Source organism: Nycticebus coucang, chromosome 4 (assembly GCF_027406575.1).
Source record: "Nycticebus coucang isolate mNycCou1 chromosome 4, mNycCou1.pri, whole genome shotgun sequence".
Lineage (NCBI taxonomy): Eukaryota > Metazoa > Chordata > Mammalia > Primates > Lorisidae > Nycticebus > Nycticebus coucang.
The window spans coordinates 121,031,820-121,246,743 of NC_069783.1; the positions used below are offsets into that span (position 1 = coordinate 121,031,820).

General features: G+C 45.9%; 1 protein-coding gene across 4 annotated transcripts; it reads right to left on the bottom strand.

Moving 5' to 3' along the window:
* Positions 1-21,109: 21,109 nt before the first annotated feature.
* Positions 21,110-199,340, bottom strand: NOS1 (nitric oxide synthase 1). Of its 4 annotated transcripts, none has more exons than XM_053589651.1 (30): positions 199,317-199,340; positions 103,476-104,610; positions 87,435-87,561; positions 73,378-73,506; positions 72,094-72,239; positions 70,640-70,802; positions 69,790-69,881; positions 66,209-66,350; positions 63,962-64,101; positions 62,347-62,521; positions 59,422-59,523; positions 57,768-57,962; positions 57,318-57,403; positions 53,178-53,322; positions 52,191-52,295; positions 51,329-51,387; positions 48,194-48,295; positions 46,458-46,574; positions 43,811-43,985; positions 41,528-41,666; positions 41,013-41,091; positions 35,064-35,257; positions 33,088-33,257; positions 28,670-28,880; positions 28,046-28,133; positions 26,754-26,875; positions 25,716-25,864; positions 24,146-24,340; positions 22,876-22,994; positions 21,110-21,633 (listed from the first exon to the last, which is right to left on the bottom strand). In XM_053589651.1, exons 2-30 carry the CDS (start codon positions 104,198-104,200, stop codon positions 21,618-21,620), a joined length of 4,407 nt encoding a protein of 1,468 aa, XP_053445626.1. In that variant the 5' UTR covers positions 104,201-104,610; positions 199,317-199,340; the 3' UTR covers positions 21,110-21,617. The 4 variants fall into 4 exon arrangements, with proteins under 4 accessions (XP_053445626.1, XP_053445625.1, XP_053445627.1 ...); XM_053589650.1 differs by lacking the exon at positions 199,317-199,340 and adding an exon at positions 198,980-199,264; XM_053589652.1 differs by lacking the exon at positions 199,317-199,340 and adding an exon at positions 186,159-186,253.
* Between the last annotated feature and the right edge of the window lie 15,584 nt (positions 199,341-214,924).

Consider the following 214,924-nt stretch of genomic DNA (forward strand, 5'->3'; position numbering starts at 1 on the left):
TTCAAAGTCAGAGACAAAAGTACTGGAGCCTGGATTTGAACATTCAAAGCAGGAGTTACCACTCAGCTTTGAGTTGATACTCCCAGGGACTGTACCTTTTCTTTCTTTCTTTTTTTTTTTAAATTCAGTTCATTTCAGCCACAGGCTGTACAGAGGTGAGAAAAACAATTTGTTCCTGGAAAACTCAAAGTCAGAATGATCTTGTGTCAGTTCATGGAGGCTGCAAGGAAGTACTTCTGGCAGCATTTTATAATTTTAGACTAATATGAGGATACAATTCGGTTACAATGTTTGCATTTGTGGGCGGCGCCTGTGGCTCAGTCAGTAAAGGCGCCAGCCCCACATACCGAGGGTGGCGGGTTCAAGCCCGGCCCCGGCCAAACTGCAACCAAAAAATAGTCGGGCGTTGTGGTGGGCACCTGTGGTCCCAGCTACTTGGGAGGCTGAGGCAGGAGAATCGCTTAAGCCCAGGAGTTGGAGGTTGCTGTGAGCTGTGTGATGCCACGGCACTCTACCAAGGGCCATAAAGTGAGACTCTGTCTCTACAAAAAAAAAAAAAAAAAAAAAGATTTCAACATACAAATTTGGGGGACTCAATTCAGCCCATGACACCACTGCTGCTGCTGCTATCATTATGGTTATCAAAACAAAGGTTTAGATCAGTGGTTCTCAATCTTCCTAATGCTGCAATGCATTTTCATTGTTACAAAGGGGTTGTAACCCACAGGTTGAGAAGCACTGATTTAGATTCACCACTGAAGTCAGCAAGTCTGGGATTGAGTTTGACCTTAATGTCTCAATTCTGTGGAAGTTTCCTGGCCTTGTTCTTGCTGACCCTCTCCTGGCAGTGGCTGATGTTTACCGCTTTTCTCAAAGTACTGGCTCCATTCTCCCCTGGTTCTCCTCCTATCTCTGCAGCTGTGCCTGCTTGGTCTCCATGGCAGCCGCTGAGACATGACCTGTTGGGGTACTTTGTAGCTCAGCTAGCCCTGTCTTTCACTTTCTCACCCTGTCTACAACTCGAATGATGATCCAAGTCCAATTTGTCTATTCATTTTACTTTTTTGAGACAGAGTCTCACTTTGTCACCCTGGGTAGAGTGCCATGGTGTCATTATAGCTCACAGAAACCTCAAACTCTAGGGCTCCAGTGATCCCCTTGCCTCAGCCTCCTGAGTAGCGGGGACTACAGGTACCCACCATCACACCTGGCTGGTTTTTCTATTTTTAGTAGAGACGGGGTCTCACTAAGGCTGGTCTTCAACTCCTGAGCTCAAGAGATCCTCCCGTCACAGCCTCTCAGGGTGTTAGGATTACAGGTGTGAGCCTCTAGTGTCTGGCCTCTAAACCCAATTTTAAATTTAATTTTAAATTTAATGTCCACATTTCTCTCTTCAGCCCTGCCTGCTCCTCTGAGATCTTGTCTCTCCTAGACTGCACATCTGACAGTCCCTTGGGGGCCCCATACTCAGCTTACCCGGAGGGAACTCATGATCTTTATGTCTTGCTTTAACTGGTCCTCGCCTGCTGATTTTCGCCTTAGGAAAGGGCTATTCATCCATCCATTTATGCAAAACAGGAACTTGTCACCCTCCTTGACACTTCTCTCTCTGACCATCCATAACCAAATGCCTAGTCGAGGTTAACTTCTCTGTGCCTTGCTTTCCCTATCTACAAAATGAGGATAATAATACATCTTGCAACTAAATGAGACAATATGTAGATATCCGCTATTATTGCTATATAACAAATAAACCAGGCTCCTCCCCAATCAGACCTGAGCCAGAAGGCGGAGTGTGAGGTGGCTGTGGGTGCCTGCCTCCGAACGTACGATGGGGAGGCTTGCTCAAGACCAGGATGGCAGTGGTCGAAGAGAAGTCCACTGTTCAGGCTTTTTTGTTGTTGTTGTTATTGTTTGTTTTTTTATTGTTGGGGATTCTTTGAGGGTGCAAGAAACCAGGTTATACTGATTGCATTTGTTAGGTAAAGTCCCTCTTACAATTGTGTTTTGCCACCAAAAGGTGTGTCACCCACCAAGACTCCACTCCCTCCCTCCTTCCCTCTCTCAGCTTTTCCTTTCCCCCAACCCCTCCCTCCTTCTTTCTCTCTCTGCTCTCCCCTTCCCCCACAGTGTCATTAATTGTCCTCATATCAAAATTGAGTACATAGGATTCATGCTTCTCCATTCTTGTGATGCTTTACTAAGAATAATGTCTTCCACTTCCATCCAGGTTAATATGAAGGATGTAAAGTCTCCATTTTTTTAATGGCTGAATAGTATTCCATGGTATACATATACCACAGCTTGTTAATCCATTCCTGGGTTGGTGGGCATTTAGGCTGTATCCATATTTTGGCGATTGTAAATTGAGCTACAATAAACAGTCCAGTGCAAGTGTGCTTATGATAAAAGGATTTTTTTCCTTCTGGGATTGTAGGATCAAATGGGAGGTCTAGCTTGAGTTCTTTGAGAGTTCTCCATACCTCCTTCCCAAAAGCTTGTATTACAGTCCCACCAGTGGTGTAAGTGTTCCCTTCTCTCCACATCCATGCCAGCACCTGCAGTTTTGAGATTTTGCGATGTGAGTCATTCTCACTGGGGTTAGATGGTATCTCAGGGTGGTTTTGATTTGCATTTCTGTAATAAATAGGGATGATGAGTATTTTTTCATTTGTCTGTCTTCTTTAGAGAAGGTTCTATTCATGTCTCTTGCCCGTTGATATATGAGATTGTTGGCTTTTTTCATGGATTAATTTGAGTTCTCTATAGATTCTAGTTATCAAGCTTTTGTCTGATTCAAAATATGCAAATATCCTTTCCCATTGTGTAGGTTGTCTATTTGCTTTGGTTGTTGTCTCCTTAGCTGTACAGAAGCTTTTCAGTTTAATTAAGTCTCATTTGTTTATTTTTGTTGTTGTTGCAATTACCATGGCAGTCTTCTTCATGAAGTCTTTCCCCAGGCCAATATCTTCCAGTGTTTTTCCTATGCTTTCTTTGAAGATTTTTATTGTTTCATGCCTTAAATTTAAGTCCTTTATCCATCTTGAATCAATTTTTGCAAGTGTAGAAAGGTGTGGGTCCAGTTTCAGTCTTTTATATGTGGATATCCAGTTCTCCCAGCAACGTTTTTTGAATAGGGAGTCTTTCCCCCAAGGTATGTTCTTGTTTGGTTTATTGAAGATTAGGTGGTTGTAATATGTTAGTTTCCTTCCTGGTTTTCTATTCGATTCCAAATGTGTATGTCTCTATTTTTGTGCCAGTACCATGCTGTCTTGACCACTATGGCTTTGTAGTAAGAACTGCCTTAGCTCTATGGGGTTTTTTCTCATTCCATACAAAATGCAGAATCATTTTTTCTAAGTCTTGAAAGTATGATGTTGGTATTTTAATAGGGATGGCATTGAATTGGTAGATTGCTTTGGAAAGTATAGACATTTTAACAATGTTGATTCTTCCCAGCCATCAGCATGGTACGTTCCTCCATTTTTTTTTATTTTTTTTGTATTAGGATCTTTTTATTCATCATCATTTTTCTAGCAAATAGACAATGAACTATGAGACACGCAATGCTTTTCAGTCTGTTACACTCAGCAGTATTTTAAATAGCAAATCTAGCTATGCTACGGTCCTCCATTTGTTAATATCCTCTGCTATTTCCTTTCTGAGGATTTCATAATCTTCTTTATAGAGGTCCTTCACCTCTTTTGTTAGGTATATTCCTAGGTATTTTGTTTCCTTCGAAGTTATGGTGAAGGGAGTTGTGTCCTTAATTAGCCTCTCACCTTGACTGTTATTGGTGTATACAAAGGCTACCGACTTGTGGACACTGATTTTATATCCTGAAACATTACTGTATTTTTTGATGACTTCCAGGAGTCTTGTTGTTGAGTCTTTGGGGTTCTCTAAGTATAAGATCATGTCGTCAGCAAAGAGGGAGAGTTTGACCTCCTCTGCTCCCATTTGGATTCCCTTTATTTCCTTGTTTTGCCTAATTGTATTGGCTAGAACTTCCAGCACTATGTTGAATAGTAAAGGTGACAGAGAACAACCTTGTCTGGTTCCAGTTCTAAGAGGAAAAGCTTTCAGTTTTACTCCATTCAGTAAAATATTGGCTGTGGGTTTGTCATAGATAGCTTCAATCAGTTTTAGAAATGTGCCACCTATGCCTATACTCTGCAGTGTGCTAATTAGAAAAGGATGCTGGATTTTATTGAATGCTTTTTCTGCATCTATTGAGAGGATAATATGGTCTTTGTTTTTGCTTCTGTTGATAAGGTGAATAACGTTTATGGACTTGCATATGTTAAACCAGCCTTGCATCCCTGGGATGAAAATTACTTGATGATGTATGACTTTTTGATGATAAGCTGTATCTATTGGCTAGGATTTTGTTGAGAATTTTTGCATCTATATTCATGAGTGAGATTGGTCTGAAATTCTCCTTTTTAGTTGGGTCTTTTCCTGGTTTTGGTATCAGGGTGATGTTTGCTTCATGGAATGTGTTGGGGAAGATTCCTTCCTCCTCAATTTTTTGGAATAATTTCTGCAGTATGGGAATAAGCTCGTCTAGAAAAGTTTGACAGAATTCTGGTGTGAAGCCATCCAGACCAGGGCATTTTTTTGTGTTTTTTAATCCAATCAGCCAATCTATGCCTCTTATGTGGGGAATTCAAGCAATTAACATTCATTGAGATAATAGATAAGCGTAGCAATGTTCTATTCAGCTTATTTTGTGAGAGTCCATTGCTTAGTTTTACCTGTTGCATAATTGTGGGCGTTAGGTTCTGTCCTTTAATTTCTGAGTTCTTACTTTGCTGTTGATCCATTTTGATGGTCAGTGTGTAGAACAGATTGAAGTATTTCCTGTAGAGCTAGTCTTGTTGTGGCAAATTTCCTCATTGTTTGCATATCAGTAAATGATTTGATTTCTCTGTCTATTTTATTTTATTTATTTATTTATTTATTTATTTTTTGAGACAGAGCCTCAAGCTGTCACCCTGGGTACAGTGCTGTGGCATCACAGCTCACAGCAACCTCCAACTCCTGGGCTCAAGCAATTCTCCTGCCTCCGCCCCCAAGTAGCTGGGACTACAGGTGTCCACCACAATGCCCGGCTATTTTTTGGTTGCAGCCATCATTGTTGTTTGGCGGGCCCAGGCTGGATTCGAACCCGCCAGCTCAGATGTATATGGCTGGCACCTTAGCAGCTTAAGCCACAGGTGCCAAGCCTTCTCTGTCAATTTTAAAGCTTAGCTTAGCAGTATATAGAATTCTGGGCTGGAAATTGTTCTGTTTAAGTAGATTAAAGGTAGATGACCATTGTCTTCTTGCTTGAAAAGTTTCATTAGAGAAGGCTGCAGTCACCCTGATGGATTTGCTCCTGTAGGTCAACTGGCGCTTACGCCTGGCAGCTTGAAGAATCTTTTCTTTTTTTTTCTTGACTTTGGATAGGTTCATCATAATTTGTCTTGGAGAAGTTCTGTTAGAGTTGAGGTGACCTGGGGTCTGATATCCCTCTGAAAGGAGTGCGTTAGAATTTTTGGTAATATTTGGGAAATTTTTATTTATAATATTTTTTATTTTAGTATGACTTCCATTCCCCTGGGGTATTCTTCCCCTTCTGGGATACCTATAACTTGTATGTTTGAACGCTTCATAAAGTCCCATAATTCTGTCAGTGAATGTTCTGCTTTCTTTCTCTTCTTTTCTGCCTCTTTAACTATCTGAGTTATCTCAAGAGCTTTGTCCTCTACCTCTGAGATTCTTTCTTCCGCATGGTCTAATCTGTTGCTGATACTTTCCATTGCATCTTTAAATTCCCTAATTGACTGTTTCAGTTCCTTCAGCTCTGCTATATCCTATTTATATTCTTCATATCGTTCATCTCTTATTTGATTCTGTTTTTGGATTTCTTTTGGTTATTTTCCACTTTGTCAGCAGTTTCCTTCATTGTTTCCATCATTTCCTTCATTATTTTCATCATTTGTATTCTAAATTCCCTTTCTGTAATTTCTAACATTTCTTCACAGGTGGAATCCTCTGCCGTAGCTACCTCACAGTCCCTTGGGAGGGTTGCTCTGGACTGGGTTTTTGTGTTGCTAGGATTTTTCTGCGGATTCTTCCTCATGAGTGTTTTGTTTTACCTGTTTCCTTGCCCTAATTTTACTTTCACTTTCTCTTGCTCTTCAAGTTACTATATGCCTCTGGCCTAGGATTGTGATACAGGACATTTTGGTACAGGACCAGAAGGATGAGAAGACTGAAGCACAGGAAGAGAAAAAAGAAAAAAAAAAAAGAGAGAGAAAGGAGTGGGGGGAGTAAAAGGGAATATTGACAAAAAGATGAGAGGCACAGAAAGAGGGAGACAGGAGCAATATAGGTGTACAGTAGGGTACTCTGACCCAACCTTAAAACCCCACCCTCTGGGGGTGCTGGGTTGCGTGGTTCCCTTGAGGTCAGCAGCTCTTTGCCAACCTGTTCAGACACAGTATCCCACCCCCACCAAGTAGAAAGGAAAGATAAAAATGCTATAAATTAAACCAAAACAAGCAAACAGAAAACTTTATGGGATAAATTTAGGGGAAAAACCAAATAATGGGGTAGAAACACTAGCAAAAATGAAGTTCTTATTGTTAAAGAAGGCAACCATGGAAAATTATATTTAAACTAGAAAAATGAAGAAAGAAAAGAAAGAAAAAAATGAAAAATCTAGAAAACATTAAAATTAAAAAAACAAAACAAAACAAAGCAGTATATATATCTTGCTGAATATTGTGTGGACAACAGGTGATCTTCTGGGGTATGAGATATTAATCACAATGCTGATACTGCTATACGAGATGGAGACTGGAGGCCTCTGCTAATTTTTCAAACCCTTCAGGGTGTAGAGCCTAAATCTCTCCTCAGCCCACTTAAAAGGCACTTTAACTGTTAACCTTGGCTAAGCAGAAGCTTTCCCAGGAAAGCACTTGTCACTGGGATCACTCCTGAAGTGGTTGTCCGCTTACCCACTGTGCCAAAACCAGTCTCACTCTCTGCCCCTGAGGGCCAAGGCTATAAGGCATCTCAGTCCCCGCCTTTAGGCTGCTCAGTCACTAGATTACTCACTCAAGGTCTCCTGCCTGATCCTTGCTCTGCGACCCTGAGGGCGGAGCTTGCTGGGGCAGTTCTTCCACAATGGCTCCGTGTGGCCCACAGTCAAACTATTAGCTCCATCCGGCTCAGCGACTCAATCTGGGTCCCTAAACAATGCTTAAAGTCCTCTGCACTCTCGCCCAAGTTCTCCCAAGGTAGTTCAACTGAGTGCCACATCCAAAAAAAAAAACTGAGTGCCAAGTCCAAAACAGCTCACAGGTAAAGCCTTTCTTAGAGGGAGACAGGAGCAGTCTCACTGCTGCTGTACTTATAGCTGCCAGTGGGATTAGATTGAATGAACACACATAACCACTTGCCAGTTCTCCACTGCATTTGTCCTCCTCATGGAGGAGAAAGGAGTCTCCAGAAGTCTCTCGCTGACTCCCTGTGTCCCCAAAGGGATGTTTCTGGGAAGATGCCTGGAGTCTTCTCTCTCCAGTCTCACAGTGCCCAGTTGCAAGGAAACTGTTACTCAGATTATATTTTCTTTACAGGTCCCCCCCTCTTTTTAAATAGTTACTAAATTTTTACATAGTTGCCAAATAGTTACTGAAATGTAACTTAAAACAATCTTGTTTTTATGCCCTTGATTTTGTGGGCCAGGAAATGAAAAGGATTCAGTTCGGCAGCTCTGGCTTGGGGTCTCGCATGCAGTTGCAGTTGGATATTGGCTGGGAGTGTTGTCATCTGAAGGCTCAACTGGGCTGGACATCCAAGAAGGCTCAACCATGCAGCTGGCAGGTGTTGCTGGCTGGAACCTCAGCTGGGCAGTCAGCTGGAGTACTTGGACTTCTGACATTGCTTCCCCCAGTGAGCGCCCCAAGAGTGGCAGGCAGAATCTGTGTGGCCTTATTTGACTCAGCCTCACAAACTATACAGTGCACTTCTGCTATTTTCATGTGGTTGTAAGAGAGTCACTTTAATCAGCCCAGATTTAAGAAAAGGGGATATAGACCTCAACTCTTGATGGGAGAGTGTCATACATGCTTTAAAACCTCCACAACATACACAGCCCTCAGAAGCAGGCCCAGTGCAGAGCAAGTGCTGTTTTTTGAATGACAGCTCTCTTTCTAGCTGTGGGGGATATAGAGGTGAGCGGGGAAGCACAGCAAGCATACTATTCACAGAGCTGAGATATTCGTGTAGAGGGCGGCTGATACCAGCAATAATAACTGTGTTCATTGATACTATCCTCAGATAGTGACAGGAGCTAGAAGAAAAAAGACAACACAGAGGAGAAAAATGGAGAATGTGGACAGTGGCGGTTTTTTTTCTTTCTAATCTTGAATGGTTTCCCTTGATTTGTATTTGCAATATGTATGTATATACACACACATACACATTCCTGCCAACTTGGGGACAAAGGGCTGGGGACAAGATCATTTGGCAGCGTGGGTGGAACCTCAGACCCTTAGGATGGTAGGAAAGGGAATCCACAGCCAACTGTGGGGTCCACGAAAGTTGCAGAAGTGGAGAGAGAAGTATGGGGGGTTTGTGAGTGTGGGCAGGGCCAGGTGGGGAAGTTACGGAACAGAGATCCCTATGAACAGGGTTCCTGGCCAAAGATCCTTTAGATCCCAACCTTGCCAGTGCATGATCTTAGGGCTGTGGGAGGTGAGAGCTCAGGCAAACATGTAGACCCCACTCCAGCTCCTCTGACTCTTCCCGTCTGCTCTCACAGGCGCCTCCCCTAATCAGACCTGAGCTAGAAGGCCGAGTGCGAGGTGGCATGGGCGGCCTTGCTGAACACCATGACAGTGGCAGAAGTGGAGTCCACTGTTCTTTTTTTTCTTTTTAAATAGTTACCAAATGTATTAGATAAGAAAGTTAAATGTAATACAGATATCATTGTAAGTTCTGCGTGGTGAGGTACACTCTGCTCACCAACCCCTCCTTATTAGTAAGGTAGTAAAAGTTTAATGAACTTAAAGTACACTTTTTTTTTGCAGTTTTTGGCCGGGGCTGGGTTTGAACCCACCACCTCCAGCATATGGGGCCGGCGCCCTCCTCCTTTGAGCCAGAGGCACCGCCCTTAAGGTACACTTTTAAGTTGGTTTCTTCATTCCCCTTTTCAAATCTCATGCCTTTGTGGCTGCCATGAGCTGAATTATCTGCAATCTCTTTCAGCGTCTTTGGGATTGTTTTCAGCTGTGGCTTATAGACTTCAAGAGGCATCCACTGCTGGGTCACCACACTCAGAGCAGGCAGGCTCTGCCTCGACCCTGAGCCCCAAAGCTGGTGTGCCCACTGTGTGGCCATCACCCCCCACCCTGCCCCGCTCTCCCCCAATCCTGAGAGAAGATGCAAATCAACCCTAATGGTGCTTCAATTTTGCTAAATAGTTTCCAACCACTCAGACCTAAAGACAGACCCCACAGCTTCAGAGATTGTTGGTAAGCCCTTCTTAGGAGCAACTATTGCTTTCTTATCTATAACATCCCAGCCCTGTGGCTCTTTTCCTGTCTCTTGATCAAGGATGACCAAGATACTGTTGGGAAAAAAAGAAAACCTCCTGCCAACCCAGCAAATCCTCTCCAGGCTGCAGAAAAGAACAATTTTATTATTAAATAAGCATTAAACCAGATCGCCATGCATACTGCAAGCAATCTGCTAATGAGATTATAAAGAGGGAGAGAAATCCCACTCTTGATGTTACTCTCAAGATTCATGGGTACTTGTTCTCAATTAAGAGGACTTGACCACCCCTGAGGGATCTATTCTTTCATGGTGCATCTTAAGCTCACGTGCTAATGGGGCACCCATCGTACTAGCCAATTGCCTAAGTCTCAAGGAATAATAAAACTTTTGGATGATGACGCAGGTGGTTACAGCTTGGAACAACTTCCCTGATGACAGAAAGATAGGGACACTATCTGCCTCAATATTTACATTTCAAAGAGATGGAACCCAGGCTCTTTTTTATTGTTTGTTCTTTTTTTTTGAAGTTTTTCAGAACAAATGCTTATTTAAGAATTAAGGGCAAACAAAAACATTAAAGTATAGGAAGACATCAGCGGAATACAAGTTGTCTTGTTTGGTCTGAAATCTTGAAAAAGTAATTTTTTTTTTTGTAGAGAGAGTCTCACTGTACCGCCTTCAGGTAGAGTGCCATGACGTCACAGGGCTCACAGCAACCTTTTGGGCTTCAGCGATTCTCTTGCCTCAGCCTCCCGAGCAGCCAGGACTACAGGCGCCCGCCACAATGCCCGGCTATCTTTTTGCTGCAGTTTGGCTGGGGCTGGGTTTGAACCTGCCACCCTCGGCATATGGGGCCAGCGCCCTACTCACTGAGCCACAGGCGCCGCCCTTGAAAAAGTAACTTTAACTATTTACCTGAGGTAGATTTAGGTTGGCACTGCTTTAAAGGGAACCTCCATCCATCCCAGAAGTTACCTTCTACTTTTGGCTGCAGGCTCCCAGGTGGTTCTTTCCAACCTCAGGTCATGCTATTAATATATGAATAATACCAATAATACCTTTTTCTACAGTGTTTCAGACACTATGCACATCTCACCAGACTTCAGAAAAACCCACCCTGGGGGGAAATCCCAGCAAGTGTGAAAAAAGCTTCTAAAAGAACTCTTTCTTATCCATCAGAGAAGCCGTATTAGTGAGAAACTGCATATTAGTCTCCAGTGCAGTAAAAGCATTAGTTGGAGAGCCTTGCTGGATTTGCATCCTCCCCCAAAGGAAAACAATCTGAGGAAAGACTTCTTTTTTTTTTTTAATTTTTATTTCTTCGCAGTTTTTGGCCAGGGCCGGGTTTGAACTCACCACCTCTAGTAAATGGGGCCGGCACCCCACTCCTTGAGCCACAGGCCCTGCCCTGAGGAAAGACTTCTAACCAGTGTCTGAATGAGAAAAACTTGTCAGTGATGAGCTCTTGTGCTACATCAGGGGACTCACATAAGTGCCAAACCCTGTAATACCTTGAGCCTGAAAAAAATCTTTGCTAGAAGCTCCTATCTTCTTGGGCCCCAAAGAACCCATTCTGCTGAGCAGTTTGCTCCAGTGATAGAGTCAATTGTGGGTGAGAATCTGTGTACATAAAACATGTGTGAGAACTGTTCTCGTAGTTGGCCCCTAGGGTAGACATGACTTTAAATGGACTCAGTCTGGAAATAGTTTTCTTAAATACCCGGAAGCTTGTTCTGGGAGGAGGTAGGAGGATGGACCTTGCAGACATTTTGCTCAGTGAAAGAAACCAGACACAGAAGGATTAAGATGGTATGATCCCACCTACATGAGACATCTAGAATAAGCAAGTTCATTGTGATGAATGTAGGTAAGAGGTTACCAGGGGTTGGGAGAAACGGAGAGTTATTGTTTCTGTTTTAGATGATGAGAAAGTTCTGGAAACAGAGGGTGGTGGTGTTTACACAACATTGTGAATGTACTTAATGCCACGGAGTTCTATGCTTAAAAATGGTCAAAATAGCAAATTTTCTATTCTAGCTTACCACAATATTAAAAAAAAAAAAAGAGCACCCCCCCCAAAGATTTATGTACATATAAAAGAGATGGAGGATATATTTACAAACGTGGAATTTCCCAAGGAGATAGTCCAAGAAAAGAAGAAAGGAATGGGTTTCTTTTCTTTTTGGGAACAGGGAAAATGCCACATTTTTAAATTTCCCCTGCAACATCCTCTTGTTGAACTTCCCTCACTCCCTGACTGTACCCAGCGGGTCTACACTATCCTAGTACCTGCTTAAAATCACCCAGCCCTGGAGTAAGCCCCTAGGCTCCCTGCTGCCTGGTTCCCTAGCTCCCCCTAGGTAGTGTTCCCCCTTGCTGCAGTGAGCTAACAAAGCTGTCTGTTGGACAACAGGTCTGTACTTCCGGTTATTTTTCTGGCTAGTGGGCTTCTAACCCCCTCTCCAATGAAATTTCCACAATCTAGCTAGAGAGACCATTTCAACCTCCTGCAATACCATCAATGGCGTTCCTTGTCCTGCAATAAACATACATACGCAACTTTTTCCCCCCTGGTGCATCTCCCTGCCCACCTGAGGGCCTTTGCAGGTCTCTTTCCCTGGAAGGCCTGCATTCTTCCACAGAAACACACATATGTGAACCCCAGACAAAGGCGAGCTTCTTCTGTCTTGTGCCCTCATGGGACCCTTTGCCCAAATTGTAAGAATACACACATGGCTGTCATCATTGTATTGACCCACCAGTAGGGCCACGTTGGAGTTTGGTGGGGCCTGGAGCTTATATTCTTTGGTGGCCCTGTTTTCGAATAGGAATACACAAGGATGAACTCATAAGAACACAGGAGGCTATTTCTGTAGGAGGAGAAAAGAAGGGTCTTTCCAAGCAAGGGGCCCCAAAGTTAAGCTCATCAGCTTCATGGTAAACACATCTCTTCCTGTAAGATGGAAACCTTACAGGGCTTCCCTCCAATTTAGCTGAAGTATTTACTGAATGTACTACCAGGGTATCTCCTGCGGTCCTGAAGAGATACTTCCAACAAACCAGCCCACCCTCCCTTCACGTGAACGGCTTGTTCCCATACCTGCCTCTCTGAGAGGCACGCTATTTAAACTCTCTCACTTTCCCCTGTTTTTGTTTTTCTTCAATCTTACCTATTTGTCCCTAACAATATACTCCTTTTACATTGAAATTTTTAATAGACAAGGTCTTGCTCTGTTACCCAGCTGGAGTGCAGTGGTTTGATCATAGCTCTCTGCAGCCTTGAACTCTTGGGCTCAAAGGAGTCTCCTGACCCAGCCTCCCAAGCTGCTGGGACTACAGGTGTGTGCCACCATGCCCGGCTAGTTTTATTTATTTATTTATTTATTTTGTAGAGATGGGTTCTACATCTGTTGCCCATGCTGGTCTTGAACTCAGCATTATTGTGGCAACAGATAACTAACCCAGAGAGGCAGAGCAAAGACACAAATACACGTGTGAACACAGGGACAACCACGTCCAGCACACCTGTGTGTCCAGTGACTTATACAGACAGAAGGACGGTTTAGGCAGTGGTTCTCAACTTCCCTAATACCTCAACCCTTTAATACAGTTCCTGTGGGTCACGACCCCCAGGATGAGAACTGCTGGTTTAGGGCCAGAGGCAGGCACCTGTGAAGGGGGCGTTTGAATTGAACTCTCTGCAATAGGAACGAAGTCTGCGGAGATAAGAGAGGAAGAAATGTTTCTAGGTGGGGGTGTGTGGCAGAAGCAAAGGGCCTTCAAGAAGGAAAATTTTTTTTTTTTTTTTTGAGACAGAAGACAGAATTTTACTCTGTCACTCTGGGTAGAGTGCCGTGGCCTTGGACTTTCAGAGTGCTAGGAAGAGGGAAATATTTTTATTTTTTTAAATTATTTTTTTTTTGACAGAGCCTTGCTCTGTGGCCCTGGGTAGAGTGCCGTGGTGTCAACCCAGCTCACAGCAACCTCAAACTCCTGGGCTCAAGCGATCCTCTTGCCTCAACCTTTTGAGTAGCTGGGAGCACAGGAGCCTGCCACAATGCCCAGCTAGTTTTTCTATTTTTAGTAGCAATGGAGTCTCGCTCTTGCTCAGGCTGGTCTCAAACTTGTGAGCTCAAGCAATCCACCTGCCTTGGCCTTCCAGAGTGCTAGGATTACAGGTGTAAGCCACCATGCCTGGCTGAAAAGGAAAATATGAATAAAAGCTGTGCTTAGAAGCGTTGGGATGAATCACTCAACCCAGAAAAGAAGGTTTAGGTGTAGCTGTGGAAGAGAAGGGCCATTGTGGTTGGAGCACGCACTGCCTGTTATCCAAAAGGTTTGGCCCTCCTGCCTCTGATCCCTGGTGGCACCCCGCAAAGGCATGACAGAACGTTTCCAGCTGAGCGCGGTGGCTCAGGCCTGTAATCCCAGGATTTGGGAGGCCGATTGCCTGAGCTCACGAGTTCAGGAGCAGCCTGAGCCAGAATCAGACTCTGTCTCTAAAAACAGCCAGGCATTTGGCGAGCACCCATAGTCCCAGCTACTCTGGAGGCTGAGGCAGGAGAGTTGCTGGAGTCCAAGAGTTGGAGGTTGCTGTGAGTTATGACACTACGGCACTCTACCAAGGGCAGCAAAGTGAGACTGTTTCAAAAAAAAAAAGAAAGAAAGAAAAGAATGTTTGAGGAAGGGCGATCTGGGGGCAGTGTGTGCTTTCCGAGAAAGGCCACGCCACCAGCTCTGGAGGAAAAAGAAACAGCTGTCTCTCCTTGTAGATCCTCCCAGCAGCTTCCTACTAATAAGTGTGTTTCCATGACTGATTCTTTTCAAAACGTTCAAGACGAAGCTGACTTGCTTATGCACACAATTGCGAGCCACACATTCTACACCCGAGTCTGTCCCTGTCCCCAGGCTTTCTCAGTAGCTGCTTTACTTGTTCCCATCCCAACAACCAAGACGACGAAAGGAAAGAAAGAGAAGGAGAGTGGAGCCGAATATCTCAACATTCTTGGACCCGGTGAAGGTGGAAGGAGCTGAGAGCGCGAGGCTTCTCAAAGCAACTCCATGGCCCAGTGGAGAAAACCCAGATACGAGGAGGCCAGGAGACCACCCACGTCGGGATCCCCTCACCTCAAATCTAGCAATCTAATGTGAATTGTGTTTGTTTTAGTTTTTTTTTTTTTAATCACTTTACTAACTGCTTGGGTCTAAAATCTTCTGCAATTTGATTACCTTAATCTCTCATTTCCCTCTAGAGGCGGTCACTGAAACGATTTCCTTTTAGTGATGTGGGTTAAACTCCATCAGGTTGTAAATACTTCCCCTGTTTTTGTTCTCTTGGGGATTTTGTGACAGGTACAATAAAAAATAATAAATACATTTTTGCTGTGTGACTGACTGTGAAGCCCATATTCTATATTGATCTGTAGTGACTTAAAAAATATTTTTAATCCTCCCCTCCACCCTACTTCATTTCCCACCTGCTTCTCCTTTCTATTTGTGCTTGGGAAGGCTCAGATTCCTCGTAAACTTGGATTTTTCACCTGGTTGCCAGGCAACAGAAGCCATTTGGTTGGGATGCATATAATGTTAAATTGTCCCCAGCCACCTCTGAGGCTGGGCCCATCTAAACTCCAGTGTGTATATGAATCACATGGGAAGATGGTTAAACATGAACGTGTCCGGGCCTTCCTGGTGGGGGAGATGTCCAGGAATTGGCTTTACAAAGAAGCAAACCCCATGATTGCAGGTGCTGAACTCAGTGCTTAAGTCTCAAAAAGCTTCAAGATAGGCTGTTTGAACTCCTAGAATAGAAAAAAAAAAAAAATCTGAGGAAGTTGGAAAGAATCAGAGCTGAGGCTTTAGTTTATTTACCTATAATATTATTCTATTTCATTCCACTCCATCCTATCCTATCCTATCCAAGTGCATTGCATATATATTAACCCATTTAATCCTATCACAAACCAATAAAGTAGAAACAATCATAGCCTATTTTATAGTGAAGAAATGGAGGTACAGAGAACTTGGGTAATAAATCCAAAGTTGCACGTTAGCAAGCAGAAGAGCTAGGATTTGTTTTTGCTTTCACTTATTTTTAAGAGACAGGGTCTTCTCTGCAAGTGGCAAGATCTCCTGGGCTCAAGTGATCCTCTTGCCTCAGCCACATGAGTAGCTGGGGCTATGGATGGGCACCACTGTTTTCAGAAGAAGCCAGGATTTGAACCAAGATGGTCTGGGTGTCTTAGTGGTAGCATGGGGTGGTGGATGGGAAGGCAGGTTCTTGAGCCTGGGTTCAAATCCCATCTCTAACATTTATTAACTGTAGGCCTTGCAAAAGCTGTTTTATTTCCTTGTGCCTCAGTTTCCCAAGCATCAAAACATTCTTGTGACGTGGAGGAGGAAGGCAGGACAGTTTCTCCAGGGCCCTTGGTGTTGGGGAGGAGGGCAGAAGGGATGTTCAGCTGTGCCACCCAGATCCGTACCAAGAACCAAGAACTATTCCCCCAACTTCTGGGAATGCCTGCAGAGGTCCCCCTTGAAGGGTGGCTTCCACTGGAGAGAGCTGCCTGGCCCAAGATGGAGGGGTAAAAAAACCCAGCCTCTAGTCCCAAATCGGAACAGCTCTGAAAGATCACCCTTTGCCTCTGAGCAGACAGACCTTCCCCACCCCATCCTCTCCCTTTCCTTCCCAAGAGCACCCCCTTATCAGCTAGTTTCCTTCTAACTCTGCCCCAGAGCAGCCCTCCTGGGGCACCTGACCTGTGACAGTGGGCAAAGGTGTGAGAGATTCCAAGTAAATCTAACAAAAGACCGCAGCCACTAAGTTGAATCCACTTTTTAATGTTTTAATCATAATGCAAACAGGCATAAGTAGATTTTTTGTTGAATCCCATAAAATTAGAAGATGAGGGCTATACAGAAGAGCATGCGACGAACATAGCCTGGACAACCTCGCAAAGAGCGTGGGGCGGGCGTCAGTCCTTTGAGGACAGTGCTGGAGCACAGGGACACTTGGCAGAGATTAGCAGCATCGAGAGCTCAGAGGTAGGGGGATGGCCAAGTTTCTGATAGCATGTGTGTGTGTGGTGAGACGTGACACCGGCTCTGCCCACCGTCCCAGCTTCCCCAACCCCGAAACAGACACCTACAGGTGCAGGGATGTGGGTGCACAGCAGTGCAGCTCTCTGGGCCTTTGGAAAACCACTGTCTAGAATGGGGCTTACAGTCACAAGGACAACATGATGTGAACCGCAGAGGCAGAGTGGGAGGTGACCTCGGACCCAGCGCAAGAGCTCCGGACCTCAGCTGGTCTCAATCAGAACCAACACCAAGGCTGCAGCATTGGATGGAAACGAAGCGGTCATCCTCAGACTTGGGAGGGAGTCTGTGAAAACATACTTCTCCCCTCTCCCTTCAAAAACCTTCAAGTCTCAGCAGCAGGTAAAGGAAACCATGATCGGGCTAAGGAAGGCTCTGCTAGTTTGCTTTAGATCCTGGGGGCAGCTGTCAGAGATGGTGTTGACCCTGAAGTCCAAGAGGGGGGACATGGACCAATGCTTGATGACACGTTTGGCTGTCACATTGGCAAGAGTCTGCTACCAGCTCTTGTGGGTAGAGGCCAGGGTTGGTGCTCAACATTCTCCAATGCCCAGAACAGTCCCCATGACAAAGGAGTATCCACCCAAAATACCAACAGACCCGGGCCTGGAGTCTGTTAGAGCTTAGGAGTCCAATCTGGAATCTTTCATGTCCTAGAGTCATTTTCTAAAAGACTCCAAGGGGCAGTACGTTAAGGCAGATTGGCTCCTGCCTGCCAGGGCCAGCTCGTTCACTGGGGACTCTGTTTTGGACTAGACAGATATTCCCTTCTTGTCCACAACTGTTCAGATATTCCAGGACAAAACAAACGCATAAACAAACTAAGGCATATTGACTCCTGTCCACCCTCTTGCCTTTTGACAAGTATTAATAGAAAACAGACCCTAAACTGGCACAGTTTCCATGGCTGAAATTGTCCCTGAGTCCTTACATGAGAGACACAGCAGTGTTTGGGAAGAAGCAGCTTTTCATCTGGGGTCCTTTTGCCACCAGGCAGGGAGTGGCTATGGATCGAGGGGTGAGAGAAAGAGGCCAGGCCGGTGTCCACCCACAAAGGTCAAATCCATAATATCTGTGTTCAGTTTCTCTGGGAGGCAGACCCCTTCCCTCAGCCTCTCAGAACTGTGTTTTCTCCATCCCAGCTCCTGGACTTTAATTTTTGAGCCAACCAGACATTTGAATGCCAGGAACTTAGTGCAGGTTGGGGACAGACACTGAGTACAGACGATTTATACAGGACACTCAGCTAGGGTTTCTCTCTCCTTGTCACCTGCTGGCAGTCTCAGACTACCTGGTTGATTCAGAGGCTTTGAGGGTAAGGTGGGCAACAGTGACACACTGGCGGTGGAAATACACCAGGAAAAGGCTGCATGGGGGCTGATACCATGGAGGGAAAAGGGCTCTAGCATCTGGTGTGCCCACCCAGCAGGACCGTCTGCCCTGTGGGCGAAGTGAGAACACCTCTTGTTTGTTTTGGGCTTAGGGTAAAAATCTGACTTCTTTGGAAGCCCAAAGCAGGTGGCTGCTGAGAGCATGTTTGGCAGGAAGATCCTGTGGTCTCAGACCAGAGCATCTAGACATGGCTGAATCTTGAAAGGATTCACCCTGTCCACTCTGGAGAAGCTGACTCTCATGTCAGCATTGAGAAATTTTTCTCTCGAGCCTGTTCTTCCTCCTGAGACCCCTTTCTCAGCTAGAGCAGGACTCCAATTTCTCCTTTGTCTTCACCTTCCACAGCAGATGGGGCACCGAGCCCTGTTGATTCATCCCCCGGAATCTCTTTACCACAACCCCTGCTCCTTCCCTCACTTAGGTCTTGGTGACAGCAACAACCCAGCAGTGTCTCAACAAGCCACACTTTATGCTGTGGGCAGAACGTTATTCCCCAAGCACGACTCAATCACCTTAATTTCACCTTTTGAAAAACACTCTTAGGAACTAGGAACTCCCTGCCCAATAAAGTCTAAATTCCTCACCTCTCCCCACTGTCTGGCCCGGGTGTTCTTTCATCACCACTCTCTCCAGTCTTGCAAAGCCAGCCTTGACTTACCCAGATGCTCCCTGTCCATGCCTTTCCTCTCTCTCCCCCTCTTCCTGTAAACTCTGATCTTTCAAAACCCATCAGTAAAGCCCCACCCATTTCTGAAACACCAGGCACTTAGGGGGTTAGAAGGGTGTCTCTCCTCACCAGATTCTAACCTTCTACAAGAGAGGAACTTGGTTTTGCTTATCGCTGCTGCTTTCCGCACACCAGGGAAGCAAGACACGTATTCAGCGAAACATTAAAGTTTGACAGCTTTAGAGCTAGTTACTATAACTGGGCGTTTTATGGGCATTGTCTCATTCCATCCATCTTGTTATACAGACTCCGAGAGGTCAGGTAATCAGTTCACAGTCATCTGCACAGATGTGCATAAACATCTGGACCAACAGCCAGGATCTGTACCTATCTCAGCTTCCAAACTCCACTTTGGTGGGCCTGAAGCATTTCCCGCAAAAGATACCTGGCTGTCTCACTCCAAAGAACCACAAGAAGCCCTCCCTCCTCCCAGGAAGCTTAATTACTTCTGTTCCTTTGCAACACAAGGTGTGAGAACCGGATTCACAGTGAGGGTAGGAGAGCATGATATTGTGGCTTCCCTGTTTCAGTAGACATCTCATTCTTCCCAAACTCAGTTTTGTGAAATGGCATCGGTGCTTCCAATTCATTGGCAAAAGGGAAATAAACGGGCCACCTCTGGGTAACCCTCAAATTCCCAGTCGCCTCTATTTTTGCTCACTTGTTGCTTATCAACCATCTTTGCACCTTTTGTTGGCTACGAGGGCCTGATCTAAAAACCACCACAAGAGGGCAGTATTTGTCCACCCTGGATCTGAGCTGAATTCTAAATCTGGGCTCCGCTAGGCCTCTTCTTTTGATGAGTTACAACAGTGAGGCCTTCTGATATCAAGAATTCTGGCAAATGAGAGAAACATATCAGACCAGTCTCCCATCTTCTAGCCAGGAATCATGAAGCAGCTTGTGTTGGGTTGAAAGGTGTTTACTTACACATATGAAAAAATCTTTCTTGAGAAGAAAGATGAATCTTGGTTATATAATTATTTATTTGGATTCCCTGACAAAATTGGGTAATGTTTTCATTTTTCTGTCCGCTACTGAAAGGGCAGGGATATGTAGGAAGGAGTGCCCGGCACATAGTAAGTTCTCCTAAGTATTTATTTGGCGATGAGAAAATCATTCATGCCTAAAGCTGGACTTGGAGGAAAGCATTGATTAGTTTCTTTTTGATGGAGACTGGACACAGCAGAGCTCAACATACTGGCTGAAACTTTTTTTTTGGCTGAATACTTCTTTTCCACCCTACAGGTGATCCCTGTAGGCTGGGGGCCACCAGAATTTCTTGGCGCTTTCTGGGTGCTGCCTGACCTTGACCTTTACCACTTAGGCTTAGACAGATTCCTCCTGCAGTATATTTTAAGAAGGGTAAACTCAACATGTTACCTCCTAGGGAAAAACTGCACTAGCCCTAATTCCTAATGAAGACTCTGCTGCTCATTTTTTATCTGAGCTGAGGGTCATTTATTTACCAAAATGATTCTAACAGATTATAGAAATCTGGGGATCAATTGTAGAGGCCCCAATCCTAGGGGTCAGGTTCATGGCACCCTGAGTTGTGGTTCCTACCGAGGACGCCATGGGGTAGTACCTCAGTAGGGAATTTCTCTCCAACCCGATCCACTTTAAACTGGTTTTCATTATTTTATCCCCAAGGGTGAAGCAACGCACCTTATTTAGGGAATAAAAAAATCACATTTTTCCTTGGTATTGTTTCTGGTCCTCAAAACTTTAAAGTTCAGCCCATTCTTATTTTTTAGGCTGATAGCACATGACCTAGGGAAACTGAGAAAACTGAGTTGTCCAAAGTTACCCAGTGGCAAAGTGAGAAGATCCTTATTTCCAGCATACTCCCGTGGACGTTACTTCTGGGCCTTATAGATGGGACCTGGGGTGGTGGAGGGCAGGGGATAATATGGATGTAGACAAATCAGGTGGTCTTGACTGGGATGGAGGTTTGGGGAGGGATTTTGCCCAGTTGTTCCAACAGGTTCATTTTCCAGTGAGGGCTCCCCTCATTGGTGCTGGAATCTAAGGGCCTCTAATTCTGGGATTGCCACTTTTGTTGGGAGATTTCCCTCTTAATCATCACATTCAGCCCCCAAAAGTCGAATCCATGTTCAGGGGCCCTGATCCTTTGTAACCAGGACAGTTAGGGGGCTCTCAAGTGTTTCAGGGACACCAGCGTGGACCCTTAATTATGTATGTGAGAGGAATTAATACGGGCCAGGGGCATATTTCTTGGCACTGAAGGTTCTTCAACAAAGGCAGTGGACTCATGTCTAAGATCAACACATTTGCACAGGCAAGAAGACAGACGAGGGACGTGGGACATCACATGCACACGTGCGCGTGCGCACACACATACACCCACACGTGTGACCAAAGCATCATCATAAAAAAGGAGAAGAGGGGACTCCAGTGGCCAAGGGACTGGCTCAGAGAACTTGCGTCCAGTGCCTGCAGCCTTCCAGGGGAACCCTAAAGAACAACGCCCAACAGGAGCAGCTGCCACGTTCCAGTGGTTTCATGCACCCGTGGTGTGCCCTTGTCAGCAGGAGAGGCGGAGGGAAGAGAATTTTGTAAGAGCCACCACAGAGTATAAAGGCATTGCATTGCAGCAGGAAAACTCAAGGAGGAAACCAGGAGGGCCGAGGAAACCACTGAGGGGCAAGATCCCAGAGGAGAAAAACCAGGACACAGCAACAAGGATGAGAGAGGCAGAGCGAGGGCTACATGGGGTCCTGGAGGACGGGGTCAGCAGCGTCTGTCCGTGCTTACAAAACCTGCAGCCACCCTGCCGGAGCACTTGGGCTGGCCACTCTGCATCCATCTTGGCAAGAAGGTCCAGTTAGGAGCTGAAAACCCTGTGGGGGAAGAAGTGGGGAGGGTAAGTCAGGAGGATGAAGGCCGCCCTGTTTCCTCCAAGAGACTCAGAGAAAGCCGCCTACCCTCTGGGCTCTGGCCCCATTGCTCTCATTTTTTCTGTGGCCCTAATGTCCTGGACACTGGCATATAGCGGGGGCTTGTCTCAAATGAATAAATAAATGAATGCTTGCTCACCAATACAAATGGCTGGGAGGAGGGACATTTAAAGGGTCTCCCCTTTGACAACCAAGGTAGTTATGATCTTAAAGGGAATGATGTGAGCCCACTGGACACAAAAGTTACATTTTTGTGATTGCCTTAAGGAGAAAACAATGAAGAGGCTGAGTTTAAGAAGTGAGTAGCAGGCTTATGCCTGTAATCCCAGCAATCTGGGAGGCTGAAGGGGGTGGACTGTCTGAGCTCAGGAGTTCGAGACCAGCCTGAGCAAAGTGAGACTCGTCTCTACTAAAAATGGAAAAATTAGCTGGGTGTTGTGGTGAGCACCTGTAGCCTCAGCTACTCGGTAAGCTGAGATAAGAAGATTGCTTGAGCCCAAGAGTTTGAGGTTGCTGTTAACTAGCTCAGGGTGACTGAATGAGACTCTGTCTCAGAAAAAGAAGTGAGTAGCATGTGTCTTGAGCAGCTGAGCTCCCAGCTAATTTAAGGCAATGGGCGTTCAGGTGTCCTGCAGCAGGGAATAGGTAGGGGGACAGGACTGGGCAGGGGATTACAAGGTGGCCGTGTCATGTATTTTCAGTAAGGTTTAAATAGTGAGATTCAATCCCAGTTTCATGGTGCCTCAGACTCTTTCCAGCAATTTCTGGAGTTGAGTGAAAGTATCAAAATCATTATGAGTTGTAATCTGCATCCCTGAGAAAGCCCTCAGCAATGTGGGGCTGAGGGAGCTGCTTGGTATAAAGGTCACAGAACAATTTCCCAGAGGCAGGAGCCATCGTTCCACTAGGGGGCGCTCACAAGGAGCCAGCACGCAAGCGCCCAAAGCAGGTGTTCCCGCCTATGCTCTCCAGGGGCCCTCAGAGAAATGCAGTTCCCCAGCTAAATGCAAACTACTGCACGCAAACTCCTGGGGTGGCCCGGGCATTTGCGTTTCTAATGTGTCCTCAGACAGTGTTGGTGCTGCTGGTCTGGGGACCCTACTGTGGGAAGCAGGACAGCCCTGCCCATCAGGACCCAAAGGCAAGGCTCTGCCCGCCCCCTGCCAAGGGATGCAGCCAGCTTACTCGTCAGTGTCTTTTTTGCTTTCTTCAATGAAGGCAATGGACTCAGATCTAAGGCGGTTGGTCACTTCATATGTTCGCAGGGTGACTCCGAAAATATCCTCATGATACCGGTTATCATCCTAGGGGACAGAGACAGTCGGGAAACAGCCCTCAAGTGCCAGACAAGGGCTCATAGAGGGGACAGACTTTGCTGACCCTGTTGGATGGAATATTCATAAAGAAGATGGTTCCTAAAGAAATGAGGCTGAAACCAGTGTCCCCACAACACCTTTGGCAGAGAACATGACATGGCCCTTAGGTTGCCATTCAGAAGCAACACTGCTGCTTTGTGGATTTGGAGGTCCCAAGAATCAATGAGGTGAAATGGAAACCTCACCATTCTCCTTTTTCCGTCCTCCACCATGCTCCTGCAAGTTCAGATCTGGGCAAAGGTGAGGTCAGCGTGAAATGTCATAGCCCACGGAGACCCACAGAGAGGAGAGGAAAGCGCTGTCAGTGCTCAGGGAACACCCACATGGCTGCCCAAAGTGGAGACATGAGTTGATCTGAAGATGCGATCTCCGCGCAGAAACAAATAAGCAAAGAGAAGAACCTCCTCTGAAGCCTTGAAAGGCAGCCCAGATGACAAATGACTTGTGGCCTCTGAGCATTTGTGAAGCTTTGGCAGAACTGAGGGGTGGGCAGTTAAGAATGTTTGATCTCTGATCATTGCTCATTTTAGGAAGGCAGGGAGGATGGAATCACTCCTAAAGGTCTGGGATTCAGTGTTTTCTATTTAGGACAGTTAGTCACACAGTTATGACATTGTTTGCTGGGCTGCCATTGGCTTCTACTCAACCTGTGGGCAAGTTAGGAAAAGGTTCTTCCTTTAGGGTAGAGAGTCAAGTGTAGGATGGTTTTCAGATCCTACTTGCTTCCCTTGGACAGATCTTTTGTGCAGTGCCCAACCTGTACAACTGTACAGAGCAGTACTGCAGCTTCTGGGAGTGGGACAAATTGGGTTGGGATAGTTTCTGTCTAGATATCCAGAGGTTCACCTACTTATTTTCATATATCACAGGCTCCGATCATATTTATGCATGCATGCACCTTCCTACTTTCTTAACCATTGTTTGGGACCACTTATATCCTCTACCCCCAGTGGTAAGTGCAAAAATCATGCAGGGACACCACCATGCTTCTCCTAAGTGTTAAGACAGGTGGGGTGAGAAAGAGGAGACAGGAGACTGGATGCCAGAAGGGGGATCCGAGAAGCCAGCCTGTTACTCACCCTCAGCCTGCTGATAAACACGCCGGCGTCCTCTGCCGAGAGCTTCCCCTGCTGGGTCATGATGCGCTGGACAGCTTTGAGGACGTCAGCGGCCATGGTGACATCCCCACAGACATAAATGTGGCCCCCTTGCTCCTTCAGAGCTCGGTACACGGCCTCAGCCAGCTGCTCTTGAAGGATGTCCTGCACGTACTTCTGCGGGGAGCAGAGGGCCGGTGAGAAGGGGCGGGGACATGTGATGTACCAGTTGTGGCTTGTGTTCTCCCTCCCCAGAAAGCAGAGAATGACTCGGGGGCTTACAGGCAAGGAGGATGTTTTGTGAGGTGTGATCCCAGGGACCCGGGGTAGGGGGCTGGGAAGTGTGACACAGGGAGGGTGGGCAAGTCAGTCTGGGGGTATATGAATACACCGCTTCCCACTCTGGGCACCTGCAGCTCCACTCTGCTGAAGACCCCCTCGGGAGCTGAGGAAAATGTCTCCCAGAGCCATCCCCTGGAGGAGCATAAGAGGGGGCCATTAACTACCTCTCCTCCCTGCTGGTGGCCGGTGGTCACCCATGGGGCATTGACACCTGTACACATCTAGCTGCAGGGCTGGTTACTGCAGATGTCCTATCATAGAGAGCCAGAGAATCCCTGGGACAGACAGCAAGTGACAGGGGTGAGGAGAGGGGCTGCCACAGTGGCAGCTGGAGAAAGATGGGCTAAGAGGCATGAGGGGGGCACCAGAGTGTCTAATACAATCTCCAGGGAACGTGTTCTGCTTATTCAGGATGTCTTTAACTTGTCCAGTGAGGCTGACACTCAGCTGGGACATCTCTGCATGGCTGCTCCAGCTATTAGTGTTACTAATATCGACACACTCCCACTTTGCTGTCAAATAGCCACTACCTGGACATGGTGAGTACTTCCCCCCCCCCCCCCAGGTGTCCTGGCTGTTTCCCTGGGATCCCCTGGACTCCCCTGTCCCCCCAGATCCAGTGGGACCATCCATGCTCCAGTCCTGTGGCCCATGTCCTCTCTGGTTGGTCCAGCCTCTCATGGACTGGTAAATATGTATTTTTTTAAATTCCTATTTTTAAACATTTGTAACATTTGTTATTATGGTAACACATACATCACTTAACATTTATCATCATAAACACTTCAAAGTGTACGATTCAGTGGCATGAAGTACCATTCACCATGTTATGTAACAATCACCTACCTAGTTCCAGAACTTTGTTACCCCAAATGGAAACCTCGCACCCATTAGCAGCCGCTTCCCGCTCTCCCCTCCCCCCAGCCCCTGGCAACCACGCATCTATTTTCTGTCTCCACGGATTTGCCCTTTCTGGGTATTGCATATAAGTGGCATCATAAAATGTGGGCTGTTAAATATTTTAAATAGATATTTTCCCTCTGCCTGCTTTCTGAATCACAGAGGAACTTTGCAGAGGGGTGTTCAGAATGCCTAAGTGCAAGGGGCTTTCTCAGAGTGGGATGCACAGTGTGGACTCACACGAATGTGTGTACCAGAGTGGGTGTGTGTCGGGCTGGGCCGGGGGTGCTGTGCGTAGGCTGGGGGTTACCTTTGGTTTGTCTGGCTCTCGGGAGTAGGCCGTGTACAGCTCTCTGAAGACCCCCTTGTTCTTGGCCTGTAGGGTCTCTTCCCTGTAGATGTGATCTATCTTGGATTGCCGGCACCCGAAGACCAGGATCATGGGGCAGGGACTCATGCCTGGGGACCAGGAAGACCTCCTGTCATCAATGGCTCTGCCATTGGGGGACTGGGGGGGATGGTTGAAGGGCCAGGAGTGAGGATTTAGGAGCTAAGGAGGCAACATGCAGACAGAGGCTCATGAACACTGGGGCAGGTGGGGATGTGCACACACAGAGACGCACACGTGCATACACGCAGGCACAGGAGAAGGAAGTAAAATGTGTTCAGACTTTGGAAGACCTCCCCTCTCTGGATCTCAATCCTTCCTTCTCCCTCCAACCCCCTCAGGCTACTCAGCAGCCCCCACCCTTGGGTAATGCTAAGAGCCCAGACTTAGGAGCTTGATGGCCTGAGTTCAAATCCCAGCTCTGTGTGAAGGTGAACAGCTTATTTAACTTTCTTTTTTTCTTCTTCTTTGTTTATTATTATTGTTTTTTGGAGACACAACAGTGTTTGGCATTTTTTGGTGCTCAGTAATTCCGTATTTGGTTTGTACCACAATTTGTAGGTTTCTCTCTCCCTCTCCTTCTCTCGGAGCTGATGTGTTGGGTCTCTCGCATAGCAGGGCCTGCTCTTGAATATCAGGTTGGTGACAGCCACATAAACACATCCGTCTGGGTAAGGACTAAAGCCTATCACCTCTGGGCTTTTGGATTTTTTTGAGCGGGCCACATTTTAACAGTCCAAGAAACACCCTGTGGGGATGCAGTTTCATGCCCTGGGACAAGCTGGGTGGAAGATTTGGTTGGACAGGTATTTGAATTACCCCATGAACTTCGTCTGTGGGCAGACTGCATTTCCCTGGCCCTCCCCAGGCAGTGATGCAATGGAGAGACAGTGCCACCGTTCTTTGGGCTGCTGTGACACAGCTGAGCCTCCCCAGATCTAGGGGGTAGGTATAACTCACCTTTATGTTGGATATCAAACTGGCGCTGCTGCCAGAAGCTTCGGAAAGGGGCAATGCCGGTGCCTGGGCCAACCAGGATGCAGGGGACTTGGGGATTTCGCGGCAGGTGGAAGCTGGGTGCACTGGACAAGGAAGAGAGAGACTCAGAATTCTTGCAGAGCTCAAGTCTGATCAAGCACAGTTGAGTCTTGGGTAGACCAGGTGGCCATCTTGGGTAGAAACACAGTGAGACTCACAGCTCGTCAACTGGGGCAGGCAGGTAAGAATGTTTTCAGGGTGGGAGGCCTACAGATTTGGGGAATTCCAAAATTTCAAAAATGGGAGTTCCTCGCGATCCTGGCTACTGCTCCATTCCCCAGTTGTCCTTGTTGCTGAGCTAAATCACAGAGGGCAGTGGGATTGATTCGACCCAGCACTTCTCTACTTCGCCACCACTGTTGTGTGGGGCTGTCCTGCACACTGTAGGATGCCAAGTGACACCCCTGGTCCCTGAGTTGTGACAACCCCAAAGTCTTCAAACGTTGTCAAATGTCCCGTGTAAGGAGCGGACCACTTGGCTTGAGAACCACTGTCTTACCTGTCCATGAAATCTTTAAATCAGGGAGTCACAGACTTCTGTGCATAAAAGAATCACACAGAGGTGCTACAAGTGTAGATTCTTGTACAATCCAGTAAGTTTGGGGACTCAGGACTCTATTTCAGAAACACCCCACGGTGTTGCCAAGGGTATGTGGACCCTGATGTGACTATTCTAACCTGTCTGAGAAAAATGATTGAGAAAAATGATTGTCTGCAGCCACTGCTGGGGTACAGAAGTTTCTGACTGGTGATGCAGATTCCTGTAATGGGCTCTGGTGTGTCCTTTACACCTTATTGTTGGGGGAAACCTCTAATTAACGGGGACCATTGGCTCTTCCGCCATCTTTAAGATATTGGGGCTGGATTCAGGGTGACCGGTAGGACTCAGATAGACATTTCCACAGCCCATAATTCCACAAAGGTGGAGACTATATGTGCCTGAATTTCCACGGTCGCCCCAGCATCTAGTACGGTACACATCCTTGTTAAATAGCTGTTGTATCAACTTGACTTTGACTTCCAGCTTGCTGTGTCACTCTGTCCTGTGATCCTGTATCCTTGATAACTTGGAGTAGTAATGCAGGACACTGGTCTCCATCCTGTGTGAACTGTCATCTCTCTAACCCCTTCAGGCTGGTCCACCTACCCCAAATCATGACATCGACACGCAGATTCGACATGCACCTGCTCGCTTCTCTCCATTGGCTACTCACCCTCTCACAAAACAGGGCACCACCTCATCAGCCTGTATCCGGTTGAGCCAGGAGGAGCACACGCCATGGTGAATTGGTCCTTCTCCATCTAGCAGAATAACCCAGGTCGCCTGGCTCACCCACTGTCCCCATGGTTTCCCCATCATAGCCTCCTCCCTGCTCCCACCGATGCAGAACACAGTATATTGTGCCTGTGCAGCTGCCTGGGGGTTCTGCTGGGTAGGGGTGGTTGGAATCAAATCCTGCCCTCTGATAGGCACTCTGGGTGCCTTGCTGGGATCCTGGTCTCAGAGCTCTCTTGGGCACTGTGCATTTTAATGGGGAAAATACAGAGCAGAGCTGGAGTGATTTGACCTACAACTAGCTGAGCATGATGCTGTGGAGAGTTCTCCCAGAGAAGGTGCAGGGGTGGCTTGTTCTAGTTATTGCCTTGGGCGCAGGAGAGGATGCAGAGACTAAAAGGGAGCTCAGGGTCTGTGCCGCTGGGGACAGTTCACCTGCTGCCTCTTCCCCCACTTGAGCAGGGGATTTGGGACGTAGAGGGTGGGTGGTGGTGTGGGGAGGCTTCTAGAGGGCTCCTGGGGAAAGATGCAGACCAGGAGGCCTCCCAGCAACTGCACTCACCTCGTGTGCGGTAGGAGACGATGGCCACGGTGAGGTGCACTTCGTCCGGGTACATGTCTGGGGAGGAGCTGATGGAATAGTAGCGAGGCTGCAGCAGGGACAGCTGTGTCAGGAGCAGGGTGGCAGGCATCTGGATGGACGGGAACTCCTCCAGTGCCTCCACGATGGTGGGGTTCTTGCCCCATTTCCATTCCTCGTACTCCTGCAAACCCTGTGCCGAGGAGAGGGTCAGAGGTGAACTTGAGTCCAGTGACAATGAGGACCTGAGGCGGTCCAGGAAGAAGGCAATACAAAAAGTAGTACAAGTGAACGGTTAAATAATGATCATTCGGTGCCAGGTTTTAATTCTCATGAGGACCTTCCGAAATAGGTCTTATTATCTCCATTTTATAGACAAGGATGCTGAGGGTTAGAGAGGACCTATGGCTGGTAGGTGGTGATGCTGGGTTTTGAATCTAAGCCAGGAGGTAAGCCTGTGAGATAAAGATGGTTTTCACATTAGTAAATGGTTGGAAAAAAAAAAAATCAAAGAAAGAATAATAGCTCGTGACACGAGAATAGGGTATGAAATTAAAACTTCAGCGTCCATAAATACCATTTGATTGGAATGTGGCCGCACCCTTTTGTTTACATACAAAGGCAGAGGAGAATACTTACCACTGAGCCTAAAACACAGGGTCCGGCAGAGGGATTGCCCTTTTGTGCTTGAGCGTGATATTGTTATGTTACAGAATGAAATGTTTACAATTTTGTAATAAAAGATTGGTATAGATTACATGCTTATGTAATGAAAGGTTGGCATAGAGCTTCATCTTTCTCTGCTCTTTTTTTGTTTTGTTTTGTTTTTTGAGACAGAGTCACACTTTGTCTCTCTCGGTAGAGTGCCGTGGCGTCGCAGCTTATGGCAACCTAAAACTCTTGGGCTCAAGGGATTTTCTTGCCTCAGCCTCCCAAGTAGCTGGGACTATAGGTACCCCCACAATGCCTGGCTATTTTTAGAGATGGGGTCTTGCTCTTGCTAAGGCTGGTCTCAAACTCTTGAGCTCCAGCAATCCACCTGCCTCAGCCTTCCAGAGGGCTAGGATTACAGGCATGAGCCACCATGTCCAGCCTCTTTTTTTTTTTAAGAGACAGGGGTCTTGCTCTGTTGTGTAGGCCGGTCTCGAATTCCTGGCCTCAGGTGATCCTACAGGACACCTGAGTTTCTTGGATTATAGCCATAAGCCACCATTCCTGGCTCTTGGGTAGGAATCTTGCTGAGCAAAGCCTCTTGGCAGTGTGGGACAGGCAAGCATTACTTTTGCCATTATTTGTAATTTGCATTATTTGCATCACACTCAAGCACCAAATGATGCTACATCTGTCAGACCCTGTATTTACTACCCAGCGGCCCTCTACAGAAAAAGTGTGCCGAACCGTCCTTTGGGTAGTCTGTGCCCAGAATCTGTGCTCGCAGGCAACACACACTCCTTATAGACAAGAGAGATACGTTGTAGGGGGGAAACGTGACACCCTAGGAGACACTGTGTCAGGTGGTAGCAGGCGCAGAATGCAGACCTATGATTTGTTGGTTGTGGGGACGGGAGATGCATTCTCAGAGAGTGTGTATGCGTCCATGACAGGAGGTGACAGCCCCGGAAAAACAGTTTGGGGTGTGTGGAGGAACATATTTGGGGGCGTGTTGACAGCAAGGCCCAGCTGTTATCTGGGAACAGAGAAACTCTCTGGGGCTCCGGAGGTATTTTTCCTCCGTTTTAGAAGACGCCTTCCAAGAGTGGAGAACCTGTGGTGTTCTGATTTCAAGATTGTTCTTTTTTAAGCACCAAAGGAGGCAAGAAAAGCTTCTTATGTCTCTGCTGCACCCTTTTAAATAAATGGATTTGTTATATAAAATTTGGATTCAGTCATAAGGCTGCACTTAAGGACCAGGAAGGCCACAGGTTTCCTTAAGGCCACTGCCCCACTCCCGAGAGGGCAACTCCTCATTGCTGGTATGTGGACAGAGACTCAGTTTCTGAGGCCAGGGGTAAAGTCTGTAACAAGTACACCCATGCTCCTAAAAGTCATCCTTGCTTTATTAACTGGGTATGGCATCCTTGGGAATGTGTCTCTCAGAGCCAGCATTACTGGCCTCCAGACGTAGAAGCATAATTGACCAAGAGCCCTGGTGTGAAAAAGTCACGGAGGGTGGTGGGTTCAAACCTGGCCCAGGCCAGCTAAACAATAATGACAACTGCAACAAAAAATAGCTGGGCGTTGTGGCAGGCGCCTGTAGTCCCAGCTACTTGGGTGGCTGAGGCAAGAGAATCGCTTGAGCCCAAGAGTTTGAGGTTGCTGTGAGTTGTGACTCTACAGCACTCTACCAAGGGTGACATAGTAAGACTCTGTCTCAAAAAAAAAAAAAAAAAGGAACCTGACATCCACCTGAAACTAATATCCATCCTGGTGTTGGCACCAGGTCTGAATTCCCCCAGTCTGCTCCCAGCCAATGACTGAGCATGGGAAGGACCTGGGCCTCCCCAGGGACCTTGCTGGTCCTTCCTTAAACTGCAATATAGTCTCAGATGCTTTTGCCCAACCTTCTTCCTTTTCCTTCACTTGGGATCAGACTTGTTTGAGTCTGATTGTTCTCCCAGCCTTTCTGGACTCCTTTCGCCTTTTCTCTCACACAAGTGTTTCTCCTAATAAAAATTCTTGCTCACTAATCCTACCTTGCATTCTGTGCACTCTGGGGAAGAAAGGGACTAATACACACAGTTATATCAAGTTGTACTTTAAATAATCCTGTGCAACTAGTGCAATCTCTGGTATTTCTTCATATCTACCTCCCCCAACCCCCCAGCCACATTCATTAAAAGTTTTAAATCAAAGTTAGATTTGTATATAGTATAAAAGTTACATAATTTTGTAAAGCTCAAGATTAAAAATAATGGTCTCCTGTTCCACCTCTGCCATCTGTTTCCAGCTCCCTGGAGGTAACCACTTATAACTCTTTAAGTGTTTCCTCTGGTGTTGATTTTTGTATTTCTAAATAATATGCACTCACTAATTAGCCCCTTCCTTGCTGCTCACCATTCAATCCCCTTTCTTGACAGCAGAAGAAAGCTCAACTATCCTTTGCTGGAGGCTTGCTTATTAGGAAGGAGCCCCCAACTGGGAGGACCTCCGGGTGGTAGTCCTGGGTAAAATTCTTTTCTTTTCTTTTCTTTTTAGAGACAGGGGTTTTGCTGTTACCCAGGCTGGTCTCAAACTTTTGGCCTCAAGCGATTCTCCAGCCTAGTTCCCTGACTCACTGGGATTACAGGGGTGTGCCACATTCCTATGTGGGAATCTTTTTTTTTTTTTTTTCATGCTCTGGATTTGTATTTCCTTTTTAAATACAAACATAACCAATAGCATAAAATGTATTTAGAAGTTGGGACTGGTTAAAAAATAAAAATAAATAACAAATGACTCGATGAAAGAGGACTAAGAAAAGATGTTTTCATGTTGCTTTCCGTTGATCACTAAGAATCCAAACATAAATCAAGAGATAGCATCATGCATGGATTTAAAAACATATGGTCCTCATATGTATGGTCGTGTGCTGCATAATGCCATTTCAGTCAAAAATGATCCCTGTATAGGACTGTGGACTCCTAGGAGTATGATGAGTTAAAATAGTCCTGTCACCTAGCGATAGGAATATCATCTTAAGGTTGTAGCACAATGCGTTGCTCATGTGTTGGTGGTGCTGCTGCTGTAAACAGAAATATCTATACAGGCTTATGGGCTAGGAGCAATAAGCTATGACATGCAGCTTAGATACGTGGTAGGCTATACATCTAGGCCTGCGCAAGTACACCTGTGATGTCAACACAACAGTAAAATCACCCAACCACACGTTTCTCAGAGTCTTACTCACCAAGGCCTTGGAGAAGCTTGGCATGGGCAAGTCTCTAGTTCCTAAGGGTGATAGAGGCTGTTTGGTTCACCTTATCATCAGAGGCCTCTTATATCCAGTAGTCCTACCTAAAGCTCATCTACATCAGAACAAGCTTATATTTACACCAAGGCACTATTCTCTCAGTTTCCTTTTCTTCTAAGCTTGGGCTAAGATGGAACTCACGAAAGCGTAAGGTTCCAAAGGAAGGTAGAAAGAGTTAGAACAGCAATTTCTCTTGCAGCCTGAGAACGTTGAGATTCAAGGGAAGAGAAGGTCACTCTGGCTTTCCCAGGCATTAGTTAGAACAGGGAGCAGTGGTTATGCCTAGCAAAAACAGACTAGCCAGTAGGGCAACCTTGTGCAAATTAGAAAATGGAGCCCTTTGCTGAATACCGCCACCTGCTGGAATACTGCTGTAATAACAGTCTCACAACTCTGGCTACCAGGAGGTGAAAGGTATCCCTCCGGGTTGTGAGGAAGCCTAGGGACCCACCTTGCTGAGGACCAGAAGACGCTGCTTCTCCTTCTCGCTGGTGGCCAGGGAGGCAAACTGTTGCAGCTGCAGGGGTGTCGGAGGCGTGGTGATGTCCAGGTAGTATTTGAAGGCCTGGAAGATGGTGCAAGGTGGGAGGCGGAGCTCGTCCGTCCAGTTACTGATGACGCCTGCAGAGGCACAACTCGGGATGAGGGGTGGGGGCAGGAGGGCTTGGGTTCAAGTTCAGGGCTTAGGCCTGCCCCTGGAGCAGAGGATGGGGCCAGGTGAGCAGGATGGTCCTAGAGCCAAGCAACCCCTCAGCTCCCACCTTCCATATCTGGGATCCAGGGGACTGTCTGGTCACTCCATGACTATAAGAATCACAGCCAAAATCAGTTAGGCAAACTAGTCTAAAAATCAAAAAATAAATATGAAAAGAAGAGAAAAATTTTAAACTATTAAAATAGCACTGGATGAGAACAACCCAGTTCACTGGCATTTTACAGAATGAGCCTTCAGCTGAGTGTGAGATAGAGTCTGTTTTGATTCTCATGATGTCAGCCTTTCACCTGGAGTGGGATTCTAAAGTGAAAAATTACAAAAGTACTATTCTCAGTCCTTTATATTATTGACTCAGTTAATCTTCAACAATCCAAAGTGGTAAGTGTAGTTCTTATCCCCATTGAGGACAATAGAAGCACAGAGAGGTTAAGGAATTTGTCTAAAGTCACACAGCACATAAGTGTAAAGCCAGGCAGTCTGGCTTCAGACCTTGTTCTAATTCTTACATTGTACTGCCTCTGTGTACTTTCCATTTGATACGGTCCCTAAACACAGGCTCCCCTTCCTCAGGTGTTTAACCCCAGACAAAAAGCTGTTTCAGGTGGGCTTTGTTGCTTATGTCTATAATCCCAGCACTTTGGGAGGCTGAGACAGAAGGATTGATTGAGGCCAGGAGTTTGAGACCTGCCTGATCAATATAGTGAGACCCCCCCATTTTTAAACCCCCCCCAAAAAAAAGAAAAAAAAAAGAAGAAAAAAGCTCTGTTTCAACATAGAGGAAGAACTGGCTGGGTTGGATTTATTAAGAGAGTGTCTCGAAAGTGGTTCCTTCCTACAAGATTTTCTTTTTTTAGAGACACTCACTTTGTCACCCTCGGTAGAGTGCGTGGTGTCACAGCTCACAGCAATCTCCAACTCCTGGGCTTAGGCGATTCTGTTGCCTCAGCCTCCCGGGTAGCTGGGACCACAGGCACCCGCCACAACGCCTGGCTATTTTTTTGTTGCCGTTTGGCTGGGGCCAGGTTTGAACAGGCCACCCTTGGTATATGGGGCCGCACCCTACTCACTAAGCCACAGGTGCTGCCCTCAACGGGATTTTCAACAGGGCTTTGACTATATAGTGTTTTCACATTCTGCCCTGACTTTACACTCTGAGTGACAGTCATGGCATCAGAGGCTGCCAGGCAAGGTCACTGCAGTTTCTTCTACCTGGGCCCTGTGCCCACCTGTGCTTACTGAGATGAAGCCATGGAGACCTATTTTCCTCTGAAAGTTCTTCAATATGAATGGCAAGGATGGTCACTTAAATACATTGGAATTTGATCTAATGAGGTCAAGAACATGGGTTCAAGCCCTAGTTGGCCATCATGCTTTCAATTCGAAGAGGAGGAAGGATCAGACTCCGGTTGCTGCCTGTTTTTTTCTGAGGAGTAGTGGTGGTAAAGAAAGTAAGAATGGCTGCTGCTAAAATCAGTATCTAGCTGATACAGAAAGGTAGAAACTCTCTTTTCTCAGTGAGGAGCCATTGATGTCTCAGCATCAGGGAGATTGGCTCAGCTGGTTGGGCCAAGGATGCTAGATCAGCCAGCAGAAACGGGGAGTCTTCAGCCTCATAAGCTGGACTGGAGCCTGGGAAGAATGGTTCTCTTTGTCCCCAGACACCCACTACCTCTGGACTCCCTGGAGAAGGGGAGGGTGCCTGGGAGTATTACCTAGAGCCGTGTTCCGCTCCTCCAGCAGCTCCACTTTCACCATCTGGTTGACAGGAGGTGCATCTTCCAGGCGCTCAATCAGAGCATTCACCAGGTCCTCGTGGTTGCCAGGGAAGATGCCCAGGTGGTCTCCAGGCTGGTACTGTAGCTCCTGATTCCCATTGGTGTGGAGTCGCACAAAGATGGTTGATCGGCTGTAGGGAATTGCAGGAGATCAATAGGACAAGGGCTTCCAGCTACCACCCCCTTCCCTTTGCTTGTCTTTGGTGGCTGCAATTCCCTTCCTTCTGTTCTCATTCTTCTTGGGGTCTGAGCCAACCAAGCTTGTGCCCCCATCATTCCTCATGGAGGTTTTTTTTAATTATTTTATCAAGGTCACTTATGAAGTCCTCATTGCAAATCCAACCACTGTTTCCCAGGGCTCATCTGGATCACTGAAATAGCTACTCATGCCTTCTTCCCTACTTTCTTATTTTGGATTCTGGCACCCTTTCTTAGTACCAAGAGAGGTTCTCTCAAGGGCCAGTGTGCCATCAGAACCATAGGTAGTGGTCTCCAAACTGTGCAATTCCATCTCTCCTAGGGATTCCAAACTCCATTTCCCTTGGCAGCCAGGCATCCTCATATTATCGTGGTAGGGGAAAGAAGACCTGGCTTTAAGCTTGGGTTTCTCTTGGGCATAAATTCACCAATATCACAAAATCGAGAGCTCTAGAAAGAAAATCCAGAGGGAAATTCATTTTGCCTGCAGGGTCATGCCCTTTCACACTGAGTTTTGTGTTTCAAGTTCAGGAGTCCTCCTAACCAAAAGGCTTCATGGAAGAATGTGATTATCCTCGTCTCTTTTAAAGTTTTGGAACAGGTACACTGCATTTTACATGATACCTGCAAACAGTTTGGTAAATCAAAGCCTCTGCACCCTTTGTGCTCACACTGCTTCTCAGAACTGCCCCTTCTTGATGCTTGATATTCAACATGAAGTTTCTATATTCTCTATCGTATGTAAATCAACACTTGAATAGACCAATGGGACTCGCTATTTAAAGGAGTCTCTGGCACAACCGAGAGCCCTTTTGTGCTACAAATAGCCACCATTATTAAGAATAGTTTAGCTGGCACATTATTTTGGGGTGTCAAGTATTTTCTCCAAGCAAGGCACCCCCCGCCCTTAGTGTGGTGGGGAACTTGGCCGCCATAATTGGGAATGGCAGTGGTAGGAGTCTGGGATCCTGTCCTGTTTCTCTGGGCAGATCTCGCCCTGTGGACTTGTGTGATTGATTTCTCCTTTAAGCATACACGAGTCTTTGATTTCCAAGGCACCGTCACCTCCCGCAGGCGGACAGGAAGGGAATCGGCGGAGGCTGCCTGCCGGCAGGGGGCGCTGCGGGGTTTCTAATTTGGGAGCCTCCCCAGAGGGAGCCTTTGAAAGAGCCGCAAATCAATTCCCGCTTTCTTCTCAGAGCATCGTGATCTGTGCAAAATAGGAACGCGGAGGACCCAAACTTGCTGAGCTGGTTCACAAACACGGCCACTTCCCTTCAAGTCCTCTTAAATGAGGCTAAGGGGCAGGATGGGAAGGCAGCTAGCAGGTTGGCCTGAAGGTAGCCCCAGGCTCATCCCCTGCTGGGGTTTAACCAAGGCGAGGCTCTGCAAGCCATTTGCTGAGAGCCATTGAATGGCCGCCACTGATCCCACCTTGATGGGCTGCTCCTTGAGGCTTTGCTGAAAAGCTGATGCTCTGGGGGTAGAGCTGGCTTGGAAATCAATTATCTTCAATCTCAGTTCTGCTGGGGGTTTCTAAGTGTAGGATTCTTAAATTATTAATTTTTTTCTTAAAGCTTGGGACATATATGGACCACGGAGAAGCACACAGGGACAGGGGCAATAAGGCAGTATTGCGACAGCAGCAGCCATTTGGGTCTATCCCATCCTCTACCAGAGTGTTCCCTGTGTGACATGTTTATATACACACACACACACACACACACACACACACACACACACACGGCAGTGGTTCAATGACAGGTTCACAGATGAAAAAATAATCTGTTAACACCCAGCATTAGACAATGGGGGAGAAATAACTGATCTTCATTCTTCCATGAAAAGAGTCAGTATTATCAGTTGTGAGCTATTGGAGTTAATAAGGCTTGGTCATTTAACACATTTTTATTGAATGTTACACACTATTCTAGACACTGGTGAGAGAGTGTGGGGTAAGGATGACAAAGTGCCCTGTTCTCATTGAGACGTCACTTAAAAGATCTCCGGTGGGGTTGGTGATATGGATGGGTGGGTGGTGACAGGTTGGGGGCTGGGGACATCATCAGATAGGACAGTAAGGGAGGACTCTCTGGTGAGCTGACACTTGCATAGAGAACTAAGCAATGAGAAGGAGTGGATGTACAAACATCTACAGGCGCAGTGTTCCAGGAAGGGGGCAGAGCATGTGCAAAGGCCCTGAGGCAGGAAAAAGAGTGACATGTTCAAGGAAGGGAAAGAAGCCTGCAGCATCTGGAGAGTGGCAGGAGCCAGATCATAAGAGCCTTGTCAATACCTTTCATGATGAGGGTTTTGGGAGTTTACCCTAAGTCCAGTGGGAAGCCATCAGAGGCTGTGAAACTGCTTCAATTTACGGTTTTAAAATATTCCTCTGGCTGCTATTTGGAAAATGGATCTTTGAGAGAAAAATCAAGAAACAAGGACACACATTGGGTGGCTGTTCCAGTCACTCAGACTGGACATGGATATGGCTTTGCTCAAGGTGGTGGATCTATGATGTAGTTGAGAGACAAGGCCAAAGCCATCCACTGAGGGACCTGTGAGGCCTGTGCGGGGAGAGAGGAGGTGAGGATGACACTGGAGACTTTGGCTGAAGCCAAATGTTGATGTCCTCTATTGAGATGGGGAAGGCTGCAGTGAAGCAATGTTATTTTCAGGGCGGTGAGAATGAAGAGTTCTCTCCATCAAGAACTCTCCCTTTTAATACCCTCCCCACTCCATTGCTTGGCCCCTTTTCTAACCTTGGCTACTGCTCTTCTTTCTTCCTGGAGCCCCTCCTTGCTTCTGCCTATCCAAGGCCCACCCTCCCCAAGAGGTTCATCTCAAGCCCTGCTCCCCTCCTCCTCCTGACAATCTAGGATAAATTATCTACACCCCACCCATTAGCACTCCATTATATGCCCTTCTCTGTAACATTTGCTAATTGTTGTGTGTACATTAGAAAATTTATTTCCAGGCGGTGATAGTGGTCACTTCTCTCTTAAGATTTGCAAGGATCACCCTCAAAAGGCTGCTTTCTTCCTCTTAAGCACTTTGCTTGCCATTAAGGGTCTCTCGTGGGGTGATTAGTGATATCTTGGTGATGGTCTCTTGAGCCAAACAGCCTAACTTTGGCCTTGGGCAGGAAAGAATGGGAGAGTCAAGGTTTTCCACTCAGTTATCTCTTTTTTTCTTTTTTATAAAGAAAAACCTTATGAAGCTGGAAATGGTATTCAGCCTGCAAACAGATAATGCTATAGCGCACGCTTTTAAAGAGATAAATACCAAAAAAAAAAAAAAAAAAGAGATAAATACCTAGGTATGATGTGGTCATTTTTGTGCTAATTCATAACTGATTTTAATACAATGTTCCAGTTCCTGATCTTATTTGAATTATTCTCCCCCTGGTCACTTTTAAGCTCTCGCCTAAAAGTCAGTTACCCCTTTTGGAGGTGGGTGGGGACTGATTTGGGGGCTTTGGTTCAACTTAGCATCAAAATATTTGCATGTTTCCTACTTATGTGCTATGGTTTAGGGAGTAGTTTTAGTAAACTGGTCTTTCACAGTTTGTTACCAAAAGACATTTCCAGTTGATTCTTAGGCCTTCTCTTCCAATGTGACATAAGCCGTACCTTTCCACAGGACAGAAATGAGGTCCCTCTTTATATCAGAGGTTATTATGCTTTGAATATTGCATTTGCCTAATTACTCAAAGAGATTAATTTTCCCAAGCCATTCCTGTAATGTTTGAGGATCCATGGTAGAGCATGAATGCCCTGGGGTTCTATTCTGTTGATCACTTTTTTTTTTTTTTTTTGTAGAGACAGAGTCTCACTGTACCGCCCTCGGGTAGAGTGCCGTGGAGTCACACGGCTCACAGCAACCTCTAACTCTTGGGCTTACGCGATTCTCTTGCCTCAGCCTCCCGAGCAGCTGGGACTACAGGCACCCGCCACAACGCCCGGCTATTTTTTTGTTGCCGTTTGGCCGGGGCTGGGTTTGAACCCGCCACCCTCGGCATATGGGGCCGGCGCCCTACTCACTGAGCTACTGGCGCCGCCCTGTTGATCACTTTTAATCAAAGGTTTGGAAGACTACGTGGAAACATGCATACTAAATTTGCAGGTGACATGAAGCTGGGTGAATAAGGAACAGGAATGGGACTCTGTGATCTGCTGTTGCTTTATGTACCTTGTCCTCAATTCTCACAGCAGCCTTGCAATGCTGTTGAGGCCATCTGTGTAGCCATTTGGCACACGATTTTGGATTCAGATAACCAGGTCAGTGTGACCTTGAAAAAGTCACTTGCATTTTCAAACTGTCATTTCTCATATTTAAAAAATAGATGATTATATTACTGACTTCTCAGGTTGCTCAAATCATGAGAAATCAAAACACAGGGCTTAGAACACAGAAAGCTCTAGATACACATCAGCAATCTTTATAGTCATCATTCCCGTTTCACAGAGACAGTGACAGGGATTCAGAGCACCTGAGTGAATGGCCCAAGGCCACACAGCTACTGTGGGGGCAGAGCTGAGGTCAGAACCCACAGAGCCCACTCTTTGTAATATGCTGTGCTGAGAATCAACCTCTCAAAGGATCTTCCTGGGCTGTCACTGCAAAGTGGAAAAGATTCCATCCAACAGGGATCAATGCAAGGCCCCTCATTAGCGCTAAAAACATTACTTCTACAAGTAGAGGGATGGACAGACCTGGTTTGATCATTTCAAAAAGATGTGATGTCTGAGAGCAGCAGCAAAGTGAGCTTAATGGAAGAATGGAATGGCTGTCAGAACCACGCCTGCAATCTCGGTTGGCATTAGAGTGCCCTGTTCAGATGGGTGGTGATAATAATAGCCTCGGCGCACTCTGCAGTGATCACACGACCTCCAGTGCCCTGTGACCAGGTCTGAGGATGTCATTTGCAGCAGGATGGAGTGTGTGTCCTTCTACTAAAGCCAAGAGCTTGGGAAATCAGTTCTTAGCAAGCATGACTCGCAGGGACGGGGATCCACGTGGGACACTGGTCAATGTCATTGGCTATTTGTAGGTCTCTCATTTGGGAGAAGTTAATTTGCTTTGCTTGTTACTGGACAGTAGGACTGGGTTTAAAATAAAGTGTTAGGAAGACATGCTTTGGTTACATTAGATATGAAAGATTTGCTTCTGTTGGATATTAAGGTAATTTCTAACAATTAGGACTTCTGAACACAGAGTGGGCTGTTTTGTGAGGGAATGAACCTACCATAGTCCCACAGAAATTTCAGCAGAGTTTGGGTAACCAGTTTTCATCCCTCTGTGACAAAATGACCCAGGATAAGGAAATGCTTGGACTAAGCGACTGTTGCCCAAGATGCTGTGGCACTGCGAGCTGACCGCAGTTCTGGGGGGTGTGGTCCACTGTTAAATGTTGCTCATAAAACCCTTTTCTCTCCCCTTTTCACAACGATCAGCACCATCTCCTTTTCCATCCCTTCAGGTGGGAGCGTGGCCAACACGGAGCGGGAGCCCCAGATGCTACACACAAAGCAGCAAGCAGGGTCTCTCCGGCACTTTGCAATGGTTGGGAGACAGGAAGCCAGTCTTTGGAGGGAACAGGACTAAATAGCTGGGCATTGTAGCCTCTCTCACGTCAGTGGCATCTGGGAGCAAGGCGGGTAACTGCCTGAACCAAAGCACTCTTACCTGGATTTAGGGCTCTGGAGGTTTTGGCGGCTAAGGAGCCGGGCGGCTGCGACTCGCTTTTTGTGGACATTGGATAGACCTGTGGGTAGAAAGACAACATGGTCTTCCTGAGATGGGGTCACACAGTCGTCCATAAAAACTCTTACTGGCCCTCTGCTCACACCCCAACTGCCCTCCTCAGTAAAGAGATGGGAGAGAAGAGGCCAAACAGTATTGGTTGGCATGAGTGGGGGGCTGTGAACAATGTGGGACAAAAAGTAAATATGGCTGAACTAAGTTGAGAGGAGGATACATCAGAGGATACTTCAAGCCTGCTGAGACTCTTTCCCGCACACACATTACTGAGCACGGGCAGCAGCCCTGTGTTCACCATGGGAGGGCTGCACCTAAGGGGTCAAAACCACCAAGCCCATCTTCTCCCTTGAGCACCTTCCAGGGGTGAGATCTCCACCTGTCCCTCCCCTCCCCTCCACTGTCATGAATCCCCACACCCCCCACAGGGTGACGGGCCGTACCTTGTGTAAGTTCTGGAGCTTCGGCCACGTAGGTGAGGCGGAACTTGTTCCTCTTCCAGCTGCGGTCGTTGCTGATGAGGGAATTGTTTGCCTTCTCAATGTTGACGTCATCCCCCACGCAGAACACATCACAGGCTGCCTGTGGCGGGCACAGGGCTTTCGGTGACTTCATTTAGCCAAGAAGGTTTCTTCTCTAATAGCTCCAAGTCATGGCACGGTCCCTCCACCCACCAATTCATCCATCTCTCCTCCTCTCTCCCTCCCTCCCTTCCTTCCTTATGTTTACCCACCCACCCATCCACTCACCTACACATTCATCCCTCCACCCACCCATCCACTCACCTACACACTCATCCCTCCACCCACCCATCCACTCACCTACACACTCATCCCTCCACCCACCCATCCACTCACCTACACACTCATCCCTCCACCCACCCATCCACTCACCTACACACTCATCCCTCCACCCACCCATCCACTCACCTACACACTCATCCCTCCACCCACCCATCCACTCACCTACACACTCATCCCTCCACCCACCCATCCACTCACCTACACACTCATCCCTCCACCCACCCTTCCTTTATTTCTTCCAACCATTCACCTAACCGATCCACCCCTCTCTGCATCCCTCACTCTTTTTCCCTTCCTTCTTTCAATCTCTCTATCCACCCTTCTTTCCTCCCTTTCTTTTATCCATTTACCTACTTACTCATCCGCCCCTTCCACCCCTCCACCCCCCATCTCTCCTCCCTTCTCTCCCTCCTTTCTCTCCCCTCCCTCCCTCCCTCCCTTCCTTCCTCCCACCAATCCATCCATTCACTCATCTGCCCATCCACCCTTCCATAGATACCTCCCTCCATCCTCCCTTCTTTCTCCCTTCCATCTGTCCATCTATCCAACAATCTTACATTTGTTTGAGTGCCTTTGATGTGCTGGACAGATCATATTTACCATTGATCCTTTAGGTCCTAACTTTTACTTCAGATACAATTCTATGATGTCACTTATTCCTCAAAACAACATGTGTAGAGATTTGACATTGAAAAAGAAAGTAAACACCTTAGAATTTCCTATAAAAAGGCAGAATATATTGAATTTCTGGATGCCTGCATATACAATTTTTTTCTTCTTTATCATTATTATTATTATTTTTGGGGGGGGTCAAGCTCATTAGTCCTTCAACTTCGAGGATCCTAGGAATTACTCTTCAGAACATTCACAAGCTTGGGCCACCACTACCACCAGTTAGTTCCAGAACATTGTTATCATTCCCCAAAGAAAACTTTGTATCTATCAGCAGTCACTCCCATTTCCTACTTGTTCCCCAGCCTTTGGCAACTACTAATCTGCTTTCTGTCACTATGGATTTTCTGATTCTAGACATTTCATATAAATGGAACCCAATGTATGGTCGGCATCTTCCACTTAGTTCCTGTGTATTGTGGCATGTATCAGAACTCCACTTCTTTTTATCGCTGAATACTATTCCATTGAATGGACATACCCCATTTTATTTATCTATTTGCCATAGTTAATTTTAATCAGTTGAAGTTTAAATTTAAACGGCCATGTGTGGCTAGTGGCCACCATATTGGTCAGTACAGATCTACCACAGGAATTTCATACTTGTCAAAGTGTCTATGAGGCGTGGCAACCTGGTTTAGTTAACCAATCCTGTGTTTTTTGTGTGCTTGTCTACCAAATGTGAGTGAGGGATAGACTCTTCTTGGCCCCGAAATTCCAAGACTCTATAATCTTTTTGTGACCCAACTCCTTGCCCATAATGAAGAACATTGGAAAATGTGTGTTTTAAGGCCATCCAAATTCCTCTGAGCTTTGAAAACTGAATCCTGACTGGATATATGGGAAAAGTACCAGGGCTTTTCTCAAGTTCCTTCTCTCTCTCATTCTTTTTGTTTTTTAGACAGAGTCTCACTTTGTTGCCCTCAGTAGAGTGCCATGGCATCTTAGCTCACAGCAACCTCAGACTCTTGGGTTTGAGTGATTCTCTTGCCTCAGCCTCCTAGGTCGCTGTAATTACAGATGCCCTCCACAGCACCTGGCTATTTTTTAGTGATGGGGATCTCACTCTTGCTCAGGTTGGTCTTGAACTCATGAGCTCAGGCAATCCACCCGCCTCAGCCTCCCAAGTGCTGGGATTATAGGCGTGAGCCACTGTGCCTGGCCTCTTCTCTTTCTTGATGGTTTAGGTCCTATCTGTGGCAGGTGTGGGGAGTATTCCTTCCACACCTGGGTCTTTGAGATCCAGATTACCTTGAAGACTTTTTTGGCCCAGGTCCTAAAAGCCTCTTCCTGCCCACAGAGTTCATCTCCTTCCCTCATCTTCAGGATCCTTTCTCCTCCTAGCTCTTCTAGTAGGGTATCCACAGCATGTCCAAAGGCGCAGAAGTGAGGGTATGCCCGTGAGCCAAGGCCAAACACAGAGAACCTGTGAAGGAGACAACAGAAGGTCTGTCTATACTGGGGGACTGTGGAGAGCATGGGGAGTGTCTGGTGTTAGGGATTGAATTGTGTCCCTGAAAACTCATATTGAAGCCCTAGCATCCCATGGGATTGCACTTGGAGGTAAGGCCTTTAAGGAGGTAATTAAGGTTAAATGAGTTATAGGGCTGGGCCCTAATTTTATGGAATTAGTATCTTTATAAGAAAAGGAAGAGACACCAAAGCTCCTGCTCTCTCTCCCAGATGTCCAGCAAGAAGGTGGCAGTCTGCAAGCCAGGAAGAGAGGCCTCACCAGAAACCAACTCTGCTAACACTATGATCTTGGACTTCAAGCTTCCAGAACTATAAGAAAATAAATTTTTGTTCTGATGGTTCAGGTATGCCATAGGCACTATTGGACTCACATTCCTACCACATTCTTCACCTTCTAATTTCAAGATTCTTATTTTAAGCCTCCAAGCCAGGAGTTGGCAAAATTTTTATATGTGGGGTCAGATAGCAACGAATTGTATGCTTGTAGGCCAAGAAATAAAATCAAAGCTATTATGTAAATATTATATAACAAGAAAGAAAATTCCCATACATTTTTTAAATCGATAAAGTTAAAAACATAATAATAATTGAATGCAATATTTTGTTATAAAAGTCTTTTCCTGAGAAGAATAAAATTCTTTTTTGGTGGGGGATAACATTTCATTTCACTGGGGTTCAAAGGTAATGTTTTCTTACCACAAAATTAATTGACAAATGTTCATTGATAAAAATCTATTCTTAGCTCGTACATTATAAACGATGTGCAGAGACCAGGCTGAATTTGGCCTGCAGGCATTTTGCTGTGATAAATTTAATAAGGGAAAGATGGTAGTAACTGCCAAATTCCAGAATCGATGGTTCAGTGTTGACTTCAAATAAGTTCTGATGTCAAAACCCACAGAGAATGTCCAACACCAAGAGTGAGCTCTAGAGTAAACTATGGACATTGGCTGATAATGATATGTCAATAGAGGTTCACAGTTCTAGCAAATGCAGTGCCCTGGTGGGGAAGGCTATGGCTAAGGCTAGCCTTACAGTGGGGAAGGCTATGGCTAAGGCTAGCCTTACAGTGGGGAAGGCTATGGCTTTGCGGACAGGAACTTCCTGTACTTTGTGCTCAAATTTTCTATCAACCAAAAATTCCTTTAGAAATAAAGTCTGTTAAAAAATGTACTGGACATGACAGTTATTTCTTTTTTTTTTTTTTCTGGCCAAAAAATACTTTATTTTTTCAAGAGTAGTTTTTATTTATTTATTTTTTCCCTTTTTTCCTTTTTTTATTGTTGGGGATTCATTGAGGGTACAATAAGCCAGGTTACACTGATTGCAATTGTTAGGTAAAGTCCCTCTTGCAATCACATGACAGTTATTTCAATAGTAGGAGCCCAGTGGTCTGAATGATTTGCTAAGCATTGTTCTGAGTAGTTATGGAGAAGGTTCTAGTTAGTGAAGGGCTGATAGGCTTGTGCCCAGATCTGAGCATTCTTCCTCCAGTGGGGCTCACATTAGTCTTATCTTGACATGAATTTATGAGACCAAGGATATGATAATCCATTTTCTTTCTTTCCAAATACTCATTGAACTGAACACACCACTGTCGAAATGTAAAATATAGGGTCTGGCAGAAGTAACACCCTTTTGTGCTTGAGTATGAAATTATTATGTTACATAACTATATACTTATGATTTTGTTAATAAAAGTTGGTATAGATTACTAGCTCATAAAAAGGGTGTTATTTGCACTGTTATTTGTGCATGTAATTCTACAACGTAACTATATCACACTCAAGCACAAAAGGGTGTTATTTCTGCTGGCCCTGTATTTGTCCATGTACTTCCTAAAATTATCTCATGGTATGCAACTATGCTTTGGAAAACTCAGAGATAGGCGGATATTTTTCAAATCTGATGGTTAATGGGGGGAGATAAAGAAAAAGAAAACAGCAATGCTTGGGCCCAATTCTAGACCAATTACATCAGAACCTCTGCAGGTGGGGCTTGGCTGTTGTGTTGGTATATTGCAAACATCCCTCAGTGATTTTGATATGCATTGGGGGCTGAGAGTCAGAGTCATAGCAGAACTGTGACTACAGTTTCTCCAGAAGCTTCTATGTCATGAACAATGTACCTACTGGGAAGGGTAGCTCGTTGAGCAATATCTAGAGATTAATATCCTTCAGGACACATGATGAGGTGAGTCTTGGTGATGATGTGTATAGGAAGAGAAGTTATAGAAAGAATAAAAAATGATACATGGGAGGCTGGGAGCACGATTTCATGGGTGTGTGGGGGGTCCCGGACAACCAGATGGAGCCGGTTTTCTGGGGGATGAATGGGCATGGAAACCTCTCTGCACAACCAAGAGCCCCCTTTGCAACTTGGTCCAGCTTCCTGGGATCCCCCACTCCCCTGACCTTCTGCTCACCTCACATTAGCCAGGGGTCCGGCACTCTCAAAGTTGTCTCTGAGGTCAGGCCCATCACCTGATGATTTTCGGGAGTCAGAGTAGGAGGAAACGCTATTGAATCGGACCTTGTAGCTCCTGCCAAAATCAAAGAACGTATGTGAGCTCTGGGTTGGAGCTCCCTCCTAAGGTCAGCCCACGATGGATCTTCAAGTTGCCAGTCCTGCTTCTAGGGTCTTCTCTTCCGTGCTGAATCAAACCACAACATTCTCATGGCTTCTTCTATAATGTATCAATTTACCCATACCCGCCACAGTGATAACTGTCCACTGCATTTGACCCTGTCTGTACTTAAAAGGTTTGAGGCCATGCCTGACTCAGAAACTTGAGACCTACAAAGTTAAAATGATTCAATCAGTAAGGCATGAAGAATAGAACCAACCACATTCTAAAACATTAGACCCTGCTTCTTTGCTTCCCAAATTTTAATGGGCGCAAGTGCCATCTTGGCATCTCATTAAAATACAGATTCTGACTCAGTAGGTCTGAGACAGGGCCTGAGTCTGTATTTCTAACAAATTCCCAGGAGATGCCAGTGTTGCTAGTGCCCATACTCCACTTTAATTAGCTAGGAACTAGACTCATGCTGTTCAGTATGGTAGCCATTGGCTAAGTGTGGCTGTTTAAATAATTAGTTATTATTTAATTAACTAACTCAAAATATAATGAAAAGTTCTGTTCCTCCCTTGTACCAGCCACATTTTAGGGGCTCAATGACCATGTGTGGCTACTGGCTGCGTAGTGGACAGATACAGAAAATTGACATGATTGTAGAAAGTTCTACTGGACAGTGTCAGACTATTCCTTTCATAAACCTAGGTCCTTAGACTTTTCAGGGTTTTTTCACATTTCACATTTTAAGTAAACATGAAAAATGTTCAGCACTAACACTGGCATGAAAAGAGATTGCATTTTTTTTTTTTTTATTAAATTGTTTTGAAGGTGAAGACTGATGTCTTGGGACCCAAATCTCAGCAAGAAAGAGGAGCTCAGGAGCCTGAAGCCTTAAAAAAAAAAAAAATCCAGTTTCTCAGTTTTCCTCTAAAATTGGTAAGTTTTGTTTATAGACAAAGCAGAACAAAACAAATAAACAAAAAATCCCCAAGACCAAACAATCAAAACCTCAAAACAAAACCCAACATGCAAGACCCAAAACCCAATGCACAGATCTGAGTACAAAAGATAAAAAAAAAAAATGCATTCTGGCAGCAGAGTTTCTGAGCTGGATGTTCTTCAAAGTTTTTGCTCCAGTATCAGGGAAGTTCTAAATATATGTAAGTGTATTTTCTACCCTAAAATAGTCTCACATTGAGTCACTTCTCCAAGTAAGTCATGCAACATATCAGGGGCGGCTGTGTTAGTATGGGAGGGATGGCGAGAGTTGTGGGTAAAAATAACAGCATGTGTATTTGTGTGAGGTGGGAGGTTTTTCCAAATGCTTTCCTCTTTGTTATTATCCTTTGATCCTGAGTAGGCCCCAGAGGTGGACCGGGCAGAGATCATTTCTCCCCATTTGGCAGATGAGAAACACTGAGGCCCATAGAGGTCAAGTGGCTTGCTCAGGGTCATTTAGTGAGTTAGTGACACAGCTGGGGTTAAAACTCAGGTCTCCATGAGACCCTGGATGTGGCGTTGGATGCCCAGGCATGCACACATGCACTTGCACACACTCCCATGCGTGTACACGCACACTCTACCTGTGCTGGCTGTCACGGGCGGCAGCCAGACCAGGGACTTCCGTGTCACCACGGGGGAGGGGAGGCCCTTTACGGGGAAAGAAACGCAAGGGTTCCGGGTACCTAGAGGGGAGAATCGATGGTGCCCTATCCCTCCCTGAAGGAGGGGTGAGGGGAAGCCTGTTGGGAGCCCATCAGGCATGGGGTGACAAGGAGAGGGGCAGGGAGAGTGAGGACGAAGATGCTGGAGCTGGGCACAGACGAGGGCTGACCCCAAGGGACTCAGCGACTGTCCATCCCCTGCGTATGGAATGTCTGAGCGTCTGGGAATGTGTGCCGGGTACAAACAAATTGGTAGGGATTTTCTGCATATCACAGCCTTGAAGCCCCAGCCGGCGATAGCATGTGCTGCTGCTCACCTTAGGGCACGGGGGTCTGCTCCATGCTGGAGGAATCACTGAGTTGCCCCATGAAGGGAGCTCAGCGTGCTTAGGACATGTGTCCTTTACTTACAGGGGATGTAATAGCTTTTCAGGGTAATTTTTTTTCAATTTGTATATATATTTTATTTTTATGGAGAGAAAGGACATTTTAATAATTGTTATTATTTATATAAGTACGTTTTTTTAAAGAAAGGATTTTAGAAAATAAGGCAGAGAGTAACACAATTACTAATACACAAATAATTCAAATGTCATTGAACTTTGATTATAAATTTGGCTAAATCAGTGCTAAACAGCCTCTTTAAGAACATCATTATTCAGCTGATCTTTCTAATGTGCTTGTCACTAGTCAAATCAGTTGTTTTAAATCTTAATTATTTTTAATTATAAAAGTAATACACACTTCAGGGTAACAAATTCAAATAATGTCCAGGTGGATAAACAAAAATGGAACAATCCACCACATTGTACCTCCCGTATTCCCATTCCCCAAACATAATTGCGGTTACAAGTTTAGAGTATCTTTTTTGACTATTTTTTGAGACAGTGTCTTATTATGTTGCCCCTTGGTAGAACAACCTGAAAGTCTTGGGCTTAAGCGATTCTCTTGTCTCAGCCTCCCAAGTAACTGGGACTGCAGGCGCTCGCAACAACGCCTGGCTATTTTTTTGGTGCAGTTGTCATTGTTGTTTTAGCTCGCCCGGGCGGGGTTTGAACTCGCCAGCCTTGGTCAGTGTACATGGCTGGCGCCGTAACCACTGTGCTACGGGCGCCAAGCCTTTCTTGACTTTTTTCTTTGTCTAAGGACATTTAAAAACCAAAGACTTGGGGTTTTAAATGATGGCTTTGGATCCCTTTTACACATAATCAAGTGGGAAATCACATTTCTATAGCAAATTCAGGTTCTGCAACCAATTGTGAATTCACTAGAAATTATCTGAAGTAATAATTAGGGATCATAGCCAAAAAATTTTGCAAAATGAATTTTTTTTTTAGCTGGGCATGGTGGTTCACGTCTATAATGCCATCACTTTGGGAAACCACAGCATGAGGACTGCTTGAGAGATTGAAATCAGCCTGGCAACACAGTGAGACTCCATCACTACAAAAAAAAATTTAAAACTAGCTGGGCAAGTTGGGGCCCCCTATAGTCCCAGTTACTTGGGAGCGTAGGAGTCTGACTCTGCAGTGAGCTATGATTGTCCACTGCACTCTGGCCTGGGTGACAAAGTGAGACCTTGTCTCTTACCAAAAAAAAAAAAAAAATGGGCTTTTTCAAGGAAGTATCATCAGAAGAAAACTCATGGAATGTGACTTGAAAAAGATCTAAAGGACCACAGAAGTTAAAAATGTGTACTTTACGGAACAAAGTGTGAAGTATGGAAAGGTTATTTAAAAAAAAAAACAACTTAAATTTTGTAACAAAATCTAAATTGTTCCCATCATGTTCATTTTCATTTTATTAGGCTTTTCACAGACTTTATAGAGCATCCTCTGAAAGTCCCTGGCTTTGTAAATGGTTATGGCCAAGGTCACAAACCAAGGGCTTGAATTTTGTTTGTCTTGCGGTGTTTATAAATTTTTTGATTTCCATTGTTGTTGCCAACTAACATATCCATATGTATGCAGATTGGATATAATTCACGTACATATGGATTGTATATACATACATAATACCCAAGTTAAAAAAAAACACTGTATGAAGATTTTTTTTCCCATGAAAAATCAGAAAATTGGCAATATCTCACCCCATTTCCACAGGGCAAAGCATGAGTTTTCCATAGAGCCCTGATCCTGTCTCTCTTGTCTTACACAAATCTAGTCTGTTGTGCTCATATTGTGTGTGTGTGCATATGTGTGTATGTTGTATGTATATTTGTGTATGTGTGTATATACATGTTTGGGTATATACGTGTGTGGGGTGTGTGTACATTTTGATTACAGATGTTTTCCACCTTAACAAATACCTTTAGAACACAACCCCATCTGAGATTCAATTCTACCACAAATGTCTCCTGACTACAGGTTTTTTTTTATCTTATCTTTTTTTTTTTTTTAAATCTTATCTTTCTTTTAAACTCAACTTCCACAGTAGCTGAACATCACACAGGAACTTTAGAAGGAAAGAATCTCTGTTCACTGATGTCAAATGCAGCTTTCCAAAGTGGGGGAAATGATTAAGAATGCTATTTACCAATGTTCTTATGTCTAGCTTATAACTTGGTTCATTGTTTTTTTTTTTGAAACAGAGTCTTACTTTGTTGCCCCTGCTAGCATGCTGTGGTGTTAGCCTAGCTCACAGCAACCTCAAATTCATGGGGTCGAGTGATCCTTTAGCCTCAGCCTTTTGGAGTGCTGGAACTACAGATGTGAGCTCTTACAAGAGTTCTGATTGAACTCTTACCAATGAGAAGGTTAAGGCAGTTATTATCATTGCTATCTGATTGAAAAGAAAACTGAGGCACAGGGCTGTGAAGTGACTTAGTCAAGGAAACCAAAATATCAGCCCCAGTGGACTGCAGACCCGCCTTACCCCCCCCCCCCGCCCGCTGCCCAAGCTAAAAATCAATCACAAAGGGACTTTAGGCCCTACCACCATCCAAAACTCAAATGTGGAACTTCAGGCACCAAAAGTCAATTTCCAGTTCCCTGTGGGAGAGGGAGGGGATGGGGAGTGGTGGTGTTGGTGGCACTGGAGGGCCCATTCACTTACTTCCTTTCTTCCTGTACAGAGTTGGGATGCCTCATTTCCATCAAAGCACAGCCGAATTTCTGGAGGCCGAAACAGATAGATGAGTGAAAGGTAAAACATGTGTTAGTAAATCTGGAACTGGGTTGGGCACTCAGAGTTTGAGGGTCTGGCAGGCCCAGGCTGATGCCTGGGAGTAAGGAAGTCAGAGGTGGCTGGGGATTCAGGCTGGGCAGCAACCCCCAAGCTGCAAATACACTGGAAGGGGCCAGCTGTTTGAGCGACTTGCAGGTGTGCACTTCCTCCCCAGAACACAACTCCGTTTTGTAGCCTACTCTCCAGTGGTTCTCAACCTTCCTAATGCTGCGACCCTTTAATACAGCTCCTCATGTTGTGGTGACCCCCAACCATAAAATTATTTTCATTGCTAATTCATAACTGTAATTTTGCTACTGTTATGAATTGTAATGTAAATATTGGATATGCAGGATGTATTTAGGCAACCCCTGTGAAAGGGCCGTTCGGCCCCCAAAGGGGTCACAACCCACAGGTTGAGAACCGCGGCTCTACATCCCTCATCTGGAGCAGGGGACACGAGACTCATGTATGACTGGAGCCTCCATTCCAAGCAAAGCAAGTAGCTCACTTAGGTGACAACATTTTCGCTAGAGACCATGAGCTAACTAGTGGACACCAACAGACTGAGAATTCGGCACTGTTCAATTTTTGCATAACTTGGACCCAAATCGAAGTCACTGGCTTCCAGGCTCCCAGAAGGGTTTGCTACTCAATATCGGGCATGGGGGTGGGGCGGGGGTCCCACGGTGGCCCTTCTTTCTTCTGGAGGATGGAGCCACATGCTAGAACAGGTGAGAGCTCCTCTCACCTCCCCGTTCTCAGGAGGATCGCCATTGCCAAAGGTGCTGGTAACCACCAGGACCAGAGTCTCATGTTCCAGGTGGACAATGTCATATTCTTCCATGGACATCACCTAGGTAGGTGGGGGCAAGGGCATGGGGTGGGGGAAGGAGGAGAAAGGAAAAAGGTGAGTCATTTTAGAGTCCCATCCTTTGGAAGGAGAACCAAAAGTTCTGGGTGTCAGTATTTTGATGGGCTCAAGTGGGGAAGAAATAACAGCTTTTTGGTAGTGCGGCACCTTACTGTGGTCACTGTTGCCTAAAGGATTGTGCAGAGTCTGGGGCAATGGTCCAAGGGACTGGCTGCCAGTAGAGAGTTTTTGAGAAAGGCCCTTGGGCTTCTTATAGCCAATTCATTCTGGATTCTTCTTGACCCCGTTCAGGCTGGGAATGATCTGCCTGGGTCTAAGCAACTCAGCTCAGCTTCCTCTCTAATCCTCCCTCTTGCAGTGTGCAGCCCTTGAGCTGAACAAGTCTGAGAAACCTGCCTTAGGAAGAGATTGCTGCCCTGTGCCTGTCTGAGCAACATTTCTCAAAATAGGCATCAGATGCTCCATGAAAGTAAGCGATCCATGCTCAACTATGTTTGGGAGACATTTACGTTCTGTATCTGCTCCTCTTTAGGAGATAATAAAACACAGTTGTAGTTTAAAGGCTCTGAATGAAATCCACTGAGCTGTGTTTAATGCAGAGCTTCTCAAACTGACCTCAGAACAGTTTCTAACATTTTTCTCTAGAGATAGGGATTTCATTCTGTGACTCCTGGGCCCCCACAGGGTTCATGAGGAAAGGGACATTACCATCGCCCCAGTTTTTGCAGATGTGTGTATGTGAGCTCATGGGCACCTTTGGGTATGCTTCCATCCACTGCTACAGGGGTCTGCTCTGCTGACTTCCTGTCTCTCCTTCTCATCTTTATTTATAGCAAGAGGCCGGGGAGCTGATCCCCTACCTACCTTGGCGTCAAAGGCGTGTTTGAAGATCTCACACAAGGTCTTGGCATAGGCTTGTGATTTGCCTGTCTCTGTGGCGTAGAGGATGGTTGCTTTGACCCTCTTGGCCATAGCCTGCCCCATTAGCTTGGCTGAGAACTTGACGGCTCTGGGTGAGAGGGAGGGGAAGAGGATGGAGAGAAAAAATGGGAAACAGAGAAGGGAGAGAAGCTGCTGAATTGATGGGTATTTTGGGGCACAAACCGTGATCCATAAAATTTATCAGGAGAGAACATACTTTCTTGACCTTTGACGACGTCAGGGGTTCCCTTCAGATGTATTTGAACTCCTGAGTTTAGGCACCATATTGACTCCTTCATTAAATCTCACCAGAGCAATTAGTTATAAAAACCGATGGTTAGTTTTGTTAGTTTGTAATTTGACTAATGGATCCCAGTCTTAAGAGCCTTGGTTTGCCAAGCATTGCCTCTGAAGATTCACATCTTTCTTTATTTGTCAGACACAGTAGACCCTCCATAGCTGACCCCCTCCTGACACTGATCACCTCCTTAAGTTGACCTAATTTTCATAGACGGGAACACGCACCACATGTGCGTATCAGTACTGCAGGCCTAGTTCCTTATGTTGACCACTTCCATGTACTGACCAGTTCGTTGCAATCTCTTGGGTGATCAACTTACAGGGGTTCTACTATATTTGTTGAGTGTCGAGTAATGTTACAGGAGCTGAAGGACAGAGGGAACATAGATTTGAACACACAACTGTCATGGAGCTCATATTCATGTGTGTGTGTGTGTGTGTGTGTGTGTGAGAGAGAGACAAAAAGAAATAGAGAGAGCTAGGAATCACTAATATCATTAATATGTCACTAGGCATTGAGTTAGAAGGAATTTTAGAGGTTTCTAGTTTCACAAAGGAAGAGCCAGGTCTGGTTTATTCAGCAGTGTACATCTAGGACCTTGCACAGAGCCTGGTATCTAATAGGCACTGAATAAATATCCAGAAGTTACAGATTTTAAAAGATTCTGTTAGTGGGCAGTGGGTGGTGGGCAGACAGGTCAGAGGCTCTGGAATATCCTGGGCGTTTGAGCAAACCTCCCTATTCTAACTAGAAATCTCAGTGTAGACAAATCGTTAATTATCCTCCACCTGGTGATGAGGGGTGGTAAATTCATTATTTTTTAGAAATAGGGAAACCACCTACGCTGCGGGAAGACTCAGAGCAAAGGGGGAGAAACAGAAGGAATAAAAGGTACCTGGAGGGTTCCCTTTCAATGATTTGAGAATAAAAATGCATCTATAATTAATTCCCATTGTTATACCCCACACTTAATAGTGCAATTAATGTTTTAGATTTCGCCCTCCCTTCCTCCTCCAGAGATAGTAGAACTGAACAGAAGCCAACGGTTGCCCTCCCTGAGAATATGTGAGCTGCTCAGGATGCCTGCTGATGTGTTCTGGGTTGGCGGGAGGATGGAACTGGGGTGGAAATAGAGAGAGAGGGACAGAGATCCCATGAGCCATACATAGTAACATTAAGTGCCGTGTGAATTGTATTTAACTTAGGCTAGTTCTGAGCCTGGGGCCTCATGAAGCATATATAACTCACATATCTCTTGACCTATCTTGACTTGATAAAACACTGTGGCCTCAAGAAAAGAGTTTTTCCCCTAATCTGGCAGTCAATGTGTTAATGGAGGAAGGAGATTGGCTGGACTCCCTGCAAGGCCTCTAAAGTGTTTCGCCTCTGCCCGTGGCTTGGACGGCACCTGTCGTCCAACTAGATGTGATACACAGAGAATCCTGGATTCAAGGGGGCCGAGGAAAGATAGTAGGTAGTTTAGTACATACCAATGGCTCTTGCCCCAGAGTTATATTTTTTCCTGTGTGTAATGCTTATCTTTTGCCAACATTTTTGAGGAAAAAAATAAGGATGAGCGTTATACATGGGGAGTACTAATTCTGTATCTAGCGCAGTTTTTTTCAACCTTTTTTATCTCGCGGCACCCTTGATCCTATAGTTAAACTTTTGCGGCAGACTTAACTTACGTTGATCTGAAAAAGTAAAAAAAAAGAACATACTTACTGTGCTTTGAAAGTCTTTTCAAAATAATTTAATTAATGATCTTTAAAAATTTTCACAGCACTTCTAAGATCCTCTCACGGCACATCGGTGTGTCATGGCACACCTCTTGAAAATCACTAATCTATAGAAATATGTTTAATTCTTTGATTTATGCTTGTGCACTAAAAGTGTAACTCTAGAAAGCAATAGTGATATCTGTATGCAAAATAATACCCTGGAACGCAGTAATTGCTTTTGTGGAACTTATAAGGAATTTGCAATGAAAGCATTTTTGGTCCACGAAGAGGGAGGTATTTCTCTTCATACACTTTAAGAGGGAACTAGCAAGCTCGCTGACATTTTTACAAAATTATTGGACAATCCTTTTGTACCTCGTATCTGTTCTTGTGTTTTGTAATTATTTAAAATTATAAATAATTATATAATAATTATATAATTATAAATAATTATGTAATTATAAAATTTCTTGAACCACAACATGTTAAAAAATGCTATTTTTTATAATACAAAAACCGAGTACCTAAATATAAACAAATAAGAATTTGAATTAAAAAATTAAATGGGGCTGGCGCAGAGGCTGATGGCTATGATCCTAGTACTTGGGGAGGCAGAGGTGGGAGGATTGCCTGACTCAGGAGTTTGAGACCAGCCCGAGCAAGAACCCCCCAAAACTAGCTGGGCGTTGTGGCAGGCACGTGTAGTCCCAGCTTCTCGAGAGGCTGAAACAAGAGGATTGCTTTAGCCCAAGAGTTTGAGGTTGCTGAGAGCTATGACACCATGGCATTCAACCCCAGGGTGACTTGGTGAGAAACTCTGTCTCAAAAAAAAAAAAAAATTAAAACAGAAGATTTTTTTTCCTGAAAAGTTTGGGCCCAAAACATGGATGCACATTATATATGGGAGTGCATTATACATGGCAAAATACAGTAGCTACAAGTAATGGTCTCTGCTGAGTGGATCAGTGGGGCTCCCCTTCTCTGAGCAGGAGGCTGGCATCCCCATTATATTGTCCCAGTCGGTCTCTTCCTTATTAGCTGGTTCCCTGTCTGGCTAAGTGTTCTTTGGGAAAATCACTCCTCAGTAGTCTCAGGCCCTAATCTCCTTCCTTCCCCTCTTTGCTCAGTTAAACATTTTTCATCTCGTTCTTCAGCTCAATTGTCATCTCCTCAAGGAAGCCCTCCCAGACCTCCCAACTCCACGAACCGTTATTATGTCCATGAACCATTCTTGATGGCACCCGCCACAGCTGCTCTCTACACTGCATTTGTGTGATTCTTTGACAAATGAAGGTCTGTGAGCCTCATGAGAGCAGCCTCATATTTGTCTAGCTTGCCATGACATCTTTGGGGCTTGGCACAGAGAGGCACTTGGTACTCCTTTGTTGGCTAAAGGAATGAATGACGGTGTGAGTGAAATTAGGGTCCAGCCCTGGATCAGGGTGCTCTTTAGGTCAGAGATTTTTCAACCAGTGTGCCACAAAAATTTAAAAAATCATTTATTAAATTATTTTCAAAAGAAGTTCAAAGCACAGTAAGTATCTTCTTTCTTTCTACTCTTTTTTTGGATCCACACAAATTAAGTGTGCCATGAAAGTTTAACTATAGGTTCAAGTGTGCCGTGAGATAAAAAAGGTTGAAAAACACTGTTTTACACAATGGTGTTCTGGAACAGACTCATCTCACCTCTTCCCAACTCTGGGTTTAGTGACTTCTTGTTGGTCATTGAAAGTTGGCCACAGTGCAAATATTTACAACATGGAAACTGGCAAACATTACAAATCAAGGTATTACCATCACTATTGTTAGAAGAGCTGGTTCACCAACGTATCATTGCCTGTAGGACAAGGATTTAGGAAACTGGGCCAAGGAAAGTGAGATTGAGAAGAGGAGTTGAGGGCAACATTCAAATCTTAGACTTCTAAGAGGGGGCAGAGAGGGCGTGTAGGGGCTGGAGGAAATGGAGAGGTCACAGGGTGCAAACATCTGCCCAGCATCTCTTCCTGGTACCGAGTTTGTTGGCACATCCACCCACCCACCCACCTACTGCAGGAGACTCACTCTGCTAGTTTCTTGAAGCCAATAGCTCGACGCTTTGTGGGAGTCCCGTTGGTGCCTTTCCAGACGTGGGTATTCCAAGGATCAGGCTGTGTGGAGAAGAGGGGACTATGGTCACTGCAGTGAGGACGTCTGCCTATTCTTGGGGATGCCCAAGACTTTCTGGGGCTTGGGGTTCCACAACCCTCAGCCCTTGAAGGCAGGGATTCCATAGCTGGTCCAGCCTCTGAAATGCCTTGCTAGCCCTTCTTACTCAGCCCCTAAACTCTCTTCTTGTGACCTGACAACTCATTTCATCTCTATTGGTCTTTCAGCTAGACCTGTGCTGTCCATAAGGTCGCCACTAGCCACATGCAGCTATTGAGTGTCCAAAGTGCTATCCTGGATCCAACTAAATGCAACACACTTGCTGGATACAGAAGACTTAGTAACAAAGAGAAGAGGGGGCAGGACCTGGTACTCAAAGGAGGGGGTGAGCCGGTAGTTGAGCATCTCTTGGTGGAACACCGGGGTGATGCTGCCAGACATGGGCGGTACGATCCACACCCAGTCGGCGGGACAGCCCCCCCGGCAGCGGTACTCATTCTCCATGTGCTTGATGAAGGACTCGGTGGCTGAGTGGTGGTCAACGATGGTCACTTTGTCACTCTGCGGGAGGAGAGGAGACAAGGAGTCGGGAGGTAAGAGAAGTTGAGGTTTTATGGGGACCCCCTCTTCTGACAGCAGCATTTCCCAAAGGGTGATGTTCCCAGAGATGATTTTAAGCAGTGCAAAGTGCTTCCTAATCAGACCCAGAAGAAAGTCTGTCACCCTTTTCTTGTCAATCTTACTAATCTTCCTCCCTCCCATTCACACTCCCCCCTCCTTTTTTTTTAAGAAGAGAGAAGAACCTCAGGCAGTCTCTAGCTAGCATTAAACAACTTTGTTTTGTTTACTTTATGTTTGCTTGTTTGCTTATTAACTGTTACAATCACCTTCTATTTATGGCAGCCAATGCTGGCTCTCCATTTATGGTGGTGATATAAAATCCTCTTCAATTACAAATCTTTAAGTAATAAAGACAGATTAAGCATTCCACTTCGTATGTCATATCAGTACACTGTACCCCATAAATGCATTAATGTTCACAGTTATGATTTAATAAAGAAAACAATAAATATTACCAAAAAACAAAACAAAACAAGTAAAAGCAGAGGCGTGGGTAGACTGCATGTCTGGGAGAGCGCCCTGGGCCCTGCCCCAGTTCGCGGGTTGGAATTCACATCTTGTCTACACAGTGTTCGTGGCAAAACCTTGCCCCCTTCCTGCACTTTCCTTTCTTTTATACTCACCGCACTTACACCCCTGCTGTCTCTGTCCAGTATATTAGGACACGAGCCACACTCCTGAAACCTCACTTCCACCATGGATAAGAGAGAAGGAAGGTAGGAGCCTCCATCCCTCCAGTCCGGTCTGAACTTGTCCTTTGCCTTTGAGATCCTTTATTGTACCCATTCTCTCCACACCTGACATGGTGACCAGTGGCTTCTAATCATATCTAGCCATGTTTGCTTTGCTGTGTGTGCCTCTCACGCGGGTCTATGGGGCTCTCGCTGCCTCGACTGGAAGCCCCCAGAGGACGGAGATGGTCTCTCCTGCAGCAACATCTATTCTCTAGGTGGCCTGGTTTGTCCCCTGTCCTGGCATAATTATTCATAGTGTCTTCCAACAAATTTTACAGCCCTCCTACTATCGTATCATTTGCCATAGAGCCACATGTATTTAGAGGCCAAGAGGTTTCTGACAATGATGATGAGTCACGTGATGATCTGTCACATGATGATCCGAGTCCCTAAGAGATGACAAGACACACAGCATGCCCGTCATCTCAAAACTAAGGATCCCTAAACAACCATTCCTAATACCCCACCCTCATCTATTCATCTCTTCATCAAATGGTCCCCAGCCCAGATCCACACTGGATGGGAGGGCACAGAGGGCAGGAAGCAGACCCTGCTCACGGACAGACTGTCTCCAAAGGCTGTTTCTGGATGTAAGGCCTCTCGCCCCTCTGCACCAAGGCTCTGAAAGGTTTTAGCTCCCCTGCGAGGCTTGGCCCTGGTGCTACCTGGAAGCTGTAGAGAACTGCAATATTGATTTCCACCAGCGCCTGGTCCTTCCACAGGGAGGATGTCTTCCTCATGTCTAAATCCATCTTCTTGGCCACTTCCTGAAAGACGAAGGAAACAAAGACTCATGGGCTGCTGGGGCACCTCTGGGTTTCAGACTAAAGATGGACAGCCGGGTGCGGTTGCTCTCGCCTGAGATCCCAGCACTCTGGGAGGCCAAGGTGGGAGGACCCCTTGAGCTCAGGAGTTCGAGATCAGCCTGAGCAAGAGTGAAACCCATCTCTACTAAAAATAGAAAAAAGAAAAATTAGCTGGATATGGTGGCAGGCACCTGTAGTCCCAGCTACTTGGCAGTCTGAGGCAGGAGGATCCCCAGAGCTGAAGAGTTTGAGGTTGCTGTGAGCTAGGCTGACACCACCACACTCTACCCAGGGTGACAGAGTGAGACTGTTTAAAAAAAAAAAAAAAAGGCTGGGTACAGTGGCTCATGCCCATAATCCTAGCACTCTGGGAGGCCGAGGCGGGTGGATTGCCTGAGTCCATGGATACGAGACCAATCTGAGCAAGAGCGAGACCCCATCTCTAGAAATAGGTGGGCATTGTGGTGGGTGCCTGTAGTTCCAGCTCTCAGGAGGCTGAGGCAAGAGAATGACTTGAACCCAAGAGTTTAAGGTTGTTGTGAGCTATGACACCACAGCACTCTACCAGGGGTGACAAAGTGAGACTTTGTCTCAAAAAAAAAAAAAAAGATTAAAGAGGGACAAGAACTAGTGTCATTAATTAATTTCTTAATTAATTAATCAGCTCATTCACAGGCTAATTAACTCACTCACTTAAAAGATGTTTTTATTGAGAGCCTACTGGCAGCAGGAAACTCGAGACTTGGCTGGTCCTCTAATTATTAAACTTATGCGCTAATGGAGGAGAGAGACCCTTAACACTGTGATACTTCGTAGGAAGAGAACAAGACAAGGAAACGGGATGAAGAGGAATGTGGGGGTGGGTCTAACTCAGGCAGGGAAGTCAGGGAAGACCCACTCTGGAGAGAGGAAGACATGTGTGGATCTGGGGAGGGAACGTTCTAGGCAGAGAGAGCAGCCAGGGTAAAGGCCCTGTGGTGGGGTCATGCTGGAGCCACATGAGATACAGAAAAGCCAAAGTGCTTGGAGGGGCACGAGGCTGGTCATATGATGTGGGACCTTGAGGATCCTTTTGAGCTCAAGGGGACACCTGCAGGACCTCTTCTGACAGATGAGGAAACTGAGTCACAGAGCGGTGGCTGGACTTGTCCACAGAGCCAGTTGGCCTTGGAGTTGGAGTCCCAGGGAGATGCCAAATGTCTAAGACATATGAGCTATTCCCAAAGCAATGGATGCCTTTGGCAGACTCACGTGCTAAAAACAACTCCTGACATGTATGTTACAGCTAAGGCAGAAGCAGGAACTGGTGTCAGAAGCAGGGAAGACTCAATAGAAATGCATTAATTAAAGCCCTGCTTTTCACTTCTGCTGTCACTACGAGTCACCAGTGGCATCCCAGGTCTCATTACAGAGCTCAAATGCAGTGATTTCTTAGGTTTGGGGAAATTTCTTCCCAGCCCCAGCTGTCAACATTTGTACATAACGGCAATCGGAACTGGAGGGCTGGGGTGGGAGAGAGAGTCTCATTTAAGTTCCCCAATAACTCTTTGCAAGTGAAATGTAAGCAAAGATCAGAAAACAGACTTATTAATTCGCTCTTTGAGGCAGGGGTATTAGGATCTCTTTGGAAGTCTTTCTCAGTGACACATTTGCAGAAAGTAAAATATCTGATGCCGTTTTACACAAATATATATAAAACTTGAGTTAGTTTATGACATAGGAAAGTATGTACAGCCAGTCATGCTGTTATTGTTAGTCTACACATCATTATTTTGCTTAAAAGAATAGACATTAATTGCAGTAGCAAAAAAAAAAAAAAAAAAAAAAGCACCATTATGACTTGACCCCAACGCAGACTGATGACATCAGAACCCTGGGGAGTGCAAGCTGGGCATCGTAAAGCCCCGCTAAGGTTGAGAATCCCTTGAGTCTATTTTCTAGGGTGACATGAGTGGATTTTAATGATATAAACCTAACGCTTGGTTCTGAGTTCTAATCTTGACTCCGGGCTTATTGACTTAAGGCCCAGCACTTAACGCCTGTGTTTCTTGGTGCCTTCTTATGAAACAAAGCCAACAGCAGCAGACGGTTGTTAGAGACATTTGCTGACAAAAACACAGCAATCATGATGCTTTCACCGAAGTTGAGCGTTAGGAAGCAACGCTCCAGCGCTTTTGAGTAGATAAGGATGACTCAGCCCAGGAGGGAATCAGACCCTCCGTGGAGAAATGCTTAGAGTGGGGAACTACTGCCAGCTCTCCTCCCTCATGTTTCAGAAAAGAGACTAAATATGTCCCGAGTTTGTGGGTCACCCCCAAACTCTTCTAACGAGCTTTTAACACTGACAGGCAGTGTAGGAGAATGGATATGAACTTGGGCCATAAAGTCAAACTGGGCTCACATCCCAGCCCTGCTGCCTGCTAGCTGTGTGACCTTGATTTTGGGGTCACGTCATCCCTCCAAAAGGCCTCAGTTTCTTCATCTGTGAAGGGAGATGATCATACCTCAGGGCTATGGGGTTAAAGAGCATGTAATACACGCAAAGTGCAATGTTACCACACGCTATGTGCCATGCATGTCTTTGCTATTATTTTCATCACTATTAATGACACAGAATCCTCTGGAATCTCCAGGGGCTTCACCAGGATTGCAATTATGTTCTTTTTTCTAATTCTGTTCTAACCAAAGTTTCCAAGCTCCACAGCTCGGCTGGGAATAAGAACTGCTGAGCCAGCACCCTCTGCCTTATGCTTTTATCTTGTGGTGACCAGGGAAGGGCCTTACCTCCAGGATATTGTAGCGGGAATTGTCACAGTAATCACGGACGCCAATCTCTGTGCCCATGTACCAGCCGCTGAAGGGACAGGCGCTGAATTCCAGGCCACCGATCTCCAGAAGCATGTTGGACACAGCGGGCAGGCCGTACCACTTCAGCCCCAGGTCCTTGAACCACTCAAACCTGTGGAGAGTAAAACAGCCCACCTGGGGCAGGTGTCTCATGGGCAGACACATGAGGGGATGATCTCAGTCTGGGGATGCTGGAATGGCAGGGCTGATTGTGTCAGAATCTGATTCCTGGGGCCCACTTTGGATCCGTAGGATCATAGGCTACACAGCTGGAGCCTGAGAACATGCATTTTAACATGCTTTCCAGGTGCTTCAGACGATGTCTGGGCCTGAAAACCACTGGCTTGGGCTGCTATTTCTCTCCCAATCCACCTGGAAAAATGAGTCCAGTAGAAAGTGTGGGGACCTCGCTCTCCCCCCACCTGCTGAGCTCTTTCCACCTCAGGGCCTTTGCATGGTCAATTCCCACTTACTGGGATCTTCTCCCTCCTTGCTGTGCTTTAATTCTTACCTAAAAGGATATTTACTCTGAGAAACCTTTCCTGATGCCTGGTTAATTCAGATGATTTTATGGCTCTGGGCACCAAAAATTGTATTTGTAGCACTCCGTTAGAGTTAAGTAGTTATTTGAGTAATTGTGTGTATAAGATCTTTTCCTTCTTGAGATCACGAGCACTTTGGAGGCAGGGGCCAAGTCAGTCCCTACAGCTAGACAATGCCCAGCCTGGCCTGGGAGTCATAAACTGTGCTGAGCCAGACAATGACTGAAGGCATGAACGTAGGCTAAGCGAGGAGACTGAGTGAGTTCCCAGGTACCAAGCAGTGCCAGAGCCTTAGGACACTGGCTCCCTCTCCAGGACTGGGACTGGGCTTGAGGCACATGAGACCAGGCCTGGGTGCAAAATTTAAGGAGGGGAGAGTGTACCAAAAACTCAGTAATCATGATCGATGCTGTTATTTATTTCTGTAATTATTTTAAATTAATGCAACATTAAAAATAATCAAACTTATGCTCTATGCTAGAACTTCTGTTAAGTTGACCACCCAAGGGACTCCAAAAACTGGTCAACACATGGAGGTGGTCAACATTAGGAACCAGGCCTACTGTACTGATACACATGTGTGGTGCATGTCTGGTCTATGAAAATTAGGTCAACTTAAGGAGGTGGTCAGTGTAGGGAGGTGGCCAACCGTGGAGGTTCTACTGTAGTTCCCTCTATTGAAAGCTTGTGCCCACAGTAAGACAGTAGGTACTTGCACTCTTCCAACACGTAGGGATGGAAAACGGGCAGGCCCCTGTCAGTCATTTAGAAATGAGCTGAGGAGGGAAGAGTATGATTTGGAAGAGACGGTGGTCTCCAGACTCGTCAAGAAGGACACACTTACTGAGGGAGCCCACTCTACCCAAGAGCTGCAGTGAGGACAGGAACCAAGCTTTCCCACCTCCAGCCTCTGTCTGGGCTGGGGAGAGAGCCAGTGGTGGGAGACAGGGATGGACAGAGAGGGGCGCTGGGAACCTCCCACCTCCCCCGTCCTATGTGGTCCCTCTTACTTGGGGTGCCTGATGGGAACCTCCAACACCAGCTCTGGAGGAATCTGGAAGAGCTCAGGGTCATTGCCGTTGGCTTGGAGCAGGAGCGGCAGGACGTCAAAGCGGCCTCTTGGAGGTTTCCAGCCTTGCTGTATGCAAATCTGCAACCAAACCCGGCCAGGGAATGCCACCATGTCCCAGACCCTACAAACAGGGCCTATGTGTGGGAAGAGGGGCTGTGCAGAGGTTCAAACACAAGCCCCTAGCAGCTACCTCTTCTAGAGGCTCTTGGGCTGTGTCACCTCCCTTATAAAGTTCGCCCTGATACCACCATGTAACTAGTATGACTTCTTGTGGTCCCAGGGGTCAAAGGGCAAACCTTTCCTCCAGCACCAAGCTTTGTTGTTTTTTAAGTCTAACTATTGTACCTGCAGCGTCCTTATCCCATAAATATGGCACTAGGTGCCATAAGATACAAAGAAAATTTACTAAATTTGATGAAGGCAGATGTATCAGAATTACCGTATAATAAAAGGCATTCATCAGAGGGGATGTCCAATAGAAATATAATTTGAGATACATGACTAACTAAAATTTTCTAGTAGCCACATTAAAAAACAGGTGAAAATGATCTTATTACTACACTCATCTTAAATAGTATATTTTAAATTCAATATTTAAAATATATCCTTTGTATTAATATTAACTTATTAATAATGCATTAAAGTATTACGAACAATATATTCTAATTATATATTTGACATTAAAATTAACTATGTAACATACTAATCTAATAAATATATCAAATGTATTTAATATGTGACATAATTAAATTCATTAAATATCAACATAATTTATTAATGATAAATTATTAATATGAATATATTTAAACAATATATTTAATGTTAAAATTAACTATGCACTATATTGATTAATCCAGTAAATCTATTAATTTATTAATAAAATATTAGCCTACTATGTCCACATTATTATGTCAACATGAAAATTTATCAAGGAGCTCCTTCTGACTCCGTTGTGTCCTCAGTTTTTGAGACCTGGTGTATATTTTCACTTAGGGCACGTTGCCATTGGGAACTGGCTACACTACAAGTGCTCAATAGCCACACGTGCCAGTGTCCTTATGAGACACAGCAGGGTTTGAGGTTTTGGAAAGGTGTAATCATTGTGGTTAGGTTGGGCTGATTCTTTGCATAGAAAGGGGAAGCACTAAATCACGGACTTAGCAGAACACATCCTGGTCAGTGAGGATTCTAGACATAGAACCCAGAATGAGAGGAAGAGGCTGGGGCATTTATGTTCTGGTGACCACAAGGACAAGGTCAGCCAAGTACACAGTTAGCGCTCAGCCAAGTGGAGCAGCAAGTCTGGCTGAGTCTACAGTGGCACAGGTGCAACTCCTGGTTGCCCTGGTTACAGCTCCCACCTCATAACAATAACATTTTCATAAGAAAAGCCACATGCAAATGAAGTCAGCAGCCATGGGCTCTGTAGCGGAGTGGGGTAGGATGACCCTCAACCTTGGGGAAAGCTGGGGGGTCCTTTCAGGGGGACTTGGGCAACAGACAACAGTGAAGTTCAACAGAACATGAGTAGGGTGATAAGTAAAAAGGGGTAGCAGGCCTGTGTGGCTGAGACCATTCTAGACATGGGTCTACCTACAGTGTCTCCACTGAGCATGGTCTCACTTGTACTGCCTGTCCTCATGACCACCTGGAAGGAACCCTGGGTGGAGAAAGGGTGGTGTTTGCTTTCCTGGTGGCATTTATAAATTGACTTGGGCCACCAGCAATTATGTTGGTGCTGGTGCCATGGAGAGTCCAGCCCACTCAAAGGGCTGTGTGGTGGGAATTGTTCTATCAACAAATGAATGAATGGTATGAATCTGACATATTACCCAACTCAGAAAAGGTGGATATAGCTTCCTTTCATAGCCCCTCTCCTCTAGGTGAGAGGACTTTTGAATTGTATTTCTAGCTTTCCATGTCTACTCGTTTAGTTGCCTTGGATAACTCACTTGGCCTCCATGAGACTCAGTCTACCCATCTGTGAAATGGGACAACAGTGCCTGTCAGGAGGGTTGGGCGAGGTAATGGCATGAAATCTACCGAATGACCAGAGGACCGAGAACAGAGTGATCTGTTTAGAAGGCCGTAAACTGTACCCCACTGGTGGCTTTCTCTACGATGGTAACTTTAAAGGAAGAAAAGCCCAGGTAGGGGCAGGGCTGAGTGTTGTACCCGTTCGCACCTCTGTGAACTGCACGTTGGCTGGGTCCCCCAGGGTAGAGCCATCGGGCTGTTTGTAGCCGGCGTAGCGGATGAGCTGGGAGTTCCAGACTCGGAAGTCGTGCTTGCCATCTGTCCTCTGGGGAAATATGGTGATGGCAGACCTGTGGCAGAGACAGGGGGACCCCTGGCATCAGCGTAGGACTGAGACTCTGGGGGAGAGCTGATAAGGGGGCCACTCAGACCAATAGCTGCTTGAGGCTCAGGGGGGATTACATCTGTGCTGAGGTCCCTAGGACCAACCACAGGATGGCTCCTCCACTGGAACGACTGGTCTGAGGAAGGGTGGGAAGAGGGACAGTCCCTGCCAGCTTGCTGAAGGAAGAAGGCTTTTATGTCTGGAGACTTTTTTTTTTTTACGACAGGATCTTGCCTCTTGTCCTGGCTGGAGTGCAGTGGGACAATCACAGCTCATAGCACCTCCTGCCTCAGCCTCTGAGTAGCTGGGCCTACAGGTGTGTGGCACTACACATGACTAATTTTTAGTAAGTTTTTCATAAAGATGGGGTCTTTCTTGCTATGTGGCCCAGGCTGGTCTTGAATTTTGGGGCTCGGCCTCCAAAGTGCTGGGATTACAGGCACGAGCCACTGAGTATCTAGTTGAGGACTTTTAAACAATATTCACTTGGGTTAGTCTTCCAGGGAGTTCTTTTGCAGCCCGTAATCTCCAGGGAAACATCAGAACCTGTTTCCCTTTAAGAATGTACTTCTGATTCTCAGTTCCAGCCTTTTTTCTAATACCACCATTAATTTGCATCCAATTTTCCCACCTCCTATATCAAACCAAAGTGTACAGACTTACAATTAAAAAGAAATCAGTTTGCATTTGCATTCACATTTATTTATTCTAAAGAAAACTGTAGGTTGCCAACCAACCACTGGCCTTCCCTTCCTAAACAGGAATCCTGAGGGCTGTATTTTGTTATTAAATTACAGGAAGAGGCAGTGGCTCATGCTTGTCATCCCAGAGCTTTGGGAGGTCAAGGTGGGGGACTTTTTGAGGCCAGAAGTTTGAGACCAGCTTGGGCAACATAGCAAGATCTGTCTTTACAAAAAATAACAAAAATTAGCCATGTGTGGTGGCAGACACTCTTAGTCCTAGGTACTCAGGAGGCTGAGGCAGGAGGATGTCTTGAACCTAGGAGTTCAAGGTTACAGTGAACTATGATGATGCCACTGTACTCCAGCCTGGGTGACAGAGGGAGATTCTATCTCCTAAAAAAAAAAAATCGTGAAAAGATGTTGTCTGCTGAAGTACTTAGCTGAAGCCCTGGTGTCTTTGCTAAAGGGAGATCAGCAAGCCTTAGAGAGGTGTTAATAATGTCTTAGCAACAAACTGAGGCTTTCTCCTTGGCATCATCAAAATGACTGGGGAAAAATTCACGATGTGGTTCAATGTTATCTCATGCCAGGAGTTCTCGCCAGCTGGACTCACCAATCCCATCCATGGACTGAATCCCAGGCTCTGCAAAGGCTGTCCTGGCTTCTTGGGTCAACACAGGGATCACACTCAGGTCCAACCCATTGTTCACAGATCTTCTCTCCTACACATTCCTGCCTGGCACTTCCCCCACGGGTCCCCTTGACTGGACTCCCTCTGTCCAAATTCAAAGCCTAACCCAAATCCACTCTGTCCACACGACAATGCCTGTCTCATCTAGTTCATAGGGCCTTCTTTTTTCTGAGCACATTTTTTTAGGTCTTATTCTCTACACAATACAATGTAGCATTTAATACTGCAGAGGTGCGTGTCCTTGCTGGTGACGAGTCTAGAATCGGGCTCAAGGTGAAGGTGAAAAGCACATAGGCTCAAAGGTGCTCTTACAGGTCTTTGAACAGAGGTGCCGTATTGGAGATGAACACAGAATGAGTCACTGTTTCCTCTGGCATTTACACACAATGCTGTTTTTCTGGTTGAGCACCGGACAAAGGGTGTTTGTGCCATGTATGTATCTAAAAAGCATGTTTAGGAACACCCGAATTGCACACTGCCAGCAGGGTGTGGTGCTGACTTTGTATGTAGGAACTGAGACCAAAGGAGGAAACAGAACGCATGTGGACGCCTCCCGCCTCCTGCCTCCGGGGCACAGCGTCACGGAAGGGCAGATGGAAGGTTTAAATCACACGGTTTGTCGTATCTTTCCCTCTGTTCTTTCTGGTCCTTCTTCTCTTACGCATGGATTATGTCTATAACATGGTAAATATTCTCCAATGGATCTCATTGTCTTTAGACATGGGGTTTAAAACTGAAGTAGAAAAGAATCAACTGAGTATTTTCTTTAACAGAAGATATCATGAAGGACCCTCCCTCACCCCTCCATAGGTAATTGAAAAAAGTGGGCTGGAGTAGTGGCTCATGCCTATAATCCTAGTATTCTGGGAGGCAGAGGCAGGTGCATTGCCTGAGCTCAGGAGTTCGAGTCCAGCCGGAGTTAAGAGTGAGACCCTGTCTCTACTAAAAACAGAAAGACTAGCTGGGCATTGTGGTGGGCACCTGTAGTCCCAGCTACTTAGGAGGCTGAAGCAAGAGGATCATTTTAGCCCAGGAGTTTGAGGTTGCTATGAGGCTGCTGGGCATTCTACCCAGGGTGAGAGAGTGAGACTCTGTCTCAAAAAAAAAAAAAAAAGAAAGAAAGAAAGAAAAAGGAAAAAGTGGAGGTTCCCTACCCCACCTGGGAGACCTGCTCCTCATAGCTGCTCATAGCATTATTTGAAAACCAGCAGAACAGCCAAAGCTCCTTTGGAGGCCTAACCTTGACTAGGTCCCTCATGGTCAATGCAAATAAGCCACTTTTGGATGAGCTCAGGGTAGACTGAGGGCTTGTGTGAACAGCCCCACAGTCGCCCCATGCAGCACAAAGGTGGGGCTGGCCCTTGGTAGCTGGGAACAGATACTTGAGGCAGCAGTCAGGGAGCAGGATTAGCAACTGTAGCCAGCTGCTGTGAGGCCCCAGCTGTTTCCTTCCAGCTGTCTGCTTCCAGCTCTGACTTGCCAGAATGGCAAATACCAGCCACATGGACGTCTCCCTGTCTTGGCCTGCAACCTGCCCTTCTATCCTTTGTATCAGTGCAAGATGATTCCAAGGTGCGGCTTGGCTCCATGCAGGTAGCAGTCAGGCTGAAAGAGCCGTCCCCACAGCAGCGGGAAGAGAAATTGCCTTTTCAACCAAGGGAGATTTGGAGGCAGTTCCAAGCAACAGGGCAAGACACAGGAAAAGCAGGTCACTATTGGCAATGGGCTTTTTCCTTTTCCTGGGAATCTAAGCTACTTCTTCCTGCCCTCTCCATGGGGAATATTCAAGTGTGGGTTGAACAGACGGGCGTTGCCATAGTTTTGCAAACCTCACAGGAGTCTGATTGTCCCAGAAGAGAAGGAACATGGGATAGGATGTGGAAGGAGGATGCCAGGACACCTCTCCTGGTTTGGCACATCTCCCCGGAAGGCAGAGCCTTTCCCTGGCAGATGAACTAACTGCAGAGCCAAGGCTAAATGCTGTGAGAACACGTGACTCTGTGCTCCCCACACCCAGCTGCTCAACTCACCTGAGGTTCCCTTTGTTGGTGGCATACTTGATGTGGTTGCAGATGTAGTTGAACATCCCATGAGCTGTGGTGCAGTCACGGGCATCAAACACCTGGAAGAGGTACGGGGGGGGAATCAATTGCCTCTCCTTCCCACCCAAGTCCCCCTCCTCCAGCACAGCCTTCCTATTTTAGGAGAATGTGGAGCTCAGTTCACTTGCTGCTCCACTGGAGTAATAAGCACCTCACTACTGAGTTGCAGGCTGGGTCTATATTGTCTTTTTTCTATCCTAATAACCAAGGTCAACCAGACTAGGAAAAATCCTTTAAAAGGAGGCACGGAGTGGAAGTAATACAATGTGGGAAAGAAATGCTGGATAAAAAAGGGGGTTTTACATTTTCTGTTAGGTTACTAGAGGATAGGGATAAAAACTAAAACAAAAATCAAATGCTGCCTTCCTTATCTTGACAATGAATCTACTTTCAATTTTAAATTATTTTCTATAATAAAATCATGCTAAGGGACACAGAAACTAATGCCTTTAGGGAGCAAGCAGATAAATAAACAGAGAGAGGAGGTATAAGACAAAAGGGAGTGGTGAGGTCTGTGGTAAACAGGAGAATATTAATCTTACCAAGAGATACACAAATTCAGTTTTAAGGAAATACTATGCTGGTTGAATAAGATACAACTATTATCTGGACTTGGCCCTAAGAATCTGGGACCCCATGATCACCCTCTGATAGGTCACCATGGCCTCCAGGTGTTCTTGGTAAGGAGCTAACTCTTTTTAAAGCTCCATTCACTCCCCTTTCCTTCTACCTCTTCTCACCGAAGGGGTCTTCAAGGTTTCGAAGCCTCACCACCTACCTGCAGCTTGGACCACTGGATCCTCCCGACGCAGCGGGAGGCATTCCGCCAGGCATGCTTGGCCCCATAGATGAGCTCTGTGTCCTTGAGCTGGTAGGTGCTGGTGGTTTCAATCTCTTTGTTCACCTCTTGCAGCCTATCCATGTGGGCTTTGGAGCCAAATCTGAGTGAGGAGGAAAGGGATATGGGAGCGTCACCCTTTCTTCTAAATTAGAGGTGAGTGGAAGGGGTGAGTTGTTAGACGAGATTGAAAGTAGACTTGGTCTGATTTCTGCACACAACAGTTTGAGCATGAAATAGAGACTGCAAATTTAAATGCTCACAAAGGTCAGAGTTGTACATACGACCCAACCAGCCAGGCGGGAAATGTGGGCAAACAGGCCAGCCCAGGCCTTGTCCCAAAGAGCGGCCACAGCTCAGTTCTAACCAAATGTCACCTGAGAGGAATGGGGGCCCAGTGTGGCCAGATATCTTATTGAGAGAAACTGGGAATCTGATTTTTAAAGGGAACTCTTCTAATGTTTAAATGTTGGCAATAAATTCAATTTAGGAAAGTTAAAAAATGATTATGGAAAGGTTTAGGCTTACCAAAGGCATATAGAAGAATATAATGTACACCTGTGTCCTGAGCCTAAGAAATAATTCTTTAGGGATGACTTCTCCATCATAGCCCATTCTCTCCCTAGAAGTGATGATCTTGAATCTGGTATTTACGATTCTCATTTATTTATTTATACTTTTGCCCTATGAGTATCCATTTCTAAACCATGTATCAATACCATGTTATGCTGTATGTTTAAAAAGTTTATATAAATTGTGCTGTAGATGTCTCCTTGTACAAATTATCTTTTCTTTTTTTTTGTTGTTCAAAATTATTTACAAACTTTAATGCCATGAACATGCATAGGTCCAACCCCTTCTTTTTTTTTTTGGCCGGGGCTGGGTCTGAACCCACCACCTCCAGCATATGGGGCCGGCGCCCTACTCCTTTTGAGCCACAGGCACTGCCCTCCAACCCCTTCATTTTTTAGGGTTGTATAATATTCCATTGCTGAGATATACCACAACTTACTTAACCCATTCTCCTGTTGAGTGTTTTACAATGGTTTCCTGTTGGTTCTTTAATTGTCATTTTTTCCTACCATAAACGATGTTTCAGTGAACATTCCTATGCATGCCTTCTTGTGAACAGGTGTGAGAGTTTCTCAAGGGGATTTTTACATATAGGCATGAGATTACTTGAAATATTTCGGATTTTAATTAAGTCTTTGCAGGCCAAACAAAAGCACTGTGGGGGTCATATTTGGGCTGCCTATTTTGACCTCTGTGCATGGTGGCAGGCAGAGGCCTTACAGTCAGGCTTTGGTTTATCTCTCTGCAAGGATGGAGCTGATATCTTTGTCCCCAGGACTCAGTAACTTACCCCAGGCTTCCCAGAGTTGACAAACACTTGCCTTTTAATCGATGAATAGTACTGGTCAATAAACTCTTTGGCAAGAGGGAAGAGCTGTTCTTTTGTGCGGACGTCTTCAGGCCTTCTTGTAGGCTGGGCAGGGAGCATGATGGAGCCCATGCAGATGTGCTCTGTGCAGCCTGTTTCCTGGAGGACAAGGAGAGACTGGGCTATCGCTTGGTGTTACCCACGTGTGGCAGATGTTAGGCTGCACATGTGGGATCTGAAGTTAAGCTGCCCTTAATTCCCAAAGGGGATTTCTCAAGTACCATCTGTATTTATTTATTTATTTTTCTTCTTGCTTTAATCAAGTACCATCTTTAAATCATTGCTGGGCACCATCATCAGCCAAGGTAAGGGATAGTAAGCAGCATTTTAAGATTCCTCAAGTGTTTGCTCTCAACTTGGGGAACAGGAGCTTTCCGACTAGGAATCAGAACCATTGGTACTAAATTCTGAAATAATTTTCGGTTCCACATTGATCAAGAAGGAACCAATGGAGCGGCTGCCAAAACTCATTCGAATGTGTCTATGATAGATCAATTACAAAAAATGATCCCAATTCTTCTCCCATATTCACACCCGTTGCAATGTGACTTTATACTAACTCCCTGTCAAGAGGAAGAACCCTGGTCTCCTCAATCTTTAAATCTGGGCTGCTTTTGACCCATAAAATGTGCCAGAAGTGATGCAGTGCCACTTCCAAACCCGAGCCTCAAGAGCCTATTCACGTGTGAAGACATGAACAGAAACTTTTCAAAAGAAGAAAAGACTTTTGGAAAACAATAACTAGTGTTTCAAGCTTTGTGGAAGTTTGTTAGTGCTCTCAGAGACAATATTCCTCCACGAGGCTCATTTTCAGCAAAAATGTAAAGTAATATGTTGGATGGCTGACTATGAAAAATGTGAGATAAAAATTTCAAGAACACACTGCGAAATCAAGGAGGGACTGTCAGAGCATAAGAGATAAAGAGAATGTGTTCAGAGCCGGCAACTTCCCTTAGGTCCTTTGATGTACTAGGTACACAAATAAAAGGTATTAATATGGGAGTGACTATCTACCCCTGGTTATCAAATGGGGGAATTTCCTGCCCATAGGACGTTAGCAAATGTCCTGAGATATTTTTGGTGTTTATAACTTGTTGGTGGGGAGCGGTGAGTTCTGACATCTAGTGGGTACAGTTCAGGGCCGTGCAAGACGGTCCTCAACAACAAAGACTTGGTTCTAAATGTGGACAGTGCTGAGGCTGCAACACTCTGATCTATGTCCCACTGGGGTACTCACCAGTGTGCTCTTAAGGTGGAGGGTGTCCGTAAGAACCACATCCGTTTCCCAGTTCTTGACCTTGAGGAAGCGAGGACACTTGGAAGGGCTGCCATTCTTGGTGGGGGACTGTTTCCCCGAGGCAGGGGGCTGGAGGAGAGAATAAAGGTGGAACATTCAGCGGGGCATGGTGGCTTATGCCTATAATCCTGGGGTTCTGGGGGGTCAGGCAGGTGGATTGCTTGAGGTCAGGAGTTTGAGAGTAGCCTGAGCAAGAGTGAGACTCTCATCTCTACTAAAAATAGAAAAACTAGCTAGGCGTTGTGATGGGTACCTGGAGTCCCAGCTACTTGGGAGGCTGAGTTAAGAGGATTGCTTGAGCCTAGGAGTTTGAGGTTGTCAAGGCGGGTGGATTGCTCTGAGCTCACAGGTTCAAGACCAGCCTGAGCAACAGTAAGACCCTATCGCTAAAAAATAGCTAGATGTTGTGGTGGGTGCCTGTCATCTCAGCTACTTGGGAGGCTGAGGCAAGAGAATTGCTTAAGCAAGAGTTGGAGGTTGCTGTGAGCTATGATGCCACGGCCCTCTACTGAGGGTGACAAAGTGAGACTCTGTCTCAGTTAAAAAAAAAAAAAAGTGGAACATGAGGCAGAATCTTGAGTGAACCATAAAGTTGTCTCCCAGGGGACTGGGAGAGGCATCATTCTTCCTGGAATCTGTCTCGAGTCACCAACTGCCTGCACTGAGGAAAGGATCCAGCCCTCCCTGGCTGACACGTACAGGTTCCCTGGAACCGGGTTATTCCACCTCGGTAGGAAGAATCACCACAGAAGAGCCTTTTGGGTTCTGTTGTAGAAAGAGAGGTCAGGAACCCCAAGGTGGTCTCTCTGACATCTAGCCCAAGGTCTGGCACATTGAGTAGAAACTCCATGAATGTTTGTTGAATGAAGACATGACTGAATGGGCGCCATCAGCCTCTCTGAATGATAACAGTCTTCAGTTATCTGAGGAATCAAATCTGAAGTTGGGTCAATTTACTTGGATTTCTGGGCCTTCCCGCTGTAGCCCAAACTCATCATTCATGATAAGTACTAGGAAAACAGAAGGGTTTATTTTATTCTATTTTTAAATTTCAGAGTAATATGAGCGTACAAACTATTAGGCTGCAATGTTTGCGTTAGGTAAGGTCCCTGTTGTAGTTGTGCTCCTCACCAAGGAGGTGTGCCCATGAGGTGAGAGCACACTGATCCTCCTCCCTCCTTCTCTCTCCTCCCCCAACCTGAATTAAATGGAGCTTTTCTCTTGTGTGGGTGTGTATTAGTTCATCTACTGGCTTCATATTAGTATCAAGTACATTAGATACTCGCTTTTCCATTCTGGCCATACTTTACTAAAGAGAAATTAAGTTTTGAAGCACAGAATATTGTCCCCAAATTTTAGGCATCTGCCTGCCAGAAATGCCAAGCTTGTTCCTGCTTACACTTACTGTCCCCTCTGTCTTGAACACCTTCCACCCTTCATGGGTCTTCATCTCCGTAAACAGATTGACCAGAAGCAGGTGAGGGGAATGAGTCCCAGACTGGGCGATGTGAACCTGCTCATTTTAGCCCGCACTGAGAAGGAGCTCATCTGTTTTGGATGTTCCTGGGCAGAGGTACATGTGTGCATCAGACGAGTATGCGTCCCTTAGCAACTCCAAGGGCGAGGCATCAGGCACACCTTGATGCGAGAGCCAAGCAAGGGAGGGAAGGAGATGAGATAACGTAGAGGGACAGTCATGCAAAGAGTAGGTCAGTGGGCAGGGACCTCAAGGCAGGGCCTTTGCACATTCAACTAGGACTCAGTCAGTGCCTGCTATGTGCTCAACAAATGGGCACTGGGGATCCAGCAGTGAACAACACAGACGGGGTCATTGCCCTTCTGGAGTGTTACTGTGGGAGAAGTGGAGATAAACAATAAGTAACCTAATCCAGGAACGATATAATTTCAGGTGGTGGTAAGAATAGAAAACTGGGGGAGGTGATGGCAGAAGGAGAAAGGCACCTGCAAAGGCCTTGAGGTGGGAATGAGCTTGTTAAACTGGAGGCCAGTGTGGCTGCAGTGTATGGGCGACGGTGGGTGCAAGGAGATGAAATAAAAAAGGAGGCTGGGCCCATTTCTCACTGGCTTGGAGGAACTCAGGCTGGTGAGGACGGCTGTGAAGGACAATGAAATTGGTTAAGTCCATGACAGAAGTCACAGAGAACTCTGAAGGACTAATAGTGAAAGCTCTCATTAAATGAGCGCTTAATGATGTGCCACACAGCAACCTTAATATTCCCATTTTACAGACTAGGAAACTGAGGCACAGAGAAGTTAATTATATAAATTAGCCAAACCTAGTAAACTGGATATAGGAGTCAAATTCAAGCAGCCTGGCTCCCAAGCTATACTGCTCGACTAGCATGCCTCCTGGATAGTCCATTAGGAATCCTTCATTCATTCACACATGTGCATTGAGTACCTCTTACGTGCCAGGAAAGGAAGCAAGGACCAGGGCTACAGTGTCCCCACGGAGGCACAGTCCAGTAGGGGGTACCAACAATAGAATGAGCCATTGCAGTCAAGTGCAAGTCAAGGGACACTGGCAGCATGGTGGGTACAAACAGAGGCACAGCTACCCTATAGGGCCTTATTTCCAAGTCAAGACCAGAGGGACGAATAGGTATAGGTCAGACCAAAAAGAGGAAGCTGGGTCTTGTAGGCAGTGAGAATAGCTCATGCAAAGGTCCTGAGGTGACCTATGATGACCACCTTCATGGCCAGTGGAATAGGAGGTCTGTGCTAAAGGTTTCATGCTGCCATGTTGGACCCTGGGGCACAGCACACCACCACTGAAGATCATTCCAGAAGACGGCAGAAGGTGACAGCAGGGAACAGATGGAAGGCGCTAGACTCGTGACCTTCCACGTCTTCCCACCCTGGTCTGACCTGCTCCTCCCGGTGGTCAGTACTGGGCTTCTCATCTACCTGTGATGGACAACCAAGGCGGGAGCTGTCCTGATGCAGCCTCCTCCTTCATCCCCCACATCCAAACTTCACTGACTCCCTCCATGGCAGCTTTCTGAACAGCTCTACTACTCTACTTCCTTGCTGCAGCCAGCCATCTGACCACCTCTCACTTGGATGACCGTAGTCACCTCCTAAGCGTTAGCACTGATTACTATTATGCTACCACTGGCCCCACTGGTAGCATTAATACTACCGTCACCGTACGGGTATCATTCCTCTAGTACTACCACACTGGGCAGCGCGAGAACGCCTTACACCACTTCCTTCCTTTGGTCCTCATTACACTTCCTATCCTGCTGAACTCCAGTTATTTTACTATGTCTCTGTAGGAAGCCACACACTAACAATGCCATTTCCTTTGAAGGCCTGGCCAGAGGCCCTGAACACTTCTTTAGGATTCTGTCTCCGATCGTGTCTCTTCCAGGACACAGTCGATGGAAGTCACATCTGGGCAGGGTGTTGTGGTGACACATTCCTCTGACGGTGCCCACAACCTGTACCTTTGAGAACAAAGTCTTACCTTGCCCATGTGGAAGGGACCCTAGCCCTTCTCCCTACATATTAGGTTTCATTCAGCCAGTTTAGAAACTCTCTTGTTCCACCCACATTAACACCCTGAGGCTGAGGAGAAGCCAGAATCGGGGGTGGGGGAGGGCTGACAGATGTGGTATTGGCACTGCGGTGGAGCCCAGGACCCAGAGGGTGGGGAGGGGGGCCAGGCAGGAGGAGGGGGTGTGGGGTGTGGCTGGTGGGTGGCTGCAGACAGCCTTCATTGCGAGGGAGTGGGAGCAGAGCGAGAACAGGCCTAATAAAAGCGGCCATCTGTTGAGGTTCCAGATGTGTGCGGGGTGGTCCTCAAGAGCCAAGTAATTGGCTGCCCAAGCGCGGGCCCTGCCACCTTCCACCCTGGGTTTCACTGGATTGCACCCTTGAAACCAGGCATTAGGAGGCTTCTGGCAGGGCTGTTGTACTTGGGGCTTTGATGTTTTAATTAGCCAGCAGTAATATTAGATGACTCAGGAGGGGACAAACAGGGAGATTAATATAGCAGTCAGGGGCGCTGCATGCAGGATACAAATGACTTTTCTGAGTGGGACTGAAGTTCTCCTGCTCAAAATGCAGATTAGTAGCACTCGTGAGGCATTACATGGGCGACAGGACACAAACGGGCTTTGGGCTGTGGCTACGTGTGTCCTTTCCTGGTTTTGTGTATGCAGTGGGACAAGGGAAGATTTCAGGTGGTGGGAGACGCTGGCTTGCTCTGGGTAGGTCCCTGGAACACCTGGAATTTTCAAAGGAGGCTATGAGCTTTGTCAGCACCTCTTTTGGCTTAGGGAGTCTGCAGAGCAAATGAGGAAATGCAAGGGCTGGTTTGCAGCTCAGGCCCAAAAGGAAACAGGGAGGTGAAATTTGGACTTCATGTAACTTTCATGTGTCACAAAATTCTATTCTTCTTTTGATTTTTGTATTTAATAATCTAAAAATTGAGGAAAAAGTCCTTAGCTCGTGGGCTGTACAAAAACAGACAGTAGATCACAGTTTGCTGACCGCTGCTTTAGAGAAGGCTGCTGTAAGATGCTTTTCTCAGTTGTGGGATGACAGTCATCACATGTCTAAGGCTTGGAATACTAGTCCCTGGCACACAGTAGGTCCTCAAGTACACCTGGGTAAGTTAGGTAAGGTCAAGTACACCTGGGCCTGGAGCTAAAAACTCTACTTTGTAGGATCCTAAAGCTCTGATTTCCTTTCTTTCTCTCTCCTTTTCTCCCTTCTTTCTCTTCTTCAAAAAATAAATATTGAGAACCTACTGTGTGCCGGGGACTAGGATCCTAGGCCTCAGACATGTACTGATTCTCATCCCACCCACAACTGAGAAAAGCATCTCATGGCTGGGTTTTCTAAAGCAGAGGTCTGCAAACTATGGTCTGCTGCCTGCTTTTGTGTAGCCTAGGAACTAAGAAGGACTTTTCCATTTTTAATTATAGAATACAAAAATCGAGAAGAAAAATACCTTGTGAAACATGAAAGTTACATGAAGTTCAAATTTCAGTGTCCATAAAGTTTTTTTGGGGACATAGCTCACTTGTTTCTACTTTATGTCTGTGGCTGTTCTTGCTTGGAAAGGCAGAGCTGGTTAAAAATTAAATGTCATGGAGTCTGATATCATTGGCATACAAAGCTGAAAATATTTCCCTTGCCTTTTATAGAAAAAGTTTGCAGACTTTTGGTCTAATGGCTTGAATTGTAGAGGCGGACCACTGAGTGCTGAAACATGGTGGTGTTAGAGATATTTATTGATCATTCTTTAAAACAGCATCACCTCCCTGCTGTTTTCTGTTCCCTAACCACTTTTACCTTTGTTTTTCCTCATGGTACTTATCTGTGGCTGCAATTATTGTGAGCAGATGTATATACCCAAGTGTATGTATATATCTATGTCTCTATATCTTATACTGATTTATATATATCTAAATAGCTATTTAGACGGTATTTGTTTTCTGCCTACCCACTGTCCAATTTTCTCTCTTCCCAGACTCTTGTACCATACTCTGCATGTTCAACATAAACATTTAAGGTCTGTGTTAGCCTGAATGTCCCTCCTCTGCAGTCAAATGTTGAAGCCTTAACTCCTAATATGATTGTGTTGGGAGACAGGATTCTTAGGATGTATTATAATTAAGGTTAAATGAGGTCATAAGGCTGGGGCCCTAATCTGATAGGATTGGTGGCTTTATAAGAAAATGAAAATCTCTCTCTTTCTTTCTACAACATGTAAGGACACAGTGAGAAGGCTGCTGTCTGTAAGCCATCAAAAGAGCCTTACCAGAACCTTATCCTACTGGTATTCTGTTCTTGGACTTCCAGCCTCCAGAGCTAAGAGAAATAAATTTCTGTTGCATAAGCCACCCATTCTATGGTCCTTGTGATCACATCCTGAGGAGACTAATACAGGGTCTAAAAGAATTTCAACATTGTAGAGTCTCAAAAACTAGGCCAAAGACTTTGGCCTTGATTTAGTAGAGAAAGAAGGGCCCCAATAGCTGCTTGACTGAGCAAGTGTCCTTATCTGAGCTGAGTTTTAGGAAATATCTGATTATAAGGATTATGGGAGGGAAAGGGTGAAGGCAGAGAGACTCATGAGGGAGGATGCTGTCACAACCACACTGGCAAGAAGCCATGGAACTGGGGTATGCAGCCACAGAGGCAGCTGGACAGAAAGGGAGGAGGTGGCAGCTGGAGGTGCCAGAAGTAGAACCGAGAGCCTCAAGGTGTGAAAGGATGGGAAGAAAAGAATGAAGTCAACGTGGACTTGGGGGCTTCTGGAACGCATCAGTGGAGGATAGTGAGCCTTTTAGCAGATGTGAGAAAGTAAAGACCAGGAGGTGTTGGGAAGTGGATGGAGGAGGGTGGTGTTTTAAGCAGGAAGACAGAAACTCAGCCTAAGGATCGGGAAGACTGAAAAACAGAGGCCAGTAGTGGGCTGCCCTTCCCCAGTAGTGGGCCATCACCATCACCAGTCTCACGGTGAAACCAGGACTGAGAGCTACTGCCAGGCAGGGATGCACCTGTGAGACACAGAACATCTCAGCACCTATGACAGGCTGAACTGTGCCCCCCACCCCAAATTCACATGTTGATGTCCTAAACCCCACTACCTCTGACTGTGACCTTCTTTGAGGACAGAATCTTCACAGAGTTCATCGATTTAAAAATAAGGTCATTAAGGTCCTTCTCCAATAGGACTGATGTCTTCATAACAAAGGGAGATTTGGAGACACCACACACCCAGGGGTGAATGTGAAGCAGCCTTGTCCAAGCCGAGGAGAGAGCCCCGCATTGGATTCTCCTCCCCAGTCCTCGGAAGAACCCAGCTCTGCCAACATCTTGATTTTGGACTTTTCGCTTCTAGAACTGTGAGAATACATTTTTCTGCTTAAGCCACCCAGTTGGCGATGCTTTGTTAATCAGCCCTAGCAAACTCATTAGGCAGGGGCTAAGGCCGGAACTTGTACAAAGCAAGTCGCTTCTTTTTCTTGCACTGCTGGCACCAGCGACAGTTCCCCTGTTACAGGCCTACAGCAACCTGCCCTGTTTGGCTTGTCCCGAAATGAAGGCAGCATGCTGGGACTAAGCTGGGCAGAGGGCCATGCACACCAGGGGCCAGACGCCGCACACTGTGCCCTTCGCTGCAGCCCTGGGAGGTGTGGCATCAACCTGTGGGTACTGCCTTTCCCGGCAGCAAGCATAACCCGTTTATGAGGTGGGACAGCTCAGGGTCCAGGGCCGTAAACCAGCCCACAAACCAGCAGGTACCCACCCATCCGTGCAATTAAAAAATTGCTACTTACAGAACTTCACCAACTGTGCTTTAGTATCTTGGAGTATAATTTCCTTGTACTATGTTCAAAGCATTATGTCTAAAGTGATTTGTTCTTTATAATAACTCCATGGAAGCTTGACATCGCTTATTCCGCCTGGCTCTCTCTCCCTCCCTCTCTCTTGCATGTTCCTTCCCTCTTTCTCTCTACTCCCTCATTCAATAGTCTGTGGAGGACAATTAAGGAAGGATGGGTGCAGGAATCAGACCTACCACAGTTTGGGATTGGGGGTTGCTAACGATGGCTGGAGGACAAGGGGGCCTTTAAGATTTGATTCTTTCTCCAAATCACAGTGACGTTACAGGTCAGTCAATGTTACTAGACAATTTTAAACTTGGTCCTATTATCAGACCAGAATGTACATATGCACCAGGAATTAATTTTAAGATGAGTCTCGGCATTATTTTGTGGCCTCCCCGAGGCTGTTGCTTTGTACTGTGTGTGTTAGTTAAAAGCACGAACTTCCTAAATGTAAATAATGAAAAAGCACATGTTTTGTGGTTTTGTTTTGGCTCCTTTATCTTTTAAAACATCCTGAGATCCTCAGAAACAAGGACGTGGGTTGAGTCTCTTGACCTCTGACAGTCTCTGTTTGGAGGGGATTTTGACAACTGATTATTGATTTGCAAAGAGAGGGAAAAAGATGACTTTGACCCAACTTGGCCTTCATGGTAAAAGAAATTTGGATCTGGGGTGACACAGAATGAATGAACATGCAGAGTGGTGGAATGTCATTGTCCCATCTGGACAACGGTGGGGACAGCCCTGCATTGAATACACTCACTATTTTTTTATTTTTTCCAGAAAAAGCAGGAAAGAAAATGCGCACTATTAAAACAAACAGCTAGCAAAATATGTGGAAATTCCAGCAGGGCTGAACCCAAACACTCAACAATTCAGGGCCCACTTCCTGGCTCCACCCTGCCTCCCACCACGCAGGGCAGCAGGACTTGGTGCTGGTCTCTCGGCTTAGTCACTTATAAAAGTACTGGGAGTCCCTGAGCAGGTGATGGCTCGGGTGCAAGGAAGGGAGATGGCCTGGGGATGGAGGGAGACTCTGTCCAGTAGGAATTTCTGGGAAGCATCTTTGTGGGGTGTTCACTCTTTGAGGGCTCCCTGGGAACATTGGTGACCCGAGAAAGGGGACTCCAAAGATGCTTTTGGGAAAATCCACCCTGGGTGGTGTCTAACTGTGGTCATGAGCTGCACCAAGGCAAGGGCTGCCTCACCCCATGTGGGTAGGGACAAAATGAATTGAAGAACAGCTTAGAACTAGGGATTTGGGACAACCTCCTAAAGATAAAAATTAATCTCAAAACACAGGAGGTTTCGCAAATGCTTAGAGAGACACTTAGAGACAGGAGTAACCAGCAGGCATCCTGAGCTGTCGGCCTGAATAGAACCGATGGAGGCTGCCAACACCAGCTACATTGGCTCTGTGGGTGACATCTGTGCACGAGTCTTTGAAACCCCCAATGTCACAGTATGATGACTGCTGTTTGTGTCCCTGTCTGGAGCGTGACTTGGGAGTGGAAGTTTCTAGAAGTTTTCAGCAGCTGAGGCAAATATTTAATAAAAAGAGGGGTGGAGCAGCCATGAACTCCTCCAGGGCAGTGATCATGTTCAGCTTCATTTAATTTTGAGTAACATTTAGTAAATGACTACTTGTTACTATTTGGTACCTGCTCTGGGCTAGGCCATGGTATGTTCACTGGCTCCTTGAGCCCTCATGGTAGCCCATTTTTCAGATGAGAAAATAGACGCTTTGAGAGTGAACAAATGAACAAACAATAAGTAACAGAACTGGGCTTAGAATGCAGGCCCTCCAAATTCCTACCTTTTCACTCAAGGCCTTTCTGTTCTTCTCTCTGTGTATTCCTAGAGCCTGGACCCCAGGAGGTGTAAATCACATACATTACACTGAATTGACTGATTGACAAGAATGATTGGGGGTGGTGGGGGATCTCACGGTCGTCTATCTGACTGTCTGGTTTCTAGAGAGAGCAGTAAAGGCAGCAGGAAGAGTGCATGATGAGAAAGAGAAACCAAATGGAAATACTATCTCCTGGGGCCCACAGCTGTCCCCACCTGTACCCACTAAAGGTTTTGTTGATGCTTAATTAGAGTCTGAAAACAGATGTTCTGTCCCTAAGCAGGGCATGGTTCTACCCCTTCTCCCTTAGGAAAGCAAACCAGGCAGGCAAGGGAACATGCTGAGAAGGGCTGAATTCAAATGCCAAGGTTTTTCAGGGAGAATGGACAAACAGCAGCTTCTCATGTTATTTATCTAAGGCAGCATTTCAACGTAAGATGATATTATGAGAAGGTGTCAAATACTAGAATGTGTTAAAACTCAACATGTGTCTGACAACCTCAGAGGACCAATCATGATCCTTAGCAAGAAAAAAATATGCAATGTATCAGCCACAACCATCACGTATACTATAATACCTTCTTTCTTTTTTTCTAGGCAAAGTCATACTTGATCTTCAAAACCCAGGGCAAATGTCCCTCATTGGGGTAAATTTTTCCTAGGACCTACCGCTGTGGTAATTATGTTCCCACAGTGTTTTATAGCCCTCTCTATTTTTTAGCACTAATTGCCCTTTATATGAGTCTCTCCCCAGATGTACCCATCAGAGTCTCAAGGGCAGGGAGGGCTGTGCTGGCTCCTCCTTACTTCCACCAGAGCCATGCACACGTCATGTATTAGAGGAAAGACAGTTGGAGTGAAATTCATTCTACCTACACTCCCAGGCTAGACACAATTTCACAATTTGCAAGGGAGTGTTCAAGATGGGGTCATCAAGTTATCCACACACTCTATGCTCTGTGACTGGAGACTCAAGTCTCCCTGGCCGCACCCACAAATGACCCTCCCGCCCAGACTATTGGCAAGAAAAATGACCGCTAGGTAAAGGTTCATGTCTCAGCTATTTGAAACTGATTTGAAAGAAGCTGCTTCTGTGGCTGATTTTCTTTAAATTTACACAAATAAGAGCATTGAAGAAGGTAGGAGTCCCGTCTGAGATTCCAAAAGGGACATACCTCACTATTCCTTCTGGGAGCAAATAGTCTGAGTTAGAAAGTTCTTTTTCGGGGTGGCGCCTGTGGCTCAAGGAGTAGGGCGCCGGTCCCATATGCCAGAGGTGGCGGGTTCAAACCCAGCCCCGGCCAAAAACCAAAAAAAAAAAAAAAAAAAGAAAGTTCTTTTTCACGTCTAACCTGCATCTGCCCTGCTTCCCTTGTGCTCTGTTGCCTTTTCCCCAGTCCTTACAGCTGCCTTGTAGTCTTGCCCAGCTGAGACCCCAACCTGCCTGCTCTAGACTCAGGAGAGCAGGTAGTGGCTGAGTCCCTCTATGTGTTATTACCAATGCTAAGCCCCCTGAGGATAATTAAACACTCAGTAAATGTGGGTTACAACTGGGAGGATGCGAGGTGATGCCAGGAGCTCCAGGTAAAGTTACATTGAGCGGTAGAGCCAAGGCAACAATAGGAGGTGGTTGTTCAGGGCGGAAAGAAGAACACTGTGTTTTTTATTAATTTGCTCAGTCCAGGAAATATTTCTGAAGGCTGTGCCTACGAAGACATCTAGCAGGCAGTATCAGGGCAGCTTCCTTAGCTCTGGAGCTAGGACTCAAATATAACTTGAGTGCTCAGTCTCTGCCTCCTGACACCTCTATTTCTGAGAGGCATTTGGAAAATTGGATCTCAGACAGCAGAGCTAGGATGATCCTGCAGGCTGTGATTTTGAATCTTTTGGGGTCAAATTCTATATTGAGCAAAGGTGAACAAAAATCTCAACCATGCTGGTCTATCCATCCTGCTCCCAAGTGCTGTCTAGCCTAAAAATCCTCAGTAGGCTCACTTAACATTGGAAGGCTCAGTCATTCTCCCTTTCTCCAGCATCCTTAAAGTTTTTTTCATCTTCTCCAAGGAAATGGAATTTCCATTTTAGTAGAGGCCCTAAGGCAAGTCTTTTCATCATGATGCCCTGAAAAAAAGGCCAGAGAGCCTCCTATCAATTCTGCCCTGTTGTCGATATTGAACCTCACTCCTTAGGCCTGCTCAAGGTCAAGTCTTGCCATGGTCTAACAGAGGTGCATGGCATGAAAGAAAATGGCCACCGTCCTGCCATTGCTCAGAATTCTGCAGAGGCAGGAATGCAGTGCAGTTCTGCAGACATCCAGTGTCTTTCTTGTGGGTTCAAGGCCTCCTCTGCTTCTTCCCTATAACCCAGATCTCAAAGGTCACTGCAGACCAGGGATGAGAAATTCTGAGACCTACAGGTGGCAGGTAGGTATGACCAATTAGTAAAGCAGGCTGGGCAATTTAAAAACACGACACTTGGTTTCATATTAAATATGTAAAAGTATTCTTCATTTTCACAAAAAAATCTTTCGTGAAACACATGAACCTTTTGGTCTGTCTTTACCTGCCACTTATAATAAAGACATAGGTACAAAAAAATTTAACTTTCATCCTAATTATTAAAAAACCAGCAGTACTAATGCTATTATACGTGACAATGGACAGTTGGCCTTAAGGAAAGGAAGACAATTGGGAGTGGTGGGGATTGTGGCAAACTGGAGAACCATGCCCTATCTAAAGAGGACAGCTGCTATTTAGCCTATGCAGATCATTGCCCCATCAGAATATAGGCTCAATGTCATCAGATTGCGTACATTTTTAAAGAGAAGCTTTGGAGATATTTATGTAAAAATTTGAGACATTGGCAATAAATTCGAAATATAATTATAAATTATCTCTTAGGAGAATACATTATAGACCTAACAGTTCATGTCTACAGCCTGGATCTGGCCTGAGGCTGCCTCTTTCCATCCACCCCTTTCTTTTTAAGAAAGAAAGAAAATGAAAAGCCTTCTTAAAACTATATTGGTTCATTTAATCCTTGATGGACAGTTGTTCCCTCATGCTCACAGTGTGGCCTTGATTTTTGAGGGCAGCATAATAAGAGTCTACAGTTCTGCTCTCCCACCAAACATTTCTAGGTGTCATTGCGGGGCCAGAGAAAGAGCCAGCTTGTGGAACAAGGGTCTGACCTACAAGAGAATCACTGATGTCCTTATCTTCCTGGCCAGCTGTCAGCAGCTAAGAAAAGTAGTTTCTACCAAGAATCTGGAGTGCTCCATCTTTTCCTTTGAGGGTATGCAAAGAAGGCTTAGTCTCTGTTTAGATGAGCATCAGTGAGGCCGGCTGTGGTGGCTCGTGCCTATAATCCCAGCACTTCGGGAAGTCGAGGCTGGTGAATCACCTGAGCTCAGGAGTTCCAGACAAGCCTGAGCAAAAGCGAGACCCATCTCTACCAAAAATAGAAAAACCAGTTGGGTGTGGTGGCACCCACCCACAAACAAAACAAAAGGCTGAGCAAGTGGATTGCCTGAGCCCAAGTGTTTGAGGTTGCTGTGAGCTATGACACCAGGGCCCTCTACCAGAGTGATGGAGTGAGATTCTGTCTCAAAAAAAGAAAATAAAAAGAAAAATAGATGAGCCCATAATGAAAGGTGTTACCCATAGATCAAACACAGGGAAATGGAGGCCGGTCGTCTCCTGCTGAGTGACTTGGGCCACCCTCCTGTCCTGATCTCCTGTTGGTCATCCCACCCAGACAATGTAGAGAATGGATGAAAATCTACACGCTTCCTGAGGGTTGGTCTGGCCTGGTCTGTCAGCTGCCCCTGTAGGTAAGAAAAAGGCACTGCTGACCTCTGGCCAAATCTGGCTACTCTTGGGAAATAATATGGACTCAGCTGTCAAAACACATCTGAGCAGATCGGCAAAGACTAAAAAGTTGGATAACAGATGAAGCTGGCAAGGCTGCAAGGAACCAGTCACTCTCCTACTTAGCTGGTAGGGTTGGACCAACGGCTGTGGTGAGCGATTTAGCAATGTCCACCCATATCGCAAATGTATATGATCTTTGAATAGAATAATTCCACTTCCAGGAATTTATTCTATTGCTAAGCCTACCCATGTGCCAACTGAAGTATTCATAGCACAATGTCACTCACTATGGCACTGTCACAGCAATACATTAGCAATGGCCCAAATGTCCATTATGAAAGATTGATTCAATAAATGATGGCATGGTCATACAACAGAATGTGACGCAGCTGTCAAAGAAAGAACAGGACCCTCTTTACCCACGAACTAGAACTCACCTCCAAGCTATGCTGGTAAGTGAAAAGTCACGTGCTCTCATGTGTGTAAAATACACGAAAAATAATGTGTGTGTGTATATTTGTTTGTCTATGCATAAAATACAGTAAAAACACACAAACCCCACTAATATTGCCCACCTCTAGGGAGACAAACCATCTGGCTGGGATTTGGGAAGAGAGGAAAGCTTTCACCTTGTATCTTTTATATCTTATTAATTTGGAACCATGTGAATGCCTTTCTGGGTAGAAACAGAATTAAAATTTGAAAAGTGGCAAGCTCACAAACAAAACAAAAGCCAAGATCCATATTCCGCGATAAGTGCTCCCAGCTTCAGCCTCCCAAGCTAGCTCCCACTCATGGTGGCTGGCGTCCATCCCAACATAGTTCAGGATTTGGCTTCCTTCCCCTCAGCTGCCCACCTGGGAGGGTTGGGGGAGGTGTGGGAGCCTGGGCGTGCCCACTTACCTGCTCTTTCTCTGAATATGGGTTGTTGAGGACGACAGGTACGTTGCCCTTCCCCCACAGGTCATTGAAGACGCGGTCGTTTTCCATGCCCAAGGGTAGAGGTTTGTGTGACTTGCTGTCCAAATCTCTGAAAGGCAAGGTGGGGCCAGTGAGGAATGGTGAGGCATCAGGAGTGACCACTAGCTGCTTTGATCTGGAAGTTGTGAGTCCGTAGAGAACCTCAGAGGCCCACACATACGATCCTACTTGGAGCTAGCCAGCTTTGGGGCCCCGGCCTGCCGCTGCCTATGATTGCCGATGACATGCAAGAAGGCAGCCCCAGCTGCCAAGCACAAAACTGATCTCTCCCAAGTTGACATCGACACCTGCACACCTTCATCTGTGTGGACACTGTTTAAGGATGGGCGCGGTATGGATTTTTCTCATCCCTCCCCTTCCCCATTCTGTAGATCTGAGAACACAGAAGGCCCATCTCCTCATAGAATCCCACATACTGTGAACCCCTGAACAATGTGATGCCCATGACACTTAAGGTGGAAAATGTAGGAGGTGGGAGGGATAGAGAAGTTCTGTGAGCCAGGGTGATCAGTCATCATCTCAACCCTGACTAAGGCTTTGCGTTTGAATAAACAGGTCAGGATAAACAGAATGACTCTGAAAGTATAAAGGAACGTGGCAACAAAAATAATAAGACTATTAATGATGGTAACTAGTGTTTATTAAGCACTTGCTATGTGCCAAATACTTCATATATATTTTAATCCACTTAATCCTTGTGACAACCCTAAGAGGAAGGAGTGCTTGTTAAGCACTATTTTCTGGATGGGGTAGGGAGGCAAAGGGAAGCTAACGGGCATTTAGTCACATAGTTAGTTGGCGGCAAAGACCAATATTCCAGCCCACTCTTCACATCCATTCCAAAGTAGGTGCTCTCCCGGTCATCATGGTCATTACCACTAACACCAGCACTATCATCACCACCATTATTATTATTATTATTATTTTTTAAGAGACAGAGTTTCACTTTGTCGCCCTCAGTAGAGTGCCGTGGCGTCACACCTCACAACAACCTCCAGCTTGGGCTTAGCCGATTCTCTTGTCTCCCAAACAAGCTGGGACTACAGGCACCTGCCACAATGCCCGGCTATTTTTTTGTTGCAGTTTGGCTGGGGCTGGGTTCGAACTCACCACCCTCGGTATATGGGGCTGGCGCCCTACCCACTGAGCCACAGGCACTGCCCATCATTTTTATTATCACATATAACCACCATCACTATTACCACTGTTATAACTGTAATCATTATCACTCAACTTTTTCTCATCAGCAGAGGCATCATCACCACGATACCACCAATCATCATCACCCTCCTCCTCATCACCATCAACTTCATTACACCATCATCTTCATTATCCTCACCATCATATCATCTTCCTCCTCCTCTCATCATGACCATCCTCAGCACCTTCACTGCCACTATTATCATCAGAGTGGTTATTACTTCACAAGGCTAAGTCACACAGCTTGTGACAGTGTGACACAGCCAGACAAACCTAGGCTTGTTCCTGATGCTAGAGCCTGACTTCTTCACCATGAAGCTTTCCTGGCTCTCTGCTCTTAAACTCTAGCAGGCTAAGTGTTAGACCCTCTCAGCTAGGTTCTCCAGGCTCAGGGATCAAAATCTAGATGGCTCTGTCAACCCTGCCTCACCCTGGTCAGCCGCCCTCTGGGTGCTGCCCTCCTGCTTTGGGGACTTCTCCATCCCCTGCTCTGGTGCAATGGCAGACATTTGGGCTGAACCAGAAGCCAGGGCCCAAGCTCCCAGTGCACGGCCCTCACATGCCCCTCTGGTGGCTCTCTTGGGGCCAGTCCTTTCTGTGTTCCGCAGAGCCCCTGTAGCCCACGTCACAGCCGCTTCCCTCTTTTGCTTGGAGAGGTTTGCATTTGTCAGAAGGAACATTCTGTTTTGCCCTCTCTAAAATGTCACCAAAACATACCCAGAGTGGTTCTTGATTACAGACATTTCCCAAGTCAATGGCTTACCTACGTGGTGATAAACAGAGGAATTGTCTGTTGGAGGGCCACTCTAAATGTCACTCAGCTCCTTCTCAGCCCTGAAACGCCACGTCCTATGATATTACATAGCCATAAATGAGGACTCAGTGGGGTGGGGAGGAAGGGAATGTATTATAAGTGTCTGTAACATACCAGATACTTGCACCAAAGTTGTTTCACTTAATTTCAGCAGACATCAAAAGCCCTATTTTACAGATGAAAAAACTGAACCCAGAGAGGTTATGTAAGTTTCCCAAGGTCCCACAGCAAGTGAACAGTGGAGCTGGGGTTTGAAACTAGGCCTGATCGATGGTCTGCCCAGATCCTTCCATTTTTAAAACAGGTAAGGTAAAATTGGTTAGGATGCTCTAAGCCAGCCAGAGCCTGCAGAGCAAGTAACCCAACATCTCTTGCTAAATGAGGGCAACCCAAAATGCCTCCAGATGTTGTGAAATGTCCCCTGGGAAGCAAAGTGACCCTCCTCTCTGCTGAGATGCACTGGTCTGGATGCAGCTGACCATTCTAACATCTCATTTCTGAGTTCCTACCTATCCCTGTTCCAGTCCCACCACCCAAGCATCTCTGCAGACTTCTCTGCTCGCTGTCCCTTGTCCCCAGATGGGCCTGAGGAACTGGCCTTTACTAAGTGGTTCCTACTCACTCACTTTCAGCTGTCTTTACCTCTCTGGAAAAGACCCCCCTCCCCCACCAGCACCCTCAGCATTCTGGTAGATCAGTGTCCCCAGAACTGTTATGTTGTCATATTTGGTGGCTCCCAAACTACAGGGAGCACCCAGATCAAATGAGGGGCACATTAAGATCCAGATTCCTGAGCCCATCCCTGGGACAGTCTTGAGTAGTGGGTTTAGGGGGAGCCTTGGAATCTGCATTGTCAGAAGCACAACCCGGCTGGGGGTGCCCAAACATACTGGGAGGCCCTTTCCCTGGGAGCTGTCAGTCTGAGCTGCAGCAGCAGGCAGCAAGCTTCCTCTGGGTTAGAAACATATCACCCCCCTTCCCCACCTCCTTTCCTTCCTTCAGCCCCTGTAAGGCCAGGTGTGGCTCCACCTCCCTCCTGCTGAGCATTTCCTATGCTTTCTGGCAAGAATTAAACTAAATCCTTTTTCTTCCACTTCACTAGCTGGATGATCCTACCCAAGCCAAGAGTCGGTCTTGCATCTCTAAACCTGAGCTTTGCCAGTTCCTTCTAGCAGAGGCTTCTGAGAGCCAGGTCCCCAACCTCTTGCACAGGAGTGATGGGGATGCCTGGCCTGACCCCACAGAAAGCCTGACCCCACATGTGAGGCACTGCTTGAGCCCAGGGACTCCGAGAGGGGAGCAGGTGGGCCAGGCCTGCGTGCTAGGCCCAGGAAGGCGGGGCTGCCGCCTGCTCTGGCTCAACCAGGCAAGGAGGCCACCCAGGAGCAGCTGGTCCTGGCAGGAGGCCCTGCCCGAACCTTTCAGCAGACACCACCACCCTCTCCCTCCAACTGCCACTTCTCCTTGCCCTGCACACCTCATCGGTCTTGGGTTTCTGCCTCTGCCTGCACTGGGATGTGGGGAGTTGGGTTAATGCAGGAAAGCTTGGGGGCTGTGGAGACCAGATCTGGGGACTCTGCAAAGTTTTTCTCCTAGATTCTATGATGCTTAGGGTGGGTTGGTGAGTGGGGGGAGTTCTTGTTAAATATAAAAGTATGCTTTCTTTTTTTCTTTTAAATTTTGAGACAGTCTTTCCTTGTCACCCAGGGTAGAGTGCAGCATCATCAGCCTAGCTAACGGCAGCCTCAAATTCCTGGGTTCAAGGGATCCTCCTGCCTCAGCCTCCTGAGTAGCTGGGACTACAGACGCCTGTCACTACGCCTGCTAGTTTTTCTATTAGTAGAGAAGACTCGTTCTTACTCAGGTTGGAACTCCTGAGCTCAGGAGATGCCCCCGCATGGGCTACCCAGAGTGCTAGGATTATAGGCGTGAGCTACTGCACCCCACCAAAATTATGCTTCCGAGAGCAGGGATTCTCTTGTACACACTGCAGCTGAAGAGTGAGGTAAGGGTCTTTGAGCTCTAAGGCTCTTCATCGTTATTATCACGAAAGCTGGCCAGGGTTCTCAGACTCACATGCCTGCAGGGTCCAGCAACATGTGGCCTGCAGTGTGGAATGCCCAGGGCAGCTCTTTCCTAGATCCTGCTGCTGGTGGCCAAGCTAGGATGCGGATTTTGCTTTTAATAGCACTTTTGATATATACACATATATATGTTTATATTTTTTCTGTTTTTGAGAGGCTGGAAACCAGTTTTTATGTGAAATCTCTTGATTTCTCTGTGTTATCACAAATTCACTTTTTCAGAAAACTCTGCAGGGCAAGTAAAACCCAAAGGACAACTGCATGTGACCCTCAACCTCCAGGTTGACCTAAGAGGGTGTTCAAAGTCCTCCCCTTGAATCATGCTCGAGAGCTGTCGGATGGGGTAGCACACACATGCCAGGCACAGCTTGGCCTACGATGAACATGCCGGTTGCAGCCTTTGCCAGGAAATGGAATGGTTTTCCTGGAAGGGATTTTAGAGTTCTTGTTTTTACAGATGGGGAAACTCAGGCTCAAATAGGTGGCTGGTGAGTAGTAAGGTGGGGGAGTGGAGGGACCAGAGGCAAGGTCACTGCACTCAGTCCAGTAGAACCACATGGGGATGGTGACGAGACAGCCAGTGGTCAGCCAGGGCCTGGACGCACACCACTTAGTGCTGTTGGCTGGACAAGTGCAGTAGACTGAATCATGGCCGCAAAGCCTTGAGCCCTTATGTATGTTTCCTTATATCAGCGTTCTCAACCTGTGGGTTGCAAACCCTCTGTAACAATGAAAACACATCCTGCATATGGGATATTTACATTACAATTCATAACAGTAGCAAAATTACAGTTACGAAGTAGCAACAAAAATAATTTTATGGTTGGAGGTCACCACAACATGAGAACTGTATTAAAGGGTCATGGCATTAGGAAGGTTGGGAACCACTGCCTTATATGGAAAAGGTCCCTGTGCAGATGGGATGCAATGTCTACCTTGAGATGGGTAGACTAACTCAGGTTATCTTTGTGGGCCTTAAATGTAATCATGGAGAGAGATTTGACGCCAGAAGGCGACATGATCAGGGAAGCAAGATGCTATGCTTCTGGTGTTGAAGGAGGAGGAAGGGGCCTGCAAGCCAAGAAATGCAAGGGACGTAGCTCCAGAACCCGGAATGGGCAAGGAGATGGATGCTCCTCTAGGGCCTCCAGAAAGGAACACAACCCTTCAGAAACCTTGATTTTTTTTTTTTTATGTGAACAGAAACACATTACCAAAAAACCCCAAAAAACAAAAAACAAAAATTCACATTGTGTTGAGCTATAATGTGGCAGCAGATAAAAAAATATCAGAAACCTCGATTTTATTTCAGCCCAGTGAGACCCCTTCAGACTTAAGATCGCCAGGACTATCGGAATAAAGCCGTACTGCTTTCAACCATCAAATTTGGGGTGATTTATTGCAGCAGCCTTAAGGAGCTAGTACGAATGGGCACGGGGAGAAGGATGGCAGTAGGATGGTTGGTGGCCCCACGCGCGTGTCCAACTTCATGCCTTCCACTCTCCCCCAACTCACTGCACTCAGGGCCTTGCTCTGCTGGGGACACTTCCCTAGAATCCACGTGGTTGGCGGCTTCTGGCCCAGCATACACACTGCCTCTTCAGAAAGCCCTTCCCTGATTTCCCTGATATAATGCTCTACCCCAAACTATCAGATCACTGTTTTATTTCCTTCATAGCATGAATCATACTCTCAGATGATTGCGTCTGTCTATTATTCATTTCTTATCTCTGACTCTGTGTGGGGTTCACCATTGGATCCCCAGTGCTGGGGATGGTGTCAGAGGCAGAATGGATCTCAGGAAATATTTATGGTGTGAAAGATGGTGAGAAGCCCTCTGTTGTGTGCAATTTTTAGTGGGTGGGCAGCTGGGCTTATTCATAGTTCTTCCCCAGTATGACGGACCGGTGCCTCCACCTGACAAGAGACATATGAGGTCTGACAAATAAGTTCATGAACTCATCCTAGAAAAGGTGCTACATACCTCATTGCTGATCTATGGTCACCAGATGGCCAAAGGGAACACTTTGAAGGTGACCGTAGTGATATTCAGCAATGAGGTATGTAGCACCTTTTCCAGGATGAGTTCATGAACTTAATTGTCCCACCTTGTAAATGGAAAGAGGGCACAACACAAGAGTAATACCCCAGAAGGGCTGGGCTGGGCCGGCCAGCTGCCCATGGTCGAGTGGTCAAGAATGGAAAATTGTGCTGAGTTCAATGGGAAGGCTGAGTTATTCCATTCAGCTCCCTAGCTGAAAAGTGCCCCAGCAGGGGAATTCTAAGCTACAAGATACGTCAAGTGCAGGCTGGGAGGAGATCCTCTGACTCAGACAGTCCTGGAATCAGCTCTGTTATTTATCCTTCCAAGGTCGGCTCTAACAGGGAGGATTCTAACAGCCTTCATCTGGCTAAGCAAAAACTAAGTCGGCCGCCCTCTCCACCATAGGGAGAGTAGTCATGGGGGGGCATTCATCCCTCCCTCTCTTCCTTCTCCTGGAGATGAGGATCAAAGGTGCAGGGAAGATTACAAGCAGTGGCTTGGGAGCAGGGGCGCAAAGTGGGATCCTTGCTTCCTCTCTGGTGGAGCCTCTGTCTTCCTACTTGGGGGAGCTCTGGGGTCTTGCTGGAATATCTCGGTCTTGCTCAAGTGTGGGGGGAGTTAGAAAACACCTAGGTTATTAAAGGTGGGCTGAGGTCAGCTGCCACAGACTGTGGGCTCAGCAGAGATAGGGTACTTTCCTTCCATCCTTTCTTACTTCCTTCCTCTTTTCCCTTTTTCCCCCTTCCTCTTTCCCTCCCTCCTTCTTCCTCCATTCCAGTAGGGCCTACCCTGGGACAACCTCTGAACTAAATACTGGCAATTCAGAGATCAGCAACTCTCACAAGAGAGTTGCAGGTGGAAAGCAGTCTTTTCCCTTCAATTCCTCCCCTCAAATAAATTCCATTGATAGCAAAACTGGAGGAGCTAGAGATGACCCAAGATAATTGGTTTGTTTTCAAGGTGATGGAAGAAAAAGGGTGAGAACCACAAAGCACACGAGGTGGCCCTCTGTAACCGGGAGAGGCCTCCTTCTGGCTCGAATGATGCTGGGACGTGGGCATCTCAGTGCCTGCCATCCTTCAAGGTCATTGCATTAGCTGCACCAGACCAGGGGTCCCATCTTTAGGAAATGACACCTCAGGCTTCAGTTTCCCTTTCAGTCTCTGAGAAAATATTCCAGTATCCTCAGGCCAGAGGCCAAGGACACTGTGGCCAACAGTGTAATCTACAAAGTCAGTAGAGGTGAATGACATGGGCTTGGGGTCCTGTCTGAGCTTTGTTGCTTGCTCACTATATGACCTGGGGTAAGTGACCATGCCTCTCTGAGCTTTGGTTTCCTTATCAAGAAATCAGGAGCTGTTGAGGAGCAAATGAATTAATTAACACAAAGATTTAGTGTGGGACCTGAGCACCCGGAGCACTCAGTAGACATTGACTAGCATAGTGACTGTAAAACTTAGGCTTGCCTAAAGAAAGAAGGAGACTTTACCTCTTTCATGTTTACGTGGATGGAGCTGGAACATATTCTTCTTAGTAAAGTATCTCAAGAATGGAAGAAAAAGTGTCCAATGTACTCAGCCCTACTATGAAACTAATTTATGGCTTTCACATGAAAGCTATAACCCAGTTACAACCTAAGAATAGGGGGAAGGGGGAGAGGGAGGAGAAGGAGGGAGAGGATGGGCAGAGGGAGGGTGATTGGTGGGATTACACCTGCGGTGCATCTTACAAGGGTACATGTGAAACTTAGTAAATGTAGAATATAAATGTCTTAACACAATAACTAAGAAAATGCCAGGAAGGCTATGTTAACCAGTGTGATGAAAATGTGTCAAATGGTCTATGAAACCAGTATATGATACCCCATGATCGCTTTAATGTACACAGCTATGATTTAATAAATAAATAAATAAACAAAACAAAAAAAACTTAGGCTTGCCACAGAAGGACTCTTTTCTCTGTCCCCTGCAATTAAGCTGATTCTCTAGGGTTGAAGTTGACTTCTATTCCTCTGGCCACATTTTTTTGGTTTACCTTTAATTGTTGACACTCACTGGGGGACTTCTAGGTAGGACCAGGACAGCATCCTGTGGTCAGTGCTGTGTGGTCCTGAGGAAGTTGCTTCACCACTCTGAGCCTCAGTTATCTCATCTTGAAAAACTCACGTCTGTCCTACTTTTCAGAATTCACATAATCTCTTATGGGTGACTGCTGTGATGGCACCTAGTAACTAACCGTGTGCCCTGCAAGTGGGAGGGGCTCTTAGGGCACAGGGCGAGGCTGACTGGCAAGGATGCTGGACTGGGGACCTTGGCCTCTTTAGAACACTCCTTCAGGGCAGCAAGCTGAGCAGCCTGGATTCTCCAATATGCAGCATTTAAAAGTGACTGCTCCTAATGGCTAGCAAACATATGAAAAATGCTCATCTCCTATTAGAGAAATACAAATTAAAACCACCCTGAGATATCACATAACCCCAGTGAGAATGGCCCATATGACAAAATCTCAAAACTGCAGATGCTAGCACGGATGTGGAGAGAAGGGAACATTTTTACACTGCTGGTGGGACTGCAAACTAATACAACCATTTTGGAAGGAAGTATGGAGAAATGTCAAAGAACTCAACCTAGACCTCCTGTTTGATCCTGCAATCCCATTACTGGGCATCTATCCAGAAGGAAAAAAACCCTTTTATTATAAAGACACTTGTACTAGACTGTTTATCGCAGCTCAGTTTACAATCGCCAAAATGTGGAAACAGCCTAAATGCCCCTCAACCCAGGAATGGATTGGCAAGCTGTGGTATATGTATACCATGGAATACTATTCAGCCATTAAAAAAATGGAGATCTTGCAGCATTTGTATTAACCTGGATGAAGGTGGAACACATTATTCTTAGTGAAGCATCACAGGCATGGAGAAGCATGAATCCTATGTATTCAACTTTGATATGAGGACAATTAATGACAATTAATGACATGGTGGGGGGGAAAGGAAAAGCAGAGGGAGGGAAGGAGGGAGAGGGGTGAGGGAAAGGAAAAGAAAAAAAAGAAAAGAGAATAGTGACTAATTTTCACATAAGTTGGATTTAATTTTGACCAAAGTACATTGTTCGAGCAATAATTTTTAATTCAACTTGTTAATATGTTGTTTAGGATATTGCGTCCTCATGTAATTTCCCTTCCTAATAATGTATTTTTTCCAATTTTAATATTAGGTATATCCAGATAAAGTAGAATGAATTTGAAGTATTTCTTCTTTTTCTATTGTCTGTAAGATTTAGCATGATCTGTTGTTTGAAATTATCTTCTACTTGTATTTATAAATATTAGTTGTCTATTTTTTGAGACTTTGGGAAAAAAACTCCAAAATAAAATGAGAATTCCTGGAAATAATTCTCCTCACTATCTAGAGGCCTTTTTGCGGGGTTTGTTTCTTCTCTCTTACTATCAAAGTTTCCATAATCCCAGTAGCTGGCATTTCAGGTGGTTTCTTTGTTTTCTTGCTAGAATTTTACTTTTTCATAATTTTAAATTCAATTGTATCTGGGATTGAGGCAGAACTTTGCTGCAAATTATGAAATATGTATTATTCTTTTCGATCATCTATATTCGATGCTATGATGTGCTTCCCAGATTCTCACAAATCCCCCAACCCTTCTGAGACTGAAGCTCCCCTTCCCTCAGCTACTGGGACTATTGGCAGGTGGCTGCTCTCTGCTGAGTTCTTCTCTGGAAATTGCCCCTGGCTAAAGAAAGTCATCTCATTCAAGGTTCATGTTTGTGGGGCGGCAGATATCCAAAGACTGGCCATTGCCTCAATTCAGACATCTTTGAGGGGCTTTCCCAACTTCAGAGGTTCCTCCAGGGATCAGCTGAGATATTTGTCGGGACTTCGATAGAGTTCAGCTTCTTGCTCTGTCTATCCTGCTTCATTCTTTCACTCTCCCTGCTCCTCATCTAGACAGCACTGCCCAATAAATACACTTCCTGCTTGTATATTTCTATCACAGAGTCTGCTTCCCAGGAAACCTACACTGCATTGTTACCACTGTATGTTATTTAATGTATATAATATTTTGCATGGAAAATATATTTCATTGTCCTTGTGCTTGGACATAAGAATTTACTCATGTAATAAAATGTGTTATTTGTTTCAATAAAAAAATAAAAAATAAACCCAAAGAAAACAAACAAATAACAACAACAACAAAAAAAGCAAGCAAAATTCTAGTGGTGAATACAAAAACAGGTCAGGCTCCAAGCAGTATGAACCATTCTAAATTCATAAGGGGGCATAATAAGAGCCTCCAAGGGGAAAAAAGAAAGTGACTGCTCCTAAGAGTAGAAGGTGCTGGAAGCTTCTGGATTTGCCAACTCCCTTCCTCACACTCTCTTGGCTGTCACTGCTTGCTGGGGCCACTTTCCTTCTGGGATGAAGGGGGGAGACTGTCTCTAGAGTAAACATCGCTTCGCCCCCTCACCCCTGCCTCCAGGTAAGAGACCCGACCCCTAAACAACAGGAAATGGAGGAGACGGAGCAGGACATTAAATCTGTTTCCAAGAGGGGAGAGGAAAGGAAGAAAGAAAGTGAGGGTGACAGGAGAGACAGGGCCCTGAGATGAGCCAGGGACAGCTGAGTGGAAGGGTCAGCCTGGTGCTGGGCTTTGTGCCACACTGTTGCCCACACCGGTGGGTGCCTTTGGCTGGTGACCCTTCTCCCTGGATCCAGAAGGCCAGCACCAATGCCCCCCTCCACACAGAGCTGGATGGAGGGGCTGTTGGGAGGATAGAAATTTTCTAGGAAGTCACATGCTCCAAGGAGCTTGAATCATCCCAGGCCTTCCAGCCCCCAGAGTGACCTCAAAGCACATGCTGTCTTCGGGCTTCCGAGTGTTGACTTGGGATGCTGATTCTTAATGAGGTCCTTATTTCAGACCCTAGCAGCTACTTTGGCCATTGGTGGTGCTACTTTTGGTTGTTACAGTGATGGAAGTAAGGGTGCTCCTGGCTTCGGAAGGGGAGGGAGGTGGCATGAGGGGTAGCAGCTGTCCGGCAACACTAGGGACAAACACATAAGGAAAAAGGGTTCTGCCTGCTACACAGCCTTGAGACCTTCATGTACATAAAAGGCAGGCTTAAATTCCTGGGTTGAGATCCCAACTCTCTCCCATACATGGCTTTAAACTGGACTGAATTTTCCACGCATGTAGCTATTGGGTAAATTGATGAAAGACTGATTCATCCATTGTTTTTATCAGGAGTCATTCACCATCTCAGAAAGTTGCATCACCAAGGCGACACTGCTGGTGGCATTTTAGTTGCCAAAACAACACACCTGTGTCAGTCTGCTTTTGACACTGCTGTGTTTGCAGCAATTCTATGTTTAGGCGCAAACATCTGACCATTCCAGGGAAGTCATGCCCAAGCACTGCTACGCTAATACGTTAAATTACAGGTTTTTAAAATTACAAGGTACTTTTATGCTGTCTTCTTTATTTTATTGTTAGGGTAGTATATTGATTGGAAAAATATAAACTGTGGATAAGTTATATTATCCGTGAATTAGCTTCTGGTTAGTAAATGAGGGCATTTAAAACTATTTGTTGGCTGGGCTCAGTGGCTCACACCTATAATCCTAGCACTCTGGGAGGCTGAGGAGGGAAGTTGAGCTCAGGAGTTTGAGACCAGCTTGAGCAAGAGCAAGACCCTGTCTCTACTAATAACAGAGGCAACACAGGAGGCTGGCAAGAGGATTGCTTGAGCAAAGAGTTAGAGGTTGCAGCAAGCTATGATGATGCCATGGTACTCTAACCTGGGGCAATAGAGTGAGACTCTATCTCAAAAAAAGAAAAAAAAACTCAAAAAATATGAGTAGGCTGGCTCGGCACAGTGGTTATGGGTTGGCAGGGTCGAACCCAGCCTGGGCCAGCTAAACAACAATGACAACTGCAACAAAAGAAAAATAAATAGGCGTTGTGGTGGGCACCTGTAGTCCCAGCTGCTCAGAAGGCTGAGGCAAGAGAATTGCTTAAGTCTTAGAGTTTGAAGTTGCTGTGAGCTGTGACGCCACAGCACTCTACCGAGGGCAACGTGGTGAAACTCTGTCTCAAAAAAAAAAAAAATAATAAAAAATAGGGGTAGGCATGGAGTCCAATACAGGTGCAAACATTGAACTAGGGAACACGTACTCTTGTTAAATCACTCATCCTCTGAACTACTCACCTAAGTGGGTTTCCCAGAGCTCTGCCTTTGCTCTGGGCCGCTATCTCCCTAACTTGACCTCCTCTGAAGCAGTTTTTTCGCTGCTCTGGGTCAAACAACCTCTTCACATGCACAGCTGAGATGGGGTCGCTGGGGATAACTCTCAGGGGTGAGGATTGTTGGGGGCTTGGATGGGATGCAGCCTCCAAGGTGGGAAAATAGATCTTCAGGGACAGGACCCAATGTCATGCTGGCTTGTCCCTCCCTCATCCTTGGGGAAACAAAGACAGGAGGTTGCTTCCCTAAGATGGTGTTTGGAGAGGTCCCAAGGGGCTCTCTGGCTACCAAGAGAGCTCCTGTGAAGTCCTCTGAACCACTTCCAAGCCTTGTGTTCTGCACCAAGCCTTTGTACCCCAGACTGTTGGCTGGGGGAGAGGGTCAAATTAGCTTCTAGGAGGGAAAGAGCTGGCTCCCAATTAACTTCTAGGAGAGCATGTTGGGATTGTCAGGGGGGTTCAGGCTCCTGGGGTGGTAGGGCTCTGAATGTAACAGAGCCTCAGGAATTCTGATGCTCCCTCCAGGTGCCCGGACTATGCACAGTTCAGATCCAAAGTTAAGTGTATGAAACATTGGATACAGCAGGGGTTCAGCTGCCTACAGGGAGGGGACTTAGCTCACACAGGTAAGACAGAGCTCTCCCTCCCTATTCTAACTTCCTGCTGCTTTTCTCAGAAGAGAGGGTGCTAAGGAAGAGGGAAGGTCATGTAGGACTAGAGGGCAGAGGTGGTGGCCAGGGCAGCCTCTGGGGAGGAAAACTCTCTAATACTTCCTGGTGGATGAGGTTTTTGATTCTAGATCAGGGGTCCTCAAACTTTTTAAACAGGGGGCCAGTTCACTGTCCCTCAGACTGTTGGAGGGCCGGACTATAGTTTAAAAATAAAACAACTATGAACAAATTCCTATGCACATTGCACATATCTTATTTTGAAGTAAAAAAACAAAACGGGAACAAATGCAATATTTAAAATGAAGAACAAGTAAAGTTAAATCAACAAACTTACCAGTATTTCAATGAAACTATGGGCCTGCTTTTGGCTAATGAGATGGTCAATGTCCGGTTCCATATTTGTCACTGCTAGTCGTAACAAGTGATGCAAGTGTGCATCAGTTAGTCCCGAGACTGAGAGGAGGAGTTGAGAGACAGAGAGAAGGAGGGAGTCGGAGAGTGCGGAGCACATTCCACACATGCGCACTGCGGGCCGGACCAGTCTGCTGCTAAGCAGGACAGGCAGCGGTGGCAAAAACACGGCGGGCCGGATAAATGTCCTCGGTGGGCCGCATATGGCCCGCGGGCCGTAGTTTGAGGACCCTGTTCTAGATCCTTCAGCTGCTTTGGAGTTTAAATCCCTTGAATGAGACAGGCTGCTCAATGTCCAGAAGACATGTCAAGGCCTCAGGATGCCACCTCCACTGGATATGATACTGTAGGAACCCCCGGGAGGCAGCAGCTACCCTGGGGACCAGGTTCTAGCCTGGGAGACCTCCTGTGCTAGTTGTGGGTGAACCAGGCATCAAATCTCCACCAGCCAGGAGAACCCTGAGAACAGATGCTGGCCACCAGCTCTGTAAATGGACGTCTAGGGCAACAGAGGTCCCAAAGCATCTGCCCCGCCAAGAAGGTCACACCATGCCCTGTATCCTGGGGCCAACATTCTCTGTGATTGCTTTCCTGAAGTGAGGACCAAAGATGCTGGGAAGACTGCATGCTGTCCCCAGGGAAAGGCGGGTGGCTCAAAGGGAGGCGAGTGATCCTTCTTTCCCCTCTGCTTGGGGGCTTGTGATGGAGGCTCTGTCTTCCTACCAGGGGGAAGCTGGGGTCTCCCTGGAATTGCTCGGTTTTGCATGGGTGTGTGAAGTTAGGAAACCTTCAGGATGCAAAGGTGGGCTAAGGCCAGCTGCCACAGATTGGGGGTGGGGGGAGTAGGGAGGAGGATTGGTTCCCAGGCAGTTCCTTATAAACACCAGGCACATTCCCATCCCAGGACCTTTGCACGGCTGTTCCCCCTGCCTGCAATGCTCTTCCCCAGACAGCTGCCAGATGCTCTCCCTCACTCCCTCCACATCTTCCAATGTTGTTTTCCTAGTGAGACCTGCCCTAGCCTCCCTATTTAGACCCCCCCAACACTTCTGATCCCCTCCCTGACATTATTTATCTCCTTAGCACATATCACTGACATACAGTCACAGGTAGCTTATCGACTGTGCAAACATCAGAATGCCCTTGCACAAACCCAGATATACAACCTCCTACATATCTAGAATCTCTGGTCTAGCCTATTGCTCCTGTGCAGCATGTGACTGTCCTGAATACTGCAGGCAACTGTCACACAACGGGGAACGTTTGCATATCTAAACATAGAAAAGCTACGGTAAAAATATAGTATTATAGTCTTATGAAAGCCTCCTCGTATATGTAGCTTGTTGTTACACAGCACATGGTTATATGACAAGCTCCACATGTTTATCTCTTGTCTGTCTTCCCACTACACTGTAAGCTCCCTAAGATCGGGGCTTTGCCTATTTCATTCATTGTCCTTCTCCTAGAGCCCAGAATAGTGCCTGGCACACAGTAGGGCCTCCATGAACATTTGTTAAATGAATGAATGCAGGGGCCCGGAAAGCTACCTTCATCCAGGTCCCTGAGGGGCTTCCTGGAGAGCTCTAAGTGCTCATGGGACACTTGGGGGTTCTTGCGGAGGGGGTTAGGAAATCTTGGCCTAGATTTCTAGGAGTGAGAACAGACTGGAACGTCCCTCTGGGTGTGCCCAGACCCACCCTGGCAGCACTAAGATGAAAGTGGAAGGGGGTGCAGAGAGAAACTTCTCTCTCTGTTCAATCTCTTGACGCACTATTCTCCAATCACCTGGCCTAGGGGATTTCTCCCCAGAGGAGGAGTTAGCATCACCCACTGTGTTGTCAGCTCTCCTCCCCAGGAGCATCAGAAAATGCCAATCTGGCAAACTCAGAGGTGCTGCTACCCAGTTCTTTGAGTTCTAGCCTCAGTTCCCACATAACCCAAGCAAGACTGCTGTTCAGGGGAATTGGGGCCAATTCTATACTTTGGGTCCCTTTTCCTCCTTTAGAACCTTCCTCATCCTTGACTGGCTGTGGCAAGGAGGAAGCTGACTTAGGCTGAAGGTCACCTGGGGCTCAGCTCTTCCCTTTTCTCTTCCCAGGACCCTGCCATGAGCCACACGCCCAAGGGTGCCGTGCTCACAAGCACCTCTCACTCACTGGGAAAGCTCAGGAAAGCCCCTCCTCTGAGCCTCTGTCTTCTCACTTTTGAAACACAGGTTACAGAAGCACCCATCTGTGGGGTCCCTGGAAGATGGGAAGATATGCTGTCTGCTACCATGACTATCAGCTGCTTTGGGTGTCATGGCAAGAGACGCTGCTAGAAGTTATGCTCGCTTGTGTTTTACAACTGTAATTTTAAGTGAAGACCAAAGCAGGCGGAGTGGGTGTGGGTGTGCAGGGAGGGGTTCTGGGCTGAGGCTGTCTCAGGGCTCACACATGCATGCTCGTGTAGACACACGCACACTCCCTGGGGAGCTTACCTGTCCACCTGGATGCCTGTGTCTTTCATCTCTGCCGTGGCAGGTGCCCCTGCCTTGGCCCCTTTGCTCCCGCTCGTGAGAAGGTTCAGCACAGGTTCAATCTCTTTGAGCAGTTCGTTGTTCTCCCCTCTGCTTTGGAGGCCAACCCTGGTTCCTTTCTTGGCAGGGTCCTGGCTTGGGGGCCTGGGGGCTGGGCCATTGGCATGGGACAGAGAGCCGGCCTCCTGCCCACAGTCTTGGGGGTGCTGGGGTCCGTTCCCCGGACCCAAGGTCCCATCCACTGTCAGTGATTGCTCTTTGCTGGCTGATGGCTGGTGGGACAGATCGACGGCTTTGGTGGCAGGACCCAGGGGCTGTGTCACCCGGATGGTCTTGGGAGTCCCGTCGCCAGTGAAGGTGGTCTCCAGGTGCGTGGTGAAGCCCTCGGGGCCCCTCAGAATGAGGACCACGTGGGTCTCAGAGGCAATGCCTCTGAGCACCTCCAGGGCGCTGTCGTAGCTCAGGTCCACCAAGGGCCGGCCATTGACTGCAAGAATAATGTCTCCGGCTTGGATGAGGCCGCTCTGCTCTGCGGCGCCCCCTCGAATCAGGTCGGAGATGATCACGGGGGGCTTGCTCACTCGCTCTTTCACCAGGAAACCCAGGCCCCCTACTTTGCGCTTGAAGAGACGCACGGAAATGACATTGGGTTGGATCTGCTGAACACCGAACATGTGATCCTCCATGGTGTCTGCCTTCCAAGGGTCCCGGCTGAAGACCTCCAAATAATATCAGGCCAAGACAATTCACCCAGAGAACCAGGCTTCAAGCTACGCTGAGACCGGAGCCGGGGAGACGGGTGCTGCAGAGGCTTCAGCCTTCCCTGTCTTTGACGTCAACCCGGCGTCACCCACTCATTGCCACTGGGCCGTCGGTGGCATGATTTCACGCATCTGCCTCCCTCCCTGTTCTCTAAGGAAGTGACGGTTGACCAGGCAGACGTCAGGAGAAGCGGTGGGACGTGTCCCTGAGCAACAGGTCAGGGAGAAGTGTCTGGCGAATGTGTCTAGAAGTGACGCATGATAGATGTGAACTATTCTCTGGGCATCTTGATCACTAGGCTGTTAGATGCAGATCAGATCCGGGGCTTCCCAAGCTGAAAAGAAGGAATAGGAGAGGGGATGAAAACAAGGAAAAAAAAATGAGGGAGAGAGAGATTGAAGAGGCTTGTACACCACCACCTCGGAAACTAAGATGGAAAACGCAGTGACTGACAAAATCTAGTCACAAGACACTCTGGAGTTTCGAAACTAACCTGGAAACTGAATCCTTCTTCCTGGATGGGACATCTTTCCCAGAAAGCTGCAAACTGCCTACTTTCATTTCCATGATCAAAGCTCTCGGAGACCAAAGGATCTCCCCAGGGAAGGCATGGACAGTCAGCCACAGACATCAAATGACAAAGAATCACAGGACCTGTCTTATCTCTTTCCTATCGTAAGAAGTCACCACTCCAACTCGTCCTGCAGCCTTACTCTCTGTGTCCCGTACACATTTTTCAGTCACAGCTCAGCTGACACAAATCTTTGGTGTCTGCATTCCAGCCACTCCCACAACAAAGAGGGGACCCCTCCTCATGGACACCTGCCAATGAGGGATGCAAATTGACCTTCATGACCATTTTTGTACCTATTAGCTTGCTCCAAGTTCAAAAGGATAGATGTGGTCAGACATTATAAATACCATAGAGATAGGTCTATGTAAAATTGTGGGCAGCACCAGTGCTCCACGTATCATCTGCAACCCTGACAGAGAAACATTAGGAAGAGTGGGTGTCGTACCCTGGGGGTTAGTCTATGTGCAGAATAGGTGATCAATGAATATTTGTTGATTGAAGAAGAAAAAGCCCGAAAGACTAATCACACCAGACGCTTTTGGGCACTGTCACAATTGACACATATTTTTGTTTTTCTCCTTTAACCCTTATAGTGATCTCTCAATAGACGGAGAAACTGAAGCTTGGGAAGGTTTAGTAACCTGTCCAAGGTCACATATAGAATACTGGCAGTGGGAGGGTGTGACCTTGAGTCAGCTCCACTCTTGAGCCTGAGCTTTCAGACTCACACTCTAGCTGTTTGAAATTTATATTCTGGTGATTTTCTCAAGTCCTAGCTTTTTCCCTGAAATGCAGGCAACTTTCAAGTCACTGACTGCCATCAGGCTCAGGGAAATGGGGTGTGACTGCGGTACCCAAGGCTGATGGGGGAGGGGGCTGCTGGAGATGTGGTGTGGCCCAGGTGAGTGGTGTGCAGCAGTGGCATGTGTACCATGTACAATAGGAGCCATCTGGGTCCGGGCAGGTGATCCTTGCGTGTGGGTGGGGTGGGAGCATCAGAGAGCCCCCCATCTCTTTCCCTATCTCCCACTCAAGTCCAGGTTCTGTCTTTATCCCGGGACCCCTCTCTGCAGCGTCCTCACCACACTAATACAAGAAGGGAGCCCCCCTCTGCTGGGACTAACAAACTGATACTCACTTACTTGTTTCCTTTTAAGCGACTTCCCAGGGTCACCCCAGGGCAGAGGCAGCTGACAAGCTCCTGCTACCTCTGAGAACAGGATGTGGGTGCAGAGACCCTTCCCAGAAGGAGGTTCTACCTTTGGGATTCCCTCGAGAGCTGGGTGATTAGCAAGTTTGGCCTCCCATCTGCAGTGCACATTACATAACTCCGCCAGCCCCTTTGTGTGGGTGAAGGAATGATGAGTACCCGGGCCCAGCCCGGGCTGCCTCCTCCATCTGGTGTTGCCCTGTGTGTGTATTTCTCTCTGTGTATTCACATCGGCCTCATGCTGTGTCATTTCTCTGCTGTATGTGGCCCATGTGCCGACCGGCTGTGTGTCTTTCAGCCTCTTGCTGCCCGGGTTCTGGTTTGCAGGGAAAACCATCCTGGGCCGCCGTGGCCTTCCTCCCTGGGGAGACTCGGTCCATTCTCTCTCTCTCTGCCTGCTTCTTTAACTTCCCCAGTCCCCATCTTTTCCAGGTGCCAAACCCTGGATGCTCATAGTTTAGTTGGAGGCAGAGACAGCCGGGACCTCCAGTGCTCTCCAGTGTCCAGTTTGGCATCAGGCTCTGTTCTTTGATGAAAGAAGGCATTTGAATGTGCACTCTTGGGAAGATAAGCTCCCCCTCCATACTACACTGGCTCACATCTCCTGGCTTGGGCCAGACTTTCCTGAAGGACAGAGACTGGAATTGGTCTTTGGTGTATTTTGCTTAAGAAAAAAAGAAGACAGAAATAAAGCAATCCACAGCAGCCCCAGCCACTCTCAGCATTTTCTGAGCCACTCTTAGCCTGGCTCCTGTCTTTCCTGGCTGCTGTCTAGAATTAGGGAGGGCTCTCGGCTGGTGCTGTTTCCCTGTCTCCCAGAACTTGGCCCTGGAAATGAAACTTGATCTTTGGAAGGAATTGGAAAGAAGCTGGGCTGGAGAGAGGCAGGAATAGTCACTATTTGCTGAGGGACAGAGAGAGAGAGAGCAATCTCTGTGTCCAAGCTGAGGATTCTGAGCACCCTCCCTTGTCAATCATAATCTTAATACCAATTCCCTAACACCTACTTTCCTGTCTTTTTCCTCCCCAAGGAACATCCTCACCTACTGTCATATTTTTCATCCTTGTCTGGACCAAGGTCATGTTAGGTTGTCTCCATTTTATAGGTGAATAAATTAAGCTGCTACAGGGACAACTACTTGTCCTTGGTTTTCAAATGTCCAGTTTCCATGTGGCTCTTCAGGGATGGCTTGATACCCTAGTGCCACAGGGAAGATTTTCAAGGTCCTCGCTGGTTCTATCTGGGTGAGTTCTTTATTTGCTCTGAACCTCAGTTTCCTAATCTGTAAAATGGGATCATTGGTAATAACCATGTCTCTGGGTAAGTGGCAGGATTAAATGAAATAGAATGTAGCAATGAGAGGGCATGCTCAGAAAAGCAGGTTCCTGTTATATAACGCATAATGATTCGGGCTTCTTAGCTCCTAATATAGTGCATTTTCTTGTCCATCTTGGTCCTGCTCTCTTCAGGACGGCCTACTTCACGCACCATTTAGAAGGGGGTCCTTCCCTTGAAATCACACCGAGGAATCTCGCATGGGTAGCGGTGAGTGGTGCCTTCTACAGAGAGGGGTGTGCTGGGTGGGATAGTTGACAACCCAGCCTCCTCCCTCGGGAGCTGGGATTTTAAACAAATCACATATGCATGTTTGCCAGAGTACATACCATGGAAACAATACTTGGGTCCAAGCCTCATTTGAGTATTCAGAAGCTTTGGGTGTGTTTATTTCATTTACCTTGCTGTGAGGAAATCAGTGGCTGACTGTCAGGGATGACTGCCAGTGAGAAGGAAGGAGCCCACATAGGCCAATGTCTGCCACTACATCCTTGCTGTGTGACCTTGAGCACTCGTCTCCCACCTTCCACCTCATTTCTGCAACCTGAGTAATGATTGAGAGTTTACTATGGGCTAAGCATGGTGTCCAAACCCTCTGCAATGGGTGTCTTATTTAATCCTTACAGCCACTGTATGAAGTAAGTGCCTTTTTATCCCCACACTACAGATGGATGAGAGAAATAAACCAAAGGTCTAAGCAAGTAGATTCTGAGCTTTGTCTCCCGTCAATCACAGCCCTCATAATGATCTCACGACACTGTGCCTTCCTCCTTTTCCCTCGTCTGCTGATCTGATTCCCCTTTGATTGTTCCCATTTTGCAGGTAAGGAAATGAAGTTCTTATAGGGAGACCACTTGTTTTGGTTTGGTGGTTTGCCATTTTTAGCACTGAAAGTCAGAGAGTGTTAGGATGAAGAGGAGCTGTTGCGATCAGCTAGTCTAGCTCCCTCATTCAAAAGTGAGAAAACAAAGCCCTGGAGATTCAAAGGACCCGTTCAACACGGACCAGCCCCAGCTGGAGCATCCCAAGCTGTGGCCGGTCTCATATGAGACTCATCAGTTTCAAAGACCAGAACATCTCAAAATAATGTTTAAATATTGATGATTACATGCTGAAATGATACTGTCGCAGATATTTTGTGTGAAACAATATCATTGTGAAAATTAATTTCCCCCTGTTGCTTTTTTTTGCAGTTTTTGGCTGGGGCTGGGTTTGAACCCACCACCTCTGGTATATGGGGCCTACACCCTACTCCTTGAACCACAGGTGCTGGGTCCCTACCCCCACTGCTTTTTGCGCTTCTTAATGTGACTATTGTAAAGTGAAACTTGATGCACGTAGCTCACATTATATTGCTACTGGGCTGCAGGGGTCTATGCAGCCCCACCATGGGATTGTGGGTTCTTCTCTGTATCCTACTCTCTGTCCCCTGGGGAAGCTATTGATGAGTCAGGCAGAATAACTTCTTCAAGTTTTACTTCTAAAGAAACAAACAAACAAACAAAAGAAACCAGAAAAATGACAAAGAGGGTTTAAATATCTTGTCACCTTTTGAGGTTGCCCATTGGGAACAGGCATGGTGGGGTTGGGATGTGGAGAGAGAAAACCCACCTAGAACCATGTGAAGAAGGGGGTTACGGGGAGGATGTCGCCTGGACTAACAGCTGAGAATTCAAAACTTCTGCCTTCTGAGCATCAGTTGAAATCTAACCCATTTGTACAATGAATGCGTCCTTAAAAGAAGGAGGCAGATCTCTACTTACAGGTAACAGAAATGAGCTCAGAGAAATGCCATTCGGTGACTAAAGAAAGGTGCAAATGGGTAAATTCTGTACCTGTAAATGCGGAGATTGTTCTGGAAGAAACGGATAATAAGGATTGCATCTTGCGAGGAATATTCTAAGTCAGTAGTAGGAGGGAGACGCACTTTGCTTTGAATATCTTTTTTCATTTGGGTATCATGTAGATTTCTTTACTCACATGTGTATTACCTTTTAAAGGAATGATATTAAAAGAAAACAAAACCCAGCCTGTGAACTCCTGGCTGGTTTTCAGCTTGCACACCCACAAAAGTCTCTGATGGCATTATAGCCCTGTTTCCTATCTCCCTCCAAATCTCATTTAAAAACAAATTCCAAGTCCTCGAGTCTTTAAAAACAAAACAAAATACTGCCACCCCCAACACAAACAAAAGACTGAAAAGCCGTAAACCCAACTGTGCACCTCTTAAAAAAAAAAAAAACGAAACAACGGACTTCCTCTTCCATCTCCTGAACTGCTAATTTGCAGTCTTTCCCCAGAGGGATCACCAGCCGGAGTCTAGTTGAAGTGCTTTCTCCCACACCACAAACTCACCAAGCCCCCACAGCTTGGGGAGGGGGTAGGATGGCATTCTGTGCCTTGGGGGACCCAAAGATACAAGCACCTTGGGCCAACAGAATTTCTCTAGCTGTGGCATTCTCTGAGCTATAGGGCTACCGTTTGCCCATGATGACCTTGATCTTCCCAAATCTAACGCTCACATCTCAAGAGTAGGAACTGGCTCAGTTTAGAAACAGGAGCGTGAGTTCTAACAATTGTTTAAAATTTTGTAGTGCACCCTGGTGCTGAGAGTTTGGGAAATCTGTACTCTCTTACACAGCTGCTTGGTATTTAACCTCTTTGAACAGTACCTTGGCAACGTCTCCCCAATATTTACAATACACAAATCTTTGGCTTGATAATTCAAATTTTAAGACTTTCTCCTGCAGATCAACTATAAGGAGCATCCTGAAACATACACATACACTCACGCACACGCGCACACACACAACTCTTCCTTGTAGAGTTTTTCATAATATATCAAAACATTGGGAGAATCTAAGTATCCATAAATAGAAGACTATTCAATAAAATATGGTATATCCATACAATGGAATTCTGGGAAGGCTCTCAATAAGTTGGGGGTGGGGCTGATCTTCAAGAGATGTGTTAAATTTAAAAGCAAGGTGGAGCATACTAACACAGAAATATATTTATATAGCCATCATGTCTTCATCCATGCTTCCATATAAGCTTGGGGATGCACTGAATATCTCAGGAGAAATATCTAAGCTATTGGTAACAGTGCTTACAAAACAATGCTTTGTGTTGGTGGGCAAGTTACTTAACCTCTCTGAGTCAGTTTTTGCATCTCGAAAATGGGGATGATAGTAGCGCCTATTTAGGGTACCTGTGAGGATGGAATGATGTACTAGTTAGTATTTTCTAAGTTCCTACACAATGCATCTTAGGTTATGTTAAGTGCCTCATAAATGGATCCTCTTACTACTGCTATGACTAATTATTATCATGTAAGTGGCTATGTTTTTTAATTGATCATCTGTGGTGTGCAATGGACATATTACTTACAACATTTTGAGCCAAAGGACCAGGCAAAAGTGTGAACACATAGACTGGTCCTGTCTCCCAGTGGAGCAGGTGCCACACTCACTGGCTCCTCTTTGGAAACCTGATAAAGCAGCATTTGGTGTATTGGAAGACCGAGTCCAAGGGATGCAGCCAGAAGCACTGGAGCCCTAGAACTTGGTGGTGAGTCAATACCATCAGCAGGGTGTGGAGATATCACTGCCTAGTCCATCCCAGGAGAGCTACAGGGCTGCAGTCCTTGTGTTGGAATAGATCTGGGGAATTAAACAGCCTTCATGTAATACTGAAACCAATATTATAAAACTCTACAAGGAAGAGTCGTGTGTGTGTGTGTGTGTGTATTAGAATTTAATATTAGAAAATATTAACTAATATGTCATTTCCTCCTCACAGGTACCCTAAATGGTCAATACTGTCATCCCCATTTTTGAGATGCAGAAACTGCGACTCGGACAGGTTAAGTAACTTGCCCACTGTCACAAAGCTGAGTAGAGAAGCTAAAATAGTCTGACATCAAAGACCTTGCTCTCTTTGGAAAAGTGATCCAAACAGCATCATTAAAAGAAAACAATAAACATTACAAAAAAATTTACCAGAGCTCATTGACATGGGCATCATATTGAGGGAAAAATACAGAATTTAGGGCTAAGGTTCTTAAATTGCTTCTATCCATGGACCTCTCTCACTGCTTTCCACCTTTGCCCTTGCAGACAGGATCCATTGGTACAAGTGCTGTGCTGTGCTCAAAAGCTTGGCTTTGGAGTTAGAAAGACAAGGGTTTGTGATCTATCTCTGAATCTCAAAGCCTCAGATTCCTCATCTGTAAAATGAGAATGCTGATGATTTCTATTTTAAATGTAAAAACCAATAAATTACATGGGATAATTTAATTGGGGTATGTTCAATGGGAGTAATCCATGCAAAGTACATGGAACTGTTAACTATTATTTTTAGAGTCCCTTTGATCACACATCAAGAAAATTAACCATGGGGAAGTGCCTGTGGCTCAAAGGAGTGGGGCGCCAGCCTCATATGCTGGAGGGGGCGGGTTCAAGCCCAGCCCCAGCCAAAAACTGCAAAAAAAAAAAAAAAATTAACCATTATTGCTAGATAGGCAAACATAACCAAAGCCAAGAAAAGGCGCTCATTACTATGAAAAGGAAACATATTATCAGGGGTCTTAGAAACATTTTTAATAATCATTAAAATAATATGGTACACATTTTCTACTTCCAATAAACCTTATGATCTTTTAAAACTTTTTTCTCCCTCCATTTTTCTCTCCTTCACTTCCTCTCTTCTTCTCTTTTCATTCACTCATGCCACCCATTCATTCACTCTTTTTTTTTTTATTAAATCATAGCTGTGTACATTAATACAATCATGAGGTACCATGCACTGGTTTTATATACAATTTGAAATATTTTCATCACACTGGTTAACATAGCCTGTCTGGCTTTTTCTTAGTTATTGTGTTAAAACATTTATATTCTACATTTAATAAGTTTCACATGTACTCTTGTAAAATGCACTGCAGGTGTGGTCCCACCAATTACCCTCCCATTCACAAACTCTTCTATAGCTCCCCCTACAGTCAATGAGGAGCTTGCACTGGTACTTCTGGGGTCAAGCTCACAACCTGGAGTGGAGGTAGGTTGGAGAGAGATATTAATAGCAAGTATGAGAAGTAGAACAAAAGGGGAAATACAGGGTGCTAATGACAGCATACACGGGAGACCCAATGTCGTCTGGGTAGTGGTAGTCAGAGAAGGCTTCCTGGAAGAAGATCAGGTTACAGAACTGGTTGGATAAAAAGGTGGATGATGGAAGTGAAAGATGGTGGAGAGACCAGCATGTGAAAGGGCACTCAGGTGGGAGGGAGGAGTCATTCGGAGGCACTGAACAAAATCTATTGTGATGAGAGAAGAAAGCCCAGATGAGAGGTGATTAGGAGTTGGATCATGCTGTTTCTTGAGAGGCAAGTTAAAGATTTTGGAGTCTACTCTTACAGTGATGGCAAATACTGGAGGGTTTTGAGTAGAAAAGTACTGTGGTACAATTTAGATTTTATGAAGGTCCTTGTGGCTGCTACTGGCCTGAAAATGGGTGAGAAAGGCAAGGCAGGCTGCAGGGAGCCCAGTTAGGAGGCTACTACAGGCCAGAGGTGAGACATGATGTTGGTTAGGACTCAGGTGGTGAAAGGGAGGAAGGAAGGAAATGGGTCAATTTAAGAGATAGGAAGTTTAGTCAAGATTTGGTGACTGGACACAATGCAGAGGAAGAGGGTGGTTTCTATGGTGACTTCCCTGCTATGACCTCCAGAAGTAGATGGACCATGAAGCCATTTCATGAGGGAGCAAATATGGTAGAGTGGGGGTAAAAATGGAGTGAAGGAGAGAATAAGAATGAATGAAATTAATTTCATAAAATTGTCTTTCCTGAGTAGCAATGAATAATTTAATTGTGGTCTAGTACATTGCAAGAGTCGACATTTCCTGATACCATCATTTCTGTAATTCAGAGAATTCAGGGAGATTATAAAAAATACACTTGATCTGGCTCATTCCCCAGCTTTACCATTTACTGGCTATTTGCTCTTGGGCAAGTCATTTAATATTCTGACTCTCAGTTTTTCCTTTTATGAAATTGAAAGGGTAACAACAACTAGTTCCCAAGGTTTTTGTGAAGATTAAATGAGATGGAAACTGTATAGAGTACTTGGTAAATGTCCACTAAATGACAATGTTGAGTCTTTTATGTTTAGGAGGGTGTCAAGAATTGTTCTCCAAATTGCAGCTCAATGTTAACTTGAGGGTCTACCAAGTTTCTCCCCTCATGCCTAGCATCCTTGGGTGAATTCTTGTGTGGGGGTGTTAGGTCAAGAAGATGGAAAATGAGCTCAGAGAATAAAAAGCAAGGAATAATGGCTATTTTAAGGGATTTAAGCAGATAGAAATATCTGCTCACTTAACATGAAAAAGTTCTTGTTTTTATCTATGCATATACAGTAAAGTTCCCTGTAAATAGAATCACAGTGCCCACATAGGCCTGAATCAGTTACAAATGAATTTCAACAAAGAGAGAACATGTTAAATAGAAAACACAAACTAGTATGGCACAAATAACTCTACAAATGTCAGACATATCAGTAATAACAATAAGTGTAATTGGGTCAAAACTGAGTAAAAGATCAAGACTCTCTGATTGGATAAGTGTATTTGCAGTTGTTCTATATTAGAATGTATGTGGGGATAAGGACCAAGGATAGGAGGGGAAAACAGTTCATCAAGGCAGCTGGGCCTGGTAAGCCGGCCACTTGGAGCTAAGGCACTATATGTCTGCTTTCATTTGAGCAATATAATTGACTTTCTTCTTAGAATGTTAGCACACAAGAAATATTTGCTGAATAAGTCAACAAATATTCACTGAAATATCTCTTGAATATTTATTAATTAGGTTGAAATATATAAAAATCGCAGTTTTGCAGATGATCAAATACAGCAATTTCAAATGTTTCAATTTAATCTTTCAAATATTTAAAAAAATTTCAATCTTTTATATATAAGCACCTGATTGAATTATCTCATTTCATTTTTGTTAGTACCATATGAAGAAAAAAACAGATTCAGAGATCCATGGAAATCCTGGAATTGTGTCCATAATTTTTGTGATTATGTGCGTATATGCATTTACATTTACGTGGGGGAAAGGTCCATGATATTAATATGATTTCCTAAACACTCTAGTACCAAATAAATAATAACGGTGGGAGTCATTGGATTAACACTACATTTTACAGATGAGGAGTTTGAGGTTTATAGTTGAGAAAGGACTTGCCTAAGATTTTTAGAAACAGAATCAGAACTAGGAACAAAATCAGGTTTCACATTCATTTTTTTGCCTTCTCGTGAAGGTAGGAAATTTTCTCGGATACTACATTTGACATTAATTTTAATCTCAGCATGTGAGCTGCAGACTTCTGATATATCTCTTTCTATCTAGTTACATCGTATCTTGATCATTCAAAATAAACTTCAGCAGTCAAGCATAGCCTCACTTCCCACACTGATGAACCATTTCCAAATATTATCTGCTTCTTCAGGATTGATAACAGGGCATCTAAAGATACCACTATAGGTGGGTGGGGGGAGGCTAAAAGAGTCTAGTCAATTGTCAAGGTGTAATTGTTTAAGTGACCAGTTCCATAATTAGATAAAAAGCTGATTATACTGGGGGGGTGGAGCAAGATGGCAGCCGAGTAACAGCTTCCTTGCATCTGGGCACCGTGAGTCTGGGGAGATAGGACTCCAGGCATCTCTGGCTGGTGGGAACTGCCTATCATCACTCCTATGAGGATACAGGGAGTCAGTGAGAGACTTCTGGACCCCAAGAGGAGGACTAAAACAGTGGAAAACCGGCAAGTGGTCGCGTGTGTTCAATCCGTCTAAACCCGCCCACAACTGTAAGTTCAGTAGCAGCGAGACTGCAAACCAGAAAGGCCTTACCTGTGAACTGTTTTGATGTCCTTGGACTTGGCACTGAGTTGAACTGCCTTGGGGAAGGCCTGAGCGGGAGTGCAGAGAACTTTGGCCGTTGTCTAGGGCCCCAGTCTGAGCCGCTGAGCCAGACGGAGCTACTAGTGTTTGGCGGTGGGTCACACGGAACCATTGTCAGTGATCTGCCCCGGCAAGCTCCGCCCTCAGGGTCACAGAGCTAGAAACGGGTGGGAGCTGGTAACCCAGCAACCAAGTAGCCTAAGGGTGGGGTCTGAGCCGCCTTGCAGCCCTAACCCTCAGGGGCAGAGTGAGACTGGTTTTGGCACACTGGGTAAGTGGATAGCCACTTCAGCAGTGATTCCAGCGAGAAAGCTGGGAAAGCTTCTGCTCAGCAAGTTTACAAGTTCAAAGTGCCTTTTAAGTGGGCTGAAGAGAGATTTAGGGTGTCTACCTGCTGGGGTTTGAGAAATCAGCAGCCTCCAGTCGTATCAGAACTGTGACTAACATCTCATACCCCAAAAGACCACGTGTTGCCCAGACAATATTCAATAACATATACAAACTGCTTTGTTTTTGGTTGTGTATTTTTTTTTCTTTTTTTTTTTGTTTGGTTGGTTTTTTTTGTTTGTTTATTTTGACGTTGTTGATGTTCTTTTGTTTCGTAATTTCAATCTTTTCCATACAGATCCCTTTTTCTTTCTCAATTTTTCTAGTTTAATTATAATTTCCCATTGCTGCCTTTTTTAATAACTACAACTTCATTTTTGCTAGTGTTTCTACCGCTATCACTTGGTTTTTCACCCAATTTTATCTCCATAAAGTTTTCTGTTTGCTTGTTTTGGTTTGATTTATAGCATTTTTGTCTTTCCTCTCTACTTGGTGGAGGTGGGGTACTGTGTCTGACCAGGTTAGCAAAGAGCTGCTGACCTCAAGGGAACCACCCAACTGGGCACCCAACCCCCAGAAGGTGGGGTTTTTTAAGGTTGTGTCAAAGTACCCTACTGTACACCTATATTGCCCTGTCTCCCTCTTTCTGTGCCTCTCTTCTTTTTGTCAATATTCCTTATCCCCACCCCCTCTCCTTTCTCTTTCTTTTTTTTCTTATCACTCGGTCCTCCTTTCTTTCATCCCTTTTTTGCTCTTCAACCTTCTCACCTTTCTGGTCGTGTAACCCTTAGTCCACAGGCACAAGAACTTAAAGAGCAAGAGGAAGTGAAAGGAAAATTAGGGCAAGGAAACAGATAAAAGAAATCACTCATGAGGAAGAATCAGCAGAAAACTCCAGGCAACATGAAGAACCAGTCCAGAACAACCCCGCCAAGGGACCATGAGGTAGCTACTGCAGAGGATTCCACCTATACAGAAATGTTAGGAATGACAGAAAGGGAATTTAGAATACACATGTTGAAAACAATGAAAGAAATGATGGAAACAATGAAGGAAACTGCTAATAAACTGGAAAATAACCAAAAGGAAATCCAAAAACAGAATCAAATCAGAGATGAATGATATGAAGAATATAAAAAGGATATAGCAGAGCTGAAGGAAATGAAACAGTCAATCAGGGAACTTAAAGATGCAATGGAAAGTATCAGCAACAGGTTAGACCATGCAGAAGAAAGAATTTCAGAGGTAGAAGACAAAGTTTTTGAGATAACTCAGATAGTAAAAGAGGCAGAAAAGAAGAGAGAGAAAGCAGAACGTTCACTGTCAGAATTATGGGACTTTATGAAGCGTTCCAACATACGAGTTATAGGAATTCCAGAAGGAGAAGAAGAATGCCCCAGAGGAATGGAAGCCATACTAGAGAATATTATAAAAGAAAATTTCCCAAACATCACCAAAGATTCTGACACACTGTTTTCAGAGGGATATCGGACCCCAGGTCGCCTCAACTCTAACCGAGCTTCTCCAAGACACATTGTGATGAACCTGTCCAAAGTCAAGACAAAAGAAAAGATTCTGCAAGCTGCCAGGAGTAAGCGCCAGTTGACCTACAGGGGCAAATCCATCAGAGTGACCTCAGACTTCTCTAATGAAACTTTCCAAGCAAGAAGACAATGGTCATCTACCTTTAATCTACTTAAACAGAACAATTTTCAGCCCAGAATTCTGTACCCTGCTAAGCTAAGCTTCAAAATTGACGGAGAAATCAAATCATTTACGGATATACAAACATTGAGAAAATTCGCCACAACAAGACCAGCTCTACAGGAAATACTTCAACCTGTTCTGCACACTGACCACCACAATGGATCAGCAGCAAAGTAAGAACTCAGAAATCAAAGGACAGAACCTAACCTCCACACTGATGCAAAAGATAAAACTAAGCAATGGACTCTCACCAAATAAGACGAATAGAATACTACCACACTTATCAATTATCTCCATAAATGTTAATGGCTTGAATTCCCCACTGAAGAGACATAAATTGGCTGACTGGATTAAAAAACACAAGCCATCCATTTGCTGTCTGCAAGAAACACACCTGGCTTCAAAAGACAAATTAAAGCTCCGAGTCAAGGGTTGGAAGACAATTTTTCAGGCAAATGGAATTCAGAAAAAAAGAGGAGTTGCAATCTTATTTTCAGATACATGTGGATTTAAAGCAACTAAAGTCAAAAAAGACAAAGATGGTCACTTTATATTGGTCAAGGGAAAACTACAATAAGAAGATATTTCAATTCTAAATATCTATGCACCAAATTTAAATACTCCCAGATTCTTGAAACAGACCTTACTCAGTCTGAACAATATGATATCTGATAATACCATCATAACAGGGGACTTTAACACACCTCTTACAGAGCTGGACAGATCCTCTAAACAGAAATTAAACAAAGATACAAGAGATTTAAATGAGACCCTAGAACAACTATGCTTGATAGACGTATATAGAACACTCCACCCCAAAGATAAAGAATATACATTCTTCTCATCACCCCATGGAACATTCTCCAAAATTGATCATATCCTGGGACACAAAACAAATATCAACAGAATCAAAAGAATTGAAATTTTACCTTGTATCTTTTCAGACCATAAGGCACTAAAGGTGGAACTCAACTCTAACAAAAATGCTCGACCCCACCCAAAGGCATGGAAATTAAACAATCTTCTGTTGAATAACAGATGGGTGCAGGAAGAAATCAAACAGGAAATCATGAACTTCCTTGAGCATAACAACAATGAAGACACAAGCTACCAAAACCTGTGGGATACTGCAAAAGCAGTTTTGAGAGGAAAATTCATCGCTTTAGATGCCTACATTCGAAAAACAGAAAGAGAGCACATCAACAATCTCACAAGAGATCTTATGGAATTGGAAAAGGAAGAACAATCTAAGCCTAAACTCAGTAGAAGAAAAGAAATCTCCAAAATCAAATCAGAGATCAATGAAATTGAAAACAAAAGAATCATTCAGAAAATTAATGAAATAAGGAGTTGGTTTTTTGAAAAAATAAATAAAATAGATAAACCATTGGCCAGACTAACTAGAAATAGAAAAGTAAAATCTCTAGTAACCTCACTCAGAAACGATAAAGGGGAAATAACAACTGATCCCACAGAGATACAAGAGATCATCTCTGAATACTACCAGAAACTGTATGCCCAGAAATTTGACAATGTGAAGGAAATGGATCAATATTTGGAATCACACCCTCTCCCTAGACTTAGCCAGGAAGAAATAGACCTCCTGAACAGACCAATTTCAAGCACTGAGATCAAAGAAACAATAAAAAAGCTTCCAACTAAAAAATGCCCTGGTCCAGATGGCTTCACTCCAGAATTCTATCAAACCTTCAAGGAAGAGCTTATTCCTGTACTGCAGAAATTATTCCAAAAAACTGAGGAAGAAGGAATCTTCCCCAACACATTCTATGAAGCAAACATCACCCTGATACCAAAACCAGGAAAAGACCCAAACAAAAAGGAGAATTTCAGACCAATCTCACTCATGAATATAGATGGCAAAATTCTCAACAAAATCCTAGCCAATAGATTACAGCTTATCATCAAAAAAGTCATTCATCATGATCAAGTAGGCTTCATCCCAGGGATGCAAGGCTGGTTTAACATACGCAAGTCCATAAACGTTATCCACCATATTAACAGAGGCAAAAATAAAGATCACATGATCCTCTCAATAGATGCAGAAAAAGCATTTGATAAAATCCAGCATCCTTTTCTAATTAGAACACTGAAGAGTATAGGCATAGGTGGCACATTTCTAAAACTGATTGAAGCTATCTATGACAAACCCACAGCCAATATTTTACTGAATGGAGTAAAACTGAAAGCTTTTCCTCTTAGAACTGGAACCAGACAAGGTTGTCCTCTGTCACCTTTACTATTCAACATAGTTCTGGAAGTTCTAGCCAATACAATTAGGCAAGACAAGGAAATAAAGGGAATCCAAATGGGAGCAGAGGAGGTCAAACTCTCCCTCTTTGCTGACGACATGATCTTATACTTAGAGAACCCCAAAGACTCAACCACAAGACTCCTAGAAGTCATCAAAAATACAGTAATGTTTCAGGATATAAAATCAATGTCCACAAGTCAGTAGCCTTTGTATACACCAATAACAGTCAAGATGAGAAGCTAATTAAGGACACAACTCCCTTCAGCATAGTTTCAAAGAAAATGAAATACCTAGGAATATACCTAACGAAGGAGGTGAAGGACCTCTATAAAGAAAACTATGAACTCCTCAGAAAGGAAATAGCAGAGGATATTAACAAATGGAAGAACATACCATGCTCATGGCTTGAAAGAATCAACATTGTTAAAATGTCTATACTTCCCAAAGCAATCTACCTATTCAATGCCATTCCTATCAAAGTACCTACATCGTACTTTCAAGATTTGGAAAAAATGATTCTGTGTTTTGTATGGAACCGGAAAAAACCCCATATAGCTAAGGCAGTTCTTAGTAACAAAAATAAAGCTGGGGGCATCAGCATACCAGATTTTAGTCTGTACTACAAAGCCATAGTGCTCAAGACAGCATGGTACTGGCACAAAAACAGAGACATAGACACTTGGAATCGAATTGAACACCAAGAAATGAAACTAACATCTTACAACCACCTAATCTTCGATAAACCAAACAAGAACTTACCTTGGGGGAAAGACTCCCTATTCAATAAATGGTGTTGGGAGAATTGGATGTCTGCGTGTAAAAGACTGAAACTGGACCCACACCTTTCCCCACTCACAAAAATTGATTCAAGATGGATAAAAGACTTAAATTTAAGGCATGAAACAATAAAAATCCTCAAAGAAAGCATAGGAAAAACACTGGAAGATATTGGCCTGGGTAAAGACTTCATGAAGAAGACTGCCATGGCAATTGCAACAACAACAAAAATAAACAAATGGGACTTCATTAAACTGAAAAGCTTCTAGCTTCTGAAAAGCTAAGGTGACGATAACCAAAGCAAAGAGACAACCCACACAATGGAAAGGATATTTGCATATTTTCAATCAGACAAAAGCTTGATAACTAGGATCTATAGAGAACTCAAATTAATCCACATGAAAAAAGCCAACAATTCCTTATATCAATGGGCAAGAGACATGAATAGAACTTTCTCTAAAGATGACAGACGAATGGCTAACAAACACATGAAAAAATGTTCATCATCTCTATATATTAGAGAAATGCAAATCAAAACATCCCTGAGATATCATCTAACCCCAGAGAGAATGGCCCACATCACAAAATCTCAAAACTGCAGATGCTGGCGTGGATGTGGAGAGAAGGGAACACTTTTACACTGCTGGTGGGACTGCAAACTAGTACAACCTTTCTGGAAGGAAGTATGGAGAAACCTCAAAGCACTCAACCTAGACCTCCCATTCGATCCTGCAATCCCATTACTGGGCATCTACCCAGAAGGAAAAAAATCCTTTTATCATAAGGACACTTGTACTAGACTGTTTATTGCAGCTCAATTTACAATCGCCAAAATGTGGAAACAGCCTAAATGCCCACCAACCCAGGAATGGATTAACAAGCTGTGGTATATGTATACCATGGAATACTATTCAGCCATTAAAAAAAATGGAGACTTTACATCCTTCGTATTAACCTGGATGGAAGTGGAAGACATTATTCTTAGTAAAGCATCACAAGAATGGAGAAGCATGAATCCTATGTACTCAATCTTGATATGAGGACAATTAATGACAATTAAGGTTATGGGGGGGGAAGCAGAAAGAGGGAGGGAGGGAGGGGGGTGGGGCCTTAGTGTGTGTCACACTTTATGGGGGCAAGACATGCTTGCAAGAGGGACTTTACCTAACAATTGCAATCAGTGTAACTGGCTTATTGTACCCTCAATGAATCCCCAACAATAAAAAAAAAAAGCAAAAAAAAAAAAAAGCTGATTATACTTATTTAGTGTAAGGGAGCTATAAGTGATAGTATAGTTTTTCAAATAAAAAATAACGTAGAAGCAATGACCACACAGAGGATTCCTTTATTTACTCATTTTTTTCAAGTAGCTACTTTGTTCCCCAAACCCTGATCATCCTAAGGAACTGAAATATTGGATGCTCCTTGAAGACACAGATCCTATTTCTCTGGTTTACTGTTGTACTCTCAGTGTGATACAGCACAGGGCTTGGCACCTAGCAGGTATTCAATAAATCAAGGTCTCAATCTCTAAGGCTTGAATGAAGCTGTCTATGTGAGAGGTGAGAGGGTGCAGTGGGGATTGTAGAGGACTGTAGAGCTCATGCCGTGTCTGGAGGGCAGTTGTTGCCATGCATGCTGGAAGGTAAGGATGGTATCACTTCACTTCCTGCCAAGCAATTGCAGGGAGGTGATAATGTACCTTATTACAAAGAAGGAATAAATAAGACTTCACACACTTGAGTAAAAAAAGTAGGATTCAGAAAAGGGAGAGGTAAAGAAATGGGGATCTCAATGGAATTTGTAAAATCACCAGTGATGAATGGTCTAATATTACTACCTGAAGTGTGGTCCACGGACCAGCATTACCCAGGAGTCTGTCAGATATGCAGAATCTCAAGCTTTAACCCAGAGCTATAAATCAGACTCTGCATTTTGAAGATGACCTCCTATCTCCATCTGGAGGGAAGACTCAGTCCCATGACCCCTACACTTTCCTTAGTGCCTCCACATCTGGGGTTATTTGATGTCACTTTAAACAGGGGGTTCATGTACACATCACAGTTTGAGAAAAACACTGGCACAATTTGCCTCTAAATGCCTTTCTGACTTTTTGCAGCCGTACAAACAAAACAGTTAGATCTAGTGAGTGTGATACTATTAGGTTGAACTGTATAAAATTGCCAAGATTCAACAATCTTGTGACCTACCAAAATGACAATTTCAAATGAAATTTCAATTTCAAGTGAAACCATCACCTGTTCTGCACAAAAGTGCTTCATATCCAAGATAGCATATACTCCGCACAGCCTCTATTCAGCCCACAGGCATACAGTTAAAAAGTGGTTATCACCATTTGAAAATTGGAGGTTTCACAAAAGATACAAATTTCCAGCTTTCTTGGAATGGTGGAAAATGTGTTTATACTAGGCCTGTATTTATTCCCGAATGTCACCAAACAGCTCAGGTGTGAGGTAGGTGATGGTGCCCCAGTCAGGTGGGGCAGGAGCTCTCTTGTTCCCTCCACCACCAACCAGTCGTCCTCACTCATTTGCTTCTTGCCACGATCCTGGAGGCATTTGACTGTGGGACCCCTGCTGGGCAGTGAGTTTTAAAGGGAAATAAGGAAGGTCACTTTTAGAAGGGACAGAACGTGCTTCATGATTTGGGCCTTGACATAGGTGTCCCCAGTTGGTTCAAGTGTTTGGTGGGATGCCCAACCCACCTGCCCATGAGCTCATGACATCTGTCCCAGCTGGTGTCCTGTGGCTAGTGCTCAACCATGACCTCGCTTTCCCTGGGTTAAATTCACTGAAAATGGAGTAGCATTTTATATGACAGTTATCCTTCAGGCTGCACCTGCTTCCTCTCTCACCGTGTGTGTACCCAAACCCTTCCTGGAGTAACACCTTTCTGTCTAAATGGGGCCTTTTCTTTCGATCTTTACATACTCATTCCAATAGGGGCCCAACAGAATCCAACTTCATTTCTCCATTCAGGAGGGAGACGCAGTCCCAGACATCTCATACATTTTCCTTAGTATTTTCCTTCCACCTTTGGGGTCACCTAGACTGGGTTGGTCTTTATCTCCTATTGTGCCAGTACCCCTGGGAAGCCCCTGGAAGACACCCCACCTCAGCACAGAGCAAAGCATTCCCACCTGATTCAGCATTACTCAACAGAGCTCTGCAAATTTCCCCCAGAAATAAAATCACAGAAGAAAGACAAGGATGTCACTTTTAAATACTCCATAAGCTGACTGACATCACAGAGGTAGTTGAGAGGGAAGTTTATGGGGGAATGTCATGGTTAAGATCATGGGCACTGGGTTAAAATCCTGACTCTGCCATTTACTGACCATATGACCTTGGACAAGGCCTTCAGCATTTCCTGTTTCCTCCTTTTTTTTTTTTTTTTTTGCAACAGAGTGTCACTATGTTGCCTTCAGTAGAGTGCCCTTGCGTGCCAGCTCACAACAACCTTGAACTCTTGAGCTTAAGCGATTCTCTTGCCTCATCTTCCCAAGTAGCTGGGACTACAGATGTCCCCCACAACGCCTGGCCATTTTTTTGTTGTAGTTGTCATTGTTGTTAAGCTGGCCTGGGTGAGGTTCAAACACACCACCCTAGGTGCATGTGGCTGGTGCTATAACCACTGTGCTACGGGCACCAGGGCTGTGATGAAGCTTGCCTGAGATGATGTTTCCCAAGTTGGTCTTATTATCTTTGGTATCTTTGCATCATACCTGTGTCTCACCTACATAATTATTTATTTAATATTTCTTCTAAAATCAATATACTTTTTATCTTAAATACTTACTATAGCCCAGTGATTTTTCAACTGGTATGCTGTGAGAAGATCTTAGGTATGCTGTGAAAATTTTTAAAGATCATTAATTAAATTTTCAAAAGCATTTCAAAGCACAGCAAGCATATATATATATATATTTTAACTCTTTTTTTTGATCAACATAATTTAAATGTGGGGTGGAAGTTTAACTATAGGTTCAAGTGCACTGTGAGATAAAAAGGTTGAAAAACAACTACTCTAGGCTCATCCTGAAAACATGGTACGAAGGTGCTAGCTACTTTTGTCTACGCTCTATCCTAACACATTTTATGGGTAAATTAAAAAACAAATGGGTAGCACCTCACTCTAGTCATGAGTAAACCTTAAGCAAATACACAACTGAACAAACTCATACATTGTAAAAAATGACTGACTGGTCACCTTCAAAAGCTTCAAGGCCTTGAGGGACAAGGAATTATTGACAAGCTGTCACAAATCAGAAGGGACTAAGGAGAAATAAGCACCCAAAGCAAAGTGGGATCCTGGAACAGAAAGAACACATTAGTGGAAAAGGTGCTGTGATTCGAATAGGGTCTGTAGCTTAGTTAATATCATACCATTGTCAATCTCCTGTTCTTGATAATTGTGCCATGGTTATGTATGATATTAACATAGAAGAAACTAGGTCAGGACATAAAGGAACCTGTACTAATTTGCAACTTTTTGATGAGTCTAAAATTACTTGAAAATAAAAGGTTTTTAAAAATGGGTATCAGATAAGTAGTCATCTCCCTCCCCGGCAATCACAAATCAGCTTTCTGCCTCTACAGATTTGCCCATTCTGGATATTTCCTATAAATGGAATTCTCCACTATGTGCATCTGTCTTCTTTCACTCAGCATAACTTTTTCGAGGTTCATCCTTGTCATAGCCTGTACCAGTGCTTCATCCCTTTTTATGGCTGAATTATATTCCATTACATAGATAGACCACATTTTATCCATTCATCCATCAAAGGACATATGGGCTGTTTCTACCTTTTGGCTATTGTGCATAATGCTGCTGTGAACAATCATGCACACACTTTTGTTTGAATGCTATTGTCAGTTCTTCGTTGGTACAGGGTTTCCTATCCGGGTGATGGAAACATTTTAGAACTAGATAGAGGCAATCATTGTGCACCATTGTGAATGCACCAAATGTCACTTCAAATGGCTAATTTGAATCATGTGAATTTTACCTCAATGAGATGAAACAACAAAAAATGGGCACCATCAGTGCAGTAACTATCATATTTTGGAAACCTGTGTTCATGCCGGCCTGGGAATTAGCACGGTATCTGTCCTATATTAAGTATGGGAATAACGCTGGCTGGTGGTGTACACGTATGATTGCCAGGGACACACGGGCTCCCAGTTCTTAGTCCAGAATGTTTTTCTATAACATCATGCTGCTTCCACCAAGAACATTTCTCCAAGTTTCACCTACAACTGTTCTTGAAGGTCAGGAAAAATCTCAGGTTCCCGGGATCCTATCACTAGAAGGTCTTGCTTGGAAAGCCAAGAGCTTTCCCATTTGATAAGAGTCACACACCTGCTGGCATAGCAAGGCTGGGATGACGTGGGCATTCACCAGACACTTCCCCAGTGACTAGTTGATGGTATTCCAATGCAATTTCAACAGATTATCCAACAAGCCTCATCTCCTCATTAACAGGGTGATTTATTTACCCAGGACTCCACCCTACCTGCAATTTGCTGTCTCAGTTGCAATACCCTGGCATTGTTCACCTGATTTTGTAATGGCCACTCCCATCTCCCCAAAGTAACTTGGGATATAGTTTGATGTTTGAAATAAAAGCTAATGCCTGATTCGTTTTGAGGATTTCATGAGGACCTTACAGAAAACTGGAGACATTCCAGCATGTTCCCAACCAGGGAAGTATCATTCTGCTCAGAGTTAATGAAGTGGGGTTGGTTTCATTGACAATTATCAGTGAGATCTTCCTCTTCCCCCCAATCAGTGCTAGCTGGGCTCTGTCCTCCACTGCCAGGTCTCTACCCTCTCTACCGTTGTCCAAACTTATGTGGGCTCCAGAAAGAGGCTGACTTCTATGGACAGTCACAGGTGTTTTGCCCTCTGGTGTCTGAGTGGGTTTGGCCAACGGGAGGTGGAGACAGGTGATGAGAGAGAGGGAGGAGGGAACCAGGGTATTTCTTCCTTTTCTCTCTCCCTGTATTGTGCTGTGGTCCGGCAGGGTTTGCATTTCCCTCTGAGCATAGCTTCTGCTGGGAACAATCCCCTTCTCCTTCGGACCTGGTGTGGTAACTGCTGTCCCAGTTGCTAGTCCCTGGATATGTCACTCTTCCTTGTTGGTGCCTTATACTGCGTTCCTATATAATCCCTTAATTAAATTATCCCAGAAACCCCAGCTGCACATGCCTTCTGTCTCCTGATTAAACCCTGACGAGTATTCCACTTCCCCTTGGGTCTAGGGATGAGGAATATCACGAGCGACCCCGAAGGCCAATGGGATGGCATATCTAAGCTAAGTTATTCTAATCACCATCCTCATCCTTATGGAGAAAACGATGGCGTATGAAATATGCACCAACTATGTAAGGGTCTCAATAACCCAGGGAAGTAGAGTTATTTTCGTGTTTACAGAGGGGAAAATGAGATTTAGAGTGATTAAATAACAAGCCAAGGTTAAGGGTGAATATATGGCAGTAGTTGGATTTGAACCCAGCTAGCATGAGCTCCAGAATCCTGCCTCCCCTCCGTCACCTCACATCTACAGGGGTCTAGCATTCAAGAGCGGATCTCAAGCTCTGCATGCTCTAGAAGAAAGCTTGCCGGCTGAGAAGGAAGGCAGAGCTGCAGTTCTGAGCAGCCCCCCGGAGCTCCAAGGCCCTCAGGCACGCCTATACTGCCAGTCGTGGAAAAGACAACTTTGGAAGCTATTCCAGGGACAAACCTCAAGCTCATTTCTCAATTCCTCAAGAGGCCCCGAGCCTGTTCTGCTGCTGACAGAGGAAACTGTCTCCTGCTTGCTGCTCAATGCCCCTGATATAATGAGCACCGCCAAAGAGGGCTCGATTGGGATGCTAAACAGCCGTAAATGACATTGTCACCAGCCTTCATAAAGCGTGGTGACTCACAGCCCTAATTAAGATGCTGAGGGAAAAATGTAAAGAGAGGCTGCCATGAAAAACAGTGACATTCTGCTAAACTGCAAAATTATTTCTTCCAGGAAAAGAGAGAGAGAGAAAGAGGAGGAGAGGAGATGTGTGCTCACGAGTGCATGTAAATCCCCACGCACATGTGTATGGAGGGGAGGGAACAGGGATAGGAGGCTGAATATTATTCTAAGGAAGTTGGGAAAATTTAACCCAAAGGGAAGTCAAAAGCCATTCCTGCCTTCCAACTTTTTATTAGGAAACATTTAAACAGAAAATTTAAATGAGTAGTATAAAATCATCCATAAACTTTCAACTTGATTCAACAGCTATTAGCATTTATTTGCACACTGCCTGCCTGCCTGTCTCTATCTATCAAACAATCATCTATCTATCTTTACAATGGACTACTTTAAAATATGTTGCGGAATCATGATGGTTCAGCTCTAAATTCTTTTTTTTTTTTTAGCCGGGGCTGGGTTTGAACCCGCCACCTCCGGCATATGGGACCGGCGCCCTACTCCTTGAGCCACAGGCGCCGCCCCAGCTCTAAATTCTTAAGCATGCATATCTTCAGAATAAAGACAGACTCCCACAAAAACCACAGTACCATTATTGCACCTAAGAAAATGAACTACACACTGTACTTGCAAAATTCCACCCAATGAGAGCATGTTCTCTAATTCCATCCAGGTTGTTACAGAAATTAAAAAAAAATTCACCAAATAGTTAAGATGTCTTTTTTTGGTTTGTTTTACTAAGAGATGTGTCTCTGTCACCCAGGCTGGAGTGCAGGGATGTTACCACAGCTTGAACTCCTGGGCTTAAGCATTACTTCTGCTTTAGTCTTTTGACTAGCTGGGACTTCAGGTGCATCACCATACCCAGCTAATTTTTAAGTAACTTTTTTCAGAGAAGGGGTCTTGCTATATTGTCCAGGTGGGCCTCAAACTCCTGGGCTCAAATGATCCACCCACCTTAGCATCCTGAGTAAGTTAAAGTTCTTTTTTAAATGATGACAACCTAAGTAGGAAAACTAATCCCTACTGCTTAGGAGACAGAAGCAGACAATCTGTCTCACAGAAACTGGCAGGCAAAGGGTTTTAGAGTAGAAAGATTTTTAGCTTCATGAGGGCTGGTTCTTATCATCAGAGTCATAAGATGATATGCACAGGGCCCAATACTCAAATTAAACACAAGTTTTGAACCAGATAAGAAATCCAATTTGATTACATTATATTGTTTTTAAAAAGGGCCTTCCTCAAACCTAAATCTCTACATTTCATCCAATGTTATCACCTGTTTTAACCAAAAAATGTGCCTCCCAATGACTTCTTGCTGTTTCTCATGTTCGAATGTACCCTCAAAAGCTCAAGGAAAATATCATTAGTGGGGAGATTCAGAAAGAAATATACTTTTTGAAGGCAAGTCTTTTTTTTTTTTTTTTTGTAGAGACAGAGTCTCAAGCTGTCACCCTGGGTAGAGTGCAGTAGCATCACAGCTCACAGCAACCTCAAACTCTTGGCTTAAGCGACTCTCTTGCCTCAGCCTCCCAAGTAGCTGGGACTATACGTGCCTGCCACAAGGCCTGGCTATTTTTTGGTTGCAGTTGTCATTGTTGTTTTAGCTGGCCTAGGCTGGGTTTGAACCTGCCAGCCCGGGTGTATGTAGCCAGCACCCTACCCACTGAGCTACGGGCACCTCCTGAAGGCAAGTCTTGAAGAAGGTACCCCCAAGAAGTTCAGGGCTTTAAAGGCAACCACAAAGGAAATAACATTCATTTACATGTAGGAGTTTGGTGTGTTTGTTAAACAGATAATCAAAATCAGGTGAGGTGTGGTGGCATATGCCTATGCCAGCCTAAATAGAATCCCAGCACTTTGGGAGGCCAAGGCAGGATTGCTTGAGGTCAAGAGCTCTAGACAAACCTCAGCAAAAAAGAGACCCCCATCTCTACAAAAACAGAAAAATTAGCCTGGTTTGATGGTAGGCAACTGTAGTCCCAACTACTTGGGCAGGGGGATCACTTGAGCCCAGGAGTTTCAACAGAGCAAGACCTTGTCTCAAAAAAAGAAAAAAAAGATAATCAAAATCAAAATCAATAAAGATATCAAGCCAGGAAACCCATCTGGTCCATTAGTTTATATCATGCTTTGTGAAAAAGAAAAGGATTTCATTTTAGTGACTACTGTGATATTAGGGGAGAAATGACAACCACAAATATTTCCAGCTAAGACTTTTCATAATAAACAAGCACATCAATATGCCATTGATTCTATTCGTTACCTGAATTCTGGTACATGAACATAATTGTTTTCATTTTCCTTACTAAAAATTTCAGAGCTGACATCCTCCTTCAGAAACCAAAGAGAAAAATATGTTCAAAATATTTCAGTTGCTATCGAGTACTATTCTGATTTATCCCTGTAGGTTAAAGTTTTATGCTGAAAATTCTTGGAATGAAATACAGCTCATGTGGCTATCTGAATGACTACGTAGGATGGACTGCTCACATCATCTGCCCCAGTGCATTCTAGTCACTGGCAAGTTGATACATGTTTTGGACACTGTGAACACTTGAGGGTAGTGACTGCGTCTCCCTTCCCCACCTTTTTATAGCTTCTCTTATGGGGTTTGGCACAGAGCTGGGGGCTCAGGGCTTGTTCATTAAATGAAGAAGTTGGTCAGCTTAACTCTTGTTTATGACAAGAAATCCTTTAGCTGAGAAACAATGGCTGCTCACTGGTACTATCTGAAGTTGGCCAAGCTTTTTGCATCTACAAGATCCCTTCTTCATTTCTAACTGGAAACGAGTTCCAGAAAAGCCCACATTTTAAAAAATTCCAATTAAAAAGGCCAATTAGCCAATTTAGCTGTCTGTTTTTGAAAAAAGAAGTGATATCTGAGGATTAATTAATGCTGGTGGACAAATGTCTCTGGTAGAACATAGGATACTTCTGAAAACCTTCTGAAATTATACTTCTGTATAATTTCTTTCAGGTGCTTTTAGTCCAAGACTCCTGAAACATCACAGATGGACAAAAGAGAAAGGCCCATTGTTCCCAGGAAATCTCATTTGAGAAGAGATGATCGTATCATAGTAGGTAACAGAACACTCAAATCAGAGGCAGGAAAACAAAACAAAACAAAACATCGCCCAGGCTGAAAACTTCACCCCTTGCAACAGGCTTCGGTGTTTCCCATCCACATAAGGCCAGCCTTTCTTTAAGATATTGCCAGTAGAAATCATAAACGTAACTAGTAGATGACAATCAGGCAAATGTTTGTCTTGGCTGTGCCACGGAGTGGTAAGCTGAAAAGATCTTTGAGGGCAGTTAGTCCAGGGGCTGTAAAGAAATGCCTTCCAGGGTGGTGAGGCAAGTGACATAAACAATAGCTAATGGTGGGTCTGGTGACCTAAAGGACTAATAAAAAAAGAAACCACAACAGGCTCGGTGCCTGTAGCACAGTGGTTATAGCACCAGCCACATGCACCGAGGCTGGCGGGTTCGAGCCTGCCTGGGCCTGCTAAACAACAGTGACAACTGCAACAACAACAACTTCAAAAAAAATAGCTGGGCGTTCTGGTGGGTGCCTATAGTTCCAGGTACTTGGGAGGCTGAGGCAAGAGAGGCAAGGCTGGGCTAAGCCCAAGAGTTTAAGGTTGCTGTGAGCCGTGATGCCATAGCACTCTACAGAGGGTGACATAGTCAGACTCTGTCTCAAAAAAAAAAAAAAACAAAGAAATAAAAAACCCACAAAACAAAGAAATAAAAAACCCAACAAAACACCCCTCTTACCCCCTAATCCAAACAAACAGAAAACAAAAAGCCCTGTGCCAGCCTAACAGAATGTGTCTGCAGGCCTCTGAACGGAGATGCTCTTGAATTTCAGCTCCTCCCTTTCACAGGTGAGATAACTGAGAAAAGGGCTTGGACTTTGTGAACTGGTTGACTAAAAGGGTCTCTCTTTTTTGCATTTTTTCTTTGTTACCATCACTGAGATGGGCCCAATGTTGTTTCTTTTTTTTTTTTTGGCCGGGGCTGGGCTTGAACCCACCACCTCTGGCATATGGGACCGGCGCCCTACTCGAGCCACAGGCGCTGCCCCCCGATGTTGTTTCTTTTCCAGAGTCACACAAATACTATCCCACTGAATCCTCCTAACAACCCTATGCAGTCATTGTCATCTCCAGAGAGTAAGAGAGGTTAGCTCACCCACCCGAGTTACAGAATCCACAAAGGCCAAAGCCTTTTGGCAACGATGTTTCCCAAAATGGTGCTCTGCCTTTCACCCTTCCTGTTGATGACCCGGTTCGGCACTGGAGACTCCCTCATCACTGAGAAAGTGCTACAAATCAGATAACTGGCTTTGCTGCCTCCTTTAAGAAGTCTTCCCTGATAGCCTCAATCACCTATTGCAGTTACTGCCACAACATCTCACCTCTACATCTCTTGCTGAAACTTCACACCCAGTGCAATGCTTCTTGGTCGCCCAGTGTCCAGTCAGGCTACAGGCTTCATCAGAGAAGGGCTCACACCACCTTTATGTGGGCCCTGGCACTGGGCTTGCCATTTAACACTATGACACATTTGACAGATGTGTTACCCAGTCACGGTAACTGCTGCTCATCCTCAGCTTGTCCCTAAATACAGTTGTGTCAAGATCTGTGCCCGCTGCACCCTGTTAACTACACTTGTATCAGGGACTTAGAGGCACTTACTGTTGGTACATCATTTTCACTGAAAAGATTTGAGTGGGCTCAGTTTTCCAGCATTGCTGGGTACTGTTCATAATTCTTCTTCCCTGGGAATGGCATGTGAGCAGCATAAACATACTTGCAAAGTCTGGATGGAAGGCTGCATTGGCTTCAAAATGAGCTCAAACCAATGGCTTTGGTGAAATCAATGGCATTTAACTGGGTTTATTAGCTCCTGTGATTACTTGATTCTTAAAGTTATACCTGATATGATCCCTTCTAAAAGGAATTTTCTCTCTAAATAGTTAGATAGGTAGACAGATCAATCAAACAATGAGGGCCAATGCCCAACATTAGATGGGAACAGAGGGCTGATGCCCAGCAAGGTCAAGGTGGAAGGAAATCATGCTCATTTTCTTCTGAATCATTAGTCTAATTTATAATGACAGCCAGAAGAGATGGAATTAAATTTCCTTTAAGTTCAGAATCTACAGAGCTTCTCTGGACTAAAGTAAACATGAAGTTATCATCAGTGAGCACTGCACAAAGAGTCAGCCACTGAGATTCTGCCCCAGCTTTGTCAGGAACGTGCTATATGACTTTCACCAAACTGGGCCTCAGTTTCCCCATTTTTACAATAACAGTAACATACCTGAACTGAGGGCATTAGGATTTCCTAGAGAAATCTTGTGAAAAATATAGATGCTCTGAGTCTCCTCCTGGGGGTGCTGACTTGGTAGATCTGAGGTTGGATCTGGCATCTTTGTTTTTAGCCAGTGACTTGGTGGCTTGTGATGCTGCTGGGCTGATGTCCGGCACTCACTAGATGAAATGATATCTAAATGGTATCATATATTAGAATAAGGAAAATGGTCCTGTATACAGCCCTTGCAGTTTAGGTGCTGCTAAGCACACAAACTGATTTGTGGTAGAAAGTAATGCCCCTTTGTTCAAACCACCGGGATGTAAAATTGTCCTGAAATGACAAAATCAACTTCTCTGCAATCCAGTTTCTCATCAGAAAAAGCTCTAGTTCTAACAAGCACAGATTGTTGCCTGTGGCTCTTAACCACATTCCAAGGCTCACCAAGCCCTTCACAGAGCCACAGAACCTGAGTGGCAGACAACTCACAGAGTCTTGTCGTAAAATAATGCAAAACACATATCCAAGAAATTGGCACAGCCAAACCCATTTGTGCTCACAATACACAGGTGAACTGACCTCCAGGTCTTCCTGGGTCCTGAGAAATCAGCACTCCTACCAGTGGGGAAGTTTTTGCACAACTTTCTGATCGGTACCTTGGACAGCTCTTTGTGGCGCAGTCTGCGACCGGCAGACAACAGCCTAACCCACCAGACTACCCTCAGCCTCTCATGCTTCTCCATGTGTGGTCTTTCCCTGTAGAAGACAGAGCCTTCTGGGAACTGCCTTTGGCCATTTGGGGAAAATAAAGATGCTTAAAGAGCAAAGGGTAGACTGGTCTGAAAGCCTCAGTACAGTACTGGCCTCAAACGGCTTCATAGGAGACTGCGTTCCCTTTCTTTCACCAATATTGTTGTAAAACTATTGTTTGCAAAACACCTTTCACAGACATAATCACAAAATCTTCAAAACCACTCTTTGAGGGAGTCATTGTTCTCATTTCACAGATGATAGAACTGAAGCTCAGAGAGGTTAGGTGACCAACCAGAGGTTACACAGCCATGGAGTGAGCTAAGCTCGGCCTCAAGCCAGAGGTCCTTACCAGATTTCCTGTGCTGCTTGTGCTTTCTCTACATAGCCTGGGGCTCTGGGGTGAAAAAGTACAATTTCTGGGACACAGTTGTGTCCCTGACCATGAGGTAGCTTCTGGCTGAGCAGATATATCAGGAAATGCAGTTGTGGGTGCTGAGGCAGGGGCACACGTCAGACTGCTGAGGTGCTCAGATGCATGCAAAACGGCCCAGATTAAGAACCAAGACCCAGGTGGAGGTCTCTGGTAGTGGTACTTACCAGCTAGATGACTATGGGTGGGTAATTTGGTTTGCCCTGCCTCAGTTTCCATATCTGCAAAATGAGATTCAGACTGCTGCACTGGTGACCTGGGGAAATTGTTAAGGGATTCCAGGTACATATGTGGGTGACAGTGCCGTGGAGTGGGCACAAAGTGTCTGCCCCTCAGAAGGCTTCTGGAAAGCGGTAGCATGCCTCTTTTCTGAGACCTGCCAAGGATTCCCTAACCTGTCAGCTAAGAAGCCTTAGGGTGGGGAATGGATTTGATCCCTGCTTGTATGAGGGAAATGCCACAGCAGTCCCTTCCCTTTTTAGGTTGGGGGTGAAGGGAGACAAATAAACAAAAAGAACCCCCCCCCCCAACACACACAAAAAAAAAACCAAGAGAAAATAGACGCTCTCGAGAGCTGTGCCAACGTTGCCTGGTGGCTTTGTGACCCCCCTGCGTTTGCCCTGATCCCAATTAGGTAACAGGAAGTTTTCCCTCATTCTTCTGGGGCAGCGGGCTGGGGGGATCATCCCCCTCCTTCCTGCCCTTCAAGGCCCTGGACTGCCGGAGGCCAGACGGCGTGCCCTGGACCGCTGGCCTGCACAGCACCCTTGCCCGGTGGCGTCGCTGGGGGCGGCTTCCTACAAGGAGGGGGCCAGGCCTGGGCGCAGGGTTTGGGATATGGAAGCAGGGTGCGGGGTGTGTTGGGGGGGGTCTCATCCGTCGGAAAGAACCCAGTGCGTCTTTCCTACTTTCCTTCTTGGATCGAGATGGAGACGACGAGTGCAACTGTCGGCAGTCTTTGCTACCCTGAAAGACCGACCCCCCAGTTTCTACCGGCGGGAAAACGGAGACTCGAGAGTCTCCGGAATCCCCAGAGCTCTATAATAATAAAAATGTCAGCACCATTTCCCGCTTTGTTTCTCCACTTTACTACGGACGAGAAAACCGAGCCTTACAGAGGTAAAGGGACTTACCTAAGGTCACGTAGCAAGCAAAGAGTGGCTCCAGGACCCAGGGGATTCACTGGTGAGTCCTCTAGCCACTCTCTCTGGGTGCCCACCTCAGACAGCCCCCAGGCGCAGAAGAGCTCCGCAGCTCTCCGGCCACAGTGACCCGGAGACCCGGGCGCGCATTTCGCGGCCTCTAGAGCGCAGTCCCTAGAGAGCCCGTCGGGACCCTCGGGTCCAAGGGTTTCTCCGTGGCCCTGGAGTTAGATCTCCCGGAGCCCTTGCTCCTACCCTGGTCACTTGGAAGCAAACCCATCCCGCGCGCGCAGGGCACTGCCGGGCCCTGAACCTCCGCGGAGCGCGTGCCCAGCTCTCTGGCCGAGGGACGCACCTGGAGTCCTAGAGCTTCCTTCGCAGGAGAGGCACAACTTTCCCAGGTTCTGGAGACAGCGCTCTTCCACTTCCGCCCCAATCCCGCTCAGGCTTAAGAAGTAAGAGGTGCAGCCGGCCCCGTCATTACCGCGAGAGCGCATTGAGGATCCTCACAAAGTTGGAAGCCAGGCGGAAGCGACGTTCCCCGAGAGCTAAGCTCTCGCAGCCCCGGGCCCCCAGCCGCGGGTGGCGGCTGGCGCTGCCCTAGGGTCCGCCATTACCGCCGGCTGGCAGCTGCGATTCCGTGGAAGAGCCGGGTACCGAGGAGAGCTTTAAGTTGAGGATGGGCAGGTACAACGGTCCCCAGGGACTGGCGTCCCCCAGCCTCGGGCCGCCCGCTGGGGGTAGTGAGCGGTGCCAAAGGGTCCGCCATTACCCGCAAGCGCGCAGCTCGCAGCCGCGCGTGCGGCTGCGGAGGGACGCGGGTCCCTGCAAAGTTGGAGCGCGGAGGGCGCGTCGACCCCCGGTCCCGCAGCCCCCGGCCCAGGGCTGCCCGCTGGGAGGAAAACGAGGCCGCTCGAACCAAGTTTGGACGCGCAGCAAAGACCGCGCTCCACCAGAACGCACTGGGGGCTCGGGCAAGAGCGGAGAGCCGTAGGGACAGGGGTGGGCGCGGGACGCCTGGGCCGGGAACTCACCTGCCGCCGAGCCGGGCAGCGCCGAAGCTGCCTCTCTGCGCCGCGTGCCCGCCCGCCCGCCTGCCTCCGCCTCTTCCTCCTTCTCTTCCCGGGAGCCCGCGGCTGCAGCGCTCCCGGTTCCGAATCCTCCGGGTCCGCCGCCCCGCGCGGCTGGAGGGCGTCAGTGGCACCCACTCACCTCCGGGTAGGAGCCGCGCGCGTCCCTCCCCTTCCCCTCCGCTTTGTGCCTGTAAGATCCCTCCCCACCCCCTCTCGCCTAGCCCCCACTCCTCCCTTCTACCCTCCTCTCGTCTCCGCTCCCTCTGCCCCCAGGGAACACAAGTTCGGGGCAGAGGCTGCGGGCTTCCCCAGCGCAGTGCTGGGCGCCCCGCGCGCGCCCCTGCTCACCCCGTCCGCTCGGCCGCCGCTTGCCGCCCGGCCGCCCCTCGGAGGAGCTGCGGCGCTAAGTAGCTCCTCGCTCAGAGGCTTGGAAACGCGGCATAAATATGTAGGGACTGAGCCGTGAGCTCAGCGAGGGTCGTGAGGGGGAATTTATTTCTTAATGTCCCTCCTTTATCCTATCATCGCTGAAACGAATTAACAGTGACGTCCAACCCGGCTGGTTTATGGGTGTGGGGAGGGAAGACGTCGCAACCCTCATTAAAAGAGCCGCTCTGGGCTCCAAAGCATACATCTTTTATATAACCCAATTTCCATTTTTTTTCTATCAGGAAACACACACGAACACACACACATACACAAAATGACAATTCCTGGGAGCCTGGAGGGGGCTGGATGGAGTAGCCACGCAGGGAAGGGCAGCTCTGTTTGGGCAGAGAAGGCCCCGCGGAAGGCAGGGCTGGTTATTTCTGTCTCCGCATCAGTGTTGGGATAACATTCCTTAATGGGACAGGGGACGAGCAGCCTCCAGTCTGAGCGGCACTGGAAGCCCCCAGCAGCCAGCAGGAGGTTCTGGCCCTGGCTCTTGAGAGGGCAGGCAGGGGGCAAGGCAGCCTGCTCTGAAAATGTTGCCTGGTTCTGGTCTTTTCCGGAGCAGTGTTTAGGCCTGGCATCTGCTGAGAGGGAAAGGTGGAGGGGACATGTTCACCTGTGGCCTGGGAGGCTGGCAGGTGTGGAGAGGCCAGGGTCTGGGTGGGAGCGGGGAGGGAGAGACGCAAAGAAAGAAGCTTCTCTTCCTTTCTTAGGGGCCCTAACATATGGGTAACCATATAAACTCGTCTCAAAAGCTGTCTTTTCCTGGGCAGATTGCAAAGCCTTTTGCATCTCACTGTTGTTGCTCCTGCTCACACAGTCTCGGGGAAGCAGGGGGAAAATTCAAGGAAAGAGAGGATTCAGGCACACAGGCATGCACACCCTTGGCACCTGGCTCTGGGTGGCTTGATCTTTCCTCCTCCCCAGACTTAGAGTTGTGCAGAGAAAGAGGCAAAGAAGAAAACCACCGCCCCTTTGCCACTAATAATTGCTTTTCAGATCTCTGGCACATCATGCAGGGGAGAGGGGGATGTGACTTCGGGGGCAGGATGAGGGGTGTGGGGGATGAGGAGGGGAGGAAGGAATAAAGAATAAGCCGAGAGGGCTGTGTGGAGGTCTGTGTTTCAATGTGCTGGAAGGAGGATGTGAGAAATTCTGCCAGCCCCAGGGCTCTGCTACTTCCTGACTGTGTAGCATGAGTCTGTCTCCTCCGGGGCTGAGTGGGCCTGGGGTTGTTGTAAGGATGCATATAGTGAGGTGATGCTGGTGAAACTGTTGGCATAGTGCCTGACATATAGTATAATGCTCAGGAAACAGTAGCCAACAGCAACAAGGACAAGGAAGATGATGAGAATAATCGTAGTATGTCCCAGGAAAGCAAGGCTGGGGCTGAGTGATTGTACTTGGTCCCCTCCTGTCCTGGGCCCAGCTTCCCCTGCCTGAACCATTTTGAAGTTGAGTGCTGGGTTTCAGTGGTGTCAGTCTCAGAACACTGCTCCCTCAATTACCATGGCAACTGGGGAAAAGCAGGAAGCCAGGGGAAGGGAAGCTGCTTTTCCACTGGGCTGGCTGTTCACCTGCTCCAAACAGAGTCGGTGCCTGCCTGAATGTGGGTCGGGGCTAAAAGAGGCTCAGAGTAGGGATGTTTCCTCTCCTGGAGCAAAAGTGGTTTTGAAATTGGGGAGGAGAGTCATTCTTAGGGTATACATAGCCACGAGAGGTGGGGTTGAGGCCAGGGCTGGCTGTGCCTACAGAAGGCAAAGTTGGCCTGGGTCTGGGGAGAGTGGGGCAGAAACCCTGTTTCCCCCAAGTCTGTCCTCACATCACTCACACCAGGTATTCTGGTGCAGTTAAGAGCAAATAGTGGTATCTTGTGAGATAGAGATCAGGAACTGCATAGCCTCTGAACTTAGGAGTGGAGCTAGTTCCCACGAGGAGTCCTCTGCCGTGTGTGTGTGTGTATGAGAGAGAAAGGGAGACACACAGAAAGAATGGCAGAGGGAGAGAGAGATTGATAGAAAGAGGAAGAGTAAGAAAGAGAGAGAGAAGCAGAGAGCAAGAGAGAGGGGCTAGTAGAGAGACTGTCAGAGAAGAGAGAGATTGGCATAGGGAAATCAGCAAAGAAACTGGCAGAGATAGATTAGCAGAAAGAGAGAGAGTGAAAGATTGGCAGAGAGAGGGAGAAACAGAGACACAGAGACAGATGCAGAGACAGAGTGAGAAAGAGACTTCTCTGATTTTGGTTGTTTCTGCAGGATTAAGGGGGAACAGTAACATTACTAGTTGTAGTAGTAGAAAACAATGGCTACTACTGAGCACTTCTCATGTTGCTGGTTTACAGCCACACATTTTATAACTAGGTGAATCATCATAAAGATAGTAGGAGATGACTCTCATTCTTACACCCATTTTATAGAGGGGAAAACAGAGGCTCTGGAGGCAAAGTGATTTGCTCCAAGTCACTCAGTTAATCGGTGGTAAAGCAGATACTGGAATGTCAGTCCTACTGACCCCTAGAACAGGGCTTTTACTGCTAACTTTTGGAAAAAGAGGGAGGGTGATCATGGCAGAGCCATCCAGGGAATGTCTGGGGTCTGGGAAGTGGACCCTGGTGTTTGGGGAGCCCCACCACACTAGTGCTGGGCAGTGTCTTGAGAGAATCCCAAGAACTGGAGGTAAAAGAAACATTAACCAGGTAGCCTTGGGATGAGGCACAGGCTAAAACGCTTCTTGGATTTGGTGCCTGGGAGGCTGCTTTGGGCAGTCACACTAAACTGATTCCACCAAGACCTCTTGAATGTTTGGAACCAGATGAGGATAATGCCACCCTTCACCAGGACTGCTGTAGGATCATGCCAGCTGAGACATGTCTGGACGTAAGTACAGAATAGGTTTCCCATAAATGGTCACCATGATCACAATTATCAATGGCCACATGACCTCAGTAATTCTTGGTCCTTCTCTCAGGACCACACCCCTCAGTTCTTGCCTGGATGGTGTCCTTGTCCTCCTCCCTGTCACCCTGGCCCCTCACTGGTCCGCATCTTCAGTTTAGAGGTGGACCCATGGGAGCAGAGTGCTCTGACGGAGCCCAGAGGAGGAGAGAGAAGAAAGAGGCTTGCCTCACCAAGGTTGGCTGCCACCGAGGGGGTAATACATTATCCAGGGCTAATGAAAACATAATTATCTTCTTTTGGCTGCAGAGAGGGGCTAATTTAATAGGCTATGATCGAAAGGCATCTGCTGAATTCACCCAGCAGTGAAAACACTTGAAGGGCTTGGGCAGAGGGAGTGGACAGACTGTACTTGAGGCCCTGTAGCTGTGTCCCACATGGCAGCTCCCCTGGGAAAGGGGGGTGCTAGGGGTGCAGGCAAAAGCTGCAGAAGGGGCATGGCATCTGGTGGGTGTCCTGTGCATGAACAGACCTGGGCTTTTTTCTTGCCATGAATTCTCAGACTAGTCCTTTGCCTCTCCAATCCTCAGATTTCCCATCTGTAAAATGGGAGTTAATCCTGCCTGCTTGACAAACGCATGACATGAGAGAGAGCCGGGCACATTCTAAAGTAGTGTGTAACAAAACTTCCTCCCACCTTCTGCTTGCTGGACCAACTCTACTCAGCCTTCAGGCCTTAGCATGAACCCCCTCTCTTTGGAGAAGCCTCCACTCTGAGCTCCCACAGCACCCCGTACTTCCCTTTGCAGTGTGTGTATCACGTTTGGGAATATTTACTGACTTGATGCCCTCCAAAGGGCAGGGAAGTCTGTCTCATTTGTTATTCTAAGCCAGTGGTTCTCAAAGCATATTCCCTGTCCATGTTCCCAGGGACAACTAAGTCAACATCACCTAAGAACTTGTTAGAGATGCTGATTCCTGGGCCCTGCCCCAGACCTACTGAATTAGACACTCAGAGTGGGGCCCCAAAGTCTGCCTTTAAACAAGTCCTTGGGGGGTGGATTCTGATGTAAGCTCAAGTTTGAAAGCCTCTGTTCCATCCAAAACACGGAACAAGTGTTTGAAAAGTGAGTAAAGAGCTTGGTTCGACCGTATAGTAAAAATAAGCTCCCTTATTAGGCACCAGCCATATACCCTCTTCTGTACATTATGTTTTTGATCCATCATTTACCATTCCCCACATGACTTCATCTCCAAGAAATGCAGGTACCTCCTCTGTGTTCCTCTTGCTCATGTTACACACAGATCTCCTCCCTTTCCCCTCCCCCCTTATGCATTACCACCTACCCAGGGCTTCTGATTCTGGAAAAGAATTTAGCTTTTAGCCTAGTCTCTGGGTTTTTGGCTGAGGTTGTCATTCAGATATGTTCATTATGAAAGATCACACCCTCTGGTCAGTTTTACAAAGTTAGTATAAAGAGGGGCCCATGGCAAAGGCTATCTCTAACCCAGACTGTCTTTAACTGACTCCCAGTTCGGTACACTTTTTCTGGGGCTCCTAACAGGGCTGAGGGTGGCATGCTTCTACAGGGGGCAAGGGGCTGACAGGAAAGACGGGACCTAAGATCAAGAAACAGGTTGTCAGAGCTCCTGGGGATGTCAAAGACTCTGCAGACATTTGCAGGAGTCTGACGGGGAAGAAAGAGGGAGAAGCCCTTTAAGGCTTAGAGAGGCAGCAGGATGGACATTAAAAAATAATTGAAGGTTCAGGGATAGAACACCTGGGTTCCAAACTCGGCTATACCACTAATGTGCTGTGTGAGCTCAGGCAAACCACGTCTCATTGCTAAGTCTAGGAAGGGGATATTTACCTGAGGATGGACAAGTTCCTGGAATTATATGCAAAACCAACGGTATTTTTCTGGGGGAGAATGTTCATGGGCACTCAGTGACTTCTTAAAGGGGTCTGAGACTTTGGGAAGGTTGAAAGCAATGGAACCAGACAGTCTCTGAGAGAGCTTTAAATGTGTAACAAGGAGGCAATTTCTTGCCTGACAACCTCCGCTGGCAAATTTGCAGGTGCCCTTTGCTCTACGCAACCTGTAGGAGATGCAGTTCCCACAATGACCGACAGATGGCACTAAACCTTCACCGTAGCCTTCCCCTTTTTTCCCCCCAGCCCTGCCAGGTAGGTACACAGACCGCTTCCTATACTCAGCTTTCCGCACCCTGCTGTTAGTTCCCCGCTAAACTGGGTAGGTTGAGCTCTTTACAGAACTCGCTATGTGTCTCATCCCAATTGAAGGCACTACATTGCAAGAATCCTCTAAACCTGAAGTTCTGATGGTCTAAGTTGCAGTGGGGCAGAAAGGGCGGATCAAAGTATTTGCATTTTGAAGGCAATGTCAGGGGAAGACAGTGCTGGGGGTGGGGAGGCTGCTAGTGTACGTACTTCCAGGGAACACATGACATGAGCCGGGTGAGAGACCTCCGGCAGCGGCAGAGTCTGCTAACTAGATTGCATGCCCCACCTAAAGGTATTCCCGTTCAAATGTTTCCAAAGTAGCATTCTACCAGAGTAAACCACTTGGACCACCCCTGTAAGAGCTGGATTTGAAACCCAGGAAATGGATTTCAGCCCCAGAGAATGTAAAGCAATTGCCCCCAAACCTCAAGGTACATTAGAATTTCCTGAGAAGGGAAACACCATTCCTGGACCTTGCCCCCAAAGATTTAGATTCTGCAGATGTGGGGTAGTACCTAAAAAGCTGTACCTTTAGCATCCTCCCCTGCCCCTCCCCCCACACACAAGGAGAGATCTCCTATGATTCTGCCCTCCCCACCACACAGACATGCACAGAAAAGATGACACAGGTTGGCTTTCTTCTAAGAACTGGGAAAATTCTGAGACCTGTTCCTGGGAGAGAGCAATGGGGAGATGGTAGAGAGAGGAGTGAATAAAATTTCAGCCTGGTATTCTGGAATGCAACCCAAACCAGGGCCAGGGTATCTGACTTCTTTATTTGACTCTGTTCTCCATCTGCTGTGTGACCTTGGGCAATGCCCCTTCCCTCTCTGGGCTTTCATTTCCTCATCTGTAAAAAGAAAGGGGAGGGGTCAATTGGCATATAGTTCCTTTTCTATTCTAGAACTGCCTTGGGCTCTCCGGCAATGTCTCAGGGACTGCCTGTGATGCAGGTTGATGGGGAAGGTTGGGGAATAGTGCTGTGGGCCCCCTGTGCCCCCCTCCATTCAGAGCTGTTCTGTTTTAAATCTGTATGTGTATCTGGCTTCCTCATTGAGCTTTTGTTGAGAGCTACTGGTCTGGGAGTTCTCCGTGGCAATTTCCATCATTCACTTAATCGTTTATTCTTCCCTCCTTCTGGTGGGCCATGCGCTTGGCACTGAGCCAGGGGCTGGGGCAGCCAAGACCCCCAGGCAGGACTCTAGCTCATGGAGTTCTTGGTTCCAATGGGGAAGTCAGACAAGCTTATAGCCCATAAGCAGTGACAGCCAAGCCTGCCAGCCTGCTGACACTTCACAGCCTATACAGCCCAAAACCATAGAAAGGGATCCCACTGGTCTCACCCTGAGTTTTAAAGCCTTAATGAGTAAACCCAATTTCTTCTCCCTTAGCCTGACACCCCAGAGCTCTGTTAGCTTCATCTGCTTTGACATTTGATTTATTCAAACAGACACACGAGCAAACTGTCTTATACTTTTCTCTAATTGTGTGGAAGAGGGGCGTGCACAATGTAGTGGTATGATTTAAAAGCTTTGGAGTCAGTCCCCGGCTTTGCTACTTCCTAGCTGAGGGACCTTAGGCAAGTTAATTACACTTTCTGAACCTCAGCTTTCTCATCCAGCAAAACTGGGATAATGATAGCCCCTACCTCAAAGGATTGTGCTGATTAAAGCAGCTGATGCACATGAAGCCCTTAGCATAGTTTTTGGTATATAATATGTGTACCACTGATGGTCACCCCTCCTCTGCCTATGTTATCGGTTTGTTTGAATTCCCTGTCTATGTTTTGAGATTAGAAGTTCTTTAGGGGGTAGGAGCCATGAATCTATTCTCATGTTTTCCAATCTGTCTAGCAATTTGCTAGCATATCCCAGGTATTCAATAACTGAATCCAATTGCATGGAATAATTAGGAAGTGTCTTTATATCAGCAGTTCTCAAAGTATGTTCCCCAGACCAGCATCACCTGGGAACTTGCTAGAAATGGAGATTTTATGGACCCACTCTGGACCTATTGAATCAGCAACTCTGGGTATGGGGACTTGCAATCTGGATTTCAAGAAGCCTCCATTGATTCTGATGCACTTTCAAGTTTGGGAATCATTTTTCTACACCAGTGATTTTCAAACTTGTTTTAGCTGGAGAAATGGCTTTTTAAAATTTCCAAATGGAATTGTATGTGGAAGCCAATATATAAAATAGGCAAAAGTGGAGCTAGCAAGGAATCATGAAGTAGGGAGCCTCTCCAGGGAGTTGCTGGAGCACTTAAGACTTCCAGGAACACAGCTTAAAAAGCACTGCCTTATAATTTTTCAACCTCCTTTTCCTCTACCAGTCTACCCAGCCAGCCATACGCCAACACATCTGTCTACCCACTCATCCATCCATCCAATAACCTATCTGCCCATCCATCCATCCATCCATCCCATCCATCCACCCATCCATCTCTTCATCTATCCATCCATCCACCCATCCATCTGTTCATCCATCCATCCATCCATCCATCCATCTATCCATCCATCCAACAATCCACCTATTCACCTACCATTCATCCATCCATCTGCCCATCCACCCATTCATCCATCTAGCAACCTATCTATACATTCACACACCCACAATCCATCCAATCTGTACACTAACCCATCCATCCATCCAACAACCCATTAATCTGTATCTGTCGGGAAACCACGTGTCTCCTGTGTTTCTGAATGTCCTTCCAGCAGAGGCACTAATTGGTTTTTCTCCAGACTAGTATTTCAAAGATGTTTGTATAGAGAACAGCTTTGGAAGATGGAAATATTGTCTCCACCCAGAGCAAAGAGCAGGTATCCCTCCAGTCCAGTGTAATAAAGATACTGACTACTTCTGGAACAAAGGGCAGGTTTGTCCGTTATACAAGATTTGGGTTCCCTATGTTTGGGATCCTCTCCTGTAACCTAATTCACATCACCTGGTTCTCTTTGTATTGCTCCATGGGAATAGAGGCTTGAGGAATGGTCCTACACTCTCACTCACTTAGTAAGTGGCAAAGCTAGGATTTGAGCATAGAAAGAGTGGCTCCCTCCAGTTTATGTCCTTATACACTCCATAATGGTTAGAGAGGGCACTTTGGGCACAGAAAGATGGGGTAAGAAACAGCAAACAATCTGAGCATCATTTCATCAAGATTGCCATGGTTACCATTTCTTTCTATCTTTTGAGAGTCTCACTTTGTCTCAAAAAGAGACAAAGTAGAATGCTGTGGTGTCATTCAAACTCTTAGGCTCAAGTGATCCTCCTGTCTCAGCCTCCTGGGTAGCTGGGACCACAGCTGCCTGCCTTAATGCCCAGCTATTTTTAGAGATGGGGTATCACTTTTGCTTAGGCTGGTCTTGAACTCATGAGCTCAAGCCATCCATCTGTCTCAGCCTCTCAGAGTGCTAGGATCACAGGCGTGAGCCACAGGGCCCAATGTTGGTTATCATTTCTTGAGCACTTGCTATGGACCATACTAATACTCCTTGAGAAGGGACACTAAGAAAGGGGTTTCAAGGAGGATGGGAGGAAAACCTGGCCTACTGAACCAGAAGTCTGGAGGGCCCATAAGAATGTGGGTACGAGTTTGATGTAAGCATTCCAAGTTGTATATAAAACCAGCACATTGTACCCCATAAATGCATTAATATATACAGCTATGATTTAATAAAAAAAAAAAGAATGTGGGTATGAAGTAAGTTAGGTAACCAATGACCAATAGAAAGAGATGATCAATCACCAATAGAAAAGGGCAATACCACCTGGAGGCACAGGGGGCCAATGAAAGACTTGCAACCAACTTCAAAGGGACAAAGTATTTATGCCCCTGCAGACCTTTGTCTCTCTGGCTCTCTTCCCTTCCCTTCGTAAGAGGGACCCACTTCCAACTCCCTTTGGCAGTGCTCTAAACTTTCTCTTCGTTCTTCCTAAATAAAATCTGTCTTTGTTACCCTGAAACTTGTGTAAATTACTTGAGCTTTCTCTCTACACTGCCTGTGCTGCTCCAGTTTTATATTCGGTTTCCACTCACTTCTGCTTTCCATCACTGCTGTGTCTTTGTTGAACTTTCTAGCTCAGTGAAGTGATTGAACCAGGTCAGCTGGGTTCAGGGAATTGGGAACCCCAAACCCCAACACTCCTTATTCTTCATAGCCATCCTGTGTGCTGGTCATTATTGACCTAGTTTTGGGAGAAACTGAGACACAGAGAGGTAGAATTATTTGCTCAAGGACACACAGCTAAGAGGTGGCAGCTGTGGACTTTAAGCCCAGGTCTGTTGGACTCCAAAGCCCACCAATCTCAAGGGGGAAAGTCTGGTTGAGGTGAAGCCCTGGAGGGGTTGCATGACTTCAAGGAAAGGGGGTCCATTGATGTGACTTTGGGGCAAGATTGGGCTGACTCAGAGTTAGAGCTAAAGAGAAGAAAATGAAATAAAGGGAATCAATGAGAAAAGTGGGTGCCTTTTGTACAGGGCATCCACATAACTCTTTTTTTTTTTTTTGAGACAGGGTCTCTTTTTATCACCCAGGCTGGAGTGCAGTGGTGTCATTTTGGTTCACTGCAACCTCACACCCCTGGCTCAAGTGATCCTCCTACTTCAGCTTCCTGAGTAGCTGGGACTATAGGCATGCAACACAATGCCTGGCTAATTTCTGTATTTTTTTTGTAGAGATGGAGTCTTGCTATGTTGCTCAGATTGGTCTTGAACCCTGGCCTCAAGTGATCCTCCTGCCTTGGCCTCCAAGGGTTCTAGGAGTACAGGTATGAGCTACTGCGTCTGGCCCACATCACTCTGTACCCTACCAGTCAATTTTATGAAAAGAGAGAGAGGCACTAAAGCCAGACAAGACTTGACTAAGATCCAGCCTCTGCCTTTTGCCAGCTGCGTGACTTAGAGCAAGTTACCTAACCTCTCTGAACCCCAGAATCTCCCTACCTAGCCAAGAGCTTTGGAAATCACACTCATTAATAACTATAAGGTACATGTTTATAGTAGGTACTCATGAAAAATGTTCATTTTTATCATTCAATAAGTATTTACAGCATCACCTTCTGACTGTGCCCCACCATATCACCTTGACACTTGCCTTTTCCATACAAGACCCAGCTTCCAGCTGTCAGCACCTGTGACTTTTGCTGAAGAAGTGCCAGGGATTAATATCTCTGTCCTTGGAGGATACTTAACAAAACACTGGCACGATTTGGGATCTAAGTACCCCCATTGCCCCCTTGCCTCTGCATGGGGTGAGTCTGAGGTGTGTGTTCTACACTGGTTCTTATGCAGCATTTCCCACCCCAGTTGTGTGGTGGTAACTGCCCCACAACACACCCTTCATGTTTGCCTTCCTCATCTTACTTCCCATTCTCCATTCTCCTACCTGTCTTTCAGGGGATTGCTTCCTAAAGACATTCCTTAAACTCCATCCCTCATCTCAGGATCTGCTTCTTGGGGACTCAGACTAAAGGTAAACTATGACATTTACCAGAATCCTACCACATGCCACACTAGATCAGTGAACAGACATGGTCCCTGCTGTCAGGACACCTAGACTCAGGCCATCTGAAGAAGCAGACAGCAAATGAAAATGCCCACGAAGAGGTCATTGTGGTACATGAGGCCCCTTCTCTCTTTCTCTGCCTCTCAAAGAATGTTAAGGCCCCTCTTTTAGAATGAATTCAATTCTTTCTAGTACTATAATGATTTTTCCCAATTCTTTTCTTGATCACCCAGTTAGTAAGCATTTTCAAGTCAGAATCATTTGTTACTGTTCATACTTTTTTCCCCTACAAAATTCATGGCCCATTGCTTGGTATTCATTCACCTGTAAAACATTTATTGAGCACCCACTGTATGTTCTAGGCCGTGGGGGGGGGGGAAGCCAGTACCAGCTCTCCTGGAGCTAATATTATAGTCATGGATGCAGACCATGACGGAGAAAAGATGTAAACAGTGTAAAAGTCCACAGGTAAACAAACTAATAATATAATGTCAAACTGTGTCAAGGATTATGACAAAACCAGCAGAAGGATGGTGGGTGGGTGAGTGGGGAAACAGGGAGGGGAGTGGGCTGGGGTTAATTTTAGGAAATGAGGCCTCTTGGAGAATGTGAATATATCTGGTGCTCGATAAAGGCTTGTTAAATACGGAAGTAAATTATTATCCAGCCAGTGAATAATACTATGGATATGGAAATCTTCACTATAAGAAAGAAATGCCTATGTAGACTTTTCTAATCATTTTAAGAACCTCTGATCCCTCTTTGAGTTGAAGCCACAGAAAAGGTGTCAATGACTTCATTCAGAAATCTGTTAGGTTCCCAATGCACATGGTTCTTAGGCCAATTAACTCTCACCCTTACCCCCCCAAGAGGAAGGCAGCTTTGCTATTTGATCAATACTAGTGGGAGAGCTGCCAGAATCAATGCGAGGTCATCTGAGGTCTCAGGAAATCACAGGTGCTGGCAGAAACAGGGTTTGTAGCAGACTCTGCAGGAAGTCTCAAGAATCAGAAGTGGCTAAGGCCAGCCACAGGGAATACTTACTGCCTGGCTCCTAGGCAGGAAGCACAATGCTAAGTGCCTTACAAGGGTCACATTGTTAAGGTTCACAATAACCCTGTTGTGTGGCCACTCTTTTAACTCCATTTTCCAGTTAAAACTCCATTTTAACTCCATGAAAATGGAGTCTCTGAGAGTACTAAGTTGCTCAAGGTCACACAATGACCATATAGCATCCATGCCTATCCAGCCTGGGGCAAAGGAGCTCGTACCCCTGCAGGTATAACTTCCTAGCTGAGGGCTGCAGAATGATTGGACGTGGCCCAGGGAAAGTAGACAGGGAGGAAGGGAAGAAGTCATTCCAAAGACCTGGAAGTGATGGCACATTCAGGAACCCCCAGGAGCTTACATTTTGCTGAAGGTGGAATTAACCCACTGCCTAAGGGTTTACATGGCTCAGGTTGGCTGAATGAGAGCCACATTTCTGGAGCCATGGTTTAGTCCTGGGCTGGCCCGGAGCCCCCTAGAAATGCCATGTGGAGGGTGTAGACATCTCCAAGGTGATTTCTCGTTCATTCTTTGGGCAAGGTTTTCCTTGTGCCAACAGAATGGAAGATCTCTGGGGTCAGTGATGGGTCCCCATTATCTTGGAAGCAAGAGGGGGTCTTTATATCAGCTTAAGATTGGTGTGGACCCCTGGGGTATCTGGGGTCTTAGAGTAAACAGCTGCATTGGGATAAGGGTGGGTGTAGCATCTGGCAAGTTTGCTGGAACATGCTGAGTGCCTCACCCCCCAACCAGGCCCACCAGTCAGGTTCTGAGCTGTATTTAGCAGCTTAACCAACTTGTCATATTATACAGTCCTAAAGGATTGCTCTACTATAACCACATATTTCTTCTCTATGACCACACTCTGGTCTGAGCCACCACCTTCCTAACCTGGGACACATCAGTCACAACATGCTTCCCTCAGCCCTGCAATCCAGACTCCCAGTCCAAGTCGGAGAGATCTTTCCAAGGTACAAATCTGACCATGTCACCTCCAGAGCTTGAAGCACTTCAAAGTTCCCGATGCCCTCTGGATAAAGCCCAAATTCTTTAGCATGCCTTGGTTCATTTATTCCTCCAACCCACAAATGTTGATTGAGCACTAATACATGATCCTTATGAGGTCTGATGAGGTATTTGCTTCTCCAATGACTTAGTTTCATTTTCTTTTTGGTAGGAGTCTAGTCAGGACATCTCTTATTATTGTTTCCTCAGCGTTCATATCCTTTCTTCCTGCAACTGGGGTGCTCCTCTCCCCCTTGACAGAGATCTTTCCAAGATACAAATCTGACCAGAGTCTTGGGGCTCTGGCTCCTATTCTTGAGGTCCATTGTTTAGCTACCCCCCAATCTTTGATGTTGTTCCAAATCTCTCCAGATACATTCCTTGTTTTGCTTAAGTTTTGCTGGAGTCAGTTTAGGGTGATTGAAACCACAGGAACCCTGATGGATGGGGCTGCCTCTCATTGTTCACCCTGAAAGGTGCATGGGGTATTGTCTGTTTGCCCCTCTAGATCCATTCATCTGCTTCTGCACCCTGACTAGTGCCCTTGGAGGCTGACCCAGTCAACGAACCTCCCTTCATGTTGAATACAGTCAGTAGAAAACACTGGCAGGATAATGGGGGGTGGGGTGGTGGTAAGAGGAGGATGAGGTTGAGTTTATTCCCTCCTGGGTTTCTGCTTTGGGGAGCATGGAGGTCTCTGCCCCAGCTCTGGAGGCCATCCTTTCCACATGGCTCATTCTCAAGTTCTTCCAGCTGCTTGTCTTTGAGGCTCTCCCCGTGGTGCTGGGTCTTGCACTATTCCTTGTTGGTTTCTCTCATCCCTGACCTCGTAAACTGGCCCTTCATTAATCTCTCCTCAATGACACAGTTCGAGTGCACATCCCTGCCCTGCGAGGGCACTGACTGATACTGGGGAGGTCTTTCTCTGCCATGACCTGTGCCAACATAGGGTCCAGAGAAGGTGGAAGGCAGTGGTGCATGTCCCAGGCTCTGGGGAAGTAGAAGTGGGAAGGAAGGTCTAGGGGAAAACAAAGAAAATTCTCTTAAAGTACCTCCAATGCAAACACTAAGAAGAGACCTGCTGGAAAACCAAAGACCCAAGTGGGCCCACCACTTCCTTGCTGTATGACCTTGGAGGAAAACCACTTCCTATCTCCAAGCTTTGTCTCCTCCTTTGTAAAATGGGAATGATTATAGAACCCAGCACATTGGGTTATGCTAGGGAGTCAGTGACACCATATCATCATGCATTCATTTATTCCTTCATCTAATAAATATGTATTGAGCCCCTTCTATGTGCCTGGAAATGTGCTAGGGGTTGGGGACACAGTGGTAGATAGAACAGATACTGATCTTACCTTTCAGGACTTTACAGTCTATGCAGGAAAAGATACATTAGCAAAGTGCTGCACTAATAAATATTTAGTTATTCACTATGAAAAGCCACCTTATACAGGGGCCTCATTTGGACTGAAAGTGACAAGGGTTTGAACTGAGTCTTGGAGGATGAGGACAGTCAGCTCGGTAGGAAAGGTGATTCGGGTGGAGCCAACAGAACAAGCCAGGATGGAGGTGGTTGTTAGGAGGAGCTGGGGGGAAGGTGGGTGATGGAGAAGACGACGATGAGGTGGGAGAGGTGGCAGGCCTTATATACTCAGAGAGGAGTTTGTACTTTATTGAGCACAGGGAGTGCCATGGTCTGATTTGTGGTCCGAAGCACCGCCGTGGCTGGCACGTCAAGAACATACACGAGAAGGGATAGGAACAGAGTCAGGGAGACAAGCAGGGACTGTTGCAATCACCCAAGCAAGACCTGATGGCGGCTTCGACTTGGGTGGTGGCAGTGAAGGTGGAAGTAATGAGTAAAGCAGAGGTGGCCGGGCATCAACCAAAGGTTTGTGGTCCACTTCTATAGTTTATGGCTGTGGCCAGGAAGCAGCAGCCTGCCAGAGACTACATTTTCCAGCATCCTTTGCATTAGATGAGCTCATGTGATTGGTTCTCACCAATGAGTGGGAGTGGCAGAAGTGATGACCTCACTTGTGGGCTGAAGTGGTTAAGAGCAGATGGGTCTTCCCTGTTTTCTCTTTTCCCGTGTGCTGGTCAAAAGGTAAAGGCCCTAGGAGATGACAGAATCACCACCTGAACCCTTCATTAGACTTTATTTGACTGCAGAATAAACTTCTATCATATCAAGCCACTGAGATTACATAGTCTGCCTGTTGCAGCAGCCAGCACTACCTTAACTAACCAGTGGGCAGATCGGTTGGACAGATGGAACCAACAAGACTTGGTGATGGATTGGCAGGGGTGGATAAGTGAAAAGGAGGTTAAGGACAACTTCTAAGTTTTACTGTGGAGATGGAGTTGATGTTTATGGAGCCAAAGACGATGTCAGAGAATTAATTTTTCTTCTTTCTTTACTTTTTTTTTTTTCTCAGGAGTAAAGAGTTGACTTCAGAACATAGATGTTTGCAATGTCTGGGAGACATCTGAGTGGATATGTCAAGTAGGAAGTTGGACATAAGGATCCAAAGATGTCTGGGTATTGAAAGTGCCTAGTAGGTAGGTACTCAATAAACATTCTTTGAATCAGAATGTGAATCATCTCTTCCTTACTTCTACCCATCCTTTGGAAGTAAGTGGGTAAGAATCATCCAAAAGTAATTTAAAAGCCCCCCAAAACCCTGCCAGGAGACTGAAGAACCACCCATTCCTTATTTTGCTCTTATATGTCCATTGAAGAGGCTCTCTGAGCTCAGAGCAGCCTGAGAATCAAGCTATTCAAAAGCTGAATGAAGGTAATTCTGATGATGCTTAAAACTGCCTTCCTTCTTCACTTGGTAAAACACCCACTTATCCTTGATGCAATGAAAACCACTTGAATTTCTGCCTTTTATTCCTTCAAGCAGCTTCACCTAATAGGCTGGGGTTTGAAAACAGTACAAAACAGGCAAGGCTGAGCTTCACCTGCCTCTGGAGGAGGCTCCTTATCTCCCTTCCAGGCTGCAGGACTTTTACTTCACAAGAGTTTTGGAGAAGCTGATAGAGAAGAAAGGGATTCTGGGTAGGCTGGGCGGCAACCCAGTCAGGGACAGACCCAGGAAAATCTGACATTGTCACCCAATGGCCAAAGTCGCAGGGTAGCAAACTCAAATGCTTTCAAGAACCAACCCAGTGAGTCAGAGAAATGAGTCATATGGGGATATTGGGAACCAGAGAGCTCAGGTCATGGGTAAAAGGGATGCACGCAACAAGGCTCTACATGATTTTTTCCACGTGGAAGACGAATTGCATTTGATTAAATCTTCTGGATACTCAAGAGAAGCCCCAAATTTGACAAGAAAGTTTCTGAATTTTAAATGCCAGCAATGAATCACATTTAAAAAGTGCCCTTGGGGCCACACAAAGAACATGTACCTAGTGCCATGAGACCTGAGCTTAAAACCAGTTTTAAACCCTCAATGGACATGCATCCATCTCCTTCCCAATCAGTTGTCCAGGGAATTGTGATTGAACTAACCAACACATACTCATTGACCTAGCCGCTCACATTGTGAGCCATAATTATGGTTCTTTTAAACCCTCCTTTGGTGAGGTAAACATTTTGAGTTTTCCAACAAATGAGAGAAAAGAAAAGTAAAGCTGTGATGGAGAAAGAGCTAGAAATTGAGCGTGAAGGCTGTGTATGTTTTATCTATTGCAGAAACCCAGGGCTGTGTAGGAGCACAATGTGGGTACACAAAAAATATCATTGAATAAAGTTATGAATGAAATGAAATGGGTGAACAAACAGAGCTAAGTTTGTCTCTTTTGGGATATGGGAGAGTTAGACCCATGGTATGCCAAGCCCCACAGTTTAATTGTTACATTTAAATTGTCTTTCCAAGAGGAAACCTCTAGGTTGGTGAAGCAATGTACAACTCACACTTACAAGCAGAGGCTATTACAGGTAAATGTATCTATTCCCACTTTCATACAAATTCAACTTAAGAACAAACCTACAGAACCTATCTCTGGGGGGCTGCCTATACAAATAAAGCTGTCATTAACTCCCTGAGATGATTATAGCAGCAATAACATTTAATCAACAGACACTACCTTCCAGACATTGTTCTAAATGTTTGTAATGGGTTTTAGTTACATTTCAGAGATCTTTCCACCAAAATAGATCCTACTTTCCTGGTCACAGTAGTGAGTACATAATTAAGGCCTAGCCAATCATAGTACTTCATACCCTTCCTTCAAAGTGATTGGTCTTAAGGTGAACATGTGACTCAAGCAGGGCCAATCAGGTCCCTTCCCTGGAACTGATATACTGTTACTGGGTAGGAAGCTATCTTTATGCTGAGGCTGCTAAGTTGAGGCTGTGGATAGTATTGTTCCTGTCATTTGGAAAAGGCTCATTTGCAGGAGGAAATACTGAGATATATAACTGAAGAGAGGAAACTGACAGGAAACAGGAAATTAGGGATTGGATGCATTCTTTTATCTGTCTATCTGGAGTTGGATTTCTGTCACTTATAACTAAAAGAATTCTGACCAATACAGCCTTTCAAATACTTTGTCACATTGCACTCTCTTAACAACTCTGTGAAGTTGATATTAATAACCACTGTTTTATAGATGAGGAACTTGGGACTAAGAAGCTGAAGTGACTTGTCCAGTAAAAGGCCTGGTCTGATGACTCCAAATCTGCTCTATTTCCACTGTGTTCCTTATCTTTCCTGAAGAATGAGTTGTTTGAGCTGGAGCTTACATAATGTTTTATGTTGCTAGTATAAGTTTCTGTAGGGTAGGTGTGTTTTCACCAAGAAAATGACCATTTCAGGGCTAGAGGGACCTTCAGAGGGACCCCTCTAACTGGAATTCTTTGGAAAGAGTAGAGAACTTAGAATTGGGAGACTTTTAGAGTGAGTTCTGTTTGTTACTAGCTGAGAAAGTCACTTAACTTTTCTGACTTTGAATTTCCTGATCTATGAACAGAGGATAATACTGAGGATAAAACTTGAGAAACAGGACTGTTATGACAATTAAAGTAGAGAAAGTACATAAAACTGTTTTAGAAATGGAAAGTCCAATCCAAAAGTAAGGTACTAATACTCTGTTTACCTCTATAATATTTAAATCTCATCTTAGTCTGTTTCAAAGCCCTCAGTATAGAGAACTCACTATCTTTCAAGGTGGTTCTTGCCATCTTTGGACCATTTTGATTATTAAAAAACGTTTTCATATTACAATTGAAAATTTTATCTATCTGTAGTTGAGTTTCTGTCACTCACTACCAAGAGAATTCTGATTGATATAGCCATTTATATCTTTTGCCACACTGAACTCTCTCAGTAACCCTGTGTAGATTATACTAATAACTGCCATTTTATAGATGAAGAATATAGATAAGAGCTTATCATCATCATCAAAAAAGTCATTCATCTTGGTCAAGTAGGCTTCATCCCAGGGATGCAAGGCTGGTTTAACATACACAAGTCCATAAACGTCATCCACCATATTAACAGAAGCAAAAATAAAGATCACATGATCCTCTCAATAGATGCAGAAAAAGCATTTGATAAAATCCAGCATCCTTTTCTAATTAGAACACTGAAGAGTATAGGCATAGGTGGCACATTTCTAAAACTGATTGAAGCTATCTATGACAAACCCACAGCCAATATTTTACTGAATGGAGTAAAACTGAAAGCTTTTCCTCTTAGAACTGGAACCAGACAAGGTTGTCCTCTGTCACCTTTACTATTCAACATAGTGCTGGAAGTTCTAGCCAATACAATTAGGCAAGACAAGGAAATAAAGGGAATCCAAATGGGAGCAGAGGATGTCAAACTCTCCCTCTTTGCTGACGACATGATCTTATACTTAGAGAACCCCAAAGACTCAACCACAAGACTCCTAGAAGTCATCAAAAAATACAGTAATGTTTCAGGATATAAAATCAATGTCCACAAGTCAGTAGCCTTTGTATACACCAATAACAGTCAAGATGAGAAGCTAATTAAGGACACAACTCCCTTCACCATAGTCTCAAAGAAAATGAAATACCTAGGAATATACCTAACGAAGGAGGTGAAGGACCTCTATAAAGAAAACTATGAACTCCTCAGAAAGGAAATAGCAGAGGATACTAACAAATGGAAGAACATACCATGCTCATGGATGGGAAGAATCAACATTGTTAAAATGTCTATACTTCCCAAAGCAATCTACCTATTCAATGCCATTCCTATCAAAGTACCTACATCGTACTTTCAAGATTTGGAAAAAATGATTCTGCGTTTTGTATGGAACCGGAAAAAACCCCGTATAGCTAAGGCAGTTCTTAGTAATAAAAATAAAGCTGGGGACATCAGCATACCAGATTTTAGTCTGTACTACAAAGCCATAGTGCTCAAGACAGCATGGTACTGGCACAAAAACAGAGACATAGACACTTGGAATCGAATTGAAAACCAAGAAATGAAACTAACATCTTACAACCACCTAATCTTTGATAAACCAAACAAGAACATACCTTGGGGGAAAGACTCCCTATTCAATAAATGGTGTTGGGAGAACTGGATGTCGACATGTAAAAGACTGAAACTGGACCCACACCTTTCCCCACTCACAAAAATTGATTCAAGATGGATAAAGGACTTAAATTTAAGGCATGAAACAATAAAAATCCTCAAAGAAAGCATAGGAAAAACACTGGAAGATATTGGTCTGGGGGAAGACTTCATGAAGAAGACTGCCATGGCAATTGCAACAACAACAAAAATAAACAAATGGGACTTCATTAAACTGAAAAGCTTCTGTACAGCTAAGGAGACAATAACCAAAGCAAAGAGACAACGTACACAATGGGAAAGGATATTTGCATATTTTCAATCAGACAAAAGCTTGATAACTAGGATCTATAGAGAACTCAAATTAATCCACATGAAAAAAGCCAACAATCCCATATATCAATGGGCAAGAGACATGAATAGAACTTTCTCTAAAGACGATAGACGAATGGCTAACAAACACATGAAAAAATGTTCATCATCTCTATATATTAGAGAAATGCAAATCAAAACAACCCTGAGATATCATCTAACCCCAGTGAGAATGGCCCACATCACAAAATCTCAAAACTGCAGATGCTGGCGTGGATGTGGAGAGAAGGGAACACTTTTACACTGCTGGTGGGACTGCAAACTAGTACAACCTCTCTGGAAGGAAGTATGGAGAAACCTCAAAGCACTCAAGCTAGACCTCCCATTTGATCCTGCAATCCCATTACTGGGCATCTACCCAGAAGGAAAAAAATCCTTTTATCATAAGGACAATTGTACTAGACTGTTTATTGCAGCTCAATTTACAATCGCCAAAATGTGGAAACAGCCTAAATGCCCACCAACCCAGGAATGGATTAACAAGCTGTGGTATATGTATACCACGGAATACTATTCAGCCATTGAAAAAAATGGAGACTTTACATTCTTTGTATTAACCTGGATGGAAGTGGAAGACATTATTCTTAGTAAAGCATCACAAGAATGGAGAAGCATGAATCCTATGTACTCAATTTTGATATGAGGACAATTAATGACAATTATGGTTATGGGGGGGGAAACAGAAAGAGGGAAGGAGGGAGGGGGGTGGGGCCTTAGTGTGTGTCACACTTTATGGGGGCAAGACATGATTGCAAGAGGGACTTTACCTAACAATTGCAATCAGTGTAACTGGCTTATAGTACCCTCAATGAATCCCCAACAATAAAAAAAAAAAAAAAAGAATATAGATAAGAAATATAGAATTTTCTCTTTGGATCTGTTCTCACTGGTTCTATTTTACCCAATGGGCTCCTTCATTCCTCCCTCCCGCTTTTCCTTCTTCCCTTTTTTCTTCTTTCCTTCCTAGAATTCATCCATCCACTGTGGTAAGTATTGAAGATAATTAAGAAGACATAGTTCACATCCACAACAGCTTCACCCCACTGGTCTAATCCATTCTCCACCTAGCAGTGACAGTGATTTTCTAAAACACAAGTATAATCCTGTCTCCTTACTTCAAGCCTATCTGTGGCCACCCACTAATCTCAGGGCAGAATGAGCCACAGGCTCCTCTCTGATCTGGCTTCTGCCCACCCCTCCAACCTCTCCACTTCCCACCCCCACCTCTGGAGCTGAACAGAGGGACTCACAATTGCTGTAATGGACCACTGGCTTCCACCCCTGGGCCTTTGCTCATGCTCTCCTTCATGTCTTGAATACCTTCCCAGCCCTCTTTACCTGGCTACCTCTTACTTATCCATCAAACGTCAGTTGAAACATCACCTCCTCCAGGAAGGCCCTCCTTTCTTGAAAGACTGGGTGAAGTGGCCCCTCTGTGTTTCCAGAGTACCCTGAGCTCACCTCTACCCTGGCATAGATCACACTGACCTTGGCTCCCTGGCTACCTGTCTCTATCTCTATCCCTGTGTTATGTTTATGGCTGGTTCTCCAACAGCTCAGGGTCTCAATTCATACTTTTGCACAAATATCACCTCTTCTTTCACTTCTGCCTCTTTTTATGTATGTATGTATTTATTTATTTTTGAGACACAGTCTCACTTTGTCATCCTCAGTAGAGTGCCATGGCATCACAGCTCACAGCAACTTCAAACTCTTGGGCTCAAATGATCCTCTTGCCTCAGCCTCCAAAGTAGCTGGGACTATAGGTGCCCACCACAATGGTTCTCTATTTTTTTAGAGATAGGGTTCTCACTCTTGCTCAGGCTGGTCTCAAGCTCCTGAGCTCAGGCAATCCACCCACCTCGGCCTCCCAGTGTGACACTTCTGCCTCTTGTTACTTGCCTGTATCCCTCAGGACTCTGGGAATGCCAAAGAGAGTTAATGGTTCTCCACCACAGTAGGGAGCAATTGCTCTCGCTTACCCAGTGTTACCTCACTGGCAGCAAGTCGTTATCTAAGGTAAGCGTTGTCCACTTCTGGTGGTAGAGACCCCATCATAAGTATCAGGGTTACGTGTGTGTGTGCTTCCCTGTAGCACTTTGCAAGCGTCCCTGACACAGACCTGCTAACAGCAGTGCCACTTGGGTCCAGGGTGAGAGACTGCTCATAGGAGGCTGCACGGCATGGCAGTTACTTCAGACAACTGTGTTGTCTGTCTTCCTGGGCTTGAATCCTGACTCTACCATTTTCTAGCTAGTCCCCTAAGGTAAGTCATTGAACATATCCATGCCCCAGTTTCTCCCTCTGTAAAATGGCCCTGATAATAAAAGTACTAACTTTCAGGGTCCAGATTGGGGCGGGGTGGGGGCATTCAGTGAAATGATGCCAGCAGTGTTCAGTGTAGGGCTGCTGCGAACAAAGAACTTGGTAAGCCTCATTTCTTGTCATTATTCTGCCTTAAATTTTAATCTAAACCATTCTGCTTATCTAGAAGTCCTGTCCACTGGTCTCAGCTCTGCTACTAACCCTATAGGTGGCCCTGGAGAAGTCCCTTCCCTTCTCTGGCCTTCCCTATCTGTTCTGGAATTCTCCTGCCTTAGATGGGTGGGCTTTTTTGAGCAGCTGTTGGGCCCCCTGGCTCTGAGCCTGCTCCTTTGGGGGGATGAGAAGGCTGACTGGGTGGGCCTGAAGCATCCCAGGTTGCTTTGCCCACAGAAGCCTCAGAGGGCAAGGGTAAAGGGCCTGTGTACTGAGAGGCCACAAGTAAAGTGACTGACCTTGCTGGTGTGCCCAGAACTTTCCTGGTTTTAGCATTGAAAGTTCCATGTCCTGGGAACCCTCCCTGTGCCAGGCCCAGCAGACCAGTCCATGGAGCAGGATCATGATGCTTTTGGGAAAATGAGCTGGGGATGGTGAGGTTGAGCGGGAAATCGGGCAGGGACTGGGCTGCCCATTGTGTCTGGTTGGTTGGAATTACCGCAGGGGGGAGGAAAACCCCTGCCAAGGTGGGCTTCTATTTCTGCACATCACCCCAAAATGTTGGCTGCCCTGTAGAATGAAAGTGGGGACTTTTCCAGCCTCATGTGTCTCCCCCTTTCCTGCCCCTTCTCTTACCTACTTGAGAACTGGGCCCATGTGTGTATCCATCCCCTGCAGCTCTCCATAAGTGTTTGATGAATGAATGGTGGACCACACACAGATGTCAAAGTCTCCTTTGAACTTCCAGTCTAGGGGTGACTCAAAAGGTCCTTTGGCAAGACAACAACATAGTGGTAACAACTAACATTTTTTGAATACTTCTGCATGCCTGGCAGCATTCAGAGCACCCTATGGCTGCACCATCTCCTTTAACTGAGAAAACAGTTGCTGGTTCTGTGTAGCCTCCATCTATCAAATGCTGAGCACATGCCAGACATAGCAGGAAATGATCTACACCAGTGATTCTCTGTGGGGTGACATTGGCCCCCCAGGAGACATTTGGCAATGCCTGGAGACATTCTGGGTGCCACAGCTAGGGGTCGGGTGCTCCTGACATCTAGTGGGTAGAGATCAGGGAAGTCACTCAGTGTCCTACAGTGCACAGGGCAGCTCCCACCAAAAAGCACGATCTGAGGTGGACAGACCCAAGTCTACATGTGTTGTCATCTGTTTCATTCTCCAATGGTCCCATGACATGGGATCACAGAGGAGGAAACTGAGGCTCGGTGTGGGGGTTGAGGTAGACGCCCAGGGGAAGCAGGATGTGACCCCTGGCTGATCAAATGCTCTTATTCCCTGATCTAGGAGAACAGACTGGGAGCTGAAGGTGGGGGGGGGCTGTCTTGAGTGGGGGGCAGGGAACAGTTGACTAGAGAGTGCAGATGGACCCTCTTGGTTAGCTGAACATAGCCCTGTGTGAGGTCACCGGAGGGTCAGGTCGGGTAGAGTGGCTGTCCAGAGCCCATGGGGAGTTCTCCTGGCCAGCCGGAGCAGCCACCAGATGGGAGGCTGAGCAGAATTTAATATGTGACCATCTGCAGCCAGCAGCCCCCAGTACAGCAGATGAGAAGACACTTCCTGCAGCCTGCATGCTGGATCCGCCCCTGGTTCACAGAGACCAGGCTGCAGAGAACAGAGCATTTCACACGTAATAGATACACACACAGGCAGCACATACACATGCCCAGGCAGGCACGTCCTGTGTGCCAGGAGCTCTGATGGGCACCGAGACCACTGGTGGCTGTGACTGCCATCTATCATCTGTCATATGTCTGCTCTTGTCACTCCTTATGAAACTGGTGCATATTGAGCTAGGGTGGAGGGTTTCTTTGCCCTCTATGCCAAGCAGAAGGGAAAACACCAAGATTGCTGCAGGTGGAAACATGATGCATATGCAGAGGTGGCAAGGGGCTGGTCGCCCTGGCTTCTCCCCAGCCTGCCCTAAGCCTTCGGAAAGAAGACCCCTTCTCCTCCCCCTCACTTGAGCTGCCAGCAACTGCTCTGCCTCCCCTCAATCTCTTTCTAGGGATGTACAGCCAGCTTCAGTCTTTGGGATTCAAGAAAGATCTCAGGAGTTACAGACTCATCAGCACTGAATAACAAGGGGAATGTCCATTCACTGAGGATTTATAACAGATGCCAGGCACTGTGATATGTGTGTTCCCTCCAAGACCTCATGAAAGCTCAGAGACACGCTGAAGTGAACGTCATTTTCAGAAGCTCGGAGAGGTGAAGTTTTTCTCTCAAGGTCACAGAGCAAGTACATTATTTCAGGGTTTTCTAGCAGGTGAGAATTGCTGCAGATCATGTAGATGGGTTCAGAGTAGGGCACATGGCAGGCACTCCGGCTTCATCCATGTCCCCGTGGAGTCTTAGGGAGCCCTCTTTGATGAGAGACAAGAGCTGCTCATGAGCAGTCTCACACATGGCGACCTCTTAGGTGCTGGGGCACACTGCTTTGAAGTGGGGAGAACAACCCACATTGGCAGGCAGGGAGTTGACATCGTTGGCTCATTTGGCCAAAGCTTCTTTAGAAATAGGACCAGAGCTCACTTCACATACATTCTACATGTAAGAATGGCTCGAACTCTTTAACTTACATCATCCAAACCTTCACCCTTTCCGGAAATTGCATTCATTCATTTGTTATGGAATTTGTTTTTTAAAAAAGATAGAAATTGCATTCTTCCTTGATTCTCTCATCGATAAACTAAATGTGAGTATGGACCAAATCTGAGCCAGCCTTGAGGAACACAAGCATGGAGGCAGTGGAATTCTGCCTGGCATGTCCCATACACTGGGGGCAGTGACTGTTTAGGAAGCACCTCGATTATGTTGAGTGCTTTGCAGAGTCTGTGTTTCTTAGCTTCCTAGTAGTCCTGTGGGGTGGAATCATCATCGCTTCATTTCACAGATCAGGAGACCAGGCCTTGGAGGGGTTGTATGGCCTGTTTAGGGTCCTGAAATCAGATAGTGGCAGAAATGGGACAGGGAACTAGGCCTGGCTGGTGTATAAATCCCTTCTCTTCTGGGTATGACCTCTGCTCACATCTGGAAGGCTGACTTGCTCTGAGCTTGTAGGGCTCAGGATGTGAAGCCCAGGATGGGGCTGGCCTCTGCTGTTGCCTCCTGGGTTATGCTACCATGCTTTACCACCTTGGGGATTTAAGGCAGTTTCCTTCCAATAGCTCTGCTCTCCTGATTTTAACCCCAATTGATGGTAATGGCTACAATTATCAAGGGACCTTTAAGTCCCCAATGATGCTAGCCAGACAGGCTAAGGCTTTGCTCCCCCTGGCCCAGAGCACTCAGTCTGCCCTGGGCAAGGAAATCACATTATTGAATTATGCTTCATTTGCAAGGTTCCCCTGAAAAGCCAGGATGCTGGCTTCCTGACACCATTAATCAGAGATTCAACTGTCCAAGTTTAGGGCAGCCCAGACCTTGCCCATGGTTGGATCCCAAGGACAGTGGCCTGACCTTTGTGGTATGTGATTCTAAAGCCGAAAACACAGTTCCAATCCCAGCAGCTCCTTCTGGTGTCTAGGCAAGTTACTGGGCTTCTCCGGGCCTCAACTTTCTCACCTGTAAAATGGGGGTAATCATAGTATTTGGCGGGCTTTTCTCTTTTGCTTTTTGTTCTCCTAGTAGCCATTTTTCTTTCTTTCTTTTTTTTTTTTTTTTGTAGAGACAGAGTTTCACTTTATGGCCCTTGGTAGAGTGCCATGGCGTCACACAGCTCACAGCAACCTCCAACTCCTGGGCTTAAGCCATTCTCTTGCCTCAGCCTCCAGAGTAGCTGGGACTACAGGCGCCCGCCACAACGCCCGGCTATTTTTTTGTTGCAGTTTGGCGGGGGCTGGGTTTGAACCTGCCATCCTCGGTATATGGGGCCGGCGTCCTGCTCACTGAGCCACAGGCACCGCCCAGCCATTTTGCTCTGTGGGATAATTATGTGTTCCACTCTGTCCAAGCTAGTAACAGGTATTCCTCACCCCATGGGAGTGTAGAGAGGATTAAATAGGATGATGCCTGTGATGAGAATATTCAAAAACTTCCAGCTCTTTTGAAAAGCACTCAGTAAGGACACTAAGTGTCCCTTAGGGGTCGGCCACCTCCAAGGTTCCTGCCTGGATTCTTGGCCTTCCCCAATCTCACTGCCAGGAATTTACACCGAGATATCTTTCCCTTGAGTGTGGGTGGCACATGACTTGCTTCTAGAGAAGAGATACAGCAAAAATGAGGGGGTGTCACTTCTGAGATCAAGTGGCAAAAAGGCAGTGGCTTCCCTCTTCTGTCTCCTCTTGCCCTTGTTTCCTTGGAGCCCTAGGGAAAGCAGGTAGGCAGGCTGTGAGCTGCCCTGTGGAGAGGCCCATGTGGCAAGGAGCTGACATCTCCAGCCTACAGCCAGCAAGCATGAACGTGAGGCTTGGCAAGTGCCATGTGAGTGAGCCTGGGCACAGGGTGAGATGGCTGCTTCCTTTCTCGGCCTTTAAGAGGACGGACAGGGTTTATAAGCTCTGTAGCCCTTAAACATCTTCACTATTTTTCTCTTAACTCCAGGAACTGCCAATGGGAAGCTAGACTGACCAGCCACTCCATGTGCCAGGCACTGGGTTTCACCCATTTGTCTATTTTTTTCTCATTTTATTATTTATTTATTTATGACAGGATATCACTCTGTTACCCTGGTTGGAGTGCAGTATCATCATCATAGCTCACTGCAGCCTTGTATCCCTGGGCTCAAGTGATCCTCCTGCCTCAGCCTCCTGATTAGCTGGAACTACAGGTGCACACCATTGTGCCCAGCTAATTTTTCTATTTTTTTTTTAGAAATGGAGTCTTGTTATATTGCCCAGGCTGGCCTCAAACAATCCTCCCACCTCTGCCTGCCAAAGTGCTGGGATTACAGGTGTGAGCCACTGCACTTGGCTCTATTTGTCTACTTTTAAAAAGAAACCCCCATTTTACAGATGTGAAAACTGAAGCTTAGAGGGATATGAGTGTCACATGTGGTCACACAGACTGCATGTGGCCAAGTAGGGACTCAAACCGAAGTTGGCCTGGCCTCTAAGCACCTGCTTCCTGGGTGGTGTAGGTTGGGCCTTTTGAGAAATGGGCCCCAAGGAGCAATTGGGTTGGTGAGGGGCATCGGTGTCATGTTGCCCCAAGGAATACCCAAAGCTAGGACTGTTCCAGAGAGACTAAGAGACAATGGGTTTATCGCATCTTCCTCCTGGATCTGGGAAGGCACTGGGGCAGCCCTGCATGGAAGCCAAGGATGGCCGAGGTGGCCGGCCTGAGCTCTGGACACTCAGGGTCTCCTCCCCTCCCCCTGAGCCCTGAGCTCAGGGACCGTGGCCTCAGGCCTCTGGTGGAAGGTGCCTGGAGGCTCCTGGTGGGTAGTGGCCCCTAATCTCTGTGACTGAAGTAAGTGAAGGACCCTACTCCCCCATCCCTGTCATTCCCCTTCCTAGGGACTCTCCTCTGAACCAGAGAGAGGTCTTTCGTTGCTGTGACCTCATCCCCTTGTGTCCATCCTGCTTCCCCTTAATTTATGGTCACGTCCACATTAACTAATTCTGCAGAGGCCGTGAACTGGCCTAATTGTTTCCCAATATTGAATTGCAATGTTTCTTGACCGATTACAGGGGCATTAGAGTGGGAAGTGGCAAGGTTCTGCTGTTGTGATAGTTAACGATGGACCCTGGGGACGCCATCTGCCCGGATGGGACACAGAGACCTCTGCCTTGCATGTTCACTGGCAGGCTTGACGCCCTCCAGCCCCCTGACCCCGGGAGAGGCACCTCTCCTTGAAGGCACAGGGGAATTATTTTCTGTGGTTATTTCTTCAATATCCCATGTTATCCAGGAAGGATGATCTGACAGAAAGAAAGGGGCTGAATGGTGTGCTTCTAGGCCACAGAGGAAGCAGATGCTTGCCAAATCATCATCAAAACAATTACTATTACATTATGACCAAATTTACAGGGAAAGTATTCTGACCACTCCCATTTTACAGATGAGAACAAATCGTCATCAAAACAATTACTATTATAGTATGACAGAATTTACAGGGAAAGTACTCTGACCACTCCCATTTTACAGATGAGAAAACCAAGGCCCAGAGAGGTGACATCACACAGCTAGTATGTGGGAGATTTGAGTTTTAACACAGCATAGTGTGGCTGTAATACGCATGCTCCTTGCGACCTCTGTCAGTCTCTCTGGGCAGGCTGCGTACCAGCCAGACAAGCGATAGCTCCAGCTCTGGAAGCTATGGGGTTGGTTTTTTAAACTCTCCATTGCTTTCCAATAGTTCCAGTTTCAGTTCATTTCCAGATCAATCCCTCTACACTCCTGTTATCTTAGTTATTTCAGGGGCTTCTCCCTCCCTTTCCTGATTTCTTACTTTCTCAGGTTGGAAGGGTTTAGCAGGAGAGGGTGGGAAGGAGGGAAGGAGGGTTTACCAAGTTCCTACCATGTATAAATAATTTTGTGGATATGATATCATTTAATCCTCAAACAAATGCTATGTGGCAGGAATGTTATTATCACTTTAATAATGAGATAATGAGGAAATTGAAGCTCAGAGGTATCTGATTTGCTCAAAGATCAACAGTATACCAGTGGTGGACCCAGGAGTGGTCTTACTTTAGGGTCTGTTTTCACTCACGTGGCCTCAGGAGGATCACTTTTATTACTTTGCATCTACTTCTAGCCGAGCATTTTTCACTAGGATGCACAAGGTTAGCCATTTGCAGGCGTGCACAATCAACTTTTCCTGTGTCCCTGGCAGACATTACTAGTAGATCACAGCATACCCTCCTGCCAAACCTGGACCTGCTCTCCACACTGTGATCTGGGTCATTACTAAACCCTCTGAGATGGCATTTGAGATTAAAACTATGTGCTACTATTGCTCTAATAGTCATCTTGAAAACAAAACAATGTCTTCTAAATCTTTGGTCTCTAATTTCAGTGTCTTCCAGATGGCCCCCCAATAACATGGGAACCCCCAAACCCAAACTGTGAGATTGCTGAAAACAAACCCACCTCAAAGATTGGCCTCCTCCCCAAATACAACCAGTTCTGGAAGTTACCCTTTCTGGAGTAAATATTAGCTCAGTGCTATTTACTTGCAATTCTCAGCCCCACTAGACAGGTGAAGCTGCATACCCTCATGGGCATCCCTAGATTTCAGGGTTGGAAAATCATCTTGCAGAGATATGAAGTGATGCAGTATCTTGTAACCCTCAGGGCTGACAACTCTCCCCAGTCATGGTTTCATGAAGACAGGCACAGTGTGAGTGAAACAGGGTGGGAAGTGGGTGCAGACCCGCATCTGTGTGTCTATGTGAGCCCAGGTCCTTTTTTCCTGCCTTTGAAAGTTTGTCAGTGACTGAAAGTGACATTCTTTGCAGGGACCTCCTTTGCACACTTGGGTATTCTGGTGCCACTAGGTTAATCCTGACATATGAGGATCCTGCCCAGACAGTGAGACCCTGCCTGAGCATGATGACAGCACAGAGGAAAGCAGATCCAAGAGGTGAACAGGAAAAGAGTCTTTTTTTTTTGAGACAGATTTTTTTCTATGTTGCCCTCGGTAGAGTGCCATGGCATCACAGCTCACAGCAACCTTGAACTCTTGGGCTTAAGCAATTCTCTTACTTCACCCTCCCAAGTAGCTGGGGCTACAGGCACCCACCACAATGCCCAGCTATTTTTTTGTTGCAGATGTTTAGTTGGCCTAGGCCAGGTACAAACCCGCCACCCTCAGTGTATGTGGCTGGTGCTGTAACCACTGTGCTATAGGTGCTGAGCCAGAGAAAGAGTCTTGACACAGATCTCCTGGATGCAACCATGCCTGAAGCCAGACCAGAACCACTGTATTAGGTGGCTGTTTTCTCATTTTTTCTACTACATGTAATTCATTGTGTTAGGTACTAGATAATACTTTGCCAAATAAAAACCACAGTCCCTGATTGCATAGTCCAAAGGAGGAACTGAACAGCACAAAAACAAGCAAATGAACAAAAGCTATAATTATAAGCCACGATAAGGGACACAAAGCAATGCCACGGACTGCAGTTAGAGAGAATAACTGGGGAGACTTACTTCAGTTAGGTGTTCTAGGACATTTCTCTCTGACCTGAAGCTTAAATTTGAAGATCAAGAAGGAGTACTCCCACCCCTTTGTGAAGAAGGGGGGTTCCAGGCAGAGGAAACAGCATGTGCGAAGGCCCTGAGGTCAGAATGAGCTTGGTATGTCTGAGGATGCCAGCATCCTCACACGTACAGAGTGAGGGCCACCTGGTTTGGGATAGGGCTGGACAGGTGGACATCAGCTCATACCTTAGTGTAGAATTTGGGGACCAAGGTGAGGTGTTTGCATTTTATGCTCCGAGAAATGTACTGGGAAACAACAGAATGCTCTGGAATAAACAAATGACAATTACTTTGTTTCCAGACAGATTCCTCTGGCTGTCTGAGGCAAATGGATTGAGGCAGAGGGTGAAATAGGAAATGAGGAGATCATTAGTAAGTCATCAGGTCTATAGGTGACAGAAGATAGTGGATCGGATCATCATGGTGCCCTGGACAAGATAAGAGTGGGCAGATGCGAGATTTATGGTCCAGCTGAATTTTCTGAAGCCCTGTCATTCCCACCAACTCTTTGGAATTATTCTTGCAGAACCCCTCTGGGACTCCCACGCAGCAGCCTGGTCCCCAGACACACGTTGTCATTTCTAGTCACAGCCTTTCAGGGTGATTTTCTTACCTGCTTTTCTCTCTGTTTTTAAGCTCTTCATTACTTCCTAATTGTCCTGATTTCAGTTCTTTCTTGTTCTTGTCAAACACCAATTTAAAAAATGAGTCATCACTAACTTCACGCCACTCTTCATTTATAATTAGGCCCATTTTCCCTGCTCTTCCGTTCTCTGTCTCTGTCTTTCTCTCTCTCTTTTCCTCTTCAAAAAAACCAGGGTAGAAAAAAACATTCTACTTGTTTGACATCCTTTTTTATCTCTTTTGTTAGCACAAATGCTATTGGCCGTTCAACTGCCTTAAGGGCCTTTTCCACAGCCCAGTTGATCAGTCTTATGATTGTAGCTTTTGGTGGGTCCTGGGTGGTAATCAACATGCCAAATCTCCAGACCTCAGGACTCAGCCTTCCAGAGGGGACAGCTTAGGTGAGAGTCAAGTTGAAGCTGGATTATCAGGGGCTATAAATGAGGCTCACCTTGAGAGCAAAGCTGGTCAAACCTTGAGTCACTCCCTGGGAAATTATCCTAGTCACTTTTAATGGTGCAACTCCAAAGACCAGCAAGAGAGGTGCTTTGAAGGGGTTCACTTTATTCAGTCATTCAACAAACATTGCTGTCATGTCTACTAGGTCGTGTCTTCTGTGCTGGAAGATAGGATGGCCAAAGACAGTCTCTGGGTTCAAACTACCTGAGCTTCTTACAGGCTGTAGAATTTGGGCTAATGGCTTAACCACTTGAAACCTCAGGTTTCTCATCTGTGAAGTGGTGGGAATACAAACGGCTTTCTTACAGGGCTGTTTGGAGAATTAAAACAGATGATGTTCAAGCCTTCTCCAGCCAAGAGCAGTGTGAATTAAGAAGATCTTGAAGGAAATATACCTTACACAGGTTGGCGCCTGTGGCTCAAAGGAGTAGGGCGCCGGCCCCATATGCCAGAGGTGGCAGGTTCAAACCCAGCCCTGGCCAAAAAATAATTGCCAAAAAAAAAAAAAATACACCTTACACAGAGGAAGAGACTCAAAGAACAGTAAGTATCAATGGACACAAGCACCCAAACCTGGTTTTCAGAGTGAGAGAGAAGTAAAAGTTCATCAGGTAGCTATCAAAAGGGGCCTAGGGAACAAAGAACTGCCATCTTAGGAAGTTCAAGGGGAAGAACACTATTAATGGTGGCAGATATTGGAGTGGGGGCCTGTGGAGGTGGCTATTGATTGGGGCAAGGGATATTGCAGGATGTGCTGGAAGTGCCCTGCACCTAGGTGGTAGATGCCTGAGATCCATGTAAAAACCTGCCAAGAGTGGGCCTTTAAGGTCAGTGCACTTTGTGGATGCCAAGTTATACCTTGATTTAAAAAGAAAGAACAATAAAAAAACAAAGGCCTGAGGGAGTTAGCAGAAAGGAGCAGGTAAGTAGACAAACCAGGAGTAAATAGCTCAGGAACCTGGTTAAGGACCTTGAACCCTAGTTTCTGATGCTACCTTCACATTAAGAAAGCCACTCCTCTACACACCATACCATGGCCCTCAAAGCATGGTCTCTGGAGCTGGTGTGTAGACAAGAGTGGAAACTTGTTAGAAATGCAAATTCTTAGGCCCTGCCCTAGACCTGCTGAATCGGGAAACTCTGGGGCTGGGCCCAGGAATCAGTTTCTCAAACCCTCTGGCAGATTCTGATGCCTGCACATGCGTGAGACTGCCTGTTCTGTGCTATGCCCCTCCCAGAGGAAGCTTTGTTTCTTGAGGACCCCTAGCCTTTGAAAGACCCTCCTCTTTTGGTTTGCTCAACACTTCCCCATCCTGCTGTCCTGTCTTCCGGGCCTTCCCCAGACTTTCTGGGAACGCCTCATCCTGCATCCAGAACACGCATGTTCTTAGTCACTTAGTCCTTCTTTCCTCTCTCCGGAGCACACCTGCCCAACTGCCAAGGCTGAAACCACCACCTACTACTGTCACTTTCCCAAACTCTCCCATCGGGGCTCTCCTCCATCCTGAGGTACTGGAAGGTCCACTTGAATGTCCCTGGTCCACTGCCCAGGTCAAAATCTTGACATCATTCACCTGGGCAAGGTGAGCCTGGCACTTGGCTTTCCTCCCTGGGCATCAGTTCCTTCAGCCAGAAGTGGAGATCATGCCACCTACTTCATCAGGTTGCCCTGAGAATTCAAGGAAGGAGATAAAATATATATTCAAATCAAGCTCATCCTCCCACTAGCTGTGTGGCCCCACTGGACCTCTCAGCCTCAGTCTCTCCCTCTGTAGGGTGGGTATTAAACGTGCATACTTTACAGAGCTATTTGGCACATTTAGCCAGGATTGACCAGACATAAATGTTGGCTGGTCTTGGAATTAATGATTTTGCAGAAAGCCTGGGCTTATCTGGGAGGACTGCAGAAGGGGAAATGAAGGGGAAAAGTCAAAAATTATGGCTGCTGAGAGACCTTACAGACTATCCAACTACAAGTTCAATGAAGGTGTATTATGGGAACGAATGGAGGAGGGACAGAGGAAAAACCTGAACAATGAGGTTGTGGAATAAGCAGAGTGACCTGGCCATTGACTGTTGGACCCCAGCAGCCCTCAGAGGAGACGTGCTAAGCTAATCTGCTCCAGAGAGAGGAGCTGACCTTGCTCCTTCACAATGGTAATGACATTTTTTCACATACGGGGGTCATGGTCTTCTTTGGGAATGTGCAGAGAGCTATGGAATTTCTCCCCAAGAAATTTCCCAAACATATTCAACTTCACTTACACTTCCTGGGGGCTCAGAGACACTGGAATCACATCTTAGGGCCTCTACTAAAGAGCCCCTAAATGGAGTATATAATGTGAGCTCAAGAGTCTGAGTCTTATCCTATTTCTTTCATCGTCCCATAACATTCAGGCAGTTGAAGTTGATTCCACTCTCGGGGCTTTACTTGCCCTATAAATTAAGAGGGGATGAAGTGAAATCTTGAGAAGGAGGCTAAGCCTAAGGTCAGCTTTTCCTATAAGAAGTCCCCTATTTGCCTACTTTACCATTAATCTATCCTGCTTCTATCCACCCATCCATCCACCTGTCCTTCCATCCACCCACCCATCCATCTATCTACCATTATTAATCTACCTATTTATCCATTCATCCTTCCTTCCATCCACCCATTTTTCCATCATCCATCTACCCATCTACATACCAATAATCTATCTATCCACCATTTATTCATCTACTATTTGTCCCATTCTTTCTTTCTTCCATCCACTCATTTGTATTTTGTTTCATCCGTTCATTCAAAAAGTAGTAACGATCCCTTACAATATGGCAGGCATAGATCTACCTTGAGGGATGCAATGATGAAGAAATCACCATCCTCACCCTCTCGCAACCCAAATCCACCTTCATGATGCACTGGGAAAAGTGTTAGGGTAGGGAAAAAAAATGCAGCCCTGTGCTTACACCTAGGGAGTCTAGGGAAAGGGATTGAGTTTCCAGAAGAACTGATGTCTCAGATGCAAAAGTGAAGGGTGAATTGGGGTTAAATAGGACAAGGAATGGGAAGTGGCACTCCAGGTGAGGGGAACAGCATGTGCAAAGGCAAGGAGGGGTGAAGGAGCAACTCAAGGTTCCAGGGCTGTCACGTTCAGCCTGCTCAGAGTACAACAAGTATGTGGGCAGAAGATGTACAGCTTTGGGGGCTTGTGGGGAAGGCCATGTATAGGAGGTCCAGAGTAGGAGTCGATGAGTCATGGCAGCATCAAGAAGTATATAGTTCTTAGGGAAGGAGGCAACTACTTCTAAGGCAGGGCCACTCCCAGACCCCTTTGGCATTTATAAACCGAAGCCCTTCCAAGGCCACAGGGACTTCTATCTGTCTTCTCTTCCCATTTCTCAAAACCTGGAGGTGCCTGAGCTCTAGCAGAAGAATAAGCTCTAGGCTATGATTAAATATCTATGCTACATTTAGTTGTGTTTGCAATTCAGATTTAATAAGAGGGTTCCTGGATTGTATAATAACATACAAGGAGCATATTATCAGGTGAGGTCTGATCTTTGATTAGTTGCCAACTTCATGTTGTTTCAGGGACTGGGAAAAGGACTAATCGGTTGTTAGAGGATGTCTTTTGCAGCAGAGTTTATCTTTGTTTCTCTCCAGAATATCTATTGAAATTACCAAAGAAATGTAAAAACAAGGGAAAGCCTTCATCAGTGCTGGAAAGTAGGGAAAATGGGCATCCACAGAAATTCATATAATTTATGTAAAATAGAGCATGGATGGGATTTAGATCGAAAGAAGGTCTGAACAGATTCATGGAAGGTCATGTGTGAAGGAATAAGTCACATTCAAATTAGGGAGAGAGCCAGAGCATGTAACTGTCACTAATGGGGAGTAACAAACTGGTTCATTTAAATCCTTCTGGTACCTCTGGGGAAGATGTAACATGGGACGCCATGTTGTGAGGAGCCCCAGGTGGGAGTTAATACTGGGCTGGTGGCCACAGAGGGAAGCTAGGCTTGGCAGAGAGCGAGGGCATAACTTTTGCTATTTTCCTGATTCCACAATCATCGGAGAAAAGGTGCTGATTGGCCCAAGACTGAGCCTCCTGATAAGGTTGCTTATGACACTGGTCCCTACCCATCTCTCCCAGGTGGCTGGAACCCTCAACTAGAAATGTTCAACTGTAGCCACTTTAGTTTTCCCTTTTGTCCTTCTTCTGGATTAATAGGGCTCATGTAATCTTAAACACACAGAGGCAATTCAGAAATTGCACAAGAGGAAGCAGAACAAAGGAGAGAAAAATAATAATAAAAATAATAATAGAAAATTGTCTTGGGGTTTCAGTCTATGACTGGCTGCACTGAGTTAGTACCAGACAAATTGGACAAAAATAAATGTCAGGAAATTTTCGAAATAATTCTACAAGTATTTAAGGAAAAAAATGAAGCAAAGCAAACCTAAAACCCTTAAACAGCACCCCCACCCCCAGGTAATCTTTATAAAGGAACAGAATCAGGCTTGCCAAAGATTTCTAACACACAATACTAAAAGCCAAAGAAAAAAAATGGGCAAAAGAGCCCAACAGATACTTCCCAAAAGAATATATCCAAATGAACAATAAGCAGATGAAAAGATGTTCCATGTCATAAGACAGCAGAGAAATACAAATTAAAACCACAGTGAGCTCTTCGTAAACACCTAGAATGGCTAAAACAAAATATGAATTTTTAAAAATTCTGGCAAGAGTTGTCCAAGAGTTGACAAGGACGTGGGACAAATGGGACTCTCATGCCTGGCTATTGGGAAACGGTGCCACCACACCGGGACGCCCTTGACAGGCTATTGCATTTATCTCCTATATGACTGAGCAATTCTTCTCCTACTTACATACTCAGGGAAAGGAATTTAGTGTCTACAAAAAACCTGTGTAATAACAATAATCTCAAACTGGAGACCACCCAAATGTCTGCCACCAGGAAAAGGTAACTGCCATCACTATCATCGTCATCATCATCATCAAATTTGCCTGGGTTTGAATCCCAGTGACATCACTCACTTTTGGGTGACTTTGGAGAGTTATAGAACTTTCTTCCTTAGGGTTGTTGTGAGGGAAGTTAGGGGATTTCGGTTCAGTGAAATAGTTCAGGGGAAGTGTTTGGAACAGAGCCTGGGATAAGTAAGAAAGTAGTAAATGGGACATCAGTACAAAAAAAGCCAAATTGGTTAGCGTGGCTTCATGTCACACTGGCACCAGTAAGAAAAGGACAGAGTCTATTTGCCCTGGAGAAGGATGGAGGGAATAGTTTGGGGCTGCCTGTGGGAAGACCCCTCCAGTGATCTGTCTCCTTTTCACATTTCTTTCTTTTTTTTTTTTTTTTCTTTTTCCTTTTCACATTTCTGTTTGTATCCCACCCCCTCTGGTCCCTCCCAGACCACAGGCCTAGAACGTTATGTAGTCAGGAGAGCTGAAGAGGGTGCAAAGAATATTAATTTCAGTGCCAGACTGACCTTCTTGACTCTGCTGCATCCTAGCTATGTGACTTCGACAAACCCTCTCACCCCTCTGGGCCCCAGATTCTTCATCTGTAAAATGGGCATGATAATAACGATGCCTGCCTGGGTAGGGTGGTGAAGGATTAAATGAGCTCATTCCACAAGGCCTGCACCTTCTGTGAACCCAGGCCTGCGCAAGGCAGAAATGGTCTCTGGCCTTGTGCAGGGGACATGTCACAGTCAACATTCAAAAGCCAGGCTTAGTGAGTCATAATAAATGAGAGCATTTGTTCTCTTACATCTGCCCCCCCAAAACTCAAAGACCTGAGAGCTGGGACAATCATGCTGTTCTTTTAACCTCTCCAGCCTCAGTTTCCCCAGGCTAGTGGGATGCTTGCTGGTTGATTTCTGGGGAGGATTGCAGGAGGATCGCCATGCACCCAGGCAGCCTGAGATGTCTCTCCAGACGTAGCCCCATCTTGGAAGGACATAGCTCTCTCCTGCTCTCTTAGGCCCTTTGGCATATGAGACATCTCAGAGCATGCAGGCTGTTTATTGAATGAAAGTGCACCTTTGCCAGGGAGAGGAGTTAATTGAAGGGGCTCAGGCCACGGAATTTCAAAGTTGATTTTAGGCCAAATAAAAAAATCATCAAAAGGGCTCTTGTCCAATGCTTGAACTTGGGTGAAAAGGATCATGAGAGTTTCTGGCCAAATCACTTGGGTTTTTTCCTGAGAAAATAGACAGGAGGATTGATGGAGGCTGCACTAGGGACCTGTCAGTCCTTGGCTACTGATGAATTATAGAGAACTTGGCTCAGGTGGGAGAGAAACACGTGCCCAGCAAGAGCAGCTGGGCCTCCTCCTGTTTCAAGGACTGATAATAAAATAATAGCCTGTTCTACCTCTACCATTTATTTGAGCTTCTGACAACCTACAAGGCAGGCTGGCTTAGGCTTAATTTCCCTGTAATATAAATAAGGAAACTGAAGCCCAGAGAAGTTAAGTAACTGCCCAAGGCCACATAGCTAAGTAATTGACACTTAGAGCCAAATGCAACATGGTGTCACTCACCCTGAGGACTCTAAATAAATGTATGACCTTAACCTGGAAGGAAATGGGTATTGAAGTAGATTGCAGATATGATGACAATACTCTGTGACTCCTCCCACTAAGAAGTATAGTTTATTTCTCTACCCTTTGAATCTGGGCTGGTTATGTAACTTGCTTTGACTAGTGGAATGAAGCAGAAGTGACATTTCCAAGTTCCCAGTGTTGCAGTTGCTCTCATGCTCTTAAAATCCTGCTGCTGCCACATGTCCCAGTTTAAACTAGCCTGTTTGGAGATGAGATGATCCATCTCAGTTAAGAACCATCCAGATCAGGCAGCCCCCAGCTGACCTGGCAGCTGACTGTAGGTGCACAAGTGAGCCTTCTTGAGACCAGACGTACCATTCATTTGACTCAGCCCAAACTGCCAACTTGAAGAATTGTGAACTTAAAAAACTTTAAGGAACAAGCCTCTATATTTGGGGGTAGATTGTTACATGGCAAAAGCTGACTGATACATTATGAGGAGAGACAGTTGCAAAAGACATCAATGACCTAGGACTGTTAGATTAAGACCATCCATAGAGAAAGGACCTTCCTCTTCCATGAGATCAGAGCCTGGATATGTGCTGCCTCATAGTAAGTCCTCTTAGAGATCCACACAATTTGTTTCCAAAGTTGGGGCCACAAATGCCTCTTGTACAATGAACAGATGTTTAGCAGCATGCCTGGTCTCTACCCAGTAGTTGCTGGAAGCACCCTCCACCTCAGTTGTGACAACCTCAAAGTGTGTCCAGACATTGCCAAAAATGTCCCTTGGGAGACGCAATTGTCTCTGGCTGAAAACCACTGCCATAGCCACTCTCTGATGCCCAAGAAACAGGGCAGAACAGCCTCCACAGCTAAGGACAGCAGAAGGTAGCAAGAAGGCAGCTAAAAATAACACCACCCATTCAACAATCATTAATCACCACAAAGGGCACTTTCTCTCCCAGGTGAAGCCATCTGTTTCCGAGTTGGTGGCAGAGGTGCCTGGGTAAGTGGGGCTGGAGGGAAGACAGTGGAGAAGAGAGGTGGGGAATATGAGGAAGAAACGGAAGCAGATTAGGAGGGAGGGGGATGTGGAGGGCTGAGACAAAAAGACACCCTGTCTTTGGTTGGCTTCCCCAGAAGCAGATTCCGAGATGAGGTTCAGTGTCACCGTGATTTTCTAGGGAATAGTAGAGAAGCAAGGGAAGTAGAACCACGGAGGGAAGAGGACCAAGCAGAGCTGTGATATCAGCAAAGTCCCCTGGAGACTCAGTCCTGTAGGGAAGTTCTGCAGATGGCCTAGGCCATAGCCCAGAGCTGTCCCCGATAGTGGCAAGGAAGCTGCACCCCTCAGTCACTGGTTACGACTTATCCCCAGAGAACGTAAATTCCCAGGCACTCAGGGTCTCCCCCAAGAAAAGCACAAAGACTATCCAGTGACAAAGAGATGCAGGTGCTGGCCGTTAGGAGTGAAAGTACCCCAAGAGCTGGTATGTATCACTATGGTGAAGAAATCTCTGGATACGCACAGAATAATGACAGTGCCTGTTACAGGGCACCCGGGAAGAAACTAGATCGAAGAAACAGTGTTACCTATGTGGCCGTCTTTTCAGTGCCAGGCACTGTGACCATCACTTAATGTATATGACCCTATCTCACGCCCACAATAATCTGATTAGTTGGTTGTCACTGTTTCCATTTATAAATGAGCTTAAGGGGAAGTGACTGTCCAAGTCACACCTCTGTAGTGTGCCAGAGTGGGATTTGGCATGTGACTCTTCCGGACACTAGATTCTGACTACCGGATTATGGGGCAATAGAGGGGGATGCAGTTGATGAAGTGGAACCTTAGAGGAATGTCTCAGGTGAGGCAGAAAGAGACCCTGGGGCAGGCGGTATCCCAGCCTTCCCTTCCGCTCCCCCAGGCCCCTGCCCTTGCTTCCTTCTGTCTGGCTGAGGGAAAGCTGCTGTGGACCTGACTCAGCCAGCTTGGCCCATGGAGTGCAGCTCCAGATCACCTCCTCTAGGTGTGGAGACCAGAGGTGGTAGCTGAGCTCTGGCCCTGCCATTTCCTGCGGTCAGGACGTAGGGGATGCTGGATGATCCTTGGTGTAGGAGGAAATAGGGTGACTTGTAGGGCGGTTTCTTACAAAAGCTGACTGATACCTCATGATGAGAGACAATTGCAAAGGACATCATTGGCCTAATATTTAACAGACTAGGAGCATTCAGAGAAAGGACCTTTTCCTTCCTCTGTGGATGCTTGTAGACATGGAGGCTCTCAAGGCAGGGAATCCAGACCCTAATGCCTCCCCAGAGGCCAGACTGGGTGTATGTCAGTGAAGAAGTGGTCTGGGGTGGGGGCTGGATTGAACTGGAGAGTCCACAGAACCACCTACAGTGAGCACAGGCATTGCCACCTCCCAGCTTCCACTGGAGGCTCCACTGTTGCCCGATTATCTGATTTTTCACAAGAAACCAGAAATCTGCACAGAATTTGTAGGAGGGCCACATAGCACTCCCTAGGAGCCTTGCTCTGTCACCCAGGCTGGAGTGCAGGGGCACAATCATGACTCACTGCAGACTTGAACAGTTCTAGGGCTTCAAGTGATCCAACCTTCTGAATAGTTGAGACCATGGGCATGTGACACCATGCCTAGCTAATTAAAAAAAAAAAATGTTTGTTTTTTGTACAGACAGGGTCTCAATATGTTGCCCAGGTTAATCTTGAACTCCTGGCCACAAGCAAATCTCTAGTCTTCCCTCTTCAAGTGTTGGGATTATAGGCTTTAGCCACTGTGCCTGGCCTGGATTAATTTTTTTGAAATGTGAAATCTCCAGAATTTTAAATCTTGACGGCTAACCTCAAAAAGCAAACCCAATAAGACAAAACATTCCAGTCTAAATAAAATGTGTACACCTGAGAGTTGCTTATATGTGACAACTCGCTCATTGGGGTGCAGGGAAAGGGACAGGCAGGTGGCTGTGGAAATGGTGAGACCATAATGGCAAGCCTCACTGTATAGTTCCCTATCTTTAAAAACCATAATGCCTCTTTCTCTCTTGCACTCCTCTCTCCTGCCAACCCATTCCACCCTAACCCTGCCACTTCCTTTTGCCAAAAATTTGCACATAATGGACTTATCCCTTTGCCCCGAGCTCCCCACTGCCATTTCACACCTCTGTGCCTTTGCACATGCTCTTCTCCTGCCTGGAATGCCTCCCTCATCCCCTTTCCCTCTGGCCCAGCTTTTATTCATTCTAAAAGAGGAATTTAACTGCTAATTTTCTAGATTTAACCAAGCTTTCTCTCCTACTTCTCTGTGCCTCAGTTTCCTCATATGCAATGTGTGAATATTGAGAGAGACCTCTTAGGGCTATCATGGGAGCTTACGGTGGGCAGACTCTAAGATGGTCCCTGATAGTTACTGCCTGTAGGTAGTCACACCCCTCCCTTGAGGGTGGGCTAGTATAGTGACTTGCTTCTAACTGATGGAATCCAGCAAAGTTGATGGGTTGCTATTTCTGTTACTAGGTTATAAAAGATCATGACTTCTGTCTTGCTAGGAAACTCTCTCCATTGCCCTCTCAGTTTGCACATAGGAATAAAGCAAACAGTATGGTGGTGAAGCCCACATGGCAAGAACCGAGGCCCACATTCCATCAATCCTAAAAGTACTCACCCCTGCCAACAAACGTGAGCTTGGAAACACATCTTTCCCCAGTCAAGACTTCAGATGAGACCTCAGCCCTGGCCAACACCCTGGTTGCAGCCTAATAAGACCAGTCTTCTCTAGCCATTTTCTGCTATTCTCTGCTCTTGGAACTCCCTTTTAGCCCTTCCATCTGCCTCATGCTTAGTCATCTTTCACATCCCAGGATAGAGTCACCTCCTCCAGGAAGCCCCCATTGCTTTCCCAAGTTGGTGAAAAGCTTCTTCCTTGTTTCCGTAGTGCCTTTTCTTATGCAGTCACATCTCCCAGGTACCCCCCACAAGAAAGAGGCCCCTGTGTCTCCATGTGGCCTACTCACAGATCTTGCCTCTTTAGGGAGTAGGGCCTCAACCCCAGACACCTGAAGTCATCTCTCAGTGTGGCCATTAATACCATCATCAAGATACAGCAGTTGGGTCCCAAGCTAAGTCGTCAAACTTTAACTTCTGCCCCATCCCAAACTTTGCTGCCTGCAATGCACCATCAACTAACATTTAAACAGATCCTGTCATTTTCTTATGACCAGCATCCTCATACTGCCCCACTGTAGGAGGGTGTGCAATCCCGTCTTATGAATGAACTGCAAGGATTAAAAATAGAGCAGCAAAATCTTTTAGTTCTGTTTTGAAATTCCCTCATTTTTCACATACCAAGAGCCTCAGGAAATGGGGGTAGTCTGGATCCTTCTCAAACTCTGAGAGGGCCTATTCTTGGTTTCTGTTGCTGTCACACTAGGAACACCTTTCTAATTCCTCTCTGATTATTCAAACATGCCCAACTCCAGGCCTCTTACTGGGAGCTGCTACAATCCTTCTAGCACCCACAGTGGGCATTTTCCTTAGCCAAATGCAGACTCTGTCTGGAATTGTAAGTGTGGGTGGTATCAGGGCAGGCTTTACCAAGGGCTCATGTCTGTAGAACCTTTGCAGAAAGCCCCTCCCTACTAGAATGACTGGGCTCTTCCTTGCCCAGGCCTCGTACCTGGCTGAGGCTACTAAGGCCCCTTCAAGGCTCCTCCTCCTCCTCAAGGGCTGGCAGATCCTGAGGGCACCTCTGTCCTTGCTCTCCCAAAGGCCTGGCCTCTTTGGGCTCCTGGCAGCCTAGCATGAGCAGACCTGACCTCTGTCCTCTGAGAGCCCTCCCTACCGGGCACCACACCATGTGAATCAGCCCAGGTGTATCCTGGGGGCTGTTCCCCTGGGCCCAGCTGCGTCCCTGATCTTGGGCTGCATGTGAGCCTTCAGGGAGAAATGGAGCTGAGACGAGGTTCTTCTACCCTGGGTATGTCTACTCATCACAGGTTCCTAGTCCTACAGGGGATCTCCAGGAAGATTCTAGAAATCTGTATTTTCAACAGGTGCATTAGTGATTCTCATGATCAGACGCATTGGGCAGGACTGAAGGAATGTTTTGGGCAGAAGCCTCTCACAGGGCAGAACCCTGGGGGCTGGGCCAGGCTGTCGGCCGGGCAGACTGAGAAATCTTAGGAGAGGTGACCAGGAAGGAGCAGCCTATGGACAGCCAGCCAGATAGCCAGACAGGCTGCAGTGCATTTGTTTCCCCCTACTTCTCAGCCCCACTTGCTCTTGTATGTTTGTCTGTTTGTTACTTGTTTATTCCTGGGTTCCCCATTAGAATGTCAGCCCCAGGAGGCAGGGACTGTGTCTTCCTTGTTCGTTGTGATATTCCAGGCCTAGCATGGTGCCTAGCACACAGTAGGCATTCAAAAAATACTTGTGAAAGAAATGGATGTGTAAGAAGATGGCCCAGCAGACAGGCTTCTGAAGGATGAATAGAGAGATGGAGAAGTTGTTGGACAGGACCAGGCATGGCCCTGCAGACAGGCTCCTGCCTAGCCCCTGCCCTGCTTTCCATCTTGGGAGGCCCTCTGAGTGTGGAGGGTGCCACGCTGGCAACTTGGCCCACACCCCTTCAATCGCCCTAGCTGGCTGGCTCTTCCTCTCTCCCACTCCCAACTAAGAAAATCTACTCAAAGAGAAAAATTGCCCTCCTGGAATCACACCAGACAGCTCCAGAGACCAGGACAGAGCTGTTCTGAGCAGACCTCAAAATGACATATTCAAAGCCTGAAGAGAGGGTGGGGCCCTGGCTCTGTTTCAACTATTGTGGTGCCACTGGGGGCCACCTGCCCTTCTAGTCTCAAAGGCAGTGGGTGGGAGGAGCTGGAATTTTTAAAAATTATGAAAAATTACAAAGAATAAAATAACTCTCTGTGTATTCCCAACCCCAGCATTAACCTTCATTAATAATTTACATGTTTTCTTTCAGTCTTTTTCCTGGGCAGATGCTTTTTAAAAATTATACTATCAACACACAAATATGCATACACTATCCTTTAAAAACATGGTTATCATTTACTGGGCATCTACCATAGGCCAGGAGGTGTTTTATGCATTTTATACAAATTATCTCATATCATCCTCACAACCACTGTATGATGTTTTAACTCCATGTTACAGATGAGGAAACTGAGGTTGGGAGAAATGAAGCAGCTTACTTCTCTTGGGGCCAGGATGAGAACCCAGGCAGTCTGATTTCAGAACATACACTCTTTACCATTATGCTGGAAAAAAATTAGAATATTATAGCTAAAGCCCCTTTTAACTCCCAGCTCTGATATTGGTTTCCTACAAGCCCTTCTCAACAATGGGGCCCCAAGGATGGGGCTTAGGGGGTAGCCCACTATGACTTGTCTCTAGAAAAGTTTACAACGACAATAAAATACATTTCAGTCAGTTTGCTTTTTCTTATCATTAGTTGTTCTAACTAACAACGATTAGTTCTAACCAATATCAGGGATCAAATATTCCTCCCTGAGAAAGTATTTTGTTTATCTAGATTCTAAGTCATTGCTGTATTTCTATTAAGTTTCATGAATAAACTTCAAATTAGCACTTTTTCTTACTTATTCTTTAATGAACACGACACGTAATTCTACATGAAAACCAATCCAGAGAATCCCTCAGTTTTACACTGACCCCTGATACAGGCAGACTCAGTTACATGTGACTGTTTCAAAAGTTTGGAAGTTCATGACCGCTTGGAATTGTTCAAAGTTACTGAGGGCTCAGTCTGTGTCTCCAACCTCTGGGATTATATATCTTTCTATGTTTAAACAGGAGAATCAAAATAAAGAGTGATTGTAGACACAAAGAAACAGAACTTAATTCTGTCATTCTTTGCCACCACTGTGGATGGTATTTAAAATTTTTTTGCTTTTAAAATTTAAAATGGTGAAATGGAGTGTGAACCTCCAGGTATAATATTCTTCATTTTTGTTAAGAACAAATTTATAGTTCATACACGATCGTTTTTACTCTGAATTTGAATATATCTTTAACATAAACATTTATTCTTTAAAAAGGATTGGTTTAAATTTGAGGAACAAACTGTGAAAGTAATATTACAGGATTATTACTGAAAATAATAATGGGTAGTGTTAAAAGATGATCCACTTCAGGAGTCAAATATTCTCTAATGTCACTTGTTCCCCAGAGGTATATTTCAAAATAGGTAGGAGAGAGAATTCAAAATGTTCCCAACATGTAGAAATGATAAATAATTGAGATGATGGATACTCTAGGCTCCCTGACTTGATCATTACACATTCTATGCCTGTGACAAAATATCACATGTACCCCATAAATATGTACGAATATTACATATCAATTCTAAAAATATGCTAATTTGAAGCTTATTAGTAAAGCTTAATGCAGCCATGATTTAGAACTTAGACAAACAAAATACTTTCTCAGGGAGAAATATTTGATGTGAGTTTCCTGTGTATCTTTCCAAACCTTGTTTTTTACTGATACATGCAAATATGTCTGTCAATAAAGTATGGATAGCATTATTTTGTCTGCATATAAATGTTCAAATATACATACGTATTGTCACCTACACACCTTATTCTATAACTTTCTTTTCTCACTCTACAAGATGTGTTTGAGAGCAAGTCATGTGAATGCTTACAGATCTAGTTCTTTCTTTCAAGTTGTTATATTCACCACAGCACCTCATTTTATTTACTTATTCCACTCTGGATGGGCATGCAGGTTGTTTCCAGTTTTTCACTATGACAACGTGCCCCTGAGCTGGAGTCCCTCTGCACACAGGAAGGTCAGAGGCAGGCGTAGTTTTCAGTTTAATAGATCCCCGTCAGGTGCTGTCCTGAAGGCCTTCCCAGCCTGCAGCTTCTGACAGTCCAGGGTTATTTTCACCCTTGCCCTTTCCCAGCATGGCCCGGGGCCAGCAGATGCCTTTCTCAATTCTGGCGGCACCTCCCACGTAGATCCTGTGACATTCACATGTCGCTGTCACAAACCCTGAACCATGAGCCTGTGATCTTGGCTATCTAGGTGACCAACCCCATACTCCCCGCCTCCCCACAAACACTGTTCCTCGGTCTCTTCCTGCCAACAAGAGCGCCTTGATCGCATTACTCTGCTCTGTGATCCCTGGGCTGGCAACTGGAGTGCGGGATCCCGGGGGCTCTTTCCATCACCTGCCTACACCCATACTTTTCTTTTCTCCCAAAGCCTTCCCTTGGCTATTGCCCAGGCCTGGAAGATACACCAGGCTAGTGGATTCTTTCCTTCCTTTTGTACAAGTGTCTGTCTCCCTAACTAGCTTGTGATATCCCCAAAGATGGGGACAATGTCTTGCTTACCAGGTCCCCAAAACTTAGCAGAAAGTAGGTGTTGGGTCATTGAAGAATCGAATCAGTGATTGTTCAGTAAAGTGATTACAGCTACTCTGTGTCGGGGCCTTGCTCTGTGGGGCACCATACTTTACGCACATTTTATTGTTTAATCCTCACATGGTCTTATGGGTAGAAGGCCTTAGGAGCTGTTATAATTCCTGTGAGGTAGAAAATAGTCCTCATTTTATGGTTGGAGAAACCAATGCTCAGAGAGCCTAAGAGTTTTGTTCAAGGTCACACCACATGGACTTCCATGAACAGAATTTGAGCTGGGATGTGCCTGACCTCCAGCAGGGAGACTCTCTAGCTTCTCCCGTCTGACCAGGTAAAGGGTGAGAGTTCAGAGGTATGATGGGTGCCATTTTTAACAGTTATTCTATTGCTGTAATGGAAAGCCTTAGACGGCCCAAGCCTCTGGCCAGAATGACTGTACGTACCTCCCAGCTGGTCTCTCGACTGTTCTTGCACCTCTAGCCAAGTTCCTCACAGAGCAGCCAGTGTGATGATTCTGAGGTATGAATCTGAGTATATCTCCACTCTTTACCTTGTTTAAATCCCATCCATGGCTTCCTATTGCCCAAACTCCTTACAATAGCCGACAAGTATCTTTGGCCCTTCCCTGCCTTTGTGACTAGGCTTGTCTCTCCTCACTCCCCTCTCTCAGCCTCCTTGGTCCAGCCACACTGGCTGCCCTCAGTTCTTTAGTTACATTTCCTGTTTCCTCACTTCAGGGACTTTGCACATGCTGTTCCCCCTGCCTAGAGAACTTTCCCAGCTCTCTCTCCCTCCCTTTGCTGACTCAACCTTCAGATCTCAGCTGATAGAGCTTTTCCTTTCAGAAGTTCTTCCCTCGACTCCCCCTAGGCTGAGGTGGTAACTCGGTACCTCGAACACAGACTGGCCACATTGTATTGTAAACCCACCGTAGACAGGGGTTCTCTGAGAGCTGGGCTGGAATGTTCACCATCATGGGCCTTGGTGTTCAACTAAAATTTTGTGAATAACGAAGTAAAAATCTTGGGCATGGGGCCAGGTGGGTGGAGGCTGGGTGAGTGAGTTTGGACAGTTCAGTTCACTCCTCACTATCTGCCTTCTCCTTGCCCTTGAACTAGAAATGCCACTGCAAGTTTCAGTGATCCTGGTGGCTCTCTTCCTCCTCCTCCTCCTGACACACAGCCTCTGTTTTACTGCCTCTCTCTGCTCTATGGATGCTGCCTAATTTCTTGACAGAATGAAGGTCTGGTTCTCGTTATCAAACTGTAGTCCTCATCTGGGCTTTCAACATCACCCTACTATCCCCCAGGGGGACAGCTCTTATCTCAGCCAAGGGGCCCAATAACTCTACATCTGGATTATAGTTGGGGAAACCAAGGCCCAGAGAGCTTAAGCATTTGACCCCAAGCCACACAACAAGTACTTCTGTGGGCAGGATGTGAACTGGGGTGTTCTCAAACTCTGATGTACACATAGGCCACCTGGGGATATTGCTAAGCTGCAGACATTCTGCTTCTGCAAGTCTGGGGCAGGGCCCAGACTCTGTGTCTCTCAGGTGCTGCTGATGCTGCTAGCCTATGCGCTGTACTCTGGAGTGAGGCACGAGATTAAGTGCTTTCCAGATGTGGCAACACAACTGTCTTTTCCCAATATGGTCTTATGCTCTCAGTATTCAAGGAATGTCAATTATTCTGACTGTAAGATCCCTGGTAATGTTCTTTAAAAGTCTGTGTAATGAAAAGCAACTCCCTAAAATGAATACACATTTAAATGAGAACTTACTACGTACCAGATCTAGCAGGCAGGCCAGTATTCAGTGCCTCTGGATTAATTTCTCAAGGCTGGTGTGACATACTGTCACAGGCTTGGTGGCTTAAAACAACAAATGTTTTCCCAAATCAAGGTGGTGGCTGGGCCACGCTCACTCCAAGGGGTCTACGGGAGAATCCATTTCATTCCTCCCCCTGGAGGTTCCCAGCAACTCTGATGCTTATCGCCTCTGTCTTCACCTTCCCTTCTTCCCTATGTCCCAAATCTCTTTCTTCTTTCTAAGGACAGTGGTCATAAGATTTAGGGGCTACTCTAAATCCAGGATGATCTCATCCCCAAATCACTAACTTGTCCACATCTGCAAAGACCTATTTCCAAATAAGGTCACATTCCCTGGTCTCAGGAGCTAGGATGGGGATGCATCTTTTCTGGGGGGACACTATTCAACCACTGCAACCTTCCTCGATAGGAGGGAAGGATGAGAAAGAGAATTTAAAGTATTCAGCGTAATTCTGAAGCCCACTGATTTGGCTATAGCTGCAGGGTGCTGGAAGGCCCCAAACTCACCCTCACCTTATCCAGGAGCCCCCAACAGTGGGTCCAGCTCACTAATTAAAAGATTAGTGGGGAGGGAGGGAATTCAGTTAGCTTTAGCCCAGACCCACATGCTCAGAAAGACCCTGCAGCTCATCCTCTGGGCCAGGTGCCTCTAAGGCTGGTCTGTGCCACCTGTACCATCATCACTCAAGACAACACTGTCACACACACACACACAGGGTTTTGAATTCTCCCATTTACAGAAGCAAAATGTGACGGCTGTCTGGAAAGTATCCAGCCATTACTATTTTTCACATTGCACGGCTGGATACTTTACAAATAGCCCTCATCCATTGAACACTCTTTTCTCTTTCAAAACTTCCAACAGCCTCCCCCCTTGCTTGCCTGTCTCTGGTCACTCAACTCCCTGGTCTGAGGCAGGGGTGGTGTCTTCTTTTACATAAAGGAGACAGCCTCAGAAAGCCTAAGTACTTTGTGCCCCACGTATTTCGGAGAGAGAAGGTGAAGAAAATGGAGAAGGAGGCGGAGGACGTGCCACAGCAGAGGTCTGGTGACAAGCCTGTGTCCCTTGCTGAGATTCTATACATGCACCCACAATCACATTTTCTCCTCCATCTGATTTTCCTTTCTCCTTATCCACTCATCTACTCTCGACCACTTACAGAAGGGGCAACAGATTCCATGGCCACCCTCACACATTCCTAAATTACTATGAGTCCTACAATTGAATTGCGTCCCCTGTGTCCACATTTCAAATGTGGAAGTCCTATACCATGGTACCTCAGAATGTGACCTTATTTGGAAAGAGGGTTATTGATGATGTCATTTCATTAAGATGAGGTCATATTGGAGTAAAAGAACGCCATGCGGAGCTCATGTGGTGGCTCACACCTGGAATGCCAGAACTCTGGGAGGCCGACATAGGAGGATCACTTGAGGCCAGGAGTTCAAAACCAGCCTGGGCAACACAGCGAGATGCTATCTCTACAAAAAATAAGAAAAAACATCTGGGTGTGGTGGCACACGGCTATAGTCCCAGCTGAGGTAAGAAGATTGCTTGAGCCCTAGAGTTGGAGGCTGCAGTGAGCTATGATGATGCCACTGCACTCCAGCCTGGGTGACACACACAGAGAAGGATTCTGTCTCTGAAAAAATAAATAATTAATTAAATTTAAAACATTAGACACCAGCGGGGGAAGAGGATATAAACACAGACACAGGGAGAAGACCACCTGCCCAGGAGCACCTGAGGCTCCCAGAGGCTGAGAGAGAGACGTGGAGAAAGCAGGATTCTTCTCAAAGCCCTCAGAAGGAATCCAGCTGCTGACACTTTGAATTTAAACTTCTGGCCTCCAGAACTGTGAGAGAAGAAATTTCTGGTGTTTGAGCCACTGAGCCCCAGGGCATTAATACGCCTCTCATGCACAAGATGATTTGAGATCCCACGTCCCAGCCGCAAAGTGCATTGCTACCGCCCCACACGTGGCTATGGGCACTCAGCAGGGCCAGCCATGTGTCTGGTTGCGCTCTCTTGGGCTGCTGCGTACTATGCCAGAGGCCTTGGAATGGCTGAACAGTTAGGTCTTGGAGGCAGGTGGAGTTCTGGCTCTGCCACTTGTCAGCTGTGTGACCTTGAATTATTCACTTAACCCCTCTGAGGTTCACTTTCTACATTTATGAAATGAAGCTAATAGTACCCTCACATGAGAGGGTATGATGTTTTTGTCTTACCCTCTCTCTTATCCTCTCTGTCTCCTTCTTATTCTTTTATGAGTAAAAACTCAGTAAATGGCAGCAATGATTGCTGCTAATGTCACTGTGTTTTTATTGGATGAGAGCATATTGACATCTACCACTTCCCCCAGACTCTGTGATCCTGGAAGGCAGTGATTTTTCATCTCCACATCTGCCATAGTTGCTGGAGCATGATATATCCTTAGGAAATGTTTGTTGCTGAACAATAAATTAAAAGGAGGCCCTGGCTTGGTGCTCATACTCAGTGGTTAGGGCGCTGGCCACATACACAAGGCTGGTGGGTTCAAACCCAGCCTGGGCCTGCTAAACAACAATGACAACTACAACAACAAAAATAGCCTGGCGTTGTGGCAGATGCCTGTAGTCCCAGCTACTTGGGAAGCTGAGGCAAGAGAATCACTTTAGCCCAGGAGTTTGAGGTTGCTGTGAGCTGTGACACCATAGCACCATACTGAGGGGCAACATAATAAGACTCTGCCTCAAAAAAAAAAAAAATAGGAGGTCCTGTTTACACCACTGATAATATGTATGAATTTAATATGCAGCACTCCAAAGCCACTCCACAAAAGAATAATTTTAGCAAGTGTCAGAGACATTCTTGAGTGAAAGTTTCCCCCATGGGTTACTAGGAAAGCTGGGGGAAAGAAAGAGCATGAACTTAACTTCGGGGCTGCAGGCAAGAGGAACAACTAAGTCATCCCAAGGCAATCAGGAACCAACAGGTCACATACCTTCCAAACTTCTAACCACTAACTTTTTCACCCATTTATGTATTCATCCCATACTTCCTGTTCAACCATCCATCGATCCGTTCTATTCATCCATCCATCTGAACAATCATCCATCCACCCACTCAAACAACTATCTATCCATCTAACCACCTACCCAAACAACCATCCTTCCATCCATCTACCCAGACAACCATCCATACATCCATCATCCACCCACCCAAGCAACTATCTATCCAACTATCCATCCATCCATCCATCCATTTATTCATACATCTTTCCACTCATACACCAATTGCAATCATTTTTATTCAATACTTTATAACTTCAATCCTCTGTGCTGGGCTCGGTTGTGACCTAATGTTGAATATCCTATGAATCCTACCTTCAAGGAATTTATATTTGAGCTGAAGAGACCAACAAGTAGATAGATCATCTCAATTTAGCATAATGTGGATTATGATAAAGATGAATCCAAGAGGCTATGGATGGGGATGCTGGAGCCATGAGGCACAGGTGACATCTATGCTGAGGCAGGAAAGACTAGTCAGGGATGTTTTGTGGAAAGAATAGCCTTCTAGAAAGAAGGAACAGTGTGTGCAAAGCAAGGGGAAGAAAGAGTGTGCTGATCTGGGGGAAACTGCAAGTGGCTCTGTTTGGCTGGTTTATGGGAGGGGAAGTGGGAGGGAATAGAGTTGGCAAGAGTCCAAGGCCCTGCCACCACGGACCTTGCATTGAGTTTGAGTTTGGACTTCATCCCAAGAAACTGCTTGAGGGAAGAGAGCAGGATTCAGAATAATCTCGCTCACAGGAGATTTCTCTCCCAGAACCAGCACTCGGGAGGCAAGTCATCAAACTTGGGAATGATAGCAAAAAGCCTTCTTCATTCTGAAATTTGGTCTTGCTGTCTCCTTTCCCAGAACCATTTTATGCCTGGTTGAAAATCTAGTGATGCTGGTGGGAGGGAAGCTAATGATTCAGGCAGTCATTAATATTCTCCCTTAAGAAGCTTCTTTGAAGCTCTAATGGAAAATTCAGAGCCCAAGACCAGGCAAGACTTCCTATAGTGCATACTTATGTGTGATTGTGGTCAGTCTTTGGGGTGAACTTGTGTAGCATTAACCTATCTCCCTTTCCTGGCCATGGTGGAGGGTTCATTTCTCAGGTAGGTGGCCAGGTTTGGGGTCTGTACAATGGTCAAGGGCAGAGCACCTGACACAGACTTACTGTGCACGTATTATGTGCCAGGCACTTTACTGGCTCTCTGCATTCCAGGAACTTCCAATTAGCTTCTGTACACAGGACCTGTGTAGATCCAGGTATCAACATTTTGACACTTCAGAAAAAGGGGGAAAGGAAAGGAAGTTGGAGCATCAGCATTTCATCTGAAATCGTATGGAGTCAAAATGTGCTAACTGTTATGGATGAAATAAGAAATAAATGCATAAAGGCATTTGTTAAAGTTGTCAAGGTAACCAAGGCAGAACTAAAAATAGCGATAAGCCTATCCGGGGACGACAGGGCAAGAAATGTCAACAGATAAAGTCTAAGATCTAAAAATCAATAAATATTCAATGTAAGCATGGTATCTAGAGACTTGGAGATAACCATGGAGGAAACAGCTAGAAAACTCAGGAATGGTAACTCCTAGGAAGCAGAATGAAAATTAGAAGGAGGGAAGAGAGAGCTGCTTTCCATTGTAAGAGTTTCTCTCTCACTGGATTCTTTTTTCATTATGTGCATGTTCATAGATAAAAAGAATTTTGAACATTCAAACAGAGATAAATCTTAGCTAGATAGAGTCAGTGGCAAAATCAAATGCATGTGATTTGGAGTAAGAGGTCTACATACACAATTTAGAGGCTCTGTGAACTTGGTTGGGGAAAGAATTACATCTTTATTTTACAATCACCTGTAACTTAAACTTAGCATTTGTTTCATTATGCATGTAGACAAAAAAGCATAGCCGTGTTATCAGTACTGGTTGACTTTCTCACCCGTAGAAATAACAAATATCTCAAAATGTTTATGCTCATTACTACTTCAAAATTATAGTATTTGTTAGACTCACAGCTAGCTCCCGTTAATGTGTTAATAAAGGAACACACACATTATCGTAACACAGTTGCTTCTGTAAAATAAATGGTCATCACCTACATTGCAGAATAATTGCTTCCTTTGCGATCCTGTGCATTTTGTTTCAAGCATTTAGTGGAAGATGGATCTGAACTTGAGTTCCTCAAATTGGGATCCTGGGGGATGTGGGGGCTAAAACATGATAATCATGCTGTCCTTGTGTGTTCTAGTGTTTGTAGGATATTAACCATCATCCTTTCCTGGATTAACTGAAACTCAAAAAAGCAGAAAAAAATAGTTTCAGGATAGAGTGCAGGGGTGCCATCCTAGCTCACAGCAACATCAAACTCCTGGGCTCAAGCAATCCTCCAGCCTCAGCCTCCTAAGCGGCTGGGATTAGAGGCGCAAGCCATCACACCTGGCTATTTTTTTCTATTTTTTGTAGAGCTGGGGTCTTGCTCTTGTTCAGGCTGGTCTCAAACGTCTAACCTAAAGCAAAACTCCCACTTAGTTTTCTAAATTGCTAAGATTACAGGTGTGAGGCATCATGTCCAGAGGTGATAACGTCTTATCACTAAGCTTTGTCACCTATTCTGGAGTCTGTTCTGCATTTATATTTATGTCAACTGTGCTGAGCTGTCCTGCTTTAATTACTGCGCAATAATGGAGAAGACTTGGACATAATAGAGATGGTCCTCTTTGTGCTCAGTGAAGGCTCAAGGCCAGAACGCCAAGCCACAGGGACAGAGGATCCCCAGCAGGGTGAGGAGGGGAAATCGGTGGGAAATCAAATCCTCACAGGGCCCATTACAGCTGAGTTTGGAGAAATAAAATGAACTCTCTGGAATAAATAAAATAAAAAGAAAATAATACATGCTAATTAAGTTCTTAAAAAATAAAAAAAAAACCCTCTAGACAGCATGTCCTACACTCACATCATGAGAGGCTGTTTGGTCCCAGCAAAGCTTCACTCTGCCCACCAAATACATGTTTTGAATTTGAATTTTATTGGGTTTGTCATTGTGGTTGTATTTAATTTGTAGATTTGTTTTGGTGTTGTAGCTGTATGTGAGCCATAAGAGTAAAAATCCTATGCCTGATTTTATGCCAGCACACATTTAAACAACGTCATAATAAAGATATGGCAATGTTGGTGGGGAGTGTCTGTGAGAATACATGTCCTTTAAAGTGTTTGAGGACTGAGTGTAGTGGCTCATGCCTGTAATCTCAATGCTTTTGGGAGGATCACTTGAGACCAGGAGTTTGAGACCAGCCTGGGCAATATAGCAAGACACCATCTCCATAGAAGAAAAATTTAAATTAGTTGGATGTGGCTGTGTCCCTCTAGTCCTAGCTATTTGGGAGGCTAAGGCAGGAGGATTGTTTGAGCATAGGAATTTGAAACCATAGTGAGCTATGATTGTGCCATGGCACTCTAACCTGGGCAACAGAACTAGATAGACCTTGTCTCAAAAAAAAAAACAAAAAAACAGAAAGAAAGAAAGAAAAGAAAAGAAAAAAGTGACATTGACCCACATGCTACATTGCAGGCATTCACCTCCCAAGTATTGGAGTTAGTACTTTCAATGCTTATTTTGGAGTTAATACTTTCAATGCTTATTTTGGTCCCTGCATCCTGCTAGTTTTGGTGGACAGATCCCCTGCTTTAAACAAATGGGAAGAGACAATATCCTTCAAATAGTTGGTGCTGTGCTTTCACAGACAGGTAAGGATGAGGCGTGCTGAGTGCTCAAGCCAGCACCTACCACACGGACCGTGTCTGGTAGGTGGTTACCGTGGCACTGAGGGGAGAGATGCCCGCTGGTGAGACACTTTCTCCTATCACCACATCTCGTACTCCAATCATGGGAACAAAAGAAAGTTGAAGTCACGGTGTCAACCAGAGTGGAGAAATGCCTGGGAGAAAGTTTTGGGAGGCACTGTGATGGGTGTGAGAAAGAATTCTGGATTGGAGAATATACAGACTTGGGGGTAAGGCCCAGCTCTGAGTGACCTTGGCAAAGCTACCTGGCCTCTCTGAACCTGTGGCATTTCATACATTGATTAAGACAAAGGATCATCCAAGCTCTGCTCTCTTCATGGAGCAGGTGGGAGGATCCGTGGGGTCAGGGATGTGGAAGGAGAGGTGATGATGGCAGTCCGCGAGCTGCTGTCACTATTGCTAGAGTGACAGTGATGAGTCACTCAGAGAGAGGAAGAGGTGCTCAGGGAGCTGGTGAAGTAGGGAGAGAGAGAGAGACTCCACTGGCCACTGCCTTTACTGTCTGTTCCCTCCCAGAACACAGATAGGCACAGTTCCTTCCCTAGAAATTTCCCTCCCAGCCCCCTTATCTGAGCTCGGCTCACACAGATTCCCGGGGGCTGCCCAGGTGGCAGCTGAGGTCCCAGTAGGGATACTGGAAAAGTGATCTTGCAGCCCCATTGGAAGAGGAGGGAGGACCTGGGTGGGGGACACAGCATGGGCTGCTCAGAGCTGGGAGTGCCCTGGCTGGGCTGGGCTTTGCTCACACTGCGCTGGGCCCACTGGGCTCTGCAGCTCCTCTCAGACACATGTGCCCTGGAGGGGCCTTCTCTGCTGTATCCCTCACCTCCCAGTGGACCGGGATGATGGAATTGGATGCTCTTTGAAGGCACCCTGACTGTAAGCAAGCTGACAGGGGTAGGTAGGGTGTGTCTCATCCATTTCTGCAGCCTCAGAGCCCAGTGGGGCAGGAAGAGAGTAGATGCTCAGTGCATGTTGGCAGGATCAAGGAGGGGACAGAGAAGGATGAGTGGACAGACCAATGGATGAACAGGACAATGAGTGAATGGATGTGGAAATGGGTGGATGAGAGTGTAGACAGATGGATTAATGGACAGATACATAATTGGATGGTGTGAAGGGGAGTTTAAATACAGCAGGCCTGAGACTTCTCTCCCAAGAGGCCTCCTTGCAAGGTTGGCCATTGGTTGGCATCTGGGAATATGAACTTTGAGAGAATTTCCACAATTCCCAGAACTGATAAGAGTTTCTCACTGTGGATTATGTTGAACATTTGTTTTTCTTCTGAGAGTCCAGAATTTTGGTACATTTTAGGCAGAGCATGATTATGTGACCAACCTCCATACTCCAAAGTCCAAACTTTAGACACTAAATCTCTAGCGAGCGTCCCTGGCACACAGTATTTCACATGTGTTGTCATAACTTTTTGCTTGAGGAATTAGCATGTCCTGCCTGACTCCACCTGGAGAAGATTCTTAAAAGCTTGCTCTTGGAGTTTCTGAACTAAACCCATGTTCATCTTCCCTTTGCTGATTTTGCTTTGAATCCTTTCACTGTAATAAACCCATGAGTACAACTGTGTGCTGAGTCCTGCATCCTCTTAGACAATCATCAAACTTGGGGGTCCTGTGGGGGATCCCAATGACAGACAGAAGGCTGGATGGACAGATAAACTGATAAATGGAAAAATGGATAAGTGAATGGATGTATGGATGAGTGGTGATTGATAAATGATGAATAACTGGATGGATAAGGGGATGAATGAACAACCAGTTGGATAGACAGATGAATGACGAGGCGGGTAGATGGGCAAACAATAGAATAACACGGGATGGAAGGGTGCCTGGGTGGATGGACGGATGCGTCAACGGTGGGCGCATGCATGCGTGGTACATGAGCAGGTGCATGGATGGGTAGATTTTTTTCTGTGTGGTGTGTGTTGGAAAGGTAGGACGGAATGACATCAATCTTTCTGATGCTCTAAACGCCACAGATTTTAGTGGCCACAAGAGTTCCACAAAGGCCCAAGACAATCCACACTTAACTGCCTTGTCAGAAATGAGTCAGTGCCTGAGAGATTTTCGCTTGGAAGGGTTTGAATTTAATACGGTCAGCACTTATCATACACGTGGAGGACTAACTGTATGTGTAGCAGAGCCCCTGGTGAACGGGAAGATTGCTCTAGGGCATAAGCTCAGTATGCAGGAGAAAAGCGGGTAGAAAAATGCATTTTGCTTCACAAATCTGTGGGTTTTGCTAGCCAACAGCACTGCCAGATTCCTGAGAATTGGAATTTGCTGTCTCTGCTTTGGGGTTTGACTCTATGAAAATATTTGGTCTTTATTCAAGATCTTTTTTTTTTCCATAAGCATTAAATGCCTCTTTATAATTCATTGTTCTGAAAAAATCATGGTGAGCCTTGCAAAATGATTTTTCCCCCCTAACTTTATTATCTTAAATGATGAACTCCACTTTGATTTAAACATTTTCATAAAAATTCTCCTCTTAATTGAAAAGTGATTTTTAAAATGCGTTTGGCAGAGGGGGGCAGGAGACGTGTTAAAGTGAGTCTCATTTATTCCTAATGAAGTGGAAGAGAAATAGAACCCAGGGGAGGAACGGGATAATAAAAGAATAGTGGGAAGTAACAGAATCAAAAGGGGAAAGAGATAATACGATGAAGCAAGTGGGCTTTGAGTAGGCATCTTGTTACGCGTATAGCACTCAAGTTAGAGAAACCAGCAGGCAGAGCAGGATCTGGCCACAGACCAATTCCAGTGACTCAGAGGAATTGCCACTCTCTCCCTGTGAGTCCGTGGGCCTCAGTTGCCATATCGGTCAATGGGATAAAGCCATGAAGCATCTTCTAAGGCTGCTTTGAGGATCCCAGGGCAGTTGTAAGTTGTAGGGAGTACACGTGAACATTGCGTGGGAGGGGAGGGGAAGGTTGGACTGAATGAACTTCAAACTTTCCCAGCTCCAGGAATCTAAATGCGATGACACACATTGATGCTCATATACACACACTCACAGGCACACACACTACTCTCTCCCACTCACAGTGACACACACACATCACACACCCCTACCACAATCCTCTAGACACAGCCTCACACACGGCATCCTTTAGATTAGATAGCCACTCCCGGGGGCCCACCCTGTCTCCTCCCCTTGCCGGCTGAGCCCTGGTGGACAGCAGAAGCTTCTGCCTCATGTGCACCCAGACACTTCTCGTCCTGGGAGGCTAGTGCCCTCACTGGGCACCTTAATGCTCTCACCTTTCTGACCCCTCAGCAATGTCCCTCTTTTTTGTCCCCTGTCCATGGTCTTTGATAACCCATCATGAACTTTGAGCTACCGGAGCATAGAGATCCTTTTGGTCTTAAGCGCCTGCACATCCTCAGGGCCAGGCAGGCACAGAGTTGGTGACCAGGGAACATGTGGGGAGTGAATGACTGGATAATGTTGTGAGATGCAGAGAGTGGGGTGGTCTGCTCAGGCTGGGCCTGGAGCTTCGGGAGTGAGGCGTTGGGAGAGGATGGGGGTAGGAGCCTTCTTGGTCAAGCCCAGGGTTTCCTTCTCTCCCTAGCTCTCAGCTAAGCCCCTGGTCCCCTCCGAGCCAAGTCCCCTACCCCACATGCATGTCACCCTTGCCCCTTCAGTACCTGCCACTGCCAGCCATTTCTGAGTCACCTCTCAAGGCCTCCTGGGTCCCTCCAGGGTTTGGTAGGAAAGGACCTGGACTGCCTGGGGATACAGGCCCTCTATGATTTGGGTCAGCCTCAATAAGCCTAAGTCCCCAATGCCCCGGGTGAGTGCACCATCCTAGGAGCCATTACATCCCAGTGGTTACACACAAACCCCCCATCTTTTCTACAAGGAAGGCCCCTGTACCATCTGCATTCTAGAGTCAGGGAACTAGTGGCTCTAGGAGTGAAGTCATTGGCTGGCAAGTGGCGGTGCTAGGACTAAAACCCAGGCCCCTAATTCCTCATTGCTGTGTTTTCTTGACTTTCCACACTAGTTCTGGTGATCCCTTCTGGGATCCCCCACCAGAGTTGTGCACCCTCCGTCTGTCCTCATCTGTCTTTCCCCCTTGCCCGTCCCCCCTACTGGACCAGGAACTGCTCAGGGAAGTGGGGCGGATGATATTGTTGCCTTTGTCAGGCTGAGGCCCCCATGCCCCAGCTGGGAGTTGCCTTAGGTTGGGAAGCTGGCTTGCCTGGGTAATTATAACAACTTCCCCCACTTCAACAGGGACCACCTGAGCCAATGACTGGCCAACATGGGCATACAGAGGCCCGTCCCCTTTGTTTTCTGAATTCACCATGCCAACATGAGGGCCTAGACCAAGGCCTGGCACATAGCAGGTGCCTAGTGAATATCTATCTGTTGAATGAATGAATGAATGAGTGAGTGAATTGTATCAATGCCTCATCTTCCTCCTACTCAGATGCCTACACTTCTCAATTCCTATCCAGGTCTCCTCCCAAGCCTCCAGGCCACTCAGTCATCACCTGCCAGGTATCCTCTCCTGCCACATTCTTGCCCTGGCTGGCTTTGATCTCACACCAACATGCTAAATCAACTGCCCTCACACCTCAGGGCTTTGCCTGAGGACAAGAGAAAAGAGGGAGCCTGAGCTGAGGAGGGGGCAAGATCCCCACCTTGCTTCTGGGTGATGCAAGAACAGCTCTGCTCCACAAGCTTCCGTTTTGACAAAAGACCGAGAAGCCCTCTACCCCCCTCTCCTTGGCATGGAGCACACCCTCCCTCATGCTGCCCCATCCTGAGTTTGTAGAAAGTTGCTTATGTCCTGTCTAGAGTGGACTTCTTGAGCGCTTTGGCTTAGAGGTCAAAAGCATGGGCCTTAGAGTCACAGAGGCCTTGGGTAAGTTATTTGGCCCCTTCAGTCTCAGTTTCTGTACCAGTAAAATGGGGGAGCAACAGAGCTGCCGCCTGAGGATGGGGCAGGAGTTGGATACAATGACTCACCTGGTGTTCCCAACACAGTGCCTGGCTGGTGGCCAGTTACAAGTGGTACCTCCTAGTACTTATTCATTACCTGAGCAAGTGCCTTCGGCATGCTTAGTAATTAATTATCAAAATTATCATACTTTCCTTTGGAAAAAGGAAGTTAAATAATGGATATGTGTGAACATCATCTCGTTCTCCTGGCGTGGGTATTTTCCAGAGATCTAAGGGGTATATTATGATCATACCCATTGGCCTCTAGTGAAAGCCACTAATTCCGGGTAGACATTGGAGGCATCCTGGGTGGTGTTGCCAAACAGGGGCCTCATCTCTAGCTCAAAGGACCAGATGAACCTTTGCTTCTTAAGTTTCTGGCTTTCTCCCACATCCAGGCTTGGTGTGCAAGGGATCCTCAAACTTTTTAAACAGGGGGCCATTTCATTGTCCCTCAGACTGTTGGAGGGCCGGACTATGTTTTTTTTAAAAAAAACAAAAACAAAAACAACTATGAACGAATTCCTATGCACACTGTACATATCTTATTTTGAAGTAAATAAACAAAATGGAAACAAATACAATCACACTGCCTCATGTGGCCCGCGGGCCGCAGTTTGAGGATCCCTGGGGAAAATTGGAAGAGATGATGGTTTCTCATATCCCTGGTTCACTGTTGTATCTGCAGCAGCTAGGACAGAGCTTGCTTGTAGTAGACGCTCCATAAGCGTAGAGGGAATGAAGGACCACAGGAATGAATGAGTTTCAGATCTATCTTGCAATTTCAGCACCTAGTTTAGATATTTCTTGAGATCTTTTTTTGAATGAATGAAGGAATGAATTAATTCTCAGTGTGCTATCACATCCTTTGTGTTGGGCTCTGGTCTTAACATGATGGAAGCCTCTGATGGATATTTATAAAGAAAATGAACTGGGTACAATATTTCCCAGAAAGCAGCTGAGCTTTGGTTGTGGTTGCCCCAAGCCCTTCCTGCCTACCCCAGACTCACAGATGTGGACTCCAGGGTTGGAGCCCTCAAGTGTAGCCCCTCCCGGCTTGGGCTCAGCCAGGTGGGAGCAAAGTCTGAAAGACAGAGCAAGTTAAGTGCTCAGAGGCACACAATTGAAAGATTGTCTAACTGGCTTTCCAGGAAACAGGTGCAGTACTGCCCTTAGGAAATACTCACCCCCTCCCCCACCCCAGATAGAATGAGTTGGAAGGAACAGTCTGCAATGACCTGGTGACACTGCTACGGAGACCTCATCAGTCTGGTGTTGGCATAGTTCCAACCACACATGCTCACACATACACACACACAGTGGGACATGCACCTATGCCTTGCTGGACACAGGGCCCTCTGCTCGTGATCCGTCCTTCCTCTCCAGCCTGCGTGTGAAGCCACTATCCAGTAAGAGTTCCAGGGAGGCAGAGGGTCAATTATAACCTAGATGGCATGCACATGCAGACACACACCCGGCAATGCTCCGTCTCCCCAGGTCCTGCCATCCTGGCTTAAATGCACTTTGTCTTTTCCCCAAGCAAGCAGTGGCCACAGACCTCCAGGTGGTACCAAGCAACAGCACTGTCTGTCACCATGGGGCACCCTTTCACAGATAACAGAACCTCCACCGGCCAGCAGCTGAGGCTTAAATCTATAGGCAGTGCAGGGCCAGGGACAAGTCATATCTCCCCTCACTGCCTGGATGCACTAGAGAGCTGTCCCTCTCTGGAACCCCTCTGCCCCTGACTAATCTGTCTCTGCTGGGATTGACTCCCCACTGGGAACCAGGAGGCAGTTTGGATTTTGCAGAGTTGTCCACTCTGCAGGCTAGAGCAGGGTCCCCCAAAGCATCTGTGAATCTTGGCCAGGGCCCTCCTTGGCTCCCAGCCATGCTCCAGGGCATGTGGCATTCAGAAGCCCGTGGCCTCCCCCGAGCCCTGGCCTTCAGTGCAGCAGCCTCCCCTGCCTGCTTCCTGCAGGGGTCTTGTGCCAGCCAGCAGCCGTGCCACCCCACCCCTAGCATGGGCTCTGGGCTGGCAGGTTGGAGGAGCATGGCCTTAGATAGCCAGACAGGCTAGCATAGAGAATCAGCTCCACTCTGGGTGACATGGGGAGAACCCAGACTCTAAAGTCTCATCTGTGCCGACTGGTCCCTCATTCCCCATCAGGTCCCTTTGATGCTGTCTAGGGGTAGCCCCTGTGGCAGCATGACCCAAGGGGAGGGACACTGGTTTGGCTGTGGTCCCTTGGGGTACCCTTCAGGTAAGGCCAAGGTGAGGGAGCCATGGATGCTGCAAGGTCTTGTGACATCCCAGGAGAACAAACCTCTTCCTGCCATGCCCAGTCTGGGCATACCAGACCCTCCTGCCTGAGAAGCTGAGCCCCTGTCTGGGTACTCACCTGCTTGGAGAGGCCTCACCCTGGCGTGTTGGCTGTCACCCCTCTGAGACAGGGCTCCCCATCTGGAGAGACCAGCGGCACTAATCAGCTGCCTGGTGTGGTGCAGCAAGCGACTGGGTTTTAATTGACACCAGGTGGCCCCTCCCCAGGGGCAGGGTAGAAGGCGGCTCTGCAGGGCATGGAGGCCAAACCCCAGGGCAGGCGGGCTGCACCCAGGCCTGGCCAGTTTGGGCTTCCCCAGGAGAGCTGAGGCCAGTCAAGTGGCCGTCAGCTACCCCTCCCCTCCTCTCCTTCTGGCCGCCTCCATCATAGGGCCCTCACTTCCCTGAGCTCTGACCTTTCTTTCATTTCAGAGGTGGCAGCAGCAGTGGCAGCCTCTGCCCAGGAGGAGGATGGCTCAGGTTTCCCCCCAGCTGGCTAGGGCCAGCCAGGAGTGAGCATGCTGAGTCTGCAATGCCTGTTCCCGCTGGATCCTAAGTAGGGCCACTTGCTGTGGTCACAAGTAATCCCAGACACCATGTTTATTGAACACTTACTATGTGCCAGCACCTGAACAGTGCCCACGATGCCCCTCTTAAATCTCACATGCCCCCAAAAGTGGGTATTTATTAACTCAACTACGAAGATGAAGAGACTCAGAGTTCAGCTTCCCCAAAATCACACATCAGGAAAGCCAGAACACATCCCTCTGACAAGGGATTTTCACCACCTCTTGTGGAGAACAACACCCTCATTTTTTAGAGAGAGGACGTCAGTTCTTAAAGTCAGCCAGCAAGGCGTGGAAATTGGATCTGCCACTAGGGGTACTGGATGCTGGAGAAGTGGACTCATTGCGGCGGCACAGCCTTTCCTCCTGACCCACACATACCTATGCTTATATTAGGGCTTCAGGTTTGAGCCACAAATTGGGGTTCAGGAGAATAAAAGCCCTGAACATGGAGTCAGAAAACCTGCGCCCAACTCCCTGTGTGACCTTGTGCAAGTCACTCTGCTACTCTGAGTTTTGCTGCAGCTGCTGTGAACAGCAAATGGGATGCCATGTGGACAAGGTTTTGTGACTGGGACTCATGGGGCAGGACCGGGAGAGCCAAAGTGGCCCCCCCTCTGCCCCAGAGTCCTTCCCAGAGGCCCCCAATCCTTTTCTCTGTTCTTACTGTGAAAGAGCAGGACCCAGCAGTGAAGGGTGCACATGGGCTTAGCCAGCACCCTGCACTCAGACCTGGGTTCAAATCTGGTCTGTGTCTCACCAACTGCATGACCTTCAGAAGTCATTTCACTCTCTGGGCCTCAGTTTCTCATCTCTAACATGCACTAGTGATCACCACCACCCGGCCTGGGATGCGGGAAAAGATAAATGAGATAATAATGCCTCTTAATTTATTCTATTCAATATTTACTGAGCACCTACTATGCGTGGGTCCAGGGCTGGAGACATAGTGGTGGGCAAAAGAGTCAGTCATTCAAGTCCTTGTGGTGGAGACAGACAAATAACAAAGCCCACAAAAGTAAATATGTAATTCCTTGTATTATGTTTGACACATGGAAGTAGCTGTTATTGTTGCTTGTATGCATATTTGGCAAAAGGACTTGTTAAGCACCTATTATGTGCCAGGTACTGTTGTGGGCATTGAAGATACAGCAATGGATGATGCAGACAGATCTGTCCAACTGGGGTTGACAGATTTTAATAATTAACCATGATAATACAACAATAATAATTACATTACTATTCTTAGGCAGGACGGGCCCCCCCACCACACACACACTGGGTGCCCCAGTTTCCTCACTAGAAGAATAACATGGCTGCCTGCTGCTATCTGCTCCTCTGGGAGCTCCAAGCTGGAACGTGGGATTCCAGAACATTCTTAGGTCTAATCATCAGTGAGCCTCATAGGCTCTTTTTGGTCTGACTTACAGGCACCCTGGCAGAGAGCTCATCACCCTGGCACAGAACCAGACCCCACGTGGATTAGGGGAAGCTGAGCCTGTGACTCAGCCGGCTTGGCTTGTCAAACCCAGACGAGAAGGGAGCAGGCAGCTGGCTGGGCGGCCAGCCCAGAGACCCCTCTTGGGCCAGGCATGGGGCAGGTGCCGGGGATACAGACTAGGGCTCAGGGTGACAAGGGAAGAACTCTGAGCTTAGGTAACTGTACCCCAGCCCCCGGACGTGGGTATCACTAGTAAAAAGAGTATTTTTATTAGAATCATGGAGTGGGCTGCCTTGTGAGGGAATGAGCTCCCTGTCAATCAAAGCATTCCAGCAAACTGCTATAAAGGGACTTCAGAATTGCCTGTTCGCTTGTCAGATTTACCCACAAGACTGAGCTCTACCTTCCATATCTCGTCTGCACTGTCGTACCTCCAGCGTCTGGCATGGAAACACATGGTTACCAGCAAATATTTCGTGTGTTTGTAAAAACACAGACTGGAGTGACGACTTCCAATATTCTTTCTAACTCTGACAACAAGTAGCCCGGCCATTTTTATGGTTCATTCTTCACTTGACACCCTACATCCTGAGCACCTACTGTGTTCCGACGCTGTTCTTGGTGCTGGGGAAACAGCAGTGATCCAGACTGACAAGAATCCCTGCCTTCGTGAAGTCTACCGTCGCATGACAGCCTTATAAGCAGCTAGCGCTCACATTAATAACAGTAATAGCCATTGCCTTCTACTGATTCAATGTTTCTCAGCCTTGACGCTATGGGATAACTCTCTGTCATTGGGGGCTGTGATGTGCACTGTAGGATTTTCACAGCATCTTTGACCTCTATCCACCAGTTGCTAGTGACAACGCCACCCTACCCTGGCCATGTCTCCAGTTGTGACATCCCAAAATGTCTCCTGGCATTGCCAGATACCCTAATGGAGCAAACATAGTCCTTGGTTGGAAATCAGTCATGTGTTAAGCACCAGTTACGGGACAGGCGTTTTGCATTCATTCATTTACTTAATTTGGTCTTAAAAATAACTCCGGGAGGCAGGGATAATCATTATTTCCATAGTACAGAGGAGAAAACAGGTCAGTCACCTGCTCACTGCTCCAGATCTGTGCACCTAGCTCACTGACGTGCAGTTTCCAACACCTCCGGGCAGAGGGCAGGGCGTGAACGCTCTGAGCCCGTGGGCAGGTGTGATGACCAAGCCCAGAGCAGCGTGTCTCTTGGTCTCTTGCCCAGATTCTTGTCACTTTCTCTTCTGGCTTCACTTTGCTGCCTCGTGCAGAGGGGACTGACGGGGACTGACACACAGTCGGCCTTCCAGAGTAGCAGTCAACACTAGAAATAGACTGCAAGCCACAGACATAATTTTAAGTTTCCCAGTACTGCGTTCAAAAGGTAAAAAGAAAAGAGGCAAAATTAATTATACTAATGTACTTTAGCCTAATATTATTGAAAACTAATAAGTTAATGTGTCATCAGTATAAAAATTATGAATGAGGTAATTTACAGCTCCCTTTTTCTGCATCTTTGAAATCTGGTCTGTATTTTACACTTACATCTCAATTCACACTAGCTACATTCTGTACTGGGAAATGCAGATCTGAAAGTTTTGTTGAGTAAGGGAATGAAGAGAGGAGGCAGCCCTATGGGTAAGGTGTCCCTGAGCCCACAGACTCAGAGGTTGCCATGTTGTATTGTCAGTTTTCATTCTTTATCTTTTTATACTACTTGGCTGGACCTCTGCTGTGTTCATCTGTTTTTCTGTCCTTGGAGCTGAGTTCTGTGCTGGGCCCTTGCAAGAGAGGTGGTTTGAAATCAGAGTGGGCTAGAATCAGAGGCCAATCCTGGCTTGGCCACCCAGCTGCATGACCAGAGCCTCAGTTTCCTCATCTGTGAATTGGGGATGAGGACTGTGTCCAGAGCCCTAGAAGGCCAGTGAACAAGGGACCCTGTCCTCAGCAATCATCAAGGGCACACAGCCTCAGAAAACTAATACTGTTACTTCTCTCAGCCCAAATACTCTTAAGATGGGCTTGAATCAAGGCAGAACTTGGCTTGATGAATTTTAATGAATAGTAAGTTTGTGGATCTTCAGTTTTGAATATCTGGATGGTGGGTACCAGATGCACAGGGATACCCCCAGTGGCTTCCCATTGCCAAGGATGAATCGAAGGTGACAGAGGTGGACAGTGTGGTTTGGGAAGTGCTGAGTTAACTGGTTTCTTTCCTGTAGGACTTAATAGGAGCATTGAACAAGCTAAAATATGATGCAAATTTTACCAAACCTGTTCAATCATGAGATTTTATTTTTCAAAGATTCTTGCTAATGTCTCAAGGAACATGGTTTTTAAAAAGCACTGGTGCAGTTGTGGGAATCCTGAGTTCTGTACTGAATAGGTGGGTAAGTGCAACAGGAAGATAATTATAAATTTTGCCCAAATAATTTTATGAACATAATGACTCAGAGGGGTCTGAATGGGGCCACTTGAAATGCCAATGTCCTGATGAAGTTTACTGGGCTGGTGAGAGGGCTGGAAGCCTCAACTCTGGAGGAGTCTGCTCTTTCAGAGGTGCTGGGACGCACAAAGTTTGTACTGGCAAAAGCTTCAAATCTGGAAACTCAACCTTTGATGAGAAGATGAGAAGGAATGGGAAGGATGGGTGGAACCAGGTAGCCTGCAGACAGGGGATCGCAGTGGGTGTGATGGTGCAAAGCTGCAGAATTATTGTTATCATTATTATTGTTATCGTTATCCATTATCATTATCATTATTATTATTACTATTATTTTAGAGACAAGGTCTCACTCTGTCACCCAGGCTAGAGTGCAAGGGTTCTATCATAGTCACTGCAGCCTTGAACTCCAGGGCTCAAGGGATCCTCCTGCCTCTGAACTCTCAAGTACCTGGCACTACAGGCCACCGCACCTAGCTAATGCAGGGTTATTGAAAAAGTAAGACATAGGGAAAAGGGATGACTTCCATCCTGAAATATCTCTGATGTTCCCCTGGATGGCCTATCATAAAACTGCTAACAGCTACCATTTATTGAGGGCTTACTATGTTCCTGACACTGTGCTAATGAATCCTCACAATAACTATAGGACATAGAGACTAGGATTGTCTGTATTATAGGAATGGTAAAAATGAGGCTCAGAGTGGTTAACAAACACTGCCCAAGGTCACACAGCTAGTGAGCGACAGAGCTAGGATTCAAATGCAAGTCCAGCTGACCATGATGCCTTTGCTCTTTTCTTCACTGTGTGATACCATTCCCTTGTGCAACCTCCTTTATGTTTCTATAAGCTTCTTAACAATTTGGCATCAATTTTGACATTAGTCCCACAAGGTCAGGTCTTATCCTCTCTGAGTGATGATGAAAACACCATGCCACAAGTAGGTGTGAAAAATTTTCCAGTAAAATTTGGGTTTGAGGACATCTCTAATGAAATTGGAGTGGGTTTGTACTACTTTTAACTTTAAACACCAAACCTCAGTCATATTTTGCTCTGCTCAGATCTTCCTAATTTAGTTAGAGTGCTATTCTCTTCATTTTTTGGGTTCTGGATGTTTTGTTATGTTCCTATGTGAGAAGAAATGATATTAAGAGCTGACCTGGAACATGTAAATGATAGGAGATCTGGACTAGAGGCTGGGCTGTTCAGGTTCATTTGGTTTGCAAAGGACAAAAACAGTTCTAAACAGAGTTTTGAGGGGAAAGAAGGACAGCTGGTAGGTGGGGAAGAGGCAAATGTATTAGAATAATGAACAGCTAGAAGAAGTCTAAGGAATCTGAAGAATATCGAATTCTTAGGAAATGCAGAAATTCCTGGGAAATGAGTCTGCTCTGGGAATGTCACCAGCAGAAATTCCTGAGCCTTCTTTGAGCTACAAAATGTGGCTCCTAAGACTATCCTAACTTTCCCTGCAAGTCCCAGTTCATAATTCTGAATTACCAGGGAAGGAAATCTGATTGGCCCGGAGTGGGTCAGGTGTCTACTCCTAAACCAATCAGCTGTGGGGGGATGGCGAAATTCTGCTGTTTCGGGGTAGAAAGGGCTACTGAGGCTACCCCCACGTGGAGGAGAGAGAGACCCTCCCATTTGAGAAAAAACCTTCCCAAACCCAGTCCAGTGTGGCTTGATGTCCTCTCACACTTCCATTCTGAATAGACCACCCTCTTTCCCTAAAGAAAGCTGACAACTGTGTCGGTTCTATAATCCCAGAGTCAGCAAACACATTCTACCATAAGTGAACAAATGGGCCAATAAGTTCCAATAAAATGTTATTTATGGACACCGAAATTTGAATTTCCTTATAATTTTCATATGTCACAGAATATTCTCCTTCTTATTCCTTTCAACCATTTAGAAACACAAGAGTCATTCTTTTCTTGTGTGCTGTAGGAACACAGGCAGCAGGTCAGTTAGGGCTTGGGAGGTGTGGTTCGTTCATCTCTGCTGTAATGAAGAGTAAAATTAAGTCCTCCAAGTCATCTGATATTTTATTCCAAGAAAGAGAAATCAGCAAGGAAGTGAAAGGTCGTTTTAAATATGTTGAAAGTGAAAGCTAAATCAGCCGTAAGAGGACTTAATTTTATAGGTAATAAAGCAGTGACAAATCCGGGCACCAGTGAGTGATGCGGTCACTCTGCCTCTTCTCCCAGTCCAGCGCACAGGGGACATTTCTCAGCTATGTTGCAGACCTGTCTGCCTTTTAATGTGGCATTAGCAATCAATGTCTGGCTTCCTGAAGGACTTCTAGTCATTTTTCTTTAAATGGAATCTAATTTTCTTAAAAAAAAAAAAAAAGAAAGAAAGAAAGAAAAACACCCTAAAAACCGAGAACCTCTTTGGGATTGGGAAATGTCACACGGAACACAAAACCCAGGATGGAGCTAAACTAGGAAATACCAGGTATGCTGCTCTTCCTTCACCCCCAAGCCTAACTCCATAGTCAGGCTGTTGGTATAGAATCCGATCTTACTAAAAAAGAAGAAAAAATCAAATAAATGGAAATCCTTAGAGCTTTGGTTGGAGGGAGTTAGAAACTCCCTTCTCTCTGAATGAAAAGTCAGAAGGGAAAGAGGCCAGCTCTCAAGGGGACTTCATCTCAGAGCTTCCAGCTCTAGCCCTGTCTTTAAGAGAAGATTGTGGCAGAAAGGGGGAGAGAGTGGGAGGAGGGCATGGGCAGAGTCTGAGTCTGAGTCTGCAGCTTCTTGGTGAGAAAATCACAGTTGCTAATTTAGTTTTTTATTAAATCATAACTGTATACATTTATGGGGTACAATGTGATGATTTAATATACAACGTGGAATGCTTAAATCCAACTGGTTAACAAAACAATCAGCTTACTTAGTTTTTGTGGTAAGACAGTTGTAATCGACTCCTAGTTACTTTGAAATACACCCTTGCATTGTGCACATTAGATGAGATCCCACCAAATACTCTCCCTCCTCCCACTAATCACCCTCTCCCTACACTCCTCTCCCTCTTGCTAGACAATATTTGTGTTCTATCATTTCTATGAGTTTATATATTGGTTTCATAATAGTATTGAGTACATTGGATGCTTTCCCCCCTATTTTTGAGATACTTTCCTGAGAAAAATATGTTCCAACTCCATCCAGATGTCAAGTCTCCATCTTTTTATGGCTGAATAGTACTCCATGGTATACATATGCCACAATTTGTTAATCCATTCATGGATTGATGGGCATTTGGGCTGCTTCCACGACTTGGCAATTATGAATTAGGCGGCAATAACCATTCTGATGCAAATATCTTTGCAGTAAAATGATTTTTGTTCTTCTGGGTAGATAGGTAGTAAAGGGATTGCAGGATCAAATGGAAGGTCAACTTTTGGTTCTTTGAGAATTCTCCATACTTTTTTCCATAGAGGTTGTATTAGTTTGCAATCCCAGCAGCAGTGTAGAAGCCTTTCGTGTATGAAGCAGATCTTTTGGCTTTGTGGGCCAGAGATAGTTGCTATAAACCACAAAGACACATAGATCTCAATAACAACACCAGTAACAATCCCAAGCATCAGCCTTTCTGAATGACGACTAGAGTCCATGCTGAACGGCCCAGTTACATCGTCTTTGAAGTCTTCACTTCGGCTAAGAAACGGCATGTGATTACAATGGCCATCTGACACATGAAGACATTAAGGCACAGGGAACTGCATAAGGTGACTGCCTGAGTTTTCCCGGAAGCAGAGCCTGAGATGAGAATTGGTGCACAAAGCAGTTTTAAGGAAAAGTCCCCCCAGAGGGAGATCAGTCAGACAGCAGAGGAAGCCAAGCAAGGAATCCCAACCTCAGCCTAACCAGAGGCTGTCCCACCTCAAGGCAAGGGCTGTCGCTGTAGAACCTCTGTTCAGTCACTCGTTGGCTCAGGGCTGTCCGCAGAGCAAAGTCTTCCAAAGAGAAGCACAGGTACACTCAGAGCAAAGGAATAGGAGTGGCAGCCTCTCAGTCCCCAAGGCCAACAAGTGGACGAGCTAGGGTTCAAACCCTTGGCCTATAATCCAGAGCCTGGGGACTGTAATACTAAGCTGGTGCCTCCCAGACACTGTCTCTAGACTGGTGCCAATCCATGTGAAAGTATTTACCAGCCTTTGGAAAAATAAGGAAAACATAAGGGTGTTTTAATTTTTATTTCTCAAATTGTTAGTCCTAATTTTTTGGAGATAGATAGCAATTCTTTTTTTTTTTTCTGTTTGAAACAGGGTCCCCCTTTGTCACCTAGAATGGAGTGCAGTTGCAGCATCATAGCTCCCTGCAACCTCACACTCCTGGGCTCAAACATCCTCCTGCCTCAGCTTCCTGAGAAGCCTGGACTTCAGGTGCCCGCCATCCAAGAAATTTTCCTACTTTTTTTTCTTTTTTTGACACAGAGTCTCACTATGTCACCCTTAGTAGAGTGCATAGAGTCACAACTCACAGCAACCTCAAATGCTTGGGCTTAAGGGATTCTCTTGCCTCAGTCTCCCAAGTAGCTGGGACTACAGGCGCCTGCCACACACTTGGCTATTTTTTTGTTGTGGTTTTCATTGTCGTTTTTAGCAGCCTGGGCCAGGTTTGAACACACCAGACCCGGTGTATGTGCCTGGCGCCCTAACCACTGAGCAATGGGCACCAAGCCAATTTTACTACTTTTTGTGGAGATGGGGTTTTGCTGTGTTGCCTAGGCTGGTCTTGAACTCCTGGCCTCGAGTGATCCTCCTGCCTTGGCCTCCCAAAGCACTAGGATTATAGGTGTGAGACTGTGTCTGGCCTAGCATTTCTTTTTAATACAATGGTGATACTAAGTTGGAAAGATCTTGTTTTGCTTTGCTTCTTTTCTTTTGATATGTTTACTTGGCAAAATAAAAAGCTGAGATAATTTATGTTTCTCTAAAGTTTTTGTTTTCTTTTCATTTAATGTTCTATAAATATGGACCATTAGGCTACACTGTCTGTGAAGGGTTCAGGAATATACTTTGAATTTTTTCCATGGCTGAGTACATTTCTCAGTGTTCTGTGGAATATGAATCCTTTCAGATATAGTGAACAAAGAGTACTGGGGCTAAATAAGTTGAGGAACATATATGCTCTAGCTCCCTCTGAGAGAGTTGTAAGATACCTGGGCATATTAAAGGCTCTGATAAGTCCTGCAGTAAAGAACCATACTAAACTTATTTTCACCCAGTGCTCTTTTGCTTTTTGACCACATTCACTAACCTCTAATGAACACATTTCGGGAAACCTCTGGGCCCTGGCTGAAGCCCCTGTTTTTGGGGAGTAAGAACGCACTTTCCCTTATTTGGCTTGTTAGTGGCTGAGATGGCATTTCACATGTACACAAATCCCCAGGAGACCTCTGGGAGCTATAAATGGTGCAGGCAAAACAAGGACCCAATTGTCAAATGCTGTGATAATTTAGGGAAGGGACTTACATTTATGCCTTTGGGTAGAGCTGGATCAGAAGCAGCCCTAGAACCAGCCACCCATCCCCAGAAGTAACAATCCCAGATTGCCTAGACAAACAGCCATTGTTGGGAATGTTTTGGAAACATAAATGTCAATGTCAATTGGGGCCTGCAGGCACCCAGCCCCAACCAGAGGGCAGTGGTGGTCAGAGGTGGGGAGAAGGGATCAGGCTGTGTGTGTGAGCACAAATAGGGTGAGTGGTGGGAATGGGTGTATTCTGAGAGTGAGTGGGGCTGCGGGTGTGCACATGTGGATGACAGTGTCTTTGTGTGGTGCACGCGTGTGTGCATATAGAGGTCAGGAAGGCAAGGCAGGAGCTGCAGAGTGGGACAATCCTGGAGCCTGTAGGCTTATAACAGGGTCTTAGCCAAGATCAAGTCCCCCCCTTTAGCCAGTCCTACTCTTACCTGGAAGTCTTCAAGCCACCTGCATGGACCATACCTGCCTCACCCACCATCACCCAAGCCCAACCACCTGGAACTCCTGCAAGATGTAAAAATGCCCATAAGAAACTTTCTCCTCAGCTCATTTCAGGATGAGGGACCATGCATGTGAGACCCGAGTGGCTAATCATTTCACATGGAGTGACCGGCCATTCCTGGACTACCACTGCCTGTCAAGCTGAGACCCCAAACCTTAGCTTGGCAGTCGAGGCCCTCAACAACTATCCTTCACCCAAGTCTCAACCCTGTTTCCCAGGATTGAACTAAAACACCCAGTGAAGGCTTCCTTTCTGCTAACTGTTGAAAGTAGTTTATGTCAAGTCATGGAGGATTCACAATAATTTTATAAAATTGGTACTATCGTGATCTCCATTTGGCAGGGGAGAAAACAGAGCCTCTGAGAGGTGAAGTGGCTTACCCAAGGTCACGCAGCCACCAAGTGTGTTTTTTTTGGGTTTGTTTGTTGTTTTTTGAGACAGAGTCTCATTATGTTGCCCTCAGTAGAGTGCTATGGCATCACAGCTTACAGCAACCTCCAACTCCTGGGCTTAAACAATTCTCTTGCTTCAGCCTCCCAAGTAGCTGGGACCACAGGTGCCTGCCACAATGACCGGCTGTGTTTTGGTTGCAGTTGTCCTTGTTTAGCTGGCCCAGGCTGAGTTTGAACCTGCCAGCCTGGGTATATGTGGCTGGCGCCGTAACCACTGTGCTACAGGAGCCAAGCCCACTAAGTGGTTTTTTTACAGCCAGGATGCAAACTCAAATGGGAGTTTCCTGCCCATGCCTGCAAGATGCTCCTGGCTGAAGCAGAACTGCTCTCCCCTGAGGTTAGTGCCTGTTTGTTTGCCATTCTGAAAGTGTGACGTGTGAGGGATAGGAGACCCAGGATCAAATCCCAGCTGTGCCCCTTTCTCGCTGTGTGATTTTGAGCACATACCATGTTTCTGAGCCTCAGCTTCTGCAACTGCAAAATGGGAGTGACAATTTCTCTCTCCACGGCCTGTGATTAGGCAAAGCAATGACTGAATGAGTGATTGTTAAATGTGTGAGCTGGTATGTCCCTGGTACTGTCCCTGCCACATAGAAGGTGCTTAGTAACTATGACTTGAGTTCAAGTCCATGCCTTAGCAGCTCCCGTAACTTCTTTTGGGGCAGTTTGTAAAGTGAAAGTGGATGGGTTGCTTTCCAATCTCGGTCTTTCTTCTTGTGTGAATGTTCCCCCTGTAAACCGGCCAGTGTGCCTGACCCTCCACTCTCTGTGTGCTTAGCACCATTTATAGTAGGGTTTCTTAACATTGGCACCTCTCTGAGCCTCAGGTGCTTCCTAGTGCCGCTAATGCCAGTAGTGCCACTTTGGGCTGGATCATTTTTCTTGTGGGGTGGGGGGGTCTGTCCTGTGCATTGCGGGATGGTGAGCAGCATCTCTGGCCTTGACCCAGGAGACCATTAACATCCCCCAGATGGACATTGCTAAAGTTTCCCCTGGGGGGGTAATGTTGCCCTGATTGAGAATTATTGATTCACTGCCGTCTTTCCTAGAGGTCACCCAGAATTTCAGTTCAGAGCTTGGCCCCAGTTTCAAGTGGTCTGGGTTGAATCTTGGCTCCACACTTAACTACTGTGTGACTTTGGGCAAGCCACTTAACCTCTCTGAGCCTCAGGTGTTTCATTTGAATACTGGGGACAATAGAGTACTTATTTTCATAGGACTATGATGAGGACTAAATGAAGTGATGAATGTCACATGCTTAGCACTATTCCTGATGGGAGATGTGGGTGGGCACTGGAGGGGCTTAAGTGGAGCAAAGTTGAAGAGGAACTGGGGGCCAGGAGGGTTTCAGAGGCCTAGTTCCTGCTACTCAGGCACCTGGAGAGGCACCTCCTCTTCTGTGCCTGCTTGTGGCCCCCAGGCCCTTCTCCTGCAGCCTGTGCATGGAGGTTAATGAGCTGTTCAGTTCCAATGACTTGCAAGGCTTCCCTCATTCAGCTCAACACCTGCTGTGCCTGATTGATGGTGGCCCTGCCGCCACAGAGGACCACAAGCCAGAATCTGGACAATCAATCAGTTCCAGGCCCCAGGGGACTCTGTCCCCTTCTCTATTGCTTGAAATAGGAGAGAGGAGGATGGAAAGTTCTGGTCTTATCTCACACCTCCTTCCCACTTCAACACTATCTCAGAGCCAAATGTCAGATCTGGGCTTGAAATAGCTAGTGTTTATTGTTTGTTTATGCCAGGAATTATGTTATGCATTTTACCTGCTTTTAGTCTTGACCTCTGCTCTCTGAAGTAAGCAGAATCATTATCCCAATTTTACAAATAAACGGAGGTTTCTTTTTAGTAACTATGACTTAAGCCTTAGCAGCTCCCATAACTTCTCTTGCTGCAGTTTGTAAAGTGAAAGGGATGGGTTGTTGTCCATCTTGGTCTTTCTTCTTGTGTGAATGTCTCTCCTGTAAACCAGGCCTGCCCCTCCATGTCCTGTGAGAGCTGAGGTTATTGCCCAGCTGGATCACACAGCTGGCCTACATGATATAGTCTAGGACTGAAATTCAGGTGCTGTGAACAACTTTCACTTTTTGGAACCTTAGATTCTCTTTTTATAAAATGGGCCAACTCATATACCCACCTCATTGGGTTGTGGTGAATGGGAAAAAACCAGGCTTGTGAAGGTGGATCAACCAGTTGAAAGTGTTAGATACCAACCGCTATTCTCTGAGAGAGATATTTGTGGTGGGTCAGAGCTGGGGTCAACTGTCAGCAGAGAATGGCATTCTTGGATCCCTCAGGGTGGAGTCTGCTCCTTAGTAAAGGTGGCCCTACACCAGAGCCACACCATAATATTAACACTAGCAACTAACATCGCAGAGCACTTTCTAGATGTTGGTCACCGCTTCAAGTACTTACATTCTTTACCAAAACCTCACAACTCTGTGAGGTGGGTGCTAGAGGTACAATAATTAGAACCATTTTATAGATGAGGAAAATGGAGGCTGAGAGAAGGGAAGTAAGCTGTCAATGTCACACAGCTTGCACATGGTAGAGCTAGGATTTGACTCCAGGTCTGACAAAGTGGTATTGTACCTCCAGGGTGTGCTGAGAAGGACTTACCAGGACAGACGAGGTCAGTTGGTCCATCTCTCTGCAGCTGGGTCGCCAGGGAGGGAACCAGGAGGGCTAGTTAGAAATGCTGTATTGCTTGTTTCACCATCTTCAGTTCTTCTGCTGTTGAACAAGTTGGAACAGTCCCTGACTCACTGGCTGGTTTTCCAGGTCAGCTGAAATCTCTTTCTCACAAAAATATTTTCTAAAGTGGGTTTTAAGAATCTAAGATACTTAGGATCCTGACATGCTTGTTATGTGCATACCCAAGAGAGGATGAGCTTTGGGTTCTTGTCTGGATTGGGCCTGTTACTTTATCCCTCTGCACCCAGCTTCCTCATCTGTAAAATGGAATTGGGTGATTGTGGAGACTAATGTGGGCAGAGAGCACATGCTGGATATGGAGAGCTGCAATTTATGCGGGCACATTGTACATTTATGCATTCGCACCATCTTCATCCCTACAGAGCAAATCCATTTTCAGCTGACTGGAAGGGTACTGTGATCATTTGGATTAGTGAATGTTCAGCAAACATTCACTTCCTTCCCCTACCCATTCTGGGTAGAGTTTACTTGCTTTGGTCAAGGGAACGTTAGTGGATGTGGTTTGAGATGATGTTGTGAATGTGTGTATACAGTTTGGCTTGGCTCTTAGGTTCTGGTGATCTGTGATAGGAAGAACATGACCCAGGGAACTTCTTCTTCAGCCTTAAAACAGGGATACACATGGAGCTGACCTGAACCTGACTGGAACTGTAAAGAGAAGTCTCTTAGTCAAACTCAGCCTGGACTTACAGACTCTGGAGCATGAGAATAAATGTTAGCTGTTGTAAGCCATAGCATTTGGGGGATGTTTGTTATGCAGCATTACTATGGCAATAGCTGGCTGATACACTGGCCAATGTCACACCTCAAGATTCCTAGTGTATAACAGTCAACAATAGAATTCAGACCTGTTTTGACGGCAGTGTGATGCAGTGATTCTCAAATTCTTTATTGGCATAAATAATTCAGACATTGGTTGCTCACTAAACATTGCACTAAACACAAGAAACAATAGGCTTGCTGGCTCAGAGGCACACAAACTGTCCAACAGCTCAAGTTAGAAATACTTTTTTGAGAAGTGTAGAAAACTTTATAAATGATTCTGTACAAATATACACAGTGGACACTCCATCCATCTGGTCTTCCTTTCCTGGATGGCATCTGAATCAAATGTTCTTTCTCAGCAACGAGACATTGGCAACGAGTAAGAGAGAGACAGAGACTGAGACAGACAGAGATAGAAAGGGACAAGAAAGGAAAGATGTGGCCCCAAAATGGAAACATAAGACCAACTTCTTACATCAACTCATTCTGCAACAGTCGGCACAAACAAGCATGGAGAAAACAGTATGGACCATTGGTCCATGTTGGTCTGTACAAGAGTTAGCTTTATATATATATATATATAATATATATGTATAATATTTATAGGTCTATATACTTTGGGTATAGAAAAAGATAACAGCATAATTTACATAGAGAGAAAGCCTTTTTACAACTGAGAAATATTCCTAAGGTCAATAACTTCAAGAGTAATCAACCAAATGAATCATGCGATAAGTCTATGGGGCAGACCCCAGTACAAGATCAAACCTCAGGGAGAGACAAACAAGAGGCGTGGGTGGGAATATTTGCCACCCAATTTTGGGATGCTTTTACTTAGCCTGGCCCAGCCATGGTCAAGGGTACACTGTGATGTGACTAGCTTTGCCTGCCTCAGTGAACCAACCCCCTTGGCCTCCGCTTTGGGGTCTGGAAGAAGAATATCTTGACTTGTTCCCTACAGTTGAGACTCTGCCTTATAGACATGGACCCCCAGAGCAGTGGTGGGGGAAGATTAACGGGATAGGGTGTCCTTATGAGACTTGGGCATTTTTGCCCATGTTAACCAGTGCATCAACATCTAATTAACATCCACCACCTCTACATTCTAACTCTTAACTTTTTGAGGAATGTCCCCTCTGGAGGTGGAATTATGGGGGACATGCAGTTGGCAATTAGAAGAGAAGCCACATTTATTAAGCACCTACTGTGTGCTGTGTATTGTGGGATGCTGTTGACGTTCATTATTTCATTTATTCCTTCTAATAACCTTGAGGGTTCATAATATACTAAGTGCTGGTGGGTTGCACAAAGCCAGAAAAATTCACAGAATACTCTGGGGGGACTGAGAAATTGTTGGTGAAATCATTATCCACGATAGGGAGTGGCTCAAGAAATTCAAGCTGAATAGAGTTGCAGCAGGTACACAAGCTCCATTAATTTGCAGCAATGACATACACCCTGGGACCAAAGACACTGTGTTTTCTATCCTTCAATCCCTGACATATATTTATAGAACCTACCATCCCACCAACAGGATTGACACATAGTTCTCCTTCATCTATCAGCTGCCTTGCAGACTTGGTCTGTGCACTGTGACCTCTAGAGATCTTCTTTAACT

Bases quoted from the DNA above. Each gene is read 5' to 3' on its own strand.
- NOS1 (XM_053589651.1), bottom strand. From the start codon at position 104,200: ATGGAGGATCACATGTTCGGTGTTCAGCAGATCCAACCCAATGTCATT. The intron at 62,522-63,961 runs GTAAGAGGGACC...TACTCTCCACAG, and splicing joins GTTCCCATCAGGCACCCCAA to GTTTGAGTGGTTCAAGGACC. The intron at 48,296-51,328 runs GTAAGTGAATGG...TCTCCCCTCTAG, and splicing joins TCTGTACAGGAAGAAAGGAA to GTACCCGGAACCCTTGCGTT.